The 288,358-nt window shown below is 37.2% G+C and overlaps 2 pseudogenes; both read left to right on the top strand.

Moving 5' to 3' along the window:
* Positions 1 to 9,258: 9,258 nt before the first annotated feature.
* On the top strand, positions 9,259 to 9,376 carry LOC145110577 (5S ribosomal RNA; annotated as a pseudogene).
* A 31,048-nt stretch (positions 9,377 to 40,424) lies between these two features.
* LOC145105673 (DNA polymerase delta catalytic subunit-like) lies at positions 40,425 to 48,606 on the top strand (annotated as a pseudogene).
* Positions 48,607 to 288,358: the final 239,752 nt, after the last annotated feature.

Here is a 288,358-nt window from a genome sequence, read left to right as displayed (position 1 = left end):
TTTGTGCTTTTGATTTTGAAATTCCTTCATCACCTACCAATTTTTCTACTCTTTCTTTGAAAGTTTGTGTTTTCACCTTTTGATGTTTTGAATCAATAGGTGAAGAATCAGCACATTTTTCTTTATTTTTATTATTAGCAACATATTTTTTTGTTTTCACAGCCCAAACATGCTTTGGTTTATTTTGTTGTTGAAAATTTTTGAGATTTTGTTCAAACCAGTTTCGACTGTGTTTTGATTTGAATAAAATCCTTCTTTCGTCACATCCTCATTGTGTTCTTATACCAACATTTTCAATTTAGGTTTTACTTTATCAACATTTCCTTGGGTAACAAAGACTTGATTTGGAAACACAACATTATATGTATCCTTGAGCCTAGGATAAATCACTGTATTTCATTCAAGATAATGTTTTCCTTTGTCTTTCAATACTTTCGTGTACTCCTTTGATTCTTCGAAGACTTGTTCTACCATAACTCTTGGAATTGGTTTCTCATTATCATCATCATCACTCACATAGTCCTCAACCACCGTATCATAAGAATAACAGATTTTGGAAGTCAAAGATTGATCATTGTTTACTTTTGACACTGAATCATTACATTCTTTGCCTTTAGCCATAGAATTGACATTAATGACAGAAAATCGTGAGCAACTGTAACTTCCCATTTTTCATAACCAAAATTTTTCATTTTTATTAAGGCGAAAGTTCCCAATTTATAAATCCATTATTAAGAAAAACCGTTTATTCCAAATTACATTTATTAAAATCAGAGTATCATAGAAAACGCGAAAATCCTCAATGTTGTTGATGAGTGTATACAGTCCCGCCTTCGCCTTCCCATAGCCACCGATGATACTTGAGACAATAAACAACTGGATAAGCATAAAACTTAGTCAGTTTCCCCCAAAATACCCCATATGACCATCATACAAGCATACATAACGGCCCACAGCCTCCCGGTTGGAATGCCCAGGCCCAATCAATCCTCGGACTGGAATGCCAACATCCAACGGGTCCAATCAACCATCAGGCTGGAATACCTAGGGTTTGTTGGCCTATTGCCTTAACCCAACTACTCTTCCCGAGCCTCCGTGCCTTCGGCTAACAGTCGGCCCGCACCGGGTATCTTGGCCTACAACACAAGACATGACCGCCTCAACCCAAACCAAACACAACATGTCAACATGTAAACAATCAGGATCAAGTAGGCACATAATACAAGCAAAAAACAATCATACAACTCACTACCTCCTACTAGTCCTCTCACAACATATAATCTCGCTACCAGCTAACCTCCACAGAATACGTAACCATAAGTAACCAGAGGTGAGATAGCCACCCGAACAGATGATCCTACTCTAGAGCCACAACCAAACAAGGAACAGGCAAGAAAGCCTAGATCAAGAGTTCTCAGGCTATCCTACATGACCACAGACAGTACCTAAGGGCACTCCATAGATGATAACTAGCAAGAATAGATAACATATAGTTCTACAGATTATTACAGCAAAGCAACATACTCGATACCAGAATACAAATCTAACAGATCACTACAGCATAGCAAGATACCCGATACCAGAATACAAATCTATCAAATCACTACAGATCACTACAACATAACAGCATACTCGATACCAGAACACAGATCTAACATATAACTACAGTATAGCAGCATACCCGATACCAGAATACAGATCTATCAGATCACTACATATCACTATAGCATAACATCATACTCGATACCAACACACAGATCTAACAGATCACTACAACATAGCAGCATACTAAATATCAACAATCCAACCATGACCGTATATAGTCAGATGTGAGATAGACACCCGGACAGGTGATCCAACACTAAAACCACAACCAAACAAGGAACATGTGAAAGGGCCTAGATCAAGAGTCCTCAGTCCCTAATGCATATCTCTACTAACAGATAATCAAAACTAGTGGGCCGACATTGGTTCCTTCGACCCATGGTACAATCAGGTGAAACTCACCTCGATATGCGCGTAGGTAACCACCGTAGTAATGAAGAACTCTACCGGCTTCAACTCACTTCCAATCACCTACAGGAAGATACTTGAGTCAATACCCGATCACAGGCTATAGTCACTTGCAACAGTGACTACCTCACATGAAATGACGATTAGGGTTCCACATAAAGGGTTAAGTAAGGACACTTAACCCATTAAGGACTTAATCACCTAAGGGCAGGACTGATTAAGGTTTGACTTAGACATTCTCGGGTATAATAATGATCCAAGCAATAGCCCAATACCTGCCCCGATCATTGTCCAAAGTAGGGCTTCCCGATCCTAGGTTTCCACATAAAATGATAACTAGGGTTAGTGTTCCACATTAAACCGCTTAAGGACTTAATTCATTAAGTCTAATATTGCATTAAGTTAATCGTAGGGTACTATTTAGTATAATTTAAAGTTTAATTAATAGTTCAACCCGGGCCCGACAAAACTCCAAAACTAGGGTTTTCTTGACATTAGGGTTTTCTAAACCCTAATTAGGGTTTCCAACCCAACATGTGCCACTCTCTCTAAGGTTAGATGCTTAGGAAATTTAATGTTTAATAAGTTGGGCACCACCCACTACCACCTCGGGCAGTGGTGGTCGGCGACGGTCCATGGCGGCGAGAGGCGGCATCCACCACTTTTAATGGCGGGAGTTATAAATTTTTTAAGCCAAAATACTATCCAAAGCATTCCGGTTCACACGAAAACATCGATCCAACAAACACATATGGACATAGCCACCCAAGGTGGTGGCTAGTGGCGTCAAAACGGTGGCAGCCACCATGGTCGACTATCATGGTGGGTTTCTCTTTGGTGCATCCGGCCAAACAACCTCCACACCATGATATACATTGAAACATGCACACACACATGCAAAATAGCCACCCTCGTGGTGGCAGGAGGTGGTCGGAGAGCGAAAGCAAAACGGGACAGCCGCATGGAGCGGTGGCGGTAGCAGCGTAGCAACATAAAAGAAACGGATAAGGGAAAGGATTACACGGCCCCTAACCGAGAACAACAGAAACGACAGCCACGAGCTTCATTCTTCCGGCCTCCCCAATACAACAGCGTCAGCTCGCGGATCTCGTCTTCGTCGGCAGCATGAGCAGCGACGGTGGTGCTCGGTGGTGCAAGGCAGCGACAAGGAGGTGGCGGCGGCTGGAGGTTGGAGGGATAAGAGTGGCGGCTGGAGAAGAGATTTAGAGGTAGGGTTTGGGTTTGAATGAGAGGAAAGGAGGGCGTGATGGGTTTTAGCTCGCCTCCAACTCTTCAACATAATTCCTATTTTTAGACTTTCAGTCCCTCCCTCTCAATTCTTTTTCAAATTAAATCCATAATTTACTCAATAGCCCACTGCTTCTAAAAATTCTTACAATTTAAGTCCAAAAGTTACCAAACACCCTCCATCTTCCACAAATCTATTCATAACTACTCCAGAAGTTACACTTTAACCCTCGATCCTAGAGTTTATAACATTTATAACGATTAGGGTTCCACATAAAATGACGATTAGGGTTAAGTAAGGACACTTAACCCATTAAGGACTTAATCACCTAAGGGTAGGACTGATTAAGGTTTGACTTAGTCATTTTTGGGTATAATAATGATCCAAGCAATAGCCCAATACGCGCCCCGATCATTGTCCAAAGTTGGGCTTCCCCATTCTAGGGTTTCCACATAAAATGATAACTAGGGTTAGTGATCCACACTAAACCCCTTAAGGACTTAATTCATTAAGTCCAATATTGCATTAACTTAATCGTAGGGCATTATTGAGTATAATTTAAAGTTTGATTAACAATTCAATACGGGTCCCAATAAAACTCCAAAACTAGATTTTTCTTGACATTAGGGTTTTCTAAACCCTAATTAGGGTTTCCAACCCAACACGTGCCATTCTGTCTAAGGTTAGATGCTTAGGACATTTAATGTTTAATAAGTTGGGCACCACCTACTGCCACCTCGGGCAGTGGTGGACGGCGGCGGTCCGTGGCGGCGAGAGGCGGAATCCACCACTTTTAATGGCGGGAGTTATAAAATTTTTAAGACAAAATACTATCCAAAGCATTCCGGTTCACACAAAAACATCAATCCAACAAACACATATGCACACAACCACCCAAGGTGGTGGCTAGTGGCGGCAGAACGGTGGCAGCCACCATGGTCGGCTGCCATGGTGGGTTTCTCTTTGGTACATACGGCCAAACAACCTCCACACCACGACATACACTGAAACACGCACACACACACATGCAAAATAGCCACCCTCATGGTGGCAGACGGTGTTCGGAGAGCGAAAGCAAAACAGGACAGCCGCATGGAGCGGTGGCGGTGTAGCAATAGAAAAGAAACGGATAAGGGAAAAGATTACGCGATCCCTAACCAAGAATAGCAGAAACGACAGCCACGAGCTTCATTCTTCCGGCATCCATAATGCAATGGCGTCAGCTCGTGGTTCTCATCTTCACCGACAGCGGGAGCAGCGGCGGTGGTGCTCGGCGGTGTAAGGCAGCGGGAAGGAGGTGGCGGCGGCTGGAGGTTGGATGGATAAGAGTGGTGGCTGGACAAGAAATTTAGGGTTAGGGTTTGGGTTTGAATAAGTGGCAATAAGGACGTGACGAGTTTTAGCCCGCCTCCAACTCTTCAACTTAATTCCGATTTTTAGACTTTCAGTCCTTCCCTCTCAATTCTTTTTCAAATTAAATCCATAATTTACTCTATAATCCCCTGCTTCCAAAAATCCTTTCAAGTTAAGTCCAAAAGTTACCAAACAGCCCCCCATCTTCCACAAATATATTCGTAAGTAGTCCGGAAGTTACACTTTAACCCCCGATTTCCAGAGTTTATAACATTTAACTCATTGCGCTAATACTGTAATAAATTATTACGGATTTAGGGTTAACATAAACATATAAAAATATATCTTGAGCTTTTAGGGTTTATTATTTATTTATTTATTTACTTATTATTATTATATTTTTTTAAACGAGATGTTACAACAATCAACACATTCCTCGGCCTCAATTTCATTGATATTGTCAGAATTATCTTCGATATTAGCAAAATTTATTGAGAACCAAGTTTCGACTTCTCATTCATGTTTAAAATCTTGACTTGTTCATTTTTGGTTAAGGTTTAATTCACAATTCTCACAAGATCATCATCATTCAAATGTTCATTAATATTTACAATATCATAGGCATATGAATCATTTGGAATTTTATCATATTCTGTTATCTCGCTTTCACAGTCATATATGGTTTATTCTATTTGTTCTCTTTTAAAAGCAAGAAAAGGAAGTAGCTTTCAATGCTGTTCACTACAACTCTTAGCAGAATGATGAAGTTTAGTTATTTTCGCATACAACCTTCTAACAGAATTACAATAGATGTTGTGTTGTTTTACAAGCATAATGTTGTCCATACGAATAGTATCTCTATCAATCAACAGATTAGTGATCCTTAAGTCTAGAGATTCTATTACACCCTTCTTTTCTTGTAATTTATTTTTAGCTTCATAGTAAAGGGACTTGGACTTTTCTGCTTCACTTCTAATGGAGATTAACATGTCATTAAGATAAGCACACGTATTATCAAACTCAGACAAAACATCATTATAAGAAGATGAAGGAATTTTAAATGAGTTAAGAAGATCACGTACCTTAAAAGTCATCAGTGATTTAGTCGAGTCAGTGGACATAAAACACCAGCTAGTAATCTCATCTTCATTACCTGAAACTTCTTTCTCTTCTTCGTCCTCTTCTAATTTCACATACATGGCCCCATGAGTCAGATGGCGCATCTCATCATCATCCGAACCAGAAGACCATATTTGATACGCGCCCTCTTCTTCATCATCTTGTAACATCCTGTTTTCAGATTGGATAGATTTAGGGCTCCAATGAGTCAAAGGAATGGTTTCTGGGTAAAAACAAGGCTCACGACGTGAACCATAGAAAGGTCACGATGTGAGGAGTAATTAAATGAAGATGTAGAATCATGTTGAGCACACGACGTGACAAATTAGTGCTCATGACGTGAGATTTGTTGTAGCCCAAGCCCACGATATTTTAGGGGTTCCTTCGTATTTATACCCCCATAAACTTCATTCTAGGGTTCCAAAATAGTCTCCTTTGTCCCTAAACTCAGTAAATCCCTAACCCTAGCCTCTTAATGCGATTCTTGAACTTTTGGTAGAGTTTTGGTGGCTTTAAGAGGAAGAGATCATCATGGAAGCATAGTTTCAGCTTGGAAGTTTCATTTACAACCTCTAGCTACACTTCTGGACCAATACGAGTAATCAAGATCCAAGCTTTATTTTTCTTTGTTACTAGATCTAAGGTTTTATGCATGTGTAGACATGGTTTAAGAGTTAGATTGTTGGGACTCCATAAGGTTGGAAACTTTATGGGTCCTTAGGGTCCCTTGGTGCTTATATGTTATGGATCTAAGTTTCGGAGGATGTTTGAATTCATATTTGAGAAACTACCTCATTTATCTTCATGAATGATCTAGTTTGAGATCAAGTCTTGTATTGGACATACAAGGCCTTAAAGCATCGATTTTTATGATCCTAGGAGTGTTAGGAAGCTACTGGAAAAGATGGACTGATGGCTTAACGTATTAAGAGGGTTTTGGATCAAAATGGCGTACAGATGTCACGTCGTGAGGATTGTAAGGCCCGACTATTTTGTCCTGTAGTGGCTCATGACGTGAGCCATAGATGTCACGTCGTGAGGGCATGTCTGTTGAATTTCGTTAACCGTTAACTTTTGACCAAGTTTGACTCTGAGTCAAACTTGAGAATTTTGGGCCATTGATTGAGATTCTATCTGGTTTCGGTGTGAGTGGATTCATAGGAACAAGTAGTACTGGAAAAGGTATTGTATCGTAGTGTTCAAAGTTCTTCGATTCACGTGAGTTTCGCCTCATTGTACTGTGGGTCGAAGGCACCAATGTCGGCCTACTAGTTTTGGGTATCTGTTAGTAGAGGGATGTCTTATGGACTGTATATAGTTACGTAGGATAGACTGAGGACACTTGATCTAGGCTCTTTTACATGTTCCTTGTTTGGCTGTGGTTTTAGAGTAGGATCACCTTTCCGGGTGTCTATTTCACCTCTGGGTATATACGGTTATGCATTCCTTGGATTGTTGGTATGTAGTATGTTTCCATGCTATAGTGAACAGTTTAGATTTGTATCCTGGTATATAGGATTTTGCTGTGCAGTAGTGATCTATAGATCTGCCTGTTTACCTGCTGACTGGTTATATGATTATTTGTTGTTGGTTATATGTTCTTTGTTACGTATATGTCGACATGCTATGGTGGGTAGATATTGTCCTACTTTGTGATGTCAGTCAACAGAACGGGGCATTCTAACCGAAAGGTTGCGGGCCAGGGCATTCCAACCGAAAGGTTGTGGGCCAGGGGTAATCCAACCAGGAGGTTGTGGACTAGTTATGTATTGGGCAAGCGAAACGAAAGGTTGTGGGCCAGGGGTAATCTAACTGGGAGGTTGTGGACCCGAGGGTATTCCAGCCCGATGGTTGATTGGACCCGTTGCATATTCACATTCCTGTCCGCGGACTGATTGGGCCTGGGCATTCCAATCCGATGATTGTGGGCCATATGCATGCTTATATGATTTATTGTATGGGGTATTTTAGGGGAAACTCACTAAACTTTGTGCTTACCCAGTTGTTTATTGTTTCAGGTATCATCGGTCATCATGGGAAGGTGAATGCGTGATTATACACATCCATCAACAACAATGAAGATTCCGCCCATATGTGTTGATCGGGTTAAAATACACCCCAAGGTGAGGCCCTAGGTCTAGGCCCATATATGTATATTGGGTTGGATTATACCCTAGGGTTAAGCCTAGTTGTATGATTGGTATGTGGTACATTGGGGAACTCACTAAGCTTGTGCTTACAGTTTATGTTTATGATTTCAGGTACTTCCGATTCGAAAGGGAAGGGCCCGGCGTGATGGCACAACATCCTCCCCTCATGATTTTCGCATTTTAAATAATTGTACTCTAATATTTTGGATATTATATTTGGTGATGGTTTTTGAAACAATTAATAAATAAAATTGATAGTCTTTCAATGAAGAATTTTATCACTGTTTATGGGCTGTTACAATATAAATCATATGTGGTGATGTTTGGTGGTGGTAGGTGGTAGCTGGTGGTGGCGGTAGGGGTGACATGTGGGTTGGTAGGTAGTGGTCGTGGCGAGTGGTGGTACCAAGTTGTGGTGATGGGTGGTGTAGACGGGTGGGTGGGTGAGTGGTGGTGGTGGTTGGTGGTGGGGTGGAGGTGACAGGTGGTGGGGGTGTATGGTGGTTTTTACGGGTGATGGGTGGGGTGGTGGTGACGGGTGGTAGTGATGGGTGGTGGAGGTGGGTGGTGGTGACGGGTGGGTGGGTGATGGTGGTGTGTAACAACCCCATATTGCACGTATCACAATATTGTCCACTTTGGGCCACTCGGCACAAGGACTTTCCTGGGGGTCACCCATCCCGGTACTACTCTCGCCCGAGCACGCTTAACTGCACAGTTCTTATGAGATCTGCTACCCTCACGGCTTTAAAACGCGTTGTGACAAGGAAGGTATCTACACCCCGTATAAGGAGATGTTTCGTTCTCCTTCCAAGCTGATGTGGGATCAGGTGTAACCCACCTTTTGTAACAACCCCATCTGGCACGTATCACAATATTGTCCGCTTTGGGCCACTCGACACGAGGACTTCCCAGGAGGTCACCCATCCCAGTACTACTCTCGCCCGAGCACGCTTAAGCGCAGAGTTCTTATGGGATCTGCTGCCCTTCCAACTTTAAAATGCGTTGTGACAAGGAAGGTATCCGCACCCCTTATAAGGAGATGTTTCGTTCTCCTTCCAAGCCAATGTGGGATCAGGTGCAACCCACCTTCACCCCCCCAATATAGGGTTCGACATCCCCGTCGAACACATTGACCCGTGCCCTTGCTTTGATACCATTTGTAACAACCTCCTCTGGCACATATCACAATATTGTGATACATGCCAGAGGGGGATGTTACTAATGGTACCGGATCTGGGGCACGGGTCGATGTGTTCGACAGGGAAGTCGAACCCTATAATGGGGGGTGAAGGTGGGGTACACCTGATCCTACATCGGTTGGGAAGGAGAACGAAACATTCCTCATAAGGGGTGTGGATACCTTCCCTAACACAACGCGTTTTAAAGCCGTGAGGGCAGCAGATCCCATAAGAACTCTGCAGTTAAGCGTGCTCGGGCGAGAGTAGTACCGGGATGGGTGACCCCCTGGGAAGTCCTCGTGTCGAGTGGCCCAAAGCGGACAATATTGTGATACATGTCAAATAGAACGAAATTAATTCATAGAACAATAGAACCACTTTCTAGACCATTTGATCAGTTTAATACCAAAAGGGTATGATGGTAAAATAATAAGTTTATTTATAAAAAAAAGAAATTATAGTTTATTAATGATGTCTTAAATTGTAGAATTTATTTGAATTAAATCCCAACAAAATAGGAATAAACAATTCAAGCATCAATCATTAAAAAAAATTTAATTGCATGAATCAACCAAAAATAAAAAACCAAACATCAAAAATTTCCAATTACAATTAATGTTTATAGGTGAACAATGAAAATTAATGTTCATAGATGAACATTAAGAAATATATGAATATTCAAATAATTTTATAAACTGAACATGCATATGTTCATAACTGAACATGCATATGTTCATAACTGAATATGTATGAATCTAGATAGGTGAATAGTAATAATTAATTTTCGTAACTACTCATAAATGAACAAGTATGCATACGTTGGGGATAATGACTTAAAAGGGTAATATATTTTTCGATTTGTATATATTTGGTCGCTGAGTTTTTTTTCGTCCACATTTACCCCTTCAACTTGTTAAACTGTACTCATTCAGTCCTTATGACCGGCTATTCCAGGTTAACCGGTAAAAATGACTTAATAGGGTAATATATTTCTCACTTTTTACACATTTAGTCCTTAATACTTTTGTACACATTTAGTCTTTAATATTTTTTTGTTGCAAAATAAGTCATTTTTGTTTTTGTACTCATTCAGTACTTATGAATGATTTTTTTTAGGTTTTTCTCACAACATCTTACGTGAGACAATCATTAATAAGGTGTTTGGAACTTTTGATGTTTATGTCCATCGCGATCTAGACTACTTGGTTGCTTAGGTCATGTGTTTTGAACTTCATAACTTCTTCATACGATCTCGAATTTTAGCGATCTTTATATCCATGCGTTCGTATTTTAGTCTATTACAATTTTCGTTTAGATTACTCTCGTTAAAAAGTAATATATTTTTACTTACGATCTTTATATCCATACGTTTTTTTATGAATGTATGTATGATTTTTTTTTTATAAAATTGTAAATAAAATATATTACATTTTAACGGGAGTAATCTTAATGAACGTTGTACTATACTCAAAAAACGAACATGTGGATATAAAGATCGTTAAAATCAGATATCATATGAAGAAGTTACGACGTTCAGAACACAATATCTAAGCCAAACCACAAAACCTACGCAACCAAATAGTCGCGATCGCGATGGCCATAAGCATCAACAGCCCCAAACACCTTGTCAATGATTGTCCTATGTAAGATGTCGTGAGAAAAACCTAAAGAAATCATTCATATGTACTGAATGGGTACAAAAACAAAAATGACTTATTTTGAAACAAAAAATATTAAGGACTAAATGTGTACAAAAATATTAAGGACTAAATGTGTACAAAATTAGAAATATATTACCCTATTAACTTATTTTTTTCGGCTAACTTGGAGTAACCGGTCATAATGACTGAATGTGTACAGTTTAACAAGTTGAAGGGTAAATGTGCACGGAAAAAAAACTCAGTGACCAAATGTGTACAAATCGAAAAATATATTACCCTTTTAAGTCATTATCCTACATATGTTGATAACTGAACATGCATATATTCATAACTGAACATGCATATGTTCATAACTGATTATATATGAATTTAGATAGATGAATAGTAATAATTAATATTCATAAATACTCAGAATTGAACAAGTATAAAAGTTAAGAACCAAAGGGCTTCTAGCTCAGCGATATCCGGTGTTGCCCTCCCTCCTTGAGGTTGAGGGTTCAAGTCCCGTCGTGGACATAAGTGGATTTAAGGTGTAGTTTAGGAGTAGGTTAGATTTGTTGTTCAAAAAAATAAAAGTTAAGACTTGTGAACCTATGCTCAGAGATGAATATGTGTTCATAGATGAACATTGTCTTCAAAAATCCAAGAATTGGCCAAATTCATATATATTCATAACTAAACATTTATAGAAAACCCAGTCATAAATAAACATTTATACAAAAACCATTAAAAAAAATATACAAATTTCAATTACAATCGGAGATCTAGTAAAAAAAATCCAAAAGAAAAGATACTTTAAAGTTAGAGACATAAAAAAATTAGAGATGTATCCATTCGAAACCCACTATGTTCGAAATAAACAGAAACTCAACGTTAGATAATAATTTTAAACCTTTTTCCCAATCAAATCCAACCCACAATAGATTAAACAATCACAAATTCATACTAGTCTCAAATCCAACACACACCCAACAACATAAAATTTTACAACATACCACGGCTAGTTCTTGAAAAAATAAAATTAAATCAACAACATAGAAAAGATGAAAATGGCGTAGATAACACAGAAGTAAACCCTTTTCCATTCTTATAAAATCTTGAACCAATATTTAAAGTCATTCATTTTTGGAATAATGCATTGGTAGTTGCAGAATGATTTCCACAACCTTCAACTATCAAAATTTGTTCTTCAGCCCATGTTCTTTAAATTAAGAGATAGCAACCTAAAAATAGAGTAGAATGAAAGGGAATATGCAATGCATCACAAACCTAGGGTAAAGGGGATAGGATGGTGACTACAGAGAGGAAAAAAATGAGGGGATTAAAAATAGTCTTATGCATTTGATTGATGCATTGTTTTTTTTTTCTTATTTCTTTCACAAAATCATAATTGAACATTTCAAATTCTATTTTTAATGAAGATCAATAGAAATGCTTCAGATTACTCGCAAATAAAGAAAAAACTAAAAAACAAATTACTAAATCATTGTTCGATTACATAATTGAACTGAATGTACTCATATTACAAAGATTAAAAATAATCTTATGCATATAATTGATAAATTGCTTTTTTTTCTTATTTCTTTCAGAGAAGCATGAATGGGATTTTCAAGCTCTATTTTTTCATGAAGATCGATAGAAACTGCTTTGTTTTAAATTATAAGTGTCATGATCCTTGACTTTAATTTTTTTTTGTTTAAATTATACCATTTAAAAGAAGCTAAACCCATCCCAGGGTGAGACAACTCCATCCGCAACTCAAGGAGTTTTATTGCAGTTCATCAACGAGATCCTTTAGGATTTATGAAATATGAAGGTGACATTGTTCCTACAATACATAAATTGTCAACAATAACCCCTCTCGATTTGAAGCCACACTATTATTTTTCCTTTTTACACACCTTTGGTTGAATTACCCAGGTTCGAATTGATAAAGAACATGATTGTTATTAATTGCTCAATAAGATGATAAATGTCAAATTTCAGCCACGGTTTAGATGAGCCAACAAAAGAAAGAGATAAACACGTTAAAAAAGAAACAAGTGCTAAATTTATATGATTATATGCAATAATCATATCATATCATATCTATGTATAAGCATCAACACCCAACGAAGAAACCTAAACCTAAACCTGGAATAACAGAAAGGGTATACATTTAACTCAGTTTTTGGCCCTGGTGGAGTTGTTTTCTTTGATTATTGATCTGTTATGAAGCTTCACAAACCTTTTGAGGTCTTTATATGGAAGAATTTCAATATTCTTCCTTTTAAGCTCACTCAGTGCAAGTTTTTTTGTCCAGGAGGTGCCACAACCACTTTGGATATTCAGAGTCTACAACTATTTTTGGGTCAATCCCCTCCTTGAGGATATTTGCCCCTACAATTGTTGTAGATTTCCCTTCTTTGCTTAAAGTCGACTGCTTTGGAGCATCAGCAACCCCTTCACCTTTACCTTTTTTGCTTTATGTGACAACCCGAAATTTTTTATCATGGAAAGTCCAGCCAATCAACCGAAAGTCAGACTTAATTCCATTGCCTTCTAGCCTTGTTAAGGACATTCTAATGGGTTCTAAGCCTAGTGCACATAAGGATTGAGTGTCATGAAGTGTTAGCTTAGTATTGGAGGAATGAAAACGAGCCAGAAAACCCAACACATGGGGTTTACGGCCGTAAACTCTATGTACGACCGTAAACACCCTCTAGCCGTGAACTACCCCAATATATGATAGTTTGCTTCATTTTTCTTCATTTCTCCAAGTCTTGGCCGCAAACTACCATTCTCTCTCAAGTATCATACATTCAAGAACACCATTTCCACTCTTTTCACCCTCTTTCCGTTGTATCTCCTTAGAATACAACTTAGGATCTTCAAACACTAGCCCAAAACACAAAGATCTTCAAGTGTTCTTCAAGGGGTCCGTGAACCACTCATACATTTGGGTCGTAAAATCCTCAAAGACCTTCAAAGTGTGAGTACCTCTTCTATCATTCTGTTAAGCATGTGTAACACTTGATTTCCTATCCTTTAAACAACATCTAACTACATAAACTCCATGAGTTTATGGCCGTAAACTCTTTGTTATGGCCATAAACCCTTGTTTTGGACATATCTTGAGCCTCAAACACTTATAGATGCTTGTTATCCATTAGAACTCTTGAACCCCTGAATCCCTAAGAAAAAAAAAACCAAAGATGCATCCATTTTGGAGAGTTTATGGCCGTACACACTTGGTGTGGCCGTAAACTCAAGTGTGGTCGTGAACACACTTCCCTTGGTCGTACACTCCCCTTTGATCAATCACATGTGATTTCAACACTTCATTTCATGTGTTTCCTAGTCCCAAAGGGTGTTTCCTTGCATGTTAGTTGCTTTAAACACTAAATTCATGCCAATATATGTCGTTATGTGTCATTAGGACTCGTTTGTGTTTCGAGACTTCATTCGTGGAACTTCTCATCCTTACGCGCATATTCGATTGAATCACCCACATAAGATGAGTTCATAACCCTACAATCAATCTTTTAACTATTTTAAATGCTTTTAAGGGGGGAATACAAGTTGAACACAATGATAATTGTGTAAACTATAAACATCTTTTCAATAGATTGCTTATTTATTTATAAGTGATCAAAACATTTCAAAAACTCTTTTAAAGTTATGTTACATTATAGTTTATAAAACTCCGTTTTTAAAGTACAATCATAACTTAGTAGATAAATGAGCCTTTTCTTCAAGTCTGTATCAGTTCAAGTAAACATACTAGTAAACTATAATAGGTATAGTTTAGGGGTTCAGTTCATACTAGAACATACTATAAAGAGAAACAGGGAGGTCGATACAATACACGATAACATAGAGAGCATACTATAAAGAGAAACAAGGAGGAAGATACAATACAGCAAAGTGACATACTATACACTATAACAGAAGAACAAATCATGATTAACAGTATTATACCAATGATCACTAACTCATTGTTCTAAACAAAAGGTGATAATAAATGTGGTATACAAGATAACTTTAATGTGTGACTACTTCACGGCTTAGCAATATGTTTGCTGAAGTCGCGTTTGGTAACCAGAATCTCTTGCAGGGAGAGCGTATAGTATGGGTACTACTCATCACATTATGACCTTAATAAAACAAACATGTTTTAAGGTAGTCAGTACTTCAGTTTGTCAATTTATAAGACAACTGTGTACTTACATTTTTCCCATTACTTTCATATTGTGACAGTTCCACTTGAAAGTTAATGCAAACTATTTTCGAGTTAAGATAGTTATAAACTAGGGAAAACTTACATCATTACAAGCGACAAACAGAACAGTCGAGTCTAGTACATTCAGTAGGAAGGGGGCCTATAATGCTAACTTTATGATTCCTTAGTTTATACATCAGGGATTTATGTTAATCGGATCCGACATGTAGTAGGATGTGTGCTTTCCGCTTTATTTCCTGTTCCTTTTTTGCTTGCGGGCTTAGAGCAGATTCACCCAGCCTACTATCTACCCGATCTTAGCTATATATATATTCCGTATACACCAAGTAATCATAAGGAGTACCAGGTATGGGCCAGGTCATAGTATACAAATTCAATACACCGTTTTCTAGTACAAAACATACTTTTCAAATAGAACATTTGGTAGACAAAACTAGAAACTTACCAGTAAAGGGTTTAATCCATATTATTAAACCAGTATAACTTAAAGGACCTTAGGTGGTTAATTCTATAATACCTTAGTTTATACATCAGGGTTATATATAATTGATACCCGATAGGTAGTTGGATGTGTGCTTTCCGCCTTACTTCCTGTTCCTTGTTTGGTTGTGGGATTAGGGCAGATTCACACAACTAACTATCTATTCGATATTAGATTATATATAGCTAGTATAAACTAAGTGATTATAGAAGGAACCATTGTAGTTACCATTTTTACTAAAAGAAATAAGGGTTTTCTTAAATAATGTTTTCATCAAATATAAAGGAACTATTACAGTTAACTCCGTGAGTACCAAGTGAATACGCCAGGGTTATATACAACGATGATCTAACAAACAATGGGATGTGTGCCTTCCGCCTCATTTCTTGTTCCTTGTTTGTGTTGGATTAGGTGTCTAAGCCCATAACTATAATTGGTATGTACTTGAATTGATAGCAGCACAGTCCTTTTGGGTTGCCCTCAACCTAGCAACTGGACAAGGAAATTATGAAAGGAGAGATATTAATTTATAAGATTAATAAATTAATATATATATATATATATATAAATGATTTATTAATATGTTAATGGATTAATATATTAATTAGAAATCATTATGTTTAATTAATTGTTAGCCAGAAATTAATCAGAATTGATTTTGGGGTTAAAAGAATTAATTATAAGGTGCAGGGACTAGTTTGCAATTATCTAATAGTTGAGTGGAAGGCTCTAGAAACCCCTTGGAAGAGGGTGGACGAAATCTTTAGGGGAAACCCTAATAATTTCGTCCATAGGGGCTTGGATAAGGCCCTTGGGTTTGCTTAGGCCCTAAGCAAAGGATAACTAGGGTTTCCCTTAAACCCTAAATCTCTCAGCTATATAAGGAGCCTCCTGGTTCATGTTTTTGGTCACTCTTTCTTTTGAAGAAACCCTAAGGCCGAGATTTTGCATACTCCCTCTCCCCTCTCTCTTCTTCTACTTTCCTTCTTGCTAGTTTGGGTGTGATTCCATTAGAGGCATTACACTTGTGGTGCTAAAGCTTCCAAGAAGATCAAGATCAAGATCAAGGGAATATCAATTGTTTGCTATAACAATTGAAAGGTATGTAAACCCTAAACCCTAGTTTGTTAATTTCGAAATTAGCCTCTCTCCTCTAGGGTTCTTGTTTTGCAATTCAAAGTTGTATGTTCAATAGTTAAAACATAGATCCAAAGTAGGTTGCATGTGAACTTAGGAATTGTTTTCTAGTTTATTTGTTGTACCTAAAACCCAACAGTGGTATCAGAGCCATTGTTGTTTTAAATTGAATTGCTACAATTGTTGAATTGCAAATTAGGGTTTATAGCTATTAAACCCTAAAGGCCAAATTTTCGATTTCTAGGGTTTTGGATCAAAGGGTTTTTTCGAAAACCCTAGCCTCCAAAGAACCCTAATCGAAATTAGGGTTAGGGTTTTGAAAACCCTAGCCTCCTCCCTTGTAAATTTCGAAATTTGCTTAGAAGTTTTAGGGTTTCTTGTTTTGGATAATTGTTACTTAATTAGATTAATTGGATAATTATCCTTACCCTATTTTTCGAAATTTAGAGGGATAAGGATTAGGATTAAATTAATGGATTAATTTAATTAGATAATCCTTACAAGATTTAATAATTTGATTAATAGTTAATTAAAAGATAAATATTAAATCTAGTTAATTGCTTTATTTAAATTTAAATTTAATAGCTTAAATTTCGAAATTTATAAACCCTTGAAGTTTTAAAATGTTTTAAAACACACCTTATATATATATATTATAATTAAAAGTTTAATATTATATATGTATAAGAATATGGTCAGTCAAATCGCTAGTATGCCTCATTCACGAAGCTAATCTATAAGGGGGTATAAGGAAACTGCCTATAAAATGGTAGTTGAATGGGTGTCCACTCTCACCCACCGCTTCCTTGATTAGTGGAGGGTCGTTAGCAGAACAGATTTGATAGGACAACTACTTCTCATTAAAAGTATAATGATATTAAAGAAAGTACTAGAACATTATTTTCAAAATCCCAACTCTAGTTACTTTAGGAAAAATGTGAAAAGTATGCTAATCCATGAAATTGCACATTATGCTTTATTGGTCGTTAGTGGAGCGTGTGTGGTTAACCAGCACACTAAAAGGCACTAATAAAGAGTAGTAATGGGTATCTCATAATTGTCATTTTGATGGAGCGTGTGTGGTTTACCAGCACATCAATAGTTAATGATAAAGACAATGAGGTTACCAAGCACATTTGCATGGTTATTCACATCTTGTTTGTGATCCTCGGCATCCCAGTCACAAATAGAAGAGCATAATCTGAGATTAAAACATGCCATTGAATAGTTTCAATGTATCTCAAAAGAATTAGGAATTTCACTTCGTTTGTTTCGTCTAATGGTGGAATTGGTGAATCGTCATTCACCTACCTTTATGAAATTTGCACTTGGATCTCGGCATCCCATTTCTAAGTTGTGAATCTTCATAGTTGGATCCTAACCTTGATATTATATCTTTGGGTTATTCTATTAAGGTATCTTGAAATCTAACTAAAACTTTCTTTCTTTCCAGATGTCTACTCCTGGAAACACTTCTGCTTCATACTCCTCCAACCAGAACTTCTCTTTGCTGAATATCTGCTCCAAAGTCGTTATGGATGGCTCAAACTATAACGATTGGATGCGCAACATCAAGATGGCTCTTCGTTTCGAGAACAAAGAATATGTTCTTGAAAAGGAGCTCAAAGAGCTTGATGAGAATGAAGCTACTCCTGAAGATCTTGCTGCCTACAAGAAACATTACGATGATGCTACCAAAGTGGCATGCATCATGGTGGCAACTATGTCCCCAGAACTGCAGAGGTACTATGAGGACTACTGGCCTTTCGAGATGAACAAGGACCTTATGGAAAAGTACCATAAGCGAGCTCGTCAAGAAAAGTTCGAAGTAGTCAAGTCACTCATGGCTTGCAAGATGAAAGATGGGGAGTCAGTAGTGTCACATGTGCAAAGAATGCAACGCTACATAGAGCGTTTGGTCAAGCTCAATATTCACTTTGATGAGGAATTGGCCATTGACATGGTCTTGAACTCACTTCCTGAATGTTATGGTCAGTTTATTCTAACTTACCATTTCAACAATACTGAGCAGACCTTGGCCCAATTGCACAACTTGTTGCAGACAGCTAAGGCAGGGATGAAGGGTAAAAGTATACCCTCCACACCTACGAGTGCCCCTGTTTTGGCTATTGGACAGGGAAAGGGGAAAAAGAGGAAAGGTCCTCCCAAGCAAAACTGGAAGAGCAAGGCTCAAGCTGGGTCATCTAGTAATGGCCCAAAGGCTAAGCCCAATGGTTCCACTCCCCATGTTTCTGATCCAAAAGAGGCAGTTTGCTTTTACTGCAACCAAAAGGGGCATTGGAAGAGATCTTGCCCACATCTGCAAGATATCAAGGATGGCAAAGTGAAGCCATCTTCGGCAGGTATTTACACTATTTCTGCTAATAACTCATTATCTTCTCGTTCATGGGTCCTTGATACAGGATGTGGTTTTCATATCTGTTCTGATTTGCAGGGTCTAAAGGAAAGTGAGGAGATAGAGCGAGGAAGGATAAACCTGATCATGGGAAACAGAAAGTCTTCACCAGTAACCAAGATCGGAGTTTATCAGCTTCTGCTTAGTAATGATGTTAGATTAGATTTAATAAATTGTTGCTATTCGTCTGAGATGACGAGAAACATTATTTCATTTCATGCATTGTTCAGACAAGGTTTTACATATTCTTTTAATGATTTGAATGGTTCAATTTCTGTTTATAAGAATGGTGTTTTTATGTTTGAAGCTTTGCCTTGTAATGGTGTGTATGAAACAGTGACTTGTGTTGATAGCCTAGGAAATAGTGTACTTAATATTGACTTGTCTAATAGTGTAGACAAGGCATGCTTGTGGCATTGTCGTCTTGGACACATTAACAAGAAACGCATAGCCCAACTCCAAAAGGATGGAGTGTTGGAATCATTTGACCTAAAGTCAGATGATATGTGTGAATCTTGTCTTTTGGGAAAGATGACAAAATCACCATTCACAGGGTCTTGTGAAAGAGGTGAAGGTCTGTTGGATCTCATACACACGGATGTGTGTGGGCCCTTCAGATCAACTACAAGAGATGCTAATCGATTCTATGTGACTTTCACTGACGATTACAGCAGATATGGATATATCTACTTGATCAAGCATAAGTCAGAAACTTTTGAAAAGTTCAAAGAGTTTAAGCATGAAGTCGAAAATCAATTGGGCAGAAAGATAAAGATACTTAGATCCGATAGAGGCGGGGAGTATCTTAGTATCGAGTTTAACGACTATCTGAAAGAATGTGGGATAGTCTTACAATTGACTCCTCCTAGGACACCACAGTTAAATGGTGTAGCTGAGAGGCGCAATCGAACCTTGTTAGACATGGTTCGTTCTATGATGAGTCGGGCTTCGCTTCCTATTCACTTCTGGGGGTATGCCTTAGAGACAGCCACCCACATCCTCAATCTTATCCCTACAAAGAAGGTTGCCAAAACACCTCATGAAATGTGGACAGGGAAAGTTCCCTCGTTAGCACATATTAAAGTCTGGGGTTGTGAAGCTTTCGTAAGACGAGAGACTCACGACAAGCTAGCAGCTAGAAGTGAGAAATGTGTTTTCATTGGTTACCCAAAGCAGTCTTTTGGATATTTGTTCTACAGGCCTAGTGAGAACGTGGTCTTTGTAGCACGAAGAGGAGTCTTTCTTGAAAGAGAGCTCATATTCAAAGAGGACAGTGGGAGCACTATTGACCTTGAAGAAATTCAAGAGTCAGCCAATGAAGGAACCTTAGATGACACTAGCACTCAACCAAAGGAAACAGTTCCTGTTGAACCAATCGATAACTCATTACCTCTTAGAAGATCCACTAGGGTGAGTGTGCCACCTGAGTTGTATGGTTTTCATATTACTTCAGATGGTGACACATTCATAAGTGACAGAACACTGGTAAACTTAGATGAACCAGTCACTTATAAGGAAGCAATGGCAGGCCCAGAGGCTTCCAAGTGGAAAGAGGCAATGGACAGCGAGATTAAGTCCATGTATGACAATCAAGTTTGGAATTTGGTTGATAGTGCACCAGGTCGCAAGACAGTTGGCTGCAAATGGATCTTCAAGAAGAAGACAGACATGGATGGGAATGTGCACACATTCAAAGCTCGACTGGTTGCAAAAGGTTTCACTCAAACCCTAGGGGTTGACTATGATGAGACCTTCTCACCAGTAGCTAAGATTAAATCTATTAGGATATTGCTCGCCATAGCTGCCTTCCATGATTATGAAATCTGGCAGATGGATGTCAAAACTGCTTTCCTTAATGGGAAGTTGGCTGAAGATGTTTACATGGGTCAGCCAGAGGGTTTTGTTGATGCAAAGTTCCCCAATAGAGTGTGCAAGCTTGAGAAATCCATTTATGGATTGAAACAAGCATCTCGCAGTTGGAATCTTTGCTTCCATGAGAAAGTCAAAGAGTTTGGTTTCTCTAGAAGTGAAGATGAGTTTTGTGTGTATATCAAGGCTAGTGGGAGTATAGTAACTTTTATGGTGTTATATGTCGATGACATATTACTCATTGGTAACGACGTTCCAACCTTGAAAGAAGTTAAGTCTTGGCTTGGAAAGTGTTTTGCCATGAAAGACCTTGGAGAAGCTGCCTATATTCTTGGGATTAGAATATTGAGAGATAGAAAGAAGAGACTAATTGGACTTAGTCAGAGCACATACTTGGATAAGGTACTAAAGAGGTTTAGTATGGAAAATTCCAAGAAGGGAGAGCTACCTATCCAGAGCAATACCAAATTGAGTAAGACTCAATGCCCGAGTACAGATGTTGAAATCGATGACATGAGTCGTGTACCTTATGCTTCCGCTGTCGGATCGATCATGTACGCTATGACATGTACTCGCCCTGATGTGGCATTTGCTTTGAGCATGGTGAGTCGCTATCAGGGAAACTCAGGTAGAGCTCATTGGATAGCAGTTAAGAATATACTCAAGTATTTGCGAAGGACAAAGGACTGGGTCCTTGTGCTTGGTGGCAGTGATACTTTGAGAGTAGATGGTTACAGTGATGCCAGCTTTCAGACGGATAGAGATAACTTCCATTCTCAGTCAGGCTGGGTGTTTTTACTGAATGGAGGAGCAGTTACTTGGAAGAGTTCCAAGCAAAATACGGTGGCTGATTCTACTTGTGAATCAGAGTACATAGCAGCAAGTGAAGCGTCGAAAGAAGCAGCTTGGTTGAGGAACTTCATCGGGGATCTCGGAGTTGTTCCAACCATCCAGGAGCCTATGGAACTGTTCTGCGATAATGAAGGGGCGGTTGCCTTGACAAAGGAACCGAGAGATCATGGTAAGACCAGACATATCGACAGAAAGTACCATTTCATCAGACATAGAGTTGAAGAAGGCCATCTTATAGTAAAGAGGGTGTCATCTGAAGATAACCCAGCAGATCCCCTCACAAAGGGTCTGAGTAGGGCTAAGCATATTCAGCATGCTCGGAGCATAGGACTGAAAGATGATATTAGTTTTAGTAGTTAGATTAGTTTTTGAAACTTGTAACAAAGTAAATGTAATTGACCTTTGGTGATTAAATAATAAAGTATTATTTATAAGTTTGGCTACTACCTTTTGTCGATTGTTTATTATTGTGTTTCATTTTTGCATGTTTTACTTCCTGAATAATGAGATTATTCAAACTCCACAGTCGCTCGTACTCTTGGAAGTAAGTAGTGAATTAAGACTGTCATGAATTGGATTGCAGATTGTCTAAGGATAGACATGGCAATAGAATTGCTGCAACGTTCATGAGTACTCAGAAATTGAGATTTGAGTATTGGATAAACCCTCGCTCAGAGTATTACTTCATGGAATTCATCACGAGTAATACTGAGACGATAATATCTTATAATCTTGAAACGAAGATATATGAGTTGCAATTTACAAGTCGGTTGTGCATTGGTGATACGAAAACGCATCAGTAACTTGGTGTTATAAAACGTATTGTCATGCATAATTTGATGAGTAAAAGATACAAGCATATGAGTCAACGTTTATTCGTTCCTTTTGCCCTAACAGGAAAAGCGATATATGTGGGCCCCTCGATGATTTGGTGTTGACTTATGTGTTGGGCCCAGCCAGGACTAAATTGATGTGTTCGATTAGAAGTCCTACATCATCACAAATCAGGAATCGGGAAACATAGATTCTGGACAAACAGATTGATTACATTCCATGTCTTTTGTCTGGGGATATCAAGCAGAACGAAGGGTTATATGATCACTTATCTTAGGACACATAACTGACTGGGTCAGAGTTCGGCAGCAGCTTTTTGGAATTTACAATTTGCTGGTCAAATTTAGAAGGCATACTAGCAATTATAGTTACAGACTTATCCAAGTGGGAGACTGTTGGATTAGGTGTCTAAGCCCATAACTATAATTGGTATGTACTTGAATTGATAGCAGCACAGTCCTTTTGGGTTGCCCTCAACCTAGCAACTGGACAAGGAAATTATGAAAGGAGAGATATTAATTTATAAGATTAATAAATTAATATATATATAAATGATTTATTAATATGTTAATGGATTAATATATTAATTAGAAATCATTATGTTTAATTAATTGTTAGCCAGAAATTAATCAGAATTGATTTTGGGGTTAAAAGAATTAATTATAAGGTGCAGGGACTAGTTTGCAATTATCTAATAGTTGAGTGGAAGGCTCTAGAAACCCCTTGGAAGAGGGTGGACGAAATCTTTAGGGGAAACCCTAATAATTTCGTCCATAGGGGCTTGGATAAGACCCTTGGGTTTGCTTAGGCCCTAAGCAAAGGATAACTAGGGTTTCCCTTAAACCCTAAATCCCTCAGCTATATAAGGAGCCTCCTGGTTCATGTTTTTGGTCACTCTTTCTTTTGAAGAAACCCTAAGGCCGAGATTTTGCATACTCCCTCTCCCCTCTCTCTTCTTCTACTTTCCTTCTTGCTAGTTTGGGTGTGATTCCATTAGAGGCATTACACTTGTGGTGCTAAAGCTTCCAAGAAGATCAAGATCAAGATCAAGGGAATATCAATTGTTTGCTATAACAATTGAAATGTATGTAAACCCTAAACCCTAGTTTGTTAATTTCGAAATTAGCCTCTCTCCTCTAGGGTTCTTGTTTTGCAATTCAAAGTTGTATGTTCAATAGTTAAAACATAGATCCAAAGTAGGTTGCATGTGAACTTAGGAATTGTTTTCTAGTTTATTTGTTGTACCTAAAACCAACAGTTTGGTTGTGGGCTTAGGGCAGATACACACATCCGATTGTTTGTTTAATCTGGGTTTTATATAACTTGTATCCATTTAGTACTCTTAGAAAGGATTGTAGAGTCATTTTTACTTATCTTTCATCAAAGCAGGAAATATAGGATTTTCTGGAGGAACATGCGAACTTTTCTAAAAAGAACTTACAACTTACTTACATCACTAAAATCTTATGGACTCACCAGCTTAAATGCTGATCTACTCTTTCAAAATAACTTGTATTCTCAGGAGACCAGTAAACAGGTACGCGCTCTGGGATTCAGAAGATGGAGCATAAAAGCTTCATGTCTTGTTTTGTTATTTACATATGTATATGCGAACCACATACTTTGTAAACACTTTCTTTCTAATGAAATGGTTGTTTATTACTTTGATTACTATGATGCATGTCTTGTGATACTAAACATGACGTCCTCCGCCCCCGAAGGTTTCCGCAGTTCCGGTTTGGGGGTGTGACACTTTACCTCCAACATCAAATGTTCTATAACTTCCTAATATATTATTGCGGTTGCTAACACCAAGATTTCTCAAATACTTGATGCAGTTCATTGCCATATCAGTTTCTTGAAACATAACCAACCAATACTTAATACTTATTATATCAAAATCATATATATCATCAGTTGTAATTTGGTTACTTGTAGGAAATTCAACATAGTGTTCAATAACCTCTCGAACCTCGATCTATGACACAGACAGAAGAATGAGAGCACCAAAACAAAGTGACTGACTGTTGTTAAGAAATGTTATGAAGAACCAACTTGATGTATTTACAAAACAAGTATTAAGATAAAATTCAAATCATGTTAAGTTCATTTATCATCACTTCTAGTCAGAAGGGTAGAATAGTCATTCACTCGTTCTTTCAGTCTAAAAAATAATCAATACTTACAAAAGGGTAAACGGTCTTTATATATTTGTGTAGGTTTGACTATTTGACAACGTATATGGACATGTATATGTTCAAGTATATGCATATAGATATATGCACATATGCATATGCATATGGATATATGCATATATATATATATATATATATATATATATATATATATATATATATATATATATATATATATATATATATATATATATATATATCTGTGTGTGTGTGTGGATATATCCGTATGTGTATGGATATATGCATATGCATATGGATACATGGATATGCATATAAAATGTATATATGTATGTATATGGATATATACATATACATATGGATATATATATATATATATATATATATATATATATATGTATGTATATATATATGTATATATGCATTTGCATATGCATATACATATGCATATATATGTATATGCATATACATATGTATAATATGACATATGCATCATAAGTATATGCATATGCATATGCATAATAATAAGTATATGCACATGCATATGAATAAGTATTCTCATATGCATATGCATAAGAATAAGTATATGCATATGAATATCTATAATAATAAGTATATTCATAAGACAATTAAATTCAGTTGATTGTTCTTATGTATATTCATAAGCATATGCATGACATATGCATATCAGTAAGCATACGTATATGTATAAGAATAGGTATATGCAAAAGGCAAGTAAATACATATGATTATGAATAAGTATATACATATTCATAATAATAAATATATGATATATCTCTTATTGATGTGCATATAAATAAGCGTATGCTTATGCATATGCATATGTATAAAAATATGTATATGCATAAGGGAAATAAATATATATGAATAAGTATATGTATAAGAATAAGTATATGCATAAGACAATTAAATAATGTTATTGAAGTGTACCATATATTTAAGCATAAAAAACTGATAAGCATACTAAATGTCGTTCATGTTGTAGGTTTTTTCACACAATAAACAAACTTAAATTGTGGAAAACTAATTTTAATATTTTTAATTACTACAGTTCTAGAAGTAGTTTGACGATGTAATGGCTTATGGTTTGAAAGAACCTAATGCAATGGAATTGTGCACTACTAGCAATGATGGCAACGTATAAGTATCTACTTCTAAATATCTAATGAAATTGAGATGGTTCAATTTGGACATAGTCTGAGTAAAGTGTTTGGACTATTCAAAAGATAACTATATAGTACCACAATTATGTAAAGAACATGTTATATGCTTATTTGGTCACACTTCAAAAGATAACTATATAGTAACGAATTTAAGGCCTGTTTCTTTTGCATTTTTTATTTTGTGGATGAATGATGATTAAAAAACATTTAGAAAAACTGACAACATTCTTTGTTTTGAAGGTGCGAATAGAAGGTTCTGCAGATGGTTTCTAAAGAAGAATCTGAACATTACTTTCATAGTCACCCTAGAAGAAGTCAGATTGGAGCAATATCTATTAAACATGTTTTGTATCGTCTTATTTTGTTATTTTCTTTTTTAATTTTTACTTGTTACACTCAGTTACAGTTTGTTTGTTTTATTTTCTCACAACATTGTAATTCCAAGACACGATTTTCTCCATCAAGAGTACAAAGATTTGGAAGCAAAGTTCTTTGATGGTTTAATGATTTATATATCTGAATTTCAAGTGTTGTAGGACTCATTTTATGATTTATTAGTGAAAATTTTGTTCTTTTTTTTACTCATATCAGTTTCCTAAAACATAACCAACCAATACTTAATCCTTATTATATCAAAATCATATATCATATGTTGTAATTTGGTTACTTGTAGGAAATTCCACACATTGTTCAGTAACCTCTCGAACCTCGATCTATAACACAGACAGAAGAATGAAAACACCAAACCAAAGTGACTAACTCTTGTTAAGAAATGTTGTGAAGAATCAACTTGATGTATTTACAAAACAAGTATTAAGATAAAATTCAAATCATGTTAAGTTCATTTAGCATAACTTCTATTCAGAAGGGTAAAATAGTCATTCACTCATTTTTTCAGTCTAAAAAATAATCAATACTTACAAAAGGGTAAAATGGTCTTTATATATTTGTATAGGTGTGACTATTTGACAGTGCATATAGACATGTATATGTTCATGAATATGCATATAGATATATTGACATATGCATATGTATATGGATATATGCATATGCACATGGATATATACATATATGTATGGATATATGCATATGCACATGGATATATACATATATGTATGTATATATCCATATGTGTATGGATATATGCATATGCATATGGACATACATATGTTCATGCATATGCATATGGATACATGCATATGCATACAAAATGTAGATAAGTATGTATATGGATATATACATAGACATATGGATATATGCATATGCATATACATATACATATACATATGCATATGCATCTGTATATACACATACATATATATAATATGACATGCATCGTAATAAGCATATGCATATGCAAATGCATATGCATAATAATAAGTATATGCACATGTATATGAATAAGTATATTCATATGCATATGCATAAGAATAAGTATATGCATATGCACATGTACAAGAATAAGTATATTCATAATGAAATTAAATGCATTGGATTATTCTTTTGTATATTTATATGCATATGCGTATTCGCATGCATATCAATAAGCATATGTATATGCATAAGAATAGGTATATGCAAAGGCAAGTAAATACATATGATTATGAATAAGTATATACATATGGATAATAATTAATATATGACATATGGTTATTGATGTGCATATGAATAAGCATATGCTTATGCGTATGCATATGTATAAGAATATGTATAAGCATAAGGGAAGTAAATACATATGAATAAGTATATGTATAAGAATAAGTATATGTATAAGGGAATTAAGTAATGTTATTGAAGTGTACCATGGATTTAAGCATAAAAAAACTGATAAGCACAAAAAATGTCGTTCATGTTGTAGCTTTTTTAAAACAATAAACAGACTTAAATAGTAGAAAACTAATTTTAATATTTTTAGTTACTACAGTTCTAGAAGTGGTTTGACGATGTAATGGCTTCTGGTTTAAAAGAACCTAATGCAATAAAATTTTGCACTACTGGCAAAGATGGCAACCTGTAAGAATATACTTCTTATTTTGTTATTTTCTTTTTTAACTTTTACTTATTACACTCACTTACAGTTTGTTTGTTTTTTTTTCTCAGAGTACTGTAATTCCAAGACACGATTTTCTCCATCAAGAGTATAAAGATTTGGAAGCAAAGTTCTCCGATGTGTTAATGATTTATATATATCTGAATTTCAAGTGTTGTAAGACTCATTTTTTATGCTTTATTGGTGAAAATTTTGTTTTTTTTTCTCATAGCTTTGATCCCAAAACCAAATATTGGGGTGGATACTAGAGAAAATCGTAATGGGTGAATAAGTTTAAAACATTGGTCAGGTCAATAGTGTGATTCATGCATTAGATCACTATCTCACACATGTGATGAAGATGACATTACTTAATACATATAAATCAAAAGGCATACCTCATTCGTATAATGTCATGTTTTTTACTGTGCGTTTGATTTTAAAAAACCATGTGAAAAAACATATGCATCAATCCAATGCATATGTAGAATGAAGCAATGACATCGGCAATAAGCATAGCGATAAGTTTAGTGTTCCAATTGAACCATGACGCTTTATTAATCCCATGGTATAACTAAAATTACATACACCAAACTTTTTTCAAGTAAACTTTAAAAAAAATTATGCATTTGATTGATACATTACTTTTTTTTCTATTTGTTTCACGGAAACATGATTGAACTTTTCAAGCTCTATTTTTTCATTAATTGACATTGACTAAATAGATTATCTATCAATTGATTGACAAATGTGACTTACAAAGAAATTGATAGGATTCGGAACGAGAGAATGAGGTTTAATCGGAGCAACGAGGTGAGAGATTGCATCGACATCTACTGATTTAGAGGATAACGCTACAAACTTCTGAATCAGTCTATTGATAGTTGTCGGATCGTTGATTGTTGCATCAATTTAATCGGAAAATAAATTGAATTTGAGGGTTGTTATTGAGTTCGTTGGTTCGTTCTCATAATTATTATGAGTGTTCGCTGTTGAACTTGACTCTATATATATATATATATATATATATATATATATATATATATATATATATATATATATATATATATATATATATATATATATATATATATATATAGTCTACATTTAAGAAAAACAACGATAAATTGTAGGAAGTAGAAAGGAGCCAAATTCAAAGGCCCAATTTGAATACATTACTTAAAGTGGGAGGAAGCAAAATGAGCTTATGATTATCGTTGTTTGTCAGAACATAGGAGTAAGCAAAACGTGCTTATGATTATCGTTGTTCTAGAAGAAGTATTTTTCTTCAAATTAATGGTTTTTTTATAAATTGTGTGACTATATTTGTGTATTATATACTTTTGTTAACGAGTTTGTAACTAAAAATGCTAGAATGATTTTTCTTTAAATTAGTATATTTTTTTAAATTGTTTTGCTATACTTATATCTTTGAGGTGCCTTTTTATTTCTCTCACCATGTGCCCGAAATATGTTTAGACCGGTCCTGTCTTTTTCGACATGTTATCTCGAAAATATTAAGTTTGACAATCGAAAATCAAGATGTAGCCCCTATACCAAAGACAATGTTGTAACGACCCAAAAATACAGATAAAATTTTGTTTTTAAACTCATTCAAATCATACAATACTAATATCAAAAGAGTCAAAAATGTATCATAGCAACATGCTATCAGAGTATAAATTCCCAAAATCTCAAAATACGGAAACCATAGGGTGATGCATTGCGATCAGGTCGGGCCCTTCCCCTTCGAACTGGAAGTATCTGAAACATAAACTGAAAATTGTAAGTGCAAATCTTAGTGAGTTCCCCAAACTACCTCATACTATACAAACATACAACCAAGCATATATGGGTGCTTGCACTCCCCTTCAGTCTATTTCAACCGGATACTATCAAGCATATATGGGTGCTTGCAATCCCCTTCCTTCTATTTCAACCGAATATTGTCAAGCATATTTGGGTGCTTGAAATCCCCTTTAGTCTATTTCAATCGGATATTGTGTGACAACCCAAACCTTTTTCCATTTCCGTTATCCAAATTTCGTTAATAAAAATTTGGATTTTTATTGAGTCCTGTCGAATTCCTTTGGCTTGGAAAAATCATTTTGTTATAAAATTTAGCTTCAAATATTGAGTCGGAACCAAAACTATGCGAAATTTCGAGTTTTCCTTCGATCAAAACAACATTCACGGCCAGACTTGGGTTCACGGCCGTACACCCGTGTACGGCCGTACACTCGTTTACGGCCCACGTCGGGTGGACCCCACCACCGACCACAAAAACCCCTACAAATACGAGACCCTACCCCTCATTTACACTTTTCTGGCCGAACACCCTCTACTTCTCTCTCTAGACTCTCGACCCTACACTCTTAAATCACCTTTATTCTTCCGTAAAACATCAAAAAACACCATTGGGGTTTCATTTCGGAGCATCTAGACCACGTTTTTCAACGATTCCAGCACTCGTGTTCTTGAGTGTACGGCCGTACACCTTCAAGATCGTTGACCGCAAACTCATCCACGGTCGCACACCTTCAAAGGCCATACACCCCTTCAAGGCAGTCTACGGCCGTACACGGTTCACAGCCGTACACTCCCTTTCACGGCCGAACACACTCCTTAAGTGGTACATTAGACTGAAAACCCGCTTTCCTCTATTCAATCAAGTCCCGATAACACTCCTTAACCGAAAGCAAGTGCTTTTCCAACACTTTATCTAACGAAATCGCTAATTTAGATACATATATGTATTTAATTGTTATTAGGATTCCATTAAGTGCCACGTACAACAACTCGAGGGTCTTCGTTTCCAGTTCATTGATTCGACGCTTGCACACAATTAACGGTGAGTTCATACCCCTATATTTTTCCAAGTTTTCAATGTTTTCAGGGGGAGGATAAAAGTAAAAGCACAAGTAACCTTATGTTTAAAAATATAATTTGATTTATTATATTTTCCTATCACTAGTATACATCGAACATAGAACTTGCATACATGGTAAACATCGTCACTACTAGACTTGAAATCAGTTTTACAAAACATGTTAATATACAAACATTACAAACACAGTTCAGAACAGAGGAAACAAACTTATGAATTATGAATTAAAAGATATTATTTTATAAGGATTCATAACAAAAAGGGTTTTCATAGTATTATTCGTGAATTCGTTGAGAGAGCCAACAGTGTGAGACGCCTTGTAACCAGAGTCTCCTGAGAGGGAGAGCATGAGTTTGTGTATAGATCTATACGGGAGTGACAATCCCACACTCTTACTATTAGCTACAGTCAACCTAGGGTGACAAACGTCATTTTTATCGACGTACGTCCGAGTACGTCGTATTGTTGATCGTCCATAGTATGGTTATAAGAATCCACAAGTGAAACAACGACTCGTTCACGTAATAGTATGGTTAGTAACTATGTGATTACTTAGTATATACACTAGGGTAATATGAAATTAACATCCAACTTGCAGTGGGATGTGTGATCTCTGCCTCATTTCCTGTTCCTTGTTTGGTTGTGGATTTAGGGCGGAATCACCCAATCGACTGTCTGTTCGATCCAGATTTCTATAACTCGTATGTACTAAGTGATCGTAGGAGGGTATTCACACTACGGTATTCACACTACGGTATTCACACTACAGTATTCACACTACGGTATTCATACAAAGGTTTTCATACAAGGGTATTCACACTACGATATTAATACAAAGGTTTTCATACAAAGGTTTTCATACAAGGGTTTTCATACAAAGGTATTCATATTGGTTTTCAGACAGAACAATGCTTAACAACATAAGTATGGTAGATGCTTATACTATTTGGTTTGGAACAGATAATTCTATAACTTACATTTCGGGAAAATATAGGATTTTCCAGGGTAAACATTAGTACTCTACAAACAATCGGTTATTCATTTCACTAATGAACATTCATTAATAATTCTATAATTCCTTAGTTTATGCATCTAGGCTATGTGTGAAGAATATCCGACAAACCATGGAATGTGTGGTTGCCGCCTCATTTTCTGTTCCTTGTTTGGTTGTGGACTTAGGGCAGATCCACACAATCAATCGTCTGTTCGATATTGGTTTATACATAGATAGTATGAGCTAAGTAGTTATAAAAAGAATTGGTTAATCATGCATTCAATAAGAAAATAATGGATTTTCTTGAGGAACACTTTCAACAGATATCAAAGGACCAATACAATTAACTTTGTAAGTAACTAGTGAATACTTCAGGATTATGTACATGAGGATCCGACAACCAGTGGAATGTGTGGCCTCCGCCTCATTTCCAGTTCCTTGTTTGGTTGTGGGCTTGAGGCAGAACCACACAATCGACTGTTGGTTCGATCTGGATTGTATATGATTTGTATACACTAACTACTCGCAGGAGGAACTGGTAAGAATCATTTTTATTTAAGGTTTATACATTCATTACATTAGAAAATATAAGGTTTTCTGGAGAAAGATAACGTACTTTTCAAAGGAACAAAGAACAGCTTTTCCAAAACAAAATGCTTATGAATTCACCAGCTTTATGCTGATACTCTTTCAAAACCTACTTGTATCCTCAGGACATTAGTAGACAGGTACATGCACCGGGTTCAAGGAGATGGAGCATAGTAGTTCGAGTCTTTGCTTGTTATTTACTTTTGGAGTCAATCGCGTATGATTCAAATGTAATGTAAAAACTATACTATTAATGCAATGGTTGTTGTTGCTTTGATTACAATTATTCAATTGTTGTGATACTATACATGACGTCCTCGCCCCCGAACGTTTCCGCCGTTTCGGTTTGGGGGTGTGACAGATTGGTATCAGAGCATTGTTTATAGTGAACTTAGTATATCAACCAGTAAAAGATATACAACAAAAAATACAATGGGACCGGAGTGCTCTGTCTAAAAGTATACTTTTAAAATATAAGTATTTTACGATAAGTATACTAATAAGCATACATACTAAGAACAGGTATCACAATAAGAACAAGTAAGAACAAAACAAACAAAAGTATTCAGATGTTGGACACTACAGTCAAACCTAAGCAGTTATGTAATCATATCTGGAATAAATATAACTGATCAACTATATTTATTTGAGATATGACCACCATGTGTTTGGGAGTGATAGTGGTGTTGCAACGAGTCTAAAACTTACCTAACTCCATATACAAAAGTATCCTTAGAACAAAACATAAAGATAAAATACTATAGGAGTATTTTAGGCACTATAACAAACTTGAATGAGAACTAAAAGACCTTACTGGCAGGTCTATAGTTGCGAAGTGCATGCTTCCAGGGTTATATATAATTGGGATCTTATAGACTTAGAATTGGTGATCTTCGCTCTACTACCTGTTCCTTGTTTGGTTGTGGTTTTGGAGTAGGATCACCTATTCGAAGGTCTATTTGATCTTGGTTATATACAGCTTGCATGCACTGCGTAACTATAGGAGGACCCAGTTTGGATCATCAATAACTATAAGAAGAAATGTTTACTTAATTTCATAAGATTCTTTAGACATCCCCATTCTCGCACGAACAACCTAGATAGAGATAGCCACTCCACTACAATCACCAACAGAGAAGTCAATGAGGAATAAGAGAGGGTTCATAAAGTGGGTTCCGAGAAGGAATCATACGAGGAGGCAAATCTCCCATCAGGAGGTGATGGATATATGTGGTAGAACCCGAAGCATGATCTACAGTGAATAGGAGAACCATAAGAAAGCCCAGAAACAACAAACCCTCACAGCTGAATTCAAGACCATCATAACTAGAACAGAAACTCCTCCCGAGGCGCGCAAGGTGGTAGAGCACCATATACGTCATACTAATAATTAACTAACTAATATGATCTAGTGAGTTAGTGATTACACTGCTCACACTATGTGTCAGGCTTATTTCCTTTATCATATCAGCTAAGTAACAGTAAACCAGATCCCATAACTTCACTAAGAGGGTAGTCACTATCAAATTCATAAGTCTATGTTGCGTAGACCTCTGTTATGAATTGCTTCAAACGTCATAACATGAAACACTCAGAACTAAGATAACTTCGATTCAGAATACACTCGATTCGTAACATCTAAGGACTTACCCTCGTTTTGCCTTTTAAACCTTTTGGAAGCAATATGTCACCGAGGAAGTCGAACAAAAACAAAAACAACGCACCACCGCCACCACCTCCTCAGTATGACTCGGTTGTCTTTCAGGCGGCAGTAACAGCCGCAGTGACAGCTGTCATGACTCAAATCAATGCAAGTGGTACCGGCGGATCGGGTAGTGGTACCAACAACTTTAACCACGGACACACAAGGGAGTGCTCATACAAGGACTTCATGATTTGTGGACCCAAATCTTTCGATGGAAATGGGGGAGTCATCGCCCTAATGCGATGGTTCGATAAGACAGAATCGATTTTTGAGTTATGCGCATGCCCAGAAGGGAGCAAAGTGAAGTTTGTTGCCTGCACCTTCTCTGACAGAGCCCTTACATGGTGGAACAGCCATGTCAAGTCATTAACTCTTCCAATAACGAACGTAATGGGCTGGGAAAATCTAAAGGAAATGATGCTTGAAGAATATTGCCCGAGGGGCGAAGTACAGAAACTAGAGCATGAGCTGTGGAATCTTACCATGGTAGGCTCAGACATTGTAGCATACACCCATAGGTTCAGCAACTTAGCTGCACTATGCCCGGGGATGTTTACCCCAGAGAGCAAGAAGGTAGAGAGATACATTTGGGGACTACCTTCTCCAATCCAAGGAAACGTATTAGCAGCGAAACCTCTTACGTTTGACAGTGCCAAACGTGTGGCTCGAACTTTGGTGGACTATGGGATCCGCGAAGGCATAATGGACCCCGTTCATGGGTCAACCAAAGGAGGTGAGGATAATCAAAGGCCCGAGAGCAGAAAGAGGAGACAATCAACACAAGAACCCTCCGAGGAACAATAGACGGGTGCAGCATATGCTGCTACGACACCAACCACATCAACACCAGGTAGTCGTTATGCTGGAACCCTCCCTAAATGTAATAAGTGCAACTTCCATCATATCGGAAGGTGTCGGAAGTTGTATTGCAAGAACTGCCTCAGAAGGGGACACACCATCCGCTTCTGTAGGGCACTGGCATGACCAATCTCTCAGGTCCCATTTGAGGAAGTGAGTCAGACCTGCCACGAATGTGGTAAAACGGGACACTTCAGGAGAGATTGTCCATTGGACAGGAACCCTGGTGAGAGGGAGGAATGCTAATGATCACTGCATGAGAGTCTACCCTGGAAACCCCCGAGAACAGCGGTACGTCTTTCAACTCGAATCTTTTCCCAAACCTACATTTTCAAGGAAACCGTCTCACAACTAAATTCTAACTATAATATTTTCTTCCTCGTTTAAACAAAGCACATAGTTTATGTAGAAACTAAATACTCTTTTCCGGTAGGCTATAATGACTTGGTGGGGCCATATATAATTAAGGACCAATAGACTTAGAGTGCGTGATTCCGCCTTATTTCCTGTTCCTTGTCTGGTTGTGGATTTAGGGCAGAGTCACTCAGTCAACCGTCTTAATCATTTTAATTATATATGACTTGTAGACACCAAGAGATTTTAGAAGGACCGGATAGGAATCATAATATCAGGTATCATTCACTAGAAAAATTTCTCAATTAGTACACTTAATACAGTACAAAACATTCGCAGAAGTAATAACAAGGTCAATACATAAAGCACTAGAAATGTATACACACAGATACAATGACGCCATAACGAAACACTCCTTCCAAACTAACTTAACACGCAATCCTACGATGTCATCCCGCTTAGGCTGACTGAGTCTGCGTTATACCAAACCCTCGTGTCACCGCGGAGACCCTTTGCCTGAAACCGACCGAATAACAAAACTCTCGTCACTCATAACGACAAACTAGATGCGAACTTCGAAATTTCATCTCTCTTCAAACCTCCAAAATACTCATGCAATGAGTATGGTATCCACCCGTAACCTTCCTTAAGCACCCTCAGCAGATCATTTTGAAAACACCACTCGCGCAGCAAGTCAAGTTCAAGCACAGAGGCTAGGGACAGATACGGTTAGCCTATCGATGTTAAATGTATACGCGAGGGTAGTATATAAGTAAGATTCTACGGACTTAGGATGTGTGTTTCCGCCCTATATCATGTTCCTTGTCTGGTTGTGGACCTGGGGCAGAGTCACCCATCTGACCGTCTTATCAATCTTAATTATATACGACTTGTGTACATGAGACAATGGTATATGGACCAGGTATAAGTCCTACCATGAACTTCAGGACAAAAGCTACTTGGATCTACGAATGGGCATCCTACCAGTTGGATGAACATAGTTGAGCAAGCTAAACCTACACAGATCAGAACAACAGATACAACGGTGATGATCCGCCGAAATACCAGCGAGGATCCGAATTCATTAAAAGAACGCAAGGATTGAATGAAACCAAAGTAACCGTCTCCTTTCCTTATCCTTAACCATCCACTCGGAATCCGAATTCTGGGACGAAATTCCCTCTAACGGGGGGATGATGTGACAACCCGAACCTTTTTCCATTTCCGTTATCCAAATTCCGTTAATAAAAATTTGGATTTTTATTCAGTCCCGTCGAATTCCTTTGGCTTGGAAAAATCATTTTGTTATAAAATTTAGCTTCATATATGAGTCGGGACCAAAACTACGCTAAATTTCGAGTTTTCCTTCTATCAAAACAACATTCACGGCCGGACTTGGGTTCACGGCCGTACACCCGTGTACGGCCGTACACTCGTTTACGGCCCACGTCGGGTGGACCCCACCACCGACCACAAAAACCCCTATAAATACGAGACCATACCCCTCATTTACACTTTTCTGGCCGAACACCCTCTACTTCTCTCTCTAGACTCTCGACCGTACACACTTAAAGCACCTTTATTCTTCCGTAAAACATCGAAAAACACCAGTGGGGGTTCATTTCGGAGCATCTAGAACACGTTTTTCATCGATTCCAGCACTCTTGTTCTTGAGTTTACGGCCGTACACCTTCAATATTGTTGACCGCACACTCATCCACGGCCGTACATCTTCAAAGGCCGTACACCCCTTCAAGGCAGTCTACGGCCGTACACTCCCTTTCACGGCCGAACACGCTCCTTAAGTGGTACATTAGACTGAAAACCCGCTTTCCTCGATTCAATCAAGTCCCGGTAACACTCCTTAACCGAAAGCAAGTACTTTTCCAACACTTTATCTAACGAAATCGCTAATTTAGATACATATATGTATTTAATTGTTATTAGGATTCCATTAAGTTCCACGTACAACAACTCGAGGGTCTTCGTTTCAAGTTCATTGATTCGACGCTTGCACACAGCTAACGGTGAGTTTATACCCCTATATTTTTCCAAGTTTTCAATGTTTTCAGGGGGAGGATACAAGTAAAAGCAAAAGTAACCTTGTGTTTAAAAATATAATTTGATTTATTATATTTTCCTATCACTAGTATACATTGAACATAGAACTTGCATACATGGTAAACATCGTCACTATTAGACTTGAAATCAGTTTTACAAAACATGTTAATATACAAACATTACAAACAAAGTTCAGAACAGAGGAAACAAACTTATGAATTATGAATTAAAAGGTATTATTTTATAAGGATTCATAACAAAAAGGGTTTTCATAGTATTATTCGTGAATTCGTTGAGAGAGCCAACAGTGTGAGACGCCTTGTAACCAGAGTCTCCTGAGAGGGAGAGCGTGAGTTTGTGTATAGATCTATACGGGAGTGACAATCCTGCACCCTGACTATTAGCTACAGTCAACCTAGGGTGACAAACGTCATTTTTATTGACGTACGTCCGAGTACGTCGTAATGTTGATCGTCCATAGTATGGTTATAAGAATATACCTAATGAACAAACACTAGGGTTAGTAACTATGTGATTACTTAGTATATACACTAGGGTAATATGAAATTAACATCCAACTTGCAGTGGGATGTGTGATCTCCGCCTCATTTCCTGTTCCTTGTTTGGTTGTGAATTTAGGGCGGAATCACCCAATCGATTGTCTGTTCGATCCAGATTTCTATAACTCGTATGTACTAAGTGATCGAAGGAGGGTATTCACACTACGGTATTCACACTACGGTATTCATACAAAGGTTTTCATACAAGGGTATTCACACTACGATATTCATACAAAGGTGTTCATACAAAGATTTTCATACAAGGGTTTTCATACAAAGGTATTCATATTGGTTTTCAAACAGAACAATGCTTAACAACATAAGTATGGTAGATGCTTAGACTATTTGGTTTGGAACAGATAATTTAAATAACTTACATTTAGGGAAAATATAGGATTTTCCAGGGTAAACATTAGTACTCTACAAACAACCGGTTATTCATTTCACTAATGAACATTCATTAATAATTCTGTAATTCCTTAGTTTATGCATCTAGGCTATGTGTGAAGAATATCCGACAAACCATGGAATGTGTGGTTTCCGTCTCATTTCCTGTTCCTTGTTTGGTTGTGGACTTAGGGCAGATCCACACAATCAATCGCCTGTTCGATATTGGTTTATACATAGATAGTATGAGCTAAGTAGTTATAAAAAGAATTGGTTAATCATGCATTCAATAAGAAAATAATGGATTTTCTTGAGGAACACTTTCAACAGATATCAAAGGACCAATACAGTTAACTTTGTAAGTAACTAGTGAATAGTTCAGGATTATGTACATGAGGATCCGACAACCAGTGGAATGTGTGGCCTCCGCCTCATTTCCTGTTCCTTGTTTGATTGTGGGCTTGGGGCAGAACCACACAATCGATTGTTTGTTCGATCTGGATTGTATATGATTTGTATACACTAACTACTCGCAGGAGGAACTGGTAAGAATCATTTTTATTTAAGGTTTATACATTCATTACATTAGAAAATATAAGGTTTTCTCGAGAAAGATAACGTACTTTTCAAAGGAACAAAGAACAGCTTTTCCAAAACAAAATGCTTATGAACTCACCAGCTTTATGCTAATACTGTTTCAAAACCTACTTGTATCCTCACGACATTAGTAGACAGGTACACGCATCGGGTTCAAGAAGATGGAGCATAGTAGTTCGAGTCTTTGCTTGTTATTTACTTTTGGAGTCAATCGTGTATGATTCAAATGTAATGTAAACACTATATTATTAATGCAATGGTTTTTGTTTCTTTGATTACTATTATTCAATTGTTGTAATACTATACATGACGTCGTCCGCCCCCGAACGTTTTCGTCGTTTCGGTTTGGGGGTGTGACATACTGGGTCTATTTCACCCCTACCACTACCATATAATATCATAACCAATAATCACAGAGTCATCAAGCAAACACAGGCATGACTGACAGTTGTCACGAACTCAACCATCATACTACAACATAAACTAGTGAGTTGGCATTGGTGCCTTTGACCCACAGATACAGTGAAGGAAACTTACCTCAGACTGAAGGTATTAAATTGCACTCAGTAGATGACTCGCGAAATCCTCTCCCTAGGGCACAAGTATAAAACCCTAATTAGAAATTAGGCCAATATTCTAACCCGCAAGTCCAAACCCTAATTCTTGACTTAAGGCAAAAAGGGTTTCTTCACCCTTGTCTCATTGGGCCTCCTTCCCACCAAGGCCCAAATCCATGCAAGCCCAAAAAGGCATTCCAAGCCCAGCTACAAAACCCATAAGGCCCAAGAGCACGCAACATGGCCTAAAGCCCAAAAATGTCTTGTTACAACAGGTGGGCCTGAGGCCCAAACCTAACCAAGTCAAAAGCCCAACAATACTCGAGCCAAAAAGTAATCTAAGTCCACAGACTGCGTACATGCGGCGTACATGGCTCGTACGCCCAGTGTATGCTGATGACGATCAGGAATCGGGGTAGTGGCCCAGTACGCACAACATAATCTAGAGTATGCCCGGTGTACTGGCCAGTTACCCAAACTTGCATCCATGACTTAATCCATTAAGCCCTAACGTCTAAAACTTAGATCCAACCTCATAATAGTGTCTTAAGCCATAAAATTTCAAAGTTTATGCACTTGTATGCCTTAATGGGACTCAAACCATGAATTAAGCCCTCTAACTCTCTTAGGTGGTCACTAATACATGCATGATTGAGTTTTAACCTCCAAAATACGATTTTTATGAATCTATGCACTCCCAAGAGTCCAAAAGGACAACTCAAATGGTCTGGAGTAGCCCACACTCCAAAAGACCAAGTTATGGGATCAAAAGATGCTAAAATTTTCCCTAAGTCTAGATCTAAGCTTAGAATGAACAAGTTTCAGACTTTATACCTTCAATAGGCTTGAAATGATGCACAAACTTTGGATCTACAAGCTCCTTCTTCTCCTTTGCTTCTTCTCAAACTTCCTTCTTCTTCAAAACCACCAAAAACACCCAAACACTCAATGTAAGCTCAAAAATGCACTCAAGATGGCTAGGGTTTCGAGATTGGCACAAAAAGGCAATGGAGGCTGAGAGGGTGATGGACTTGAGGGACTTAAGGACTTTAAATAGGGTGTATACCCTAAAAATTAGGGTTTTCCCTGGCTTGAGTACGCCCAACATACGCATAGGTACACTCAACATACGTCGGGATCACCCCGATGGAACACATGCAAGGAGTACGCCGTGTGTACCTAATGTACGCCCAACATACTCACGAACCCTTTACCACCTTTTAATTGAAGTGAATAGAATGATAGATTAAGTTCATACCTGACGACTCGGGTGCTACAAATGCTCCAAAAGTAAAATCTTGCTTTCTTGACGTTGATCACATCCATGATTGTTTTGTAGTTTTTCAACAATTAGAGATTGATTATGTGATTGGAGAGAACCACAAAGGTTTGATACCTAATTCATCTGGTCCTACTGCTATTATCAGAATATTTAGTGTAACCAAGGAAGGTAATTCCTCTTCCCTTTTACTTTTCTCTTCTTTGTATTAATAAAAATCACTACTATAACATCAACTGCTTCAACAATATCATTATAACTTATTTATATAATTAGGGAGTAGTGCATGCTGCAATGCTCATGGATTTAAACCATACTTTTATATTAGTTGTCCTTCTGGAATGGGCCCCGATGACATATCCCGTTTTCATCAGGTTCTTGAGGTATCATACATGTACCGATTAAGTTTTTTTCATTATAAAAAATTGTACAATACAAATAAATGTTTTCAACTTTGTGCATGGGAGAATTTGAGAAGTTAACAGGAACAACAATGTTCCTAAATTTATCCATCGTATAGAACGAGTTCAAAAAAGAGCATTATGTACTATCAACAACATAGTTCTCAAACTTTCCTTAAAATTATTGTTGCATTACCTACAATAGTTTCTAGTTGCCGAGGTTAGGTGGAAAGCCTCTACGTCAAAAACCAAAATTGCATTTATTTGATCATTTTTATTGCTTGCTAACGCTTCATGTGATCGTGGCAGAAATTCTTGATAAAGGGATACAAATAGATGGCATTGGTATGAAAAGCTTCATGACATATGAAAGTAATGTTCATTTTGTTCTTCGGTTCATGATTGATTGCAAAATCGTTGGTGGGAATTGGATTGAAATTTCGGCTCACAAATACAAGAGAACAACAAAGATCCTTTCATCCTCTCAGTTATAGTTTGATTGTCTGTATCCTTAATCTTCTTTACATGTGTCACCAAGACATACATTTTCAATCACACCCAATTAGATTATAAATTTTCTTGACAAAAATTATGGTTATTCAGAACTCATTAGCCATGTTCCAGAAGGGGAATATTCAAAAATGGCTCCATTTCGCATATTGAGTTTTGACATTGAGTGTGCTGGTTGTAACGGTCGTTTCCCTGAACCTACACATGATCCTGTTGTTCAGGTTGAATTTGTAATTTAAGATATATTTTTCGGTAAGTAAATTGTTATGTTTCAATTCTTGATTACATTCTTGTTACATGTTCTGTAGATTGCAAATCTTGTCACGCTTCCAGGAGAAGAACAGCCATTTGTGAGAAATGTTATGACTTTAAAGTCATGTTCACCAATAGTTGGTGTTGATGTCATGTCGTTCGACACAGAGAGAGAAGTTTTATTGGCTTGGAGGGTAATATTCTTAATTTTTATAGTTTTATATAGGCTTATATATATTATATTTATAGTTTATGTTCAAGTGAGCTGAAAAACTTTGCTTTCTCTTTTAGGATTTTGTTCGGGAAGTTGATCCAGTTATTATAATTGGTTATAACAATTGCAAATTCGACTTGCCATATCTGATTCAGGTAGTCGTGCTTCTTATTTGGAGTACACACTTTATGGTGCATTTAGTTATGAAAAAATCGGTTGTTTTCCAGAAAAAAATTTCCAAGAAAAAGGAGAATGTTGAAAATGCATTTAGTTCAACAATTTTTCTAATTTTTTTACGGAAAATGAAAATTTTTCGTTTTCCAAAATTACAAAGAATTATAAAATTTTAGAAAATTGATAATTATTGATTTACATATTTTTCTAATTCCAATTTGTTTCTAAAATATAAACACACCCACCTTCACGCCACGCCACCCCTACCCCCACCCACCCACCCACTACCAAGCCCTGAAGCCCCAACACCCCCACCACTAGAAAAACACACACACATAGATACACACACAAACACCAACCCACCACCACTACTATAATCACCGACCCATCACTAATACCACCACCGCCACCACCACCCCACCGCCACTGCCACCACCACCTCCCCACCCCAACCGCCACCACCACAGTCCCACCGCCACCACCACCGTTTCCATCATCGCTGTCACTACTTCCACCACCCCCACCATTGTCACCACCACATCCACCACCACTACACCCCACCCACACCCTACCACCACCACCGTTTTCTAAAAGCGAAAACTGATATATAAAAATACACATCTAAACATATTTTCTAACTTTCTAAAAAATCAAAAAATGAATAAGTTTTAATTAAACGCGTTTTCTTAATTTTCTAATGAAAAATTATTTCATTTTTCTGAAAACTGAAAACGGAAATCGAAAACTATTTTTCTGTAACTAAACGTAACCTTAAATTCTTTGCATATCAGTTTATGCATACATATACCATTGGTTGAAATATCAACATATTAGGCTAGCTGTTTATAGACCTTGTTACTAAGTGACTAAAAATGTAATTTTGCTCATAGAGGGCGGAGACATTGGGGATAACTAAGTTTCCATTATTGGGGCATATCGAAATAGTAGGGTTCCTGTGAAGGATACAACTTTTTCTTCAAGGTCATTGCTGATTATATACTTTATTAGTTGCACTTTAGTCATGTCGATATTAATTACCCCTTCTGGACAAACTGCAATCGTGTATGTTGCATGTGGAACAATAACATTTAGCTTATTGTCTCACCTAAAAATGTTGAACAAGGTGGGACAGGTCACAAGACTCGCTCTTGATCTCTTGTCTGCGTAAAAGACGCAAATGCCCTTGAAAAATGTCTAGGGCATGCACTTTTTATATGGTACTCTGAAAGTTATAATTTTTATGTAATTGGATATATGGATGTTTACTATGACTTTATAAAACACAAAATTTTTGTTATAAAGCTTTAGCACGAATTTTTCCAATATTGATTTTGCATTGCAGACAATATGGTACAAGGGAAAGTAAAGAAGTTACTTTGGAAGGGAGAGTTCAGTTTGATTTTGATACTGCCATATTTATACACATATTTAGGCAATATTGAATACAATTGTATACATATCTTGGTTATTTGCAAAGATAAATGGTACTTAGAAGATTAAATTGTATTTTGCATCCAAAAGAAGTCATCTTGAAGAACAAGGACCAAAAGCGACAAGTAATAGAACTTTGAAAGCTTGGAGAATTAAAGAAAAGAAAATCCCACAGAAAAACTATATACACGTTGTGGTCTAAAGTTACACGATGTGGCATGGGCGATTCTAGAAGATGAGTACACGGAAAGTCGAAGTCCTTGCCCGATAAGGATTCATCCAAATTCACAACGTGGAGTCCTAGTCCACGACGTGGAGTTCAAAATCATGAAAAGTATATATATCCTTGGTGTTTACGACTTGAGGAGGTTAGCAAGAGAGAATAGAGAGTCCAAAAGTCTATTTTCATAGGAAAAGAAGGCAGAAACTTAGTAATAACATCCAAGGAATGAGGAGAAGTTAAAGATCATAACTTTGTTCTTAATTTGGTATAATTACTATGTTCTTGTTAATGAAGATTGTGTTTTTTATTGTTGCTATGAGTAGCTAAACTTAGTATTGTTGCTATAATTACTGTGTTTTTATTGTGTTTTTTATTGTTGTTATGTTCTTGTTATGGATTTTCTAGTTGGTATTAAGCTTGTGTTTTATTATTTATACCTAGCATGCTAAATTTGATACTTATATTGCTTTAATTCATATTATGTCTAATTTAGTGAACATTAACCTGCATGAATTTGAACACCTAGTAATTTAGTGACCATTAAATTATTAGAGTTAAGATCGAACCAATCTTAGTTAAGGAATTAAAGTATTAAAATTTAGTTGTGTTAGAGAACATATTTTTTGACTACAATTGTGTTTGCTAAATTAATCGTACATAGCTCCGTTCATAAGTAATAATTGATTTTGTGTTAAATTATGTGTGATCATACATAGTTCTACATGAATTAATTAAGCATTAGTATATTTGGAATTAAATTGCTAATAATATATTAATTGGTAACCAACTTAAATTATCCATAATTAATAGCTAGCCATTGAGGAAAAGTGGATTCGAACTAAACAAAAATGTTTATAGTTGATTGAATAGTTGTTAAGAATTTAAGTTGTCTAAACTTGCAAAATTAGATAAAAACCAATATACTTTTGCATAGAATTTTAGGTTGATTTAATAGTAAGTTGATTAATTAATTAATTATGTTCCCTGAGATCGATACCCGACTGTTTGTGTTATATTATTTGCAAAAAGGTACACTGTCTTAGTCGAATAGCTAGTTAGATAGTAGGTAAATTAGGTGTAGTAATAATTCGACATCAGATTTACTGATTTCCTTATAAAAATTATATTGAGCATATGAACATATAAGTTGATATATATTATATAGGGTAACTATAAGTTTTGATTCCTTGTCTTATTTTCTACAGGCTATGCAAAGAGATTATAAACTAAGCTCATATTCACTGAATTCTGTTTCAGCACACTTTCTTAATTAGCAGGTATTCTTTCTATGTTATGATTCGTTAAATATTGGGTTAAATGCAAGAAATAATAATGCACTTCAGTTCGTTTGTTTATCATAGCATTCTACTTTCATTTCTTATTATTACAACTAGGGGTGTAAGTGAGCCGAGCTACTCGTGAGCTACTCGGGACCGACTCGTTAAAAGCTCGACTCGAGATCGAATTAAATGAGCCCGATCCGAGCTCGAGCCTAAATATGAGGCTCGTTTATTAAACGAGCTCGAGCCGAGCTATAATTAATGGGCTCGCGAGCCTAAACGAGCTTATATATATATACATGTGTGTGTATGTGTATGTGTGTGTCTCTCTCTCTCTCTCTCTCTCTCTCTATATATATATATATATATATATATATATATATATATATATATATAGAACAGTTCAATAGAGAACCATAATTATTGGTTCTCCAAGGAACCAATTTTTTTTTTCAAGTTCTAGAGCTTATTCTTTATCGAAAAAAAAAACTAAAAATTTCTAAATTCATAACTTAACATTGTGAATGTTAAATATATATTTCGGATTTACCGTGTGAATTTAGATTCACATTGTGAATATTCAAATATTCACATTGTGAATTTGACGGAAAATTTTTTTTTATCGAATTTGATATCATTGGAAAAATGATAAAAAGTTATGAATTTCTGTTTTTTTAGTTTTTTTTGATAAAAAAAATAAGTTCTAAAAGTTGAAAAAAAGATTGGGTCCTTGATTCCTTGGTTAATTACGGTTCTCTATTAAACCTCACCATATATATATATATATATATATATATATATATATATATATATATATATATATATATATATATATATATATATATATATAGGCTCGCGAGCTCACTAAATTGTTCACGAGTCGAGCTCGAGCTTTTTTAAGGCTCGAATCGTGCTTGAGCTCGAGCTCGAGATTCTTCAAATTAAACGAGCCGAGCTCGAGCTTGGTCAGGCTCGGGCTCGGCTCGGCTCGTTTACACTCCTAATTACAACATTGTATTTTGAAAAATCTACCTTGTTATAGTTATAAGAATATGATTAAAATACAAAATGTTATTGCTATAGTAGGATAAAGTTTTAAAGGTATTATGTCCTAATAAGATAAAAACTGAACGTGTAAAATGTTGTAATTGGGTATCTTTTTTTTTTCAAAGTACAACACCTTAATAGGGGAAAAAAGCTGAAAGTACAATGCTGTAATAGAAAGAAATGAAAGTAGAATTTTATAACACAAATAAATGAAATTACATTCCAATTTCTTGCATTTAAGATGTTATTATAATCTATAACAACAGATCAACAAAATAAAGACAACAAAAGAGAAAAAGGAAACATGAATATCAATCTGCATTGTCTTGGCTCTTGAAAACGAATAATTTTCATGTATCTTTTTTTTATCATGCTTTTGTCTTGATGTGGATTGAACTACCTGTGTTATATTTCTTTCCTTATATATTATACAACTATTTTAATGTTTTGACAATATGGTGTTTGATTTGCAGAAAGAGAATGTTCATCATTCAATTATATCTGACCTTCAAAATGGTAACCCAGAGACAGGACGTAGGCTGACTCTATACTGTCTTAAGTTATAACTCTATCACTTTATCATTAATTTACATTTGTAGTGATCAACATACAATCATTGATTTGTTTATTATAGTTTACTTTCATTTCTTCTTATTGTAATATTGTACTTCGAAAAATCTACCTAATTGCATGAATGTTATCCAAATAAAAAACAATTCTCATCGCAATAATTGTGTAGATTTCAAAGTAGAATGTCCTTACAAGAAAAAAAATTAAAACTACAATGCTATAAATGGATCCTTTTTAAGAGTACAATACTTTAATAAAAAAGAAATTGTAAGTACACTAAAATGATAGGAAAAAATGAAAGTATGTTGCTATATCTTTCTATAATACAAGTTGAAGAAAGTGGAATATTTATACATGATGTTTATCTCCCTCAACGGTTGTTGGACAAGTTGATGTACATATACAACTATGTGGAGATGGCTTGAGTCACTAGCGTTCCCCTATCATTTCTTCTATCTAGAGGACAGAGTATTAAAGGTCATCTTTTATAAAAAAAAATGGAATTTGTATTTATTTTTATATGGAAGCAATAGTTTTTGAAATTTAAGTGAATCTTTGTAGGTACTTTCTCAACTTTTAAGGAAAGAAAAACAGAAGAATCTAGTGCTTCCTAATGTGAGTCGATCAGGATATGAACAAGGAACATACGAAAGTGCAACTGTAAGTATATTCTTTTTCACGATATTCACATTCTATATTTAAATATTTGTTATAAATGTTTTACATAGAAGTTATGTTTTCTGTATAGATTTTGGAAGCCAGGGCAGGATTCTATGAGAAGCCAAATGCAACATTAGATTTTGCATCCTTATATCCATCAATCATGATGTCATATAACTTATGCTACTGCACTTTAGTAATACATTCTTACATTTTTATTAAATACGTAATGTTCAAGTTATGTTTCTTTTTTTACTTAATCGGTTAAGTAAAAAAACTTAACTTAATGTATTATGACATTAACCCTTTACCTATTTTTCCTTTTTTCCTCCTCCTAACCCTTCTAGTATTGATGTATATTGTTGAAATTTGTTTTTCGGAATGTAAGGGTATAATGGTCATATAGTCTCATTAAGATGGTTTAATGTTGTTAATTCTGATTTGTTGTTTTTTTTTGTTAAGGTAACTTCTGAAGATGCAAAGAAGCTCAACCTTCCACCAGAATGTGTCAATAAAACTCCATCTGGTGAAACGTTTGTGAAGTCAGATTTACAGAAGGTTGTCACTGACTTGATGACATGTTATATTTTACACTGTAAAAAATATTTTTGACAAGTGATTATAATTTATAAATATTTTCAGGTCATACTTCCGGAGATTCTTAAAGAACTGTTGGGTGCTCGTAGAAGAGCTAAAGCCAATTTAAAAGTATGTCATTTCTTAACGAGATAACTGCAAAAAATAGCGACATGACTAAAGCCATATTCTACCAAGTAAGAAAGCGCAAAGAGACATGGCTGAAGCCAAAGTCCAACTTGAAGGATGGAACTTCTAATATTCTTCTCATGTTGCCTAAAATTACCATTATGCCTGCCCCTTGGAATTCATTCCATATCTTGCGTATCAATCTAACATATAGATTTAGTCTATGTACATGCATTTTGTTTGGGTACAAGGATCTTTGTTTTAAAATGTAAAAAAATAACTTTTGTTGTATTGAATTAGTATTTGCTACTTTTTCATTTTTTACATACAGTTATACAAATATTTGGATGTAGTGACGAATCTGCACTGCTTTCAGTCAATTTTCGCTCATAGTGTATCTTTTACATAACCTAATATGTATGTCACATGTTATATTAGGTGGTACGTATTTTTATACTAATAAATAGCGATACAAAAGTGGTAAACTAATTAAATACAAAAGTGGATAGGGTTTAAGAAAAAATATAATTATAAAAAAAGGTAAATAAGACTATAAAAAGGAAAGTTATATATGGTTAACCTAGCTAAAGGGCTAAACATAAAGGTCTAATATAAGATAACTCAAAATATTTTACTATGCTAACATCCATTCAAACTCGTAATGCTACAACAATGAACATTGAGATAGACAAGAAGCGAAAACGAGACGTCGATTAAGCCTTCATGAAAATATCAACAATCTGGTTGACGGTACATATGGTACCAAGATGGTTTTGAGTTAGAAATCATTGCGAGTGAAATGTCAATTAATCTTAATATGTTTTGTCCACTGATGGAAAACGAAATTTCGTTGCAATTTGTATTCTATTGTTGTCACAATGCAAGTGGATAGACTGAGAAATAACAACATCCATATCTACAAAAAGCCAACATAACCAAATAATCTCATGAGTAGCCACAACCATAGCACGATGCTCAACCTCTATATAAGAACGAAAGACCGCATCTTGTTTCTTACTTTTTCATAAGATTAATGAATCACCAAGAAAAATACCGAAAACCTATAGTTGACTTGTGACTATTAAGTTTGTTATCCTAATCAACATCAATGTACGGTTCTAGGCACACAACTCTAAAGAAGATGTGGAAGAGAACAAGAGACTTTGAAACTAAGTTCTACAAAGATATCTCAAGATACGAAAACAACCCCCCAATGAACAGTAGTTGTCACACCCCGAAACCGATGGCGGAAACGTTCCGGGGCGGAGGACGTCATGTGTAGTATCACAACAGTTGTATCATAGTAAGCGAAGTAAACACAAACATTACATTATAATATGAGTATTTACATTGTTCAAAAACATGGTTTATACATATCAGTAAATATAGCAAAAGTAAAAGACATGACTTCAGAATGTTCCGTCTTCTCCAAAAGTCGGCAGGAGTACCTGTCTATTGATGCCCTGAGAATACAAGCAGTTTTAAAATATCAGCATAAAGCTGGTGAGTTCATAAGCGTTTAGTTCTGGTAAAGAAATGTTTCTTTGATCCTTTGAAAAGTGTATCCCAAGAAAATCCTATATTCTCTTATGAAAGAGGTTTGATTATCCATTAGTTATATGTTAAACAGCCTGATTATGTAAGGTTAAGTTATCCCAGGAAAATCCTATATTTTCCTTAAAAGTTGATAGTTGGTTATCGATTCTGAAATGAGGTGTACAAGTATCTACCATACTTGTATCGTTAGATATAGTTTCCTTGAAAAACCCTGTTTACTCTCTGTGAGATGTACTAGCCTTATTACATAAATAAAACTAGTAAAGAAGTAGGTAGTGAACTAGATCCTAAGGGTATTATCCATACCCTCTAGTAATCAAATCGGTTATTACTTTGAGGTTAGTTCACTTGATTCATTATTACCAAAGTAAATCTCTGTTATCTAGGTTGCGTGTTTTATAACCATACATTAAACTGGATATGGCACGTAATGGGGCCAGTATCTTTTATGACTTTGTCACCCCAGGCATGGCTGCCTAACTGTAGCTAGCAGTTTAGGTGCGGGATAGTCAGTCCCGTATAGATCTATACACAATAGTCACGCTCTCCCTACAAGAGATTCTGGTTATAAGAGTTAGTCCTACACTCACGAAATCCGGTGGAGTGTTACCAAGGACGTGTCTCCAATCCTAAAATAACAAACTTACAAGTAATAGTATCGAAAATCTTGTTTATGGTTTGTATAAATCCTTTATAAAATATCACATTTTATGATAAGATTTACAAGTTCCTTGCTGTAGTTTTGAAAACTGTTTCTACGAGTTGATTTCTTAATCGATTGGTAAAACGGTTTTCTGAGTTAAAAGCATACTGAACATATAATTATTTAAACAAAATAATATACTTGAGCCCAAGTTTCCTTGTACTTTTGCTTGTATTCCCCCCCTGAAAACATGAAAAACTCGGAAAAAGCGTAGGGGTATGAACTCACTGTTTTGACGTGGGATTTGAGTGTAAGTTCCTAGGAATTGCTGAGTGTCAAATAAAGCCTCGGACACAAATGGATCCTATTTAGCATGTAAAAGTACATATATATATTAGGTGAGGGCATAACACTATTTGTTATGGAAGGAAACCACCTTAGGGACTAGGAAACACTTAAAACTAAGTGTTAGAATCACATTTGTTTTAAGAGTGGAGTTTGAGGCCGTAATCAGGAGTTTACGGTCCATGGGTTTACGGTCTAGGTGTTTACGGTCCCTGGGTTTACGGTCCAGGTGTTTACGGTCCCTGGGTTTATGGTCCAGGTGTTTATGGCCGTAAACACTTGGCGAAAAAGTGCGATTTTCGATGTTTCAAGGTCCTTTCTAGCCTTCTGGAAGTGTTCTAAGCCTCGTTTCTAAGCTTAGGAGGGTGTTGTGGCAACTTTGCACCCTATAAATAGAGTTTACGGTCAAGGGAGATTGCCTTTGACCGTAAACACTCTTTTGGTCACGATTTCTAGATGTTCAGCAAGAGATTCTTGTATCCAACAAGCTAAGGGTAGAGTACTTACGTAACGGAAGCTTGAAAGGGTGGTTAGAGTCCAAAAACACTAGTGTGTGTTCTTGGTGTTCTTGGTGAGAGAGAAAATCTAGAAAAAGATGAGATTTATGAGCTAGGAACATGGATTTACCACTAGAAATGGATTTGAAATAACATTTAAGGTGGAAAAACACTTACTTCTTGAAGATTTAGAGCAATTTCGAAGTTTGTAGAGAGGAAAAAAGAGAGAGTAGAGAGAGAAAGCTTCTGGAGTGTGAAAAGTGAGAACTGAAGGCCACTCATCCCTTATATAGGGGTGAATTTACGGCCAAGGGGTAGGGTGGAGGGTTTACGGTTATAAACAGAGTTTACGGCCGTAAGCTATGTTTGCGGCCGTGAACCCCTCTCGAAGGGTCGTTTGGCCCGGATGCTATGCGTTGACTTGGAAAAACACATTTTTGGACCCAAACTTGGATTGTACTAAGCTTAGAATATTCCGTTAGACCAAAATAGTGTTAACATGAACGGAAATAAATAAAAACTCAAATTTTATAAACGGAAAGTAGGTAAGGAATAACGGAAAAAGTTTCGGGTTGTTACAGTAGTGGGAGCAATAACAAACTAACTAACCACATGAACTGCATGAGTTATGTCAGGGCGAGTGGCATTAAGGTAAATCAGACTACCCACAATAGTTTGGTACAAGCTCAAGATTTGATAAAAGAACACCAACAATCATAGAATACTGAACATTGGTTTCAAGGGGTTGTGTCAAAATTCTTGTTGTCAGTGAGTCAAGCACGTTCAAATAGATCAGATATGTATTTCAACTTGGACAGAAGACAACATTTGGAGATTGAGCAACCTCAATTCCCAAAACATAACACAACAATCATAAGTCTTTCATAACATACCACTGAGCCTAATCACGCTTTAAGGACTCAATATCATTATAGTTATCACCGGTAATAATCATATCATTTATATATAAGGATAAAAGAATTTGACTTGTAGTCAAGCATCTTACAAAAAATTCAAAATAACACATATATAAGATGTTATAAAACATTACCACCACATAATATTTTATTGTTTTTTATTTTTATAACTATATATATATATATATATATATATATATATATATATATATATATATATATATATATATATATATATATAGAAGTAAGTTCAAATACAAACAATGATTATTGTGAGAACGCTTGTGAGCCAATCATTTATAAGGGCATTATTGGGCATATAACAGATGAATTAGGGGTATTTTAGGGTCTTTGCTTCAACAATTAATAACTACCTAAATTATATTCCCCACTTTTTAGGAAAATCCCGTATATTAATTTGTTACCCGATTTCCCTCTTTCTTAATTTCCGTCGGCTAGGGTTCTAGGAGGAGCAAGAAAGATTGTCGCCTGATTCTTCTTCCTCAAAAAACGACGATCTCTTCTTCGATTATGCGCTCTCATCTTTGACGAACTGTCTACTTGATGCCCATTCCAAAAAAATTCTCCATTTAAATATACACCTCGATTCTTCAGGTTTGTGATTCAATCCTTATTTTTGCATTTCTACTGCCCTATAATTTATTATTTCATTTGTATGATCCTATTTTTGGTTTTTGTTCATATCATCGTCGTTGTATATTAATCCATGTTACTTATTTGAAAGAAAATTCTCACCAGAGACTAGAAACCATGAGAGATCTTTTCTCAAACCACACATCATTATCATCATCATCATCAAAAACATGAGAGAGAGAGATTCTTCATTCTTGATTCTTGATTCTCGTTATGATTCTTTGGTTTGGTTTGGATTTGTCCAACCAATTTTCACATTGTTATAAAGCTTATTATCTACACAAAGATTCGTAAGGAGCCAACAAATGAGAATATTCACTCTAAATTTGGATTATTTCTGGGTTGAAGGGAGGGTATATTTGGGAAACATTTGAGATTTTTGAGTTAATAGTCAACCAACAGTTATGGAACACATTTCAGTAAATTGTGAAGAAGAAAGGTATGGGAGAACAGATGTTTCATATTATTAATCCTTTTCCTTTGGTAAATTTTAGTTTTTTACCCTTCATTTTGGGTGATATTTGTATCATTTTGCGATTTCAGTGATAGTTTTTGAATTTAGAGCAATATTATTGTACTGATTTTTGGATTGTTTGGCTTTCCTCCTTTACATGATAGAATACAGATGACATGGATGATTACAAAACATATATTAAAAATAATAATGTTTTCAATAAAATTGATTTCTGTCTATTTGTTCACAGTCACATCACCGGTGCTTTCACAACTAAATATTATAAATGAAAATAGATATTGATTTAAATGTTAAAAAATTCCAAGCCTGTGATATTGATTTATAGTTTTTTGACTTATCAACTTGTGAAATTTATTCTGTAATGAATTTGTGACATTCTATGGAGAATCTTTGAATAACACTTGATTATCTTTTATTTACTTTATTGCTTATGTTGATATTCTAACATGAACACCAATTTATTCTATTATGAATCTACATACATCTTATTGGTTATGTTGTTATTCTATTATGAATTTCTACATACATGTCTATGTATATATATATTATGTTATGAATTTGTACATACAACTTACTCTTCATGTTTTTTTTGTATACTTACAGCTTAAAAGAACTCAAAGAAACAAAAGTAGTCAAGACCAAAAAGTGAAGAACAAAAGAAATTTAGTTGAATACATAGAACTTGTGTAATTTTTTGTCTTGAAGTTATATGTATACTTTCTTTATACATTAATCTTTTTATGTAATTATTTTGTTATCATCTTTATATATAAAAATTTCTTTTTATATCATTATTCTTTAAAGAATCTTTTATGTTATTAATTCGTATCAATTTTTATATCGGTAGATATTTTGTTATGAATCTCATTTGTTAATTAGATTTAGTTAGGCTATAACTCGAAATATAAAAGTTCTATATTTTTTCAATTTCGAAAATTTTAATTTATGTATTTTAAAATTTTGAAATTTAAAAATCCCTACATTTTCTCTTATTTCCAGGATTATCAAATATTTAAATTACCATTTTACCCTTTTATTTTATTCATCTAATTTTTAATAATATTAATTTACTGAGTTACCAAAAATATGTTACTTACCTTAGTTATCTAAAATGATTGGCTGATAATCGTTCTCACGTTCTCACTTTATTTAGTGTTCTCATTTGAACCATCCCCTATATATATATATATATATATATATATATATATATATATATATATATATATATATATATATATATATATATATATATATATATAAATGATTTTTTATCATCTTTTATGTTTTCCCAAAAGAAAACTGACAAATTTATTTGAAAAAGAAGATATGATATATTTATTATATGAGGGGGTTTTCCAAAATACTTACGATAGATAAATGATAAATTAGTTAATTTTGAAAAAAAAAACTTTAGAAAAGGTTATTGAAGAAGTGTTGACAAAAAAAATTAAATAAATATTATTAGAAAGCTGATGTGACAAAATTAATATCTTGTAAGGGTAAGGGTATAAGTATATATCTTGTAAGGGTATAAGTATATAACATCATGAACGAGTGGAATGAGATCTCGTTTAGGGGTAAATGAGATAGATTACCAAAAAAAACTATTGTTCCATCTAGTTCCTATCATATTCAAGAAAAAAAACCTTCGATCAAGTTCAATCGATCAAATCAGTGTATTTGTCTCTTATCGTTCAATCGACAAAGAAAAAATCTACTCAACCAAGGTTTCTTCAAGTTTGATCAAGTTTTTGGTTCCATCGACTCCCCTTATTTCTAACCAGTTTGATCGTTTTTTATTCTTCCATTCAACCAAGGCCGCTTCAAGTTCAATCAAGGTTGCTTAAATGGAAAGCAATGAAAGCAAGAATTAGGTCAACTCCCCCATTGAAGAAACACAAATAATCTTTCTATTCTAACTCTTGTATTCTTATAAGTAATTGGTTGTTATTAGTTGTTAGTTGTTACTTGCTTTTTAGATGATACATTTAATTGTTAAAGCTGATTATCTGAATGCCAAAGTAGATTATACAACTTTTATTTGGTTGGTAAAGTACATTGTGTTGGAAATAAGGTCTAAGGTCATTAACTATTGTTAGTATTTTTAATAATAGCAGGGTCCTTTTGGTTGCCCTCAAGACCCATTTTAGCAATTAAAAGACAAAAAATTTGTCATGTTTTGGTAATTAATTGATAGCTAATTTTTAATTAATTAAAAGTTATTTATTTAAAGGGACTAAATGTTAATTAATTAAAAGGTGTAATTAACTGGAACATTTAAAAAAAGATAGGGATAGGGAGACCATATCAGGGTTTTGGAGTTGCTTTAAGACTAAGCAACTCTAAGCCTTAAAATAAGGAGCTAGGGATCAAACCTTAGATGCTCCTAACCTTTAAAAAAATTCAACCCTCCTTAGCCCTTTCTCTCATATTCGAAAATCCTAACCCTTATAGGGTTTGTGGGGTTTTTCTATTTTTGTCTCCTATCTCCTAGTTCTTTTCTTTTTTTTTTTTTTTTTTTTTTTTTTTTTTTTTTTTTTGCTCTTTGGGTGTTTTGGGCGTGATACCATTAGAGGAATTATAGATGGCAAGAACTCGATCTCAAGAAAGGAGATCTCTACCTTCTAAAGAGGTATGCAATTTCTTTTTACTTTTAGTAGTTGCAATAATAGGATGAATAGATTTTCTAATACGTGCCCCAAGGGCACATATAAAAAATATTAATTATAGGAAATATTATTATAATTAAATGTGAAATGTATTAGTTACATGGAATATATTCTATATAATGAATGCATTTTACATTGCTCAAATAAGAAACATTCCATATAATTATTTCATTTCACATTTAATTATGATAATATTTTCTATAATTAATGCTTCTTATATGTGCCCTCACATGTTAGAAATTCCCTACAATGAAACTCAGATCTATATAGGTTGCATGAACACATAGGATTTCTGTTTTAGTATTTTGTGGCTATGATCATGTGTTAGAATGCCCCAAAACCTTACAATAGTGGTATTAGTGCTTTAGTTCATGATTATTTGGATTGCTTGATCCAAATTTATTAGAGTTAAATCTTGTTTGCTATTAGTTTTTTTTTTTCTTTCAATTTTGGTTTAAAAATGTGCGAATTTTAATTTTTATTTTTCGATGGTTATTTTAATTACTTGTATCCTAAGTTAGGGTTAAATTGCTATGACCTTTAAACCTAAAATCGATCAACAAAATTCGGAACATCGCAGGGCGTGACACGCCTCTTTCCCAGCATGGTGCGTTCTGTCAGATTTGGTTTCTTTATGTAACTCTAACTTGGTTGTCAAGTTTCCTAACTTTTTCAACAAGAAACACAAATATGATGATTTTGTTGGGGGGAAGTTGGGTGAATGCGGTAAAGATGGTGAGTATTGGATTAGTTTGAACGATCGTTTGATCACTTTCTTTGCTAAGTAGTTTTCCCCCCGAATAACACAAATTCTCAACAAGGATAATTTGTCCGAGGCAACATAATATTGAGGCACCAAAATTGTGTTACCAATTTCTAGGTATTTTTTATGTTTAAATGAAAGTGTCAATCAAACAAGTTTTTCCTCTTGTTGCAAATGAACACTTCTTCTCCTTTTAAATTAAGTAAAAGATGTAACTTACAAGGTGCAATTATGGAGCTCATTAACACCAAAATTGTAACCTACACCATGAAGGAGCTCATTAATACCAAAGGCGTAACATACACCATTAAGGAGCTCGTTACTACCAATGGTTTAACCTATACATCCGGGCAATTGAATTTCAATCAGTCTCAAGTATCATTGACTTTGCATCTAAATGGGGGAACTGCCCCAAAAGGAGAAAAACTTTCACGACGATTTTGTTTGGAACCCTATGGTGCTTATGGAAAGCCAGGAATGAAAGAATTTTTAAAAAACATAACTATGAATCGGCGAAAATTATCTCTCATGTAAAGGCTCATACCTATGTATGGGTAAAACATAGAGGAGGATATGACAAATTAGATTGGAATCAATGGATCAATTCACCCTTTCTTTGTAACTGAAACAATGTAAAATCACATATACTAGCTTCTTGCTTGTTAGGTGAATATGTTATGAAATAAAATATATCTTTTGCTGGTTAAAAAAAAATTTAAGGAGCTCATTAACACCAAAGGTTTAACCCCAAGGTGTTAATTACATTCTATTAATAAGTGTAACACCCAATGTATTAATTAAAGTCGAGTTCATTAACTCACAATGGCCAAGAGATTTAAGGATGCATTGATAACTTAATTTTATACATGATTTCATCAATTTCAAGTATATACCAAGGATTTCAATTTGGAACCATTTTAACTTAATTGATATCATGTTTTCCAAGTTTATTCTAAGAGTCTAAACATGCTTCGTGAAGAAAAGTGTCAAGAAGAAAAGCCAATTTCCCATGGGTATATAATTTAAGTACTCAAATTATATAAATATAGTATTTCATAGCGAGTAAAGTTCCACCAGGATTTAGAAAACTCGACAGTATGCTAAGTGATGTCATGCATATAACAATGAATTCCAAATTTCGGTATACTCTTATTATAATTTATGATGGGAGTTAACAAAATTCAAGACTAATAGAAGGTATTTTGGGCAAAAATTTCGGTTCATGACATATATGAGCATTGCGTGAGTTATCTTTTTGTCTATATTCCCTCAAGAACATCCCTAATGCTAAACAAAGCACCACATGGCTTTAATAAGACGGTACGATTTCATATAATGTGACCCTAACACATAAAAACACCATATGATTTTGGGGTAGCATAGTCGCGGAACATCAAAAGAAATCGTCCATGAGGTCGATATAGCCTCATGCTCACGTGAATTCAGAATAGACAAACGATGGAAGTAGGTAGAATTTTTACTAGACATACGCCGGAAAAATAAAAAGATTTCTTGTTAATGCCTCTCTCTCTCTCTCTCTCTCTCTCTCTCTCTCTCTCTCTCTCTCCCTCTCCCTCTCCCTCTCCCTCTCCCTCTCCCTCTCTCTCTCTCTCTCTCTCTCTCTCTCTCTCTCTCTCTCTCTCTCTCTCTCTCTCTCTCTCTCTCTCTCTCTCTCTCTCTCTCTCCCACCCGTTTCTTCTCGTCCGCAGGTAGCAGCCCAAAAAAGATGGGGTGTGATCGGTTTTTAGAGTTAGGTGCAGCATGTGAGCCATCAGAAGTAATGAACGAAGAACAAAAAGCATGCCTACGTTCAATCTACATTAAATGGGTTACTAATACGAATTTACAACATTGGTCCCTAGAGTTTAGCCATAAAGACACTTTAAACCCCAAACCTAAAAGAACTACATTCTAAAACTTTCAAGAATGTCATTTTAACCCCTAGACTTTATTTCTCTTACATTTGTTAAATTAAATTAAATTAATTTCCCTTTCATTTTGATCGACAATTTATTTAATCTATATTTATTTAATTCTAGATAACATAAGACTAACTTCACTATTAGAAAGTATTTGGGTCGTTACAAAATGGGAGTCATCTTTATGGGTGTACTAGCAGTGGCGGAGCTAGATGGGGCGTTGGGGTACTACAGTACCCCCAAAGAATTGTTTTATATATATATAAAATATTATTTGTAAACATGTTTCATGTTATTGTACCCCTAACTAAAGAGATTATAACATGTTTTTTAATGCCTGATATTGGATAACTACATATAATATATTGACAATGTTTGTACCCCCATATTAAAATTCATAGTTCCGCCACTGCAAACTAGCATTAGTATAACCCTTTACACTAATCTCTTACATTCCTCCATAAACCAAGAATACGTCTTTCATCGTCTTAAGATACTTAAGAATATACTTGACTGCAATCCAATGATTTTCACCAGGGTTGGCGTAATAATGTCTTGTCATGCTCTAAGCACACGATGTCAGGTGTAGTACACATCATGGGGTACATGATCGATCCTATAGCAGAAGCATATGAAATTCAACTCATTTTCTTTAGCTCTTTAGAAGAACTAGGACATTCCGTAATGTTCAATGTAAAAGCATGTTGCATAGGCATGCCCTTTCTTAAAGTCATTCATGTTGAATTTCTTCAAGACTTTATCTATTTATGTAATCTGGCTCAATCCAATGAGTCACTTAGTTCTTCATCTTAAACTTCTTCAATACTTTATCTTTGTATGTACTTTGGCTCAATCTAATGATTCGTTTAGATCGATCGCTGTATATCTTTATACCTAGTATGTAAGTTATTTCTCCTAAGTATTTCATAGAGAAATAATTCCCAAGCTAAATTTTTACACTTCGTAAGGTTAGGACATCCAAGTAGTATGTCATCTACATACAACACAAGGAAAAAGAACAGTACTCCCACTAGCTTTGACATATACACACGGCTCATATTCGCTTCTCGAAAAGCTAATCTCTTTTACTTTCTCATTGAAGTAAATATTTCAACTGTGATGTAATGCCGGATTCGTGGTAGGTAATTGTATATTAGTAATTCTTATTTATTTAATTCCATTATATTTTTGTTTTGAAGAGCAAGGAATTATTTTGGGTTAGACAAGTTCGATGGTATATTGCGTACAAAAAAAGGAAAATGGTCAAATATGAACAAAATCAACAGTTGGTTACCCTCCTGAATTATTTTCCCTTTTATTACAAAATGAGATGAAAAATATGAATTAGAAATCAATGAGATAGTATATATTAAGGCCAATTACATGCTTGGGGGAGAATAAAGGGGTTCTTCAATTATTATTGGCAAAATCATTCAACAAGTGTAAATCGAAGTACCAACAACTATAATAAAAACATTAAGTTTTGATGGTTAGTTCTTCTCGTATGGATGTGATGTCGACTGTAACATCCATAAAAATCATGCCAAATTTAAACTTTTTAAAACATTTCAAAACCAATAATTATTACAAAACTTGTTTTCAAAATGGTTTAGTGTCAGAGTATCCCATAATCAAATCATAAAAATATAAGGAGGTGCACGATCATGCATTCGTCTTCCCGCGATCATCAGAATTACCTGAAACAATAATCGATAAATGTAAGCTCGAAGGCTTAGTGAGTTACCCCCAAAATACCAACGCCATACACATATAACCATATCATATAAGCAAATATAGCATGCATAATGAGCCATCAGTCTGACTGGACCACCTCACTGACCATCAGTCTATCTGGACCGCTCTCCGAGCCTTCGGCACGTACGGACCGCCTCTCAGAGCCTTCAGCCTATCAGGACCGCTCGTCGGGCCTTTGGCCTGACTATATGCCCTCCCGGGTCTGCAGTCTATCCGGTCCGCCCTGGGTATCTTGGCCTACAGCACAAAGCAGGACCTGCCTCAACCCAATCCCCCAAACTAACTAACATGTGCACATAAATATCATACGCTAACTAGCATGTACAGATAATCATACGGATCTAACAGATCACTAACATGGCAACCATCCTATAACCAGGATACAGATCTAACCGATCATTAACATAGCAACCATCCTATAACCAGGATACCGATCTAACAGATCACTAACATAGCATATCACCATCCTAACTACCAGGATGTAAATCAATAAGCATATCATGCAATAAACCCGGATACAAATCTGATAAGGGCCGACATTGGTGCCTTAGACCCTATTGATATAGTGAGGAGAACTCGCCTCACAAGTAGCTCGAAGTGATAAAGTCAAACTCCACCAAATGCAGCTCCAAGACTAACACCTACATCCACCGCTGATCCTTTTCCATAAATTCCCAATTTACTAAAATACCCCCAGAAGTCAAACTGGTCAACCCTTGGTCAAAGTCAAAGTCAACGGTCAAAGTCAACAGTCCATGTTGACCCAACTCGTCGAGTGCAGCTAGCAACTCGTCGAGTTCCTTAAGAACCCAGAAAGTCATAAAACCCTAACTGATTCGCCGAGTTTCCAACCAACTCATCGAGTCCATACGTGTCCAGATGTAGGGGAAAACCCTAACTGACTCGTCGAGTCCTCTTACTGACTCGCCGAGTTCATGCAGAATTAAATACGGACAACCTTCATCCGACTCGCTGAGTCGGCTAAGCGACTCGTTGAGTTTGTAACATCCCAATTTTCAAAACCAAAAATTTCATTTTTATATAATAGAAAAACACTTAACAACTTTGTTCCGAACATTGAAAACGTTTCATTTAAAATAAATATCAGAGTCTAATCCCAGAGATCACATAATGTGGAATAATATGGGTGAATGCGATGCGATCGTCCCGAGCTCCTTTTCTGAAAACTGGAGGTACCTGAAACCAAAACTGGAAACCGTAAGCACGAAGCTTGGTGAGTTCCCCAATTACCACATACCATACATATCAACTAGGCCATACATGCCATAAATACTGTGAGCCATACATATCAATCATATATCAAATAAGGTGCTATGTGCCACACATAGTCTTGCTGTTATGCCACGGGCCGCCATTTAGTCTTTCTTGCCAAGTCGGGGGCCACCCCCTAAATCTTACAAACAAGTGCCAAGAGCCGCCTCTTGGTCTTCCATCCAAGTATCACAAAGACAACTAGCATACATACTACTCTACTTGGCTAATCAGCGTACAGTGTGCCAGGAGCCACCTCCTGGTCTTTCATACATAATGCCTAGGGCTAACGTCCGGGTCTTCCTAACATACATAATAGCATACAGTGTGCCAGGAGCCTCCTCCTGGTCTTTCATGCATAATGCTTAGGGCTAACCCCCGGGTCTTCCTATCATACATAAACTAAATGGGCCGGCATTGTGGCCGTAGACCCATACAAACAGTGAGGAGACTCACCTCACAAGCTGACTGCTGAATTCCTCGAATAAACCCGTTGCTGCTAGCTGGAAGATTCCTGAACTGCTGATCTCTCGACTCCCCGAGCTACCGATCATCATACAATTCAGATAAATTCGTGATTCTTATATCTTAACCAGAAGTCCTCACTGGGGTAGAAGACCATTCCACCCCTCACATACTCTTGTCCAAAAGTCTTCAAAAGTCAAACTTGGTCAACCTTGGTCAAGGTCAAAGTCAACGCTCCGAGTTGACTCAACTCGTCGAGTCACCCCCTGACTCGCTGAGTTACCATGCTACTCATAGTTGCGAAACCACGAACCAACTCGTCGAGTCCCTTCACATACTCGTCGAGTTTCTTCTGTACATAATCGGGACAACTCACTTCGACTCGTCGAGTCCCTCCCTAGACTCGCCGAGTCCCTCAGTCTGTTTGGGCCATCTTAACAGATTAAGCCCCTACACTTCAGATCTGAACCCCAAACTTTGTCTATATGCAGGAAATGACCTCTTAAGGGTAAAGTTTCCAACTTTACCCACTCCTAATCCTTCTTAATGGGTTTAGCTCAAAACCCTAGCTCCTTAAGACCTAACTCTTTGTCAAAAATCCTTATTACTCCATTCTAAGGCAGGAGAACCAATATGTAGGCCCTAGACACCCAATAAACATGTAAATCCTCAAACTTTACTTCCATGCATGCCCCTTCGGGGCAAAAAAGGCCATAACATCATCCTTAGGGTTTGCATGGGACTCCAATGGCATAAAGTTTGCACCTTTATGCCTTTCCAACTCTTAGTGACTCCAGATCTGGAAGTATAATCAACTTAGGACATCCATGACTCATAAATCATACTTCTTGGACAAAAAACCCCATAAAAGTGACCATAATGAGATCAAAGAAACTACAAGTCAAGTTAGGAGCTTGATTACCAGAAAGTAATGAGAATGGGACGAGATTCCTGGATCTACAACTTCTCCTTGAACCATCAAACTTCTTCTTCTTCTTCTAGGCTTCAAGGACACTCCAAATCACTCAAAAATGACTCACACACTCATTAAAGACTCTAGGGTTTCGTGGATTAGGTTATGGACAATGGGGGCTGATAATGAGGCCAATGGAGGGAGAATAGGATGCTTAATAGGGTACCAAGTCCCGGATTTAGGGTTTCCCAAACCCATACCAACTCGTCGAGTTGGTCCCCCAACTCGTCGACTAGGTCACTTATCCTGCGACTTCAAAATCCGCTCCTACTCATCGAGTTCCTCCCGTGACTCGACAAGTAGCCTTCTAGATTTAGGGTTTTCTTTCCTTCATTGATCTTCTAGATTCCGAGTGTTACAAATCTCCCCCACTTAAACTAGACTTCGTCCTCGAAGTCCGCTACGGTTACCTATCTCGGATACTTCTCACGCGTCACGCCCTTGGCTTCCGCTATCTGTCCCGGACTAACTGATGCTTCTCATGGGACACTGTAGTCACTCCGAACTAACCTGAATGTCCGCAACAATTCTTATACAACACATAACCTTGTCTGCTCGGTCCGATCCCCGAAAGGACCGCTACACTTGACATCCTGAGGGTCCAACCATTACCCTGCGCAGTCGATGGCCTTCCCAAGGCAACTGTATAATAGCGACAATACCCTCTTCTTTTCCTATGAAGGATAAATCCTCCGTTGCAACTGAATCCCAGCCACTCCCAGTGCTGGTCATTTCTTCGTTACGCACTGAATGCTTCCACTTACTATGTCTAGATGATGAACGCTCAACTCAACATGTAACCAAATAATCCTTCGAGTAAAAGATTCGTCCCTGCAACGGTTAAACTCAGACACGAGATGCGCAACAGAATCAAACCCCTTACTCTGAGATTATTTAATCCTGTTGTGAACGACTTAGCATCTCCCAATCAACTAGCTGCCCCACACCAGAATTCTCTTATCACTATCTGTCCGAAGATCATGATGTCTCTTATCCGCTTTCCGGATGAACCGAGACCACCCTGGTCCCCACTGATCTATTATTATCTGGAATACCGGACTCTCACCGGTTACTGAACTAAATAACACCTCTCAGTCGCTCCCAGCGACTTCCGAAGAAACTTCGGCTATCAAAAACTACTCCATCCACATTGCCACTCATAGCTCCATTACTCATGCTGATCCTCCCAATCACACCGTCCGACTACCCGTTGCCATCGAATCTACTACAAGGGGTGAATGCTACCAGAACCGATGTAGTCTTACATCACTCCTGGTCTCCAACGACCTACCGCTTTCCGAATCCAATCATAATGTGGCCTACTCACATCCATACGGGCTGTCCTGACCTGGTCTAACCCATCTGAAGAACCCCACATGTGAATCACGTATCCAATACATTCTTACGCTCCCATACTAACTGACCACTAATGAATGTTATGGGCCACCCCGAAGCTTGCTATACAATTATACTAACGGCTAACTAACAAGTGCTTGGGGCCACCCCACAGTCTTACTATACCAATATACTAATAGCTAACTAACGAATGCTACGGGCCACCCTTCAGTCTTACAACGTTTCTACTCTATCTGCCAACTAGTGAATGCTACGGGTCACCCCATAGTCTTACAACACTTCTACACTATCTGATAACTAATGCTACGGGCCATCCCGTAGTCTTGCCACATTTCTCATGCTATCTAGCCACTGGTGAATGCTACGGCTATCTCGCAGTCTTACAACACTTCCCATGCTGTCTGGCTACTAGTGAACGCTACAGCTATCTCGCAGTCTTACAACACTTCCCATGCTAACTGGCTACTAGTGAACATTACGGCTATCCCGCATGCTTACAACACTTTCCACACTGACTGGCTACTAGAGAATGCTACGACTATCTCGCAGGCCTACAACACTTTCCACGCTGACTGGCTACTAGTGAATGTTACGGCTATCCCGCAGGCTTACAACACTCTCCACGCTGACTGGCTACTAGTGAATGCTACGGCTATCCCACAGGCTTACAACACTTTCCACGCTGACTGGCTACTAGTGAATGCTACGGCTATCCTGCAGGCTTACAACACTTTCCACGCTGATTGGCTACTAGTCCGAACACACCCAAAGTCGAGCATACATACACTGTCTAATATCCTAAGTTGAACTCATGTCCTAACTGAATTCCCCAACCTAATTTCTTAAGGCATGTTATCCCCCCCCCCCTCACGTAAATGTGATATCGATGTTGGCAAGTTTCCCGAACTTCTAACTTACACTACCCTCAATCCATACAGCTGTTTGGGTCGCCTTTCTTCCTGGAAAGGAGGTGATACCCATCCTAGTTTCAAAACCGCTCCTGCTTTTGTATACATGACTGTTTCTCCCCCACTTAGATTCGACTAAGTCTTCACGGCGCGCGAGCGTTAGAGGATTCCCATTCCTTCCTTCCTTACACGATAGACACGCTGACTACCAACGCTTAGCCTGGCTAGTGATCCATTACTAGCCCACTCCAAAGATTGCACAATTACTGAAGACTAGATGAACGCTTTCTGAAATCCCATTACTAATGACCCCAAAAGCTTAACCTGATGTCTCACTCAACTTTAAAATCTAATTAGCCGATGCTCAGAGCAACTTCTTCAACGATAGACTGCTTTTCTTGATGCTTCTAAAAGCTAACCCTAGCACAAAGGCTGAACTTCACCGAATCCTAACGATGGTGGATAACCACCCTGCTAAACTCTGACCACATACCGTCACGTAATGCTCTGGAACCGACCTCGACTGTCACCAAAATAATACTAAACACCTCCGAACCAGCAAAAGGAAGAACCGCCTTACTCTAACTACTAATAATTCCCGGTATGCAATTGGCATATGACATTTCTTGAAAATATAATCCAAATACAAGAAGAGGGATAACCCATAACTACATTACTCTCCACCAATGCGGAAAAAAAATCTCTAAGTACAAATAGAACCGAACTGAGTAAAAGATACATACCTGCCACATGGCCTGCTAGACTCCTGATCTCCCTTGTCTGTCACTGCAAGGCCCTACCCTCTCGTCCATTAGTAATCCTCAAAGTAGCTGGGACAGACGCGCTCCCTATTCCTCCCCTCATTGTTGGGCAGTCGGCCTTTTTGTGGCCCACCTGATCACAGTGAAAACACAATGGGTTCGCCCCCTGAGGGCAATCCCTGCTGACGTGACCAACATTGCCACACTTGTAGCAGCCTACACCCCTGGAATGACAAACTCCCTTGTGCAGTTTACCGCATGTGTTGCACTGACTCTGGTCTCGCTGGCCTGTCACATGCTGGTCAGAAGTATTGGGTCTCTTCCCTGGACCCTCCAAAATGTGCACCTGATCTGACTTCCTCTTCTCAATGTGCTCTAAATCAATCTCTCGTTCTCGGGCTCTAGAGATCATATCATTCAGAGTCTCGCACCTTGAAATACTCACAAACTTCCTGATGTCATCCCGCAGCATGTCATGATACCTCACTTTCTTCATCTCCTCATCTGCTACATACTGCGGTACCAATAGCGCCCTCTCCCAAAACTTGGCAGTGATCTATGCCATAGTCTCTATAGTTTGGCGGAGATCCAGAAACTCTCGCGCCAACTGCTGCACCTCAATTTCCGGTGAAAACTCAGCTCGAAACCTGGTCGAGAAGTCGTCCCATGACATAGCATCGACCGCATCATCGCCCAACTCGCTACCGACCTCTTCCCACCAATCCCGTGCCCAATCTTTCAACAGGCAGGAAGCATATCTGACCATCGCCTCCTCGGGGCAGAAACTCGTCCTGAATGCACTAGTCATATCCGCTAACCATCTCCTACTGACAATGGGATCCCTTTCCCCATGAAATGCAGGAGATCCACAAGCACGAAACTCCCGGAAAGTCAGTGTGCGAGCTCCAGTGATAGCCATAACCTCCGTACGAAATGCGCCCAAGCGCTCATCCACTATCTCTGAAACACAGCGAGAAATCTCTGATGAAATGAACTCTCGCAACTGCTCGCTAATTGGCTCACCGTCTACACCTGAGCCAAAACCCGAACCTGGACCATCTCCCTGAGAGCTCATCTCCAACTGAAATATGACATTCCAAAAGTTAAAACATAACCAAGGGTCCTTTCCCCCATAAGCTTCTTAGATTCTCCAAGATTCTCACTGATTCGAGTATGGATCATGTGCTTTCAGTAGTACGGGCCCAATACTACCTTCCACACCTATCCATACTTCCGTCAGCAATCATCCCGAATCCTCTAAGTCACTTTCTCAATAAAAACACCAAAGCTCTCTACACCGCACCTCTAGGCTCACTGAAACATGTCCTAGGCTTTCCTAGGTTCCCGAATCCACCTAGTCCTCAGCTGCTGAAAGACTCTTCATAATTCCAATTAACCAATACATGAATACCATCACATGTGACGAGGCTCGGATAATCCTTCGACTAAAGGACTCGTACCTACAACGGTTAGACTCAAATAAGAGTTGTGCAATAGGGTCAATTCCAACACTCTGAGATTATTCAACCCTGGTCACATGTGACTTAACGTATTCATTTAGTAGCTAGCTCCCATCACTCGAAGTCCCACAAAGCACAAAGCAAGCAACATTCAGACAAACGAAAATCTAACCAAACAAACCATTCTATCCTCTTATCAGGAATCTATACTAGCATATAATTCAAAGGCGCATACAATCAGGCATAACCTAAACAGGCTATCCTACCACTGGTTGATCAGTTCTAGCATGCAATTCTACAAACTCATATATAAACATGAAAAGGCATCTTTCCTAGATCCTCAGCTCTAATCTAGCATGTGAATCACATAATCATATCATATCACATAACAAACATGTATTGGTATTTTGGGAACTACTTACTTAAGCTCAGTTGATTGCACGCATCACCCCTTTTACTCCTTTTAAAACCTTTTTTATAAAAATATGATTCTCTTATGAAAACTTTCATACCAAGTCCTCAGTTTGAGTTCAGACACACCCGAAAGTATGTCCGAATCCTTCAAACCAAGGCTCTGATACCAACTTGCAACATCCCAATTTTCAAAACCAAAAATTTCATTTTTATATAATAGAAAAGAAAAACTTTGTTCCGAACATTGAAAACGTTTCATTTTAAATAATTATCAGAGTCTAATCCCAAAGATCGCATAATGCGGAATAATATGGGTGAATGTGATGCCATCGTCCCGAGTTCCTTTTCTGAAAACTGGAGGTACCTGAAACCAAAACTGTAAACTGTAAGCACGAAGCTTAGTGAGTTCCCCAATTACCACATACCATACATATCAACTGGGCCATACATGCCATATATATCGTGAGCCATACATATCAATCATATATCAAATAAGGTGCTATGTGCCGTACATAGTCTTGCTGTTATGCCACGGGCCGCCACGTTGTCTTTCTTGCCAAGTTGGGGGCCACCCCCTGGGTCTTACAGACAAGTGGCAAGAGTCGCCTCCTAGTCTTCCATGCAAGTATCACAAAGACAACTAGCATACATACTACTCTACTTGGCTAATCAGCATACAGTGTGCCACGAGCCACCTCCTAGTCTTTCATACATAATGCCTAGGGCTAACCCCTGGGTCTTCCTACCATATATAATGGCATAGAGTGTGCCAGGAGCCTCCTCCTGGTCTTTCATGCATAATGCCTAGGGCTAACGCCCAGGTCTTCCTATCATACATAAACTAAATGGGTCGGCATTATGGTCGTAGACCCATACAAACAGTGAGGGGACTCACCTCACAAGCTGATTGTTGAATCCCTTGAATAAACCCCTTGCTGCTAGCTAGAAGATTCCTGAGCTGCTGATCTCTCGACTCCCCGAGCTACCGATCATCATACAACTTAGATAAATTCGGGATTCTTATATCTTAACCATAAGTCCTTACTAGGGTAGAAGACCATTCCACCCCTTACATACTCTTATCCAAAAGTCTTCAAAAGTCAAACTAGGTCAACCTTGGTCAAGATCAAAGTCAAAGGTCAAAGTCAACGCTCCGAGTTGACTCAACTCGTCGGGTCATCCCCCCTGACTCGTCGAGTTCCCATGCTACTCATAGTCACGAAACCACGAACCAACTCATCGAGTCCCTTCACAGACTCGTCGAGTTTCTTCTGTAGATAATCGGGACAACTCACTTCGACTCGTCGAGTCCCTCCCTGGACTCGCCGAATCCCTCATTCTGTTTGGGTCATCTTAACATATTAAGCCCCTACACTTCAGATTTGAACCCCAAACTTCGTCTATATGATGGAAATGACCTCTTAAGGGTAAAGTTTCCAACTTTACCCACTCCTAATCCTTCTTAATGGGTTTAGCTCAAAACCCTAGCTCCTTAAGACCTAAATCTTTGTCAAAAATCCTTATTACTCCAATCCAAAGCAGGAGAACCAATATCTAGGCCCTAGACACCCAATAAACATGTAAATCCTCAAACTTTACTTCCATGCATGCCCCTTCGGGGCAAAAAAGGCCATAACATCATCCTTAGGGTTTGCATGGGACTCCAATGGCATAAAGTTTGCACCTTTATGCCTTTCCAACTCTTAGTGACTCCAGATCTGGAAGTATAATCAACTTAGGACATCCATGACTCATAAATCATACTTCTTGGACAAAAAAACCCCATAAAAGTGACCATAATGAGATCTAAGAAACTACAAGTCAAGTTAGGAGCTTGATTACCAGAAAGTGATGAGAATGGGACGAGATTCCTGGATCTATAACTTCTCGTTGAACCTTCAAACTTCTTCTTCTTCTTCTAGGCTTCAAGGACACTCCAAATCACTCAAAAATGACTCACACACTCATTAAAGACTCTAGGGTTTCATGGATTAGGTTCTGGACAATGGGGGATGATAATGAGGCCAAGGGAAGGAGAATAGGATACTTAAATAGGGTACCAAGTCCTAGATTTAGGGTTTCCTAAACCCAAACCAACTCGTCTAGATGGTCCCCCAACTCGTCGAGTAGGTCACTTATCCCGCGACTTCAAAATTCTCTCCTACTCGTCGAGTTCCTCCCGTGACTCGACGAGTAGCCTTCTTGATTTAGGGTTTTCTTTCCTTCATTGATCTTCTAGATTCTGGGTGTTACAGAGTTCATGTAGTCCATTACTTATACAGGAGTTTTTAAGCCACCCCAAAGCTCCATATTGTAGATCCAATCTCCTAGGACATGGTTTCCACGTAAAGTTGCAAACATTACGTACATGCATGGTCCCAAATGCTAAAACTAGACTAAGGGAAAGGTTAAATCAAATGGAAAGGCCCAAGGTTTCCAAATCTCAGAACTTTATAGCTATAAGGACCAAGCCGAGTCCAGATCTGAAGTTACAACTTCAGATCTTGTCCCAATACTTGAAATGACTCCCAAATGTGCTAAAGATGGCCCTAAACCCAAACATGAAGAGATCTAGCTAAAGATAAGCCAAGGTAACGACTTTTTACCTTCAAAATGATGCCAATGTGAAGTAGAGTCAGATCCACAAGCTCCTCTTTGCTCCAAGCTTCTTATACATCACACCTTCTTCACAAAATGCACCAAAATCACTCTTTAAGCCTCACAATCACTCAAGAACAAGCTTAATAGAAATTAGGGTTTCTCTTAGCCGTCAAGGGGGTGGTAAAGGATTGGAGGAAGGGACTTAAGGTCCTTTAAATAGGGTGCAAACCCTAAAATTTAGGGTTTCATCTCCCAGCTCCTACTCATCGAGTCCGGGTCCTCCGACTCGTCGAGTAGATCCAATAATCCACGCGGACAAACTCATTCCTACTCGACGAGTCAGGGCATCCAACTCGTCGAGTAGACCTTCCAAAATGAAAATAAAACTGTAAAGTTTATACCTGGGAGTCGGGGTGTTACATCGACGAACATGTATAACATCAATATCAAATGCTAAAGTTGATATTGATCATCTTAATATGACAACTCTTGTCATATTTTTTTCTAATGATTCCGGGGAGGACATTTATATGGATTCTATAGAATCACGAGGTTGGTGAACACAAACCTTTATCAATGAACGAAACTATATTTTATCTTTTTTGAATATCCTAGTAGGTCTAGAGATGTACTTGAGATATCTAAGGAGTATTAATGGACCCTTTATAATGATAATGTTGATAGAGGGAAAGATGACAATGAGTAAAATGTACAAACTGAGGTCGGATTCACTATACAAAAATATTTTCTTTAGTAAAATAAAATGAAACCTTACTTTTGGGAAAATAGTGAAAATGACTCAGGATGGTAACCAACTGTTTTATTCACATTTGGTCATTTTCCTTTTTTTGTACGCAATATATTATCGAACTCGTTGTTTGCGTTCACCGCAACCATTTTAACCGGCTATCAAATGTTTATGGTATCTCATACATTCACAATATTATGCAACATATACCTATAAAGGAAGATGAATCGTCATCGGTTCCCGGTGGACAAAGATGGATGGCAAAAAGTTTATCATCGACGTAATCGATCGGCGGGCACATCGGCTCAAACTGAAACCACATTTTTCATCAATAATCTCCCCGACGGTTGCACTAGTAATATCCTCTGGAAGATCTTCAAATCCTTTGGCCACATGACTGATGCGTATATTCCTAAACAGAAGGACAGGGCTGGAAAAAATTCCGCATTCATCATATTTTTAAAAGTGAAAGACATCAATTTGTTGGCTGAAAACCTCAACTCAATGAAGATTGATGGTGTAAAAATTGTTGCAAATGTTGCAAAGTATGACAAAAACAGGAATCGAATTTGGAGCTCAAGTGAATGGAATAGGGCTACTTTTGTCCGTCTGACTGAAAATATAAACAATGATCAGGTACGCAATCCCCCACCCAATCTCAACTCTAACAGAGACTGTAGTAGAAGTTATAAAGATACTTTGAATGGATATAAAACCAATCCTCAACAATCCACAAATGGTCAAAGAGCTGTGAAATCGGTTTCAGTTCCTCCTGAATTTGGTGCACAATATGGGTTGTGGAAAGACTATTTGCTAATTGGTGAGGTATGCAACATGTCGAAAATGGACAACCTGCTGGTGGGTTTAAAGGCTGAAGGTATTACTGACATCAATATTAAATACTTGGGTGGACTTTTGGTTATGATAATATTCAAAAACGAATCTGATGCAAACAATTTCTTGGTAAATGGTAAATCTACATGGTCTAGCTGGTTCTCCTCACTTGAAATTTGGAATGGGAAAGATATAGAATATCAACGTATGGCATGGATAAAAATTGAGGGACTGCCTATTTCTGCTTGGGATTGTCAAGCCTTTGAATCGATTGGTGGTCTCTTTGGTAAAGTTGTATCTCCTTCATCATCTCCTCTCAAATCCATGGATCTTTCTGTGGGGTGTATGGGTGTCCTGGTCAAGTCGATTGAAAGGATTGAAGAAATGGTGGAGGTTATTTGCCGTGAAAAGCGTTACAAGATATTTGTTTGTGAAGACATGTGGCCAAGAATACCAGCTTTTGTTGATGCGGTTCCTGAATTGTCTCATGAGGATGAGGAGGAAAAATATTTCGACAATGATGCAGGAAATCTTGCGGAACATATTGATGAAGGAATTCTAGAAGATGGGGAATTTCAACCTGGAAACGACATTCTAAAGGATGTGGATGAGGATGATGATGCGGTGGTTTACAGGGAAGATACACCAATCAAACAGTACACAAGGGATAATTTTCTTGACTCTCCTTCACCACCGTCGATGAGGAGCATTCCATGTAACGATAGGGAAGATGAATTGTCTGTAGTCATGGAATCACGTCTTGATGTCGATGAGAATAATAATGACAATATACATGAGTCAGAGCTTCCCATGCCATCTCCCCATTGGGCCCATTTGCATACTCAATGTAATCACTCAGATGTGGTGAGAAAGGAAAATGTTGTCTTAGCTGATCCTCACATGCCGGCCCAAGATAGAAATAAATTGGTGGATAGTAATATTGGACCTCAAGTATCATGCCAAATCGGTATTCTGGGGGAGAATCCAAATGCTCAGGGAAGGGGCAAATAGGTCATTAATTCGAATATACATGCAATACCTGACCTAAACAGATCAGTCTCAGTATCGGATTCAATAATTAGTCATAACGCTCATAATAAACAAAGGCATCGGAAAAAACCTTCACCAAAAACTCCTCTTAAGCGCCCTCAACACTCACTGAAGCTAAAGGAGTCCCTCTGGTTGCCAAGGGCATCACAATCATCTTCTTCCATATCATTTCATTCGCCTTACAATTACCAAGTTAACTGCCCCCCTACATCAAGCAAGCGGAGATTGAAGTTAATGATACGTTGGTCATAGGGTATTGTCTGGGATTCAACCTTGCAGGTTTTGAAGATCATGTGAGATTGTTAGTTATGGAGCATGCAGTGAACATGGTTACCCAATGAATTTTTTATCCCTAAAAATTCATGGAACTGGAGGTACCTCCAAGATGGAATGGGTACAAAGGTTAAAAAGAACTCATAAGCTCCAATTTCTGGCTTTCCAAGAATCTCAATTCACTGATTCCTCTCTCATACAATTCCATCATTTTTGGGACAACTGTACATTTGATTTTGCTGCATTAGATGCATCAGGTAGATCCGGTGGTATTTTCTGCATATGGAATCCGACTCTATTTCGACAGAAATCAATAATACATAAGCAACACTTCATGGTTATTATAGGATCCCTTCAAGGTTTAAATGAAGATACAATTGTCGCTAATGTATATGCTCCGCAAGGACAATCTGAAAAAAAACTCGTTATGGGATGAACTTACTTCATTAGTCAACAGTGTGAATGGTTTGTGGATTTTATTGGGTGATTTCAATGAGGTAAGAACTCCAGAGGAAAGATTCAATTCAGCATTCTGTAGACTTGGGGCTAGGGAGTTCAACAAATTCATAGCAAATTCAAATCTGTCGGAATATGCTATGGGGGGCGGAAATATACCTATATGACAGATGGTGGGGAAAAGTTGAGTAAAATCGATCGTATCCTTGTAAACGCTCGCTTTATGCAAAAATGGCCAAATGCATCCCTAACTGCATTACCTCGCGAATTTTCAGACCACAACCCTTTAGTTCTCCTCACATCTTCTATTGACTTTGGACCCGTTCCTTTTAGATTTTTTAACAGTTGGTTAACATATCCAGGTTTCACTGAGATTATATTGAATGTTGTATCATCGTTTCATTTTAGTGGGCCTCCAGATAAAGCTTTGGCGACTAAATTGAGAAAATTAAAAGATACCATCAAAACATGGAGGATGCAGAACATGGAAAAGAAGTTGGTGAAGTCCGAAAACTCAAACAATGGGTTTGTGATTTAGATTTAATTGCTGAATCGAGACCCCTATCCAGTGTCGAAATCGAGAATAGGATTGAGTGGAAAAAGAAAATTCTCGAACTAGAACATCGTAGAAATATGGACCTCAGACAAAAGGCTAGGATCCGGTGGGCAATCGATGGTGATGAAAACTCACGATTTTTTCATGGTATCATAAACAGTAACCTCTCAAAAAACAGAATCAACGGACTTTTGATCGGTGGAAATTGGTCAACTAACCCGATGGCAATCAAGAACGAGATATTCTCTTTCTTTAAAGAGAAATTCGCTGAAAAAATGAGATCTAGACCTTCACTATCCTGCAACTTTAATAAAACCTTATCTGAAAGCGAGGCAACATTCTTGATTGAACCTTTTTGCCCTGAAGAAATCAAAGCAGCAGTATGGGAATGTAGTAATGAGCGTGCCCCTGGACCGGATGGATTTTCATTTAAATTTATCAAAAAAAATTGGGCTTCATTTGAACCAAATTTCCATGATATACTTCTTCACTTTCATGCATCTGGTAACATTAACCCGAGCTGCAACTCCTCATTTATCACCCTAGTCCCTAAAACCACAGACCCCTTGTGCTTTTCAGATTACCGTCCTATCAATCTAATTGGCTGTATTTATAAAGTGATATCAAAAGTTCTGGCAAATTGATTAAAATCTGTCATTGAGTCTGTGATTGAGGAGACCCAATCTGCATTCATTGCTGGAATAAATATTCTTGATGGTCCCCTCATGATCAATGAGTTGTTATCATCGTTAAAAAGGTCAAACAAGAATGCATTACTATTCAAAGTTGACTTCAATAAGGCTTTTGACTCGCTGAACTGGAACTTTCTTGTCTCCATTATGGAGCAACTAGGCTTTCCTACTCGCTGGAATCAATGGATCATAAGTTGTCTGCAATCTACTCGGACTTCTGTTTTAGTGAATGGTTCACCCACGAAGGAATTATCGATGGAGAAAGGTGTCAGACAAGGTGATCCATTATCACCCTTTCTCTTTGTATTAGCTATGGAAGCCCTCAATGTTGTCATGTCTAAAGCCTGCAATATGGGAATTTTTAGGGGTATACATACTCCAAATATGGGTCCGATTTTATCCCACTTGTTCTATGCAGATGATGTGTTGTTTGTTCGTGAATGGTCCCATATTAACCTTCTAAGCCTTGCAAGAATTCTCCGATGTTTTAACTTAGCTTCGGGACTTAGAGTGAACTTCACCAAAAGTAAGGTCTTTGGGATTGGTGTAGCTGATCATGATGTAGAGTATTTCTCTCAAATCTTAAATTACCAGTCTGCCACCCTTCCCTTCACATACCCCGGGTTACCGGTTGGAGCAAACATGTCCCTTACCAAGCACTGGAAGCCGATAACTGATAGGATTAAAGCTCGTATTTCATCATGGAAAGCCAAGTCTCTATCCTTTGGTGTTCGTATCACCCTAATAAACTCGGTTTTGGGGAGTTTACCAACCTTTTTTTTCCCTCTTTAAAGCCCCTCTCAAGACCATTGAAGAGTTGGAGAGAATTAGAAGAAGGTTCTTATGGGGTGATGGATCCCAAAATTCAAAAATATGTTGGATTAGTTGGGACAAAGTCCTCACGCCCAAATCCATGGGTGGTCTTGGTGTTATCAGCTTTAGAGCTACTAACATCTCCCTACTTGGAAAATGTCTTTGGAGATTAAAAGAAGATCCCTCTGCACTTTGGGTTAAGTTAATTCTAGCCCTGCATAAGTCGGAGCGTGTATGGAAATTTTTCCCTGTCAGGCTAGAAATCAGTGGTGTCTGGAAAAACATTGTAAGCGTTACCAAAGACTTTGCGATGTACAACATTCAATTTGCTGAGTTACTCCAAAAGGATTTGGGTAAGGGTAATCTAACTTCATTTTGGTTTTAAAATTGGTCTGGGAATGGTCCTCTAAAAGACTCCTTCTCTGAACTGTTCAAATTGGAATCAAAGAAGCAATGATTACTCTCTGATAGATATGAAAAAATTGGTGATACTTTTGAATGGAAGTGGAGCTGGAAACGTTCACCATCTTCAGATATGGAGAAAATTGAATTATCTTGCTGTGATTTAATCTTGCAGGATATAAACCTCACCTTCTCTGAAGATAGTTGGAAATGGTTGCCAGATACATCGGGCAATTTCTCAGTTAGTTCCTTACGTCGCCTATGGGAATCGTACTCATGTAGTGATCTACCATACAAACACTTTTGGAACAACTTTGTACCCATAAAAACTAATTTTTGGGATGGCGTGCGGTACTTAATCGACTACCTTCCATGGTAGAAATCTCAAAACGTGGGATCACTTTACCATCTACTCTTTGTGCTTTTTGTGGTGTTGAGGAAGAGACTACAATCCATATATTTCTGCTTTGTCGATGGGTAAAAGAAGTTTGGGCGTTATTGGAATGTTGGTGTGAAATTAAGACTTCTGAGATTGTTTCGATGGAACAACTCCTATCCACTTCACACAGTTTCCTACAAACTCCATTACAAAAGAAAATCATGCACGCTGTCATTCTGACCACTATTTGGTTCATATGGAAGGCAAGGAATGATCTTGTTTTTAATTTGACTGTAACATCACCAGGTAAGGCTGTTGTTGAAATAAAAGCAACTTCTTTCCCTTGGCTAAAAAACAGAGGAAGAGGATTCTCTTTGGTTTGGGAAAAATGGTGTTTATTCCCTTTCTTGGTTCAATAAGTGAATGGGTGGGTTGGGGGGGGGGGGTTGGGTAATCTTGGTGTTCTTTGGCGATATGTTTACTGCAACTGGTGTGGGTTTGGTTTGTGTTTCAATTCTTGGGGTAGATCTATTTATTGGATTGAGCTGCAGGTAAACATTTTTTTTCTGGATGTGTTCTTTCGTGTACATTGGGGTAAGGGAGGGGATGTATACTTGGTCTCGGTGTGAGTTCTCCTTTGTTATCATGCTTGATTATGTTGGTGTATTCCTGTTTTAATTCCCTGCAGATATTGATATATGGTCTATTGGTACTATTTCGTGCAAACTTGGTCACAATGGTGCCTTGAATCTTATGTCAGGCGTAATATGACATATACATTTACATGTACCCATTGCTGCATGATTGGAGGATACTGCTATATCCAAAATTTCAAGGAATGGACAAATTTAACCCCTTGCTGGAAAACTTATCGGGTTGTATCTTGAATGGGACAAACTTGTTGGAGGCTCTTGGATGATTCTCTCCCCCTAAATATCTTATATGTTTGATGATCCTCAAGTACTTATCATGGATGTTGTGTTGGAGATCACAAAGCATCCTTTGGTTGTATCTGTATCTCCATGGTGTTGTGATTTTGGGCTGCATCTCTCAAGCTATGTTTGTATTTCAAACTTAGTTTTTTTTACTTTCTTTTTTGTTTTGTGTGTAATCTTTTGCATTCCAGCTTCCCGCTGGTTGCTTTTTAATTTAATTTCGTTGTTCAAAAAAAACTTAATATTAAACCAATGTTTACATAAAGCATCCGGAATTTGACAATAGGAGCTTTAAACAAATCCACCGACTTCACAAATTAGCCATGTATCGAAACTCTTCCTCGCCGTAAAACATCTTTTTTTACCAACAACTAAATGACAATCGGAAATAATTCATGGAGCTTTTTCCAATATCTCAATTAAGGGAACACCATATTTGACCCCATATTGAGGATTTTGATTTAATTCTTGGACTAGGAACTTTGACCTACATCTTTAAAGGAACTAAACCAACAAACTCAATAGAAAGGCATTAATCGGAAGCCAAACCCATCAAGCTTGACTATCTATCCTTTTCATTTGACGCCGTTAAAAAAAAAAAAATCCTTTTCATTTGACCAGTAACAATTCTTTGACTTTGAATCAATTTTGACCACCACTAAATTATTATCACCAAAGAGGAGACTTTGAATACTGAATTATTTCTTGAGTCAACCGATAAACACCAAAATTCATAAAATACGAATGTAAATTTTGAACCAATTTTAATATCCACAAAATTCATAAAATACGAATGGACCACAAGAACGAACATATCATGTTGTTTGATTAATTTTCTTTTCACAATCAACAAAACATGATCTCCAAATTGATATTTCAAAATAAATAACTCAATCAATAAACTAAATCATCCAGATCCGATCATCGATTTTGATTGATTGAAAGCATGTGAACAGAAAGATCGATCAGGAGACTAAAGCAATTTGCAGATGATATGAATGAATCGCTGAATTAGTACCGATGATGCAAAGATCGAGCAGTTAGATATCACTAACAAGAAACCGATTGAAATATTTCTGAATTTTAAGATGCGACTTGCGAGATCCAGAACATACAATTTAAGAGCAAGATATCATGTAAAATTGAATAAATGAACAAGAAGATAACGTGATCTTGAAAGGAATTAGGGCTTTGTGATGAACAGTAATCAATTAGGTCCAGTAGAATAAGTTTTGGGCTTTCAACAATTACAATTAGATCAAATCAGCACACTGTTGAATAACAGAAAAACAAGATCTATTTCAGCATATCTGATAAGATTATTTAGATCAGAACAAGAAAAAATATGAATAATAAAATAAGAACATGATTCCATGAACATGCGAAACTAGCTAAAAATCCGAACCCTTGATCGAAATGTGTAAAACATCATCAAATTGAGACCTTTCTTTTAAATAATCATTTAAATCTTCATGTTTCGGGTGTGATTGATTTGTAAGCCAAGAAAAAAGTATATTTTTCCTATCATACTCATTTTAAACTTGCTTTTGATTAAATTTTCAAATTTTTGTGTAAGAACTAAAAATGTTGTCATCTACCTAGATTTGCACCAACCAGAGATGTCTCCAACCTTTTTACGGAAAAATATTGGATGTATGGAACCTTGTTTAAACAATAAAATTTTCAAAAACTTTGTAGGAATCGCATACCATCTCCATATTTTAGCCAAGAAGAACTTGGTTAATGATACTATCAGTGTTCTAAAAGCGCACTCATGGCATGAGACGGGACTTCACCGTTACAAAAAGCCTCGTAACATTGCTGTTAGGCATGACGTGTGGCAATGTTTTTTCGTTTGGGACATGTTTTTTTTCCTTTTTTTATGCATATTCTAATCGGACATACAAGTATTGTGTTTTTTGTTAATTTTTTTGTTATTAGTTGTTGATATAACACTTCTAAAAACTAGTTATATTTGATATAAATCTATATTTATGTGGTAATATAATTATAAATTAATACAAAATTGACGTCTTACATCATGCCTTGAAAAACATTACAACTCGTTAAGCTTGAAGTTTGGCTGTGCTGTCACGCCATGCCTTACGCCTTTTAGAACTTTGGATACTATATGCTAAGTTTCAATAATTATATATTGAACTAGAATATGTTTATAAAAAAGGACATCATTTGAATATATTTTATTACAATAAATACATATATAGCCCTATGTTATAGTTTGATATAGGAATAATGATTTAAAATGATAATATACTTTTTGATTTGTACGGTGACTGTATTTTTTTTTTCGTCCATAATTTCCCTTTCAACTTGTTTAACTTTATACATTCAGTTCCTATAACCGGTTACTCCAGGTAAGCCGAAAAAAATGACTTAATAGGATAATATATTTCTCACTCTGTACATATTTAGTCATTAATATATATTTTTTCAGATTTAGTCCTTAATACATTTTTTTTTGCATTTACTCCTTAATATTTTTTTTGTTGCAAAATAAGTCGTTGTTTTTGTACACATTTAGTACTTATGAACGGTTTCGTTAGGTTATTCTCACGGCATCCTGCATAGGACAATCAACAATGAGGTGTTCAATGTTGTTCATGCTTATGGCCACTATAACCTCGATTGTTTGGTGCTTAGTTCTTGTATTCTGAACGTCATAACTTCTTCATAAGATCTCAGATTTTAACGATATTTATATCCACACGATCGTACTTGAGTCTACTATAATTTTCGTTTATATTACCCCCGTTAAAAATTAATATATTTTTACTTACAGTTTTATTAAAAAAAACGTTCATAAATACATTCATAAAGAACGGATATATATATATATATATATATATATATATATATATATATATATATATATATATATAGATCGAAAATAAAAATACATTACTTTTTAACGAGAGTAATCTAAACGAAAGTTATAGTAGACTTAAATACGAACATGTAGAAATAAAGACCGTTAAAATTTGAGATTGTATGAAGAAGTTACGATGTTCATAACATAAGACCTAAGCAACCGAACAACTTAGATTACTCCCTCAAAAGGTAATATATTTTTACTTAAGATTTTATATAAAAAAACGTTCATACATATATTCATAAAGAATGCATATATATATATAACGATCGTAAGTACAAATATATTACTTTTTACGGGAGTAATCTAAACGAAAGTTGTACTAGACTCGAATACGAACGCATGGATATAAAGATCGTTAAAATCTGAGATCGTATGAAGAAGTTATGATGTTCAAAATACAACAAATACGAATGCATGGATATAAAGATCGTTAAAATCTGAGATCATATGAAGAAGTTACGACGTCCAGAACACAAGACCTTAGGGAAACACAAGACCTAAGCAACCAAGTAACTAAGATCGTGGTGACCATAACCATCAACAACCCTGATTACCTCATATTCGATTGTCCCACATACGATGTCGTGAGAAAAACTTAATGCAACCAGTCATAAGTACTAAATATGTAAAAAAACAACAAGGACTTATTTTGCAACAAAAAAATTTTAAGGATTGAATGTGCAAAAAATATTAAGGATTAATGTGTACAAAGTGAGAAATATATTACCATATTAAGTCATAAAGACTGAATGTCTACAGTTAAACAAGTTGAAGGGGCAAATGAGGATAAAAAAAACCATTGACCAAATGTGTACAAATCGAAAAGTATATTATGTTGGATCCATATGCCCAAGAATCATTTTTGAGTGATATTGCTAATGACATATGATCGTATAGGGTTACACCCTAATGAAGTTGGTACTTATTAAATATTTATTAAGTAATTTGTTATTGATAAATAAAGTCAACTCTTATATTTATTCAGAAAATAATTACTATTTTATGAAAATAATAACAAATGAAACATCAAACTAGTCATTATATCATATGGTATGATATAATAAGTCATGTACAAAGTTTTGGACACTCTGGTTAACCATGGTTAGTTAGTTAATTGATCTTTGGTTAAAATAACTAGTCATGTAATTTTGTCTTTTACCATTTGACCTATACGGCCGAAAATTAAAAGGCTATGGAGGTTACTTGCCAACTTCCATGTCTTACACCCATGCCTTTTCTCCCACACCTTTATGCTTTATAATACTTTAGAGTATTATAATCAAAATGCCTTACTTTGTACGAGACTATAAAAGTGACACTTATGCATGAGAAATGAGCTAGTTTTCTTAACACATTTTTCTCTCTAATACACCATAAAGTCGTAGCTTTTTCTCGGCTTCTTCTTCTCTTCATTTGAAGTTTGTCTTGTAAAGATTTTGTGTTTACTTTGTGTCTTCATTTAGTGCTTAATTGATTAAGAACATAAGGCTTAAAGAACAAAGTTGTGCAAGAAGAAAACTAGCATTTTGGGTACCGTATCTTCTTGGTCGATTACTTGTAGAGAAGATCAAGCTTCTTGTTCTTGCCATCTACTTCAACACCCCAAATCCAAGACCAATAGGGTCCAAAGGCTTCAAAGGTTGTCTTTCTAAAACACCCTATGATTGTTTTATATCATAATAACATATTTAAAAGGATCCTTGATGGTTTTAGTTTTGTTATATACTTGAAATTTACTAGAAATTTTTAAAGCTTCCGTTGCCAATTTTTATGAAAAACTCTCTATTTTATGTATCAAAACCCATCATAATACTCTTTTAAATCATTATCCATTTGATATACTTTACAACCAACAATCTATACAATACTTCTAGAAATGGCTAATAATGCTAATGATGTTGTATGTTATTATGATATTGAAATTGTTAGACATGTATAATTTGTGTTATGGTGTAGTGAATCCGATTGTTTATTTATAATACACTAGCAGACCCATTTAAAATTAGAATTTTTTGTACAATATTTTTAAAAAAGAAAACACATTATTCCACTCATCTCCTAGCGAATAAGTGATTCGTTGAAAAAACTTTGAAAAAAAAAATCTTATTTTAAATAAATCTCTTAGATGCAGCTTATATAAAACAGTTTTTTATTACAAAAAAGTCCTAAAAATCTGTAAAAATTTGCATTTTGATCATTTTTGACCGGTTGGAACCGATAACAAATTAATTTGGGACTATTTCGTAAACTGAACCAAAATATTGAGACTTTTCTGCAATAAAAATATTAAGACTTTTCTACAAACAAAAACCTTATTGTTGTTGTTGTTGTTGTTGTTGTTGTTGTTGTTGTTGTTATTATTATTATTATTATTATTATTGTTATTATTATTATTATTATTATTATCGTCGTCGTCGTCGTCGTCGTCGTCATTATTATTATTATTATTATTATTATTAAAATATAAATAACTATATACTATTTTTTAAATTAGTTATTATTAATATTGTTAATAATACATATAAATACGTTTAAATGAAAAAAGAATATTAAAGACATTTTTTAAGGGTGGATGTGTAGGGATGGTGATGCTTTAAGCATTGAAATCATGAATGTCTGATTGTATATTCTCACTTGGTATATGGTAATTTACCATTTTGTTATTATTGTTTTCAATTCAGAATATTAACACTTAACAGTTTAAAAGAAGTTGCATATTTTTAAAATTATTTATAAATAATGATTTTGCGTCATGGACTATCATCAATATTATCATTAAATTCTCAGTTTTTTGTTTATCATTATCAACTTGTAGGCATACATTTCTTATATATATTTTCTTGAATCGAGTTTGGGTCCGCAACTGGGATTTGATCAAGATTATGATTGGTATGCTACCACATGTATTAGTGTGCGAGTGTGTGCTATGTGTGTATGTCTTCTGTGTAAGTCATTGAATTACCAACATATGTGTTGCCCTTTTTCATTACTTTATTCCCGTGTTTTTTTTGGAAACATAGAAGATGTAATATGATAAGGCAAAACATATCATATTACTTTTTATTAAACAAGATATTGCACTTAATACTTTTAAATTTTGATATGGGCTACTTATGTAGATGTTTGTAGTGGATATGTTGGATTCGATAAGAAATCCTTCTACTTTAAACAATTTTACATACGAAGTGCAAAAATCTTTCTACCTTAAACTATTTATAAAGAATTTTACAAATAGGGAATTTCTTTTAAATTGTTAAGTGTTATTAATCTGAATTGAAATCAATAACGACAAATGTGAAATGATCATATAGAAAGTAAAAATATACAAAAATACATTCATGATTTCAATGTTAAAAGCATCGCCATCCTCTCCACCTTCACCCTTAAAAAATACCTTTAATATTCTTTTTTCATTTAAATGTATTTATATATATTATTAACAATATTAGTAATAACAAATTTTAAAAACAATATACTTCAACATATTTTTGATAATAATAATAATAATAATAATAATAATAATAATAATAATAATAACAACAACAACGTATTTGTTTGCAGAAAAGTCTTTATAATTTTGTTTGCAGAAAAATCACAATATTTTGAGTCAGTTTACGAAATAGTCCTAAATTAATTTTTTATCGATTCCAACCGGTCAAAAAGGGTCAAAATGCAAACTTTTGCTGGTTTTTAGGATTTTTTCGTAAAAAAAGTATTTTAGGACTAAAACGTAAAATGAGCCAAAATATTGAGACTTTATTGACGATTTCCCTTTCGATAAAAAATAAACCTGAATATTATAAAATATAAAACAGAAGTGGGGTTTTTTTCCGAAAAAAAGTATGTTTTTTATATCTCAATATGGATGTTCATGGAAACAAGATAAATATTTGGATTTTAATATATTAGATTTTTTTTCGATAATAAATATCTTAAATATTATTAAAAACACAAAACAAATGTATGTTTTTTTACTAAGATCAGGTGCATGCATATCTAATCTCTAAATGTACAACCATTTTTTTTGGGGTTTTTTTTTATCATTTTGTCTCTAACGACCACGATTGGTTTATTGGTCAGGTATAAAATGGTTACTCACTTAACTCAACCATATATATATATATATATATATATATATATATATATATGTGTGTGTGTGTGTGTGTGTGGGGAGAGAGAGAGAGTTGAGCTATAGTGGGAACCAAAAAAAAACCCTAAGAACTTAAGGACTTTTCCTACAAACATTTAAAAAAAACACATCATTCTACTGCTCTCCTCATGATTAAAAGATTCGCATAAGAAAATTTGACAAAGAAAAGTTTTTTTATTATACGCATAAAATAGGTGGATATGTGTATTCATACTCACATATGCACACATATAAATTATATGCACAAAAACACCAAATATACATATAAGTTACGTATAACAGATAAATTTTAAAAAATCAATTTTTTTAAAAAAATATGCTTATGCACATACGTTATTTATATTGGAAGTATGTCCACAATCACAATAGTTTTGTAGTATTACTATTTGTCACACCCCGAAACCGAAGGCGGAAATGTTCCGGGGCGAAGGACATCATGCGTAGTATCACAACAATCGTATCATAGCAATCAAAGTAAACACAACCATTACATTGCAATATGAATATTTACATTTGTTTGAAAACATAGCTTGTACATATCTTTATATTCAAAAGTAACAAAAGATAAAGACTCGACTTCAAGATGCTCTGTCTTCTCCAAAAGTGAGCGAAGGTACCTGTCTATCGTTGCCCTGAGAATACAAGCGGTTTTTGAAAACATATCAGCATAAAGCTGGTGAGTTCATAAGCATGTTTTTGTATTGGAAACTAGTCACTGAATTTGTAAAATTGATTACTTTTCATTATAAGTAAATATCGTTTGTATCGAAAACCTTTGTTATTGAGTTCTGAACTATGTATGCATGCTTCCCAAGAAAATCCAATATTTTCTAACATGATCGCTAGAATACCCTCCAGTAAGTAGATAAGTAGTCTTATTAATAAGAATAAAACTATTGAAGAATAAAATCCCGGAAACAAAGGTTAGTTCATACTTATTGTGAGTCGGATAACCATGCTAATATGACACGTGACCTCCTTGACGCTTCTTCAGACGTCGTACGATTACAAAATTTGTCACCCCAGGCGTGCCCGCCTAACTATAGCTAGCAGTTCAGGTGTTGGATTGTCAGTCCCGAATAGATCTATTCACAAATTTCACGCTCTCCCTCCAGGAGACTCTGGTTATACTTCCGGAGAGGATTTATTGGTACCCAGAAGGGCATAACGAAGATAAGTCTCACAATCCTGTATTAAATAGTTTACGTGTAGTTCAGTTGTTTCTCGAGTTCGAAATCGATGGTAAACAATGTAGAGTATAATAATTATACAAAATAATTATTTAGTAAGATACTCTCATTATTCGTATGGATAAACTAAATCTGTCATAGTTTACATGTTTGACTTTGCATGGAGTTTGATTCTGTAAAACCGATAATGAAATCCCCAAACTATACCTATTATAGTTTGATTGATAAGTTATGTTCATGTGCTATTCGGAAAAACTATGCAATTATGTTCAGAAAATGTCCCTTATGCTCCGCGTATTACAAAAGGGATAAAGTATCTAAATGTTTAACGTAAAACCATTGTAATTGCATCAGTTTTTTTAAGTTTTGAAAACCTTATGTTTGGCTTGTATTCCCCCTGAAAACGATATAAAACTTATAAAAGCGTAGGGGTATGAACTTACAGTTTATCGTAGGATCCGAAAGCACAATTGGTTACGAGTGTTGAGTGTCAACCGATCTTTCGTACGTAAGTGGATCCTATTAACATTTGATAACGCATATGTGTGTTAGAATTAGGGTGTTTCATGATTAAACATGACGAAAAACCACCCTAGGGACTTGGAAATGCTTGTCGGGACCCTATATGACCAACCAAGGGAGGTGTACGGCCAAAATAGTGTGTATGCGGCCAGGGTGTGTGTGCGGTCGTACATGGGAGTGTGCGGCCGTACAGAGGGGTGTGCGGCCGTACACAGGGGTGTGCGACCGTACACTACTCATTTGTGCCCGAAATGTCGATTTTGAGGTGTTCTAGTGTCAATACCAAGTCCAACTAGTAAATGGAGGCCAAACTCTTCACTTTGGAGAGTCTTTAAGGTGTGTGCGGCCACCTTATGAAGGTGTGCGGCCGTACACCTTCAAAGGATGAAGAACACGAAGAACACTATGAGTTTTAGGCTTAGATTCAAGTGTTTTACCAATATAACAAGCTGAATGATGAAGTAGTTCACGTTTTTGAGGCCTTTAGAGTGTTCTTGGATGAAGTTTTTAGAGAGAGAAAGTAGTGAGAGAAAGCCAAAGGAAAGGAATGAGTGAAGGGGTCACTCTATATATATAGGGACGAGTGTGCGGCTGGAGGATGGGTGTGCGGCCGCACACTCATATGTACAGCCGTACACTCCTCCTGAGAGAGTGTATGGCCCGAATGTTATACTACGACTTGGTATTACCCGAACTAGAACTCAACCTTTGATTGTACGAGGCTTAGAAAGTACCATTACACCCTTAAACGGTGTTAAATGATGATAAAATGGAGTTTAATATTGATAACATTAACTGATCTTACAAGTTAGAAGTTTCGGGTTGTCACATCATCCCCCCGTTAGAGGGAATTTCGTCCCGAAATTCGAATATAGAATACAAATCATGAATTAGGGAAAAAGATGCGAATACTTCTGTTTCATATGATCTTCGCGCTCCCAAGTGAATTCAGGTCCCCGCTTGGCATTCCAGCGAACCTTCACTATTGGGATGCGACTTTGTTTTGTTCGTTTGATTTCCCTATCCATGGCTTCGATTGGTTCTTCCACAAAGTTTAGATTCTCGTTGATTTCGATCTCATCGAGAGGAATAGCAAGAGTCTCGTCAGATAAGCACTTTTTAAGATTCGAGACGTGGAAGATGGGATGAATGTTAATAAGCTCTTGAGGTAAACGGAGTTTGTATGCCACAGGATCGATCCTAGCAAGGATCTCGAATGGTCCTATGTATCTTGGATTTAGCTTTCCATGTTTTCCAAAGCGTATCATGCCTTTCCAGGGCGAGACCTTCAACAGAACACGGTCTCCAACCTGGAACTCCAAGGGTTTTCGTCGTATATCGGCGTAGCTCTTTTGTCTATCTCGTGAGGCCTTCATTCGTTCTTGGATTTGGACGATCTTTTCTGTGGTTTCGCAAATGATTTCTGGACCAGTGAGAGTGCTGTCAGGGACTTGTCCCTTAGCTAGATGCGTGTCGCCCACCTCAGCCCAGCACAGAGGGGATCTGCACTTGCGGCTATAGAGGGCTTCGAAGGGCGCAGCTTTAATACTGGTGTGGTAGCTGTTGTTGTAGGAGCACTCGACCAAGGGTAAATGGGTGTCCCACGACTTCCCGAAATCGATAACACATGCTCTCAACATGTCTTCCAGGGTCTGGATGGTTCTCTCACTCTGCCCGTCTGTCTGAGGATGGTAAGCTATACTCATGTCCAGCTTAGTTCCAAGAGCCTTCTGCAGGGACTGCCAAAATCTCGAGGTGAACCTGCTATCTCGATCAGAGATAATGGACACAGGTACACCGTGCAGTCGGACTATCTCTTGGATGTAGATTCGTGTGAGTCTCTCCATTTTGAAGTTTTCCTTGATCGGCAGGAAGTGAGCGAATTTAGTTAGTCGATCGACTATCACCCAGATGGCGTCGTACCCACTCGGAGATTTGGGTAATTTGGTGATGAAATCCATAGTAATCCTCTCCCACTTCCATTCAGGTATTTCCGGTTGTTGGAGCAGACCTGAGGGCTTCTGATATTCGATTTTTACCTTGGCGCAAGTCAGACACTTGCCCACAAATGTAGCGATCTCTGCTTTCATGTTTGGCCACCAATATAGTTTCTTGAGATCGAGGTACATCTTATCAGAGCCTGGATGAACGGAGTATCTGGTCCTGTGGGCTTCGTTCATGACAACTTCTCTGTAACCACCGAACCTTGGGGTCCAGATCTGGTCCATGAAATAATAGACTCCATCTCCCTTGATCTCTAGGTTTTTATTCATTCCCCTCAAGGCCTCAACCGTGACGTTCTCTGGGTTTTGGGCTTCCAGCTGAGCCTCTTTGATTTGCGCGGATAAGTGGGAATGGATAGTCATAGTTAGTGCTTTCGCACTGCGACTTGTATACTCTTTGCGACTAAGAGCATCCGCCACCACATTGGCCTTGCCGGGATGGTAGCGTATTTCGCACTCGTAATCGCTGAGTAGCTCAACCCAACGCCGTTGTCGCATGTTCAACTCCTTCTGATCGAAGATGTGCTGCAGGCTCTTATGTTCGGTGAAGATGGTACACTTGGTTCCGTAGAGATAATGTCTCCATATCTTCAATGCGAAGACTACCGCTCTCAACTCTAGGTCGTGCGTTGTGTAGTTGGCTTCGTGTGCTTTCAGCTGTCTCGAGGCATAAGCAATAACTTTTCCCCGCTGCATGAGCACACAGCCCAAGCCCTGATTGGACGCATCGCAGTAGACAACGAAATCCTCTGTCCCTTCGGGCAGAGACAGGATAGGTGCGCTGCATAGGGCCTGTTTCAATGTTTGGAACGCAGTGTCTTGCTTTTCACTCCAACAGAAAGGTACACCTTTCTGAGTCAGAGTGGTTAGGGGTTTGGCAATTCTGGAGAAATTTTGAATAAATCTGCGATAACAGCCAGCGAGACCCAAGAATTGACGAATTTCTGTGGGTGTCTTTTGTGCTGACCAGTTCTCTATCGCTTTGATTTTGGAAGGGTCCACGTGAATGCCTTCCTCGCTTACCACGTGACCTAGGAAGGTTACTTTTCGAATCCAGAATTCGCATTTGGAGAACTTCGCGTAAAGCTTCTCCGCCCTTAGAGTTTCCAGCACCAATCTCAAGTGCTGTTTGTGATCTTCCTCGCTTCTGGAATAGACAAGTATATCGTCGATGAACATGATGACGAACTTGTCCAGGAAAGGACGACACACCCAGTTCATAAGGTCCATGAACACTGTCGGTGCGTTGGTTAGACCGAAGGGCATAACTACAAACTCGTAGTGACCATATCGAGTCCGAAATGCTGTTTTAGGAACATCACCCTCATGGACTCGTAGCTGATGGTACCCTGATCTTAAATCTATTTTCGAGAAGTAGCTGGCTCCCTGAAGTTGGTCGAAGAGATCATCGATTCGAGGAAGAGGGTAACGGTTTTTGACAGTGAGCTTGTTCAGCTCTCGATAGTCGATACACATCCAAAAGGATCCATCCTTCTTTTTCACGAACAAGATCGGGGCTCCCCAGAGTGAGGAACTCGGTCTGATGAATCCTTTGCTGAGCAGCTCATTGAGCTGACTAGATAGCTCCTGCATTTCTGCTGGTGCTAGGCTATATGGAGCTTTAGCTACGGCGGTAGCTCCGGGGACTAAATCGATACGAAACTCGACTTGGCGTTCAGGAGGGATTCCTGGAAGCTCCTCGGGAAAGACATCAGGAAAATTGCAGACTTCAGGAATGCTCTCAAGGTCTTTAACTTCCTGTTTCTCGTTAACAACATGGGTTAAGAACGCATGACATTCCTTTCGCATAAGTTTTTGAGCTTTGATGCACGAGATGATACGTAGGTTTGAACTGAGTTTATCGCCGTAGATTATTAGAGCTTGACCAGAAGGAAGGTTGAGACGGATGGCTATTTCGAAACAAAGAATATCAGCATGATTGGGGCTCAACCAATCCATGCCGATGATGACATCAAAGCTTTTTATGGAGACTGGCATAAGATTGATGGGAAATGAATGATCGTTCAGGGTAAGAGTACAACCGCGGATTATATCATTAGCGCTCTCCTCTCACCGTTAGCCATCTCGACGGTAAATGTTTCGGTTAAGGGTTGAGGTTTATGTTTAAGAAAATGCTTGAATACATGACTAACAAAACTTCTTTCAGCACCAGAATCGAAAAGAATGCATGCATAAGAGTTATCGAGGAGGAACGTACCCGTTACAACGGTAGGATCAGCCACGGCCTCCTCTTGTCCCATAGATAGTACTCTCCCGGTGTTGCCAGTTGTTGCTACCTTAGGGCAGTTTCTCTTGAAATGCCCAACTTCCCCACAGCCGTAACAGGCTTGACCAACACCTGCTCCAGAGGCCTGATCGGTTGGTGGGACTGGTGTTCTGTAGCCTCGAGCCAGGTGGCCCTTCTTACCACAGTTGTTGCAGAGCATCTCACGACATGGACCAGGAATGCGGTGATGATAACTGCACTTATTGCACCAAGGGAGGGTACCAGTATACCTACTGGTAGCTGCTTGAGTTGCAGGAGCAGCGACAGGGGTAGTAGCAGCGTGAACTGCTACCGTATGTTGCTTCTTTGAGGGATCATGCGAAGACTGACCCTTTCTCTGCTTCCAGAATTTTCTCTTCTCACCATCCCCTTTAGCCGGTTCAGGAGTGGCTGTCACTTCATCGAGATCGACTCCATGATCAATCAGAGTCTGCGCCAGGCGCTTGGCGCTATCAAATGTAGCTGGCCGAGCAGCCAAGACATTTCCTTTGGTCTGCTAGGTCAGTCCCCAAATGTTTCTTTCAACCTTTTTTCTTTTTCCGGGGTGACCATCCCCGGGCAGAGAAGTGCTAGGTCTTTAAACCTATATGTGTAGGCGGCAATGTCGGAACCCTTCATCTTTAGGTTCCAGAGTTCGTGCTCCAGTTTCTGCATTTCGCCCCGAGGGCAGTACTCAGCAAGCATGAGCTCTTTCAAGCTCTCCCAACCCATAGCATTTGCTATTGGCAGGGTTAGGAACTTGACTCGGCCATTCCACCAGGTCAATGCTTTGTTGGTGAAAGTGCAAGCGGCGAATTTCACTTTGTTAGCTTCAGAACAAGAGCAGATTTCGAAGATGGACTCGATCTTTTCGAACCATCGAGTCAGGGTAATAACAACTCTAGTGCCGTCGAAGGATGTGGGTTTTGCGTTCATGAAGTATTTATAGGAGCACTCCTTCTGGTTCTCTTGACTCCTTTCAGGATGAGTACCACCTCCCGGCCCTCCAGATCCACTAGGATTTATCTGTGACATTGCATCAGCCACATCAGCAGTAATAGCCGCCTGAAACATAATGGGATTGAACTGAGGAGGTGGAGGAGCTGGATCCATTGGAGGATCGTTGTTCTTTCTATTGGGTCTTTTCTTTGGAGGCATCTTGTTCTAAAATGATAAGGAAGAAGAGGGTGGTAAGTCCTCTGAATCGTATCAAGAGATATCAAGCAAGAATATATATCTCAATATGATAGCTAGAGTGTTCTACTAAGCGATAAGCAAGGAAGGACTACCAATGCAATTAAGTTATCGTTAAAAGGAATGAGTAGCAACACTTGGAAGTGAATTTCTGCAATGAACTTGGCTCTAGTAAAATACTCCTATAGTATTTTAAGTTTGACAGTTTTGTTCTTTCGATGACTTGTTGTATGGATACTTGGTAAGTTTTAGGCCTGTTGCAACACCACAATCACCCCAAACACATGTTGGTCATGTCTCGAATAAATATAGTTGATCAGGCTATATTGACCCTAGACATGATTACATAACTGCCCAGGTTTAACCGCAGTGTTCAACATCCAATTACTTTTGTTTTGTTCTACTCATGAGACTGTTTCTGGTACGTAGGTATACTTGTATACTTTTGTAAAAATATTTATACTTTGGAAGTATACTTTTAGTTCAGAGCACTTTAGCCCCTTTAGTGTTTATAGTTGTATACCATGTAAGGTTCGGTATACTTAGTTCACTATAAACAATAGCTCTGATACCAATCTGTCACACCCCTAAACCGAAGGCGGAAATGTTCCGGGGCGGAGGACATCATGCGCAGTATCACAACAATCGTGTCATAGCAATCAAAGTAAACATAACCATTACATTGCAATATGAATATTTACATTTGTTTGAAAACATAGCTTGTACATATCTTTATATTCAAAAGTAACAAAAGATAAAGACTGGACTTCAAGATGCTCCGTCTTCTCTAAAAGTGAGCGAAGGTACCTGTCTATCGTTGCCCTGAGAATACAAGCGGTTTTTGAAAACGTATCAGCATAAAGCTGGTGAGTTCATAAGCATGTTTTTGTATTGGAAACTAGTCACTGAATTTGTAAAATTGATTACTTTTCATTATAAGTAAATATCGTTTGTATCGAAAACCTTTGTTATTTAGTTCTGAACTATGTATGCATGCTTCCCAAGAAAATCCAATATTTTCTAACATGATCGTTGAGTACTGAATGAAAAGTATATTTCGTTTGAAAACCCTGGTTACCACCAGTAAGTAGTTTTATTAATCAAATAAAACCATGAATTAGATCGCTGGAATACCCTCGAGTAAGTAGATAAGTAGTCTTATTAATAAGAATAAAACTATTGAAGAATAAAATCCCAGAAACAAAGGTTAGTTTATACTTATTGTGAGTCGGATAACCATGCTAATATGACACGTGACCTCCTTGACGCTTATTCAGACGTCGTACGATTACAAAATTTGTCACCCCAGGCGTGCCCGCCTAACTATAGCTAGCAGTTCAGGTGTGAGATTGTCAGTCCCGAATAGATCTATTCACAAATTTCACGCTCTCCCTCCAGGAGACTCTGGTTATACTTCCGGAGAGGATTTATTGGTACCCAGAAGGGCATAACGAAGATAAGTCTCACAATCATGTATTAAATAGTTTACGTGTAGTTCAGTTGTTTCTCGAGTTCGAAATCGATGGTAAACAATGTAGAGTATAATAATTATACAAAATAATTATTTAGTAAGATACTCTCATTATTCGTATGGATAAACTAAATCTGCCATAGTTTACATGTTTGACTTTGCATAGAGTTTGATTCTGTAAAACCGATAATGAAATCCCCAAACTATACCTATTATAGTTTGATTGATAAGTTATGTTCATGTGCTATTCGGAAAAACTATGCAATTATGTTTAGAAAACGTCCCTTATGCTCCGCGTATTACAAAAGGGATAAAGTATCTAAATGTTTAACGTAAAACCATTGTAATTGCATCAGTTTTTTTAAGTTTTGAAAACCTTATGTTTGGCTTGTATTCCCCCCTGAAAACGATATAAAACTTATAAAAGCGTAGGGGTATGAACTCACAGTTTATCGTAGGATCCAAAAGCACAATTGGTTACGAGTGTTGAGTGTCAACCGATATTTCGTACGTAAGTGGAACCTATTAACATTTGATAACACATATGTGTGTTAGAATTAGGGTGTTTCATGACTAAACATGACGGAAAACCACCCTAGGGACTTGGAAATGCTTGTCGGGACCCTATATGACCAACTAAGGGAGGTGTACGGCCAAAATAGTGTGTGTGGTGCCAGGGTGTGCGACCAGGCTGTGTGTGCGGTCGTACATGGGAGTGTGCGGCCGTATAGAGGGGTGTGCGGCCGTACAGAGGGGTGTGCGACCGTACACTCCTCATTTGTGCCCGAAATGTCGATTTTGAGGTGTTCTAGTGTCAATACCAAGTCCAACTAGTAAATGGAGGCCAAACTCTTCACTTTGGAGAGTCTTTAAGGTGTGTGCGGCCACCTTATGAAGGTATGCGGCGGTACACCTTCAAAGGATGAAGAACACGAAGAACACTATGAGTTTTAGGCTTAGATTCAAGTGTTTTACCAATATAACAAGTTGAATGATGAAGTAGTTCATGTTTTTGAGGCCTTTAGAGTGTTCTTGGATGAAGTTTTTAGAGAGAGAAAGTAGTGAGAGAAAGCCAAAGGAAAGGAATGAGTGAAGGGGTCACTTTATATATATAGGGTCGAGTGTGCGGCTGGAGGTTGGGTGTGCGGCCGCACACTCATGTGTACGGCCGTACACTCCTCCTGAGAGAGTGTATGGCCCGAATGTTGTACTACGACTTGGTATTACCCGACCTAGAACTCAACCTTTGATTGTACGAGGCTTAGAAAGTACCATTACACCCTTAAACGGTGTTAAATGATGATAAAATCGAGTTTAATATTGATAACATTAACTGATCTTACAAGTTAGAAGTTTCGGGTTGTCACACTATTTATAGTTGTCTTTTTGGGTTATGCATAAGAAAAGTTTTAAGCAATAATTGATAAGAGAGAAATTATAAAGATCTAGTTTGTTAATTTATTAGCAATTAATAAGTTAAAACTTGTTTAAAGTGTAAGATTTTAAATTTAAATCTTAGGGATAATTACTTAGTGACCAAGTAATTATCCAAACAGGAAATGTATCCATTCCTTATAAAGAAACGTGTCTAGAACCGGCTATAAGGTTACACATGTCATCCATTCGGTTTTAGCCTCTTACTTTCTCTCTATTCCCGATATGCTTCGAGTACGCTACATGTCCCCTTTGGCTACACGACATGTTCATCGACTAAAAACCCTAATTGTAATGCATGCGTTTCTCGCTCGACATAATTACAAAGTTTGTATTTACGTCAGCCGACGATTGTAATCTTTTATGAATATATGAAAGTGAGTTATTCGAATATGTGTGATTTATATTACGTGCATAGTAATTGTACCATTAATATGTGTATATAAGATTTGTATAAAAAACTTATTTTAAAATTTAATAAATAGGGCTAAAATAAGCGTAAAAATAAAAGACTATCTAGGATGAATAATGTAAACGAAAGTTGTAGAGCTCGCGATTACGAACTTGTGCATATAAAACACGCCTAAATCTGACTTCGTATGAGAAAGTTATGATTTTTCAAAGTTTCGATGTGATATTGTACAGAAGTACGCGACACATAAATCAAAATAAAAATCGATTGGCTGTTAGCCAAATCAATCTAAACGAGAAATGAAATACTCGTAAATACCAATCTGTCGATATAAAGACAGTTTAGAACAAAGTTCGTATGAAGAAGTTATGAATTTTACACGGTGTTTTGCAGTGTAATCTTCATAGACTGTTTAATTTAAATTAGGATGAGAATTAGCCAATAGAGTCTAAATGAAATTTGTAGTACTCATCTATACCTACCCGTGGATATAAAGAAAGTTGAAAAATGGAGATCTTATGTGAAAGTTATGGTTTTTAGAAGATTGGAAATTTACCTACGAAAGCCAATGACGTGGCACCACTCGGAGGGCGCCATATGGCGAGGCTGAAGGTCATTCCCCAGAGACGATGTGTAAAAACGATTGTTTGAAATGTGTCATTATTAAACCCAATCCTCCCGTGATGATGCGGCTCCATCCAACGACGGATACATAGGGAGCGGTGCGCCTATGGAGGCCGCGATGCATCTCCCTGGGTTCTATAGATAGTAACCGATTTTGTCTCATTTCACTTTAAATTAATATCCCTTTCTCTGAAAAATTTCTCCTCCTTCTTAAATCCGATCTCCTTTGTGTTTTGGAGTGTTTTAGCGGAGCTCTGAGTCATCGGAGAGTCCAATAAATAAAATATTTTAGGTCGGAGTTCTGCCTGCAAATTTTCCATACTTTTCTCATAAAACTATGTAAGTTAAGATGAACATATTATGTTTTAAGTGTAAGTTATATTTATATTCATAGGAGTTATTATGAACCTATAAATAAGATTTATCAGTGGTTCCAGACATAATAATGATTGATTTACTTATGGGGGTGATTTCTAGGCTGGATTTAGTGAGGTGCTTGAAGTGAATTTTCCAAACAGTATACCTTGTATACCAACCGGATCATACCTCTGATATGATCTTACCTTGTTATTCCTTATCAGCTAGATCTTACAGTATTCATTGGGATTGTTGAAGAATCCAAACTATTGTTATTATAATTTCGAGAAATATAAAACATAGAATAAGACTTAGTGATATTTATATCTAGTCTTTTGGAAGGAAAAGCTAAGGTGTTAGGCGAAGCGCTGACCTAATCACAAGTCATCCATTTTTAATAAGTAAGCGCATAGTTACTTTCATCTTACACATAGATATAAAGTATTTAAATGCTTAAATGTTATATGTGCTCGTTATTTGATATATGTGTTTGATAAAGTAACATGATATGATTTTACTTGATTAAATTGTATATTTATTTTATCGTATTTAATTTCTATTACGTAGTGAAGGGTTATAGATAAGAAAATAATGGAGAAAGGTCATGACAAATGTTGTACTATTATACTACTAAGACTAGTCATCTAGAAAAGTATAGATGACGACCACCGACTATTCTAGACAATCTTGTGCATCACTGGCAGACTCATAATCTGTAGGTGTTAATGAATCATACTATCCGGAAGTATGGATTGTATGTTCATTCCAGTACTGTATCCCCCTCATGGTTGCCTTATTGACATATATTGCTAAGGAATTCCAGAAGCGGTATTGTCTACTCGTTGCTTATAGTGATCCTTTAGGATAGGTCCCTTGAAACCATCAGTTTAGGATCAGAGGGTGTGAATAACGGGAATGGGTAACCGGGTTAATTGTTTGTTGTGAAATCTATTTAAAACATTTTAATTATATTATTATCGGTTGAAAACCCTATGTACCCACCAAGCTTCCCAGTCTGACATAATCACTTTCTTTATATCACAAGTCGCGGTATTATAACATCTTGTTTCGAGAAGTTTCTTATTTTAGAATTGTAAACAAGAAATGGATTAAAGACCTTGGGCTTCAATGGAATGGGGTTTAGACTTTATTGAATGATGACAATGATGGATAAGTGGTTAGAGTCTTCGTTTTGTGCTTGGAAGAAAAAGGGTAAATTGGGAAAAGTAATATTTCGGGCTTCTTGCATGGATTATGGTTTTCAGATTAATAGGTAAGAAAAAATTAACTAGATAGAAGTGTGGGGATTGTCAATACATTCTCGTGGATATAAAGATTACCGAAATGGAGTTGAAATGAAGAAGTTATGGATGTTTGAAGTTGAGGTGGGTTTGTGTGAAAGTCGTGGCCACGACATGGGCATCAGAGCCCACGGTGTGGGGATCAGTCAGCCCCAAACCCATGATTTTTAGGGTTTTCAACATATTTAAGCTCAATGTTCCGTATTTTTGGGCATTTTATTAGCCTCCATCATCTCTAGAACCTCTTGGGAGAAACCCTAGCCTCCACCTTCAAGATTTGAGCTTCTCCTCTCTCATCTCTCCTCTTTTAGATGCTTTTTATGTTATTTTGATGAAATAAAAAAAATCAAGAAGGTTATTTTAGTTGAAAGGAATGATGCTTCAAGTTTGGGTCCATCAAAGGCGCTACATTTTTGGACCATTGTGAGTATATAGTTCCAATCTTGCTATTTAGTTCTTTAGATCTTATCATTTGGGTTTTGTGGCACTTTTGGTCCAATTTATGGGTGATCTTGGAGTTAGGTGGACTTCAACATCTTTTGATCAGTTTAGAATGCTTCATGGACCTCATGGACTAGGAAAATTATGATCTTTTGCCTTTCCTTTTAGTCATGCAATTTATCTTGGTCCTTTAGGTCATTTTGGTGTATTAAAGTTTAGATGTTGAAGGCTTGAGACATTACTATGGATACAGTTGGAGACTTTATCCATCCAAACATTTTGTTGATCCATATATGAAGGTTGGAGACTTGGACTTAATGGATTAAGTTAAGAAATATGCATTTTTGGTCCTTTTTGAGACTTAAGGACTAGATCTTGTTTGTTTGGACTATCCAAATGGATAAAGTTGGAAACTTTATCTATTATGAAGCTATTAGGAACCATATATGATGTTATGGGTTTCGGTCTTTATGGTTTAAGCTCTTATTGAAGAAAACCTTTTCAGATTGAGGCTACCACATGGCCTTAGGTTGCCACGGCGCGGCGATTGAGGATTTATCATATGTTTTTTCATTTGTGGGGCACGAAGTGGTCGTGGATGGCTACAATGTGACATTTAACGTTTGGCCGTTAACTTTTTGACCAGTTTGAATTTTGGTCAAACTTGCGTAGAATTAAATATTTTGCTAAGGTTTGGTCTTGGCTTGGTTTTAGGAAGCTTGGGTTGGCTGTGTTGTTGCTGAGGAACCTGTTGAGCTTCTGTTAAGTTGTCTAGGTGAGTTTTTCCTTACTGTACTCATGGGTTGAAGGCACCAATGTTGGCCCACTAGGTTATGTATCCTGGTATATAGGATGATGCTATGCTGATTATATGTTAGATTGGTAGATCTGTATGATTACATGTACTAGCTAATTATATGTTTATCTATTACATATGTCGACATAGTGTTGTTGGGTTGAGGCTGTACTACTATGTGCTATAAGCCAACAAACCCGGGGAAATCCATTCGGGAGATTGTGGGCCATAGTGGCAATCCAACCTGGTGGTTATGGGCCAGGGTAATCCAACTGGGAGGTTATGGATTCAACATGCAATATGTATGACAATCCAATCGGGTGGTTGTGGGCCATGGTAATCCAACCGGGAGGTTATGGACCCAACATGCAATATATATGGCAATCCAACCGGGAGGTTGTGGGTCAAGTTAATTCAACAAGGAGGTTGTGGACCCAACATGCAATATGTATATTGTTTAGTTGTGTGTGGTACTTTGGGGTAACTCACTAAGCTTTGGCTTACAATTTGATTTTATGGTTTCAGGTATATTGGATGATCGAGGCTAGGCAAAGGCGTGATTGTGCATATCATCCTTGGATATTTTGTTGATTGATGATTTTGGGATACTCTGATTTGACTATGTTCTTGAAAAACAATGTTTTTTTTACGGTTTATGGATTATCAAAGGGTTGTAAAAATAAAATTTTTTACTATGGTTTTTGGGATGTTATAAGTTGGTATCAGAACCCTGGTTTGAGACAATTGGATGAACATTCATGTAAATCCAGACTCAAACTAAGGATGTGCAATAGTCTTTAATTTATTTTCAAAAGTAAGCAAGGAAGGACGAGATGTGTACGATGAGCCGGAGGAAGAAAGTTTACCCTAAGATACCCACATTGTTATTTGTTTATGATGATTATGATAGAACTTCATGCAAGTTATAGGCTAGGGATCTTCAGAAATTGCATGATAGAAATGTCTAATGTATGATGCCTGATAGCCTAGGATAATTTCTTATATGCTAGATGGAATTGACATCATTACTGTAGTTGTTTAGTGTGTGCATCATAATTATACATAACTAAGATTTAATAGCCTGAGAATGTTTGATTTAGCCTTATTTCCAGTTCCTCGTGTGGTTGTGGGCTTAGGGTAGAATCAAGTATTCGACTGTCTATGGAATCCAATGTTATCTATGATTAACATGTACGAATGGCTACATGGTTGGTGGAAGTTCCATGGGTGGGTGTGGTGGTAGTAGGCCAGCTTGAAGGAATTGTTAGTTACTATCGAGAGAGTGGATATAGGGCGTATGTGTATCATGGATGTTTGGGACTATTGGTTAGGAATTGTGTGTAAGGATCTGCCTGATTTTTATGGTGTCTCAGTGCTAGTCAGTTTCACTGCTCGAATGCTGCTTGCTTTGTGCTTTGTAGGACCCATATTGATGTGAGTTAACTATTAAATGAATATGTTATGTTACATGCTACAAAGGTTAAATAATTTTAGAATTATTGATTCGTCCCTATTGTGTAACTCTCGTCTGAGTCTAACCGTTGTAGGGTTAGGTCTTTTAGTTGAAAGATTATTTAAGTTTTGTTGCATGTAATTGTATTCATGAAGTAGTTAGCTGAAATTAATAGGGGTCTTTCAACAGATGATGGCAGGGTGAGGTGGGGATCCTAGGAGAGCCTAGGAAGTGCTTTAGTGCGGTAGCTACGTTGTTTAGTGGGAATTGGGAGTATTATTATGTGTAGGTGACTTAGAGGACTCGGTATGAATCTTGAGGAAAGTATAGATAGGTGTGGAAGGTAGTATTACGCCCGTAGTACTGGAAGAACAAGATTCATACTCGAATCGAGGGAGGTCACGAGGAATCTAAGGAGCTGATTAAGGGTAGATGGAATGGTTTGATACCATGATTTGTGACAGTGATTCCGTATCAATAGATCTTTTAGTTATGTTTGTTCAAACTGAGGATGGGTCTGGTGATTGTTTGGGCCTTAGTGGCTATGTCAGTTTGGGTTTGAATGGTGCAAACCTAGGCGAGTAAGTTGATTTTGAGGTCTCGAGGGCCTTACTCGATGTAATGCCAGTTAAGTTGCGGGACTCAAGAAGAAAGTGGTTGTCGTGATCGGCTCGAGGAGTGTAGTTGGAGGCTAAGTAATTGGCAGATAGATTGGAATGTCACTATCTATGGCGGGGGTTATGTCCTCCTTGTTTTTCGTGTTTGGAGGAAAGAGTGAGCAGGCAAATGATTTTCAGAGTTGGGATGTAAACCCAACATGGGGCTAGATGGTTGCGGTTTTTGGCGGAAGTATGATAATATGGGAATGCATAGGAGGATTCTTGTAGTATGGTTGCCCTGATATAAGATCAAGGGTCTGTTTTTTTAGATATAGGTAGGTTAGGTGCTAGTTGATGGTTAGGGACTTATGGACGGCGTAAGTGGCAATCCATTCGTTTCTTGATGGAGAATCGGTGTTGTGAATGGACTGTCAGAATTATTCGTTGTGCATCTTCATGGGATTCTTGTGGTTAGAGGTGCTTATGATTGGAAGATTCCGAGGTCTCCATCTGAGATTCGAAATCTATTTGAGTCTTCTTGGTCTTTATCTGGAAGATCATCTTCCGTTGTGTTATACATTCCAAGAGTTAGAGATGTTATGTACATGGTTGACCTGCTTTGAGATATGGTTTGTTTGCAACGCCAACTGGTGGTAGTTCGAGCCCGAAGTGGGGGTGAACTAGGTATTATTCTTGGAGGAATATCGATCTGTTTGAGTTTATGGTATCAAAGAATGGTTCATAGGGATCTATGGTTCGGGTACACAAGACTTTGGTTCAAGATTTGGTCAATTCGGGGGAGTAGAGCAAGTTGCTATCAGATGGTATGTGCTCAGGAAATGCATGAGTTGTTTCGCAGTAGGAAGTTGTTGGTCAAGGTGCTCATTGTCCAATTGTTCCTTCGAGATGTCGATGAATAGATCAAGAGGTATTTGCGTCGCCCAAGTTGAGTATCGGTTGTGGAGGGATTCATCAGCTCATTGTATATATTCCTATCAATAATCTAGGCTAGGCAGTTATTGATCGGAAAATCAGCTTCAAAGTTTTGGTATGTTTAGCTCCACATGGGCTTTGTTCAGTAGTGTTATGGGTCATGAGATTAGTTTTCAAATCATTCTCGATCATTGGTCTTTTTTTCATTGTCGATAGTTGAGGTTCTTCGAAAGTTTCGAATTGAATCAGTGTAGTGCAACAGATTCGTTAGCCTATCATCAAAGTCTGTACATGGTACATTTTGGTTCCTGGGTATGGGTATCCTCAATCATTGGTTGTGGAATATTTGTTCATAACAGGCTCGAGTTTGGAAAATGTCCTTGGTTATTGGAAGTTCGGATGTTGGGGCAACATTGTTTAGTTTTTCAGATGTGGATTTGGATTTGCATAGAATCAAATTTTGACATGTCGCATCGGCAGGGTTGGTATATTGATTGACCCGACCAGTGTTTTGACAACATTTCTGAATAATTTTAGAAGTTTTATCGAGCCGAGTTACGCGTTATCAGGATCTGTCTAGTTTCATTCAAGGTGTGGGATTCTTGTTTCGGCCATTCATGAGGATGTTTATGTTAGCAGTTGAAGTTCTTCATTTCGGTTAAATCTACACGTACCACACCCTCTATGTAAGGTTTTGGGGAATAAGGAATGCATTGAATCTAGGGTTGGTTATGTGCTTCCTTTGGGGATGTATGTAGGCTGAGTATGATAGCATGAGAGCACTTGGCTTGGGTTATTGGCATGGTTCTTATTTGTTCTCGTCTGGTTTTATGTTGATAGCAACATGTCACACCCCCGGACCAGACGGCGGAAACGTCCAGAGGCGGGTGACTTCATTGTGCAGTATCATAACAATTGAATATAAATGAAACAGAGCAATCCAAACATCATACATTGAGATAACAAACTTACATTGTTTACATATTGTATTTGTTCTTCGAGTTACACAAAAGAGACATAAGTAGAAAATTCCAAGCTACAACTAAATAGTCCTGCATCCGCGTCCCTTTTACCTGCTTACTAGATCCCTGAGAATACAAGTCGTTTTGAAAAGCGTCAACTAAAAAGTTGGTGAGTTCATAAGCATTTTTGTATAAAATCTTTTACACTTGTTTAGAATCGTTCTTATTGTACTATCAGAAAATCCGGTATTTTCTATGAAATCGTTTGAAGTCTTGCCTTGAAAATCATGGATATGTGTGTGTGCATGTCATTACTTTTGTTCATCCTTATAAGGAGTGATTTTGAAAAGTAGTGTAATTTGTAAAATGAGCTGTGTACGAGAATAGTTCCTTTGAATAGTAATAGTCAACCGTTTCTAGAAAAATCCCTTATTTTCAAAAAGAGAATATGGTTGAAAGTCTTGTTCCTCTTATCGAGTAAAATTGAGTGTGCGTTTTAGTTTATTGTTATCGAAATCGTAGAAAATCTTTTTCTCCACAAAATCCTATATTTTCTGCTATAAAATATTCGTAAGTTCTAGTTCCAACTATGTATATGTGTGGGTTGGATTATCCTTTTCAAAATCGTTTACAAACGCTTTCCATAGAGTTCTACGCTTTTTAATTTGTAAAATAGCAGTATTCTGACTCTATACTTATTAGGAGAAAGAATTAACATGGCAATTGTGGACATTTTACGCGATGAAAAAGGACAGTCAACGCAACAAATGCGGACCATCACTTATCATGCATATGACGGTCAACACAACGTGCCAAAATTTATTTATGAGGTTTTTCCTTACATAAATTTCTAGATGACATAACATATTCTAGTGAGCCGTTATAACCATACTAATCTGACGGAGTGCCTGTTTTGGCGTTTCTCAGGCGCCCTTGGTTTGGAAAAGACATTTGTCACCCTAGACTGGCCTGTCTAGCTGTAGCGAACAGCGAAGGTGCGGGGTGTCAACCCCGTATAGATCTATACACAAATTCCCGCTCTCCCTCCAGGAGACTCTGGCTATAACTCCTTACAGGACTTAGACGTACACTAATATTTTTATATTTAGGTACTTTTGAGATTTGTCTGACTACAATATTAACAACCTTTTGAGCAATCGTTAGAGATCCATTATTTGTTAAATAAATAATGAAATTCTTACTTATTGAATAGAAATATCGTTCTCGTTCCATATCGTTGATTGTGCTCGTTAACTAGGTGCTCGTGTTCGTTCATTTTCGTTTATTGAAAAATAAGTCATTTTAGTCAAGAGAAAAAGTGTCAAGTTATAATTTGTATAAATTTATAACTGCCGGTTATGACACACATTTTCTGTTTTATGACATATAGAACATTACTTATGTTGTTGAAGGTTTTACGACAACAGTTTATGACATGCAAATATTTCTGTCATAAAGGCTCTATTTGTGTATTTTTTTGACGTAAACTTTTATATTGGATATTTATAAAATACTCCCTGATGGTTTGCAAAATAGTCACAAAGTTCCCATTTTCGAAAATCACTAGAAATAATGTCAACTTATCAAGGTCCTTTTTTATAAGTTTTATCTCTAGACATGAAAGCATAGATAAAGGGGTTAAGTTGGACACATCCAATAGTTTGGAGACCCTTTTTTTTGTATACAAAGTATCATTTGTTCCTTATGAAGTTGTGAAATCTTATGTTCATGAGGATATTACTAAAATAATAATTTAATAATATTCCACACACACATACAAACATACGTATACATGCAATTATTCAAGTATTTAGGCAAGATTTGACTTGTACTCCCCCCCAAAAAAATTAAAATATTAAAAAAGGTGGGGTATGAAGCTCACCATGAGTTGGCTGAGGAGTTGTTTGGAGTTATCGAGTGAAGATCTCAAGCTTAAACTCTTGGCTGAGATGAGGAACTCCTCTGGGAAGAATGTTATCTTTAGAAAACTCCAGGGAAGATTTGAGAATTTTGCTTCCAACAAGATCCCTAACTTTGCTCTTGGGAGAAGTATTTGAGAGAAAATGAGAGGAGTGAGAGGAAATGGATAGCCCCAAATTTCCTTCTACTGTCGTGCTTAAGAGTAAGAAAAAGGGAGGGAATCTTTGGTGCATGGGGATCTAATGGTCCAAGCTTTGTTATTTGGTGGGTAAGGCATGTGATACTGTGATTTGCATGGGAAATGAGAATTTCATTAAATCACAAAGTCAACCTCTTTATCGTTATCTTGATTTAGGATAAGATCTTCCTAAATCGTAAACTTTTATTTTATGAAAATATGATTTAAATAATTAAATTTGGCATAAAATAGAGGTTTAAGGGGTTTAGGATAGGAAAAATACGAGTTTGGTGTGATTCCCGGCGTCAAAATGCCTTAAAATGGTGAAAAAGTCTGAAATAGTCCAAAATCCGGGACTAAAAGGTGAATTTCGGAGCCATTATGCGAATTCCGAAGCTGTAGTTGAATTTCCGGAGTGGAGCTTCCTACTTGCGAGGGTCCGAAGTGGGTAGGCAAGGAGTTCCGGAGCAAACAGTACTTTCCGGAGTGCATTCTCAGATTCCGAAGGCAGGAGGCGGAGTCAGTAGTCCGGACCGGAGGCGCGAAGCCGGGTGGAGAATCCGAAGCTGCCTCAAGCGAGATCTTCCGGAGCGAAGTTCCGAAGCAAGAAGGAGGGTTCCGAAATGAATGGTTCGGATGAGAGGCTTTCGAGGTGCGATTCCTCTTGGTTTCCTTAGAAGACATTCCGGACTAAGAGGTTCCGGACGAAGAGGTTTCTGGCCAAGAGGGTTCTGGACCAAGAGGGTTCCGACCAAGAGGGTTCCGGACCAAGAGGGTCCTTTTGGGTTTCCTCTTCCGGTTTTGAGCTGTTTTCGACTAAGGAAGGTGCTTAGAGGGATTTGAGAGATATTTGAGATATGTGGAGAGATTTGGGAGAGATTTCACATTTTTGGAGAGATTTGGGAGAGATTTCACATACTTGGAGAGATTTCGCATATAGGAGAGATTTGGGAGAGATTCCACATACTTGGAGAGATTTGGGAGAGATTTCACATACTTGGAGAGAATTGGGAGAGATTTCAGATACTTGGAGAGATTTCGCATATGGGAGAGATTTGGGAGAGATTCCACATACTTGGAGAGATTTGGGAGATATTTCACATACTTGGAGAGAATTGGTAGAGATTTCACATACTTGGAGAGAATTGAGAGAGATTTTACATACTTGGAGAGAATTAGGAGATATTTCACATACTTGGAGAGAATTGGGAGAGGTTTCACATACTTGGAGAGAATTGGGAGAGATTTCACATACTTGGTGAGAATTGTAATCTATCTTTCCATGGTCCATTAGGAACCATAAGTACACTTTTAATGTGTTAGCATAAGTCTCACAATAGTTATTGCTTACAAGAGGACGTAATTTCCTAGCCAAAATGCTAGTTGTGACATCATCCCCCCGTTAGAGGGAATTTCGTCCCGAAATTCTTCCGATGGATAGGGTCATGAATAGGGGAATATGTGAAGGTACTTTCGATTTATATAGCCTTTGCGTTCCCAAGTGAATTCCGGCTTACGTCTAGCGTTCTCTCGAACCTTCACAATCGGGATGCGACTTTGTTTTGTGTACTTAACTTTTCCGTTCATTGTCTTGATAGGTTGATCAATGATTAGGAGGTTCTAGCTTACTTTCATCTTGTTTAGTGGGACTGGGAGGGTTGTCCGATATACACTTTCTAGGTTGGATACATGGAATACAGGGTGTGCGTTACTAAACTCGGAGGGTAGTTGGAGTTTGTAGGCTACCGGACCGATCCGTGCGAGGATCTCGAAGGGTCTGGTGCCTCGAGAATTTAGTTTACTTTTCCTTTCGACTCGGGTCACTCTTCCCCAAGAGAAGTTCTTAAATTAATACCCCGATTCCTTACTTGGGACTTCAAGGTTTTAAGATGTTATCAGCATAGCTCTTTCGTCGGCGTTACTATAGTTGGGGTCGTGTTCGGGTTTGGACTATCATTTCCGTGGTTTATCGAATAATCTCGGGTCTAATGGGTGTGCTATTGGATGTTTGTCAGCTTGCCGACTGGGTATCTCCCATCTCAGCCTATTAGAGGATGATTTGCACCTCTGGCCACACAGGGCCATCGAGGGGTGCAACTTCTATGCTCGAGTGGTAGTTGTTGCTATATGAATACTCGATTAGAAGCAAGTGGGTATCCCAAACTTTGTCAATGCCCATTACACATGCTTATCTTCGGGATGTGGGTTCTTGTTTACCCTGACAGGTGGGATTTCTAGAGTTTCGGTGGTCTGACACTTGTGAGTGCTGAACACATTGAAATGTCCGAAACTGGGTCCTTTGGTTTATCGGTGGCTATGAGTTATCGGGCCTATCTTGGCGAGGACTTTTGGGTGGTTTCTTAGAGATCGGGATCCTGGTGTCCTAGAAGTAGAGTTTTCTGGGCCTTAAGAGTCGGTACTATGGTGACTAAGATTTAGTTTGCGTGATGTAGTTGACCTTATTAGTCTTAGATTATCTTGGGAGTTTTGTCCCTAGGGTTTTTCCAACCTAATGGTAGGTCGGTCTCTGCCAGTTCTTTGCTGGTGGTTAAGCGAACCTCTGATTCGGGGTAGGGAGTATCGATCATTGAGGATGGGTTTGTTTGGCTTACTCGTAGTCAGTGGGGCTTATGGTAATTACGTCTTTCTCCCTTATGAGTTAGACAGGTGCTTCCTGTGGTTAGGGACTGGGTCTGATGTTTCCCTTATATATTATTTTGATCTTGCGATCAGACACCATCTGTTCTTGTGACTGTGCTAAGTGGTATCGAGTGTTTGGTTATTGGGGTGGCTCCAGGAGTCGGGGTGATTCTATTTTCGCTTAGCACTTGGTTGATGCTTCCAAGAGGTTTTGGGAACCTTTGGAGGAAGTTTGGAAGCCTTTCGGATTCCCTTGATGCCCTTTGCTTCTTGGTTTTTAATCTTTATTGGGGCTAGGGAAAGTGTGTGGCATTTCTTACACCAGGACTTAGGAGTCTGGTTGCTAGGGATTTTTCGTTACCGGCTGAAGGAGTTTCTTCACCCGATGGAGTAGGACGAAAGTCTATTTTTTTTAGTGCTCGGGGTTTGTAAGTTGAGGATTAAGCATGTCCGTGCCGATTGATGGCAACGGGCTTCTTGTTGTTATGTCGATTTGAGGAGTATTGGTTTCTAGTAATGACAAGGTGTTCTATGTTCATGTTCTTATCGTTGCTAGTTTTGTTTTCGTTGTTACCATTCGGTCTATCTTGTTTCTGATTGTTAGGTGTTCTTATGTTCGTGTTCTTATCGTTGCTAGTTTCGTTTTCGTTGCTACCATTGGGTCTATCTCGTTTCTGTTTGTTAGGTGTTCTAGTGTTCGTGTTCTCATCGTTGCTAGTTTCGTTTTCGTTGCTACCATTGGGTCTATCTCGTTTCTGTTTGTTAGGTGTTCTAGTGTTCGTGTTCTCATCGTTGCTAGTTTCGTTTTCGTTGTTACCATTGGGACTATCTTGTTTCTGCTTGTTAGGTGTTCTGGTGACACGAAGGTGCTATTATAAGGCAAAGGAATTCGTAATCCGAATTCTGCCAGGTCCTTCCACTATAGATGGAGGTGACCTAACCGTACATACTTAGGATCTTTAGAGATGGTTGAATGGGGTTCTGTCCTAATCGCTATTCAGCCCAGGGGCAGAAAGTAAGGCGGAATCGCACGTTCTTAGTTTGCGGAATCCTAACCATAGGTGATACTAACGTTCATATGGGACCATCATGGTCCATTCGTAAGGATCCCTAGCTTCCCTTAATTTACAAGATTTGCTCTAACGAGACAATAGTTTTTGGATTATGATTTTAATTGACAAAAACTTTTGTGATAGATCGATGTTTAAGTTTATCGTGGAACGTACCAAAAGCTGTGGTAGGGTTCCTTGTCGTCAACTCCTGTCTAGTCGTCGACTCCTTCGTTAGTCATCTCTGTTGGACAATCTCTCTTGAAATGTCCTGCTGCACCGTACTTGTGACAAAATGGACTTACTTCTAGGTTGAGGGGTGGAGTGACGCATGGGGCCGAGGCCCTACAGTAGCTGGATGTGCGCCCCATCTTGTTGCACCTTTTGCAACAAAATGTCTGGCAGGCTCCCCAATGATGGTATTTGCACTTGCTGCAGGGTGGATTGTTCCCAAGGTATGATTGTCTCAATGTGGGAGGAGTAGGGTTAGTAGGGGTAGGGACTGATCCCACTTGTTGTTTTTTAGTACGCCTCTGAGTCGAACTGCCTACTTTCTCGTTCCCGAATTTTCGTTTCTTGAGCTTAGGTTTAGGTTTTAGGGTGTATTGGCGAGTTGTTTTTCGTTGGTTTCTCTGGTTGTTGTTACGATTGAATTTATTGAAACTGCTTCCGTTTTTGCTCGTGCTGTTGGCATTGAAGTATGCCATGACAGTTGCTACGGTAGCTGTTACAGTGGCTTGGAATGTGGTGGAGTTTATTTGTAGGACCGGTGCATCGTCAGGGTACTGGTTATCTCCATGGTAAGACATGACCCTGTTGCACATGAAAAGTGAGCTCGTAAGTACTTGTAGCTAGTTTCAAGTGGGTTTACTCTTATAATCTTAACGTACTGGTGCTAATTGTGTCAACCTACATCCCCATGATGCAGTTATGGTATTGAGTGGGAACATATATTGTCTGACGTAAAGTCCGTCAAAATAGCACATAGCTAGCACTATAGTTAATGGATTCGGTTGTATGGATTCTTGGAGGATGTACTCCTCTTGGTTTACTACTACTGGTTGCGATTAATGGCATTATGAACCTAAGGCGAGTAGTGTGGTGATCCTCTTTTGGCGCACAAAGTGCTTGGCCATTTTACTTATACTATCAGTGCCCTTTTTGTGTTCCTTACGCTGTTAAGGCTGTCCTAGCCTTTATTGCTATGAGTTGTGGTCTCCAAATGACCACTTTCTTCTTTCAAAGAGTGTAGATGGTCTGTGTAGTTTTCTGGTCCTACTTGTGGGTTTCGTAAGGCATTTGGAATGGCGTTCTTGTTACTCGTGGGGGATCGGATTTACATTCCCATATATCGGGATTTGTTTATGGTATCTATTACTCCATGACAGAGGGTTGGAAACCGGGAGTCACTTTGGGTTACTTGGTCTAGACAGAGGTGATGCTTGATTCGTGAGGGCGTTGGCTATCGGAGTTCGGTGCATGTCAATTGTGGATCGGGTTGTCTTTTGTGGAAATACACCCTAAATTGGATATGAGCCAATTTCTTAACTTGTTTTTGCGTGGGTATCGTTTTGTTTCTAGGTATGTCTATTCCAGGAGTACCTATATGGGGTGTTTATGTATCTGGGAAGAGAAAGGTGAAAGGGTCTTTGATCTACTATCAATTGGGTAGAGCTTCGCCAAGGGTTTCTTCGGCGCTTTTATCCTTGATGGGTTCTTAGTCGGAATCCTCCCTTTCACGATTCATCTCTTGGTATTCCTTAGGATCCACTTCTGGGTTTTCCTCTTGGACTTCTTTCGGTCTCACTTTGCCCCATCCACAGTTCACCATGATAGGGTAGTAGAAGTCTTGGCGAGGAATTTCAACTACTTGCTTGTGCGAGAATTGAGGTACGAGATATACGGGAAAAGTTTAGGTGTGGGAGGGGTTTATAGTATCCTAAAATACTCCTATAGTATTTTAAACTTGATGTTCGATTCTAGTATTCTCTTGTACTCATAGTTGGTAGGTTTTAGGTTTGTTGCAACACCACCATCACTCCCAAGCACATGTTGGTCATATCTCAAATATATATAGTTGATCAGGCTATATTTATCCCATATGTGATTACATACTGCCTAGGTTTGACCGTAGCGTTCAACCTTTAGTTACTTTTTGTTTTCTTCTCGTTATGATACTGTGTTAATAGATATGTATACTTTTATAAAATACTTGTCTTTTTAAATTATACTTTTAAGCAGAGTGTGTTTTAGTCCCATTGTATTTATAGTAGAATATCTTGTATGGATAGATATATCAGTTCACTATAAACAATGCTCTGATACCAATCTGTCACACCCCCGGACCAGACGACGGAAACGTCCAGAGGCGGGTGACTTCATTGTGCAGTATCATAACAATTGAATATAATTTGTATAAATTTATAACTGCCGGTTATGACACACATTTTCTGTTTTATGACATATAGAACATTACTTATGTTGTTGAAGGTTTTACGACAACAGTTTATGACATGCAAATATTTCTGTCATAAAGGCTCTATTTGTGTATTTTTTTGACGCAAACTTTTATATTGGATATTTATAAAATACTCCCTGATGGTTTGCAAAATAGTCACAAAGTTCCCATTTCGAAAATCACTAGAAATAGTGTCAACTTATCAAGGTCCCTTTTTATAAGTTTTATCTCTAGACATGAAAGCATAGATAAAGGGGTTAAGTTGGACACATCCAATAGTTGGGAGGCCGTTTTTTTTGTACACAAAGTATCCTTTGTTCCTTATGAAGTTGTGAAATCTTACGTTCATGAGGATATTACTAAAATAATAATTTAATAATATTCCACACACACATACAAACATACGTATACATGCAATTATTCAAGTATTTAGGCAAGATTTGACTTGTACTCTCCCCCAAAACATTAAAATATTGAAAAAGGTGGGGTATGAAGCTCACCTTGAGTTGGCTGAGGAGTTGTTTGGAGTTATGGAGTGAAGATCTCAAGCTTAAACTCTTGGCTGAGATGAGGAACTCCTCTGGGAAGAATGTTATCTTTAGAAAACTCCAGGGAAGATTTGAGAATTTTGCTTCCAGCAAGATCCCTAACTTTGCTCTTGGGAGGAGTATTTGAGAGAAAATGAGAGGAGTGAGAGGAAATGGATAGCCCCAAATTTCCTTCTACTGTCGTGCTTAAGAGTAAGAAAAAGGGAGGGAATCTTTGGTGCATGGGGATATGATGGTCCAAACTTTGTTATTTGGTGGGTAAGGCATGGGATACTGTGATTTGCATGGGAAATGAGAATTTCATCAAATCACAAAGTCAACCTCTTTGTCCTTATCTTGATTTAGGATAAGATCTTCCTAAATCCTAAACTTTTATTTTATGAAAATATGATTTAAATAATTAAATTTGGCATAAAATAGAGGTTTAAGGGGTTTAGGATAGGAAAAATACGAGTTTGGTGTGATTCCCGGCGTCAAAATGCCTTAAAATGGTGAAAAGGTCCGAAATAGTCCAAAATCCGGGACTAAAAGGTGAATTTCGGAGCCATTATGTGAATTCCGAAGCTGTAGTTCAATTTCCGGAGTGGAGCTTCCTACTTGCGAGGGTCCGAAGTGGGTAGGCAAGGAGTTCTGGAGCAAACAGTACGTTCCGGAGTGCATTCTCGGATTCCGAAGGCAGGAGGCGGAGTTAGTGGTCTGGACCGGAGGCGTGAAGCCGACTGGAGAATCCGAAGCTGCCTCAAGCGAGATCTTCCTGAGCGAAGTTGCGAAGCAAGAAGGAGGGTTCCGAAATGAGTGATCCGGATGAGAGGCTTCCGAGGTGCGATTCCTCTTGGTTTCCTTATAAGACATTCCGGACTAAGAGGTTCCGGACCAAGAGGGTTCCGGCCAAGAGGTTCCGGACCAAGAGGGTTCCGGCCAAGAGGGTTCCGGACCAAGAGGGTCCTTTTGGGTTTCCTCTTTCGGTTTTGAGCTGTTTTCGACTAAGGAAGGTGCTTTGAGGGATTTGAGAGAGATTTAAGATACGTGGAGAGATTTGGGAGAGATTTCACATTCTTGGAGAGATTTAGGAGAGATTTCACATACTTAGAGAGATTTCGCATACGGGAGAGATTTGGGAGAGATTCCACATACTTGGAGAGATTTGGGAGAGATTTCACATACTTGGAGAGAATTGGGAGAGATTTCACATACTTGGAGAGATTTCGCATATGGGAGAGATTTGGGAGAGATTCAACATACTTGGAGATATTTGGGAGAGATTTCACATACTTGGAGAGAATTAGGAGAGATTTCACATACTTGGTGAGAATTGCACTCTATCTTTCCATGGTCCATTAGGAACCATAAAGTACACTTTTAATGTGTTAGCATAAGTCTCACAATAGTTATTGCTTACATGAGGACGAAATTTCCTAGCCAAAACGCTAGTTGTGACACAACATGTGTTGTGAAAGGAATTATGCGTTATAGAAAGGTAAGACTCGGGTTGTGTCGCGAAGGATGTTGATTGGGCTCATGCGAGTCGGTTGGGTTGATGGTTGAGTACCTTTAGGCCCCTGTGGTGCTGGTCATGTGTCTTCAGGACAGTGATGGAATAGCGGCAAGATCGGTGTGATACTATGAGCTTATCGTTTTAGTGGTTTGAAGGTTTCATGATGTATCGTGAACAAGTAGCTCTATGGTTCATATGGACGGGACCCGATAGTCATTTTATGGAGTCTCTTAGGTCTCAGATCGTTAGTCTTATTGTCATGTTTGGGTATTTGTACATTGTTGGGAGTCGGGAGACTCAGTGGCCAATTGGTTTAGATCATGTGGTCAGTAAAAGTTTGTTTTGGTTGATGTATTAGTTATGCATCGGGAGTCGCTTGATGAATGTTTGCAATGGTGGACCCTGTTTTCTTGTGCGTTGTTTATTAAGAGTTTGGTTACAAGTGTTAGGTATTGGTTATGAAATCTTGAGTAACGAAGTTCGTTGTAGATATTTTAAGTGATTTGTCAAGTGGATGTACACTTGAGCTGATGAGGGATTTGGATGTAAAGCGAGATTCTTGGTTTGACCCTCATTATGCTTGTGGGAACAGCGGGTTGGTGATAACTTGTCAGCGAGTCAAGTGTGTATTTAATGTTTTCAGCCACAACTTCTGGATGTAGGATTAGTTGAAATTTGCGAACGGTAGGTTTTGAGTATTCCTTCTTCATGATTGGCGGTGTTCCTTATTGGGGACTAGGGGTAGGTACGATGATGGATGATCATTAGTCCTAGGGTATGGTTTCTGAAGTTTAGGCTGATGGGTCCTGGTTTTGGGAGTTTGTTGATGAAGTTAGTGGCAGTTTCAGTTTTAATAATTCTTGGTTTTAGTAGTTCTCACTGGAAGTTTGGTCTTTCGGTAGGAAGAGAAAGATAGTGGTTGTGGTTGAGTATTTTCAAGAATATTGAGTTGATTGTTGGCAACTGCGGGTTTCCGAGTGGTCTCTTGAGTTTTCTTTATAAGATGCCTTGATTTTGAAGTGGTTGGAGGAAACTTATGGAATATGTTGGCGTTGTTTTCAGAGACCCTAACCACGACAGATTTCGAGGATGAAATCCAGTTTAAGTGGGGGAGAGTTGTAACATCCTTTTTCGATAAGTTTCTTATTTTGAGATTGTAAACAAGAAATGGATCAAGTAAAGGCCTTGAGCTTCAATGGAATGGGGTTTAGATCTTATTGGATGATGATAATGTTGGATAAGTGGTTAGAGTCTTCGTTTTGTGCTAGGAAGAAAAAGGGTAAAATGGGAAAGGAATATTCTGAGCTTCTTTCATGGATTGTGGTTTTTATATCGTTAGGTACTAAGCCAAAAGTAACTAGATAGATGTTTGGGGCTCGTCAATTCCTTTTCGTGGATATAAATATCGACGAAGAAGTTATGGTTGTTTGAAGTTGAGGTGGGCTTAGGTGAAAGTCATGGCCACGATGTGGGGATCAGTCAGGCCTAAGCCCATAATTTTTAGAGTTTTCAACGTATTTAAGCTTAATGTTCCGCATTTTTGGGCATTTTATCAACCTCCATCATCTTTAGAACCTCTTGGGAGAAACCCTAGATTCCACCTTCAAGCTCTGAGCTTCTCCACTCTCCTATTTTGGATGTTTTTTATGTTATTTTGATGAAATAAGAAGATCAATAAGGTGATTTTAATGGAAAGGAATGATGCTTCAAGTTTGAATCCATCAAAGGCATTATATTTTTGGACCATTGTGAGTAAAAAGTTCCAATCTTTCTATCTAGTTCTTTAGATCTTATCATTTGGGGTTTTTGGCACTTCTGGTCCATTTTATGGGTAATCTTGGAGTTAGGTGGACTCCAACATCTTTTGATCAGTTTAAAATGATTCATAGACCTCGTGGACTACGAAAGTTATAATCTTTTTCCTTCCTTTTTAGTCATGCAAGTTATCTTGGTCCTTTAGGTCATTTTGGTGTATTAAAGTTTAGATCTTGAAACCTTGAGACATTATTATGGATAAAGTTGTAAACTTTATCCATCCAAACATTATGTTGATCCATATCTGAAGGTTAGATGTAATGCCCGTAGATTTGGGCAAGTCAATTTAGAGACAATAAGCGTCAACAATTACTTTTTGATAGAAGATTATTTAGAAAAAATAATCTTAACCAAGTGATAGTATATGTCACAAGGTTTACGTACATATAAAGAACGCTGAAATCGCAGTTATAACGAAGAAGTTATGACCTGTCGAGGTTTCACGAAAAAATCGACATGACGCTGTGTGACATAAAAAGTGAGTTTACGATAAAGTACTTTTTAGCCTTAGCAATCTAAAAGAAAGTTGTAGTATACGCTAAATCGAGAGCGTGCGTAAAAGGAACACCCAAATCTGACTTCGTATGAGGAAGTTATGATTTTTCTAACATTTAGCATAGCAGTGCAAAACCTGGAAATCGAATTTTAGATCGATAGATTTTTATCCAACACAACCTAAATAAGAATTGAATATCTCATCAATAGGAGTTCAACGATAAAAAGACAGTTGAAAAAGGAGTCCGTATGTAGAAGTTATGAATTGTACACGATCGTTAAATAGTATAATGTTCTCATACTGTTAAATTTAAAGTCGGTTGAGAATTAGCCAATGGAGTGAAAAGGAGAGTTGTAGATCTTGTTAATACCTACGCGTGGATATAAAGAACGTTGAAAACGGAGCTCGTATGCAAAAGTTACAGAATTTAGAAGTCGGAAGGGTGGTGTTGTGAAGGGGTGACGTGGCACGATATGAGCCCTTGCTTCCTCCCCACGCCTTGCCACCAGATGGTGACACCTGGCACCTAACTCGACAAGTTGGAGGCTCAACTCGCCAAGTTGAGCCTTATTTTAGCATATAAATATCATGCGAAGCTCACCCTTTTTCCTCACACCATAACCCTTCTCTCTCTCTCTCTAACTTCTCTCTAAACCTCTCCCAACCTCTAGTACTTCCCAAGTGCTAAGAGGCGAGTCCCAGAGTGCCATAAGGCTCTGAGAAGAAGATCTTTTGGCTCGTAATTTCTGCGCCCGCAGAGCCCGGTTCCTAGCCAAACCTCCCGGTAAGTGAGTTATGCTTACCCTACTTTAAGTATAGCTTATGTTTAAGTTCAATATACAAAGTATTATTATAATATCTTTTAACTATTCGCAGTATGGGGAATCTGGTTTGAAGTGCCGCATAGGGTTGTTGGATCTCAGAAGTGGTATAATGCCAAAATGGTCATGCCCTTCGTTGTTTCATGTCTGGCCCCTATATGTACATAGTGGTTGAAAAGTATTGTTTAACACTTATAAAACAATATCACTCATAAATGGTCGCAATAAATATTAGACTAAAATCTAGTGGTAATGATACTAGGTTTCGCCGAAGAAAAATAGAATTGTTAGAAGCGAAGCGCTGCCCGAGTTTGGAATCATCACTTTAACAAGTGAGTGCATAGTTACTTTCATCTTACACATATATATGAAGTATTTAATATAAATTACGTGCTATGTGTTCATATTATATGTGTTCTTGATATCTATGCTGGATGAACAAAAATATACATGTTTTATTCGATTTAAACTATATACGTATTTTATACCTATAATTATGATGGTTAAAGATGGGTAGATTAAAGATAGGATGAGATGAGAGATGAAAGGTGAGATGAATGATGAGAGATGAAAGATGATATAGATGATGAGAGGTGAAAGATGATGAGAAGCCTTGACCCAAGCGATGGCCCAGTCATATAGTAGAGCATAGATGACAACCACAGACTATTCTAGACAGTCCAATGGAACACTAGTAGACTCGCAACCTGTAGGTGTTGTGAATGATGTGTTCACCAGATGTACTCTAAAAACCCTGACAGCTATGGATTTAGTGCCTCATAAACGAACATTGGCAGCTATGGACTTAGTGCCTAACAAATAACATCGGCAACTATGGACTTAGTGCCTGTTAGGTGAACCCTGGCAACGATGGACTTCATGCCTATTCCTTAGGACAATTCTTAGGAATGAATGAATGAAAGAATAGTTGATTCTTAGGATAGATCCTTAAGAATAAAGAATATAATGGGGATTGGTAATTGGGTTAATTGTTTGATAAAAGATAATAACTTTATTATTGTGGGTTGAAAACCCTATGTACTTACCAGGTTTCCCAACCTAACCCACTCAGTTTACTTGTATCACAGGTATCGATATGAAGCTACATTACACTGAGAGATTAAAGGAGATGTAAATCACTAGTGTAAATGAATGTAAGGTATGTTTATGCTTATGTTTATGTATTGACGATGACATCCCAAAGTTTTAATATAAACAAAATACATTTCTTCGGAAATGTTTTGATAATATATTTATCATGTTTTCTGGGAACAAATTCCGCAATATTATTCTTTAAAATAAATACTCTTATTTTCCAATAAGCATAAAAATAAAATTTTAAAAATGATCGTGAATTTGGGGATGTCACAGTTGGTATCAGAGCATTAGTTTAAGCGAAGTAGGAATAAGGATTTATTTCTAGACTTCAACTTAGAATGCTAAGTGATGATCGTGAGGAGTGTGTCTAATATAGTTAGGTAGTATACCTGAATTTACACAAGCACTAGCTTACTTTAGGATTAGATGCCTAACCTGATTTTATGTGCTAAATGACTTATGTTATTGCCTTATATGCTTTATGATGCCATTATTTGATCGGATCCATGGTCTGTTGCTGACCGGATCTGAAAATTTTATGTGCTCGGGTTTCTATACATTTAATTACGATATTAGAACTCGCATATAACGTTTCGGAGTAATAAGGAGGAATACGCATCTAAACCTTCCTCTATCTATATTCTCGTCCTGATACACTGAACGCCTGTTTTCGTGAATATAACGTCATGGTGAAGACTCGTAGCAGACAGAGCAAATAGAGGAAATAAGAAAGCCGATGATAGTGAATGATACCTATCGGAAGATACCGTAAGAGAGGTATCTTGCTTTAGAATGCGTCTAATAAATAGTACGTATAGTATGGGAGAAGTACACTTTCGATTTGCGGAAAGAAATATTTTTGGTATAATCCATGAAGTTATCCCATCGTCTGACGTTTCCATCACCAACTGAGTTGAAGCATAATTGTTGTTGAATATATGCATGGAAGAAGTCCTAGTAGAGTCTAGGGAAATTTTTATGATTGTTTGGACACATTTGTATGTGTTAATTTTTTTTTTGTGATAATGACTTCGTGAACTGCAAGACAATACTTGGGACAAGTATGAGTAGGTGTGAAAGGTAGTAGAGGCCTATATTACTGGAAGCACATGAATAGCACTTGGATCACGGAAAATCACAAGGTTACCAAGGCACTAGTAATTGATCCCGTTTTGTTCATGTCTGTCGTTACCATTGTTTCGATAATGACTAAGAAGATGGTTGTTATTTCGACCCTAGTGGTCATGTCAAATTGAGTCCGACTAAGACGAGTATGTTATATGGTTTAGAGAACCAAGATCGTTGTAACATTTAACTTAAGCCAGAAGATCAAAATGAAAGATAATCGAAGCGATCTGTAGAAGTATCGCGATCGTTGTTAAAGTAAGAACTTGTAGCAAGAAGTGCTACATGCTATAATGTGATTATATCACATTAGAACATGAATGAAGGTATATTCCATTCTGGAAAAAGACCTGAGTCTAAGCGTTGCATCATACGATGAGAGGTCATTAGAACATGACCCATCGGTCAGTTACGATAATCGAAGTAAAGGAGTTATCTTAAGTTAAGTATGTTTAAGTAGGAGCAGGAGTCTCTAATAAGGATCGATTTAGTAACTCGAAGGCTACGATTGAAGTTCCAACATAGTACGAAGAGCAGATGTAAGAATTGAGCACCGCCAACAGTCAAGTCCAAGAGTTAGATACTCATTCGAAGGAACATAAGAGTTACGGTTATTACCTAGGATGAAAAGCTAACGTATGGAGTCATTATACAAGCCCTGTTTTGTTGATGATTCCGGGACGTAATCATCCTAAGGGGGAAATAATTGTAACAACCGCAGATTCGGGCTAGTAAATTTGGAGACAATAAGCATCAAAAATGACTTTTTGATAGAAGATTATTTAAAATAAATAATCTTAACCATGTTATAGTATATGTCAGAAGATTTTCGTACATATAAGGAACGCCAAAATTCGAGTTATAACGAAGAAGTTATGACCTGTCGATGTTTCACGACAAAAACGGCACGACGCTGTGTGACGTAAAAAGTGAGTTTATGATAAAGTACTTTTTAGCCTTAGCGATCTAAAGGAAAGTCTTAGTATACATTAAACCGGGAGCTTGCATAAAAAGAACGCCCAAATCTGACTTCTTATGAGGAAGTTATGATTTTTCTAAGATTTAGCATAGCAGTGCACAGCCCGAAATTCGAATTTTAGATCGATCGATTTTTAGCCAACACAACCTAAATGAGAATTGAGGATCTCATTAATAGGAGTTCAACGATAAAAAGATAGTCGAAAATAGAGTCCGTATGTAGAAGTTATGAATTTTACACGGTCGTTAAACAATATAATCTTCTCATACTGTTAAATTTAAAATCGGTTGAGAATTAGTCGATGGAGTCAAAAGGAGAGTTGTAGATCTTCTCAATACCTACGTGTGGATAAATAAAATGTTGAAAACAGAGCTCGTATGCGAAAGTTATGGAATTTAGAAGTTGGAAGGGTGCTGCTGCGAAGGGGGTGACTTGGGACGATCTGAGCCCTTGCTTCCTCCGCACGCCTTGCCACCAGATGGTGACACCTGGCACCCAACTCGATGAGTTGGAGGCTCAAACTCACCCTTTTTCCTCACACCATAACCCTTCTCTCTCTCTCTAACTTCTCTCTAAACCTCTCCCGACCTCTACTACTTCCCAAGTGCTAAGAGGCGAGTCCCAGAGCGCCATAAGGCTCCAAGAAGAAGAGCTTTTGGCTCGGAAGTTCTGCCCCCACAGATCCCGGTTCCTAGCCAAACCTCACGGTAAGTGAGTTATGCTTACCCTACTTTAAGTATAACTTATGTTTAAGTTCAATATCGTTATTATGAACTTATAAACAATATATATATATATATATATATATATATATATATATATATATATATATACATATATATATATATATATTATATAATATAATATACGTAGTGTTATTATAATATCTTTTAACTACTCGCGGTATGGGGAATCTAGTTTGAAGGGCCGCATTGGGTTGTTGGATTTTAGAAGTGCTATAATGCCCAAATGGTCCTACCCTCCGGTGTTTCATGTCTGGCCCCTGTCTGGATATAGTGGTTGAAAAGTATTTTTTAACACTTATAAAACAATATCGCTCGTAAATAGTCACAATAAATATTAGACTAAAATCTAGCGGTAATGACACTAGGTTTCACCGAAGGAAAATAGAATTGTTAGAAGCGCAGCGCTGCCCGAGTTTGGAATCATCACTTTAACAAGTGAGTGCATAGTTACTTTCATTTTACACATAGATATTAAGTATTTAATATAAATTACGTGCTATGTGTGCATATTATATGTGTTCTTGATATCTATGTTGGATGAACAAAAATATACATGTTTTATTCGATTTAAGTTGTAGACGTATTTTATACCTATAATTATGATGGTTAAAGATGGATAGATTAAAGATAAGATGAGATGAGAGATGAAAGGTAAGATGAATGATGAGAGATGAAAGATGAAAGATGATATATATGATGAGAAGTGAAAGATGATGAGAAGCCTTGACCCAAACGATGGCCCAGTCATCTAGAAGAGTATAGATGACAACCATGAACTATTCTAGACAGTCCAGTAGAACACTAGCAGACTCGCAACCTGTAGTTGTTGTGAACGATGTGTTCACCAGATGTACTCTAAAAACCCTGGCAGCTATGGACTTAGTGCCTCATAAACGAACATTGGCAGCTATGAACTTAGTGCCTAACAGATAACATCGGCAACTATGGACTTAGTGCCTGTTAGATGAACCCTGTCAGCGATGGACTTCGTGCCTATTCCTTAGGACAATCCTTAGGAATGAATGAATGAAAGAATAGATGATTCTTAGGGTAGATCCTTAAGAATAAAGAAGATGATGGGGATGGGTAATTAGGTTAATTGTTTGATAAAACATAATAACTTTATTATTGTGGGTTGAAAACCCTATGTACTCACCAGGTTTCCCAACCTGACCCACTCAGTTTACTTTCACAGGTATCGATACGAAGCTACATTACACTGAGATATTAATGGAGATGTAAATCACTAATGTAAGTTAATGTAAGGTCTTTTTATTCTTATGTTTCTGTATTGACGATGACATCCCAAAGTTTTAATATAAACAAAATACATTTCTGCGAAAATGCTTTGACAATATATTTATCATGTTTTCTAGGAACAAATTCCACAATATTATTCTTTAAAATGAATACTCTGATTTTCAAATAAGCATAAATAAAATTTTTAAAATGACCGTGAATTTGGGGATGTCACATTAGAGACTTGGAGTTAATGGATTAAGTTAAGAAAGATGCATTTTTGGTCCCTTTTGAGACTTAAAGACTAGATCTAATTTGTTTGGACCATCCAAATGGATAAAGTTGTATAATTTATCCATTATGAATCTATTAGGAACTAGATAGGATGTTATAAGTGTTGGTCTTTATGGTTTAAGCTCTTATTGAAGAAAAGATTTTAATATTGATGGCCACGACGTGGCCTTAGGTTGCCACGACGTGGCGATTGAGAATTTATCGTCTGTTTTGTTGTTTGTGGGCCACTACATGGTCATGGATGGCCAGGATGTGGCGGTTGACTTTTGACTGTTGACCTTTTCACTAGTTTGACTTTTGGTCAAAATTGGGTAGAATTGAATATTTTCTTACGGTTTGGTCTCAGCTTGGTTTTAGGAAGCTTGTATTGGCTGTGTTGTTGCTGAGATAGTTGTTGAGCTTATGTTGAGTTCTCTAGGTGAGTTTCTCCTCATTGTACTCATGGGTCCAAGGTACCAATGTCGACCCACTAGGTTATGTATCCTGGTATATAGGATGATGCTAAGCTGGTTATATGTTAGATTGGTAGACCTGTATGATTAATGATTACTTATACTTGCTAGGTATATGTTTATGTGTTACATATGTTAACATAGTGTGGATGGTTTGAGGTTGTAATTCTTTGTGTTGTAAGCCAAAAAAACCCGGGGCAAACCAATCGGGAGATTGTGGGCTAGAGTGGCAATCCAACCGGGAGGTTGTGGGCCCGGGTAATCCAACCGGGAGGTTATGGACCCAACATGAAATATGTATGGCAATCCAACCGAGAGGTTTTAGGCCAGGGTCATCAAACAGGGAGGTTATAGCCCTAACATGCAATATGTATGGCAATCTAACAGGGAGGTTGTGGGCCAGGGTAATCCAATCGGGAGGTTGTGGAGCCAACATGCAATATGTATATTGTTTGGTTGCATGTGGTACTTTGGGGGAACTCACTAGGCTTTGGCTTACCATTTGATTTTATGGTTTCAGGTACATTAGATGATCGGGGCAAGGCAAAGACATGATTTTGCACATCATCATTGGATATTTTATTGATTGATGATTTTGGGATACTCTGAGTTGACTATGATCTTGAAAAACAATGTTTTTGTATGGTTTATGGATTATTAAAGGGTTTCGAAAATGAACATTTTTATTATGGATAATGATTTTTAAATCTGCTGAGAGATTTGAGGAGTTTTATTCCATTAGTAAAATAAATTATTGTAAGCCCTTTAATGACTTGTTAATGATTATGCTTTTGTATCATTTATAAAATCCCAAGTTTTTAATTATTAATGAAAAACATTTCTTCGAAAATGCTTTGATATTAATATTATATCACATTATAAATGTTATGGGACAAATTCCGTACTAATAAAAGAATACTTTGTTTTAAATAAGCATAAAGAAAAGTTCTTTTTGGTCCGTAAAATTGGAGATGTCACACTAATTGATTAGGGTTTTGTGTTGAAGGTGTTCACAAGATCAAGGAGGTGTCAAGTGGTTGTTGGATCTACTTCTTGGGTGCGACTATGAGAAAGGAATCCTATTTTGGGTTATTTATATTCAATTAAAACTCTCAAGAAATAAATCAAAGGTTGCAGATTTTCTGTTACTTCCTTGTATGTATGTTTAGTTGCAATTGATTGGTTAAAATGTGATCCACTTGGTGGAATATGATTTTTGTGTATGTTTTGGTTCCTTTGTGGCTCTTGCTTATGTGCTTAAATGCCATTAGTGGTATCAGATCTACTGGTTCATATCGTTTGCACTATGATAACTATCTGATTCATGTTGAACAATTTGCATGATTATGGATTAATTAGATCGAGCCACTTTTTTTTAACTCTTTAAATTTTTATCTTTCCATGGAAAATCGAATGATGTTTTAAAAGCTGAAATCAGTTTTGCTTCAAGTACGTGACATATCGATTTTTGAAAACTTGTAAGCCTAATCGCAGAACGCGAATTGTTACATTCTGGTATGCAACACATTTTTTTGTTTACATAATCATTTTTTTTTCTAAATAAAGTGTGCAGTGGTAACTGTTATGCATAGAACTAAGATAATGTGATTTAATAGTTAAATCACAAATTAATAAAGGGTTTTTCATGCAAATCAGAGGTTTCACGAATACTAGTTTTTTATTTATTAAATAGTTTAATTCCATTAATAAATTGGTGTATAACATAGTTGTTTCGATAACCTCTTGCATGTGAGATCCTAGAAACAATTGTATGTTAGCTTGCTTTCAATTTTTTGATTATTTACTTGTCTTGATAATCAAAATGTTGTGAACCAAGTTCAAAGTAATGGTTGTTTTGAATTATATAGATCTGATACATTGTGCCTCGACTTGACCTGTGAGTTGTTTATATGGTTTTGGATTGTTTATTTGACCTACGTGTCTTGTGATTTCTGTTATGTCATATGTAATTTTTCTTTTCTAAATTTAATGTAATAGTTTAGTTAGGAAAATTTCTATTAGAATAGAAATTGTAATAGCAATGAAGACCGAAGACACAAGCTAAAGATCTAGGAGTTTTAGAGTCTCATGGAGTTTGAGTGGGCATCAAGGGTTGGTAGTTGAATGAATGAGGTATTTGAAGTGTCCTTTTAGGTCTTAGTTTGACCAAGTTTTCCTTGTGATGGATCATGGGGAAAACACATAGGATCGAGGCTGGTGTTATCGTTACTTGTCTTTGTGTATGTTTTTGATATTGTTAAAAGTTAACAAAGAAAAATAAGCTTTTATAAATGTTATAAGATTGGCTTAAAATTTAATGGTCTTCAAAAGAAAAGTTAAAGTGTTTTAAGTGAATAAGAAAAAACAAAAACCCATTCTTATATAAAATGTAAATCTCTTGAAAAACACACACCTCTTTATAATTTGTTGGCCAGGGCAAGTGCATGTAGCCAACACATCAATTGGAATATTGTTTAGGTGATGTGATACTCATGATAACTCAAGCATAACTTCGGCTGAGAATCATGTGGTTTTTGCATGATTGATTTACTATCTAAGTTCATTATCCACAACATCCATGCCATGAACGAGGATGAGCATGGAAGAGATTGAACATGTCAATGACTTAATTCAATGAATCTCCACAGATCTATGAGTTTCATAGAGACTGAAAGTGGAAAAAAAATTCGCTTACCTAAATGGATCCTTGGTGTGATAATGGCAACCCTCTTCACATCATGGAGGGAAATATGGATCCTTGCCTTATTTAAATAATTATGATTTGGTTAATTATTTTTGTAGGAATTAATCAAACTAACTAAAACTCTATTTGTTTAGATAGATCTAAGAATGAGTATACCTATACGCGAACATGTTTACACGTCAACAAACTTCTCTACTCCAAATATTCTCGAGGGACAAACTAACATGACCTTACTACCTTGATTGGATCTATGCATTGAGAATATCTCTCAAGTACAAGAAAAAGTAATATATCATGGACGAGGATGTCCCTAAGGTTCCTTAAGATGATTCTACTATGGAAAAAATAAACGATTATGAAAAGTGTCTCGTCCATTCGAGTGAGGTTTTCCGCCTTATGTTATCGAAAGTGATTCTAGGAGTCCAAAATAAATTTGAGAATCTTAGGGAGTTTGACATGGAGACTCAGATCAAGGAAATGTTTCAAGAACAATCTAGGCAGGAATAATTTCACATCATCAAATCCCTTCTAGGGTGTAAGCTTAAGGAGGGAACTTATGTCAGTGCACACGTTCTAAAAATGATGTTGTAAATTGATATATTAGAGTGTATTAGTGTTCCATTTCCTCAAGAGTTCGATACCAATATAGTCATTAACTAGATGACTAGTTTGTATCATCAATTCATTATTTACTATAATATGAAAAATCTGGAAACGACCTTGATAAGCTACATGATATATTGAAAACTATCGAGGCTAGCATGGTTAAGCCTATCTTTATAGATCCAACTGTAACTTAAAAAGGAAGGTCAATTCTAATATAGCTATCCAAATTACCTAGACAAACTTAAGAAGAACAAGGCCAAAGAGTCTGGCACCTCAGGTATTTTTATGATTGAACTTCATAATACTTCAACTTCAAATTCTTTGATCCTTGACGCATGATGTGGTACTCACATATACATTAATGTGTAAGGACCAAAGGGAAGTTGAAAGCTAAGATATGAGGAGCTTGACTTGATCATGGGAAACAAGAACAACGTTGTCTTCACAAGGATTAGGAAATATAAGATAGTGCTTTCTAGTGGTATTTCAATTACCTTATTATACTATTGCTATTCGTATGATATGACAAGAATCATTATTTCTTTTCAAGCATTTCATCAGGATGGTTTTCATTTCGGATTTGATAATGGAAGTATTTTAGTGGTTAATGTTAAGTCTAATTTATGTGTTGTGTCAAATGTTTAGTTTCAGATCTATTGTTTAATTCCAATTCCGAAATGGGGATGTCCATGTTCGTAATTGATGTATTATTAGTCTATAAATAGCATGCATGTAACATCTAGGGTTACAACTTTTGAAGCAATTACAAAATAGTTTCGCCTCTGTGAACTGTTCTATTGCTGTGATTAATAAATTCAGCACCTTTTCAATCATTTTCGTTCCTTGTCATTAATTCATATCATTTCTATCTATCGATGGTATCAGAGCAGGAGATAATGTAATCAATTCGTTATTCTTTTGTCGAGTAATGGGTTTTTCATTAGGGTTTTACAATTTTCTCAGATCTGTTCTTGTTATCTCAATCATTTCAATAGATTGTAGATCTCATATCTAGATATATCGTTTTCCCATGAACTCGATTCAAGTTTACACATCTGATTCTATATTTTGTTTCATTGAATTCTCGTTAATATGCCTAACGACGATCCTCACTCTCTCTCATTCAATCTCCGAAGCAGCATTGGATCAACAACAAGGATTCCTATCCTTTTATCCAGAAGATTATGAGGTCTGGGCTCTTCACTTTGAAGATTACGTGCTTGGAATCGAAAAACATGGATCTAGCATTTGGCATGCAATGACGATTGAAACATACACGCACTCGGGTACCATAAAAGAAATTATAACTCAGGCTGACTATAATGCACTCATTAATGAACACACTAATGTTCCAGAGGATGAGAAAGATAAGCTGATGTGTAATTAAAGGCAATGAGAATCATTCGATATTCTCTTCATCCTGACACATTCCGTCTTGTCAGTTCATGTGACACTGCTAAAGGAATCTGGGACAGAATTAAGGAATTATTTCAGGTGATACCGACTCGGAACATTCTTTGCTGATGACACTTTTGTCAGAATTTGGATCTTTTGTGCAGAAAGCAGATGAGAATTTAGAAAAGACAGTCAATCACTTTAATCACTTGTTAAGCAGAATGCTTAAATACAATCTTAAGCGGCTAGTCATTGAAGAAAAGGTAACGTTCATGAATGGTCTCAGATCCGAATGGAAGTCTATAGTTTCTACTGTTAAAGCACATGAGTGATTCAAAAATTATTCGCTGGAAAAACTCGTGGGTATCTTGAAATCTCATGAAGATGAAGTTACTAAAGAAGCGAAGCTTGTCTCTAGTGTTGGATCTTTGGCGTTGGTTGCTAAAGGTAAGAAGTCAGTTGTTGAAGATTCCGAATCTTATGTTTCGGATAATTAACTCTCAAAGGAAGATAAAGCACTGATGGTATCTAACCCAAAAAATTCTTTACGAAGAATTTTTCTAGATTTCGAATAAGTACAAGCAGGGCAATTCTAGTTACGAAAAGCCAGAAGAGGATAGTTACAAGAATTCTCAACATGACGAAGAGACGAAAGAGAAGAAGTTTCTAGGTGATTCTGGATATGACTGCAACTATTGTCATGGCAAGAATCATTTTGTGAAAGAATGCATGCTACCTAAACGGAATGAGAAGAAGGAGAATATTAAAGACGAAGCTTAATACATTCAGAAGATAGAAGAACTCTAAAAGAAGAATGTATCAACCGCAAAACATATCCTAATGATACAAGAAGACAGTGATGATGGACAAGTTGAAGTTTGTCCACTGACTCGAAATATGAAGAAGTAAGGAAACCGACTCATGGCGGATTTTTCATGGTAAATTCCGAGAAGCAAGGTTATGCAGGAAGGTGTTTGATGATTTAGAGTGGTAGTTCAGAAAAGAAAGGCTATGCAACTGATGATGGAAAAGCTTCAGATAACTGCTTTGCCACGAAGTCAATCAAGGAGCAAGTGAGCGAATGCGAGAAGGTTGTCGACAAGGTACACTCTATTCTTAAGTCTCTTAATATCCCTACATCTCGTTATGATTATGAATTGAATGATTTACATTATACGATTTCTGATTTTAGCGTTAGCTTAAAAAGGACTCGTATCAGTAATTCTAATTTGAATGATAAACTTAACATGGTAACATTTAAGAATGAGGAGAGACGAATAAGAATAGAAGCCTTGGAGATTAAGCTTAATAGATCAAGAGATGATATTATTTTCCTTAAAAGATATAGTAGAGCACTTTTGAAGTAGTGAAATATTTTTGTTTGATTGCTAAACGTCTGTATTTTGATATTATTCAGCTTCATTTGGATTGCGAAATAGGTAAAGGTTTGCATAAAATGATTTTGCCTTTTGTTGAATTAAAAGAAGATGAAAGTGATGCAGAATGTTATAAATGTGAATCAATTGTTTCTTCAGATGATGTTTCAGATTCTTACAAGGTTGGACTTGAGAAAATAGAAGAACATATTAAGTCCAAAGAACATAAAAACATGTTGAAAGATATTTTAACTAAAAAATATAAACAAGAAATCAAATTGAGTGCTATGCAGAAATATGACTTATTATGCAAGAAATTGAATTTAGATAATACTCTTGATTCTAAAAATATTTCCAAATTTGATGAAAGCGAAATGAGTGAAATATCTGTAGAGGATGAAATTGATTATTCTGCTTTTGTGAAAAATCTTGATGAACCAAAGAAAAATTTAATTTTTGAAAACTATATCGAATTTGTTCAAATTGTTGAAAACAAAGGTTCAAATGTTTTGAAAGAAGAAGCAACAGTTTATCCACAAGTTCAAACAACTCAAAATCAAGTTTTTGTAAAGAAATGACTGAACAAAAATGACACTTCTGAATTAGCGTCCATAGTTGCTATGATAATGCAAAAAGGTGTGATACAATTTTCTGGTCAAAGCCAATAAACAATTCTGATGAAAAAAATGTCTCTCAGAAATGAACTCCTGGAAATCAAAAGGAAAATACATCTCCGAACCATTGAATCGTGTGAACGTTTGTTTCGATAAGGCCAGACCAAGTGATATAAAAGATGTTTCAAGTGAAACTTCATCTGAAAAGAATGATACACCGATTAGAAAGGAAAAAACCGAAAGCTAACACTCGGAAATCTGTTGAGGAATTAATTGCTAAGAAAAGACAAATGAATGCAAGATACAAAAAGAATTTGATTGAAAGGAAACAATTTTGGAAGAAAGTTGGAATGAATTCAAATCAAAGTTCTGTCAACACATCAAGTTCTTCAAATCAACATAGCGATTCATCTCAAGTTCCGAAAAAGAAATCAAGTCGTTCATCAAAATCACAGTTTTCAAAACCAATTGCTAAAACGAAAAATATTAATGTTAAAAACAAGGTTGTTTCAGCTCCGGAGATTACTCTCAAAGAATATGAAGCAAAGTTGAAAAAGGAAGAAAAAGAGTTTTCGAAAAAGATGGCTCCAAAATTCAAAGAATATATTCTCTGAAAATCTAATTTTGTTGAAATCAATCTTTGTGATAACAAAATTGAAGTTATTAAAATAGAAAAAGGGATGAACCATACTTTGAAAAGAAAATCCTTTTGGGTTGACAAAACAAAGATTTTTCCTATTCAAAAGAAATTCTCACTAGGACCCAAGTTGGTTTGGGTTCCTAAACCTTTTTAAATATTGCAGGTTATGCGTGACGAGCAGTATGATTCAGAATGGTATATTGATAGCGGCTGTTCTCGTCACATGACAGGAAGGAAAGAGGAATTAAGAGAGTTTCAAACCTTAAAAGATGGCGGAAAAGTTACGTATGGAAACAATGCCACTGGAGAAATAAAGGGATATGGAATGATAACAAATGGAGAATTCAAGATTTGGAAGTAGCTCATGTTGAAGGCTTGCAACACAATTTTATTAGTGTTTCTCAAATGGTTGTAGGTACAGGTCGCAAAGTGTCTTTTGATGAAGAAGGTTCAGAAATCATAGAAAAGAAATCTAAAGCTGTTCTTTTGAAGTCAAAGAGTAAAAGAGAAATGTATCCTCTAAATCTAAATTTGATCCAAGGGAAACCATCTATCCGCTTGCTTACAAAAACTTCTTCGGATGACAGTTGGTTATGTCATGGAAGGCTTTCCCACCTGAACTTCAAGGATATCAACAAGCTCGTAATTGGTGATCTTGTTCGTGGACTTCCTCTTATGAAATTTGAAAGGGAACACTTATGTGCTGCTTGTGAGCTCGGAAAATAAAGTCGAAAGACTCATTATTCTATAATAAATACCAAAATCATTGAACCACTTGAATTGATGCATATTGATCTCTGTGGTCCATCTGCTATTGAAAGCATTGGTGGTAACAAATACATTTTGGTTATTGTTGATGATTTTCACGATTTACTTGGGTATTTTTTTCTTAGACAGAAATCTGATGCCACTCAAAAGCTCATTGATTTCATTAAACATTTTGAGCTACAATTGCGAAAGCCAGTTCGGAAAATTCATAGTGATAACAGTTCAAAATTCAAGAATCATGCATTTGAAGAATTCTTGACAAACAAAGGAATTTCTCACAATTTCTCTTCGCCTTACACCCCACAACAGAATAGTGTAGTTGATAGACGAAATCGCTCTCTGTGTGAATCTGCAAGGACAATGTCGTTATTTGCGAATCTTCCTTTATATTTCTAGGCAGATGCTATTGTCACTGCTTGTTTCACTCAGAACCAATCTTACATTAATAAACGATTTTAGATTAGTCCTTATGATATTTTGAACAATCAAAAGCCTAACGTTAAGTTCTGTCATGTGTTTGGATCAAGATGCTTTTTGTTCAATTCAAAAGAACATAGGAACAAATTTGATGAAAAAGCCGATGAACGAATCTTTTTGGGATATTCATTGACATCCAAGGCATATCGTGTTCCGAACAAGAAATCAAAGAAGATTGAAGAAACCTATTATGTTACGTTTGATGACAATTACATGAAGAAATATCAAAAGGGTGATTGTCAAACTGAAGAAATCTTCCCATCAACAAATTCTAAGACTATTCCTCTTATGAATCTATATGAGGATTTTCTAAATTTGTTTGATGAACCTAAAAGGGAAATATCCTTAGAATCAAAAGCAAAGGACAATCAAGAGGATGAACTAATCAAGATTGTCGATAAAGTTGTTGAAGAAATTGAGACTCCTCTCGAACAACATATTCCAAATGATGTTGAAATCCCAACTCACTCAGAACCTCATGATGTTCAGACCCATGGGAGAGTTCCACTCCAAAGTTCAATACAGGTGCTCCACTCTAGGGGGAGAACTCAAATCCGAATGATGAGTCACATGGAAACTTCTAGGGGAGAATAATGAAAATAATGACTCAGATGTACAATCGGATTTTGAAGAAATCTTTGCTGAAATTGATCCAGTCTATGATCAGAACTATCCTCCAATGACAAAATGGACCAAAGATCATCCTCTTTCTCAAGTGATCGGAGATTCTTCTTCAGGAGTTCTCACTCGTGCTCAACAAAAAGCGAAGCAAACTGTATTATTTTCAAAATTGAAATTTTGCTTGTTTAATTCTTTTATTTCTGAAACTGAACCTAAAACTATTAAAATTGCTCTTGATCATCCAGATTGGGTTCAACCAAAGCAGGAAGACACTGTGACATCCCCATTTTCATGGCCAGAGAAGACCGATTTTGTTTATGCTTTATAAAAATCAGAGTACCTCTTTTAATAAAAATGTTGCGGAATTTGTTCCTAGTAAAACATGATAAATACGTTATCAAAACATTTCCGAAGAAAAGTATTTTTATTCATTTTAAAACATTTAGGATGTCATCGTCAATATAAAAACATAAGCATAAACAGAACTTACATTCATTTACACTAGTGATCTACACCTCTTTAATCTCTCAGTGTAACGTAACTTCGTATCGGCACCTGTGATACAAATAAACTGAGTGGGTCAGGTTGGGAAACCTGGTGAGTACATAGGGTTTTCAACCCACAATAATATAATTATTATGTTTAATCATCAAACAGTTAACCCAATTACCCATCCCCATTATCTTCTTTATTCTTAAGGATCTACCCTAAGAATCAGCTATTTCTTGTTCATTCATTCCTAAGGATTATCCTAAGGAATAGGTACGAATTTCATCATTGTCAATGACACATCTGTCAAACACAGCTACTAGTTCTGTCACTTAGGTACAACTGCCAAAATTGTGACATTCTCTACGAGGCGTATATGCCGGTATTGTCCTTTAGGCGCAGCTGCCAGGGTTATCTCGTTTATCGATAATATCGTTTCCGAGAATCCACTCGCAATACATGTCAATGGGTTTTTAGAGTACACCGGTGAACACATCGTTCACAACACCTACAGGTTGCGAGCCTGCTAGTGTTCCACTGGACTGTCTAGAATAGTCTGTGGTTATCATCCATACTCTGCTGAGTGACGGGGCCATCATTTGGGAAAGGCTTCTCACATCGTCCACCTCTCACCCTCACCTCCTGGTCTATTTCACCTCTCACCTCATCATCCAACTCATATTTCATCTATCACATCTACCCATGTTTTACCCCAACATTTTCGTAGATATAAAATACATATACAGTTTAAATCATTTAAAACGTGTATAAAATCTTTCATCTAGCATAGACAGCAAGTACTCAGATAATATGTACACATAGCACGTAATTTATATAAAATACTTCATATCTATGTGTAAGATGAAAGTAACTATGCACTCACCTGGAAGATGGTGTCTCTGCACTCGAACAGCGCTTCGTTACTTCTTAAAACAATTTCCCTCGACAAAACCTAGTATAAATACCACTAGGGTTTAGTTTTAACATTAACCGCGACTAATTAATAGTCTAGATATTATTATTTGTTGGGATTAAAACCTTAATTGAGATTTGATGAACAAGATGCGGAAAATAAGAACAAACACAAATATGAAGATTATGTCGAATGATCACTCGATTTATTCAAATATGAGGAATAAATTACACTTTCAGCATAGACTAAAGAATCTAACACTACATAAGAAACCTCACAACGTGGCGGCTACATTTTGCCTCACTCTTAACCCTAATTATGAATAATACATGACTATTTATAGGGAAAAGACAAGTCTTGGGCTTTTAACCTACACTTCATCAAAGGGGCCCATTGCCATCATCCATGGAGTGCTTTGAAACCCTACAATCTCCCCCTCAAAGTATGGAATGTATGACAATGCTTTAACTTCCAAAACAAGCATCTAGCAAATAAAAAGATCTGCAACGAGGAATATATGAAGCAATCCACGTATCTTAATTCTTCAATATTCTTCAAACACGGGCTCTAGGATATATAAATCAAGCACTGAAGTAATGTCTTTAAGCTTCATTTTCGAATGTAATCCCAAAAAAATCTTCATGAAAATCAAACCCGCCATAAAAACCCACTTCAGAACAAAGAAACCGAATCACTTCTTGTCTTTGAAGAGCTCCCCCTCCAAGTCACAATGATCTTCAAATAAGCTAATGATATAAGCCATCAAAAAATATCATGTAACAACCCAAACTTTAAGATTCGTAATGCCACTTGATCGAGAAAATACTAGAAGTCGGAGATATAACAAGTCCTTAGCAGAGCTCGATAAAGAACTTCCGCTGTAAAGGATACTTCTCTGTAAAAGCTTTAGCAGAGCTCGATGAAGAACTTCCACTGTAAAAGCTACCTTCATAATTCTACCACAAGCTTTATAAAAAATCTTCAACTTTGAAAAGTCACAAATCCAATTTCGAATGACCATACCAAATTCTCCCCCGATTTATAATAAAAAACATGATTATAAAGCCTTCAAACAGTCATGAGAATGATCTTGAATGGATAAAAATTCACTAAGCTCCCCCGCGACAAAATGATATACACAATGAAGTATAAAACCCGAAAAAGTCGTGAAAAATTTGATGTTATCAGCAAAAACGACTTTCCGAACCGCCAAGACTTGATGGAATCCATAATTTTCTGTTCACGAAAAAATGTATGCATTAAAGAATTCAAAACTGTTCACCGGCCCCCAAAGATGTAAACTTTTCTGAGTAATGGGCCGAAACTGTCACTTGCAGAAAGACAGGGGCTGGAATGATAATTCAACATCAATATACTCCTTTATTTGCACCAAAATTTGGAATTGGTCCAAAACTGCCAAGGCATGAAACGCATAGGGACCAAAGGAGTCAAATCACCGAAGTTTCAGGGACCATAAGTGTAATATGTTTATCTTCTTCCCCAAATTATCTGTGATTAAAAGAACAACTAGATCATACTCCAGTTGATCTTTCAACGATGACTCAAACTAGACGCGAAACCTTGAAATTGGCACATATAAACATCGACTGCAATAGGTTCGCTCCGAGTACAAGCAACCGAAACCAAGTTCGGTCCAGGTTCATTGAACCGAAACCATGTTCGGTCCGAGCACAGGTTCTATTTCGGTTCATCCTCCTTTCGCTCCAACCATTAACAAGCGAACCCAAGTTCGTTGTTCCAGGTTCGGTCCAAGATCATCAGCATTTACCCCAAGGCGAATCCACTCATAGGTTCGCTTATTGTTCTCACTCTGCATTCGCTCCTAATCAATTGATAACAAACCCGATGCGAATCCATGACAACGAACGTTCGTGAAAAAGGAGTGTGAGCCCAGACTGACGAGCTCCGATTGTTCGTAGTTAATCCATTTGTAATTTTGACTATTCGCATTGACCACCAAGAACATCTGCTCAAATTGTTCCGATTGAGTTCCAAATCCGATTTCAATTTCGAATACTGAAAGTTCCGAGTGACAAGCGCTTCCGATTAACCCCAATATTCTGAGCACAGAAACGTTTCCGATTGCAGAAGAATGTTAAGATTCCCAGCAGAAGGTAATTCGAAAGCGAGACAGATTCAACTTGCAAAAGGCGTCAAGATTCGCTTTTTTTCATTGTTCTGATCGTATTAGCGGCACCAATTTAATTTCATCATTGATTTTGACTTTTCCGGTTTGACTATACATAACAGTCTCAATTGATTAAAGATTGCGAGTTAATCACACAACCATTACGACTGAGATCTAACCTCGATAGCGAAACCCTTCAAATTGTTTCCAGATCAACAATCTATTTTCAATCAAATCCATCACCATGTCCATCTGTTCTTCACCAGTTCTCAAAACAAAACAATCAATTATAAATAACAATCCCTAAGTAACATCGATTGGCAAATCTAAACCCAGTCTCACGATCGATCATACAGATACCAAGAGATGATTCCAAGAACATTTTAATCTAATTTTTGGTTCAAACAAAAACTCGAGAACAAAGTCGATTAGGTCATACAAAATCGCTTTGAAGACCAAAACTCAAGAGCAAGACCAAAATCGAATAGAAAACGAGAATCGTAAGATACAGCAAAACAAAAGAGTATTCAATTGCCATGAAGTAATCCAAAAAAAAAACTTTTGATTTGCGAGATTTTGTGATTTCAATCAGCAATAAAGGAACAATGAACAGTGCACGAAATATGTGGGCAATTTGAGTGAAACAAATGAATAGTAAACAGCGATGATGGGCTCCATCGGATGAATGAATATAGATTAAAAACAGTTGGGCTAAATCAATGGAATAGATCTGTCAATGTAATATGTTGATTACGAATTGAACTCACTGATCAGATCCAATCAAAAAATACAAAGAGAATATGAATCGGAATAAATTACCCAGATGAACAGTAGAAGAAAATTATAGATCTTCATGAACAGTAGAACGAACAAGAACCTTGATTCCAAACCGCCAAAACACCAAAAATCTTCAATAACTTGTGCAGAAAATCATCAAATCAAGAACCAATACTTCAAAAATCAATAGATCTTCAAAGACCCGCTCTGATACCACTTGTTGGGATTAAAACCCTAATTGAGATTTGATGAACAAGATGCGGAAAATAAGAACAAACACAAATATGAAGATTATGTCGAATGATCACTCGATTTATTCAAATATGAGGAATAAACTACACTTTCAGCATAGACTAAAGAATCTAACACTACATAAGAAACCTCACAACGTGGCGGCTACATTTGGCATCACTCTTAACCCTAATTATGAATAATACATGACTATTTATAGGGAAAAGACAAGTCTTGGGCTTTTAACCTACACTTCATCAAAGGGGCCCATTGCCATCATCCATGGAGTGCTTTGAAACCCTACATTATTATTATATAAGCGTTAAATAACACTCAATATAACTCATAATAATAGCCCAAATAATTATTTTAAGGACCTAATAACATTACTATAATTATTTAAAAGTTATATTAAAAATTGCGTAGGCGTAGCTCACTTACAGCGAATTTTAAAGAAAACCGGGCTTTGCTCAGAGCAGCGTTTCCGAACCGAAAGACCCTTTTTCTCGGGACTCCGGGAGTCGCGGGGCTTCCTTCGGGTGCTAGGGGTTCACCTAGGCTTAGGGGAGGGTTAGAAACCCTAGAGAGAGAAAGATTTTAGAGAGAGAGTGAAGAAAGGTGAGAAAAACTTGGAACCCTTCGCATCTATTTATAGGGGCCAGCAGCCTCGGTTACGTTGGGCGTCCAGCAGTCTACGCGGGGCGTAGGCTTCGGATAAGGTGCCACCTCGGATCCAGCTGTCTCGCACTCGTCGGAAGGATAAGTCCGAAGTTACGCGGGGTGTACCGGATCTCGTACGCGAGGCTACGTGGCGTGATCCGAAGCGAAGCCTTGGTCAGCAAGCAACGGCTCAGATGCGGCCACGTCATCAACTTCTCGCAGATTTCACAATTTTACACTCCGACTTCTAAAAATCATATATTTCGCATACGAGCTCCGTTTTCGACGTACTTTATATCCGCGCGTAGGCGGGAACGTACTCTACAACTTTCGTTTAGACACCGTCGGCTAATTTTGACTCGATTTTAAATGTTATATTTTTAACCGGCCGGGACAGGATTGGTCCGTTAAAAATTCATAACTTCTTCATCCGACGTCCGTTTTCGTCTGTCTTTTTATCGTTACGCTACAAATAACGAGATTTTCGATTCTCGTTTAGGTTGTGTCGGCTAAAAACCGCTTGTTCTAATATTCGAATTTCGGGCTGTACACCGCTAAGCCGAAACTTTGAAAAATCATAACTTCCTCATACATAGTCAGATTTGGGCGTACTTTTTTTGTATGTTCTCGGTTTAACGTTTTCTACGACTTTCGTTTAGATCGCTAAGGCTAAAAGTCGCTATATCGTAAATTCACTATTTACGTCTCCCGGTGCCGTGCCGGTTCTGCCGTAAAACTTCGACGGGTCATAACTTCTTCGTTATAACTCGGATTTCGGCGTTCTTTATATGTACGAAAACCTTGAGTCGTATTCTACAACTTGGTTAAGATTATTTATTCTAAATAATCTTTTGTCGAAAAGTCGTTTTCGACCCCTATTATCTCTAAATTGACTAGCCCGGATCTACAGGCGTTACAATTATCTCCCCCTTAGGATGATTACGTCCCGGAATCATCAACGAAACAAGGCTCACATGATGAATACATACGTTATCTCTTCATCCTAAGTCATAACTTTGATGTTTCTTCGAACGAGTATCTAACTCTTAGACTCCTTGACTACAGGCGATGCTCAATCTTGCATCCGCTCTCTATCTTATGTTAGACTTCCAATCATGATCTTCATGTCACGATCTCGATCTTTATTGGAGACTCCTTATTTAACAAACTTGAGATAAGTTTCTTCCTTCGATTATCATAATAGATCGATGGGTCATGTTCTAATGACCTCTCATCGTATGATGCGTTGCTTGGACTCAGGTCTTTTAGAGTCAAATTCCAGAATAGACTATACCTTCCTTCATGTTCTAATCACATCATAAAAGGTAGTGTTTCTAGCTACAAGCAACTATCGCGATACCTCTACCGATCGCTTTGATTATCTTTTATTTCAATCTTCCGACTTAAGTCAGATGCTACATCAAACTTGCACGTAACATACTCATCGTAGTCGGACTCAATTAGATATGATACTAGGGTTGGAATAACAATCATCTTCTTAGTCATTACCGAAACGACGGTAACGACATACTTGAATAAAACGAAATCAATTACTAGCTTCTTGGTAACCTTGTGACTTTCCCTGATCCAAGCGTGAGTCCTGTGCTTCCAGTAGTATATGCATCTACTACCTTTCACACCTACTCATACTTGTCCCAAGTATTGTCTCGCAGTCCCCAAGTCACCATACAAGAAAATCACATAACAGTTTAACACACCAGATAACAAAACGAAGGCTTTATATTTTTTTTGAAACGATTACATGGGTGTTCAAGTTCACCCTATACTATGCTTCTAATAGGCTACACCACATAGTACTATGACTACTTCGTGACTTGCTCCTCGGATATCTGTCCTCACTCTTGATTCCTTGTATTGTTAGATGCTTCGTTAAGCATGCTTCTTGGCCTCGGAGGTGCATCCGCTCTTGCTGCTTCATTTTTCTTCGGTCAGTCCCTAGATAAATGCCCTTCTTTTTTACATCCGTAGCACACCCTCTTTTTGGATGTGCACTTGCTGGCGTAATGCCCTTTCTTTCCCCATTTGTAGCAAGTTACTTCCTCGTCGTATCTCTCATAGTGCTTCAGCGGTACATTTGGCATTGTAGCCCTTATCAGACATTCGTGCTTGAAGTGTCCCTTTCCGCTACACTTAAGGCAAACTTCCTCCTTGGTTGAGCACTTGGGGGCATAGTGACCAGTATTCCCGCATTTGAAGCAGGTCACTTCCTTATGGCATCCCCCGTTGTGTTTCCTTCCATACTTGTTACACCATTTTGCTTTACCTCTTCCTCCTCTAGACTGTGAGAACATGTTGTTCCTGTTGGACCTTGCAGTTCCCTCAAATTTCCTCTTTTTGCCAACCTCTACCCAGATGGCTGCCTCAAGAGTAGGTGTCTGGCGTACTGGCACAGTAAGTTCGTCCTTACTTTGTTGAAGTAATCGTCTTGTCTCTTCCATCTGACGATCCAACATCATCTGCACCATTGCTTGTACCCCTGCCATCGTGATCGTCTTGGGTGCAGCTACTACATCTGGCGCACGCTCAATCACTTCTTGTTCGGTCTGCGGGTTACTGCTTCCAAATCCGCATCGAGTGCTCATCATGTCAATCTATACACCAAGTCAGATGTTTGGCGTGCAGTGACGAGAATTAAGATAGAGAAGATTTTATTTACGATCGACGTGTAAATCTCCTTATTACTCCGAAAAGTTACATGCCAGTTCTAATACCGTAATTAAACGTTTAGAAGTCTGAACACGTAAAGTTTCCAGACCCGCTCGGCAATAGACCATAGATCCGATCATACATTTAGCATCATAAAGCATCATAAATCATTTAGCACATAAAAGCATGTTAGGAATTTTCCCTAAATAAGCTAGTGCTTGTGTCTATTCAGGTGTATTACCTAAGACACACTCCTCACAATCATTGCTTAGCATTCTAAGTTTAAGTCTAGAAATAAATCCATATTCCTAGTTCGCTTAAACTAATGCTCTGATACCAACTGTGACATCCCTATTTTCATGGCCAGAAAAGACCGATTTTGTTTATGCTTTATAAAAATCAGAGTACCTCTTTTAATAAAAATGTTGCGGAATTTGTTCCTAGTAAAACATGATAAATACGTTATCAAAACTTTTCCGAAGTAAAGTATTTTTATTCATTTTAAAACATTTGGGATGTCATTGTCAATATAGAAACATAAGCATAAACAGAACTTACATTCATTTACACAAGTGATCTACACCTCTTTAATCTCTCAGTGTAACGTAACTTCGTATCGGCACCTGTGATACAAATAAACTGAGTGGGTCAGGTTGGGAAACCTGGTGAGTACATAGGGTTTTTAACCCACAATAATATAATTATTATGTTTAATCATCAAACAGTTAACCCAATTACCCATCCCCATTATCTTCTTTATTTCTTGTTCATTCATTCCTAAGGATTATCCTAAGGAATAGGTACGAATTTCATCGTTGTCAATGACACATCTGTCAAACACAGCTGCTAGTTCTGTTAATTAGGCACAGCTGCCAAAATTGTGACATTCTCTACGAGGCGCATCTGCCGATACTGTCCTTTAGGCGCAGTGCCAGGGTTATCTCGTTTATCGACAGTATCGTTTCCGAGAATCCACTCGCAATACATGTCAATGGGTTTTTAGAGTACACTGGTGAACACATCGTTCACAACACCTACAGGTTGCGAGCCTGCTAGTGTTCCACTGGACTGTCTAGAATAGTCCGTGGTTGTCATCCATACTCTGCTGAATGACGGGGCCATCATTTGGGAAAGGCTTCTCACATCGTCCACCTCTCACCCTCACCTCCTGCTCTATTTCACCTCTCACCTCATCATCCAACTCATATTTCATCTATCATATCTACCCATGTTTTACCCCAACATTTTCGTAGATATAAAATACATATACAGTTTAAATCATTTAAAACGTGTATAAAATCGTTCATCTAGCATAGACAGCAAGTACTCAGATAATATGCACACATAGCACGTAATTTATATAAAATACTTCATATCTATGTGTAAGATGAAAGTAACTATGCACTCACCTGGAAGGTGGTGTCTCTGCACTCGAACAACGCTTCGTTACTTCTTAAAACAATTTCCCTCGACAAAACCTAGTACAAATACCACTAGGGTTTAGTTTTAACGTTAACCGCGACTAATTAATAGTCTAGATATTATTATTATTATATAAGCGTTAAATAACACTCAATATAACTCATAATAATAGCCCAAATAATTATTTTAAGGACCTAATAACATTACTATAATTATTTAAAAGTTATATTAAAAATTGCGTAGGCGTAGCTCACTTACAGCGAATTTTAAAGAAAACCGGGCTTTGCTCGGAGCAGCGTTTCCGAACCGAAAGACCCTTTTTCTCGGGACTCCGGGAGCCTCGGGGCTTCCTTCGGGTGCTAGGGGTTCACCCGAAAGATTTTAGAGAGAGAGTGAAGAAAGGTGTGAAAAACTCGGAACCCTTCGCATCTATTTATAGGGGCCAGCAGCTTCGGTTACGCTGGGTGTCCAGCAGTCTACACGGGGCGTAGGGTTCGGATAAGGTGCCACCTCGGATCCAGCTGTCTCGCACTCGTCGGAAGGATAAGGCCGAAGGTACGCAGGGCTTACCGGATCTCGTACGCGGGGCGTAATGCGAGGCTACGTGGCGTTATCCGAAGCGAAGCCTTGGTCAGCAAGCAACGGCTCAGATGCGGCCACGCCATCAACTTCTCGCAGATTTCACAATTTTACACTCCGACTTCTAAAAATCATATATTTCGCATACGAGCTCCATTTTTGACGTTCTTTATATCCACGCGTAGGCGGGAACGTACTCTACAACGTTCGTTTGGACTCCGTCGGCTAATTTTGACTCGATTTTAAATGTTATATTTTTAACAGGCCGGGACAGGATTGGTCCGTTAAAAATTCATAACTTCTTCATCCGACGTCCGTTTTCGTCTGTCTTTTTATCGTTACGCTACAAATAACGAGATCTTCGATTCTTGTTTAGGTTGTGTTGGCTAAAAACCGTTTGTTCTAATATTCGAATTTCGGGCTGTACACCGCTAAGCCGAAACTTTGAAAAATCATAACTTCCTCATACGGAGTCAGATTTGGGCGTACTTTTTTTGTATGTTCTCGGTTTAACGTTTTCTATGACTTTCGTTTAGATCGCTAAGGCTAAAAGTCGCTATATCGTAAATTCACTATTTACGTCTCCCGGTGCCGTGCCGGTTCTGCCGTAAAACTTCGACGGGTCATAACTTCTTCGTTATAACTCGGATTTCGGCGTTCCTTATATGTACGGAAACCTTGAGACGTATTCTACAACTTGGTTAAGATTATTTATTCTAAATAATATTTTGTCGAAAAGTCGTTTTCGACCTCTATTATCTCTAAATTGACTAGCCCGGATCTACGGGCGTTACAACCTGGATGAGTTTGATCGTAACAAAGTGTGGAGATTGATTCGTACTCTGCAAGATGCATCGGTAGTTGGCATGAAATGGGTGTTCAGGAATAATATGGACAAAGAAGGAAATGTCATTCGTAATAAGGCACGTTTGGTCGTTAAAGGTTATTGTCAAAAAGAAGGCATTGACTACGAAGAGACATTCGTACATGTGGAAAGACTTGAATCAGTTCGTATATTTCTCGCCTATGCTGCTCACAAAAACTTTGAAGTGTATCAAATTGATGTGAAGTGTGCATTTGTGAATGGAGAGCTTGAAGTAACAATATACGTTTAACAGCCTCCGGGTTTTGTGAATGAAAAATATTTGAATTATTGTTATAGTTTGGATAAAGTAGTATACGGTCTCAAACAAACTCCGAGGACATGGTATGAAACTCTTACTCGTTTTCTTAAACAATCCAAATTCAAACAAGGTTCTGTTGATCCTAACTTCTTTCGGAAGAAGGAGGGTAACCATTTAATGATAGTTTAGATTTATGTTAATGACATTATTTTCGGATCAACTAATCCCAGCTTGACTGCTGAATTCCGAAAATTAATGGAAACTAAATTTGAAATGAGTTCTATGGGTAAAATTAATTTTTCCTTGGCTTAAATATAAGACAGAGTTCAGAAGGAATATTTATCAATCAAGAAGCCTTCACGAAGACGCTATTGACAAAATCCAGAATGGTGGATGATTCAAAACTCTAAGTACCTATGGCGTTTGGAACCACACTCACTCCTTCTCTTGATAAACCAGCATCAGATATCACCTTGTTTCATCAAATGATCGGATCTTTATTGTATCTAACATCCAGTCGTCCTGATATAATGTTTGCTGTTTGTTACTGTGCCAGGTTTCAAACGAATCCTTAAGAACCTCACATGTTGGCCGTTAAGAACATATTCTGGTATCTGAAACACTCTACTTCTCTTGGTTTATGGTATCCATCCAATTCGGGATTCTTTATGCAAGCGTACTCCGATGCTGACTTAGGATGCTGTGGACTTGATCAGAAAAGCACATCAGGTGGATGTCAGTTTTTAGATGGCATGCTTGTTAGTTGGAAATCTAAGAAGCAAACTTGTGTGTCCTTATCTACAGCTGAAGCAGAATACATTGTAGCATCATCATGTACATCCCAAGCGGCGTGGATTCAGAACCAGCTAAGAGACTATGGAATCAATATGAAGTGAATTCCTTTGTATTGTGATTCCGAAAGTGGTATAAGAATCCTCCATAATCCAGTGCAACATTCCAAGACAAAGCATATATGTAACAACCCAAAAACCAGATAAATTTTTTCTTTTTTTTAAATGGGAATTTCATTCATAATTTTTTTTTAAAAATCCATTACATTGTCATCACAAAAGATCAGAGTATCCATATCAATAAATGCCGAAAATGCTGGAGAGTGAATGTTGCGCCATCAAGCCGAGCCCTTCCCCTTAGTACCGGAAGTACCTGAAAACACCCAAATAAACTGTAAGAAAACGCTTAGTGAGTTTCCCAAAATATCATGCAACAGACAACCACATAATATCATGTAACACACGCATAGTTGCCATGGGCTACCCCATGGTCTTAACCAAGAATGCCATGGGCTACCCCCATGGTCTAATATCCAGTTGCCATGGGATACCCCCATGGTCTTTACCTGGAATGCCACGAGCTACTCTCATGGTCTGATATCCAAGTGCCACGGGCTACCCCCATGGTCTTTACCTGGAATGCCATGGGCGAGCCCATGGTTTGATATCCAAGTGCCACGGGTTACGTACATGGTCTTCACACAAACAAACACATAATAACTGTCAATCCACTTGTCAAATGATGGGCCGACATTGGTGCCTTCGACCCATTGATATAGTAAGAAAACTCACCTTAGACTGCTGATAAAAATACTACGCGCTTACCGGTCCGAAAATTTCACGCTGAATATACACAAGTTAACCTAATTACAATTAAGTCATAACTCAAGACCTACACCTAAAAGCCTAAATCCAAACTCCTCCAATGAGGCCCAAAAGTCTTTTATTCCTTAATGGGCCTAACATCCAAGGTCCAAAACAATAATAGGCCACAAGTCCCAACCATGCTACCTATGGTCCAATAAAAAATTTCAAGTCCCAATTATTCTAATAGGTCCAGGCCCAAGGTTTATTATGTCCCAAATGGCTCAAAAGCCGAACGGAAGCCCAAAGCCCACTGGAAGCGTATGCCCATCGTACATCATCAGTACACTTAGCATACTAAGCTCTTGGGCAGTACGCGCATCGTACAGGCTAGTATGCCCAACACAAGCTGATTTTGAACAAAAGCCATTAAGTGCTTAATCCGTGAAGACACTTTGTGTAAATCCAGATCTTGGTCATTTGTAAGGTACTAGGGCATAAAGTTGGCAACTTAATGCCTTTGCATGCCATATGGGAACCCAACACCACATTTTAGCCATTAAGACTTCCTTTAAGATCTTAAACTCTTGCATGGTGCCATAACAACCATCAAGTTAGCATTTTTATGCTTTTAACATGGAAAAGGAACTCATATGTAACCTTTCTAACCTCTAGAGTTGCTCAAACTCACATGAGAGGACCAAAAATGGACTTATTACTAAACCCTAACTTAAACTAGCAAAAGAATGAGCAAGGTATAAGCTTTTTACCTCCAAAAGCTCTTCTATATGATCTAGATGCATGATCCCAAAGCTTTCCCACGTTCAAGGCTTGATCACCACTTCCTTCTTGTTGCTAAGAAACCAAAAAGGGTTACTCTTGGCATCTCAAGCTCAAAAATCACTCTCAAGGATATCTAGAGTTTTAGGGACATTTGAGGGTAATGGAGGCTGGTAAGGAAGAGGATCCAAGGTCATCAATGAGGTTAAATAAGGCTCAAACCCGATAATTAGGGTTTTAGTCTTCGGCCTCATACGCCCCGTGTACATGCTTATACGCCCCTCGTACAAGCCTCAACCACCCGATGCATGCGCTTGTGTATGCTACACGTACATACATGTATGAACAGCGTACGGAGGGTCCTCAATTGCCAAAATTAAATACTTCAAGGGCTTAAATGAAATACCTGGATTTTTGGATGTTACAATATAGCACTGAGATACCATTTTATTAAGGATGACGTTGAAGATGGGAATGTAGAAGTTCACTTTGTTCGTTCTTTAGATCAGTTGGCTGATATATTCACGAAAGCATTACCAGAGGTGTCATTTAATCAAATTCTACAAGGTTTGGTAATGATTGAAGCGGACTCAGTTCCAAAATCCACTTCGTAATCGCCAGAGTTACTGTTCACATTCCAAATGGTTCTGAGCTTCGGAATGGTTCAGAATTCACTGTTCACTTCCGACTTGTTCCAATCTTCGGAATGGTTCTGAAGTTACTGTTCATTAGCATTCGAGAACCTTTTCTCTGTGTAAGTCTTTTGTTCTTTTCTTTACTTTTGTCTATTTCTTTATTTTCGTTTTGAAGTTACTGTTTATTTTCGTTCTTTTTAGAAAATCAAAATTCCAAAAATATTTTATTTGTTTCTGTTTTTTCTTTTCAAAAACTCAAAAATATCAAAAATATTTTCTTCTTTTTAGTGTTCTGAATAATCAAAAACATCAAAAATATTTTGTTTTTTAAGAATCAGAATTCATTTATGAATTTGAGTCGGCAACAAGGAATTGACAGTTAAAATTCTTTCTACCATATCTTATCTCAACTTCCACATACTCCCTTGATTATTGGAACAAAACCAGTTTCGGTATAGGGCTACAATAACTCTAGTTAATGATCGCAAAATCATTGTGTAACATGATTTTCGTGAAACTCCTAACCATTCAATTCCTAATCTATTATTTTGCATCGTAACCCTTAAGACTCTCAGGTATTACCACTGAGGTTTAGGTTACAAAACATCTGTGTTTATGATCTTGAAATTGTTTTCACCATGAATTGATGGTGAACAAATATTTTTTTCTAGTTATTTTACCAACTGAATTAACGAATAAAACCATTTGGTTATTACCATTGCATGTTCAAAATCTCATTTTTTTATTGTGTGATCTTAACGAAATGTTCTCGACCCAAGTCATTTCTTCCCAAAAGATCCAGATTTTTTTTGAGGTTTCCATTATATCTAGTTAGTTTAAAAGAATATACAAAACTTACTTGTTTTTATGGCTACACCAGTCAAACAAGTACTTCTTTCAGATCTTCGGACTTATATTAAGTTTCAGAATTTGTTAGAAGGTGAACCTATCCTTTAAGCCTTAATAAAAGAAGCCTTTCACAGTTTCTCAACAAACTGATGATTGTAATTCAACAGGAAACCACACAAGTACTTCAAAGTCTCTCTTGACTCAAAAAGGAAGAGATCGTTGCCCGAGATCCACCAGTTTTTCATATCAAAATTGTTTGATATCTGTAATGCCCGCATATTCGGCCTAGTTAATTTAAAGACAATAAGTGAGCTACGCTTATCCTATCTTTAGTATAACTTATGTTTAAGTTCATTATCGTTATTATGAACCTATAAACATGATTTATCAGTGATTCCAAGTCGTTATACTGATTGATCTACTTACGGGGATGATGTCTAGGCTGTGATTTAGTGAGGTGTTTAAAGTGAGATTTCCAAACAGTATACTTCATATACCAAACCGACCCTACCTCTGATATGATCCTACCTGGTTGTTCCTTACTTGATAGATCATGATATATACTTTGAGTTAATGATGAATCTAGACTAATAATTAGTCGCAATAAAGATTAGACTAAAACTTAGCGTAGTAATGCTAGGTTTCGTCGAAGGAAAATAGAATCGTTAGAAGCGAAACGCTGCCCGAGTTTGGAATCATCACTTTAACAAGTGAGTGCATAGTTACTTTCATCTTACACATAGATATGAAGTATTTTATATAAATTACGTGCTATGTGTGCATATTATATGTATACTTGTTATCTATAATGGATGAACGATTTTATACATGTTTTAAATGATTTAAACAGTTTATGTATTTTATATCTACGAATATGTTGGGCAAAACATGGGTAGATGAACGAGGAGGGATGAAAGAGGATATAAGTAAACATTGGCGACTATGAGACTTAGTGCCTAGACCCTGGCAACTATGAAACTTAGTGCCTAAACCCTGGCGACTATGCGACGTAGTGCCTATTGTATAGACCCTGGCGACTATGAGACTTAGTGCCTAAACCCTGGCGACTATGCGACGTAGTGCCTATTGTATAAACCCTGGCGACTATGTGACGTAGCACCTGTTGTATAAACCCTGGCAACTATGAGACTTAGTGCCTAAATCCTGGCGACTATGCGACTTAGTTCCTATTGAGTAAACACTGGCAACGATGGATTTCGTGCCGATTCCTTAGGATGATCCTTAGGAATGAATGAACGAGGAATAGCTAATTCTTAGGGTAGATCCGTAAGAGTAAAGAAGATAATGGGGATGGGTAATTGGGTTGATTGCTTGATGTTTAAACATAATAATTATATTATTGTGGGTTGAAAACCCTATGTACTCACCAGATTTCCCAACCTAACCCACTCAAGCTTATTTGAATCACAGGTGCCGATACGAAGTTACATTACACTGAGAGATTAAAGAGGTGTAGATCACTAGTGTAAATGAATGTAAGTTTTGTTTATGCTTATGTTTCTGTATTGACAATGACATCCCAAATGTTTTAAAAATGAATAAAAATACATTTCTTCGGAAATGCTTTGATAATGTATTTATCATGTTTTTCTAGGAACAAATTCTGCAACATTTTTATTAAAAGAGATACTCTGTTTTTTATAAAGCATAAACAAAATCGGTCTTTTTCTGGCCGTGAAAATGGGGATGTCACAGTTGGTATCAGAGCATTAGTTTAAGCGAACTAGGAATAAGGATTTATTTCTAGACTTAAACTTAGAATGCTAAGTGATGATCGTGAGGAGTGTGTCTAATAAAATTTAGGTAATACACCTAAATAGACACAAACACTAGCTAATTTAGGGAAAATGCCTAACATGCGTTTATGTGCTAAATGATTTATGATGCTTTATGATGCTAAATGTATGATCGGATCTATGGTCTGTTGCCGACCGGATATGGAAACTTTATGTGTTCATATTTCTAAATGTTTAAATACGGTATTAGAACTAGCATGTAACTTTTCGGAGTGATAGGGAGAATTACACGTCGAATCTTTCCTATCTTATTTCTCGTCATTACACACCGAACGTCTGATTTGGTGTATAGATCGAAATGGCAAGAACCCGAAGCGGATTCGGGAATGCGAACGGAAACAGGAATCAACCCCTAGTGATTGAGCAAATACCTCTTGTGGTAGTCGCTCCTGAGCCAATCACTATGGCCGGAGTACAAGCGATGATCCAAATAATGTTGGATCGTCAAATGGAGGAGACCAAACTCTTACTTCAACAGAATCAAGAGGAAGCTAAAATACCGATCGTACAACCTGAACTGGTCCCCGAGAAATCGAAGGAAGGAAACTACACCCGCCCTGTGAGTCAAGTTGGGACTCAAGGAGAACGAAGAAATGGCCCGAAGAGGGGAAACGACAAGGATGGACGGGCGTATAAGAACTTCTTGAGTGCAAAACCACCGAGTCTCTCAGGAAGCCCGAAGCCTGTTGAGATTATGGACTGGATCTCTGAAATGGAGATGGTGTTTGAAAGTTGCGACTGTAGCAACAAGCAGAAAACGGTCTTGGCGGTCAGACAACTGAAGACCAGAGTCTTGAGCTGGTGGAAGTTATTGGCAAATACGATACCCAAAGGAGAAGCAAGCAAGATGTCTTGGGAAGATTTCCTGGTGCTACTAAAAATGCAATACTACTCTGAGCAGGATCTACTAGAGATCAACAATGAGTTGCAGAACCTAAAGAAAGGAAGAATGAGCGTTACCGAGTACGCTGCAAGTTTTACGGAGAAAATGAAGCTTGTTCCTTACTTAGTTCCAACTGAACTCTGCAAGGTCAACAAGTTTGCCCATGGATTACTAGCGGACTTTGGTCCAATGGTCAAGCAAGCAACCACTTTGAAAGTCGTCATCTGGGCAGCCAAGAATGTTGAGACCCAAATAAGGGAAAAAGGTCTGGAAAAAGCTGAAGTTGACGAGAAAAGGAAGCTTGAAGAATCCTAAAAACCTGATAAGAAAGGAAATTTCCCGAAGTCTAACCCGGATAACCAAAGTTATGGAGCCAAGTGGTGTGAAAAGTGTAAGAAGAAGCACTTCGGAAGATGCGATGGAGAAGTAACCTGTTTCAAGTGTGGGAGGATCGGTCACTATTCCAAGGATTGTACACAAAATGATAAGGTATGCTATGAATGCGGAAGCAAGGGGCACATGTCTAGAGACTGCCCAAAGAAAAATGAAGCAGCAAGGCCAAAGGCACCGCCAAAGCCAAGGGCATTCCACATGATCCTCGACGAAGCAAATAACAACGCGAGGAATCAATGATGAGGACTTCGTATCCGAAGATCGAGTTATACAGTAGCCATAGTATCGTATGGTGTAGCCTATTAGAGGCATAGTCTAGGGTGAACTTGAACACCTATGTAATCGTTTCAAGGAATAATATAAATCCTTCGTTTTGATATCTGATGTGTTAAGCTGTTATGTGATTTTCTTGTATGGTGACTTGGAAAACTGCGAGACAATACTTGGGACGAGTATGAGTAGGAGTGAATGGTAGTAGAGGCCTATACTACCGGAAGCACAGGACTCACACTTGGATCAGGGAAAGTCACAAGGTTACCAAGAAGCTAGTAATTGATACCATTTTATTCAAGTATGTCGTTACCGTTGTTTCGGTAATGACTAAGAAGATTGTTGTTATTCCGACCCTAGTGGTCATATAAAATTGAGTCCGACTAAGACGAGTATGTTACAAAATCGGTATTTTTCTGGCCGTGAAAATGGGGATGTCACAATATCACAGAATCCTACATATTAAATTTGCTTTATTTCTTTTTCTTTGGCACACTCTTGCACCAAAATCCTCGTGATTTTACAAAGTCTGGTGATTGTTTCGATTAATCACTTTAATTTAGAAGATTGGATCTTTGTTGTAATTCTGATGGATATTGTTCTCGCTTCTGCAAGCTGGAGGGTAAATCAAATATTCCGAAAGTGGAGATTCCAAAACGCCCTTGTCCCCATAAATGCAAATTCAAATCATGGTGTGACTTTTGGTTTTCCCTGACATCGGTATGTCTGTTACAACGGCCCTGACACATGATGGATGAGCTGGCACATAACTATTGGCTAATTTTTCGGCACTACAAGAACGTGAAATGGTGGTTTCTCTCTCCACTCATCATATTTCATATAAAAGGTTTTCATACAGTTCATTTTCCTTCACCACAAACACAACTCTCAGATTTTCAAAGCAAAAAATGTCTCGATCTCTACTGTTTATCATCTCTCTCACAAAATCAATGGCTGCTTCATCATAACAAGTTTCATTCACTGATCAATCTGCATCCATGATCATGTTGGCTATTAAACCAAACCAAAATATGATAATCGATCTTGATGCTTCATGTTACAATGCCTCAATTAGACCCATGATTGAATGTCTCAAGTTCTCGCCACTGGTGAAGGCATTAACAATGGTTGAAGAAGTGCCACTAGTTCATCTCTCTAAGTCCTTCTCCACTTCCATTTACACCAAAACTGGAAAAATTGTCAATTTTGAGGTTGCAAATAACAAGACCTCCATCAAAAAAGCTAATTTCTGCAAGTTGCTAGGGATTGCATCTTCATCTGTGGGTATTGACCTGGAATCAATCCCAACGACATGCCTGATCGAGATGTTCTACCTGATGGGGTGCACCAGGTACATTTATTTATTGTCCAAGTTCATGAAATCCTTTTTGCCCCCAATGTGGAATGAGTTATTTACCCTATTGTTCAAAAGCGTATCATAGAGGGATTCTCGTTCTGACAGTGCAATCAAGTTGTTCTACACTATGATCTATGGGTTATACCATGATATCAACCTTGACTATGGGTCTGTTCTATGGGAGGAATTCGTTCAGAGTACCAATTCTTCCAGACGACACACGGAAATTTCATGTGCTCGCTTCTGGTCAATTGTTGTGAACCGATCCCTAAATCACTTCAAAGTTCCATTGATGCAAGACTCACTAATGGGTGAAATTCCGACACTCCAAACGACTACATTCGTCATGTCGTATCCCCAAAACGTTGTGAAGGGTCTAGTTAATGGTTTGGTCTAGGCTTTCATTGTAATAGTTCATTATCAGTCTTTAGTGTGTTTTGGGAGTTGTTTAGCTGTTTACGGCCCAAGAGTAATTTTACGGCCGTAAACCTGTTTACGGCCGTAAACCCAGTTTGCGGCCTAAGTCAAGTATATATAGAGGATTTGTAGGTCTTTGTCCAGTTGTTGATGCCAGAGAGTTTACGGTTTACTGTCGAGTTGTACCAGACGTTTTATCCAATAAACGTGTGCAAGCTTGATTTCTTTTCTTCTTCTACTTCTATTGTGATTACAATTGATTGTCTGGTACTTGATCATTGGTAAAGATCCGTTTCAGGACCTTACAATTGGTATCAGACCTTACGCCACCAGGGGCAGGAAGAAACAACTTCACAGTGAAGAAAAAGACATGTTTTCACTATGGAACACCTGGACACATTGCCAGAAATTGTCCTAATCGCGCATACGTTCCCTATTATGCACAAGGCTGGAAGAACGCGCCAAGAGGGAGATACTCCAAAAGAAACCCCTCAAAGTCACGTTCAGACCATGGTGACTGGAACGCGCAGAAGGCCAAGAATCAAACCCACAAGGCCAAGAATCCGAATCCCAAGGGCAAGAAGGGAATGTCGGCCAAGAAGCCCAATCCAAGAAATGCTCCAGTGAAACAAAGACCGATTAGGTCAAAGTCATCTCAACGGCCGACATCAAGATCAAAAGCAAGTACTGAGCCACCCATCAGATCGAAAAAGAAATGGGTTAAACCCAACTACAAATGGGTTCCAACGGCTCACTCACCCAAATCCTCTAACGATTCTAATATTTCTTCATCTTCTGTTTGTGATAAACAGGATATGTCATGGGAGAGAGTACCCTGCAATGATGACAAAGGTCGACCCAGTTTCAAAATGGACTGGGTTCCAAAGACCAACTGATCCCACTCTGTGTTGGAGCAGCTATGGAGGCATATCATCAGACTTCGGTTTGTTGGTAGTGGCTGTTCCAGGCACATGATAGGAGGCATCTCTCAACTGTACATCACTCGGAATTTTGTTTGAGAGTACGTGTCCTTTGTGGGAAGGGAAGAAAGGAAGGGATCACTCATGGGGTTAGTGCTTAACGATGTGAAGAATTTTTGGATCTGTTCTGAGATTACGCGTGCTGTTCTCAGACCTTCTGGATGCAAATTCAATCGGTGACTTACGGTTTGAGTTTTCTTCTTTATACTCTTGAGTTTTTCTTATGCTGATTCACTTCAAAGACAAATTTTTGTTTTAGGATACTTTAAATTTGCGCATTTACTTTCGTTTCTCTCCTATGCACAAATTTAGGGGGAGAAACAAAAACAAAACAAAAATTAGAAAAGTTTAAAATATCCAAAAACATTAGAAAATCAAAAAATCCAAAAATATGGTGTTAATGAAATGTGCTTGAGGGAGATGTTTTGGGAAGTGATATCAAAAAAGTGATAACGGGCAGTCTAAAACCAGTGTAAGGGACTGAATCTGAATTATCTAGACTCTGTGTTCGATGCGCTGGTAGGCACGAAAGATTTAAAATGGACTTGACTAGGCATAGATGAACTTGAAAAATCTTGACCTAGATAGATCCATTTAGCCTAACAATACGACGCTCAGATAGGTTGAGCAGGGAGATATACATGATAATCCACCGGTCACATTAAATTTATTCGTATCTAGAACTGTGGTTTAACTCTTCCTCGATGTACGGACTTTGTCCTTAATTCCGGTATTGATGGGGCGACTGGGAATTCCGATAAATTAGGTCTGTAGAAAATTGTTTTCTCTCTATCTGTCTGTTAGTCATATGTTGCTTCCTTTGCGTGATCGAGAGATCCGACCTGGACAGTAACATATGCAACTCTATTTCTCTACATTCTCTATCTATGCAATTCTTTCTATCTGTTAGCCATATATTGTCTCCTTTGCGTGACTCACAATCCGAGCTGGTACACAATATATGCATCATTCTTTTTCTCAATCCCTCTAAAACTTCAGTTAGTCGTATGTTTCACCCTCTGCGTGATTGGAAGAGATCCGGCCTAGGTGTATAGCATATGCATTCTAAATTTATCTTCTTTCTTAATAATTGTCTGCTCACCCGATGTAAGGAGTATTCTGGAAGTCCTTGATTACTGGAGCATATTAGGAAGCGGGAAACATGTTCTAGTACAATTAAAATTGAACACTTACAGATTGTCTATAGATCTCGCTGCTCAATTTAGGTGGACAACAATATCCCTGGTCGTCGTCAGCTGAATGGTCCTTAAGAAATATTATCTAGGAACTTAGGATCACTTTGTCTTGTAACTAATGGTATGTCCTAATTCTGTCACAATTTTTCGTGTTTAAGTGGACCACAATACCGACGATCGACCAGACAAAGACGTGAAGATAAAGGTACCGACAAGTGGATTAAGGCTGTCTAACAACTTTGATCCCAGTATCACAAAATTATTTTTAGTGACTTTTGAGATAAATTTTTGTCTGTATTTATTTTATCTCATTTTTATTTTTATTTTTATTTTTATTTTAATTTTATTTTATTTTTATAATTGTCAAAATTTAATTTTTTAATTCTTAAATTTTAAAAATTATTTTATTTTATTTTTAGTTTAATGTTAATTTTACTTTAATTTTAAAATCCTCAAAAGGCTTTATTTTTGAAAAATTAATTGGGATTTGGACTGTGCCTTATACTGTGTGGGAGACAGGTAAAATTCAAAGGAGGTATAAAAGGTGGAGTTTACTGTTGGAAACCCTTTCCACCCTACTATTCATCCTTCCGGCCGCAAACCCTCTCCACTCTCTCTCATATCGAAATTTTTTTGTGTGTTTTTGCAAAATCGTTTAGTCCACATCAAAGGTATGCTAAAACCGACTGAGGAAATGGTGTTTGTTCATCGATTCGACTGATACTGAGGGTTTAATCGAGGTTTTTCAGTTCGTCGGCGTTTACGGTTTAGGGAGGGCTTACGACCGTAAACGGTCTGAGCTTACGGCCTAGAAGCTTACGACCGTAAACTCCGTTTACGGTTAGGAGATTACTGCAATTGGTTTACGGCCGTAAACATAATCTGGACCGTAAACCCTATTTTGACCATTTTTTACCGTAAACCCAATTTTGACCATGTTTGACCGTAAACTCAAAATTTTGATCAAAATATTTCTTTTTAAGGCCAAAATGAGATTGATTAATTAAGAAAACTTAAAGCTTTAACTGCTCAAATCCTTTGTTTTCTTACTTGGCCTGGTTTAGTGCAGATTAATGGCAAGTTTGAAGTTTGCTGATATGCATAACTTGGCTATTGTACTGGATGATCCTCCTGCTGCTCATGGAGATTTCAGGTCGATGATCTACAGGCTGAGAGAATGCTGCCTAGCCTTTGCCATTACTATGAACCCAGTTATTTATCAGAAGATTGCCAGGGAGTTCTGGCAGACAGCTAAGATGACAAGAGACAAATGAGCAGTTACCGTTGAAGCTGTTGTGAAAGGATGCAAGATTATGATCACTGAGCAGTACATCAGAGAAACATTGCTGATTAATGATCAGCCTGATTTTCCTACTGAAATCGGGATTGAAGATGTGCAAAAGATTCTAAAGAAGATGGGGTATGAAGGCATCTATCCTCCCACTGTGAAAAAGCTTCTGCCACCCTATTGGAGATTCTTGGCTCATGTATTTGTGAGCTGTATCTCGGGCAGAAGATCAGGTGCTGATGAAATCTCGCTAAGGAACACAGGGGAAATTGTTTCACTGGCTGCAGGAATCAACTTCAAATTCTCAAAGTTCATATTGGACGAGTTCATAGTAAACATCAATGCTATAAACCGGGAGACCAGAGATTCTTTCTTGCTGTATCCTAGGTTTATTCAGCTGTTCATTGACACCTAATTTCCGGAGATGGTCAAAGAGGGAGACACACTAGATATGAAGTCGTTAGGCCCCCACACTGTTGGTCTTATTAAGCAGAATCGCAAGGGCAAGGTCGTCTTCCAAGGATTACATCCTCTTGTGAAATTCGGAAAATTTGCTGAGATAAATGAATCCTCCGAATCTCATGGAACGTCAGACAAAATGTCATCTGAGCCTACTTCTTCTGAGAAAGTCATTTCGGAAGATGATGTTATTACAGTGTCGGATCGTGCTGAAGAAGAAGAAACTCCAACTCCTAATGCACAAGTAGCTGAGGAACATGAACTGACATCTGTTCAGGTCCAAAGTGATTATAATGAGGGGTCTTCAAAAAGCGGAACGGAGACTGATTTGTATGAAGACCTCGATCTCACTGGGTTCGATAATGATGAAATTCCTTTAAATTTTGGTAGTAATGAAGACTTCATGACCGGTGAAAACCTTAACACGCTACTTGACAATATCGATGAAGTTGCTCATCCAGCAACAAAGATAAGGGAAAATGAAGACGTTCTCGAAGCCACACCTCCTCTTACCAATCCAGTGGCAGAAATAGTAGTTCCTATGGTGATAGTGTCAGGGATTCCTCCCCTTGATGTTGTTTCACCTACATCTGAGCCATTGGAAAGCGATCGCACAACTACGCAGGCCTCTCAACCTCCGATAAAGAGACGAAGACTTGACCCTAGACAGGGAATTCCTGATTCGGGTGTATTTCAAAGCTTTACAACTCCACCAACAACTACTCCCGTCATTGTTTCATCTCAACCCGTCAGTGAAGGTCCTAGCACCTTCTATGAAGCTGGTGGCTCTTCCTTTCCCACAGGTTTCTCTCCTCCCAGGCTAGACCATGATGCTGCTTCTGTGAGGCTAGCCAGGTTTTTGGCCGAAGAACAATTCACAACGCCTCCCTCACGTGGCAAAGGAATTTCTATTGGGGATGGCAGCTCAGGAGAAGAGAATCCTTCAATACTTGAACTTCAGAAGGAGATCGATGCACTGAATCAGAAAAATATTGATTTAGATCAGAAAAATATTGAGCTGGATAGCAAGGTTGCAGACCTTCAGACTGAAAATGCAAAGCTCAATATTCAAGTTGCCGAACTTATTGAAGATAAAGCTCTGAAGACGAAGCAGAATACTGATCTTCAGACGCATTTTGGCTTATTGACCGCTAGCTACTACGATCTAAAGAAGAAGCTGGAAGAATATTTTGGCGACAAATTCAAGTCATCTGTCGATGAGCCAAAGATCTATCTTCCTAATCAAGATGCTCCCATAGTTCCACAACCTACAAGAACAACCACCATCGTTGATCGTTTTGACAAGGAACCGGCACAGGCTCCGAATGTAGTGGCATTGAAACGTGCTAAATTGGCCAAGTCAGCTGAAAAGAGTCAATTTTTATTCAAAATGAGCTCAGATCAAAATGCTCCGTGGGATCAATCAAAGATCACCTTTACGGATCTAGGAGAAAATCGTTTCAGAGACGTTTATTGTGATAGGTCAGGGATCATTTCGTGGGGATTCCATGACACTATGAACATGTGAATCGTGAGAAGAAAGAGTGGCAATACTGAAATGTACAAAGATGCTCATGATTTTCACTCTTTGACTAGGATTGATCTTACGGAGTTGTCTAATGCTCCTTTCTCAAATCCATCAAATAATCCCAAGGCGACTCAGTTCAAGACATTTTTGGAAGATCAAGTGCCTAAGGGCTTTCCCTTAATGAAGACTGCAGAGTCTATCATCAAGATTTACCTGAGTGTCATTGATCCCAAAACAAATCAGCCATTTCGGTCAGTGATGTGGCCCGCTACTGCTCAAGTAAAGCAGATTCCCGTCCTTCAAAATCATCCAGATGGATCTCTCAAATCCATGCAATACTGGATGTTTGATGAAACTACAGCTTCTGCTGTCATCAAGCTTAAAGAGGATTGTATCCGCTTGTATGACAAGAGGGATCTGCTTCAGTTTGGTAGGTGGGATATACATCGGCTCTCTATTCATCAGATCAAGGTGGCTGAAGATCTTTTTGAGTCCGCTGCTAAGGAGTACACTTCGATGGTTACTGAGATTATTGAGAAGGAGATGTGGAATGGTGCTATGGGAAAATCTGATGTGCTGGTGATTGACGAAGACTGAGTCCAAGCTAGCACCAAACCAAGGGGGAGATTGAAGGGTCCAGTTAATGGTTTCGTCTACGCTTTCATTGTAATAGTTCATTATGAGTCTTTAGTGTGTTTTGGGAGTTGTTTAGCTGTTTACGGCCCAAGAGTGAGTTTACGGCCGTAAACCTGTTTACGGTCGTAAACCCAGTTTGCGGCCTAAGGCAAGTATATATAGAGGAGTTGAAGGTCTTTGTCCAGTTGTTGATGCCAGAGAGTTTACGGTTTACTGTCGAGTTGTACCAGACGTTTTATGCAATAAACGTGTGCAAGCTTGATTTCTTTTCTTCTTTTACTTCTATTGTGATTACAATTGATTGTCTGTTGCTTGATCATTGGTAAAGATCCGTTTCAGGACCTTACACGTTGACTTTGTTGGCTCAATCTTGGACACACTGTTGGAAAGAGTTCCACTGGACAAGGCCATTATTCGGGCTTATCGGAAAATGGCCTCTTCTGGTGTTCGTCCCATTCCAGCGGAATTACAAAAGATCATCGATGAAGGTGATAAACCAAAGAGGGGAGGAAAAAGGAAAGCAAAGGCTGCTACTTCAGAAAGCGTCAAAGTTCCTAAGAGGGCAAAGAAACCAATTCAAAAACCAAGATCTCCTTCTCCGATAATTCAAGAAGAATCCAAAGAGAGAACGGTAACTGAAGTTCAGGAGGACAACGCTCTCATAAATGAGGAGGAAGATACAACTGCAACTTCTGAACCCGCCCCTACTGAAAATATTCCGAAGGTATCTTCTACTCCAACCTCTTCCATCCCGGAACAAGAGATTTTTTATAATATTATGCATAATCCATTTCTAAGTCTCACCACATCTCCAGCTTCACATCCACTCACTCCACCAACATCACAAATAACAACCTCACCAATCACCTCCACATTTCCGATAACATCCATCCCTCCTCTACCACCAACGAGTTCTTTTGGAATACCACTTCCTTAGATCTCAATCCCTCTATCCTCACCTATCTTCATAGATTCAACCCCTCCCACAACATCAACGATTTCTAATCCACCATAAGTTCCGATAATCAAATCCGTTTCGTAGGAGATACAAACTTCAGGCATCCCTGGAATGCATCTGATGTGGGGCCAAATGTGAACATTAGTGTGACTTCCGAACAACCTTCCTCTTCTGTTCCTCCAGTTGATGATGATAATGAGATATTATTTGGAGATGATCAAAAACTGATTGTAGAGTTTGTATTTCATCCATTCTTTGTAACTCTTTCTAGTGATCATGATGAAGTGCCTATGATGAAATGCTAATTCAAGCAGTTAAATGAGAAGATTGATTTAGTCTTGGAGTATTCCCATGCATTCTCTTCTACAAAATGGGAAAATCTTCTCACAACCCATCAAGTAACTGTAGAAATGCTCACATCTTTAAATGTCAAGGTCATTGAAGAATCATCAAAAGCTACTCAAGCTTCCGAAAAGAGGATCACAGAAGCTTCTGAAAAGGTCCAACAGTTACAAAAGGAAGTCAAGGAATTTATGGTTGACTTCAGGACCTCTTCTGATAAAAATACAGCTTACATGAACAAAATCATCGAAGGCTTCCGGTCTTCCTTTAATGCTAAAAAACAAGCTCTCTCAACTCTTCATGCAAACATTAAGCTTGACAATGTTGAGCTTAATTTATCAATTCTGAAAAGCTATCCAAGTTACAAAATGACTTGGCTGCTGAAAACAAGATTATGGATGCACTGGATGAACAGACGCAGAAAACGAAGGTTCTTAGTGAAAAGCTGAAGAATGCTTCAACCACTATTGCCAAACTTGAAGAAGAGAGATCTTTGGTTAAAGGGTGTACTTCCAAAATCAATCACTACTTGTTGCGAATAGTTGAAACTCACGACTCGTGATTTACTGTCTCAGTCCGACAAAATCTCTCCAACAAACTCGGACATGTTTTTGCAATGCTGAATCAACTGCAGGGTGCTTCGGGAAGCGGGGCTTCTGCGAAACAATGGGGAGACGAGGAAGAAAAGTTAAAGAATGAGACTGAGCGGAAGGATAATGAAGCTTTTGGATCAGGAAAAGATAAAGGTAAAGGTGTTTCTGAAGAAGAGGATATAGATGAAGATGCGAACATGGCTGAGTCGAAAAGAGCGGAAAGAGAGAAAAGAGACAAAGAGCTTGACGATCTCAATGATCTTCAGAAGAAACTTGGGGCAGAAGTGTAACATCCCAAAATTCAAGACCAAAAATTTCATTTTTTAATTAAGTTATTATAAAACCAATAGTATAAGAAACATCCATAATAACATCCCGTGTCAAAACCAAAGTGTCAATAATCAAAACATGTTATCATAAAATAATATCAGAGTGTAATCCCAAAGATCTTATGTGCAGAAAACGTAGTGTGATGCACTGCGATCGATCCGACTCCTTTCCTTTGAAAACGAAGTACCTGAAACCAAAACTGTAAACCGTAACCACGAAGCTTAGTGAGTTCCCCCATCATACCACATACCATATAAACACATAATGCCTATCCTTCGGTATATTTCAACCAGTATCTGTCTGGTATAACTGGGAGTTGGACTCCCCTTCGATATCTTTCAACCGGTAACTGCCTAGCATGGTCAGGAGCTGGACCACCCTTTGGTATCTTTCAACCGGTAACTGCCTAGCATGGTCGGGAGATGGACTCCCTTTCGGTATCTTTCAACCGGAAACTGCCTAGCATAACTGGGTGCTGGCCTCCCCTTCGGTATCTTTCAACCAGTAACCGGGGACTATTTCACCCCTACCACTACCACATAGTACATACTAACACATATAGAATAACAGATAGTGGCATACCAGCCAATTATCACAAAGACAGTCATCTAACTAACAAATCCTACTAATGGGACGGAATTATGGCCTTAGACCCACTTCTACTGGAAGGTAACTCACCTCACACTGCTGAAGCTCGCTGCCCGAACTCGCTAGCTGCTATCCTAATGGCTTCCCAAGCTAAACATTTCCAACACAAAATCCAATTAGCAACTAAGTTCTAAACCATGAACCATAATCCAAATCTTGGGGTAAAATGACCATTTTACCCCTGGCCCAACAACACTCATAACTAAGGCCCAAGTCCAAAGCCAATAAGGTCCAAAACCATAATGTCCATAAAAGCCCTATATATGGCCAAATCTCCAAGTCGGCCTAGACCTTAACCTGAAACTACCCATAGAACCCATTCTCTACTTCATAACCCTACAGGGGTCAACTTTGGTCAAAGTCCAAGTCAAAGTCAACATTCTGGTCAAAGTCAACATTCGGGTTGACTCAACTCGTTGAGTCCTATGATCCATAACTCTTGACATAGCGATCCAACTCGTTGAGTCCTTCCTCAGACTCGTCCATTTCTTCCCTATAGGAGAATCGGGACAAAACCAGAACAACTCGTCGAGTTCTTCCTTGCACTCTACGAGTTCCTCAGTCTTCAAAACTCAGAGAACCTTATCCACTCACTGAGTCATCTCCTAGACTCACTAAGTTTGCTCTGGAGTCAGAAAAGTAGGGAATCACGATCCAACTCGCCTAGTTGCATGAGCAACTCGTCGAGTTTCTCATGGTCCTCATGCATTCAGTCGATTCCCATCGAGTTCAATGCTTCTAAATCATAGATCTGGTTCCCTAGGGCTAGCATGACATAAAACGTTGCTAACTTTATGTCCATACATGGTGTTATGAGCTAGAAACACCAAGACGAAGCTATAAAGGAGATCTAGGGCATGGAGAAAGGCCATGGATTAATAAAGCTGGCAACTTTGAGCTTCATGAGCTCATATGTGCCTAGGTCTGAAGTTACAACTCCATAATACACTCAAATCCCGACAATGACTTCAAAATGGCCCAAAAGTGACAACATGCTATCCTAAATGAGGTCTAAGTGAAAGAAAGCCAAGGTATAAGCTTTATACCTCAAATGAGTGCGAAATGTAGCTTGAACTCTGGATCTGCTGACTTCCTCTTGAATCTCCAAGCTTTTCCTTCCTTCCCAAGCTTCAAAATCACAAAGAATAGATCAAAATGCTTCAAAAATGGATTAGGGTTTCTTAGGTAGGGTTTATGACGATGGAGACAACAAATGAGGCTAACAAGTGGAGAATAGGATGCTTAAATAGGGTGCAAAACCCCGAAATTAGGGTTTCATTTACCAGCTCCAACTCGTCGAGTTGGTCCTCCCCAACTCGTCGAGTAGGTTTCTTAACCCGCGTCCAAACTTATTCCCATTTCTACTCGACGAGTTTGGGGCCTCCAACTCATCGAGTCCCTTTGCAAAAATGAGAATTATTATTTAAAATACCTACCAGGAACCGGGTGTTACAACTCTCCCCCAGTTATCTTGGACTTCGTCCTCGAAGTCTACCGCAATCACCTATCCCCAAAAATGACTCACGCTATAAGCCCGCGACTCCCTAGATTTATCATGAACCAACTGACGTTTCTTACGTGCACTGACACTTGCCATCCTGAGGGTACACCCATCACCTCGCGCGATCAATGGCCTTCCCAAGGCCACCAAAACTTTTATCCAGAATATACCACCTGAACCTTCAACACTTGAAGGCTACTTCTACCTTCTGAGACCAGAAATTTATTGTAACGTGGCTTCCGACGGCTCGCCTGTGCTGAAACTACTTGAAACAACTCTCCGTCAATTCCCCAAACTGCTAGCGAAACAATCACGACCCTTCCAACTCTGTTCATATATATAAGCCTATTCTGAATTACTAAAATCATTCTTAGAGTAATTCTTCCAACTCAATGAAGAATGACTCCTCGATCTCTCAACTAAAACCAATCGTACTTTTCCTGGAGTCCAAACCCTAAGGTCTCAGTGGTCCAGCTCCCTGTCAGATCTCTCAGACCAAACTGTTACACCTCATGCTGCTGCTGAAAAGGGAACAAGTCACTATCCATAAACGGCTACAGAACACTTAAACCTGATAGGAGGATCAGATAATCCTTCGAGTAGAAGAGTCATCCATGCAATGGTTAGACTCATACGAGAGCTGCTCAACAGAGTCAAATCAACTACTCTGAGATTATTTAATCCCATTGCGAGTGACTTATCACTTACCAATCATTCAGTGACTTATCGCTTCCAAACGTCGAATCCTGACGTCACCAAATCCAAGATAAGAGTGATGCTACATGACCAAAGATAGCCTTATATCACAAATGACCTTATACGGTCCATCTCCTCCTTGCTCCTATGACTGTAATGGTGTTCCCACGGTCTTATCACTGGCTTAACCAGATCTAACCCATCTTGGTAATTCCGTAACCCTATCTGTGGATTTCCCACATCCTCACTGCTGCAACAGAACTGGTGGGTGCTACGGTTTATCCCATGACCTAACATCACTCCCATACTATCTACTAACCTAATGAAAGCTACGACTACCCCGCATGCTTACAACACTCTAATTCTATCTGACAACTTTGTGAATTCTACGGATACACCTGCAGTCTTACAACACTTCTAACACTATCTGAAAACCTTGTGAATGCTACGGCTACACCCGCAGACTCACAACACTTCTATCACTACCTGACAACCTTGTGAATGCTACGGCTAGACCCGCAGACTTACATCACTTATATCACTAACTGACAACCTTGTGAATGCTACGACTACACCCACAGACTTACAACACTTTCCATGCTGAATGACTGCTAGTGAATGCTATGGCTATCCCTCAGTCTTATAACACTTTTCATGCTAACTCAACCGCTGACCATGTTCCTTTTGCTGATTACTAGTCCGAACACACCCAAAGTCGAGCACCTATACACGATTTAATATCCCAAGCTTAACTCATGTCCTGACTGAAATCCCTGACCTGTTTTTCAAGGCCTGCTATCCGATGCCAATGAAAAAGCATGTACCAAATGTTGGAACTTGTTCCGAACTCCCAAATCACAATCCTCAATCTAGACGGCCCCTCGACCACCTTTCTCCCTATCGTGGATACAAAACTCATCCTAGTTTCACACCTATTTCTACTCATGGATACCTGATCGATTCTCCCCCACTTAGATTCTACTAAGTCTTCACGGCATGTGAGAATAGAAGGATTCCCAAGTCGTTATTGCTTTCTAATAATCCAATGATGACACCCTGTGTTTACCAATGCTAGTGATCAATTACCGGTCGACCCTAAGATCACTCATCCTCTGAAATATTGAAGAGTACTCTTGAAATTGGATCCAGTTCGATACTTCAATCCACCTTCCATGAGATTATACCAACTCCTAGGGTTTCTATGCTGGCGACTAGAATGCTTAACTTTTACTTTGGCTGACGAATCCTCGCAGAACCACTGAACTCTAATCAAACACGACCTATGCAAAGAATATAATTTCCTTGGAACATCCAATGGTCAAACAACCCATGCGACTACACCCGCATCCTTCTGCTACCACTCCTCTCCTAGCGTCGGTAGTGCTAGAACCCATAAGTTCTCTCATAGGCTACCACCGATCATACCGGAATAGATGATGAAGACACTATATCCCATCGATACGGTGGACTAGCTTGATGAAACTAACCTCAGGCCTTCCACACAGTACCCCTGACCGATCTCCACTATGAACCGAGAGAACACCAAACACCCCGATCCAGCAAAAGGGGAACGCCCTTTTACTAACTACTCAGTAATATACGGTATGCAAATGGCATATAACAATTTTTGAAGATATAGCCCAACAGGGGCAAAGAAATAAATCATGAATACACTTACCTAACCTGCTACAATATTCCAAACCAAACAAAATTCCAAACAATGTACAAATAAAACTGTAGGAAGGCAAGGATACATACCCGCAACATCGCTTGCTAGAGTCTTGACTTCTCCTTTCTGACATTGTGGGGCCTGACTCCTATCTACTGGGGCTCCTACCCCACCCTCTCGACCATCAGAGATTTGCAAAATAGCCAGAGCAGGCGCCTTCGCTGCTCCTCCCCTCCTCCTCGGACAGTCGGCCTTCTTGTGGCCCACCTGATCACAGTGAAAACATAATGAGCTTGCCCCCTGAGAACAATCTCTGCTGACATGACAAACTCCGCCACACTTGTAGCAGCCTAAACCCCTGGAATGACAAACTCCCTTGTTCACTTTCCCGCACATGCTGCACTGACTCCGACCCTGTTGGCCCTTCGCCCGATGATCAGAAGTCTCGGGTCACTTTCCGGAAACCTCTATTATACGCACTTGGCACTACCCTCTCTTCCCAAGGTGCTCCAAATCGATCTCGCATCCTCGGACTCTGGAAGTCATATCCTTCAGGGTCTCACACCCTGTCACGCTCACTAGCTCACTTGCCAACGGCTAAACTACAATAGTTGGAACATCCTCTGCCCCAAATCGGGTCACAAACTCCTCCCAAGACATAGTCTCCATCTCAGAAAGCGCAATAGATCATGCAAACAATTCCCAACAGCTACTTGCCGCCTGATACAGGAGATCCAAAGCGAACCGAACCTTGGCTCCTATGGGGTAGGGACTAGTGCGAAAAACACCTTCCATCTTCTCAATCCCATGCGAACTCAAAATCTTGGCAGTCCTTCCCCCGAACGGCTCAGCACCTGAACCGAGACCGAATCATGAACCAGAACCATCTCCCTGAGTGCTCATCTCCAAACTAAAAACCACAAAACCACTAACCAAGACATTCTCAAGGATTCTCCTCCCCGAAGCTTCTCAGATTCTCCAAGACTCTCACCGATTTGAGTATGGATCCTGTGCTTTCAGTAGTACGGGCCCAATACTACCTTCCACACCTATCCATACTTTCCTCAGCAATCCTCCCGAATCCTCCAAGTCACTTCCTCAAACTGATGCACCCAAGTCTCACAAAACCTCACTACTAACCCAATGATACATATCCTAGGCTTTCCTAGGTTCCCGAACCCACCTAGTCCTCACCTGCTAAAAGATTCCTAGTAATGTCAACTAGCTACCTTATTAATATAGCCACATGTAGCAGAGATTAGATAATCCTTGAAGTAAAAGACTCATCCCTAGAACGGTTGGACTCATACAAGAGCTGCGCAATAGGGTCAAGTTTATCACTCAGAGATTATCCAGCATGTGCTACATGTTACTTAGCATATTCACTTAGTAGCTAACTCACATTACTAAGAGCCCCACAAAGCACAACGCAAGCAACATTTGGACAATGGAAAAATCTAACCAACATACTACAATCAAACCATTCTATCCTCTTATCAGGAATCTATACTGGCATGAGATTCTATGACTCATGCAATCAGACATAACCTAAACAAGCCATCCTATCACTGACTGATCAGTACTAGCATACAGGTCTAAAAGCACATATAATAAGTATATAAGGCATCCTTCCTAGATCCTTAGCCCTAATCTAGCATGCAGTTCACATATTCTCAATTCATATAATAACATAACATATCATAACATGAATGGGTATCTTGGGGAAAACTTACTTGAGCTCGGCCGATTGCATGCATCACACACCTTGTTCTTTTCAAAGTTCTTTTTCTCTTTTCAAATTCTTTTCAAATTCTTATTGTAAAATGATTGCTCTTTGAAAATTTTCATACCAAGTCCTTAGTTTGATTCCAGACACACTCGAGAGTGTGTCCGAATCCCTCAAACCAAGGCTCTGATACCAACTTGTAACATCCCAAAATTCAAGACCAAAAATTTCATTTTTTAATTAGGTTATTATAAAACCAACAGTATAAGAAACATCCATAATAACATCTCGTGTCAAAACCAAAGTGTCAATAATCAAAACATGTTATCATAAAATAATATCAGAGTGTAATCCCAAAGATCTCATGTGCGGAAAACATAGTGTGATGCACAACGATCGATCCGGCTCCTTTCCTTTAAAAACGAAGTACCTGAAACCAAAACTGTAAACTGTAAGCACGAAGCATAGTGAGTTCCCCCATCATACCACATACCATATAAACACATAATGCCTATCCTTCGGTATCTTTCAACCCGTGTCTTTCTGGCATAAATGGGAGCTGGACTCCCCTTCGGTATCTTTCAACCGGTAACTGCCTAGCATGGTTGGGAGTTGGACTCCCCTTCGGTATCTTTCAACCGGTAACTACCTAGCATAGCTGAGGGCTGGACTCCCCTTCCGTATCTTTCAACCAGTAACTGCCTAGCATAACTGGGTGCTGGCCTCCCCTTCGGTATCTTTTAACCGGTAATCGGGGACTATTTCACCCCTACCACTACCACATAGTACATACTAACACAAATAGAATAACAGATAGTGGCATACCAAACAATTATCATAAAGACAATCATCTAACTAACAACTCCTACTAGTGGGCCGACATTGTGGCCTTAAACCCACTTCTACTGGAAGGTAACTCACCTCACACTGCTGAAGCTCGCTATCCGAACTCCCTAGCTGCTGCCCTCACGGCTTCCCAAGCTAACAATTTCCAACACAAATCCAATTAGCAAGTAAATTATAAACCATGAACCATAATCCAAATCTTGGGGTAAAATGACCATTTTACCCCTGGCCCAACAAGACTCATAACTAAGGCCCACGCCCAAAGCCAATAAGGTCTAAAACCATAAAGTCCATAAAAGCCCTATATATGGTCCAATTTCCAATTGGGCCTAGACCCTTACTTGAAAGTACACTTTTAGAACCTATTATGTACTTCATAACCCTGCAGGGGTCAACTTTGGTCAAAGTCCAAGTCAAAGTCAACATTCAGGTTGACTCAACTCGCCGAGTTGGTCCATCAAATCGTCAAGTCCTATGATCCATAAATCTTGAAATCACGATCCAACTAGTCGAGTCCTTCCTTAGACTCGTCGAGTTCTACCCTGTAGGAGAATCGGGACAAACTGGAACAACTTGTCGAGTTCTTCCTTGCACTCGATGAGTTCCTCAGTCTTTAAAACTCGGAGAACCTTATCCACTCACGGAGTCATCTCCTAGACTCACTGGTTTGCTCCGGAGTCAGAAAAGTAGGGAAGCACGATCCAACTCGCCAAGTTGCATGAACAACTCGTCGAGTCTCTCTTAGTCCTCACTCATTCAGTCAATTCCCATCTAGTCCAATGCTTCTAAATCATAGATCGGGTTCCCTTGGGCTAGCATAACACATAAAGTTGTTAACTTTACGTCCATACATGGTGTTATGAGCTAAAACATGAAAAACAAGCTATAAAGGAGATCTACGGCATGGAGAAAGGCCATGGATTAATAAAGCTGGCAACTTTGAGATTCATGAGCTCATATATGCCTAGATCTGAAGTCCCAACTCCATAATACACTCAAATCCCGACAATGACTTCAAAATGGCCCAAAAGTGACAACATACTATCCTAAATGAGGATCAAAGTGAATGAAAGCCAAGTATAAGCTTTATACCTCAAATGAGTCTGAAATGTAGCTTGAACTCTGGATCTACTGACTTCCTCTTGAACCTCCATGATTTTCCTTCCTTCCCAAGCTTCAAAATCACAAAGAATAGTTCAAAACTATTCAAAAATGGTTTAGGTTTTCTTAGCTAGGGTTTATGACGATGGAGTCAGAAAATGAGGCCAACAAGTGGAGAATAGGATGCTTAAATAGGGTGCAAAACCCCGAAATTAGGGTTTCATTTACCAGCTCCAACTCGTCGGCTGGTCCTCCCCAAGTCGTCGAGTAGGTTTCTCAACCAGCGTCCAAACTTATTCCCATTTCTACTCGACGAGTTTGGGACCTCGAACTCGTCGAGTCGCTTTGCAAAAATGAGAATTATTATTTAAAATACCCACTAGGAACCGAGCGTTACAAGAAGAAGCTGAATCCAAGAATGCAAAACTAATTCTTGAAACACATAAATCGTTGTTTCCTGCCTGGTCTCTTGAGTGTATATGCAAAGAAGCTATTGATGATCCGAATATCTACTGGCTGGATCCAACAATGTCTTTCGACTTAGATAATAATGTGTAGTGTCAGTTTAATTTTCCTATCACTCCAAGGGTATTTCTCTTTAGGTGCTTTGAAAAGATCGAGAAATCTATGATCTCTGATAATGCAGTAAACCGAAAGCTCTTTTTGTTTTACTTGAAATATGCGAAACCGCAATATGAGACATGAAGCTTGAATGAATTATGGAACTGAAGGTTGGATTGCCAGTTCAGATTGAAGAATTCTTGAATATTCAGTTCAAAGGTTTTCGAGGTGCCAATCACATTCTTCACGAGTTCTCTTTGGTCGACCTGCCATTCACGAACCCCTATGATTAGTTATCTCTGTTTTACATCATGGCAAAAGATGTCAATAAATATGAGCCAATTTATGAACACTTGAAGCGAATGATCAAGTGTTAAATCCTTGAAATTGCGAAAATGGATGTTCAGATCGCTTCTATTATGAAGAAGAGGCTAATTCTGAAGCCAGAAGAACAACTGGAAGACATCCAACATTTGAAGGTAGGGATCATTCGGAAGAAGCATTGGAGCATTTTTTACAAAATGAAGGAAGGTGAAGTGATCCAGAACTACATGTTCTTATTAAGGGATAAACACGTGTATTCAACGAATGCTCTAAAAACAATCCTATCTTCGGCCAAAACCAACAAAGCGAACTCTGCTGCCGACATCAAATGCATTTCCCATATGATTCGCTGGTATTTGTCTGTCTGAGGTTCATTTTTGAAGATTATGCCAAATATTTTTGACGTGCAAAGACAATGATGAAGACATCCTTCCGATCTGACACAAATGGGGAGATTGTTAACTCTAATTTAAGTGTTGTGTCAAATGTTTAGTTTTAGATATATTGTTTAATTCCAATTCTGAAATGGGCCTGTCCATGTTCGTAATTGATGTATTATTTAGTCTATAAATAGCGTGCGTGTAAAATCTTGGTTTACAACTTTTGAAGCAATTACAGAATAGTTCCGCCTCTGTGAACTGTTCTATTGTTGTGATTAATACATTCAACACCTTTTCAATCATTTTTGTTCCTTGTCATTAATTCATATCATAATATAGAATCTATCAATCATTTATTGTTTCTCATAGTTAAAAATAATGATTTCTACATTAAAGGAAATTCATGCAATGGCATATGTGAGACCATCATAGGTATAAGAAAGAGTGATAGCTAAATATTTAATGTTGATTAAGAATATTCGTAGATATGTTGGATAAATCATGTTTGTGACATTGTCGCCTTGGCCAAATAAACAAGAAGTGCATCGCCAAGATCCAACAAGATGAGATCTTGGAATAATTTAACTTTAAAGTCTAATGATGTTCGCAAGTATTTCTTACTTGGAAATATTAAAAAGGCGCCATTCATAGAAAATTATGAAAGAGGAAAGGATTTATTGGACCACATACACACTGATGAGTGTGGACTGTTCAAACCGATCATGGGAAATGGAGAAAGATACTTCGTTACAATTACTGATGATTTAAGTAGATATGGTTATGTTTATTTGATTAAACATAAGTTTAGAACCTTTTAGGTGTTCAAGACCTTCCAAAATGAAGTAGAGAATTAACTAGGAATGAAGATTAACATGATCCGATTTGATATGGGTAGAGAGTATCTTAGTCATTATTTTTTACAATCATCTAAGAAACTGTGGAATAGTTTCACACATGAGTCCTCTTGGAACACCTCAACATAATGGTGTGGTTGAAAGTAAATTTTGAACATTACTTGATATGGTTTGATCCATGATGAGTCGTCCTATGCTTCCGATCAATTTTTGGGGGTCATGCCGTACAAATTGTTTCTCATGTCCTAAACCTTGTACCAACTAAGAAGGTTTCAAATACACCCTCTGAGATGTGTATGAGGTTCGTCCCTCACTAGCACATGAGAAATTTTGGGGTTTAAAAGACACCCTCTTAGTTGCTTGATATAATTCGATCCATGATGAGTCGTGTTATGCTTCCGATCAATTTCTGGGAGTCATGACTTAGAAACTCTTGCTCATGTCCTAAACCTTGTAGCAACTAAGAAGGATTCAAATTCATCTTATGAGATGTGAGTGGGGTTCGTCCCTCACTATCACATGAGAAAGTATGGGGTTGTGAGGCTTTTGGTTGTCACGAAACACTCGACAAACTAGAACCCATATCAGAGAAGTGTTATTTTGTTAGATATCTGTAGCGTCCCAAAAATTAAGACCAAAAGTTTTCGTTTTTTCAATTAATAAAACCATTATCCAAAATATCATCATAAAACAATGGAGGAATAAAGTGTATCAACTACATCATAAAACAACAGAGTAATCATAAAATGCAGAATGAGGTGGTGTGTGCACTGCAATTATCCCGGGCTCTTCCCCTTTGAACCAGAAGTACCTGAAAACATAAACTGAAAACCATAAGCACAAAGCTTAGTGAGTTCCCTAAAATACCATGTACCATATATAATAAACACATAATGGGCCTGCCCGTCATCGGGCCCTGCCGGACATCGAGCCCTGCTTGGTATACAGATCTGTCAGTCATCGGCCCCCGCCCGACATACATATAATCATATGACAGATAAACACATAACACATGCAATAATCACAAACATAAATAGCATATAGAATGGTCATCGGGCCCCACCCGACAAACATACAAGCACATAACACATGCATGAGTCACGCAGACATCTAACATCCTAGCATAAAAAACCATGGGCCAACATTGGTGTCTTTGACCCGCTAAACACAGTGAGGAAACTCACCTCTAGCTGCTGAATCACTCAAATGAATCTCTGCCTGTTGGTCCGAAAAATCCTCATGTTATCATCATCAAAATAATATCCAATTATTAATTGGATTTCGACCCGTAACAAAGAATCTAATCTACTTAGCCCATAACCAGGGTAAAAGACCATTTTACCCTTTATCTAACTTGGCCTAAAGCCAAGGGGCAACTGAACTACTCAAAAGGCCCAAATCCTAAATGGCAATCCAAAGCCCAATTTATGGCCCAATTTTCCAAATTGGGCCCAAAACCCATCATGGGCCTAAATCCAAGGAAGCCCAACATAGTAGTACCAAGTCCAAAACATAATTCTAATGGCCCAACAAGGCCCAAACTTACAAACCCAAACTATGGCCCAATACGCGGTAGTGGACGAAGCGGAAGCAAGAATGTCGACTTGAGTAACGCAAACATTGGTGCGAATCCAATGCCCCGAAAACCTAAGGGTTCCTCCACAAGGTTCGTCCACGGAGGGTGAGTCAGGGCATAAGATCAGGCCGGAAGGCGTAGTCGATGGACAACATGTGAATATTCCTGTACTACCCCTTGTTGGTCCCGAGGCACGGAGGAGAGGATTGCTAAGCCCAAAAGCCCACCTATTGAGTACACGGGGAGTACTCAGCTCGTACGCTCAATGTACGCCCCTGACCAGTAGTCCTCCTTATTAAGCACTTAAACAGTTAAGACCGTTTGCCAAACTCTTACATGTGGTTCCTAAGGGCGTCTTATCACGTAAAGTTGGGAACTTTATACTCATGCATGGCTTAATGGGACTCAAAGCTCAAAAAAGGCTTAATAAAGATATTAATACATGCATGGACAAAAATCCTCCATGAAGTTTGCATTTTTATGAACATAGGGCCTAAATGGAGCTAAGATCTAGCATCCATTGCTTCCGGAGTAGATCAAAAGATCATCTTTAACCTAGAAGACTTAAAAATTCACAAATAACACCATAGAGTAGATCTAACACAAATGATCATCAAGGTGAGAGTTTTTTACCTCAAAAGGCTTGAAAATGTGAAGGAAATCCTAGATCTACAAGCTCAAGCTATCCCTTTAATCAACCACCAACAGTTCTTCTTTTTTCACCAAAATGACACTTACAAGCTCAAAACTCACAAGAGGCACTTAGGGTTTCGTTTTCAGTATAAAGGAAGGGGGAGGCTGATCAAAAGTGTCCAAGAGGTGTTATAATGAGGTTTAAATATGGTGAAAACCCTAAAAATTAGGGTTTGCCCATGCACTACGTACGCCATGCCTACTCCACGTACGCACTGTATACGTGGGTGAAACCCGCGATTATCATATGGGCTAGTACGCTAACTGTACTCATAGAGTACGCCACACGTATTATTCAGGGACCAAAATGTTAACAAATTTAAATTAAGGGCTAAAAGAGAAACTTACCAAAACTTGAATGTTACAATATCCCAACAAGTCCTTGAGGTATTTGTTTTACAAACCTTCTATTAACAAAGGTTTCATTGCTCGAAGGGAAATCTTCTGAGAGAGGAATTGAAATCGAAAGAGACTAGTGGGATCCATATTGATCTTGATGACATTCAAGACTCAACCAACAAAGAACCTGAAAGTTGGTACTAGAATTCAGCCAGACGTTGAAAGCATGTTGAGGAATCTGACATACCTGCACCTCCTCCTCGTATATCTGATAAAGACCGTCGTGCTCCTAAGTTCTATGGTTTCCATATTACTTAGCACGTTGACACATTGATTAACGAAGATAATCCAACTAGTTATTAGGAAGCGTTGAGATCTTTGAATAATTTGACTTTAAAGTCTGATGACGTTTGCAAGTCTTGCTTACTTGTAAATATTAAAAAGGCGTCATTCACAGAAAACTATGAAAGAGGAAAGGATTTGTTAGATCCCACACACACTGATGTGTGTGGACCTTTCATACCGATCACAGGAAATCGAGAAAGCTACTTTGTTACAGTTACTGATGATTTTAGTCGACATGGTTAAGTTTATTTGATTAAACATAAGTTTAGAACCTTTTAGGTGATCAATACCTTCCAAAATGAAGTTGAGAATTAACTAGGAATGAATCCTAACATCCTACGATCTGATACAGGTAGAGAGTATCTTAGTCATTAATTTTACAATCATTGAAGAAATTGGGGAGTAGTTTCATAATTGAGTCCTCTTGGAACACCTCAACATAATGGTGTGGCTGAGAGGAAAATTTAAACATTGCTTGATACGCTTCGATCCATGATGAGTCGTGCTATGCTTCCGACCAATTTTTAGGGGTCATGCTTTAGAAACTGTTGCTCATGTCCTAAACATTGTACCAACAAAGAAGGTTTCAAAGACACCCTATGAGATATGAGTGGGATTCGTCCCTCACTAGCACATTAGAATGTCTTGGGTTGTGAGTCCTTTGTTTGTCACGAAGCACTCGAAAAACTAGAACCCATATCACAGAAGTGTTACTTTGTTAGAGATCCCGACAAGTCCTTGGGGTATTTGTTTTACAAACCTTCTAGGAACAAAGGTTTCATTGCTCAAAGGGCAGTCTCCCAAGAGAGGGAATAGATAAGTTAGTTGTTTAACTATATTAGAGAACAATATTTGACCATAATATTTGTTGGATTACTTGACTTAACCATAGAATAGTAGTTCATATATTTAATCTTTGAGAGTCCAAATTATCTTTAAAATTATTTTAGTGTCCTTAACTTGCATTACCATTAGGGTTAAAGTTCATGAATTGACTTATGCTAGTTAGTGTGACCATGATGACTAGTAACTTTATATTTGGTAACTAACTAAATTAATCCATTATCTTGGAATCAACCATACGAAAAAGGAGGTATTCGAAGCTAAATAGAAGTATTTTCTAGTCTTGGTTAAAAATTGTTTTCTAGTTGTTTAGTTTTTTTAGTAATTAATTAAGTATTTTAATTTAAGTTTTTCTGAACTTGATAAATCAAATAAAAACCCCTTTAAAGTTTGTTTCTTTAGGTTAATTATAGTATTATTTTCTTAATTAGAATTTTGTTCCCTGTGTTTGAATCTTACTTACTTAACTTTACTACTACACAACTAGTTACATTGCCTATTGTGTTTTAGCTGAATTAAATAATTATGATATAAATTTAAAGCTTTTTAAGTGGATATATAAAACACGATCTATAATAGTACAGACCTTATAGTATTAATGTCACAACATACATAAATGACCTTGACATCACCACTTAAATACTTTGATCCAGTGGTGTAGATTGTCCATTACTCAATTTAAAGGACCTCAATAGAGCATTCTACAAGTTCATCTAACTTATCTAGAGCTTCACATCTAGCACTGAAATTCTTTCTATCACATGTTGCACAAGATTCTATCTAACTTAAGGCAGAGCAATCCTATGACTCATTCACATTTTTCCATAACCAAAGTCCTAGTCTAAGAGTGGAATGATAAATCCTAATTCACATAAGCTATAGCTCTGATACTAAATTGTAACACCCCAAAGTGGGACAATGCCAACACATACTTACCTCAATCACATGAAGGTTAGCTAGTCCTCTTCTAGTTCCTTTCTGTAAAGCAACACTCTTCAAAAACTGCATATACAATATATGGACATAAGTCATTAAAATGACTAAAATACCCCTCATAGGTTCCATTACTAAATTTTATTGCTTCAAACTATTCTTCATGTAAAAATATGAATACAAGCAACAACTGTGCGTAAATCTGAATATTTATTCAAAAGTTACGAGGAAAACAACATTTCCCACACAGTAGGTTTGACACGGGGCGTATGGAATTCACACAGGGTCGTGTGGAATGGTGTGTATGCCCAAAAAGTGCAATTCTTCTCATATTAACACTCTACTTTTCATATTTTTAAATTTTTTTTTTCCAATTCACTTTGTACCACTTATATAGTTTATCACACATGATTAATAGGTGTTATATCATCCAAAACACTCCACTTAATCCATTAAGTGCTTATTGAAACCATTGAGAACATAATGATCTTCTAGTTGTAAAACAAAGACTAAGTAGTCAAATTTCCAATTATACATTCTAAAATTCATATAGTTTGTTCCTAGCTCATTGAATAGCCAGATGAAAGTTGTTAGGAACATAAAACCACTATCAATCTCTGCAAGTACTAAATCCAACTATGGAATTCTAAATTCCATTACATATTCCCAAAAATCCCTTACGGCCAATTATCCATAAATTCAACTATAGATCATTCAAGCCTTCATGTTTTTGCATTCAAATTATTCCGAGAGTATCCATTCCTAATTATGAACTTTATTTACTAATCAATTGTTCAAATACAAAGGGTTCCATTGTTCTCATCATATTTTTGCCAAATCCATTTCAAGCCAAGCTTACACATGATTCTACCATCATGGACGATTTTGAGCATTCCCATTGGGTATATGGTTGACAAACATCATCTAGTTCATTGAATTCAATCCCATTTCATCATCGGTTGTAATCTACCCAAATAATATTTATATGATTTATGAGGGTTTTTACCCAATCCCCAAACTAATCAATGTGATGGTTGGATTGAGATTAGAATCATCAAAACAACTCAAGGGAGGTTAGAAAATACAACCCTAATAATTTAATCTCATCAATTTCGATATTAGGGTTTTACCCACTTTACTGAATCGATTTCTTGGATAAAATGAATAGAAATTATTCGTTATTATCCGTTGTTCTTCCCTTTCTTTTCTTGGTTGCTCAAATCACCTTTTGAATTAAACCTTAGAGAATAATGAGGATGAAATCTCCATTGGAGGGTTTACTTTTTCTTGCTTTCCTTCTGATTGATCGATACTCGTAAAAAGAATGAACTCAAAGCGTTACCAGGTATGAAACCTATGTATATCCCGATTGAATATGATTATTTTGAAAAATTGACGAAATTATCCTTACTTCTTTGACTTAGAATAATTTCCCAACAAAAATTTGTGATTTTTCTCTATCTTTCTAGCCTTGTAACTCGACCATATAAACTCTGATCTAGGCAAACTTTATATATTTGGTAAGCCATTTAGGAGTACTACAAGTTCCATGTTATGTGTTTTATCTGAATATGTCCAGAATGGGAGTTATTCAGCTGTGAACATGGCAAGTCGAAATATTACAACATTTCAACTGTTTGAACAACCAACTTCAAGTGACCATATCTCATTCATTACATACCCGTTCTGTTTGATTCTTTTTCCTATATATTCTTTGTTTTATGGAATACAACGTTCCATAATAATGTTCTTTCTATAATCTTTATATATCGACTTATTAAGCTCCAAAGTTGGCATATTGCAGTTGTCAAATTTCGAAATCAGCTTTTCATTAACTTTCTGTCCAACTTTGCAACCCTGTAGATTCTTCGTATGAACTCCTTTGAAGTTGATTTCTTTTTCTATTGCTTCATTTTCAAGTCCACTACAAGTTACCTTTCATCTAAGTTTAGCTTGTATGGTCTCAAAGTTGGCATTTTATCACTTTTACATGGAATTACAAATTTAAAATTCTTTTCCACTTTTTCCCTTGAACTTAATCCATTACACCATAAGCACATAAAACATATATAACTCATAAAATGGTGACATATTTACTATTATATCCCTTTGTTGGTTATGTAAAATAACTAGTTTACCCACTTTGACCATTTTGCCCCTTTATTACCATTTGTCAATTTCCAACTTATTTCCATCTCTTTCTCGCTTTCTAAACATTCAGATTTCGGGTACTAGAATCATATTAGGACCAGGGAGTGAGAGTAACAGGAATGACTATACAGATTAATTATTTGGTGAGAAATACATATTTAAAAGATTTTAATTATATTATTGTGTGTTGAAAACCTTATGTGGTCACCAGGCTCCCAAACTTCACCCACTTAGTTTATTTTTATCACAGGTAGCGATACGAAGATACATGGGTAGTGATATTTGCTGAGAGATTAAATCAGTTTAAGGCCATTAGTATAATAAACAATTGTAAGGCGTGTAATAACTAGATTATGCTTAAGTTTCTTTATCAGTGTTGACATCTGGGATTTTTAATATTAAAATGTTTCTTATATATGTTTCGACTCTGATTTATATTTAAAGTAAATGTTTTGGGACAAATTCCTCATTATTATATTTATAAAAAGGATACTCTATTTTATATAAGCATATAGACAAAAAAAATATTTGGCCGTGAAAATTGGGGATGTCATAGTTGGTATTAGAGCATTAGATGAACAATTTAAGCAAATTAGGAATTATGGAAAATTCTAGACTTAAACTTAGAATGCTAAGTGATGATTGTGAGGTGTGTGTCTAAAATATTTTAGTTTGTATACCTTAATTGACACTAGCACTAGAATACCTTATGGTATACACCTTAAATGCTATTATAGGCTAAATGATTGATATTATAGCATGCTTTAGGTTGCCTACCTAGATTGCTATTGCTTGAATTGATTTAAGGTCTATTGCCAAACTTGATTTGGAAAAGTTATGTGTTCAGGATTGTAAACATATAAATTAATGTATTAGAACTAATATACAACTTTTTAGAGTGATAAGAAGGATTATGCATGTAAACATAACTAAAACACTCCGTATCATAATATACTCGCGATTTCGGTACATTGAACAATTGTTTGGTGTACAAGATATCATGGTGAAGACGCGTAGTGGAGTGGGAAATGATAATGGATACCAACAGCCTAAACATGAGCCTCAGCTTCAACTTCTGCACGTGAATGGACCAACATTAGAAGTCGTACCGGCAGCCGACCCAATCACGATGGTAGTAGTTCAAGCTAGGATTCGGGAAATGTTATCAGAACAAATGGAGAAGGTCAGACAACTATTCCAAGGTAATATGAGAGAACGCACTGCACCGATTATCAAATCAATGATAAATAAAGGATAATTCGAAGAAGGAAGCTAAGTAAGACTGTAAATGAAGCTTAACCACGAAGGGTTAGGAGGAACAACACTGAAAAATAGATTGACATAAATTGATGCAAGTATGAATACTTCATGGCGTGCAGACCACCAAGTCTTTTTAGATAACCGTCCTTGACAACACCACTTGAATACTTTAATCCAATGGTGTAGACTATCCATTACTCACTTTAAGGGAAGTCAATAGAGCATTTTACAAGTTCATCGAACTTATCTAAAGCTTCACATCTAGCACGAAAAATTTCTTTCAATCACAAGTTGTACAAGAATCTATCTAACTTAAGGCATAGCAATCCTCTGACTCATTCACATTTTTCCATAACCAAAGTCTAAGCCTAGGAGTGGAATGATCGAATCCTAATTCGCTTAAACTATAGCTCTGATACCAAGCTGTAACACCCCAAAGTGGGAAAATGCCAACACATACTCACCTCAATCCCACGAAGCTTAGCTAGTCCTCTTGTAGTTCCTTTCCTTAAAGCAACACTCTTCAAACACTTCATATACAATATATTGACATAAGTCATTAAAATGACTAAATTACCCCTCATAGGTTCCATTATTAAATTTTATTGCATTAAACTATTCCTTTTGTAAGAATATGAACACAAGCAAAAATTGAGCGTAAATATGAGTATGTATGCAAACGTTATGAGGAAAACAACATTTCCCAAACAGGAGGTTTGACACATTGTGTATGGAATTCAGACAGGGTCGTGTGGAATGGTCTGTATGCACAAAAAGTGCAATTTTTCTCATATTAACACTCTACTTTTCATAGTTCTTGAAACGCCTTTTTCCAATTCACTTTGTACCACTTATATAGGTTATCACACATGATTAATAAGCGTTTTATTATCCAAAACACTCCACTGAATCCATTAAGTGCTCATTGAAACCCTTAAGAAAATAATGATCTTCAAGTTGTAAAATAAAAACTAACTAGTCAAATTTCCAATTGTACATTCTAAAATTCATATAGTTTGTTCCTAGCTCAATGAATACCCATATGAAAGTTAGGAACATAAAACCACTATCAGTCTCATTGCAAGAACTAAATCCAACTATGGAATCTTTAATTCCATTCCATATTCCCAAAATGCCGTTATGGACAATTATTCCATAAATTCAACTATAGATCATTCAAGACTTCATGTTTTTGCATTCAAAACATTCCAAGAGTATCCATTCCTAATTATGAACTTCCTTTACTAATAAATTGTTAAAATATAAAGGGTTTCATTATTCTCATCATATTTTACCCAAATCCATTTCAAGCCAAGCTTATATATGATTCTACCATCATAGACGAGTTTGATCATTCTCATTGGGTATATGGTTGACAAACATCATCTAGGTCATCGAATACAATCCTATTTCATCTTCAATTGTAATATACCCAAATATGATTTGTAGGGTTTATGAGGGTTTACACCCAAATCCCCAAATTCATCAATGTGATGGTTAGATTGACATTAGAATCATCAAAACAACTCAAGGGAGGTTAGAAAACACAACCCTAATAATTTAATCTCATCAATTTTGACAATAGGGTTTTACCCACTTCACTAAATAAATTTATAGGAAAAAATGAAGAGAAATTATACCTTATTTTCTGTGTTCTTCCCTTTCTTTTCTTGGTTGCTCAAATCACATTTTGAATTAAACCCTAGAGAACTATGAGGATGAAATCGCCAATGGAGGGTTTACTTTTTCTTGCTTTCCTTCTGATTGATCGATAGTTGCAAAAGGAATAGCGTTACCAGGTATGAAACCTACAATATATGGAGATTAGTCATTAAAATGAATAAAATACCCCTCATAGGTTTCATTAATAAATTTTATTGCTTCAAACTATTCCTCAGGTAAAAATACGAATACAAGGAAAAACTGTGCGTAAATCTGAATCTGTATGAAAAAATTATGAGGAAAACAACATTTCCCAAATAGGAGGTTTGACACGAAGCATGTGGAATTCACACAGGGTCGTGTGGAATGGTCTGTATGCCCAAAAAGTGCAATTTTCTCATATTAACACTCTACTTTTCATAGTTCTTGAAAAGACTTTTCCAATTTACTTTGTACCACTTATATATGTTATCATACATAATTAATAGGTGTTTTATTATCCAAAACATTCCACTGAATCCATTAAGTGCTCATTGAAACCCTTAAGACCATAATGATCTTCAACTTGCAAAATAAAGACTAACTAGTCAAATTTCCAATTGTACATTCTAAAATGCATATAGTTTGTTCCTAGCTCATTGAATACCCATATGCAAGTTGTTAGGAACATAAAACCACTATCAATCTCATTGCAAGTACTAAATCCCACTATGGAATCCTCAATTCCATTCCATATTCCCAAAATGCCCTTATGGCCAATTATTCCATTAATTCAACTATAGATCATTACAGCCTTCAATTTTTTGCATTCAAATCATTCCAAGGGTAAACATTCCTAATTATGAACTTCCTTTACTCATAAATTGTTTAAATACAAATGGTTCCATTGTTCTCATCATATTTTGCCCAAATCCATTTCAAGCCAAGCTTATACATGATTCTACTATCATGTACGAGTTTGAATATTCCCATTGGGTAGATGGTTAACAAACATCATCTACGTCATTGAATTCAATGCCATTTCATCTTCAATTGTAATATACCCAAATAAGATTTCTAGGGTTTATGAGGGTTTTCACCCGAATCCGCAAATTCATCAATGCGATGGTTGGATTGAGATTAGAATCATGAAAACAACACAAGAAAGGTTAGAAAACACAACCCAAATCATTTAATCTCATCAATTTTGAGATTAGGGTTTTACCCACTTCACTAAATCAAATTCTAGGATAAAATGAAGAGAAATTATACCTTATTATCCGTTGTTCTTTTCTTTCTTTCCTTGGTTGCATAAATCATCTTTTGAATTAAACCCTAGAGAATAATGAGGGTCAATCGAGACTCGCAATAAGAGTGAACTCAAAGAGTTACCATGTATGAAACCTACATATATATCGATTGAATATGATCATTTTGCAAAAATAACCAAATTACCCTTACTTCCTTGACTTAGAATATTTTCCCAGCAAAAGTTTGTGATTTTTCTCTATCTTTCCAGCCTTGTAACTCGACCATATAAACTCTGATCTGGGAAAACTTTATATATTTCGAAATCATGTTAGGAGTACTACAAGTTCCAAGTTATGTGTTTTATCTGAATATGTCTAGAATGGGATTTATTCAGCTGTAAACATGGCAGGTCGGAATATTGCAACATTTCAAGTGTTTGAACAACCAACTTCAAGCGACCATATCTCATTCATTACATACCCATTTTGTTTGATTCTTTTTCCTATGTGTTCTTTGTTTTATGGAATACAACTTTCCAGAATAATTTTCTTTCTATTAGTTGTAGATATCGACTTATTAAGCTCCAAAGTTGGCACCTTGCAGCTATCAAATTTCCGAATCAGCTTTACATTAACTTTCTCTCCAAATTTGCAACCCTAAAGATTCTTCATATGAATTCCTTTTAAGCTGATTGTTTTTGCTATTGCTTCATTTTCAAGTCCACTAAAAGCTACCTTTGTACCCTCTCTCCTTGTCTTTCCTCTAAGTTTAGATTTTATGGTCTCAAAGTTGGCATTTTATCACTTTTATATGGAATTACAAATTTCATATTCTTTTCCACTTTTGCCATTAAACTTAATCCAATTCACCATAAGCACATAGAACGCATATAAATCATAAAATAGTGACATAGTTAATATTATATCCCTTTGTTGGTTATGTAAAATAAGCAGTTTACCCTCTTTGACCATTTTCCTCTTTATTACCATTTGTCAATTTCCAACTTATTTCCATATCTTTCTCACTTTCTAAACATACAAATTTTGGTATGTTATAGTCATTATAGGATTAGGGAGTGAGAATAACGGGAATAAGTAATCGAATTAATTATTTGGTGTGATATATATATATATATATATATATATATATATATATATATATATATATATATATATATATGTAAAAGATTTTAATTATATTATTGTTGGTTGAAAACCTTATGTGCTCACCAGGCTCCCAAGCATGACCCACTAAGTTTATTTGTATCACAGGTAGCAATATGAAGATACATGGATAATGATATTTGTTGAGAGATTAAATAAGTTTAAGGCCATTCGTATAATAAAAAGTTGTAATTTGTGTGATAACTAGATTATGCTTATGTTTCTTTATCAGTGTTCACATATGAGGTTTTTAATATTAAAATGTATCTTAAAAATGTTTCGACTCTGATTTATATTTAAAGTAAATGTTTTGTGACAAATTTTGCATTATTAGATCATACAAAAGGATACTCTGTTTTAAATAAGCATACAGAAAAAAAGTTTTATTTGGTCGTGAAAATTGGGGATGTCACAGTTTGTATTAGAACATTTGTTGAATAGTTTAAGCGGACTAGAAATTAAGGAAAAATTCTAGACTTAAACTTAGAATGCTAAGTGATGATCATGAACTGTGTCTATAATATTTTAATTTGTATACCTGAATCGACACTAGCACTAGAATACCTTATGGTATATTCCTTAAATGTTATTATGTGCTAAATGATTTATATTATAGCATGATTTAGGTTGCCTACCTAGATTGCTATTGCTTGAATAGATTTAAGGTATGTTGACAAACTTGATTTGGAAAACTTATGTGTTCAGGATTCTAAATGTATAAATTAATGTATTAGAACTGACATATAACTTTTCAGAGTGATAAGGAGGATTATGCATCTAAACATAACTAAAACCATCCCTATCATAATATACTCGCGATTTTGGTACACTGAACAATTGTTTAGTGTACTGAACATCATGGTGAAAATGCATAGTCAACTAGGAAATTATAATGGAGACCGACAGCCCAAGCCTCAGTCTCAGCATGTGAACGGACCATCACTAGAAGTCGTACCAACAACTTAACTGATCACGATGGTAGGAGTTCAAGATATGATTTCGGAAATTTTATCCGAACAAATGGAGGAGGTCAAACAACTATTCCAAGGGAATATGAGAGAACTCACTGCTCCGGTTGTTGAATCAGTGATAACTACAGGACAATCTAAAGAAGGAAGCTAAGTAAGATTGTAAATCAAGTTGAACCACAAAGGGTTACGAGGAACAAAAACGAAAAAGAGATTGCCAGAAATTGATGCAAGTTTGAAGACTTCATGGTGTCTAAACCACCAAGTCTTTATGGAGAACCAAACACCAGTGACAGTTATAGATTGGATCTATCAAATAGAGATGGCTTTTGAGAGTTGCGACTGCAGCGGCAGACTGAAGACAATTTGAACAGCCATGCAACTACATACTAGAGTGTTAAGCTGGTGGAAACGATTGGATGACATTATGCTAAAGGGAGAAGCAAAGAAGATTTCATGGGAGGACTTCCTTGTACAGTTAAAAAGGGAATACGACTCAGAAATAGACTTTCTGGAAATAAGTAATGAATTCAATAATCTGAAGAAAGTAAAGATGAGCGTTAGCGAGTATGTTACAACCGTTACTGAGAAAATGAAGTTAGTTCCTTACCTGGTTCCTACTAAACTCTCCAAGATAAAGTAATTTGCTAATGGACTACCAACATATTTCAGTCCAATGGTGAAGCTGTCAAATACTATGGAAGCAACCATCTGGGTTGCCACATCTGGAAGCAAGGGCACCATAAGACTTTGACACGTGCCACCATCTAGTGGTGCCACTTTTCGGATCCCGGTTAGCTGGATTTTAATATTTTTCTAAAATTTATAACTTTCGCATAAGCACTCCATTTTCAATTGGTTTTTTTATCAACATGTAGCTATCGAGAAGTAGTACAACTTTCATTTTGACTGTCGGCAAAATTTTCATTTATTTTCTTCCAGATTCTATGAAAAAAATGTCATAGTAGGCCAAAATTAGTTAACACCATATTCACAAGTCTATCGTCGATCCAATAGTCCTCTCTCGAATTTCCTTTTGATATGGATTAAATAAAACGTACCATTTGGTATTGTGGTGGTGAGAAAGCCCTGGGGTCTGACAACTTCACTTTTAAGCTACTAAAATCTCAATGGGATATTTTTTGGGTTTTCTATGCATCTTTACATTAGTTATAGCGACGGGAAAATTCAATAGTAAACCTTAAGTGAACATGCACACAAGGATTCTTAGTTTTACTATTATAGCAACATACTTTTAAATCTAGCAAATCAACTTATTAGAGAGGGACTGAAATACATACCTTAGACAAAATCGATTTGTCTTTCTTGATTCTTGATTCGTTGATCTCTTGTTGCTTTTTGGAATACTAGTACTCATTCATATTTTTCTATAACCAAAGTTTAAGCCTAGGACTGGAATGATCAAATCCTAATTCGCTTAAACTATAGCTCTGATATCAAGCTGTAACACACCAAAGTGGGAAAATGCCAAACATACTCACCTCAATCACACGAAGGTTAGCTAGTCCTCTTCTAGTTCCTTTCCTTAAAGCAACACTCTTCAAACACTTCATATACAATATATAGACATAAGTCATTAAAATGACTAAATTACCCCTCATAGGTTCCGTTACTAAATTTTATTGCTTTAAACTATTTCTCATGTAAGAAGATGAATACATGCAAAACCGTGCGTAATTCTGAGTCTGTATGCAAAAGTAATGTGGAAAACAACACTTCCCAAACAGGAGGTTTGACACAGGCCGTATGGAATTCACACAGGGTCGTGTGGAATGGTTTGTATTCCTAAAAAGTGCAATATTTCTCATATTAACAGTCTACTTCTCATAGTTCTTGAAACGCCTTTTCTAATTCACTTTGTACCACTTATATAGGTTATCACACATGATTAATAGGTGTTTTATTATCCAAAACACTCCACTAAATCCATTAACTGCTCATTGAAACTGTCACACCCCCAAACCAAGGATGGCGGAAACGTCCGGGGGTGGAGGACTTCATGTAAAGTATCACAACAACGAGTATAATAGTGCTCAAAGTAAATACAACCATCATAAATATAATTGAAAAGGTTACCCCATAGTATATGTTTACATGTTTCAAAATCAATTACATTATGATGACAAAATAAACTGTTTGACGATTTAACGTCCCATCCTCAAAGTGCTGATGTTTTCCTGTTTCATTGATTTCCTGAGAATTCAAGTAGTTTTGAAAAAGTGTCAACAATTAAGTTGGTGAGTTCATAAGAGTTTTGTTTGAGGAAGAAACCGTTTTCCTTATAAAAGCGATAGAGTATGATTTCCAGAAAATCCAATATTTTCTTAGTTAAGTGTGAAATGAATGCTCCTATGTTATACGATAATGAACCCTAGAAAGAACCATAGATTCCTTCTATAATCACTCGGCGTATATAAGTTATATAAAATTTAAGTTAAATAAACCGCTGAATATAATGGGTCTGCCCTAGGTCCACAACCAAACAAGGAACAGGAGATAAGGCGGGCCCACCAATTCTAAGTCGATTTTGACTAGATTCTTATATAACTCTAGCATATACACTTAGCAATTCTAGTTGAAGTCTAACAATTCTAGATGAAATGTAGTTTTAATAGAAAAGTGTTTCCAAAGAAAATCCAATATTTTCCTTATAAAAGTTATGTAGTCCTAAATCCCAGGACCGAGAATGTGTGTGCCTTTGTACTTATAACGTATTCGTAGTTTTAAATAGATAAAACCCCTTTTCAAAGTATAATTTTCCTTGTAAAGTTGAAAGATTGTTAACTACCTATGTGAGTCGCTATAACCATACTATGACGAGAAATAACCTGCACAACGTTTTTCAGACGTTAAGATACTATGACTCTTGTCACCCGCAGACCTGCCGGTCCGGCTGTAGCTAGTAGCGAGGTGTGGGGTGTTAATCCCAATATAGATCTATACACAATTATCACGCTCTCCCTACAAGATACTCTGGTTATAACTTACAGGAATTGGGATCCCGTACTCGAACGTACGGGGAGAGAATTGCCTCACAACCTAAGTTAACTAGTTTACACATAGTTTGATATTAAACCTCTTCCGTGAAGGAAGTAAAATCACCTTTTATGAATAAATTAATGATATGAAATCTTTAAACTATTACTATTATAGTTTATCATGTAGTATATGAAAAACCCATTTGTTTTGAGAGTAAAACCTTTTTCATGTAGTAAAAATCCATAAATTATGCTTATTGTAGTTTATTATATGTGTTCGAAATGAATGAAGAAACCTTATCATGAATGACTAAATTTCAGTTTATGATGATAAACTAACAAGAAAATACATTCAATATTTATAACTTATGGTTATACACTTTGCTCAACATATTACAAAGTGTTATGAAAGTTGTAAGCTGTTAACTAGTTTTTAACCTTTCTACACTGTTTTAGAAAAATTATAGAAAAATTATACGAAGTCGAAAACTGAATCCGTAAATTCTAAGAGTTCACCAAAATGTGTCTAGTTTATTCATAATTTTTATTATGATTTTTAGAAGTCTTTAACTTGTGTTAAAATGTTCATATTCACAGACTGGTCCGAATTCGTTTCTGAAATGATAGGCAGTTTTGTAAAAATCACCATAAATCGTAGAAAAATCGTATGGAGATGTGCAAGTAGTCATTTTAAAGGTATGAAGCTGAACTATTTGCATATTAAACAGTTTTGAAAGAAATTAAGCTTAAGATAGTCAAAACAGTCCGTGAATAAGAGTCAACGTTTCTGATAAAAGCTGTTGTTTGAGTTTAGTTAAGTTTTTGGTGTTTTAACTTGTATTCCCCCCCCCCCCCTAAAACTTGAAGAAAAACATGAAAATGTAGGGGTATGAACTCACCTTGAGCGATTTCAGAAGATGGATGATGAAGAAGAGAAGTGTTCCACTCAAGAACACTTAGAAGATGTTTGATGATTCGAAGATCTAACAACAAATATGACGATATTTGTGTAACGAACTCATGATTTGAGTAGAAAGGAGTGAACTAATCATATGGAGGATGATAATACTTACCAAAAGTAAAAGAATAGCTTGGAGAATAGCCTTGAATCTCGAAATTTAGAGAGAGAAAGTGAGAGAGAATGAAGTTTGTTCTTTGGTGGAAAATGAGAGAAATGTGAGGAGAGAGGGGAGTTTCTAGCCTTTGACCAAGAGTGTGGCTGGAAAAATGGTAGGAAAGGACAATGAAATGACCAGGTATGGTGGAAGGACAAGGGCTGGTCATTGAGTGGGTATGGGGTGGTTGCTTGTGTCATACACTAAGGCAAAGTCAACACTCCAACAATAATATCCCACCCACTCTTCTTGGATAAGGATTATACCCTAAAAACGTGATTAATTATGATGTATGGGGTTCTATATGTTAAAATATGATTTTGGGTGAAAATCCTGCGTTATAATCATGAAAAATGGGCTTAAAACGCTAAAAATATTGAAAACCGGGTAGAAATTGCTGAAATCCGAAATTCAGGTCGAAGGTGCGAAGGTTCGGCTCCTTAGGAGCATAGAACCGAAGGTAGGATTTGGTTGTGTGCTGGAACCGAGAGTAGAGGGAACCGAAAGTGGAGTAGGAGCCGAAAGTAGCAATCTCGGACCGAAGGTCAAGTTCTCGGACCGAAGGTGGCCTCTCGGTCCCTTAGCATGTTCGGTTCTCAGGAGGTGGTTTCGGTTCCTAAGAGGTTTCGGCTCCTTAAGAGAGTTCAGCTCCTTAAGACTGTTTTTCGCGTAGACTTCCGTTTTCGAGCGGTTTTCGACTAAATTAAGGGTCGGGATGCCCCGGGTGATTATAAAAAGTTGAGAGAGATTTTGAGAGAGATTTGGGAGAGATTTGACATATAGAGAGAGATTTGGGAGAGATTTCACAACTTGGAGAGATTTCTCATACAGAGAGAGATTTGGGAGAGATTTGACATGCTTGGAGAGATTTGACATACAGAGAGAGATTTGGGAGAGATTTCACATACTTGGAGAGATTTCTCATACAGAGAGAGATTTGGGAGAGATTTCACACACTTGGAGAGATTTCTCATACAGAGAGAGATTTGGGAGAGATTTCACACACTTGGAGATATTTCTCATACACGGAGAGATTTGGGAGAGATTTCACACACTTGGAGAGATTTCTCATACAGAGAGAGATTTGGGAGAGATTTCACACACTTGGAGAGATTTCTCATACAGAGAGAGATTTGGGAGAGATTTCACACACTTGGAGAGATTTCTCATACAAAGAGAGATTTGGGAGAGATTTCACATACTTGGAGAGATTTGGGAGATATTTGAGGTAGAGAGAGATAGAGTGAAAGAGATTGGGAGAGACTTCTTTTGTGACCTTTTTGAGTGTTTGGCTTTGTAACGCAAGGTTTGTAAACCTCGTTAAGTCTCGTTATGATTGTTATATGCTCCCGAGGGTTAAGGAATAATGTTTTATCGAATAGTTTTCATCACTTGCCCTAATTAGGGTTTAGAATTTCCGAACACGTGAAAACTCCAAGTGATACTTTGTATTAGGATTGCGAGTTGTTCAATAAGAAACGTAATGGAAACCCTAATATACAAGGGTTAGATGAGTTGACCGGTTTAACTTGTTGCATTTAGTTGACTTTGACTTGGCCAAAAATTGACGGTTGTCACATCATCCCCCCGTTAGAAAGAATTTCGTCCCGAAATTAGTGTTTCGACTGGGACTTCAAGAATTTGGAGGAAGGATGGGGGAACTTTTCGTAGTACAAGAAATTGATTATGGTGGGGACCAATCCGCCTGGTGTTAAATGACGAACTTGGAATTTCTTATTGTAACTTGAGCTAAGTCGATTTAAAAGGAGTTATTGTTTTGGAATGATAGTGTATTCTACGTGTGCCTTTATGCTCTCCGCTTTATTCTTGATATTACTACTCCGAATATTTTATAATGTAGGTAGCGAGTACTAGTATTATGAATGCTTCAACAATTTGTGATGAAATGTGCAATATAAGTCCTACCAGATCTTTTATAATCGCTTTGGTGTAAACTAATCGTATATCATTAAGATTGCAAGGGCATTCGGATGAGTGACCCCGCCTTAAGCCCACAACCAAACAAGGAACAGGAAATGAGGCGGAATCACACATTCTAAGTCCATAGAATCTTAATGATATATGACCATAATGTTTACACTAGCCATCATAGATTCACTAGTAAAAACCCTGCGTTTTTATATCGATGATAAGACTTATTCGGGTTTTGCCGTGTTCTCGAGATGCTTTCAGCCTTTCTCGATTTTTTTTACTAAGTCATTAGTGATAGCTTCTCCTCGGAGCGCTTCATAGGGCCTGCTTTAGTGTTTCTCGTTTGATTAGATTGGTAGGGAACATATGAGTTTGGTTTACACGACTAGACTTATTCGGATGATAGGACGTTCACTCGCCCTCCTGGGTAGCCTTGTCCCGAAGTTCGTGGTAGGACTCGTACCTGGTCCATCTATCATTAACTTGCGCATATAGGTCGTATGTACTTAAGGTTGGCAAGACAGTTGGATGGGTGACTCTGCCCCAAGTCCACAACCAGACAAGGAACAGGAAGTAGGGCGGAAACACACATCCAATGTCCGTAGAATCTAAATTATACATTATCTTCACGTATACACGTAGTAGTGGTAGACTAACCGTATTCATCCCAAGCTTCTGTGCTTGAACCTTATCTGCTGCATGCGTGACATTCCCGAAGGGCTTTTGGAAATACATGTGGTAAGGTTTCGGAAGGTATAATACTCCTCTGGTGAGTGTTTTGGGGTTTCGCAGCGAGAGATGGCCCGGAGGTCCGTGCCGGATTTGTGTTTATGGGAGAAGAAGGTTTCGATATTCAGTGGGTTAGATGAAAGGTCCTTTCGTAGCTGTTTAATCGGGGAGGTGAGGACTATACCAATCGAAATTGAACGATGACAACAGTATCTATTTAGGTGAAACATATGTTAAGCTGTATTCGCAAGAGATGTTCGTTAGAGTGGTAGATTATCTTGTGTTTCTTTTCAGAATGTTCCGTTTTGTTCGATGTTATTATTACCGCAGATGATTCATTCCACAGCAGCTAGCACTGGTAGTGAGTGTGTTCTGATAGCTAGTAATGATACTTTATATCATGATCCCCGACAGGTCAATCTATGATCGAGCGGTATATGCAAGTCGCATGTAATTTGATATTGGTGAAATCATCGAGTGAGTGGCTCCATCCTAACCCCACTACTAGACATGGAACAAGAGTCAAGACGGACTTATTCACTAGGTGGACTTATTCACTTTAAGTCTTTAGTACTTGATTATAATTAACCCTGATGTATACACAAAGTCGTCACAGCTCACCGGTAATGATCCTAAGGTCATATATGAGTGTCCTTGATTTGATTTGAACGAGAGAGTATTTTAACTACTTTTTAAAAGACGGTAATTTTAGCAAGCATACCAAATTCATTACAAACATATGGTACTTAAACGTTTTTGTCATTGGAAACATTACAAAAGTCCTAATAAGGTTTCCTTGTTGCTCCTGCTGATTTGTTCATCACACTCCTCCTGCTCCCCCGTAATTCTTCTCAGTTGGACATTCTCTCTTGAAGTGTCCCGTTTCACCGCATAGGTAGCATCCTGGGCCTACCCTGGTGTTGGTGGTTGAAGCGAGGTGCTGGGTCTGGTTTCTGTAGAAGCGGGCAGTATGTCCGTTCTCGTTGCAGTTTTTACAGTGCATTACCTAGAAAACCCCATTGTGATGGAAGTTACACTTGTTACACTTTGGGAGTGTTCCCATATATTGCCTGACCGGTGTTGGGGTGACAGACCTTGTGGCTAGTGTGGAGGCATGTGTCGTGACTGATGTTGTAATGGCAGTGGCAGCCACAGATTGCTATCTTCTGGCAAATTTTTGAGGTAGGTTACACTTCTTTTCGTTCCAAAACTCTCGTTTCTTGTTCTTAGGTTTGTGGCCTGAGGCGCCTTTGTTGGTAGACACCCGCCGGTGTTCCTGATTGTTACAGCGATTTGTATCGTCGGTACCGCTTCCATCTCTGCTGGCATTGTTAGCATTGAGTTGTGCCATGACGGCTGTCACGGCTGCCGTGACTGCAGCTTGAAAGGTAGCAGGGTCTATCTGTAGGATTGCGGCCTTGCTTGCTGGCTGGTTACCTTCTTGTGAAGACATAACCCTGTTGCATGGGGAGAAACGATGTCGTGAGTAGGGATAATTATCTTTGGTTATATCCTTACCATTTATATACACATATATAAATTTCTCACTTTACTGAACTATTCTCGGTGTTTCTGCTAACGTCCCTGAGACGGAGTTATGGTAGTGGGTAGAAGTAGGTTTTGTACGGGCGTTAAGATTTACTCATCATGTTGCTCGTGCGAGAATAGGGGTAGAAGAGATAATTAATAGACGCCTAATCCTATAATTACTTATAGGGGGTGATCCTTATTAGTCACGTCTATAATCACGTAGTGCATACCGGTTATACATAATCTGAGATAGAATAGACCTTCGAATAAATGACTCTACTCTAAGTCCACAACCAAACAAGGAACAGGAAGTAGAGCAATAGTCATAGATTCTGAGTCTATAATATCTTTAATTATGTATAACCCTGGCGTATGCACTCAGTCATTATAGACCTACTAATAGGGGTCTTTAGTTTTCACATAAGTTGGTTATAGTATCACCAAATACTCCTATAGTATTTTAATGTTTGATTGATGTTTTTCAATGTTTGTTTGTAGATAGAGTTGGTAAGTTTTTAGACTTGTTGCAACAACACAACAATTCCCAGGCATATGCTAATCACTTCTGGGATAGACATAGTTGATCAGGCTATGTCATTCCTAGACCTGACCATACATCCCCAAGCCTACTTGTGCCATTCAACAATCACAACTTTTGTTTTGTTCTAGAATGATGCTGACCTTAGTATGTATGCATGCATGTATACTTTTAACAAGAAACTATTTATTTCTAAAAGTACAGTTATTTGAAAATGTTAAATCAGAGACCTTAGTCCCAATGCATTTATAGTTTGTATATCTTATGTGGTTCGATATTTAGTTCACTATAAACAATGCTCTGATACCAATCTGCTACACCCCCAAACCAAGGATGTCAGAAACGTCCGGGGGTGGCGGACCTCATGTAAAGTATCACAACAACGAGTATAATAGTGCTCAAAGTAAATACAACCATCATAAATATAATTGAAAAGGTTACACCATAGTATATGTTTACATGTTTCAAAATCAATTACATTATGATGACAAAATAAACTGTTTGACGATTTAACGTCCCATCCTCAAAGTGCTGATGTTTTCCTGTTTCGCTGATTTTCTGAGAATACAAGTAGTTTTGAAAAAGTGTCAACAATTAAGTTGGTGAGTTCATAAGAGTTTTGTTTGAGGAAGAAACTGTTTTCCTTATAAAAGCGATAGAGTATGATTTCCAGAAAATCCAATATTTTCTTAGTTAAGTGTGAAATGAATGCTCCTATGTTATGCGATAATGAACCCTAGAAAGAACCATAGATTCCTTCTATAATCACTCATCGTATATAAGTTATATAAAATTTAAGTTAAATAAACCGTTGAATATAATGGGTCTGCCCTAGGTCCACAACCAAACAAGGAACAGGAGATAAGGCGGGCCTACCAATTCTAAGTCGATTTTGACTAGATTCTTATATAACTCTAGCATATACACTTAGCAATTATAGCTGAAGTCTAACAATTCTAGATGAAATGTAGTTTTAATAGAAAAGTGTTTCCAAAGAAAATCCAATATTTTCCTTATAAAAGTTATGTAGTCCTAAATCCCAGGACCGAGAATGTGTGTGCGTTTGTACTTATAACGTATTCGTAGTTTTAAATAGATAAAACCCCTTTTCAAAGTATAATTTTCCTTGTAAACTTGAAAGATTGTTAACTACCTATGTGAGTCGCTATAACCATACTATGACGAGAAATAACATGCATAACGTTTTTCAGACGTTAAGATACTATGACTCTTGTCACTCGCAGACCTGCCGGTCCGACTGTAGCTAGCAGCGAGGTGTGGGGTGTTAATCCCAATATAGATCTACACACAATTATCACGCTCTCCCTACAAGATACTCTGGTTATAACTTACAGGAATTGGGATCTCGTACTCGAACGTACGGGGAGAGAATTGCCTCACAACCTAAGTTAACTAGTTTACACATAGTTTAATATTAAACCTCTTCCGTGGAGGAAGTAAAATCACCTTTTATGAATAAATTAATGATATGAAATCTTTAAACTATTACTATTATAGTTTATCATGTAGTATATGAAAAACCCATTTGTTTTCAGAGTAAAACCTTTTTCATGTAGTAAAAATCCATAAACTATGTTTATTGTAGTTTATTATATGTGTTCGAAATGAATGAAGAAACCTTATCATGAATGACTAAATTTCAGTTTATGATGATAAACTAACAATAAAATACATTCAATATTTAGAACTTATGGTTATACACTTTGCTCAACATATTACAAAGTTTTATGAAAGTTGTAAGTTGTTATCTAGTTTTTAACCTTTCTACACTGTTTTAGAAAAATTATACGAAGTCGAAAACTGAATTCGTAAATTCTGAGAGTTCACAAAATGTGTCTAGTTTATTCATAATTTTTATTATGATTTTTAGAAGTCTTTAACTTGTGTTAAAATGTTCATATTCACAGACTGGTCCGAATTCGTTTATGAAATGATAGGCAGTTTTGTAAAAATCACCATAAATCGTAGAAAAATCATATGGAGATGTGCAAGTGGTCATTTTAAAGGTATGAAGCTGAACTATTTGCATATTAAACAGTTTTGAAAGATATTAAGTTTAAGATAGTCAAAACAGTCCGTGAAAAAGACTCAACTTTTCTGATGAAAGTTGTTGTTTGAGTTTAGTTAAGTTTTTGGTGTTTTAACTTGTATTCCCCCCCTAAAACTTGAAGAAAAACATGAAAATGTAGGGGTATGAACTCACCTTGAGCGATTTCAGAAGATGGATGATGAAGAAGAGAAGTGTTCCACTCAAGAACACTTAGAAGATGCTTGATGATTCGAAGATCTAACAACAAATATGACGATATTTGTGTAAGGAACTCATGATTTGAGTAGAAAGGAGTGAAATAATTATATGGAGGATGATAATACTTACCAAAAGTAGAAGAAAAGCTTGGAGAATAGCCTTGCATCTCGAAATTTAGAGAGAGAAGGTGAGAGAGAATGAAGTTTGTTCTTTGGTGGAAAATGAGAGAAATGTGAGGAGAGAGGGGGGTTTCTAGCCTTTGACCAAGAGTGTGGCTGGAAAAATGGTGGGAAAGGACAATGAAATGACCAGGTATGGTGGAAGGACAAGGGCTGGTCATTGAGTGGGTATGGGGTGGTTGCTTGTGTCTAGGGGTGTAAGTGAGCCGAGCTACTCGTGAGCTACCCCCAAACCAGAACGGCGGAAACGTTCGGGGGCGGAGGACGTCATGTACAGTATCATAACAATTGAATAGTAAAGAAAGTACACACCACCATAATATAAATATATTTGAAAAGTTTACATGATTGTATGTGTTACATGTTTAAATATCAAATACAATATGGTGATCCAAAATATGTTACTAACGCCAGCGCGTTAGTCTTCAAAAAGTAGTTGCTACCTGACTTAGCGTTTTCGTGAGAAGACAAGTTATTTCAAAGAAAAAGTCTCAACAACAAAGTTGGTGAGTTCATAAGTAGTGTTTTGATAAAATGTATGCCATTCGAAAGTTCGTGTATGTTTTCCAGAAAATCCGATATTTTCTAACAAATGTATGTAATGAGTATGAAAGATCGTTGTATAAACTATATGTATTTGAACCAGGAAAATCCTATATTTTCCTAAATGAGATGCAGTCTTAAATGTCCAAGACCGTAACCTGTAAGCAAATATGACATGCTCAAAAGATGATGTATAGTCTCATTATAAAACAAAACTACAAGAAGATTTGTATTTGAATGTGAAAAGAACTGTATTTGTTACTTTTCCCCATTAAAACGTAATACCATAATAATTGTCTATCCAGTGAGTTTTTATAACCGTACCATCATAGTTTGCCTGTAGCGACGTTCTTCAGGCGTCGAAATGAGATGACACTTGTCACCCCGGGGACTGTAGCTAGCAGTCAGGGCGCGGGATCATTAGTCCCGTATAGATCTATACACACTTGTCACGTTCTCCGGACAGGAGATTCTGGTTATAAACAGGACTTCTAGTGGTACCTTTAAAAGGTATATTGAAGATGAATGCCTCACGAATTCTCAATCAAGTCACGTATTAAAATGTATATGTTCGTTTCTGTAACGATTATCCTTTTTCATAATGATAATAAAGGCATAAAATGATTTGTATGTTCTTGTATGTATAAAGATGTCATAACGAAAGTGGTTACCCTAAATATGATGTAAACGTATAAATAGAGCTTATGATATTTATACTCATATTCCATTCCGTGAGGGTAAAGTAAAGTAAGATGTTTTGTATGTTAGACATGATCCATATGATAGTTATTAAAAACAATCTAAAATGTATAACGAAAGATAGATGTTTTCACACAAGATTAACCGTGTGTTTACCTGTATTCTCCCCCGTAAAGTGTTCAAAAGCATTTAAAATCAGTTTAAAGCATAGAAATGGGGGTATGAACTCACTTGATTGAAGTGGTTGTTTTGAAGTAGTCGAGAGAAGAATCGAGCAGAACTTCGACTAGAGAGAGTTGAAATCTCGGGATTCTCGGGGATCTCGGGAGTGTAGAACTTCCTTCGGGACTCGAGTATGAAAAGTCGGGGCTTCGGGAAGGCTTCTCGAGGTAATCACATAAAGTAACGACACTTAGATGGAAAGAGATGAGCACCAAACCCGGCACCCTTAAGCTTCTATTTATAGGGGCTGATTTGGGGTCTCACGTCGTGAGTTTTGGATTGCTCACGTCGTGAGGCTTAGTCAGCATGATCATCTTTGATGAGTTGACGTGGCTGACACTCTGGAACCCATCAGTCACGAGCTCACGTCGTGAGCATGGTTCCCTCACGTCGTGAGGCTGAGTCAGCCTCGGGTTTTGTGTCCCGAACTTGTAAAATCCGTAACTTTCGCGTACGAGCTCCGATTTCAACGTTCTTTATATGCACGCGTAGGTGTGAAAAGGCTCTACAACTCTCGTTTAGACTCCGTCAGCTAACTTTGAATTTATTTTTGTTATATTATTTTTAACAGGCCGGTCCTGGAAAAGTCCGTTTAAATTCCATAACTCCTTCATCTGATGTCCATTTTCGTCAAACTTTTTACTATTGTATTCCTATTGTCGGGGTCTTCAACTTTCATTTAGGTTGTGTCGGCTAACGACCGCTCGATCTCTATTTTGAGTTTTTAGCTGTCTACTGCTAGGTCAGAAACTTCGAAAAATTATAACTTCCTCATACGAAGTCAGATTTGGGCGTTCTTTTGATGTATGTTTACGGTTTAATGATATCTATGACTTTCATTTAGATACTTAAGGCTAAAAAGTGTTTTATTGGAATTTCGTATTTTACGCTTAATAGTGTTTTGTCGGTTTTGTTGCGGATCTTCGATTGGTCATAACTCCTTCGTTATAACTCGGATTTTAATGTTCTTTATGTTTTTGGAAACCTTGTTACGATATCTACCACTTAGTACACTCAAAGTGACACTTTCGAACATTTCATTTTTTGATGTTATTTCAATTAATTCAAAAAGGGATTACCACATTTGACTTTTAGTCAATACATTGTCTTGAAATATCGGGTTGTTACATCATCCCCCCGTTAGAGGGAATTTCGTCCCGAAATTGATTACAAAGCAAAAGTTTATGAACTAGGGAAAAGATGCGGGTACTTTTGTTGCATCTGATCTTCTTGCTCCCAAGTGAATTTGGGTCCCCGCTTAGCATTCCAGCGAACCTTCACTATTGGTATGCGACTCTGCTTAGTTCGTTTGATTTCCCTATCCATGATTTCGATGGGTTCTTCCACAAAGTTAAGATTTTCATTCAGCTCGATTTCCTCGAGTGGAATTACAAGGGTTTCGTCGGATAGACAGCTCTTCAAGTTAGACACGTGAAACACCGGATGTACTTTGTTAAGTTCGATTGGAAGTTGGAGTCTATAAGCTACTGGACCAATCCTTGTAGTAATTTCGAAGGGTCCAATGTACCTTGGGTTTAGCTTTCCACGTTTTCCGAAGCGTATCATGCCCTTCCAGGGTGAGACCTTCAGTAGAACGCGGTCACCAACCTGAAATTCCAAGGGTGTTTGCCTTTTGTCGGCATAGCTCTTTTGTCTATCTCGTGAGGCTTTCAGTCGCTCTCGAATTTGAACGATCTTTTCAGTCGTTTCCCTTATGATTTCCGGACCAGTGAGAGTACTATCAGGGAGTAGACCTTTCGCCAACTGCGTGTCGCCCACCTCCGCCCAGCACAGAGGTGATCTGCACTTGCGGCCATAAAGGGCTTTGAATGGCGCAGTCTTGATGCTAGTGTGATAACTGTTGTTATAAGAGAACTCCACCAATGACAAGTGGACATCCCATGCTTTACCGAAATCGATTACACATGCTCGCAACATGTCTTCTAGGATTTGGATCGTTCTCTCACTCTGCCCGTCAGTTTGTGGGTGATAGGCTGTACTCATGTCAAGCCTAGTTCCCAAAGCTTTCTGCAGCGTCTGCCAGAACCTTGAAGTGAATCTATTGTCTCGGTCCAAGATGATAGACATTGGTACTCCATGAAGTCGCACAATCTCTCGGATGTAGGTTCTTGTTAGTTTCTCCATCTTATCGGTCTCCTTGATAGGCAAGAAGTGGGCAGATTTGGTTAACCTGTCGACGATCACCCAAATGGTATCGTGACCACCCTGCCTCTTGGGTAGTTTGGTTATGAAGTCCATTGAAATCTGCTCCCACTTCCACTTAGGTATTTCAGGCTGATGGAGTAGACCTGAGGGCTTCTGATGTTCTACTTTGATCTTGGCGCAAGTCAAGCACTTTCCCACATAGGTAGCAATTTCTACTTTCATGTTTGGCCACCAGTAGAGCTGCTTGAGATCCAGGTACATCTTATCTGAACCTGGGTGCACGGAGTATGGGGTCTTGTGTGCTTCGTCCATAAACATTTCTCTGAACCCACCGAACTTCGGTGTCCAGATTCGGTTCATGAGGTAACGAACTCCATCACCTTTGATCTTAAAATTCTTGTCCATCCCTCTAAGTGCTTCACCTGTCATGATTTCGGGTTTCAAGGCTTCCAATTGAGCTTCCTTGATTTGTGTTGACAGGTGTGAATGGATCGTCATAGTCAATGACTTCACTCTTCGGCCAGAGTACTCCTTACGACTAAGGGCATCTGCCACCACATTGGCTTTTCCTCGATGATAACGAATTTCGCATTCGTAGTCATTAAGTAGCTCAATCCAACGTCTTTGCCTCATGTTAAGTTCCTTCTGATCGAATATGTGTTGAAGGCTTTTGTGGTCTGTGAAGATGGTGCACTTCGTACCGTATAGGTAGTGCCTCCAAATCTTCAGAGCGAACACCACTGCTCCAAGTTCTAAGTCGTGAGCGGTGTAGTTAACCTCATGTGTTTTCAGTTGCCCTGAGGCGTACGCAATAACCTTTCCTCGATGCATTAGCACACAACCCAGCCCTTGATTGGAAGCATCGCAATATACTACGAAGTCTTCTGTCCCCTCTGGAAGGAACAAGATGGGTGCACTACACAGGTCTTGCTTCAAGGTTTAGAATGCAGTATCTTGCTTTTCCCCCCAGTTGTAGGTTACACCCTTCTGAGTCAGGGAGGTAAGAGGTTTTGCAATGCTGGAGAAGTTCTGTATGAACCTGCGATAATAGCCAGCAAGGCCTAGAAATTGGCGAATTTTGGTTGGCGTTGTTGGCGCAGACCAATTCTGGATAGCCTTGATCTTGGAAGGGTCCACGTGGATTCCCTCTTTGCTGAGCACGTGACCTAGGAAGTCCACCTTCCTAATCCAAATTCGCATTTTGAGAATTTTGCGTAAAGCTTCTTAGTTCTCAGCGTCTCTAAGACTTGTCTCAGGTGCTGACCATGTTCCTCTTTACTTTTTGAATAAATGAGTATGTCATCTATGAATACTATCAAAAATTTGTCCAGGAACGAACAGCATACTCGATTCATTAAGTCCATGAACACGGCGGGTGCATTGGTTAGTCCGAACGGCATCACTACTAATTCGTAGTGACCGTATCTGGTTCGGAAGGCCGTTTTAGGAACATCACTCTCTAGGACTCTCAGCTGGTGATATCCCGATCTCAGATCGATCTTGTAAAAGTAGTTTGCTCCTTGGAGCTGATCGAACAAATCGTCTATTCGTGGTAGGGGGTACCGGTTATTAATGGTAAGTTTGTTGAGTTCCAGATAGTCGATGCACATTTTGAATGATCCGTCTTTCTTTTTCACGAAAAGCACTGGTGCTCCCCAAGGTGAGAAGCTTGGTCGGATGAATCCTTTGCTGAGTAATTCATTCAGTTTACTGGATAGTTCTTGCATCTCTGTTGGGGCTAAGCGATAGGGCGCTTTGGCCATATGGGTGGCTCCAGGAATTAAGTCGATTCCGAATTCGACTTGTCTCGCAGGCGGTACTCCTGGAAGATCCTCAGGAAAGACATCAGGAAAGTCACAGACGTCAGGTACGCCCTTGAAGTCTTCTATTCCTCGATTCACATCCACAACATGTGCTAAGAACGCGTGGCACTCTTTGTGTAGATATTTTTGAGCCTTGATGCAAGAGATGATACGAAGAGGGGTGCTAGGTTTGTCTCCATAAACAACGAGGGCTTCGCCATTTGGCAGATTAAGGTGAACGGCCTTATCGTAACATAAAATGTCCGCACGATGAGAACTTAGCCAATCCATGCCTATGATGACGTCGAAACTTTTTATTGAGACTGGCATGAGGTTGATTGGAAAGGAATTATTGTTTAATGAGAGGGTACAGTTTAAGTATATTTCCTTAGCGCTTTCTGTTTTCCCGTTAGCCATTTCTACTATAAAAGTTTCACTTAATGATTGAGGGATTTGTTTGAGTAGGTTTTTAAAACTATGACTCACAAAACTCCTCTCCGCTCCACTATCAAATAACATACAGGCATATGAGTTATTGAGGAGAAACGTACCCGTAACAACAGTGGGGTCCGCAACGGCTTCCTCCTGGCCCATTGCGAATACTTGGCCACTTCCACCCGTATTCCCATTGTTTGCTTTCGGGCAGTCCCTTCGATAGTGCCCCGTTGCTCCACACTCGTAACAAGCACGACCTATTCCCACATTTGCGGCTGGAGCGGTTGGTTGGGTTGGTTCCTTGCAGAAGCGGACAGTGTGTCCCTTCCGGTTGCACTTGGTGCAATGCATCTCACGGCAGGGTCTGTGGTGATGAAAGTTGCACCTATTTCACTTCGGCAGATTGCCGATGTACAGCTTTGTTGGTGCGGGGGTGGTAGGGACAGTAACAGCGTGAGCTGTCACTAACTGTTGCCTCTTGGGGTTCTCTTGCGGGGCTTGCCCCTTTCTCTTGTTCCAGGGTTTCCTTCGGTCCTCTACCTCCTTCGGGGGGTCAGCAGTAACTGTGATAGTGCCCTGTTTAACCCCGTGATCGATTAGTCGTTGAGCCAGGCGCTTTGCGCTGTTGAATGTGACTGGTTTGGAAGCCAAAACATGCCCTTGAACCTGGGGTGACAACCCCCAGATGTATCTTTCCACTTTCTTTTGCTCCGGGTTGACCATTCCCGGGCATAGGGCTGACAAATCACTGAACCTGGCCGTATAGGTGGCTAGGTCAGAACCAACCATTTTCAATTTCCATAATTCCTGTTCCAGTTTTTGAATTTTGCCCCTCGGGCAGTATTCTTCTAACAGTAGGACCTTCAAGTCCTCCCAGCTCATGGCGTTGGCGACTGGAAGAGATACGGATTTCACATGGCCCTTCCACCATGTGAGGGCTCGGTCCGTGAAGGTATAACTGCGAAGCATAATCCACCGGTAAATCATAGTATAGCCCTGCAACCATGGCATATACCTCCATTCTTCCTTTGTCTAACCCCAATATTCTACCAGTTAAGCAACGTAAAAAGATTCCAAAAAGAAAATTCCAAATCTTAGGAAGACCTGACTTCTTGAAATCACTGATTTTGGATAGTGGTGGTTGATGTCCCATCTCGTTGAACATGTGGACAATTTGAGGATATGTAAAATCCTCATATGGTGGAGAATTTGGAATATCAAGAATCTGACAGAAGAGTTTCTTTGTAAGTCTAACCTTCTTGTCATTGATTAGGTTAAACGTGACTGCATCAAAGGCTTTAGCGATTGAAGCTGTTGATCCCGCCTGAGATAACCACGAAATCGGTACAGAGAAAGAATTGAACATTGCCTTGGATAAAACAGAATTCTTCAAGGCAATCACGAGCATCTTCAATTCTTCAGGGTACTTAGATACATCAGCTTCAACTTGATAGTTGGTACCCTGGATCTTCATAATAGGCATGGAAGTAATATCTTCTGGAGTTTGAGAAGGTTCAGCATTGACATTAATAGTATTCGCCATTGTTAGGGTTTTGAAAGATTGAAAATTCAGAGAGAATTAGGAATTATCTTTAAATGCATAAAGTGACAAAAGACCCTTGAATCCCCTTTTATATGTAACACTCCTATTTGAATTAAAAGCGGGATGTGCATTTAATGACTACCGACGTGGCACCTTGAAAACCGGACCACTACTCCATAGAAATAGCCATGCGTCAAAAAGTAACTGTCCCATCGCCATAAAACCCGGACACGATATCATACGTCATTGAAATACAACCTGTTTTGTTTGCCCCAAGAGAATTGTAATCGTCGTACCCCTTCGGATGGAAGTTAGGCTCTTGCACTTTTGGGATGAAAAGCGAAGTCATATGCCAGTTGTTTGAAATCATCAGCCTGAGTTGGTGTTACTCAGAACCTCAAGGATTTCGTGAGTGCAGTGTTCCAAAGAAAGTTAGACAAGAAACAATGAAATAAAAAATTTTGGGATTTTGTGATGTCAAAAATTTAATTTAACACGAATGCAGTTAAACCCCGGGCAAAGGTTGCTTCGTTAATCATCAAGAGAGATGATCAACAGCTTGTGTATGTTCACGTGAATTACAATCGAAAACTTGTAGAGAAGTTTCGAAGGGCATCTTTTGTAAGGCTACATAGGTGGCTTAATAAATTTCGTTACATATCAGCCTTAACATAAGGTGAGTAATTGTAACAGAAATTACTTGTTTGACCAGTGTAGTCAGTGACAAGTGTGTTTTGAAAAATGTTTAAAGTAACTTTGGGATTCGAAGTAAACTCACACGGAAATCATATTCATGAAAAAAATTTGTGCTGGATCTTGTTGGGTAACAAACATCGTGGGTTTCGAATGTTTGATCAAGATCACTCATATGAAATGAATATGATTTGGAGTTTTGAAAATAGGTACTGAAACAAATGTTTCGTAAAATCTGGAACATAGTTCCTCGTCAATTCCTTAATTTGCAAGAAATTTGGGTTTCACTTTCATCACGGTCTCATGATGTAAGATCATTAACACAGATTGTTGATGTGTCTAAGTCTCGATTGGTTTGATCAGAGACCTCTCGGACATATGTCTTTGTGTGTGATTGTGAAAGAAATTTTAGATGAAAAAGATTGGTGAAGACACGAAGTGTACCTCTGTTATATTTGGACAAAACAGTAAACTCTTTACTCATATGAGAAGAGTCAGGTAGCTCAGGAGACTAATGTGAATACAAGCCTGATTGGGAAGAAATCTTCGTATGAAAAGTTCATTAAGGCTTTTGTACACACACATTAAGTCATTGGAGGCTTCGGACAACATGCAGCAGCATGCTTCTATGGACATCTTAACTAGTTCATAATAAGTAAAATATAAAGAATTGTAAGATTCATTTACCTGACCTTAGATCTGCAAGCATGTGCCTCTTCGTATGTTCAGAAAGATCTGCAACAAAGTTCTTAAAGGAAAAAAATATAAAATCTTTTTGTTGTTTTGAATTTTCAAAAATAAAGAACAAAATAAAGTGAAAATATTTTTGATGTTTTTGATTTTTCAAAAACTAAGAACAAAAGAAAATGAAAATATTTTTGATGTTTTTGATTTTTCGAAAACAAAATTACTCAAATAAACGAAAGTACTTGTTGCAAACATACTACATTTTACCAATTCACTGAAAAGTGACAATCATACGAATTCGAAGCGTTCGAAGAGTTAAATATGAACAGTAACCTCTGAACACAAAACGATGACACGTGATCACTGATTCAGAGCCTCTGAACCATTCTCGATCAGTCACTCTTCTCCTTTTTCGCATGGAACAGAATTTCCATCGATCATTCCAAGTCCTTCTATAATTCTTACAAGGGATTTTTCATCTAACGTTTTCGTGAAAATATCAGCTAACTGATCAGTTGTTTTCACGAAATGTACTTCAATATTTCCATCCTCCACGTGATCCTTGATGAAGTGGTAACGAAGAGCTATATGTTTAGTCTTCAAATGCTACACAGGATTATGACAAATTCGTATTGCACTTTGAGAATCACAATATAATGGAATATTTTTCATATTAATTGCATAATCACATAATTGACTTTGAATCCATATTATTTGTGAAGTGCAAGAAGCAGCAGCCACATATTCTGCTTCAGCTCTTGAGATTGGCACACATGTTTGCTTTTTCGATTCCCAGCTCTCTAATTTGCCATCAAGAAATTGAAATCCACCACTTGTGCTTTTTCGATCAAGATTACAACCACCCAAGTCTTCATCCGAATATGCTTGTACAAAGAACCCAGTTTTCGAAGGATACCACAAACCTAACGAAATTGTTCCTTTAAGATAACGAAAGATATTCTTCACAGCAGTGAGATGTGGTTCTCGTGGATTAGACTGATACCTAGCACAATTACACACAGAAAACATGATATCAGGTCTACTTGCTGTGAGATAAAGTAATGAACCAATCATGCTTCGATAAAGAGTTCTATCAACGGCAGATTTATATAACGATGGTGTCAACTTTATTCTTGTTGCCATTGGAACACGTAACTTCGTGTTATTCGTCAATCCAAACTTTTGGAGCAGATTCTTCGTATATTTTTCTTGATTGATGAAGATCCCTTCTCTGTTTTGACGAATATTCAATCCAAGAAAATTATTGATTTTGCCCATCATGCTCATTTCGAACTTACTTCTCATCAAATCTTCGAATTCTTTAGACAAAGCAGGGTCAGTTGAGCCAAAAATAATATCATCAACATAAATTTGAACAAGCATTAGATGATTCCCAACTTTCTTTCGAAATAATGTGGGGTCAACAGATCCTTGTTTAAATTTAGATTGTTTCAAAAACGAAGTAAGAGTGGCATACCATGCTCTTGGTGCTTGTTTTAAACCATAAACTGCCTTATCTAAAATATAAACATGATTTGGATATTCTTCGTTAATAAAACCTGGGGGTTGTTCCACATAAACAGTCTCTTCAAGTTCTCCATTTAAGAATGCACACTTCACATCCATTTGATAAACATCAAAATCTTTATGAGCTGCATAAGCCAGAAATATTCGAACAGCCTCGAGTCTTGCGACAGGGGCAAAAGTTTCTTCATAGTCGATTCCTTCTTGTTGTGAATATCCTTTAACAACAAGTCTGGCTTTGTTTCGAACAATGTTTCCATCTTTGTCAGTTTTATTTTTGAAAATCCATTTTAACCCGACAATCGAAACATTTTCAGGTTTAGGAATTAATCTCCAAACCTTGTTTCGTTCGAATTCAGACAATTCAGATTGCATTGCAACAACCCAATCTGAGTGTTCCATTGCAACCTTAATTGTTTTTTGTTCAATTTTAGATATGAAAACATTGAACATGCAAAATTCTTGATGAGTATTCAATACCTCATTCTTTGCATGAATTTGAGCTCTTGTTAAAACTCCCTCTTGTGGATTCCCAATTACTTGATCCTTCAGATGATCTTTTGTCCATTTTTCCATTGGTGGATATGCTGGATAAAATTCCAAAGGAGCATCTTCGTATATATCATCATTCTCAGAACCTGCAATCGAACAGGCATCATCTAAATCAATATTATTTTCAATAATTTCTAAATGCTCCCCCTCAACATCATCATTTAATGTTTCTTTCTCCCCCTCGAAAGAATGCTCGCCATTATCTAATCTATTCGAATCCAAGTGCTCCCCCTCCACTGAATTGTTTTGTATTCTTTCGTTTATTTCTTGAGGAATTGATGTTGATTCATCAGTAAACTTCGCAAATTCTGGTATGTGATTATCAGGAGCATGAATTTCAGCATTGACTGCATGATCTGAAATTCCAAAAATCAAATCATAATCAATATCATTCATTTGTAAAGATTCAGTTTCAACTTATGTGTCTTGTAAAATTGGATGATTTGTAAAGATTCAGTTTCAACATAGTAATCATCGAATGTGAGATTGAAAGTTTCTTCCACTTTTCGTGTTCGCTTATTTAACACACGATATGCGACAGAATTGTGCGAATATCCAAGAAAAATCCCTTCATCAGCTTTTGCTTGAAATTTCGAAAGATGATCCTTGAGATTCATAATAAAGCACCTACATCCGAAAACATGAAAGAATTTCACATTAGGTTTACGATTATTCAAAATTTCGTATGGTGTAATATTAAAACGCCTGTGTATGAAAGATATGTTCTAAGTAAAACATGCAGTGGATATTACCTCAGCCCAAAGATATTGAGGTAAATTCGCATATGCCAACATGGTTCTTGCTGCTTCGCACAGTGAGCGATTCCTTCGTTCTACAACACCATTTTGTTGTGGTGTGTAAGGAGATGAAAAATTATGCGAAATCCCTTTGTCCACCAAAAATGAATCAAGAACATTGTTCTTAAATTCAGTTCCATGATCACTCTTGATTTTTCGAACAATTTTCTTTAATGTTGTTTCCATCTTTTTGATAAAATCAATCATGATTTGTGCAACTTCAGATTTAAGCCTGAGAAAATAAACCCACGTAAATCTGGAAAAATCATCAACAATAACTAAAATGTACCGTTTCTTGTTGAGAGTTGAAACCACACAAATCAATATGTAAAAGCTCCAGAGGTGCAACAATTTTCAAATCTATCGTAATTGGATGACCTTGTTTATGTTGCTTGCCAACTTCACAAGCTGCACATAAAGAATCATTATCAAATTTAAGTACAGGTAAACCTCTTACCAGATCTTGTACCACCAGTTTATTGATGCTTCGAAAGTTGAGATGTGAAAGTCTTCGATGCCATAGCCAACTTAGTTTGTGTTGTGTTGACATTCGAAATAATACTTCCTTCTTCGTTAAATAGAACTTGATTGCCAGTGCCCACAACAAGTTGAGAAACACTTATCAAGTTATGTTAGAGACCTTCAACATATGCAACACGATTCACTGTGAATTGTCCATATGTGATCTTCCCATATCCTTTAACTTGACATTTTTTATTGTTCCCAAATTTTACTACTCCAGCATTTTTGAGACTTCGAAAATCTCGTAAATTTTCCTTCTTCCCAGTCATGTGATGTGAGCAACCACTATCAATGTACCACTTGTTATCATATTGCTCGTCACATAGTACCTACAATCAGTGAAAAAATTTAGGTACCCAAGACTTTTTGGGTCCTTGGAAATTAGATTTCAACATGAAATTAAATGAAGAATTTTTGACCCAGTCACAAACTCTGGTTTTGAGACTATCAATAATGTCCACATCATCATTTGTAGGGACCGAAACATAAGATTTTGTTGGTTTCAGATGTACACTGACTTTACCCTTCACATTTTGAGTTTGTGACTGAACTGTCTTCGCTTTTGTGACTGGTCTCCAAGCTTTGATGGAGATGTTCGAATCTTTTGAGGATGAACTTCCATTCGAAGAAGTATTGACATACTTTTCATAAGCTTCGTTGATTTGTTTTTCTGAGTATTTGTTGGATTGATAAACTTTTCCTCGTCCTTCGAGCCAGTGATCTATATTTTTCCTTGAAGTTATGCCTTTTTCATGCGAAGCCTTTAGTGTTTGTTTCTTCGTATGATAAGGAAAATTTGGCTTTTGAGGAACAAAATTAAATTTGGGATTTGTTAGAGAAGAATGAGCATATGATGTATCAACAGTTGATTTAAAATGTTGATTTTGAAAGACTTGTTGACTTGAATTAAATTTATTTGAAAATGCTCTTGATTTGTTAGTGTCAGAAACTTTCGAAAACTTTGGTTGCTTATTCACTTCAGACCTTGTATGAGTTGATTGAGATGAATGTTGGGTTTTTTATGAAAAAGAGGAATTTTTAGCTTCGAAAACATTTTTGGTTGATTGTGATTCAGACATCTTTTGAGACTCAACATTTTGCCAAAATATTTTCTTTCTTGCTTGTCGTTTTGAAATGTTGTTTTACTTTGAAAATTTGTCAATTTGATCTTTAAATTCCTTAGAGTTTAGTTTGACAACTTTTTCATTTTCCTTTTCAACATGTTTTGTATTCTTTTTTTCAATTTTTGATTTTTCAACCCATTGGCTTTGTGGTTTTTGTCGTTGAAACACATACGAATTCTTTGTTAAGTTGTTTTCAACTGTGTTTTGATTTGCGAAAAAGCCTTCATCAGTTGTTTTTGAATTGTCCTCCTCAACTAACTTCTTTAATTCGGGTTTGATATTTTCAACATTTCCAGTAGTTACGAAGACTTGTTTTGGAAAAACAACATCATCAGTACACTTGAAGATCGGGTAAACCACCGTATTCACTTCTAGGTAATGATCACCTTGTTCAGTCATCACTTTTTCGAACTTTTGTGTATCTCCATACACTTGGTCAACAACTATACGAGGAATTTCTTTTTCCTTTGTAACTTCCTTTTTCTTCGTTTGTTTCTCTTCTTTCTCATCATCACTATCATCTGTTTGGCTGTCTCTGACTTCCACAAAGTCCACATTACAAACTTTCGAAGTTGAGGGTTGATCAGTGTCAATCTCAATCAACAAATCCTTACCTTTTTCTTTTCCTTTAAATGATGATGCAACATTTATAATAGACAACTGAGAACAATCAACATCCTCAATATCACTGATTTCACTAATATTGTCAGAATTATCCTCAATATCAGCAAAATTAGATTGAGAATCAGATGTTGAATTCTCAGTCTTTTTCAAGATGTGAATTTGTTCAGACTTAGTCAAAGTGTCATTTACAATTTTAACCAATTCAGTTGAATCAAGACATTCATCTACTTTGACTATTCCATATCTATACTTATCATTCGGAACTTTGTTAAAATCAGCTATTTCTTTTTCACAGTCATACGAAATGTTATCTACCATAGCTCTTTCATAAGCTAAAAATGGCAGCAATTTTCTATGTTTTTCTTTACTGATTTCGCACGAATGATGTAGTTCAGTTAATTTCCCATACAATCTTTTAGCCGAATTACAGTAAATGTTCCTCTGAGCTAACAACAGTTTAGATTCACTAGACAAGTTATCCCTATCAACCATGATATTAGTTATTTGAAGTTCTAAACAATCTATCTTAGTAATTTTCGAATCTAGTTTCTTCTGTGTCTCTAGCAATTGCATGGACAGCTTCTTAGCCTCATTGCTAGCAGATACCACAATTGAATCAAAATAAGTAACAGTTTCATCGAAAGATACTAATTCAGAATTATAAGCATGTACTGGAATATTGAAACATTCAAGAATATTACGTACCTTCGTGGTCATCGGAGATTTGTCAGCGGCTTTTGATACGAAGCATCTCCCATGAACTTCGTATGCCTCCTCATCTGATTCTTCTTCAATCTTTGCAAACATTGCTCCATGGGTTGGATTTCGCATCTCCTCATCATCTGATCCAGATGACCAAATTTGATAAGTTCCATCTTCTTCTTGTTCACCACGAGCAACTAATGAAAGATTCTTTGCCTTCGCACGCACCTCCTCTAACTTTTCCACATAGTACGCTTCATCCTTCGTCTTATTCTTTTTCTCATCTTTCTTCCTCAGCATGCAATCATTAGCTAAATGATTAGCCCCATTGCAATAATGACAATCAATCCCAGCATCTCCCTTTAACTTCTTCTCTGTTTTTCCCTCAACAAACTTCGTATCTTTCTTCTCTTCCTTCTTCTTCTCATCCGCAACACTTTTATTCATAAAATTCCCTTTTGTCTCAGATGACTTTGCCTTCGGATTGAATGGCTTTTTGAAGAACTTTTTCACACGATTGTTTGAATAGAAAGCAATCGCCTCATCATCTGAATTCATGATGAACCCTTCGTCTTCATCTAAAACATCTTTCTCAGCTTCCCTTTCAGAAATCTTCAAAACCAAAGCTAGTGGACCTCCCAAACTTGCCTTCGATTCTTCAACAATTTCATTCACTTCACTTTCATGAGACTTCAGCTGATTGTACAAGTCATTCAAAGTTGACGTATCAAAGCTCTGTTGATTCTTAACCATCATGCTCACACTACGCCACTCCTTACGAAGACCCATAACAAAAATTAAATTGAACTCCATTGCTGATCTGGTGATACCATATCGATTGCATCAATAGATTAATTCATTAAGACGATCATAGTAAACTTCAATCGTTTCACCATCTTTCTGTCTGAAGTCCTTCAGTTCCACTAAGCATTGATTCACAGAGTTAACTTTTTTCTTCTCACTCCCCTGAAATTTCTCCTTGAGAATGTTCCAGATCTCCTTTGCAGTTGTACAACTCCTCACATAGTTGTAAACAACTGGAGGCAAAGCACCTCTTAGCTCTCTCACACATCTCTTCTCTAGCTTTTTCAGACGATCAGACTGATTCTCAACTTCGGAACTTCCAGAAGATGATCCAATTGGTTGAACATTCGTTGGTGGATTGAGATTGTCAGAAATGCAATTCCACAGTTCTTCATCCAATCCGTTTAGATAATCCTGCATACGATCAACCCATTGATCGTAATACTCAGGGATTAGCATATGAATTTTGGTGGATGATCCTAGAAGATGAGAAAATGAAGTCATGGAATTAAGATTGAAGGACGCCACTGATGTACGGAATAAATCCTTGAGAATTTTTTTAAGAAACTTTGAGAATTTGACAACAAAACTATATGATTCAAATCAGAATCACTAGCAGAACACTCGGATCAATGATTCAAGTGCAGAATCGAATCACAGACTTAGATCCAATGAATTTTTCACTTTCAAAAAGTGCGGGATTTCTTAAACCAAAAAGTTGATTTAAAAACTTTTGAAAAGATGAAAATCAGATCAGAGATATGATTCCTGCTCTGATACCAATTGATGAAACAATGAATCGAGTATGAAATTAATCAGAGTTTAATGATCAAAGTAGGATTGTGAGATTTGAACACAGATGTAAATATGATGTTGTTTCAGCTCTATTACGCTCTCCAGTTTTACAGAGTACAAATGACAATCCTGTAAAGACTCGTATCCATGACTCTAGTAAACACTCCTATTTATAGGAGAGGAAAGCGTACAAAAAATATACTAAGGACTATGCGTTAAGCTTTGAATACAATGCCCTAGTAAAATAGATTACATAAGATATGGAGACTCAGTACATTTGAAGACATGAAACCCTTCGACTAATTACAACTCTATTTACCCGTACAATATATATTTAAAAGATTTTAATTATATTATTGTGGGTTGAAAACCTTATGTGCTCACCAGGATCCGAAGCATGACGCACTAAGTTTATTTGTATCACAGGTAGCAAAACGAAGATACATGGATAATGATATTTGTTGAGAGATTAAATGAGTTTATGGACATTCGTATAATAAACAACTGTAATTTGTGTGATAACTAGATTATGCTTATGTTTCTTTATCAGTTTTGACATCTGAGGTTTTTAATATTAAAATGTATCTTAAAAATGTTTCGACTCTGATTTATATTTAAAGTAAATGTTTTGGGACAAATTCTGCATTATTATTTTATACAAAAGGATACTCAATTTTAAATAAGCATACAGAAAAAAGTTTTATTTGGTCGTGAAAATTGGGGATGTCACAGTTTTTATTAGATCATTAGTTGAATAGTTTAGGCGGACTAGAAATTATGGAAAAATTCTAGACTTAAACTTAGAATGCTAAGTGATGATCATGAGGTGTGTGTCTATAATATTTTAGTTTGTATATCTGAATCGACACTAGCACTAGAATACCTTATGGTATATTCCTTAAATGTTATTTTGTGCTAAATGATTTATATTATAGCATGATTTAGGTTGCCTACGTAGATTGCTATTGCTTGAATAGATTTAAGGTCTATTGACAAACTTGATTTGGAAAAATTATGTGTTCAGGATTCTAAATGTATAAATTAATGTATTAGAACTGACATATAACTTTTCAGAGTGATAAGGAGGATTATGCATCTAAAAATAACTAAAACCATCCCTATCATAATATACTCGTGATTTTGGTACACTAAACAATTGTTTAGTGTACATAACATCATGGTGAAAATGCATAGTCGACTAGGAAATGATAATGGAGACCGACAGACCAAGCCTGAGCCTCAGCATGTGAACGGACCATCACTAGAAGTCGTACCAGCAACTGAACCGATCATGATGGTAGGAGTTCAAGATATGATTTCGGAAATTTTATCCGAACAAATGGAGGATGTCAAACAACAATTCCAAGGGAATATGAGAGAACTCACTGCTCCGGTTGTTGAACCAGTGATAACTATAGGACAGTATAAAGAAGGAAGTTAAGTAAGACTGTAAATCAAGTTGAACCACAAAGGGTTACGAGGAACAAACACAAAAAAGAGATTGCCATAAATTGAAACAAGTTTGAAGACTGCATGGCGTCTAGACCACCAAGTCTTTCTGGAGAACCAACACCAATGACAGTTATGGATTGGATCTATGAAATAGAGATGGCTTTTGAGAGTTGTGACTGCAGCGGAAGACTAAAGACAATTTTCACATCCTTGCAACTACAGACTAGAGTGTTAAGCTGGTGGAAACGATTGGATGACATTATGACAAAGGGAGAAGCAAAGAAGATTTCATGGAAGGACTTCCTTGTACAGTTAAAAAGGGAATACGACTCAGAAAGAGACCTTCTGGAAAGAAGTAATGAATTCCAAAATCTGAAGAAAGTAAAGATGAGCGTTAGCGAGTATGCTACAACCTTTACTGAGAAAATGAAGTTAGTTCGTTACCTGGTTCCTACTGAACTCTCCAAGATAAAGTAATTTGCTAATGGACTACCAACAGATTTCAGTCCAATGGTGAAGCTGTCAAATACTCTGGAAGCAACCATCTCGGTTGCCACATCTGGAAGTGAGGACACCATAAGACGTTGACACGTGCCACCCTCTGGTGGTGCCACTTGTCGGTTCCTGGTTAGCTGGATTTTAATATTTTTCTAAAATTCATAACTTTCGCATAAGCGCTCCATTTTCAATGGGTTTTATATCTACGTGTAGCTATCGAGAAGTACTACAACTTTCATTTAGACTTTGATTGAAAATTTTCATTTATTTTCTTCCAGATTCTATGAAAAAAATGTCATAGTAGGCCAAAATTAGTTAACCACTTATTTACGAGTTTATCGTTGATCCAATAGTCCTCTCTCGAATTTCCTTTTGATATGGATTAAATAAAACGTACCATTTGGTATTGTGGTGGTGAGAAAGCCCTGGGGTCTGACAACTTCACTTTGAAGCTACTAAAATCTCAATGGGATATTTGTTGGGTTTTCTATGCATCTTTACATTAGTTATAGCGACGTGAAAATTCAATAGTAAACCTTAAGTGAACATGCACACAAGGATTCTAAGTTTTACTATTATAGAAAAATACTTTTAAATCTAGCAAATCAACCTGTAAGAGTGGGATTCAAATACTTACCTTAGACAAAACCGATTTTGTCTTTCTTGATTCTTGATTCGTTGATCTCTTGTTGTTTCTTGGAATAATAGTAGTCATTCACATTTTTCCATTATCAAAGTATAAACCTAGGAGTGGAATGATCAAATCCTAATTCGCCTTTTATGTGGGATAAAAAATCGAAAAAGCTTTGTCACAATATCCTTAAAGGCCCCCTTACAATTAACGAGCATTGAGTCTGGGCTAAAAAATAAAAAAAAAGGTTGTTGTTTAAAGTAGACTTCGAAAAGGCTATCGACTCCATTAATTAGGGATTCCTTGATTCCATAATGGCTTAAATGGGTTTTGGGGACAACTAGCATTGTTGGATTAGGGATGTCTTGCTTTTTCTCGTTCATTAGTGCTCACCAATGGGTCCCCTACTGTTGAATTCCATATTACTGTAGGGGTTCCACATGGTGACCCTCCATCACATTTCCTCTTTATTATTGCAATGGAGGGTCTCAAATGTCGCTATGAAAAGTGTTTGCAACAAACCTCTATTTTTGAGGCATTAAAATCTCTAATAAAGGACCTAGCATTTCCTACCTATTTTACATGGATGATGCAATCTTTATGGGTGAATGGTGTTGTTACTCCTCCGGTCTCCAAGTCAACTTTGATAAGTCAAAAGTTTTTGGCACCGAAACTTCTTCTTCATAATCAAAAAATTAGGCTCATATTCTTGGTTGTATTATCTATAACACTCGCTTTCGAATTGCTTCATTATTCGGGGTTGTGGCCCGATCATCAATTATCATAAGGCTTAGGGCCTTGGGGAAGAAAGATTTGTCCCTTTTTGGATGTGGGAGTTATAGTTTAAGTGATCCGAGTGTCTGATGGCGATTCAGAGCCCAATGGTATACTTATAATTTGTTAGTTCGAGCCTTTATGAATTTTGGGTTTTTGTTCGGGAAGTTTTAAGGCAATGGTGAGTTGTTAGAAACGTAGGGCTTCTCGTCACCTTTCCGTGTATATAAAGTTCGTTGGAAACAAACTTGAGACGAAGGAGTTAGATTTGAATGAAGTTTTGGATTTTGGGGGGCCAAAGAGTATGTGGGGCATACTAGATGTGTACGCGGGGCCTACCGTGTTAATTGGTCATGAGTGATCTTTGAGTATGCCAAGCATAATAAGAGGTACGCAGGGCGTACTCCCTTCAGCCATGAAACCCTAATTTTGGTCCTTAATCCTATTTAAACCTCATTTCCTTCATGATCCTCGTCTTTAATCAACCTCTAAGCCTCTTATGCCCTAAAAGTCAACCCTTAGCATTTATCTTGAAATTTAAGCCATTGTGAAGGATCTTGGAGTACTTTTCTGCACTTTGAAGAGCTTGGAGCTTGTTGAAGAATCACCACCTAGAAGGGAGCTTGTAGATCCAGAAGTTTTCCATCTTTTGCAATCTATTGAAGGTAAAAAAAAAAGCTTTGCTCTTGTCATCTCTTTGGTTAGATCTTCTTTTGGGTTTAATTGTGGTCATTTTAGCATCTTTTGGTTGGTCCTTGTGAGCTAAGGTTGTTTCAGAGGCTTAATATTGTAGATCTAAACGTTTTAGGTGTCCCAAAGGCGTAAAAATGTGAACTTTATGCTTTATTTGGACTCATGCATGTGTTAAGATCCTTCATTAAGCTCTTTTGAGCTCTAGAGCCCCATTCAGCCATGCATGCAAGTAAAGTTGCCAACTTTACGTGATCAGTCATCCATAGGAATCAGATCGAAGGATTTGAAGAAAGGACTTAATTTATTAAGTGCTTAATGGAGAAGATTGAGGTTCAGGGGAGTACGTTGGGCGTACCCATCTGGTACGCTGCGCGTATTGGCCCCAAAGAGTGTATGCTGGGCGTACCAGCTAAGTACGTAGGGTGTACTCGGCCTGTTGGGCTTTTCTTGTTTTGTTGACTTGTTGACCATGGTTCGTTGACCAGAAATTTGCCCAAGGTTGACCAACGGTTATTTTGAGACTTTTTTTTGGATATTAGGCCTTCTTGGGTTAGGCCTATGATGGGTTTGGGCCGAATTTGGATATTTGGTCCCTATTGGGCCTTGTGGTGTCATTTCGGGTTTGGGCTATTTTTGGGCTGTGTTGCTTGCGCCATTGTTGAACCATCTAAAAACAAGTGTTTTGGATTAAAGATAAGTTAATGGGCTTGAGGGTAAGGCGTATATAAGGGGTTGGCCGTAATTTTGAAAATTGAGCCATAAGTGGGCTTTGGATGATTATTCGGTTTGTGGGCCTTTTGAATGTGAGTTTGGGCCTTAGTCTTGGACCAAACTAGGTGAGGGGTAAAATGGTCTTTTTATCCCATATATGGATTGTTGGTTTTGGGTTTGGAACCCAAATGTTTTGAATGCTTTCATGTTTGTTAGCGCGGGGATTCTAGCGGATATGCAGTCAGAGATATATTTGTGGGTTCAGTTATCGTGGTGAGTCTCATCACTGTACTATGGGTCGAAGGCGCCAATGCCGTCCCATTTGGTTTATATATTATAGGAAGACCAAGAGGTGTCCCTTGGCATTTTGTATGAAAGACCAAGAAGCGGCTCCTGGCAATCTGTATGCAAGACCAGAGTCTGAACTCTGGCAGTTAATTAGTTAAGTAATTGTGGATTGTATGCTAGTTGTCTTTGTGATGCTTGCATGGAAGACCAGGAGGCAGTTGATGGCACTTGTCTGTAAGACCCAAGGTTTTGGCCCCTGACCTGGAAAGGAAAGACCATGATACGACTCGTGACATAATGGCAAGACTATGGTCGACACATAACACCTCCTCCTATTGTATGCTTGATATGTATGGATTGTATGTTATGTATGGTATGTGGTATTTGGGGAACTCACTAAGCTTTGTGCTTATAGTTTGTGGTTTATGGTTTCAGGTACTTCCAGTTCGAAATGGAAGGGTCCGGCTTGATCGCAGCGCATACACCCATGTTTTCCGCAACTCTTGATTTTGGGAATGAACTCTAATAATTTTTTGTATTTTGAAATGCTTCAAAATGTTTGAATAAAGGATAAATCAGTGTTTTTATTAGATTAAAAATAAAATTTTTACCCTAGTTTTTGGGATGTTACATTATCGGTTCCCTTCCCTTCAACTACTTGGGGGTTCCGGTTGGTGCAAACATGTCTCTTAAAAAGCATTGGAAACTTGTTGTGGATCGCTTTCAATCGAAACTCTCGAGATGGAAGGCTAAAACGCTATATTTTTGTGGTAGACTCACCCTAATTAAATCAATGCTTAATAGTCTCTTAACTTACTACTTCTCCTTGTTTAAAGCCCCGAGTTTCATTATTGATCTCCTTGAAAAAATTAGAAGAATATTCTTCTAGGGGATTCCGATAATATTAAAAAAAACAATTAGGTATTATGTTCCAAAATGCTTGGTCCAAAAAATGAAGGTGGCTTAGGAGTTGGGTCACTAAAAGCCAAAAATTTCACTCTTCTCTTGAAATAGTGGTGGAAACCTAAAAAAGGAGGGAAATGTTTATGGAAAGAGGTGGTTAGTGCGATTCATAACATTGAAAACAAACTTGTTGATGTTTTGTGAAAAAAAAAACTATGAAAGAAGTGTGGTGTAATATTGAAAAAGTTTTTATGGATCTCGCCTCCATTTAAGTTAATTTTTTGAATGTTTTTCTCTTGTTTTAGGTTCTGCTAACAACATTATGTTTTCGAAAGACAACTAGATTGGTAACCATAAGCTAGAGAATCAATTCCCTCATATGTCTTCCTTGGAAACTCGAAAACTTTGCAAGGTCTTGGATCGTATTTCCGCTACTAGTTTCTCATGGAATTGGAAACATGTTGCCCTTGACTCTAAGGTTGTTGTTGATTTGATCTGTATCTACTCCATTATTATCTCGGTTCACATACTTCTTGTGTCTGATATATTTTCTTTAAGCTTATCACCTGATAGTGTGTTCACTTTTGATGTTATGAGAAAGTTTCTCCACTCCTAGCTAACTACCTTTGGAAGCAACAATATGGTATGGTGTAAAACGGTTCCTTGAAAAGTCTCATTTTTGTATGGAGGGCAGGTTTGGGTTGACTTCCAGTGGATTGTACTCATAGGGATAAAGGTGTTAACATTCAATCCACTATCTGCATTGTCTGTGGGTTGTTTATTGAATCGTTGGATCACATTTTGGTGAGTTGTACCCATGAAGTTGAAGCTAGGAAGTGGATCTTTAATTGGTGTGGCATTCCTCATACTCACTTCCTTTTCGTGATTGATTTTCTCAAATGTGTTGCTTCATGGGGTAATTGTCCAAGAAAACGAAGCATCTTTATTACAATCATGTATTGCTTATTATGGAATATTTTGAAGGCTCGAAACGAGAAGGTATTTAGAAGGTTATCACATTCCTTACAAAGATTGTGGACGAAGTTAATTCTATTTCTTTTGTTTGGTTTAGGCATAAGGGTGGATTGGAGTTGTTGTACTTTTTCCATTTATTAAGCTATTGTTTCCTTTTTCCCTCTTTGCTTAGGCTAAAGGAAGTGATGTCACACTCACCACACTAAAATTGATGTGACGTAGGCGTCACCTCATTTTTGTCACACCTCTCAACATATTGCCATTTAGATGGGGTGGGTTGCCATACTTTTTATCAATTTAAATTTAATATTTTTTAAAATATTTTTTAATTGCAACAAATTAAAATAATAATAATAATAATAATAATAATAATAATAATAATAATAAAAATAATAAAAGAACTTAAAGTCTTACAACCTTACACACTTCAAAACGAAAACAAATGTACAAATATAACTACTTAAACATTTAAAAAAAAAAACTTAAACCGCTATAGCAACTAAAAACTAAAGGACATCTTCATCAAAAAATTGGCCTTTTAAATCATCGACCGGTTCCACATTAATATCGATGTGGTCAATGGTCTAAATATGTTTCGTCAAGTCTCAACGAAAATCATGTTTGGATCTCAATATCGTGAATTATTCCTCTTATTGCCAAGTAGTCTTCGCTTCCAACCTCAAATAATAGTGTCGGTGGAACAATCTTGTTTTTTATATACTCACATATTGTATTACCTTCTGTGCAAGAATCATATTATGCAACATGATACAAGTATACATCACCTCACTCATTTTCTTATCTTCAACAAATATTTTTGGGTATTTTAGTATATGCCAACATTTTTTAAGTGCTCCAAACGCTCGTTAAATATTTTCCTTGCCTTCTCTTGAACTCTCTTAAACTTCAACTTCTTTAGATCATTAGCATAAGACAATGACTTCACAAAACATGAATGCTATTGATAGATCCCCTCCACAAGATAATACACATACTTGTAAGGCGTTTCATACATAACAAACGAAGAATCTGGTGCAATTCTATTATACATGTCGTCGAATATCGGAGACATGTAAAGGACATTTATGTCATTCATGGAACCATCAGAACCAAAGAATTCATGACGTATCCACAAATCATGTGAGGCAACCGCTTCAAGTATGATAATTGGATAACCATGATCACCTCGGGTGTATTGGTCTTGATATGAATTCGGGGAATTGCCCCATTCCTAGTGGAGGCAATCTAGGCTTCCTAACATTCCAGGAAAGCCATGCACGTTTGAATGATGAGCGTATAATTGTTGGATGTCACTACAAGTAGGTTTATGAAAATATCATGGACCATACAATCTCAAGAAATACTTACAAAATTTGTAAAGGCTTTGTCATGCAATACGTCCATACATCCTAAGATTCTCATCTAGTGCATCGAGGGAAGTGGCATATAAGTGTGGTTGTGTAATTTTGTAAGGGAGTAAAACTTATTGTACCTCTAGCACCTACACGTTGTTGCAAATATGAACATGCTTCCATAACGTCGTTGATTATACGCTGAAACAAATATTTGTGCATACAAAACTTCCGACGAAAATAATAGCCTTGAAATGTCTTGCGTTCATCAAAATAACCTTGCATGAGGCGTTGGTGAGCAACTTCACAATTTCTTTGTATGTATCTTCTTTTTCTTTGCCTTTCATTTTTGACATTTTGTTAAAGTAGTTCTTCTATCTTCTGTTCAACAGATTGAATGACCTCTATAACTAATTCTAACATCGCATAAAAAAAACCTGACGATGAAGATGAAGATGAAGATGATATTTTTAGAGAAAATGGAGAAGTGGGTTTTGATGTGCAGGTATGTAATGATATGTAGGGTTGTATTTATAGGTACAATATATATATATATATATATATATATATATATATATATATATATATATATATATATATATATATAAGAGTCGTTAGCTCATTGGTTGAAGTGGAACATTTAAACTCGGTAAGCATCTGCCGAGTTCTAATGCCGAGCAATAAAAACCGAGGTGTCGGCACGGTGGTTGCCGAGCACACCTCGGATTCACCGAGTGGTACCGAGTTCAACTCCCGGTAGCCTTAGTTACGTGTTAAGCTTGAGTATTTTAAGGCATTTGTTGTTAAAAAAAAGTATTTGTGGCTAAACCTATCTTGCAAACAACACTTTTATGGAACGCTAGCTAAGCAAGAAACAAATAGTCTTATTGTTCTCCTCATTTGAATCAAAATTGAATCTCTTTCTTTCTTTCTCTAACTGCGTTATAGAAAACCCAAATTTTTGAAAGAGACAATAAAATTTGTTCTTTAACTTCATTTAAAGGAAAACAAATTTTTTTTTTGAAAGAAAGTGGATTTGTTTAAAAACCTATCTCTAGAAAAATGAGATGTTAGGAATGAAGTTAAAGGAAACGAATCCCTTAGTTTTAAACTCTTGCCACGGTAGCCACCGTCACCTTGAATCGTCGTCATTACCCTGAATGTCACCATAAACATCGCAACTCAATGATCGTTTCTTTATCTCTCCTTCATTGTACCTTAAGCTTTGGTTCGGAAACCCTACAAGGCATATTTTGTAGCAAACGACATGCTTATCCGTCCTTCATTTTTCGGATCCACAAACTCTCACCTCTTCACCACCGCTAACATGATCATTTTCGAAGATGAAGACGAACCCGTACAAATTTTCCAATCATTTTTGTTGTTGTTGATTTCCGATCGTTTTTTGTATCAACCTTCCCAAATTCAATTTTTGTGTTTTGATTTCCAAGGTTACGTAAGCAAAGGGAATTCCTTCAAATTTTAGCATAATCAATGTTGAACAAATAAGCACATATCTTTTCATGGTTTGACTTTTTCGTCTTTTCATTTCCCAAGTTTGGTTTTATTATTATTGTTTTTTTCCCTTTTGATGCATATGTTTATTGTTGTATAATAGATTTTAGACGGCCTAGGAAGAACGGATCGTGTTATCATTTTATACATTTGGGTACATTAGAAGAAAAAATATATATATTTCCCTCATTTTATACATTATAAGAACGTTTTAAGAAAATATTTTGACAAAACTTTAAAATTGGTCCCGGTGGTATTCAAAAAACTTTGGATAGGGTCCAAAAAGTTTTCAGCTTGCATGGAAGGTCCAAAATCAACAATTTATTGTGGTTTTAGTGTTCGGTGACAACAAAACAAGTTAAGCACTTCAGACAAATATCAAAACACAAACTTCGGTAAACACACAAAACTTCGGAAAAATGTAAATCAAAAGAACACGATATTTAACGTGGTTCGGTCAAGGTGACCTACGTCCACGGGCGAACGAGAGAGAGAGAGAGAGAGAGAGAGAGAGAGAGAGAGAGAATTTTATTAACATTCTGGAACAATTACAAGCACTCAAAGTTGTATCTCACTTTGAGCTCTTACAGAAATCTAGCACTTTACAATGATGGGGGTGTAAGCCTATTTATACTTGAGGGATCAAATCATATTCCCATGAATGGTGACAACCAATCACAATCCGACATGCTGCATCTTCTGGAACATTCTTGAGCGTCATCATCTTCTAGGCATCCTTAGATCAACATGGAACAACAAAGGAATCAATATGGCGCATCATGGACCAAGATGGTCCATGATGGCACAAAAGCTTTATCATCGCGCAAAAGAAACCCTAGATGGCGCAACAGGGATATAAATGACGCAAGAGCATCAAGTATGGCACACAAACATCAATCTTGGAGCAACAGCACCACCATGGAGCAACATGCACATGCATGGCACAACAATGATCAAGATGGTGCAAGTGGAGTGCAAGCTGGCGCAAGAGGGAGTGCCATGGCGCAAGAGCATCCCTCTTGGCCCATCCCTTTATCAAATGGCGCAACAAGGACCCCTTGTTGCTCCATATCCCTCTTCGGCACTTGATCTGTTCCATTGTTTGATGATCCATTCCTTTCTTAGAAGATTCGTTCCTTTGTCACATGCTCCATGAACCTCAAGTTCTCCATTGAGTTCTAAGTGCTCATGAACATGATTCAAATGCTCTATGTTGGACAAGACTTTATACCCCAACAATATCCCACTTGAAGGCTTGAACAACTTCATTTGCCATTAAAATTTAACCATTCCTTAAAGTACTCCGTCTCTCTCTCTCTCTCTCTCTCTCTCTCTCTCTCTCTCTCTCTCTCCCTGAAACGCCAGTTGAAGTCATGCAAAGCTTCAACTTCTCAGTGGTAACCACCTTGGTGAACATATCATCCGGATTCTTCGTTCCAAGAATTTTCTTCAAGTTTAGAGTTCCTTCATTGCTTAACTCTAGAATGAAATGATACCTCACCTGAATGTGTTTCGTTCTGCTATGAAACACTAGATTCTTTGCTAAGTGAACTGCACTTTGATTGCCACAATACGGTACACAATCTTCCTGCTGCATTCCAAGTTCTGACAAGAAACTCTTCAACCATATGAGATCTTTGGCAGCTTCTGCAAGTGCCATGTATTCTGCTTTTGTGGTTGAAATAGCAACATTCTTTTGTAACCTTGACATCCAGCTGATTGTTGTACCTCCAATTATGAACACATAACCCGTTGTGCTCTTTCCTGAATCTACACATCCACTTAAGTCAACATCACCGAACCCTTCTAAAACTACTCCTTTTCTTCTTAAACACAAGGAACACTCAGTTGTTCCTTTTAAGTAGCATAGCATCCATTTCACTCCTTCCTAATGTTGTCTTCCTGGATTTGACATGAATTTACTCACAACTCCCACTACATGAGCAGTGTCTGGTCTAGTGCAAACCATTGCATACATTAAAGTACCAACTGCAGATGCATAGGGAACTTTAGCCATGTATTATCTATCTTCTTCCATCTTTGGAGATTGCTTCTTGGTAAGTCTCAGTTGACTCCCAAATGGTGTACTTCTGGATTTCGCATCTGTCATGTTGAACTTTTCTAAAACTTTTTTGATGTACTTGGCTTGTAAAAGTTTTAGTGTACCGATAACTCTGTCCCTGGCTATGCTCATGCCTAATATTTGTTTAGCAACCCCTAAGTCCTTCATCTCGAACTCACTGGCCAGCTGCTTTTTTAGCTTATTGATCTCCTGCATGTCAGATCCAGCAATCAACATGTCATCAACATATAACAATAAGATGATATAAGAGGACTTGAAGTCTGCTTCATGAAGCTGTCAAACTTCAAGTACCACTGCCTTGGAGTCTGCTTCAAACAATACAGACTTTTTTTTAGTTTGCACACCAGATTTTCCTTGCTAACTGTGGGAAAACCTTTTGGTTGTTCCATGTAGATGTCTTCTTCAAGGTCGCCATGTAGAAAACCTGTTTTCACATCTAGTTGCTCTAGATGGAGATCTTCAGAGGCCACAATTTCCAAAACCATTCTGATTGTAGTCATCTTCACAACTGCAGAAAAGATCTCATTATAATCAATCCCCCTTATTATGTTGGAAACCCTTGACCACCAATCTTGCCTTGTATCTCTTGGTGTCATCAATCTCATCCTTAACCCGAAACACCTACTTGTTTTGTAGTGCTTTCTTCCCTGCTGGGAGCTTGACTAAGGACCAAGTGTGATTCTTTTCAAGTGAGCTCAATTCTTCTTCCATAGCCTTATTCCATTGTATGGATTCTTTCATCCTCAAAGCTTTTGGATAAGACTTAGGTTCACCATTCTCTGTCAGCAACAAAAAGTTTGTTGAAGGAAAATACCTGACAAGAGGCCTTTGTACTCTAGTGGATTTATGGACAGTAGGAGTTTCAGTTTCTACACCTTCATTCTCTGAACTACAATCATCTATTCTCCCATTATCTCTAGTTTTATTAGAGCTCCCACTGCTTCCTGAACTTTCACCTATCTCTGGAGTACTGACATGTTTTATAATGTTGTCTTCTGAAATTTCTTCTAACTCAACTTGTTCTTCCTTTTCTGTTTTTTTGTTACTGCTTGAGCCCTTAGCAATTTCATCCTTGTATAGCGCATTCTCATTGAACACCACATCCTGACTTCTGATAACGTTTTTGTGCTCGTTATCCCAGAAGCGGTAACCCATGTCGTCCAACCCATAGCCTGTAAATGTGCATTTCCTTGACTTTTCCTCTAGTGTGTCTCTCTCATAGTCTTTGACTTTTACATACGAGACACAACCGAAGACCTTCATGTTTTTGAATGAAACCTCATGACCTCTCCATTATTCTTCTGGAATCTTGAACCCTATGGGAACTGACGGTCCTCTATTGATTAGGTATGCAGCTGTGTTGACCGCATCTACCCAAAAACATCTTGGGAAAACCTGCATGTAGTCTCATGCTCTTCTCCTTTTCATTCAATGTTTCGTTCATCCTCTCAGCTACACCATTCTACTAAGGTTCCATGTTCTTCTGCATCTTGATTCCACCATTCTACAAAGGTCTCATGCTCTTCTGCATCTTGATTCCATGTTCAGCATAGAAATCAACGAATTCTTTGCTACTGTATTCACCCCATTATCGGATTTGAAACACTTAATTTTCAAGTTAGTTTCATTTTCAACCATCTCTTTCCATTTCTTGAAAGCACTGAAACTTCAGACGTCTGCTTCAATAAATAGACCCAAACTTTCCTAGTACAGTCATCGATGAAAGTAACATAATAATGGGATCCTCCCACTGAAGCAACTGAAGTGGGACCATATATATCTGAATAAACAAGCTCCAACTTACATGTCTTGGGTGGATGTCCTATCTTTGCGAAAGTAACTTTATTCGGTTTGCTAAGAACACATGGCTCACAGAAATCTACTATCACATTCTTCAGATCTGGAATTTTTCCTTTGGAGGCAAGCATCTTCATTCGTTTTTCACTCATATGTCCAAGTCTTTGGTGCCATAGAGTGGATGCCCCAACTTCTTCAACAACATGTGCCTCATCATAGAGGATTCTCCATCACTTCGTCTGCACACATCCACACCAATGATTAAATTGCATATGCCGAATGTCAGCTTCACACCTCGAGCTGAGCTGTTGAATGTTGTCACAGTTCCTGACCAACTTTCAGGTAATGATGATAATAGTATTAGTGCTTGGACTTCATCTTCAAATTTAATATTAACTTATGTCAAAATTGACAAGATTGAACTAAAATCACTGACATGATCATTGACAATGTTGTAAGCAACGTTCTTTGCCAATGATAAACGCAACACACGAAGTGCTTGCCGGTCTAACAACTCTGAATCATCCTGCTTCATAAGGAACGGCTTATCTTCTGACAACGGTTCATCTAAATTATTTTGGTAGAGGTAGTCTTCTATTTGCATCTTCCAGACACCGAAATTTTTTCCATTGAACTTGTCGATCTTAACTCTCTCGTCTTCACCCATAGCTCTGATACCAGATTGTTGGGTGACAATAAAACAAGTTCAGCACTTCAGACAAATATCAAAACACAAAATTTGGTAAACACACAAAACTTGTGAAAAACGTAAATCAAAAGAACATGATATTTAATGTGGTTCAGTCAAGGTGACCTACGTCCACGTGCGAACGAGAGAGAGAGAGAGAGAGAGAGAGAGAGAGAGAGAGAGAGAGAAAGAGATAGAGAGAGAGGATTTTATTAACTTTCTGGAAAAATTACAAGCACTCAAAGTTGTATCTCACTTTGAGCTATCACAAAAATTTAGCAATTTACAATGATGGGGGTGTGAGCCTAATTATACTTGAGGGATCAAACCTAAAACCCTAATGGGCCAAGCCCATTGGCCCACAGTCCCATGAATGGTGACAACCAATCACAATCTGCCATGCAACATCTTCTGGAAAATTCTTGAGCATCATCATCTTCTGGGCATACTTGAATCAACATGGCACAACAAAGGAATCAATATGGCGCATCATGGACCAAGATGGTCCATGATGGCGCAACAACTTCATCATGGCGCAACAGCAACCCTGGATGGCGCAATAGGTATATAAATGGTGCAAGAGCATCAAGTATGGCGCACAAGCATCAATCTTGGAGCAACAACATTACAATGGAGCAACAGGTACTTGCATGGCGCAACAAGGCCATATATGGCACAACAGTGAGCAAGATGGCGCAAGAGGAGTGCAAGATGGTGCAAGAGGGAGTGTCATGGTGCAAGAGCATCCCTCTTGGCCCATCCCTTTATCAAATGGCGTAATAATGACCCCTTGTTTCTCCATATCCCTTCCAAGTGCTCCAAACCTCTTCCAACTGCTCCAAACCTCTTGTACATGATCCATTCCTTTGGCACTTGATCTGTTCCTTTGTCTGATGATCCATTCCTTTCTCAGAAGATCCGTTCATTTGTCACATGCTCCATGAACCTCAAATGCTCCATTGAGTTCTAAGTGCTCATGAACATGATCCAAATGCTCCATGTTGGACAAGACTTCATACCCTAACATTTAGTCCAGAAAATGTTGAAAGGACTATTTTGCCCTTCTCATTTCTTTTTTGTATTTTTATATTTTTTTTAATACCATATTAATTAAAAAAACAAACAAAAGAAAAATAAAAAAAATATGTCTGTTTCTCTCTCTCTCTCTCTCTCTCTCTCTCTCTCTCTCGTACGTGTTTCTCCCTAGCCCTAGATCAGTTTTCCATCTTCCCTGTTATTGAAATTGCTTAATATTTATAGCAGCAACCGGAGATTTTTGGGAGAAAAAATAGTGGTAGCGCTGAAGGTTTTCAACAAGGGATCGGTGGTGGAAACAAGCAAATTGCAGCATCAATTCAGGGAGAATGACAATGCACTATAGAAAAAGAAATCAGAAACAAATAATAAGAAGAGTCGGAAGCATGTGTGTGTGAAACCCATGAAATCATCACCAGATGAACTTTCGATATTGTTACTGATGAGTTTTAAGCATTCTAACACTCCTAATGTGTACATGCAACCCTAGAAACCTTGGATCTATGTTTGTCTAAAATACATGCAAAATTTGATTTCCAAGGTTCTTAATCCTATCTAGCATACATGGGGAACTTATAAACATAAAAGATAGCTAGAATTGCATACCTTGTAGTTGATTTGATTCCTTGAAAACCTTGAGAGCCTAGCACCCCAAGTTTGATGCCTCAAATGTCTCACACAACACCAAATGCACTTGGAATAAACTTGAGAGAAATGTCACACTACTTGAAATCGGCTAGCCCTCTTCTTTCTTGCTTAAGTCCCAATTTTGGTGAACATAAGGATCCTTATATAATGTGTTACAATTAGGGTTACACCATGTAAACCCTAATTGTCATGACCTTTCATTTCCATGACCCATGGGTTCTATAACCACCATGGAGCATCCTATGGGTTTTAGCCCAACTTGATAATCCATGGAGCATTAGCCCACTATACAAGTATGAGTAATTTACACAATCAACCCATATATTTGATTAGTATTCTTTTGATCACTTAATTAATTCCAAATTCATTCTTGATCAATACTAATTAAATAATATTATTAATATATTAGAACTTATAATATATTAATAACCCATAAGTGTTATTTCTCTCATTTTAGTCTATCCAAATGCATGATGCCATGCAACCCAAATGGACCTTGCCAAACCGGGTCAAGTACATACCAGAATTAGTTATGGACTTAGACACCTTATCCAACATTCTCCCACTTGAATAAGTCTAATAACTATAGCTGCAAGTATGACTTCAGGAACCGATCAGCAATCATAGCACTTTCAAGGTCTCTCGGAACTGAGATGATGATGATACGCCATTTAAGATAAGTGATCATATAATCCTCTGTTCTAGATATCAGCCGGATAAATACATGGAACAACGTCTTACTTATTGTCCAGCAGTTTGTTTCTCGATTTCCGATTTGTTTGACATAGAACTTAATTGAACACATCAACTTAGTTCTGACCGGGCCCGGTACGTAGGTCAAAACAAAATCATCGAGGGGCCTAGATATCGCTTCTAATCCAAGAAGGAACAGATAAACTTTGACTCATATGCTTGTTCTACTACTTGTTGAATCATACACAAAGGCACGTTTTATAACATCGAGTTACCAATGCGGTTTCGTACGATCAATGCATAACCAACTCATAGTCAACAACTCATATCTCTAGGTTTGAAGACTTATATGATATTACTGTCTCACGATCACTCGAGATAAATTGCATGAAGTGATGCAAGTGAGCGTGGGTTGAGTCCAATACTCAGAACTTATGACTACTCATGAAGTGTTGTAGCACCACTTTGTTATGTCCAACAACTTAGAAATCTACAAGCCAACCTCATGACAGTCTTGATTCATATCTACTTCCAACATATGACCGACTGTGGAGAATTTGAATAATATGATATACCTAACATAAATATTCTGGAAGTCAAAACATGCAAAAGAAATAATAGTAAACGATTGACAAAAGATAGCAACACTTTACTCATAAATAAACACAATTTTTATTCATCATCAAATGTCAATTACACTTTACAAATTTCAGAGCTATCTAACTACTAAATCTAATATCATCCTTCAGCCCTATGCCCCTCGCATGCTGGAGATGCTTAACCCTACCCAATCCCTTCGTGAGGGTATCTGCTGGGTTGTCATCCAATGATACCCTCTTTGCCACGAGGAGTCATTCTTCTATTCGATGTCTGATGAAATGGTATTTCCTGTCAATGTGTCTGGATCTCCCATGATCCTTTGGTTCCTTGGCTAAGGCAACTGCACTTTCACTATCACAGAAAATTTCCATAGGCTCCTTTATAGCTGGTACTACTCCAAGGTCACCAATAAAGTTCTTCAGCCATATGGCCTCCTTTGCTGCCTCGCTTGCTGCCTCGCTTGCTGCTATATACTCTGATTCGCAAGTTGAATCAGCTACTGTCTCCTGCTTGGAACTTTTCCAAGTAATTGCTCCTCCGTTGAAGGTAAAGACCCAGCCCGACTGAGAGCGAAAATTATCCCTATCACTCTGGAAGCCAGCATCACTATACCCTATAACTCTCAAGTCATCACTCCCACTGAGGGTAAGGACCCAGTCCTTAGTCCTCCGCAGGTACTTGAGAATGTTCTTTACTGCAGTCTAGTGAGCCTTGCTAGGGTTCCCCTGATATCTGATGACCATGCTCAAGGCAAAGGCGACATCAGGACGAGTACAAGTCATAGCATACATGATCGAGCCTACAGCAGACACATAAGGTACTCGACTCATCTCAGCTATCTCAGCCTCTGTACTCGGGCTCTGAGTTTTACTAAATCTGGTGTTACACTGGATAGGTATCTCTACCTTTTTGGAATCCTACATGCTGAACCTCTTCAGCACCTTATCCAAGTAGGTATTTTGACTAAGTCCAATTAGTCTTTTACTCCGGTCTCTCAGAATCCTTATGCCTATAATGTAGACAGCTTCTCCAAGGTCCTTCATAGCGAAACACTTCCCAAGCCAGGACTTAACTTCCTGCAGAGTTGGGATGTCATTTCCTATGAGTAGTATGTCATCTACATACAGTACCAAAAAGCTAACTATACTCCCACTAGCCTTGACATATACACAAGATTCATCTTCACCCCTCGAAAAGCCAAACTCTTTGACTTTCTCATCGAAACAAAGATTCCATCTGTGAGGTGCTTGTTTCAATCCATAGATGGATTTCTCAAGCTTACACACTCTATTAGGGTACTTTGCACTGACAAAACCCTCTGGCTGACTCATGTAAACATCCTCAGCGAACTTTCCATTAAGGAAAGCGGTTTTGACATCCATTTGCCATATTTCATAGTCATGAAATGCACCAATGGCTAGCATAACCCTAATGGACTTAATCTTTGCTACTGGTGAAAAGGTCTCATCATAATCAACTCCCGGAGTTTGAGAAAAGCCCTTTACAACCACTCGCGCCTTATAAGTGTGTACATTACCATCCATGTCGGTCTTCTTCTTGAAGATCCATTTCCACCCAACTGTCTTGCGACCTGGAACATAGTCAACCAAGTTCCAAACTTGATTATCATACATGGATTGTATCTCGCTGTCCATAGCCTCTTTCCATTTAGTAGCCTTAGGGCTTGCCATGGCTTCCGTGTAGCTGTTAGGTTCGTCCATACTCACCAGTGTGCTATCACTGATAAGTGTTTCACCTTCCGCATTAATATGGAATCCATAGTAATGCTCAGGTGCATTCCTAACTCTCGTGGAACGCCTCAGAGGTACAAACTCTTCTGTCGGATCAACAGGAGTTTCCTCCTCAGGTTGATTGCTAGGGTTTGAGGTTCCTTCACCACTTGACTCTTGAATTTCTTCAAGGTCAATTTGCCTCCCACTGTTTCCTTGGCTTATGAACTCTCTCTCTCGAAAGACACCCTCCTTGCTACAAAGACCACATTCTCACTAGGTCTGTAGAAGAGGTAGCCAACCGATTTATGTGGGCATCCGATGAAAATACACCTCTCACTTCGAGGTTCAAGCTTATCGTGAGTCTCGCGTCTCACGAAAGCTTCGTAAACCCAAATCTTGATGTGGGCAAGATTAGGAACTTTTCCAGTCCATATCTCGTGAGGTGTTTTGGCAACCTTCTTTGTAGGGACCAGATTAAGGATATAGGCGGCAGTCTCTAAGGCATACCCCCAGAAGGAGGTTGGTAGCGAAGCTCGACTCATCATGGAACGAATCATATCCAACAAGGTTCGATTACGCCTCTCAGCCACACCATTCAACTGTGGTGTCCTGTGAGGTGTCAATTGTGAGACAACCCCACATTCCTTAAGATAGTCGAGGAACTCTGTACTAAGTTACTCACCACTACGATCGGATCGAAGCATCTTAATGTTCCTGCCCAATTGATTCTCGACTTCCTGTTTAAACTCTTTAAACCTTTCGAAAGTCTCTGACTTATGCTTGATTAAGTAGACATATCCATATATACTATAATCATCTGTAAAAGTCACATAATAACGATTAGCATCCCTTTTGGCAGTTTTGAAGGGTCCACACACATCTGTGTGTACTAGATCCAACAAACCTTCACCCTAGCACAAGAACCTGTGAAGGGTGACTTTGTCATTTTTCCAAGTAAGCATGATTCACAACTATCATTTGACTTTAGGTCAAATGACTCCAAGACTCCATCCTTTTGGAGATGGCCTATGCGTTTCTTGCTTACATGTCCAAGACAACAATGCCATAATGATGCTTTATCCAAGTTATTATCATTAGTAAAATCAATACACAACACATTATTTCGTAAGTTATCTACAACAGACACAACTTCATACACACCATCACAAGGTAATGCTTTAAAATAAAACACATTATTAAAGAAAGCATTTATTCCACCAACTTCATTATCAAAAGAAAAGGTAAACCCTTGTTTGTACAAATCATGAATGGAAATAATATTTCTTGTCATTTCAGGCAAGTAACAACATTAATTCAAATCTAAAGTAAACTCACTACTTAGAAATAAAGAGTAAACTCCAATCTTGGTGACAGGTGAAGCTTTTCTATTCCCCATGATCAAGTTTATCTTTCCATGCTCCACATTCTCACTTCTTCTTAGTCCATGCAAATCAGAACAAATATGAATACCACAACCGGTATCAAGGACCCAAGAGTTAGAATAGGGTGAGTTATGAGATAATATAGTGTAAATACCTGCATGGTTGGGTTTTACTTTCCCATCCTTCAGATCTTGCTGGTACTATAATGCCGCAGATCCGGGCTAGTCAATTTAGAGACGATGAGCATCAAAAATGAGTTTTTTATGGAAGATTATTTAGAAGGATTAATCTTAACCAAGTTTTAGTACATGTTACAAGGGTTCCGTACATATAAAGAACGCCAAAATCCGAGTTATAACGAAGAAGTTATGGCCCGTCGAAGTTTTACGGTAAAACCGGCACGTCACCGGGAGACGTAAATAGTGAATTTATGGTAGAAGAGTTTTTATCCTTAGTGATCTAAACAAAATTTGTAGTATACGTTAAACCGAGAACATACAAAAAAAGAACGCCCAAATCAGACTTCGTATGAGAGAGTTATGAATTTTCTAAGATTTGGCATAGCAGTGCACGACCCGAAACTCGAATTATAGTTCGAGCGGTTTTTGGCCTACGCGACCTAAATGAGAGTTGAAGTTCTCATTAATAGGAACTCAATGGTAAAAAGACAGACGAAAACGGAGTCCGTATGTAGAAGTTATGAATTTTACGCGGACATTTAACAGTATAATCTCCTCCTACTGTTAAATTTAAGATCGGTCGAGAATTAGTCGAAGGAGTCTAAATGAAAGTTTTAGATCTTGTTTTTACCTACGCGTGGATATAAATAATATCAACAGTAGAGATCGTATGTTAAAGATATGGAGGAAACTTTGTCCCTACTCTTCGAGCGCGATAAATTCGATATAGTTTTGTAAATCTGAGATAGAATGAGAATTAGTTTACGGCGCCTAAATGAAATTTGTAGTACTCGTAAATACCAACGCGTGGATATAAAGAACGTCAAAAATGGAGTTCGTATGAACGAGTTACAAATTATAATAGCATATTTACGTATTAAAATAAAGTATAAATCATATATACGTACACATATATATACAAATGTATATATCATTAGAAAGGTATCGACGATGCGGTTATTATAAGACTAGTGTTGAGTACTTTCGACATTAGTTTAGTACAAATATCGTTAAATTTATTTAAAATAGTATTATGAAGGGGTGTTTAGTCGTTTATATAACTATAAGGTCATTAAGTAATTATCGAGGGTAGTTTTTGTAAATTCAATTACTATAAATATGAGGCTTGGGCTCTCATATTTCTTGCACCATTCTCTTGATTCAAGAGTCTATCTCTTCTTATCCCCCGAGCATTTCGGTCCCTCGTGATTCGAATTCTCTTTCTGTACTTTTAGTATAGTAAGGTGAGCGCTGAAGCGTTGCACAAATCTTTCTTAGAAAGATTCAGCGACGAAGTTCTGCCCCTGCAGAGCCCGACTCCTAGCTAAAACCCCATTGTAAGTAAGTTATGCTTACCCTATTTTAATATAGCTTATATTTAAAATTAGTATTGTTATTATGAACTTATAATAAATATTTGAGCTATTATTATGACTTATATAAGTGTCGTTATAATATCTTTTTAACTACTCGCGGTACGGGGAATCTGGTTTAAAGGGCCGCATAGGGTTGTTGGATTTCAGAAGTGCTATATGCCAAAATGGTCCAGCCCTCCGGTGTTTTATGTCTGGCCCCTGTCTGTACATAGTGGTTGGAAAGTATTGTTTAAATGCTTATATAATAATAATAATACGACTAATAATTAGTCACGGTAAATATTAGACTAAAATCTAGTGGTAATAATACTAGGTTTCGCCAAAGAAAATTATTTTAAAGTAAACGAAGTGTTGTCCGAGTACCAAGTCACCACCTTATCAAGTGAGTGCATAGTTACTTTCATCTGACACATAGATATGAAGTATTTAATATAAATTACATGCTATGTATGCATAATGTCTATATACTTTCCGTCTATGTTGCGTGAAAGATTTTTATACATGTTTTAAATGATTTAAACTGTATATGTACTTTATATCTACAAAATGTGTTGGGTAAAACATGGGTAGATAAAATAGTTGTTGTGTGACAAAAACAAAATGAGGAGAGGTGATATAGACCATGAGATAAGGGTGAGAGGTGAACCATGAGAGAAGCCTTTACCTAAGTGTTGGCGCCGTCATCTAGCAGAGTATGGATGACAACCACAGACTATTCTAGACAGTCCAGTGGAACACTAGCAGTCTCGCAACCTGTAGGTGTTATTTGAATTGTGTATTCACCAACTGTACTCTAAAAACACATTGACATGTATTGCGAGTGGATTGTCGGATATGATATTGTCGATAAACGAGATAAAAACCCATTGACATGTATTGCGAGTGGATTCTCGGAATAGATACTGTTAGAAAACAAGATAACCCTGGCAGATGCGCCTAAAGGACTCTACCGGCAGAAGCGCCTAATAGAGAACCTCATAACCCCGGCAGATGCGCCTAAGGCACAATATCGGCAGATGCGCCTCATAAGGAATGTCACAAATCTGACAGCTGCGCCGAAGTGATAATATTAGTAGTTATGCTTGACAGATGTGTCATTAGCAACGATGCATTTCGTGCCTATTCCTTAGGATAATCCTTAGGAATGAATGAACAAGAAATAGTTGATTCTTAGGGTAGATCCTTAATAGTAAATAAGATAATGGGGATGGGTAATTGGGTTAATTGATTGTTTGATGATTAAACATAATAATTATATTATTGTGGGTTGAAAACCCTATGTACTCACCAGGTTTCCCAACCTGACCCACGCAGTTTATTTATATCACAGGTGTTGATATGAAGTCACATTACACTGAGAGATTAAGTAGATATAAATCACTAGTGATAATGAATGTAAGCTCTGTTTATGTTTATGTTTCTATATTGACAATGACATCCCAAATGTTTTAAAAGGAATAAAAATATTTTTCTTCGGAAATGCCTTGATAACGTATTTATCATGTTTTACTGGGAACAAATTCCGCAACATTTTTATTAAAAGAGGTACTTTGATTTTTATAAAGCATAAACAAAATCAGTCTTTTCTGGCCGTGAAAATGGGGATGTCACAGTTGGTATCAGAGCATTAGTTTAAGCGAACTAGGAATAAGGATTTATTTCTAGACTTAAACTTAGAGTGCTAAGCGATGATCGTCAGGAGTGTGTCTAATATATTTTAGGAAGTACGCCTGAATAGACAGAAGCACTAGCTTAATTAGGGAAGATGCCTAAGATGCTTTTATGTGCTTAATAATTTGTGATGCTTTATACTATCGTTTGATCGGATCCATGGTCTGTTGCCGACCAGATCTGGAATTTTTTGTGTTCAGATTTCTAAACGTTTAATTATGATATTAGAACTGACATATAATTTTTCAAGGTAATAAGGATGAATACGCGTCTAAACCTTCATCTATCTTTATTCTCGTCTCAATACACCAAACGATTGCTTTGGTGTACAGAACATCATGGTGAAGACTTGTAGTGAATTGAGTAAATGGAAGAAATGAGAAGGCTTACGATACTGAATGGTACTTATCGGAAGATATCATAAGAGTGATATCTTGCATTTAGAATGCATCTAATAAATAATACGTCTAGTACGGGAGAAGTAAAGTTTCTATTTGCAGAAAGAAAGATTTTTGGTATCATCCATGAAGTTATCCCATCGTCTGACATTTCCATCACCAACCGAGTTGAAGTAGAATTGATGATTGAAGATACGCATGGAAGAATTCCTAATAGAGTCTAGGGAAAACTTTATGATTGATTGGACACATTTTTATGTGTTAAAATTGTTTTTGTGATAGTAACTTGGAAAGCTGCGAGACAATACTTGGGATGAGTATGAGTAGGTGTGAATGGTAGTAGAGGCCTATACTACCGGAAGCACATGACTCACGCTTGGATCAGGGAAAGTCACAAGGTTACCAAGGAGCTAGTAATTGATTTCGTTTTATTCAAGTATGTTGTTACCATCATTTCGGTAATGACTAAGAAGATGATTATTATTCCGACCCTAGTGGTCATACCAAATTGAGTTCGACTACGCTGAATATGTTATGTGGTTCAGAGAATCAATTTCGATGTAGCGTCTGACTTAAGACGGAATATTGAAATAAAAAGCGATCAGTAGAGGTATCGCGAAAAGTTGCTTGTAGCTAGAAATGCTACCTTTTAAGATGAGATTAGAACATGAACGAAAGTATAGTCTGTTCTGGAAGACTCTAAGAGACCTGAGTCTAAGTGTTGCAACATACGATGATAGGTCATTAGAATATGACACAGCGTTCCATTGTAATAATAAAAAAAAACTTATCTTAAGTTCGTATCCAGTGAGGATCGAGATTGTGACTTGAAGGTCATAATTTGGAGTCTAACGTGAGATAGGGAGCAAGTGCAAGATCGAGCACCGCCTGCAGTCGAGAAGTCCAATAATTAGATACTCATTCGAAGGAACATAGAAGTTACGATTATTACCTAGGATAAAGAGATAACGTACGGAGTCATTATACAGCCCTGTTTCATTGATGATTTCAGGACGTAATCATCCTAAGGGGGAGATAATTGCAACGCCCGCAGATCCGGGCTAGTCAATTTAGAGACGATGAGCATCAAAAATGAGTTTTTGATGGAAGATTATTTTGACGGATTAATCTTAACCAAGTTGTAGTATATGTTACAAGGGTTCCGTACATATAAAGAACGCCGAAGTCCGAGTTATAACGAAGAAGTTATGGCTCGTTGAAGTTTTACGGTAAAATCGGCACGGCATCGGGAAACGTAAATAGTCAATTTATGGTAGAAGAGTTTTTAGCCTTAGTGATCTAAACAAAATTTGTAGTATACGTTAAACCGAGAACATACAAAAAAAAGAACGCCCAAATCTGACTTCGTATGAGAGAGTTATGAATTTTCTAAGATTTGGCATAGCAGTGCACGGCCCGAAACTCGAATTTTAGTTCGAGCGGTTTTTGGCCTACGCGACCCAAATGAGAGTTGAAGATCTCATTAATAGGAACTCAATGGTAAAAAGACAGACGGAAACGGAGTTCGTATGTAGAAGTTATGAATTTTACGCGGACATTTAACAGTATAATCTCCTCCTACTGTTAAATTTAAGATCGGTCGAGAATTAGTCGAAGGAGTCTAAATGAAAGTTTTAGATCTTGTTTTTACCTACACGTGGATATAAATAATGTCGAGAGTAGAGATTGTATGTTAAAGATATGGACGAAACTTGGTCCCTACTCTTCGAGCGCGATAAATTCGATACAGTTTTGTAAATCTGAGATAGAATGAGAATTAGCTGACGGCGTCTAAATGAAAGTTGTAGTACTCGTAAATACCAACGCGTGGATATAAAGAACATCAAAAATGGAGTTCGTATGAACGAGTTACAAATTATAATAGCATATTTACGTATTAAAATAAAGTATAAATCATATATACGTACACATATATATACAAATGTATATATCATTAGAAAGGTATCGACGATGCGGTTATTATAAGACTAGTGTTGAGTACTTTCGACATTAGTTTAGTACAAATATCGTTAAATCTATTTAAAATAGTATTATGAAGGGGTGTTTTGTCGTTTATATAACTATAAGGTTATTAAGTAATTATGGAGGGTAGTTTTTGTAAATTCAATTACTATAAATAAGAGGCTTGGCATCTCACATCTCTTGAACCATTCTCTTGATTCAAGAGTCTATCTCTTCTTATCCCCCGAGCATTTCGGTCGCTCGTGATTCTAATTCTCTTTCTGTAGCTTTAGTATAGTAAGGTGAGCGTTGAAGCGCTGCACGAATCTTTCTTAGAAAGATTCAGTGACGAAGTTCTGCCCCAGCAGAGCCCGACTCCTAGCCAAAACCCCCTTGTAAGTAAGTTATGCTTACCCTATTTTAATATAACTTATATTTAAAATTAGTACTGTTATTATGAACTTATAATAAATGTTTGAGCTATTATTATGACTTATATAAGTGTCGTTATAATATCTTTTTAACTACTCGCGATACGGGAAATATGGTTTAAAGGGCCGCATAGGGTTGTTGGATTTCAGAAGTGCTATATGCCAAAATGGTCCAGCCCTCCGGTGTTTTATGTCTGGCCCCTGTTTGTACATAGTGGTTGGAAAGTATTGTTTAAACGCTTATATAATAATAATAATAAGACTAATAATTAGTCACGGTAAATACTAGACTAAAATCTAGTGGTAATAATACTAGGTTTCGTCGAAGGAAATTATTTTAAAGTACACGAAGCGTTGTCCGAGTACCGAGTCACCACCTTATCAAGTGAGTGCGTAGTTACTTTCATCTGACACATAGATATGAAGTATTTAATATAAATTACATGCTATGTGTGCATATTGCCTGTATACTTGCCGTCTATGCTGGGTGAAATATTTTTATACATGTTTTAAATGATTTAAACTGTATATGTGTTTTATATCTACAAAATGTGTTGGGTAAAACATGGGTAGATAAAATAGTTGTGTGACAAAAACAAAATGAGGGGAGGTGATATAGACCATGAGATAAGGGTGAGAGGTGAACCATGAGAGAAGCCTTTACCTAAGTGTTGGCGCCGTCATCTAGCAGAGTATGGATGACAACCACAGACTATTCTAGACAGTCCAGTGGAACACTAGCAGTCTCGCAACCTGTAGGTGTTATTTGAACTGTGTATTCACCATCTGTACTCTAAAAACCCATTGACATGTATTGCGAGTGGATTCTCGGAAACGATATTGTCGATAAACGAGATAAAAACCAATTGACATGTATTGCGAGTGGATTCTCGGAAAAGATACTGTTAAAAAACAAGATAACCCTGGCAGATGCGCCTAAAGGACTCTACCGGCAGAAGCGCCTAATAGAGAACCTCATAACCCCGACAGATGCGCCTAAGGGACAATACCGGCAGATGCGCCTCATAATGAATGTCACAAATCTGACAGCTGTGCCTAAGTGATAATATTAGTAATTGTGCTTGACAGATATGTCATTAGCAACGATGCATTTCGTTCCTATTCCTTAGGATAATCCTTAGGAATGAATGAACGAGAAATAACGGATTCTTAGGGTAGATCCTTAATAGTAAATAAGATAATGTGGATGGGTAATTGGGTTGATTGATTGTTGCCGACCTGTCACACCCCAAAACCAATAACGGCGGAAACGTTCAGGGGTGGAAGACGTCATGTAAAGTATCATAACAGTGCAAAGTAGTAAACAAGCAACAACATCATCCATTGCATTAAAAGTAAAGTTTTAATACATGAGTGTTCTTTCATAGTAATAAGACACTAAAATATGTAATCAAAATAAAAGACGAGTCTTGTTTGTGCTCCGTCTTCTCAAAACCTGGTCATCGTACTTGTCTACTGGTGACCTGAGAATACAAGTTATTTTGAAAGTGTAGATCAGCATAAAGCTGGTGAATTTATAAGTATTATGGTGTCATTGATTTGAAACGCTGTTATGAAAGACTTGTAAATATTTGATGAAACATTTAGTATAAGTGTGAAAACCCTAGAAAATCCCCTATTTCCTACTAGTATAAAAAGTAGTCTTCTACCAAGACCCGAATGCTTTGAAGGTTTGTATTTCTATATCAATGAAGATTTTTCCCTGTACAACTATTATTATAAAAATATATAGTCTACCTCATCGTTTATGTGAATGTGTCACAAAATAAAAGTAATAGGGAAAATTATATAATCATTGAAATCGTATCCTTTTGCCTTAGGATAAACACAGCGTGGAAACTCGCCGAACAATACAACCGAGATCATCCGTCGATGAACAGGTCCCGCTGTAGCTAGCAGCCAGGTGTAGGATGGTCAGTCCCGTATAGTATATATATAGTATTTCTCTCTGTATAGATATAGTATTTCTCTATGGATAACATGTAATAGTATCTCTTCATATAGTAGTATAGACTCATGAATGAACTGACTCTTGTGTAATTCCTTGTAATAGGAATAGTAATTTGTATCCCCTAAACTATACCTATAATAGTTTACTGGAATGTAAATTGAATATCCAAGTAGGTTTATACACCCTTGCTACTCAAGAGTGTTGGAACTGAAGAAAGAATGAAAGCTCTCATATCAATACATATATACATGAAACATAAGTGTATAGATATGGTTTTTAACAGTAAATTAAAAGAGGTTTTGTAAAACATTTAAGAGTTTTGAACAATAAGTAATAATGACTTGATGTCAGTTTATAAAATAATTCAAAAGAAAATTGTTGATAACAAAGTAAAAATAACTGAAAAGCATTGTATTTATCACATTTTGAAGCATGTGAAATCAGTTGTTTGAAAACACAGTTATAAATCACATGTGATTGATTCTATAACTTCCTGTTTTCTACTTGTATCCCCCCCCATGAAAGCATTTAAAATCATTTAAAACATTGATTAAGGGGGTATGAACTCACCTGTAGTGAGTGGTTTGGATGAACGGATGATGTAGGATGCTAAGTGTCAAGTGAAGACTTGAACACACACAAGGATCCTAGTGAACATATAATCACACATATATGTATCCAATTAGTCATTAAACAACTAATTAACCAAGTTAAGACATCCTAAGACATGTAAACACTTGATTTAAGTGCTTATAAGTGCTAAGGATTGCATCTAAGGGTTGTAGGACATTGCAATTGAGTTTAGGGTTCAAGGGTAAACTCCCTTGGAGTTTACGGTTTTGTGACCATAACTCATTGAGTTTACGGTCGTAAACCCATGAGTTTACGGCCGTAAACTCATGTCACTTGACCATTTTGTGTTTTGAAGCCATAAAGATCATAAGAAGCATTCCTACTTCATGTTTAAGCCTTAGGAAGAGATTAGGGCACCATTTCACTCCTTTAGGGAGTTTATGTTGGATTAATGTCTAAGTCCATAACTATATTTGGTATGTACTTGACCCGACCCGGCATGGTCCATTTGGGTTGCACTTCACCGGCACAATTTATATGGATAGTCTTTTGAGAATAGTATATTTATGATTTATATTAATATATTATAAGTTCTAATATATTAATATGGAATCATATTATTTAATTAGTATTGATCAAGAATTAATTTAGAATTAATTAAGTGATCAAAAATAACTAATTAAATATGGACTCTTATATATATGGAATGGGCCAAGTTCATTTAGGTTGGGCTAAGCTTTCATGGATGGTCCATGGAGCTTTTAACCCATGGATCCTATGTAAATGAAAGGTCATGGGTATTAGGGTTTACATGGATGTAACCCTAATCCTCCATAATATATAAACGGGTCCTTGGGTCACAAAATTGGCACAAGTGTGTGAAAATAAGAGTGGGCCGATTTTAGTGTGCATACATATTCTCTCAAGTTCTTCCAAGGTGTTTTGGTGATTTGTGATTCCATTTGAGGCTTCCACACTATTGGGGCTAAGCTCTTAAAGTTTGAAGACATCAAGCTACATCAAAAGGTATGTCATCTAACTAGAACTTTGTAGTATAGGTGCTTCATAATATGATAGTTAGGATGAAACCTTGGAATAGTTAATATTTGCATGTATAATAGAGAAAACATAGATCCAAGGTTTATAGGGTTGCATGTACACCATAGGAGTGTTAGAATGCTCAGAACCCAACAGTTTACGGTCCTTGGACCACTTCTCCTTGGGTTTACGGCCGTAAAACCAAATGGTTTATGGTCTTTTGATGTTTTCAAGTACTAAGCACATCAAGAAAGGGGTCTAGGCTAGTTTCCAAGGCTTGGTAATGGACTAGGGCCACTTTGGCCCCTTTGTTAGGGTTTACGGTCCAAGGTGTTCTTGGACCGTAAACACCTTTGATCTTGTGTTTCTTAGGTGTTTTCTTGATGACTAGAAGTGTAACAACTCTTATAATACACTAGGGTAAGAGTAATTACTAGGTAGAAGCTTGAAAAGGTGCTAAAAGTCCAAGAACACTAGTGTGTGTTCTTGGTGAAACTTGAAGATCTACACTTTTGGAATGATTTCACGGATGGAATCATGTAAGATCACTAGATTAAGTTAGATATCAACTTTTTAGGGCTAGAAACACTTACAAAGTTGAAGATCTTGAAGAAAAGTCGGATGATACTTGAGAGAGAAATGGGTTTTGGATCTTGAAAATGTGAAAAGTGGTAAATAATGACTAAGTGTCATATTTATACCCCCTTTTAGAGTTTACGGCAGTAAACACCTTTGTTTAGGCCGTAAACTCCAAACTCTTAGAGTTTTGGGACATTATTGTTGCACAATAAACCCTAGGGCATCCTCTCTCCTGTTATCTCCTAAAGTACTAATCTTAAAACACTCAAACTTATTCCAAAAAGCTTGAAAGTTAGCAGAAACTGTTCTGACTTCTATTGAAGTGAATGGTTGTACAGAATAGAAATTTCGGGTTGTCACACGACCGGATCTGGAAATTTTTTGTGTTCAGATTTCTAAACGTTTAATTATGATATTAGAACTGACATATAATTTTTCAAGGTAATAAGGATGAATACGCGTCTAAACCTTCATCTATCTTTATTCTCGTCTCAATACACCAAACGATTGCTTTGGTGTACAGAACATCATGGTGAACACTTGTAGTGAATTGAGTAACTGGAGGAAATGAGAAGGCTTACGACACTGAATGGTACTTATCGGAATATATCATAAGAGTGATATCTTGCATTTAGAATGCATCTAATAAATAATACGTCTAGTACGGGAGAAGTAAACTTTCGATTTGCAGAAAGAAAGATTTTTGGTATAATCCATGAAGTTATCCCATCGTCTGACATTTCCATCACCAATCGAGTTGAAGTAGAATTGATGATTGAAGTTACGCATGGAAGAAGTCCTAATAGAGTCTAGGGAAAATTTTATGATTGATTGGACACATTTTTATGTGTTAAAATTGTTTTTGTGATAGTAACTTGGAAAGCTGCGAGACAATACTTGGGACGAGTATGAGTAGGTGTGAATGGTAGTAGAGGCCTATACTACCGGAAGCACAGGACTCACGCTTGGATCAGGGAAAGTCACAAGGTTACCAAGGAGCTAGTAATTGATTTCGTTTTATTCAAGTATGTCGTTACCATCGTTTCAGTAATGACTAAGAAGATGATTATTATTCCGACTCTAGTGGTCATATCAAATGGAGTTCGACTACGCTGAGTATGTTATGTGGTTCAAAGAATCAATTTTGATGTAGCTAGAAATGCTACCTTCTAAGATGAGATTAGAACATGAACGAAAGTATAGTCTGTTCTGGAAGACTATAAGAGACCTGAGTCTAAGTGTTGCAACATACGATGATAGGTCATTAGAATATGACACATTGTTCCATCGTAGTAATAAAAAAAAACTTATCTTAAGTTCGTATCCAGTAAGGATCGAGATTGTGACTTGAAAGTCATAATTTGAAGTCTAACGTGAGATAGGGAGCAAGTGCAAGATCGAGCACCGCCTGTAGTCGAGAAGTCGAAGAAAAATTGATTCAAAGTTTATTAGTTTTAAAAGTTTATTAATTTTGAAAGTTTGAAAGTCATAAAATGATATGATTATTTTATTAGTTTTAAAAGTTTGATCTAAAGAGTTTTTTGAAACCTCCATAAGTTATGGATATGAAAAGGTTTTAAAAAAAAATTGTTTAAAAGTTTTTTATGGAGTTACAAAACTTAGTCTTAATGTTTTAAAGAATTCCATAACTTGTTCTTAAGTTATGGAACATGAAAAGTTTCATCATAAAACAAGTATTTAACTCCATAAGTTATGGAATCCAAAAGTTTTCAAGAGTTACAAAACTTGCCCTCAAGTTTTGGAATTTGGAAAAAGTTTTTTTATGATAAAAAAAAATTGAATTCTAAAACAATTAATTAAATGGTTTTAATTTTGAATTTAATAATTGGAATTATGATGTTTTTATTGAATAATTCAATTAACTCTTATGGACTTTATTAATAGATAATTAAAGTGTTTAATTAAAAGAGAATTAATAATTCCATAATGACATGGTTTAAATTTAATTAAATTAAGAGTATAGTTCAATTAATAGATTAAACCACCAAGTATTTTAAATGTCTAAAATACACCCTTATACTATTATAATATTAAAAGTTTAATATATTATATGTATAAGAGCAAGTCGTCTTACCATTAGTAGGCCTCATTCACGAAGCCGATCTATAAGGGGGGGTATAAGGTTACTGCCTATAAAATGGCAGTTTAATGGGTGTCCACTCTCACCCACCGCTTCCTTGACTGGTGGTGGGTCGTTAGCCGAACAGGTAGGACAAGGACTATAATTCTCCCTTCATTAAAAGTATTAATGATAAATACTAAGTAACTAAACCTTTTATAAATTCCCAATCTTAGTTACTTAGGAAAATGTGAATAAGGTGCTAATCCATGAAATTACACTTTGCACTTTGTTTAAGCTGTTAGTGGAGCGTGTGTGGTTAACCGACACACTAACCTGGACTTAACAAGGTAGGCAAAGGGTAACTTAATGTTTATCATAGTATCGTTGGAGCGTGTGTGGTTAACCGGCACATCGATTGAGGGGTAAATATTAAGGGTACCAAGTATATTTGCATGGTTACTTCACACCTTGTTTTGTGATCCTCGGCATCCCAGTCACAAAACCTGAAGGGCACACTCGAGATTGAAACATGCCATTGAAAAGTTCAATGAATCTCAAAAGAATCTAGGAGTTTCAAAACCAATTAAAACCTAATAATACATTTCGTTTATCTTGGTGGAAATTGGTGAATCGTCATTCACCTACCTTCAAATATTTTATAGCTTGGATTACGGCATCCCTCTTCCAAGTTATAAAATAGTTTGTTGGGTCCTAGCCTTAATATATCATATTGGGTGTTATATTAAGGACTTAAATCAACTTTACGTGAATTTCTCCCATTGTTGATGTCTGGTTTAGACAACAATGATCTTCCCAAACCAAGCTTTCCTAATGAATATGACTTCCCGAGTTTGGCTCATGGAAGTCATACTTCTCTTCCTCCACCTCCTCCAATTATTCTCCCTAACCCACAAGTTCAAGGTCACTCAAGCCCTAATGGTAAGCAAGGTCTATGTGTGATCACATCTTAGAGATGAAGTCACATATTGACAAGCCGGGAGAGTTGTGTTTCAAAGTCTTGAGAAAGTTGGATGTTCAATCACTTTCTAAGTCACATAGTGAGTTCCTTTGGGACTACTATGATACAGACTATGACATGAACCTTAATGATCATATCTATTTGCTTGGTGCTATTGAATCAGCAATGATTTGGAACGATAGTGAAGCAAGTTTGATTAGAAGATCAACTTCCCAAAACTTTATGGACAATGACAATGGTGACACTGGAAATCCAGAAAAAACATTCTCTTCCCAATGGAAAGGGATTGGCCATAGTCAACCCGGTTGACCAAATGGTAAAGAGAAAGGCTAAGTCTGAGATAGTCCCATTACCAAAGGGTCCATATGTTTATTTTGCCAAAGGAAGGGGCGTTGATTGCAAAGCTGCCAAATTTACCTAAGGATGTTAAAGTCAATAAGTTTGACTCTACATCAGGTAGAGCCCATTATCTAACTCTGTTAAGTTCTATTCTGAGATCCTCATTACATGATGTGACTGGGTCACATGTTGATGTTTTAAGAATCAAAGAATAGAGAGAAATCTTAAAGGAAGTATATGCTGATTCTGATCGCGAAGGTGGATTTCGATCGCATTAGAATTTTGAGCAGTAGCTTAAGAAGTTATGATATATTGCTAAGGAATAGATAATAACAATTTTCCATGTGGATTGTAAGGATAAGTTTTTCCGCAAAGTTTTAAAATAAAAGAAAATTGTTTAATTTTGTTTATTTGAAGTATCCTTACGATGGCATTTGTGGAAAATTGTTGCTTATATGATTCCACTGACAGCAATATTGGAAAATGGATTTGATTCTTTCATTTGTGGTAGTGTCTAAATTTACCAAATCAGGAAAGTTCCTCATCACCCAAGTTTCAATTGGACCGAAACTTGGAATCATGCAAGTTGAATAGTATGATGAATGAGAACTTTCAAGCATTGGAAAATCAAGACTAATTACTTGTTCACATGGATGTGTGAGTCAAGTGACGGACTAAAGGGATCGAGTACACATTCTTGTGCACTGGTCATGTCCACCACAAAGCTCGTTAAGACTATTTGATTTACTAAAGTTTAGTAAATATGGTTATACTTACAAGTTTAAGAATAATTCTGAAACATTGGAAAAGTCTCAATGTATGGCAGAATGAATGGGAAGAATCAAATTAGGCAGAAAGATAAAACTTTCTCAAATCTGAAAAGATGGGAGAGTACTTTAGTATCATGTTTGTGATCATCTTAATGATTTAGAAATCATATCACAATTAGTCCTCTAAAGGTCATCTTAGTGCATTATTATGACTAAGAAGAGGAGTCATGAATTGTTGAAATGGTTAGATCAGGAAGATGAGTCATACTTCGTTCCAAAACAATTCTTAGAGTCATACTCCAAGATTGTAACTTGAGTGACATATCTTAAAGAAAGGTTTAAAAAACTTCTTAAATGTAAGAGTAAAAGTGTCCTACTCTTGTACATTTGAAATTGGTAAGTTGTGATGTTTTGGATAAAACAAAGACCAACTAAGGCCAATTGTGTGAAGTGTTTGTCTTGATAAAGAATCTGCACTATCTCTTGAATATTTGGCAAGACAGTCTTATATGTCAAGAGGATAGTGGGAGTCTTAAAGATCCTAAAAAGAATTTCAGGAACTAATCAAGAATAAAACCTGAGGTTCTTCACTAGCACACGACTTGAGGTTTATAACCTATCGTGTTGACATATTCTGTGCCCATTCCAGTTAAAGTTGGCTTTGCATAGGAGTTCAGAAAGTTCTCAATTGGTTGCATAACAACTTGGAAGCAATGGCAGGCCCTGTACTGCCAGGTGGCAAGAAGTTAAGATTGTATAAGTTCAGTCCATATGAGTTTGGATTTGTCATTATCCTTGTCTTGTGACTATGGTTTTGACGATTCACATGGATAAGAGCACATACACCATAAAATCTAAGGGTCAAAAGGTTTCTCTCCAATTCATGAAAATGATGGTGAGGAAACGCTTCCACCAAGTAGATTTGAAGCAGATGGCAAAAGGTCTAAACAATTGAGACTATGATTACGACATCCCTTTTCATAGTTCTGAAATTGTTAAGACACACATGCATGCTATCTAAGGAAAGGTGTATGATTTTGATAAAGTTTTATCAAAGCATCTCGTATCAGAAATCTGAACTTTGGTAAGAAAGTCAATAAAGTATTGATTTCTAGAAGTCCAGCTGATTTCTGAGTACATGTCAAAGCTAGTGGGAGCATAAGTGTTATGCTAATAATCATCATGTTAGTGGAAGCATGATAATTATTGTTAGTGTTGCAAGTTAGCAATGTTAATTATAGAAAACAAAAGTTTCAATTCGTGAGGCTGCAGGGATTGATAAAGTTGTTTTGCTATAATTAAGGGAGAGGATATACTTCATTTCAGTTCTAAAGGCTTAGATTGAGACCTTAATCATCCTTAGTCAAGAATATATATATGAATTTCATGTTGGATTGGTTCAACTTAAGGAAATTCTATATATTGCGTTCTCAAAATTCGATTATGATTACGACATCCCTCTTCATAGTCAAATTTTGAAAACATGGCAAATAAAAATATTGTAGCAAAAGACTGGTCTAGAATCATGTCTTTATGTGAGACATCATGAATCGTGTACCACTTGCTTTGGGTACAGGATCGATTGCATGTGCTATAATATTTGTCATTTCTAAATTTTTCCAAATGCCCAGAGGCATTAAGAAGGGAAAAGGTCTAGAATTGGATATTACTAAAATGATTAAGCAATTGTCGAGGACAATCTGAGGTTTACTAAAGATTGGTTGCTCAGGGACAGTTGGAAGTATAGTGCTAATTTTGGAAGGACCATATTGACATATTCTGAAAAGAGGCATCTCTTATTCAGAAGTGATAGTCAAAATGAGAATATGGAGTTGTCTCCATAGGTGGAAGTTATCTGTCTAAGATTAGAAAACTTAATGCAAGAAGCATGTCCAAAGCAATGTACTTTGAATATGAGACTTAGTTTCCATGGAGTTGATCTCCATTGGAATACCTTATAATGACTATTGACAAGTCTTTGTGACTTTGTACATATTCATTACAGGAGGGTCAGTGCATATAAGTTTAAAATCTAAACAGATTTCGATAAATGATAGGAATTTGAAATTGTCACATTTTTCGATAAGGATTTGGGAGTGTGAAATTAGAATCATTGAAATTATGTTCAATTGGTTTATTTCACAAAGTAAGGATCATAGACAAACATAGAGTGCATACTTGGTGTATGGCAAAGCTATTGTTTAAGAAAAACATAGTGTACATGCTTGGAGCATGGGACAACTAGTGTTTTTAATTCAAGTATAAAGTTGATAAAACCGAAACAATGAATAATGAGTAATCAGTATGGTGATAAATAAAAGTGTTTATTTATATTCATAGGGTTTGATACCATATTTGATTCATTTATTCTTGTGTTTCACTTTGCATGTTTTGACTTCTAGAATAACTAAGTCGCTCTTCCTGAATGATTAAGTTATTCAAACCATCCACAGTCGGTCATATGTTGGAAGTAGATATGAATCAAGACTGTCATGGGTTGGTTTGTAGAGGTCCAAGTTGGTGGACAAAGTGGTGCTACAACACTCATGAGTGCTCATAAGTTCTGAGTATTGGATTCAACCCGCGCTCATTTGAATCACTTCATGGATTTTATCACGAGTGATCATGAGACGATAATATCTTATATTCTTCAAACCTAGAGATATGAGTTGTTACTATGAGTTGGTTGTACATTGATTGCACGAAAACGCATTCGGTAACTCGATGTTATAAAACGTGCCTTTGTGTATGATTCAACAAGTAGTACAACAAGCCATATGAGTCGAAGTTTATCCATTCCTTTTACCTTCGGGATAAAAGCGATATCTGTGGGCCCCTCGATGATTTAAAGATGATACATGTGAGTGCTTGGCCAAGCCAGGACTGATTTGATTTGTTCATTCAGTCAGTCATCATGAATCGGAAATCGAGAAACAACAAATGGACAGAGAACTAATTAAATATGGACTCTTATATATATGGAATGGGCCAAGTTCATTTAGGTTCGGCTAAGCTTTCATGGATGGTCCATGGAGCTTTTAACCCATGGATCCTATGTAAATGAAAGGTCATGGGTATTAGGGTTTACATGGATGTAACCCTAATCCTCCATAATATATAAAGGGGTCCTTGGCTCACAAAATTGGCACAAGTGTGTGAAAATAAGAGTGGGCCGATTTTAGTGTGCATACATATTCTCTCAAGTTCTTCCAAGGTGTTTTGGTGATTTGTGATTCCATTTGAGGCTTCCACACTATTGGGGCTAAGCTCTTAAAGCTTGAAGACATCAAGCTACATCAAAAGGTATGTCATCTAACTAGAACTTTGTAGTATAGGTGCTTCATAATATGCTAGTTAGGATGAAACCTTGGAATAGTTAATATTTGCATGTATAATAGAGAAAACATAGATCCAAGGTTTATAGGGTTGCATGTACACCATAGGAGTGTTAGAATGCTCAAAACCCAACAATGGTATCAGAGCCATGGGTTGTTTTCTGTTATATTGATGCAAATGTTTTATTTTCAAAGTTGGAAAAAAAAAGAAAAAAAAACATGACGTTTGTCAAATTTTAAGATAATTACTTGTGTTTGTGAAAAACTAATTATTTGTAAAATTTGAATCATTTGCTATATGAGTTGAATTAGGTCAAATTTAGTAAAAGATAAAATGATATGATTATTTTATTAGTTTTAAAAGTTTGATCTAAAGAGTTTTTTGAAACCTCCATAAGTTATGGATATGAAAAGGTTTTAAAAAAAAATTGATTCAAAGTTTTTTATGGAGTTACAAAACTTAATCTTAATGTTTTAAAGAATTCCATAACTTGTTCTTAAGTTATGGAACATGAAAAGTTTCATCATAAAACAAGTATTAACTCCATAAGTTATGGAATCCAAAAGTTTTCAAGAGTTACAAGTGAAGTCTTGAACACACACAAGGATCCTAGTTAACATATAATCACACATATATGTATCCAATTAGTCATTAAACAACTAATTAACCAAGTGAAGACATCCTAAGTGTAAAACACTTGATTTAAGTGCTTATAAGTGCTAAGGATTGCATCTAAGGGTTGTAGGACATTGCAATTGAGTTTAGGGTTCAAGGGTAAACTCCCTTGGAGTTTACGGTTTTGTGACCATAACTCATTGAGTTTACGGTCGTAAACCCATGAGTTTACTGCCGTAAACTCATGGCACTTGACCATTTTGTGTTTTGAAGCCATAAAGATCATAAGAAGCATTCCTACTTCATGTTTAAGCCTTAGGAAGAGATTAGGGCACCATTTCACTCCTTTAGGGAGTTTATGTTGGATTAATGTCTAAGTCCATAACTATATTTGGTATGTACTTGACCAGACCCGGCATGGTCCATTTGGGTTGCACTTCACCGACACAATTTATATGGATAGTCTTTTGAGAATAGTATATTTATGATTTATATTAATATATTATAAGTTCTAATATATTAATATGGAATCATATTATTTAATTAGTATTGATCAAGAATTAATTAAGTGATCAAAAAGAACTAATTAAATGTGGACTCTTATATATATGGAATGGGCCAAGTTCATTTAGGTTGGGCTAAGCTTTCATGGATGGTCCATGGAGCTTTTAACCCATGGATCCTATGTAAATGAAAGGTCATGGGTATTAGGGTTTACATGGATGTAACCCTAATCCTCCATAATATATAAAGGGGTCCTTGGCTCACAAAATTGGCACAAGTGTGTGAAAATAAGAGTGGGCCGATTTTAGTGTGCATACATATTCTCTCAAGTTCTTCCAAGGTGTTTTGGTGATTTGTGATTCCATTTGAGGCTTCCACACTATTGGGGCTAAGCTCTTAAAGCTTGAAGACATCAAGCTACATCAAAAGGTATGTCATCTAACTAGAACTTTGTAGTATAGGTGCTTCATAATATGCTAGTTAGGATGAAACCTTGGAATAGTTAATATTTGCATGTATAATAGAGAAAACATAGATCCAAGGTTTATAGGGTTGCATGTACACCATAGGAGTGTTAGAATGCTCAAAACCCAACAGTTTACGGTCCTTGGACCACTTCTCCTTGGGTTTACGGCCGTAAACCCAAATGGTTTATGGTCTTTTGATGTTTTCAAGTACTAAGCACATCAAGGAAGGGGTCTAGGCTAGTTTCCAAGGCTTGGTAAGGGACTAGGGCCACTTTGGCCCCTTTGTTAGGGTTTACGGTCCAAGGTGTTCTTGGACCGTAAACACCTTTGATCTTGTGTTTCTTGGGTGTTTTCTTGATTACTAGAAGTGTAACAAGTCTTATAATACACTAGGGTAAGAGTACTTACTAGGTAGAAGCTTGAAAAGGTGCTAAAAGTCCAAGAACACTAGTGTGTGTTCTTGGTGAAAGTTGAAGATCTACACTTTTGGAATGATTTCACGGATGGAATCATGTAAGATCACTAGATTAAGTAAGATATCAACTTTTTAGGGCTAGAAACACTTACAAAGTTGAATATCTTGAAGAAAAGTCGGATGATACTTGAGAGAGAAATGGGTTTTGGATCTTGAAAATGTGAAAAGTGGTAAATAATGACTAAGTGTCATATTTATACCCCCTTTTAGGGTTTACGGCCGTAAACACCTTTGTTTAGGCCGTAAACTCCAAACTCTTAGAGTTTTGGGACATTATTGTTGCACAATAAACCCTAGGGCATCCTCTTTCCTATTATCTACTGAAGTACTAATCTTAAAACACTCAAACTTATTCCAAAAAGCTTGAAAGTTAGCAGAAACTGTTGTGACTTCTATTGAAGTGAATGGTTGTACAGAATAGAAATTTCGGGTTGTCACACGACCGGATCTGGAAATTTTTTGTGTTCAGATTTCTAAACGTTTAATTATGATATTAGAACTGACATATAATTTTTCAAGGTAGTAAGGATGAATACGCGTCTAAACCTTTATCTATCTTTATTCTCGTCTCAATACACCAAACGATTGCTTTGGGGTACAGAACATCATGGTGAACACTTGTAGTGAATTGAGTAAATGGAGGAAATGAGAAGGCTTACGATACTGAATGGTACTTATCGGAATATATCATAAGAGTGATATCTTGCATTTAGAATGCATCTAATAAATAATACGTCTAGTACGGGAGAAGTAAACTTTCTATTTGCAGAAAGAAAGATTTTTGGTATAATCCATGAAGTTATCCCATCGTCTGACATTTCCATCACCAACCGAGTTGAAGTAGAATTGATGATTGAAGATACGCATGGAAGAAGTCCTAATAGAGTCTAGGGAAAATTTTATGATTGATTGGACACATTTTTATGTGTTAAAATTGTTTTTGTGATAGTAACTTGGAAAGCTGCAAGACAATACTTGGGACGAGTATGAGTAGGTGTGAATGGTAGTAGAGGCCTATACTACCGGAAGCACAGGACTCACGCTTGGATCAGGGAAAGTCACAAGGTTACCAAGGAGCTAGTAATTGATTTCGTTTTATTCAAGTATGTCGTTACCATCGTTTCGGTAATGACTAAGAAGATGATTATTATTCCGACCCTAGTGGTCATATCAAATGGAGTTCGACTACGCTGAGTATGTTATGTGGTTCAGAGAATCAATTTCGATGTAGCGTTTGACTTAAGACGGAAGATCGAAATAAAAAGCGATAAGTAGAGGTATCGCGAAAAGTTGCTTGTAGCTAGAAATGCTACCTTCTAAGATGAGATTAGAACATGAATGAAAGTATAGTCTGTTCTGGAAGACTATAAGAGACCTGAGTCTAAGTGTTGCAACATACGATGATAGGTCATTAGAATATGACACATTGTTCCATCGTAGTAATAAAAAAAAAACTTATCTTAAGTTCGTATCCAGTGAGGATCGAGATTGTGACTTGAAAGTCATAATTTGAAGTCTAACGTGAGATAGGGAGCAAGTGCAAGATCGAGCACCGCCTGCAGTCGAGAAGTCGAAGAATTAGATACTCATTCAAAGGAACATAGAAGTTACGATTATTACCTAGGATAAAGAGATAACGTACAGAGTCATTATACACCCATGTTTCGTTGATGATTCTGGGACGTAATCATCCTAAGGGGGAGATCATTGTAACTCCCGCAGATCCGGGCTAGTCAATTTAGAGACGATGAGCATCAAAAATGAGTTTTTGATGGAAGATTATTTAGAAGGATTAATCTTAACCAAGTTGTAGTATATGTTACAAGGGTTCCATACATATAAAGAACGCCGAAATCCGAGTTATAACGAAGAAGTTATGGCCCGTCGAAGTTTTACGGTAAAACCGGCACGGCACCAGGAGACGTAAATAGTGAATTTATGGTAGAAGATTTTTTAGCCTTAGTGATCCAAACAAAATTTGTAGTATACGTTAAACCGAGAACATACAAAAAAAGAACGCCCAAATCTGACTTTGTATGAGAGAGTTATGAATTTTCTAAGATTTGGCATAGCAGTGCACGGCCCGAAACTCGAATTTTAGTTCGAGCGGTTTTTGGCCTACGCGACCTAAATGAGAGTTGAAGATCTCATTAATAGGAACTCAACGGTAAAAAGACAGACGAAAACGGAGTCCGTATGTAGAAGTTATGAATTTTACGCGGACATTTAACAATATAATCTCCTCCTACTGTTAAATTTAAGATCGGTCGACAATTAGCCGACAGAGTCTAAATGAAAGTTTTAGATCTTGATTTTACCTACGCCTGGATATAAAGGATGTCGAGAGTAGAGCTCATATGTTAAAGATATGGACGAAACTTGGTCCCTACTCTTCGAGCGCGATAAATTCGATACAGTTTTGTAAATCTGAGATAGAATGAGAATTAGCTGACGGCGTCTAAATGAAAGTTCTAGTACTCGTAAATACCAATGCGTGGATATAAAGAACGTCAAAAATGGAGTTCGTATGAATGAGTTACAAATTATAATAGCGTATTTACGTATTAAAATAAAGTATAAATCATATATACGTACACATATATATACAAATGTATATACCATTAGAAAGGTATCGACGATGCGGTTATTATAAGACTAGTGTTGAGTACTTTCGACATTATTTTAGTACAAATATCGTTAAATCTATTTAAAATAGTATTATGAAGGGGTGTTTAGTCATTTATATAACTATAAGGTCATTAAGTAATTATGGAGGGTAGTTTTTGTAAATTCAATTACTATAAATAAGAGACTTGTGCTCTCATATTTCTTGCACCATTCTCTTGATTCAAGAGTTTTTCTCTTCTTATCCCCCGAGCATTTCGGTCCCTCATGATTCGACTTCTCTTTCTGTAGTTTTAGTATAGTAAGGTGAGCGTTGAAGCGCTGCACGAATCTTTCTTAGAAAGATTCAGCGACGAAGTTCTGCCCCCGCAGAGCCCGACTCCTAGCTAAAACCCCCTTGTAAGTAAGTTATGCTTACCTATTTTAATATGGCTTATATTTAAAATTAGTACTGTTATTATGAACTTATAATAAATATTTGAGTTATTATTATGACTTATATAAGTGTCGTTATAATATCTTTTTAACTACTCGCGGTATGGGGAATCTGGTTTAAAGGGTCGCATAGGGTTGTTGGATTTGAGAAGTGCTATATGCCAAAATGGTCCTGCCCTCCGGTGTTTTATGTCTGGCCCCTGTCTGTACATAGTGGTTGGAAAGTATTGTTTAAACGCTTATATAATAATAATAATAAGACTAATAATTAGTCACGGTAATATTAGACTAAAATCTAGTGGTAATAATACTAGGTTTTGTCAAAGGAAATTATTTTAAAGTAAACGAAGCGTTGTCCGAGTACCGAGTCACCACCTTATCAAGCGAGTGCATAATTACTTTCATCTGAGACATAGATATGAAGTATTTAATATAGATTACATGCTATGTGTGCATATTGTGTGTATACTTGTCGTCTATGCTGGGTGAAAGATTTTTATACATGTTTTAAATGATTTAAACTGTATATGTATTTTATATCTACAAAATGTGTTGGGTAAAACATGGGTAGATGAAATAGTTGTTGTGTGAGAAAAAAAAATGAGGAGAGGTGACATAGACCATGAGATAAGGGTGAGAGGTGAACCATGAGAGAAGCCTTTTACCCAAGTGTTGGCCCCATCATCTAGCAGAGTATGGATGACAACCACAGACTATTCTAGACAGTCCAGTGGAACACCAGCAGGCTCGCAACCTGTAGGTGTTATTTGAATTGTATATTCACCAGCTGTACTCTAAAAACCCATTGACATGTATTGCGAGTGCATTCTCGGAAACGATACTGTCAAAAAACAAGATAACCCTGGAAGATGCGCCTAAAGGACTCTACCGGCAGAAGCGCCTAATAGAGAACCTCATAACCCCGGCAGATGCGCCTAAGGGACAATACCGGCAGATGTGCCTCATAAGGAATGTCACAAATCTGACAATTGCGCCTAAGTGATAATATTAGTAGTTGTGCTTGACAGATGTGTCATTAGCAACGATGCATTTCGTGCCTATTCCTTAGGATAATCCTTAGGAATGAATGAATGAGAAATAACTGATTCTTAGGGTAGATCCTTAATAGTAAATAAGATAATGTGGATGGGTAATTGGGTTGATTGATTGTTTGATGATTAAACATAATAATTATATTATTATGGGTTGAAAACCCTATGTACTCACCAGGTTTCCCAACCTGACCCACTCAGTTTATTTATATCACAGGTGTTGATATGAAGTCACATTACACTGAGAGATTAAGGATATATAAATCACTAGTGATAATGAATGTAAGTTCTGTTTATGCTTATGTTTCTGAATTGACAATGACATCCCAAATGTTTTAAAAGGAATAAAAATATTTTTCTTCGGAAATTCCTTGATAACGTATTTATTATGTTTTACTGGGAACAAATTCCACAACATTTTTATTAAAAGAGGTACTTTCATTTTTATAAAGCATAAACAAAATCGGTCTTTTCTGGCCGTGAAAATGGGGATGTCATAGGTACTTTGGGCAGTTCCGCTTCCAGTGCGCCTTTTCATGGCAATAGAAGCATTCAACCTCTTTTGGATCAGAAGGAGTGACAAAACCTTTCTTGGTTCCACTTGTAGAGGAGCCATCAAGGGTCTTACCCTTGGTACCCTTCGAAGGGTTCTTCCTCTTCTTTCCTCTACTTTTCCCGATTGCCAAGACAGGGGCGGAGTTTTGAGTAGGAGTGGTAACAACCGACTTTCCTTTAAGACCACTTTCAGCAGTCTTTAGGAGTCCTTGAAGTTTGCTAAGTGTAACTTCCTCCTTATTCATGTGGTATGTCATGCGGAATTGATCATAACACGAAGGTAAGGAGTGCAAAATGATATCTATTGCCAACTCCTCGGGAAAGTTCACATTCAGCTTCATCAAACGGTCCACATACCTTTGCATTTTATGCATGTGGCCCGTGATGGGTTCACCATCCTTCATCCGAGTTGTTATCATGGAGGAGATGATTTCATATCGCTCTTGACAAGCACACTGATGGTAGCGGTCCATCAAATCCTGGTGCATCTCAAAAGGATAGTAGTCCTCATAGGACTTTTGGAGCTCGGCTGTCATAATGGCCATCATGATACATGACACATTGTTAGCATCTCTTTCATGTGCCACATATTCAGCGATCTCCTCAGGAGTAGCAGATGGCTCGGATACCTTAAGCTCCTTGTCGAGAACATATTCTTTGTTCTCATACCGAGTGACCATCCTGATGTTCCTGGTCCAATCTGTAAAGTTGGATCCATCAAAGATGACTCTCCCACAAAGGTTGATGAGAGAGAAGGAGCCGGTAGGGTTTGAGCCAGAAGCAGCATTGTTGGAAGACATCTAAAAAAGAAGAAAAGATAAGCTTAGTTTAGATATAAATATAGTCCTTACTAAAAACACCCAAATATAATATTAAGGCTAGGACCCAATCACAATATATTATAACTTAGAAGAGGGATGTCGTAATCTAGGCTATAACATATTTGAAAGGTAGGTGAATGACGATTCACCAATTTCCACCATGGAAAAACGAAATATTAAATTATTAGGTTTTAATTGGTCTTAGAAACTCCTAGATTCTTTTGAGATTCGTTGAACTTTTCAATGGCATGTTTCAATCTCGAGTGTGCCCTTCAGTTTTTGTGACTGGGATGCCGAGGATCACAAAACAAGGTTTGAAGTAACCATGCAAATTACTTGGTACCCTTAATGTTTTTCACTTAATCGATGTGTCGGTTAACCACACGCGCTCAACCGACCTATGAAAAAACTTAAGTCACCTTTTACCTACCTTGTTAAGTCCAAGTTAGTGTGTCGGTTAACCACACACGCTCCACTAACGACTTAATCAAAGTGCAAAATGTAATTTCATGGGTTAGCACCTTTTTCACATTTTCCTAAAGTAACTAAGATTGGGAATTTACAAAAACATTTAGTTACTTTATAATAATCATTATACTTTTAATGAGAATTGTTAAGTCATTGTCCTACCCGTTCGGCTAATGACCCTCCACCGATCAAGGAAGCGGTGGGTGAGAATGGACACCCATTAAGCTGCCATTTTATAGGCAACAACCTTATACCCCCCTTATAGACCGACTTCGTGAATGAGGCCTACTAACGGTAAAACGACCTGATCTTTTATATATATATATATATATATATATATATATATATATATATATATATATTATTATTATTATTAACTTATAATATTATAATGTATAAGGGGGTTGAATTTTAACTTTTAAAATTCTAGAGATTGGAACTAAAGTTTTTAAAGTGACTTTACATATTCCAAAACTTGAGGACAAGTTTTGTAACTTTCAAAACTTTTCATCTTTCATAACTTATGAGTTAATGATGTAATAAAATGAGTGACTTTTCATTTTATGTAACATATGTGTTTAATAATGGACTTTAAAATAATGACTTTTAGTAATCCGTAACTTGAGGACAAATTATGGATTCCATTAAAACACATAAAGATCATGAATTAAACATTAAACAAGTAATTCCTATGATCTATCAAGAACTCATAAGAACATAAATATTCCTATCAAAATTTCAAGAACATATATAAACATGAAATTTTCATAATAGCCATTGTAAATGGATTAGAACAACCATTACACCATCTAAAACAAGTTTTATAACACCAAAACGGTTTAGGGTAATGTTTCTAGTCCATTTCCAGCAGCAAAACTCGAAATTCTGCATTCAGGGGCTCCTACTCGTCAAGTGCAGGAGCCTACTCGTCGAGTAGGATGAATTTGGTCATGGACTCGTCGAGTCCCCCCATGGACTTTGCGAGTTCATGCTGCAGAGTGCAGAAAAACAGAGTTTTTTTCAAAATTTTGCATCAAGTATTAAACAAACAAGCCTAGGCTCTGATACCACTGATGGGTTTTGAGCATTCTAACACTCCTAAGGTGTACATGCAACCCTAGAAACCTTGGATCTATGTTTGTCTAAAATACATGCAAAATTTGATTTCCAAGGTTCTTAATCCTATCTAGCATACATGGGGAACTTATAAACATAAAAGATAGCTAGAATTACATACCTTGTAGTTGATTTGATTCCTTGAAAACCTTGAGAGCCTAGCACCCCAAGTGTGATGCCTCAAATGTCTCACACAACACCAAATGCACTTGGAATAAACTTGAGAGAAATGTCACACTAGTTGAAATCAGCTAGCCCTTTTCTTTCTTGCTTAAGTCCCAATTTAGGTGAACATAAGGATCCTTATATAGTGTGTTACAATTAGGGTTACACCATGTAAACCCTAATTGTCATGACCTTTCATTTCCATGACCCATGGGTTCTATAACCACCATGGAGCATCCTATGGGTTTTAGCCCAACTTGACAATCCATGGAGCATTAGCCCACTATACAAGTATGAGTGATTTACACAATCAACCCATATATTTAATTAGTCTTCTTTTGATCACTTAATTAATTCCAAATTAATTCTTGATCAATACTAATTAAATAATATTATTAATATATTAGAACTTATAATATATTAATAAACCATAAGTGTTATTTCTCTCATTTTAGTCTATCCAAATGCATGATGCCATGCAACCCAAATGGACCTCGCCAAACCGGGTCAAGTACATACCAGAAATAGTTATGGACTTAGACACCTTATCCAACAGTTACTTCCGTCGAACCTGGTTTCAGATCCATCTTCTCCAACCCTTCCTTGATTTTGTTCAATGTTTTCACTATCAAAATGATTTCTCAAAGCCATTCCATCTTCGGCTTTTTTATGTTCATCATCTGGGTGAAACCCATGAAATTGAACCTTAAAACCCATGAAATCAGACATTGAAATCCCTCCTGATTTCAATCGAAACTAGATCAATCGGAACACATATATAAACGCATATCATAAACACGTCTGTTCTTTCTGAAGGGTTTTGAGCACTATAACAATCCTATGGTGCAGATACAAACCTAGATGCTTTGGATATAAGTTTTCACAAATTATACATGCAATATCATTTTATCCAAAGCATACACCCTAGCTAGCATGCAATTTGAGATATACAACATAAAAACTAGTTAAATGAATACCTATTGCTGTAGCTTGTAGAACCTTGCCTTTCAAGAGCTTAGCACATCAAATGTGATGCCTCAAATGTGTCACAAACACGAAATGAAAAAGGATGCTTATGAGAGAGGTTAGGAACCACCAAAAATCGGCTACGGTTTTCTTCTAGGAAGAGTTGGCCGATTTTTGGGTGCTTAGTGGTTACTTTTATAGTGTGGAATTCCTAGGGTTTCATACATGTAAACCCTAATTCACCATGACCCTTCATATTTGATGGCCCTTTGGACTAAACCCTAATGCACTCTCATATAGGTTTAGTCCATGCCTAATCAACATGGATCATTAGCCCAAACTATAAGTATCAATGGTTTACCAAATCAGTCCCTGTAAATTTAATCAGTCTCTTTTGATCACTAATTTAATTCCAAATTAATTCTTGATCAATACCAATTAAATAATATGTTTTCTCAATTAATATATTATTCATATAATATATTAATAAATCACAAATAACCTCTTTCTCAAATACCCATCCTATCAAATTGCTCCGGTAAAGGCAACCCAAAAGAACCATGCTACTATCTGGTCAAGTACATACCAATTATAGTTATGGGCTTAGACACCAAATCCAACAGTCTCCCGCTTGGATAAGTCTAATAACTATAACTGCCAATGCAACTTCAAAATCCGATTAGCAATCGTAGCTCTAAAAATCGCTTTCCAACTCTGATCAAATCATGACTCCTCCTTTAGATAAGGGATCATATAATCCTCTGTTCTTCAAGATATCATGTGGACAAGGACATGGAATAAAGTCATACTCATTGTCCATCAGTTTGTTTCCCGATTTCTGATTTGTTTGACATAGAACTTAATTGAACACATCAATTGAGTCCTGACCGGGCCTGTCACATAAGTCAAAAAAAAATCATCGAGGGTCCCAAGATATCGCTTTTAATCCTCTTAGGATAAAAGTAATAGATAAACTTCAACTTATATGCTTCTACCAATTAGTTGTTCAATTATACACAACAATACGTTTTATAACATCAAGTTACTGATGCGTTTTCGTACTACCAATGCATAACCAACTTGTAATCAACAACACATATATCTTGGTTTGAAGACTATACGATATTATCCTCTCACAATCACTCGTGATAAATTCCATGAAGTGATTCATGTGAGCGTGGGCTTAATCCAATACTCAAATCTTATTTTAGGAGCACTCATGAACGTTGTAGCAAAGTTTTGCTATGTCTAAACACTTTAGACAATCTACAAGCCAATTCATGACAATCTAACCTCATAACCTACTTCCAAAGTATGATAGATTGTGGATAGTTCGAATAATCATATTATTCTGGAAGTCAAAACATGCAAAAAGTGAAACATAAAATATTCAATTGATAGAAGACAGTAAACTTTACTCATAAATAAAACCCTTATTATTTAATCATCAAATGTGAATTACATTTATTTATTACAAGTTTCTAACTGCCTATCTAATCACTAAAACTAATATCGTCCCTTAGGCCAATGCTCTTAGCATGCTGCGAATTCTTAACCCTACTCATGAACGTTGTAGAAAATTTTTGCTATGTCTAAACACTTTAGACAATCTACAAGCCAATTCATGTCAGTCTAACCTCATAACCTACTTCCAAAGTATGATTGACTGTGAATAGTTCAAATAATCATATTATTCTGGAAGTCAAAACATGCAAAAAGTGAAACATAAAATAAACAATTGACAGAAGACAATAAACTTTACTTATAAATAAAACCCTTATTATTTAATCACCAAATGTCAATTACATTTATTTATTACAAGTTTCTAACTGCCTATCTAATCACTAAAACTAATATCGTTCCTTAGGCCAATGCTCTTAGCATGCTGCAAATTCTTAACCCTACTCATGAACGTTGTAGAAAACTTTTGCTATGTCTAAACACTTTAGACAATCTACAAGCCAATTCATGACAGTCTAACCTCATAACCTACTTCCAAAGTATGATTGATTGTGGATAGTTCGAATAATCATATTATTTTGGAAGTCAAAACATGCAAAAAGTGAAACATAAAATAAACAATTGACAGAAGACAGTAAACTTTACTTATAAATAAAACCCTTATTAGTTAATCATCAAATGTCAATTACATTTATTTATTACAAGTTTCTAACTGCCTATCTAATCACTAAAACTAATATCGTCCCTTAGGCCAATGCTCTTAGCATGCTGCAAATTCATAACCCTACTCAGTCCCTTCGTAAGGGGATCTGTTGGGTTATCCTCTGAGGATACCCTCTTCACTACGAGGAGTCCCTCTTCTACTCGATGTCTTATGAAGTGATATTTTCTATCGATGTGCCTGGATCTACCATGATCCCTTGGTTCCTTGGTTAAGGAGACCGCACCCTCGTTGTCACAAAAAATTTCCATAGGCTCCTTTACAGCTGGTATAACTCCAAGGTCTCCGATGAAGTTCTTTATACATATTGCCTTCTTCGACGCTTCACTTGCTGCTATGTACTCTGATCCGCACGTTGAATCAGCTACAGTCTCCTGTTTGGAACTTTTCCATGTTACTGCTCCTCCATTAACGGTAAATACCCAGCCTGACCGATAGCGGAAATTATCTTTGTCGGTCTGAAAGCTGGTGTCACTATACCCTGTCACTCTCAAGTCATCACTCCCACCGAGGGTAAGGACCCAGTCCTTAGTCATCCGCAGGTACTTAAGAATGTTCTTTACTGCTATCCAGTGAGTTCTACCATGATTCCCTTGATATCTACTAACCATGCTCAAAGAAAAAGCCACATCAGGGCGAGTACATGACATAACATACATGATCGAGCCAACTGCGGACGCATATGGTACTCGACTCATTTCTGCTATTTCGGCATTGGTACTCGTACTTTGAGTCTTACTCAGTTTGGTATTGCTCTGGATAGACAATTCTCCCTTCTTGGAATTCTCCATGTTGAAACGTTTCAACACCTTGTCCAAGTAGGTACTTTGACTAAGTCCTATTAGTCTTTTACTCCTATTTCTCAATATCCTTATCCCTAGAATGTAAGTAGCTTCCCCGAGGTCCTTCATAGCAAAACACTTCCCAAGCCAGGACTTAACTTCCTGCAAGGTCGGAACATCGTTTCCTATGAGTAGTATGTCATCCACATACAATACCAGAAAGCTAACTATACTCCCACTAGCCTTGACATATACGCAGGACTCATCCTCACTTCTCGAAAATCCGAACTCTTTGAGTTTCTCATCGAAACAAAGATTCCATCTGCGAGATGCTTGCTTTAATCCATAAATGGATTTCTCAAGCTTACACACTCTATTAGGGTACTTCGCATCCACAAAACCCTCTGGCTGACTCATGTAAAAATCTTCAGCAAACTTCCCATTAAGGAAAGCGGTTTTGACATCCATCTGCCATATTTCATAATCATGAAACACAACCATGGCTAGCATAACCCTTATAGATTTGATCTTCGCTACTGGTGAGAAGGTCCCTTCATAGTCAACTCCAGGAGTTTGAGTAAAGCCCTTCGCAACCAATCGTGCCTTATATGTGTGTACTTTCCCATCCATGTCGGTCTTCTTCTTGAAGATCCATTTTCCCCCGACCGTCTTACGACCTGGTACATTGTCAACCAAGTTCCAAACTTGATTGTCATACATACACTGAATCTCGCTGACCATTGCCTCTTTCCACTTCGCAGACTCTTGACCCGCCATGGTTTCCTTGTAGTTGTTAGGTTCATCCAAATTTATCAGTGTGCTATCACTGATAAACATATCACCTTCACTTGTTATATAAAAACCATATAACACAGGTGGAACACTAACTCTACTGGAACGTCTCGGAGGTAAGGGCTGGTCAACTGGTTCAACAGGAGTCTCATCCTCAGGTTGAGTGCTAGTGTTAGAAGTTCCTTCATCGCTTAACTCTTGAAGCTCTTCAACGTCAATTTGCCTCCCACTATCCTCTTGGCATATGAGTTCACTTTCACGAAAGACACCCCTTCGTGCTACGAAGACCACGTTCTCACTAGATCTATAGAAAAAATATCCAAAGGATTTATGTGGGTAGCCGATGAAAATACACCGGTCACTACGAGGTTCAATCTTGTCGTGAGTCTCTCGTCTTATGAAAACCTCGCAACCCCAAACCTTGATGTGTGCTAACGAGGGAACCTTCCATGTCCACATCTCGTGAGGTGTTTTGGCAACCCTCTTTGTTGGGACTAGATTAAGGATATGGGTGGAAGTTTCTAAGGGATACCCCTAGAATGAGATAGGTAACGAAGCTCGAATCATCATGGACCGAACCATATCCAACAAGGTTCGATTGCGCCTCTCAGCCACACCATTGAATTGCGGTGTCCTAGGCAGCGTCAATTGTGAAACAATTCCACATTCCTTAAGATAGTCGTGGAACTCAATACTAAGATACTCACCACCTCGATCGGGCCGGGGCATCTTTATTTTCCTGCCTAGTTGATTTTCCACTTCTTGCTTAAATTCTTTGAACTTTTCAAATGTTTCCGACTTGTTCTTGATCAAGTACATATATCCATATCTGCTATAATCGTCGATAAAAGTTACGCAGAAGCGGTTAGCATCCCTTATGGTAGATCTGAAGGGTCCACACACATCTGTGTCTATGAGATCCAACAAACCTTCACCTCTTTCACAAGTACCAGTGAAGGGTGACTTGGTCATCTTTCCAAGCAAACAAGATTCGCACGTGTCATCCGACTTTAAGTCAAATGACTCCAACACTCCATCCTTTTGGAGTTGGGCTATGCGCTTCTTGTTGACATGTCCAAGACGACAATGCCAAAAGCATGCTTTGTCCAAACCATGGGACGAATAAATATGCAATAAACTATTTCCTAAGTTGTCTACAACCATCACAGTTTCATATACACCATTACAAGGCAACGCGTCAAAATAAAATTTATCATAATAAAAAGCATTAATAGAACCAATTTCATTGTTAAATGAAAATCTAAAACCTTCTTTATACAAACCATGAAAAGAAATAATGTTTCTCGCCATATCAGACGAATAGCAACAATTATTCAAATCTAGCCCTAACTCATTACTAAGCAATAAAGAATGAACTCTAATCTTGGTGAAAGGCGACGCTTTCCTATTCCCCATGATCAAGTTCATCTTCCTGTGCTCCACATCCCTACTTCTTTTTAGACCCTGCAAATCAGAACAAATGTGAAAACCACATCTTGTATCAAGGACCCAAGAATTAGCATGTTATGAGTTGTTAGATTGAATAGTGTAAATACCTGCAAAGGTGGGCTTTATCTTCCCATCCTTAATGTCTCGCAAGTATTTCGGGCAGCTTCGTTTCCAATGCCCTTTTTCATGACAATGGAAGCACTCTGCTTCCTTTGGATTGGATGAGGGAGTAGCAGAACCACCTTTGGATCCACTAGAAGAGGATCCTTCACGAGACTTTCCCTTGTGATTCTTTGTAGGAGCTTTCATTTTCTTCCCTTTACCATGTCCAATTTCCAGGACTGGGGAGCAGTAGTAGGAGTGGCTCAGGAGTAGGTCCTTGTAATTCTTTGTAGGAGCTTTCATTTTCTTCCCTTTGTAGGTGTCGTGCATCATTTTAGCCACTATGAATTCTGAGCTGTAGAAGTCCTACGAGGACTTCTGGCCTTTGGAGATGCACCAAGATTTGATGGAAAGGTACCATCACTGTGATCGACAAGAAAGGTATGAAATCATTTCCTCCATGATAACAACAAATATGAAGGATGGAGAGTCCATCACGGCCCACTTGCAAAAGATGCAAAGTTATGTGGACCGCTTGCTTAAGTTGAATGTCAATTTCGACGAAGAGTTGGCTATTGACATTATCCTACACTCTTTACCTTCTTTTTCTGATCAGTTCTGAATGACTTATCATATGAACAAAGAGGAAGTCACTCTATGCAAGCTTCAAGGCCTCCTGAGAAGGACACGAAAAAACGTTTGTTGTACCCACTCCTACAACAAACTTTCCTTTCAAACTACTTTCAGTAGTTCTCAGGAGGCCTTGAAGCTTGCATAGAGTGACTTCCTCTTTGTTCATATGATAAGTCATTCGGAAATGATCATAAAAAGAAGGTAAAGAGTGTAGGATAATGTCAATAGCCAACTCTTCGTCGAAATTGACATTCAACTTAAGCAAGCGGTCCACATATCTTTGCATCTTTTGCAAGTGGGCCGTGATGGACTCTCCATCCTTCATATTTGTTGTTATCATGGAGGCAATGCTTTCATACCTTTCTTGTCGATCACTTTGATGGTACATTTCCATCAAATCTTGGTGCATCTCCAAAGGCCAGAAGTCCTCGTAGGACTTCTACAGCTCAGAATTCATAGTGGCTAAAATGATGCACGACACCTACAAAGGGAAGAAAATGAAAGCTCCTACAAATAATCACAAGGACCCACTCCTGAGCCACTCCTACTACTGCTCCCCAGTCCTGGAAATTGGACATGGTAAAGGGAAGAAAATGAAAGCTCCTACAAAGAATCATAGTGGCTAAAATGATTCGTAACATTTGTCGCGTCCTTCTCATGAGCCCTATACTCAGCCAGTTGCTCAGGAGTAGCAGTATGTTCATCAATCTCCTTTAGCTCTTTATCGAGGACATATTCCTTTTCCTCGTATCGAATGCCCATACAAATGTTACGAATCCAATCGTTAAAGTTCGAGCCATCGAAGATTACCCTCCCACATAAGTTCATGAGGAAAAAAGAGCCAGAAGAGTTGGAGCCAGAAGCGTTGTTTGAAGTAGACATCTGAAAAAAGAAGAATAAGTTTTATTAGATAGAAATTCCTTAATATAACACCCAAATGAAATATTAAGGCTAGGACCCAAACACAATAGTTCAGAACTTAGAAAAGGGATGGCGTAATCTAATTGTAAGTTATTTGAAGGGAGGTAAATGACGATATACCAATTTTCACCACCCAAAACCAAAATTTAAAAGAATTAAGTTTTATGAAAATCCTAGATCTTTGAGATTCATTGAACCTTTTCAATGACATGTTTAATCTCGATTATGCCCTTCAAGTTTGTGACTGGGATACCGAGGATCACAAAGAAGGTGTGAATAACCATGCAAATGTGTTTGGTACACTTGATGTCATTTATCACCTAATCAGTGTGTCGGTTAACCACACACGCTCCATTGATCTATGACAAACATCGAGCTACCCTTTGCCACCCTTGTTAGTCCAAGTTAGTGTGCCGGTAAACCACACATGCTCCACTAACGACTTGGCAAGGTGCAAATTGCAGTTTCATGGAATAGCACCATTTTCACATTTTTCCTAAAGTAACTAAGATTAGGAATTTGGAAAAGTGTTTAGTTACTTCTTATAATTATCATTATACTTTTAAACAATAATTAATGCCCTATCCTACCCATTCGGCTAACGACCCTCCACTAGTCAAGGAAGCGGTGTGTGAGAGTGGACACCCATTCAATCGCCATTTTATAGGCAATTTCCTTATACCCCCCTGATAGACTAGCTTCGTGAATGATGTCTACTAACGGTAAGACTGACTGTCTTATACATATATATAAGTATTAAGCTTTTAATATTATAATAGTATAAGGGTTGAATTTTACACTTTTAAAACTCTAGGGTTTAGAATTTAAACATTTCAAAATTAATACTTTTTAATCAACCTTTTTAAATTCCAAAACTTGAGGGCAAGTTTTGAAACTTTTCAAAACTCTTGGATCAATTTGATAATAATTAAATTCATCATACAATTAACTATATCACAAAATTGACCTAATCTAATTTCACATAGCAAGATGATTCAAATCAAATTCTACAAATAATTAACATTTCACAAAATCTATCTTAACATTTGACAATCATCATTCAATTTGATGAGGATAATCATTACCTTATCAGAAAAATCAAATTTTATCATTCAAAACAGTTTGTGGTAATGATCCTAATCAAAAACTGGCCAAAAACTCGAAAATCTGCAAACAGGGGATCCTACTCGTCCAGTTCATAGCATGGACTCGACGAGTTCATAACATATGATCCAACACATCGAGTTCCCTTATGGGACTCGACGAGTCCAGCAGTCAGTGGCCAAAAATGACATTTTTCTAGCTTTGAAAATCAAACAATTACATCAATATAACAGAAAGCACCCTAGGCTCTGATACCACTGAAGGATTTGAGCACTATAAGAAACATATGGTGCACATACAACCCTAGATGCTTTAGATCTAAGTTTTCTCAAACTATATATGCAATATCATTTCATCCAAAGCATACACCCTAGCTAGCATGCAATTTGAGATATACAACATAAGAAATAGTTAGATGAATACCTCTTGTTGTAGCTTGTAGAACCTTGCCTTTCAAGAGCTTAGCACCTCAAATGTGATGCCTCAAATGTGTCACATACACCAAATGCAAAAGGAGGCTTATGAGAGAGGTTAGGAACCACCAAAAATTGGCTACGGTTTGCTTCTAGGAAGAGTTGGCCGATTTTAGGCTGCTTAGGGTTACTTTTATAGTGTGGAATTCCTAGGGTTTCATACATGTAAACCCTAATTCACCATGACCCTTCATATTTGATGGCCCTTTGGACTAAACCCTAATGGACTCTTATATAGATTTAGTCCATGCCTAATCAACATGGATCATTAGCCCAAACTATAAGTATCAATGATTTACCAAATCAGTCCCTATAAATTTAATCAGTCTCTTTTGATCACTAAATTAATTCCAAATTAATTCTTGATCAATACCAATTAAATAATATGATTTCTCAATTAATATATTATTCATATAATAAATTAATAATTCACAAATAACCTCTTTCTCAAATATCCATCCTATCAAATTGCTCCAGTGAAGGCAACCCAAAAGGACCATGCTACTATCGGGACAATTACATACCAATTATAGTTATGGGCTTAGACGTCTAATCCAAAACTTTCTTACCAGCGCCACCATTGATTCCAAGTTGAAATAGATGCTCCTAGTTTTCGATCTTGATATCATCATCATCCTTCTTTTATGAACGCCCATTTCCATGTTCATGTGACATCCCCAAATTCACGGTCATTTTAAAAATTTTATTTATGCTTATTTTAAAATCAGAGTATCTTTTTTAAAGAACAATGTTGTGGAATTTTGTTCCCAGAAAACATGATAAAGGTTTTATCAAAGCATTTCCAAATAAATGTATTTGTTTATATTAAAACATTGGGATGTCATCGTCAATACAGAAACATAAGCATAAATAAACCTTACATTCTTTTACACTAGTCATTTACATCTCCTTTAATCTCTCAGTGTAATGTAGCTTTGTATCGACACATGTGATACAAATAAACTGAGTGGGTCAGGTTGGGAAACCTGGTGAGTACATAGGGTTTTCAACCCACAATAATAAAGTTATTATGTTTAATCATCAAACAATAAACCAAATTACCCATCCCAATTATCTTCTTTATTCTTAAGTATCTTCCCTAAGAATCATCTATTCCTCATTATTTATTCCTAAGGATTGTCCTAAGGAATAAGCATGAATTCCATCGTTGTCAGGGTTTATATAACAGACACTAAGTCCATAGTTTTCAGGGTTCATCTAACAAGCGCTAAGTCCATAGCTGCCAGGGTTTATCTCATTTATTGCTAGTATTATTTTAGGGATTCCACCCTCAATACATGTCAATGAGTTTTTAGAGTACACTAGGTGAATACATCGTTCACCAAACCTACAGGTTACGAGCCTACTAGTGTTCCACTGGACTGTCTAGAATAGTCCATGGTTGTCATCTATACTCTGCTAGATGAAGGGGTCATCGCTTGGGACATTGCTTCTCACTATCTTTTACCACTCATATATCATCGCTCATCATTCATCTCATTTTTCATCGCTCTTCATTCGTATCATCTTTAATCAACCCATCTTTTACCCATCATAATTATAGGTATAAAATACATATATAGTTTAAAACAATTAAAACATGTATATTTTTGTTCATTGAGCATAAATATTAAGTACACAGATAATATGCACACATAGCACGTAATTTATATTAAATACTTCATATCTATGTGTAAGATGAAAGTAACTATGCACTCACTTGTTAAAGTGATGACTCCAAACTTCGACAGTGCTCCGCTTATTAACAATATAATTTCCTTCGAAGAAACTTACAACGGAGTTTTAGCTAGCAGTCGGGCTATGCAGAGTAGAACTTCGTCGCTGAATCTTTCTAAGAAAGATTCTTGCAGCGCTTCAGCGCTCACCTTACTATACTAAAACTACAGAAAGAGCAGTCGAATCACGAGGGACCGAAATGCTCGAAGGATAAGAAGAGAAACACTCTTGAATCAAGAGAACGCTGCAAGAAATATGAGAGCCTAGAGGCTCTTATTTATAGTAATTGAATTATCAAAAACTACCCTCTATAGTTACTTAATGACCTTATAGTTATATAAATGACTAAACACTCTTTTATAATACTATTTTAAATAGATTTAACGATATTTGTACTAAACTAATGTCGAAAGTACTCAACACTAGTCTTATAACGACCGCATCGTCGATACCTTTCTAATGATATATATACATATGTGTGTGTATATATATATATATATATATATATATATATATATATATACACACACATATACATGATTTATACTTTATTTTAATACGTAAATATGCTATTATAATGTATAACGCATTCATACGAACTCCGTTTTTGACGTTCTTTCTAGTCACGTGTAGCTATCGACGAGATCTACAACTTTCGTTTAGACTCCGTCAGCTAATTTTGAATTTATTTTTGTCCATATTTTTATAAAATTAAATGATTTTGATAAAATTATAACTCTCTCATACGGACTCCGTTTTTGGCATTAATTTTTCAAAATTCCTATTTTAAGGAGTACTACGATTTTTGTTTTGGTGGTATTAGCTAAAAGTCAATCATTCTCTTCGTAGCTTTTTACGTCACACATTCCTTGTGCGCGGCTGACTTTTATATCTTCTAAAAAATCATATCTAATTCATACGGATTCGGACTTCGACGAAATTTATATTTTTGAGATCGGGAAGACATGTACTTTATAAATATTATATATATATATATATATATATATATATATATATATATATATATATATATATATATATATATATATATATATATATATATGTATTGGAGACGATTTACGGACGAGTCGATTGATTTTTCCTATTTTATTATATTATAATAATTATGAAACATATAGTATTTATATAATTCTTCTTTATTACATCAAATAGGATACAATTGTTGACCCTAACTATTACTTTGGTTAAGATTATTTATCCTAGAGAATCTTTGATAAAAAAAATCATTTTTAATGCTTATTATATCTTAGTTGACTAGTCTGAATCTGCGGGTGTTACAATTATCTACCCTTAGGATGATTATGTCCCAGAATCATCAACAAAACATGGCTTGTATAATGACTCCATATGTTTCCTTTTCATCCTAGGTGGTAATCATAACTCTTATGTCCTTTCAAATCAGTATCTAACTCTAGGACTCCTTCACTACTCGCGGTGCACAATCTTGCACCCATTATTTATCCTATGTTGGACTTTTAATCGTAGCCTTCGAGTTACAAACTCAATCCTTATTGGAGACTCATGTTCCTTCTTAAACTGACTTAAATTAAGATAAGTTCTTTACTTCGATTACCGTAACAGACCGATGGGACATGTTCTAATGACATCTCGTCGTATGATGCAACGCTTAGACTCAGGTCTTTTAGAGTCAAATTTCATAACAGAATATACCTTCCTTCATGTTCTAATGTGATATAATCACATTCTAGCATGTAGCACTTCTAGCTACAAGCTTTTTACCTTAACAATGGTTGCGATACTTCTATTGATCACTTAGATTATCTTTCACTTCAATCTTCTGGCTTAAGTCAGATGCTACATCAATCTTGGTTCTTTGAACCACCCAACATACTCATATTAGTCGGACTCGATTTGATATGACCACTAGGGTCATATTAACAATCATCTTCTTAGTCATTACCGAAATGATGGTAACGACAGACATGAACAAAACAGAATCAAATACTAGTGCCTTGGTAACCTTGTGACTTTCCCTGATATAAGTGTGAGTCCCGTACTTACGGTAGTATAGGCCTCTACTACCATTCACACCTTCTCATACTCGTCCCAAGTATTGTCTCTCAGTTTTCCAATTCACCATACAAAAAAATCACATAGCAACTTAACACACCGGTAACAAAACCACTGTTTATATTACTTCTTGAAACGAATACACAGATGTTCAAGTTTAACCTATACTATGCCTCTAATAGGCTACACCACCGGATACTATCTGCATGGCTACTTCATATCTTGATCTTGGGATATAAAGTCCTCACTTCTGATTCCTTGTGTTTTTATCTACATCGTCAAGGATCATGTGGAATGCCCTTGGCTTTGGCGGCGCATTTGGCCTTGCTGCTTCATTTTTATTTGGGAAATCTCTAGAAATATGCCCTTCTTTGTTACATCTGAAACATACCTTCTTGTTGAATGTGCACTCATTGGCGTAATGCCCAGACTTTCCACACTTGAAACATGTCACCTCTTCACCACATTTTCCCAAGTGTTTCTTCTTGCACTTATCGCACGATCTTGCTTCACCTCCTCCTCCTCCTCCTCCAGACTTTGAGAATTTGCTCTCCATGTTGGAATTTGAAGATCCTGTTGGGTTTTAGTTCAAAAATAGTTTCATAAACTTGAAAAATATGGCAACGGAAGACTTTAATTTTTTAAAATAACATAAACATTTTATACCCATCAAGGATCTTCTTGCAAGCTATAGAAATATTAAAACACCAACCAAAGAAGAGGTGAAGAAATAACAACCTTTGTAGTTCTTTGGGTCCTCTCGGGAGGCTTGGAAGTTGATGAAGAATGTGGAACCTTTGAGACACCAACAATGACTCAACTTGATGTAGATGCTAGTCCAAAACTCTTAAACCCTTAAGATTTAAGTTCATAACCAATATGAACTTAAAGAGGGCTTGAAGATGCAAGTGCTCTTCAAGTTTTCTAACCAAAACTAGAGAGAAAGGGAGAGGGAATAGAGGATTTGGATTTTGCATCAAGGAATGAATGAGCAAATAATCCAAGTGCAAGCTATCTTATTTATATGCATAAAATGAAGTTATTAACCATTAGTCCTTAGCAATTTAAGCAAACTTGTCCCCATTGTCATAAGCATGTCTCCCATGCCTTTAAAGCATGATTATACAAGTCATACACTTCTTCTTTTTATGCATATCTCGAAAATTGCACAAAGAAGAAGAAAAAAAGTCAAACTTTTATAAACTCTTTTATAAAATATAAACCTTGTCTTTTAGGAAAAAGACAAAAGGATTCAACTAGTCCAAAAGTTTGTACATGACTTATAAATCATACCATATGATATATATTAAGTTACTTGCTAATGGAATTTATTATTTCCATGAAATAAATAATTTTCAATTTAATTATAAAAGTTTTATTGAATATTTATTAAAATCAATTTCTAATAAATAATCAATTGTATCAAGTTGTTGTTAGTGTGATCCATTAGTATCATATGTTATTTAGTAATATCACTTTAATATGACTCTTGAGCATACTAGGCCTTTCAATCTCCCACTTGTGCAAGACTCATATTAGACTAATATAGACAGTGGTGAACGTCTAGCAACATTTCACTGTCCCTAAGACCATATGACTGTTTGTGCCATTCTATCAACTCCTAATTCCCAAAAAGCACAAAGCTACAATTGGTGTATATGGTAAGTTTATCAGTTATGCCTTTGCTACAGACATCATGTTGAACATGAGATTCAGATCGCAATCAATTTCATTAGTTGTTCAACTTTTTGGTAAGGTGTCTTAGATGTCTAACTCTCAACAGATAAGAGGAACAAATCCTATCTTGACTACATAAGCTTCTTGCATAGTTCACACCATACCTGAAAATGGCTTTTATAACTGCCCGGTTAAGGAACATCATTTGACCATTACAAAGCATAGTACTCCCTACACTTAAGTCCCACTATGTATCTCAGGTTTTAAGGATACAAAGATAGTACCTTTTAATTAAGTATCATTCACGATTGTGATCCATGAGATGATCTTGATGCAGGTCAATTCAATACTAGTTCTCTGACAAGTACCTATGAAACTTGGTTACAACCACTTGCCTACTTTCATATAGTGAGAGTCAACCAACCCAATCCATATTAGTCTTACTTCATAATTGCTCCCACAATTATAACCAACTACGAACTTTTAGAATAATAACATTATTCATGGATTAAACATGTTAATATATAACACAAGTATTAATGTGATGACTATATCCCAATATATAATAACATTATCTAATAGTTGTTATAATGTTCCAATATCCAAATACTAAATCCAAATCAAAAATCTATTTGTAGAATAATAAAATCAATAAAATCTTATAGCTGAAGTGTGACATTCATACTTGGCTCAAAAGAATGACTTTATTAATGGATCTTTCAAAATTTAATTTATTTGAATTCTGTGAATACTATCATCTTCGTTCTTTTGTGACATAGAGTCTCTTAGCTTGATTAAGTATACTCTCGAAGTCACAAAGATTTCTATGTGATACTCGAATGGCATAAATCAACATAGTTTTTCAATGATCTCATTCATCCAATCATATTTGAATTCAACTTCTAAAGTAGTGTATTCTTATTTTGTAGTAGATTGTGTCATTATCTTTTGCTTGGACCTTATTCCAACAAGACTTACCCTTCACTCCATAATGAAGTCAAAATCCAATTATAATTCATAATTATTTGTATCTGTTTAGAAATTAACATCTTGTGTAGCTCTTTCCATAAATATCCTTTCTAAACTGATGACACACCCCCAAACCAGAACAGCAGAAACGTTCGGGGGCGGAGAACGTCATGTACAGTATCACAACAATGCATAATAGTAAACAAGTAACAACATCATCCATTGTATTAATAGTATAATTTTAATACAAGTGTGTTCTATAGTTTATAAGACACCAAAAATGAATAATCAAAATAAAGACGAGTCTTGAAAGCTCCGTCTGCTCAAAATCTGGTCATTGGTACCTGTCTACTGGCGACCTGAGAATACAAGTTATTTTGAAAGCATAGATCAACGTTAAAGCTGGTGAGTTCATAAGTATTTTAGAGTCATTGTTTGTATAAGTTTGAAGAATGTGCTTGTAAATGTTTGATGTAAAAGTTTGTAAGTATTTGATGTAAATGTTTGTAAACTTCCTAGAAAATCCTATATTTTCTACTAAAGCAGTCTTCTACCAAGACCCAACTGTTCTTTATGTTTGTTCGTTTGTAAAAGTGAGTATTTTCCCAAAGTATGACTATCATTACCAAAATATAGTTTTCATTACCGTTTATGTGAGAATGTCACAATGTGAATGAGATGGGAAAAATAAAGATGTGCTGTAGTTTTATCTAAGTAACTACCAATGTACTAACTACCTTAAAGTTGTTAGTTTAATTAAGGTAAAATGTGATATGATTGTAACCATACTTGATTGATTAGTATAACACGACGTTCGAGACGTAGAAATGATATGACATTCGTCACCCGTAGACCTGCAGGTCCCACTATAGCTAGCAGCAAGGTGTAGGAGGGTCAGTCCCGTATAGATCTATACACAAATTCACGCTCTCCATCCAGGAGACTCTGGGTACAAAATGTGACGCGGCAGTATATTGTCGAGCCAGGAAGTAGTATCTCACATTAATGTTATAGTATTATTGTATTTGTATAGTATGTTCTAGTGTAGTGTATGTTCTCTCTGTCTAGTGTGTAGTATGTTCTATCTGTTTCTCTTTATAGCGAGTATTGTTTCTCGTTATAGTATGTTCTCTAGTGTATAGTGTATAGTATGTGTTATTTCTCGTTATAGTATGTTTCAACTGACTCATGTATGAACTGACTCTTGTGTTGTTTCATTGTTCTAGAAATAGTATTAGTGACTTCCTAAACTATACCTATAATAGTTTACTAGAAATGTTGTTTGTATGAATGAACATGTTTGTATACCCTTGCTACACAAAGGTATTTGAACTGAAGGAAGGATTTTTATATCTATACACATACACATGATATATAACTAAGATTCAAACGACCTTCGGGCAAACAACTGATACCTTAAGTCCACAACCAAAGAAGGAACAGGAAATGAGGCGAGTCATCAGTCCTAAGTCCTTTCAATTCTACGTATATAACTATATCTATATAGACATGTTTTGACAAAATATAAGTCTAAAAGAGTTTAATAGAAAGAATTTAACATTTAAAAGAGTTTATAAAACGATTTGAAGCAGTTTGTTTGATAATACAGTTTGAAATGTAAGAAAATCCACTGGTTTGATAGTTATTGATAACATGTGATTGATATAATAACTATAATAGTTCTACTTGTATTCCCCCACCCCCCCCCCCATAAAAGCAGTTAAGATCAATTAAAAGATAAGTTAAGGGGTATGAACTCACCTGCAGTGAGTGATACGAATGAAAGATCAATTTGTAGGATGCTAAGTGCCAAGTGAAGCCTTGAGCACAACGGATCCTAATAAGCATATAATGTCACATATATGTATACAATTAGTGTATATAACAAGTAATCATGTTAGGGAACCACCTTAGGAACTAGGAAACACTTGAATGGAAGTGTTACAATCACATATGATTGCATAATAGGGGTGTATGGCCACACAATGGTGTTTACGGCCAAGGTGTTCATGGCCCTATGTGTTTACGGCCATAGGGTTTACGGCCCTATGTGTTTACGGCCATAGGGTTTACGGCCCTATGTGTTTACGGTCGTAAACTCATGAAGTCTTGTGCCAAAGAGTGTTTTTAAGGTCCTATCAAGCATCAAGGAAGTGTTCTAGACCCAGCCTTAAGAAGAGTTTATGGCCAAACTAAGCCTTAACAAGGGTTTACGGCCAAGGGAGATGCTCCTGGCCGTAAACTCTCATTGATCTTGGGAAATGGTCGATTTCAAGGATGTAAATCAGGAGCTTCTAATAGATAACAAGTATAGGGAAACGATACTTACGATATGGAAGCAAAAAGGGTTGATTTTGGCCCAAAGAACTAGTATGTGTTCTTGGTGTTCTTGAAGATCTAACCAAAATGAAGGATTTTATGGATGAAATCAAAGGGTGATACTACTTAAGGAAATGTATCTGTTGGGTTTTAGTATACAACAACATCCTATGGTGCACATACAACCCTAAATACCTTGGATCTATGTTTTCTCTATTATAAATGCAAATATGAAGTTTCCAAGATATTACCCTATACTAGCATACAAATATCATATACTTGGGTAATAAAATAGATAGAATACATACCTTTTTTTTATGTAACTTGTCTTCATGAAGCTTGAGTGCCTAGTGCCCCAAGTGTGACAACTCAAATAGTTCACACAACACCATGAACACTTGGAATAACCTTGAGAATAAGGATACTTTGGTTCTCTCTAGTGAAATCGGTCTTGCCCTTTTGTGTACACACACTAGTGCCCATTTCACCAACCAAGGACATCTTTATATAGTGTGGAGATTAGGGTTAAACCCTAATACCCATGACCTTTCATTTCATATGATCCATGGGTTAAACACTCCATGGACTATCCATGAAAGCTTAGCCCAACCTAAATGAACTTGGCCCATCACACACATATATCTTAGAGTCCATATTTAATTAGTTCCTTTTGATCACTTAATTAATTATAAATTAATTCTTGATCAATACTAGTTAAATAATAAGATTATATATTAATATATTAGAACTTATAATATATTAATATAAATCACTAGTATCCTTTTCCCTCATCTTGTCTATCCAATTGTCCCGATGCCATGCAACCCAAATGGACCATGCCGGGTCGGGTCAAGTCTTACCAATTATAGTTATGGACTTAGACATTAATACAACAGTCTCCCACTTGGATAAAACTATTATTGAGTATGACTTCAAACCCCGACTAGCAATCGTAGCTCTCAAAAGCTTCTGTCGAACTCTGACCTTGCCGATGAACTCTGACCTTTTTCAATGACTTGTCCATTAGATAAGGGATCATATATTCCTCCATTCTAGATATCATATGGACTAAGACATGGATTATCAATCATTCTCTCTGTCCATTTGTTGTTTCCCGACTTCCGATTTATGATGACTGACTGATTAAACAAATCAAATCATTCCTGGCTTGCCCAAGCACTCACATGTGTCATCGCTAAATCATCGAGGGGCCCACAGATATCGCTTTTATCTCGAAGGTAAAAGGAATGGATAAACTTCGAATCATATGGCTTGTTCTACTACTTGTTGAATCATACACAAAGGCACGTTTTATAACATCGAGTTACCAATGCGTTTTCGTGCAATCAATGTATAACCAACTCATAGTAACAACTCATATCTCTAGGTTTTAAGAATATAAGATATTATCGTCTCATGATCACTCGTGATAAAATCCATGAAGTGATTCAAATGAGCGTGGGTTGAATCCAATACTCAGAACTTATGAGCACTCATGAGTGTTGTAGCACCGCTTTGACCAACATCTTAGACCTCTACAAGCAACCCATGACAGTCTTGATTCATATCTACTTCCAACATATGACCGACTGTGGACGGTTTGAATAACTTAGTCATTCAGGAAGAATGACCTAGTTTATTCTGGAAGTCAAAACATGCAAAATGAAACATAAGAATAAATGAATCAAATATGGTATCAAATCCTATGAATATAAATAGACCACTTTTATTTATCACCATACTGATTACTCATTATTTCATTGTTTCGGTTTTATCAACTTTATACTTGAATTAAAACACTAGTTGTCCCATGCTCCAAGCATGTACACTATGTTTTTCTAAACAATAGCTTTGCCATACACCAAGTATGCACTCTATGTTTGTCTATGATCCTTACTTTGTGAAATAAACCAATTGAACATAATTTCAATGATTCTAATTTCACACTCCCAAATCCTTATCGAAAAATATGAGAATTTCAAATTCCTATCATTTATCGAAATCTGTTTAGATTTTAAACTTATATGCACTGACCATCCTGTAATGAATATGTACAAAGTCACAAAGACTTGTCAACAGTCATTATACGGTATTCCAATGGAGATCAATTCCATGGAAACTAAGTCTCATATTCAAAGTACATTGCTGTGGACATGCTTCTTGCATTAAGTTTTCTAATCTTACACAAATAACTTCCACCTATGGAGACAACTCCATATTCTCATTTTGAATATCACTTCTGAACAAGAGATGCCTCTTTTCAAAATATGTCAATATGGCCCTTCCAAAATTAGCACTATACTTCCAACTGTCCCTGAGCAACCAATCTTTGGTAAACCTCAGATTGTCCTCGACAATTGCTTAATCATTTTAGTCATATCCAATTCTAGACCTTTTCCCTTCTTAATGCCTCTGGGCATTTGGAAAAATTTAGAAAGGACAAATATTATAGCACATGCAATCGATCCTGTACCCAAAGCAAATGGGACACGATTCACGATGTCTCACATAAAGACATGATTCTAGACCAGTCTTTTGCTACAATATTTTTATTTGCCATGTTTTCAAAATTTGACTATAAAGAGGGATGCCGTAATCATCATCGAATTTTAAGAACGCAATATATAGAATTTCCTTAAGTTGAACCAATCCAACATGAAATTCATATATATATTCTTGACTAAAGATGATTAAGGTCTCAATCTAAGCCTTTAGAACTGAAATGAAGTATATCCTCTCCCTTAATTATAGCAAAACAACTCTTTCAACCCCTGCAGCCTCACGAATTGAAACTTTTGTTTTCTATAATTAACATTGCTAACTTGCAACACTAACAATACTTATCATGCTCCCACTAACATGATGATTATTAGCATAACACTTATGCTCCCACTAGCTTTGACACGTAGTCAGAAATCAGCTGGACTTCTAGAAGTCAATACTTTATAGACTTTCTTACCAAAGTTCAGATTTATGAGACGAGATTGCCTTGATAAGACTTTATCAAAATCATACACCTTTCCTTAGATAGCATGCATGTGTGTCTAAACAATTTCAGAACTATGAAAAGGGATGTCGTAATCATAGTCTCAATTGTTTAGACCTTTTGCCATCTGCTTCAAATCTACTTGGTGAAAGTGTTTCCTCACCATCATTTTCATGAATCGGAGAGAAAACTTATGACCCTTAGATTTTATGGTGTATGTGTTCTTATCCATGTGAATCTGTCAAAACCATAATCACAAGACAAGGTTAGTGACAAATCAAAACTCATATGGACTGAACTAAATCTTAATTTCTTGCCACCTGGCAGCACAAGGGCCTGCCATTGCTTCCAAGTTGTTATGCAACCAATTAAGAACTTTCAGAACTCCTATGCAAAGCCAACTTTAACTGGAATGGGCACAGAATATGTCAACACGATAGGTTATAAACCTCAAGTCGTGTGCTAGTGAAGAACCTCAGGTTTTATTCTTGATTAGTTCTTGAAATTATTTTTAGGATCTTTAAGACTCCCACTGTCCTCTTGACATATAAGACTATCTTGCCAAATATTCAAGAGATAGTGCGGATTCTTTATCAAGACAAACACTTCACACAATTGGCCTTAGTTGGTCTTTGTTTTATCCAAAGCATCACAACTTTCCAATTTCAAATGTACAAGAGTAGGACACTTTTACTCTTACATTTGACAAGTGTTTTAAACCTTTCTTTAAGATATGTCACTCAAGTTACAATCTTGGAGTATGACTCTAAGAATTGTTTTGGAACGAAGTATGACTCATCTTCCTGATCTAACCATTTCAACAATTCACGACTCCTCTTCTTAGTCATAAGAATGCACTAAGATGACCTTTAGAGGACTAATTGTGATATGATTTCTAAATCATTAAGATGATCACAAACATGATACTAAAGTACTCTCCCATCTTTTCATATTTGAGAAACATTTATCTTTCTGCCTAATTTGATTCTTCCCATTCGTTCTGCCATACATTGAGACTTTTCCAATGTTTCAGAATTATACTTAAACTTGTAAGTATAACAATATTTACTAAACTTTAGTAAATCAAATAGTCTTAACGAGCTTTGTGGTGGACATGACTAGTGCACAAGAATGTGTACTCGATCCCTTTAGTCCTTCACTTGACTCACACATCCATGTGAACAAGTAATTAGTCTTGATTTTCCAATGCTTGAAAGTTCTCATTCATCATACTATTCAACTTGCATGATTCCAAGTTTTGATCCAATTGAAACTTGGGCGATGAGGAACTTTCCTAATTTGGTAAATTTAGACACTACCATAAATGAAAGAATCAAATCCATTTTCCAATATTGTTGTCAGTGGAATCATATAAGCAACAATTTTCCACAAATGCCAATTGTTTTTATCTATTCCTTAGCAATATATCATAACTTCTTAAGCAACTGCTCAAAATTCTGATGCGATCAAAATCCACCTTCGCGATCAGAATTAGCATATACTTCCTTTAAGATTTCTCTCTATTCTTTGATTCTTAAAACATCAACATGTGACCCAGTCACATCATGTAATGAGGATCTCAGAATAGAACTTAACAGAGTTAGATAATGGGCTCTACCTGATGTAGAGTCAAACTTATTGACTTTAACATCCTTAGGTAAATTTGGCAGCTTTGCAATCAACGCCCCTTCCTTTGGCAAAATAAACATATGGACCCTTTGGTAATGGGACTATCTCATACTTAGCCTTTCTCTTTACCATTTGGTCAACCGGGTTGACTATGGCCAATCCCTTTCCATTGGGAAGAGAATGCTTTTTCTGGATTTCCAGTGTCACCATTGTCACTGTCCATAAAGTTTGGGAAGTTGATCTTCTAATCAAATTTGCTTTACTAGTCCTCCAAATCATTGCTGATTCAGTAGCACCAAGCAAATAGATATGATCATTAAGGTTCATGTCATAGTCTGTTTCATAGTAGTCCCAAAGGAACTCACTATGTGACTTAGAAAGTGATTGAACATCCAACTTTCTCAAGACTTTGACACCCAACTCTCCCGGCTTGTTAATATATGACTTCATCTCTAAGATGTGATCACACATAGACCTTGCTTTCCATTAGGGCTTGAGTGACCTTGAACTTGTGCGTTAGGGAGAATAATTGGAGGAGGTGGAGGAAGTAAAGTTCCAAGAGATTTGGGAAGATCATAGATGTCTGAGCTAGACAAATTTTAGGAGATATTCAAGATAGTTGATTTAAAGTCCTTAATATAACACCCAATATGAAATATTAAGGCTAGGACCCAACAACCTATTTATAACTGGAAGAGGGGTGTCGTAATCCGAGTTATAAAATAGTTGAAGGTAGGTAAATGACGATTTACCAATTTCCACCATGAAAAACGAAATGTAATTAAGTTTTAATTGGATTTGAAACTCCTAGATTCTTTTGAGATTCATTGAACTTTTCAAAGGCATGTTTCAATCTCGAGTGTGCCCTTCAGGTTTTGTGACTGGGATGTCGAGGATCACAAAACAAGGTGTGAATAACCATGCAAATATACTTGGCACCCTTAATATTTACCCCTCAATCGATGTGCCGGTTAACCACACGAGCTCCACCGATACTATGATAAATATTAAGTTACCCTTTGCCTACCTTGTTAAATCCAGGTTAGTGTGCCGGTTAACCACACACGCTCCACTAACGGTTTAAACAAAGTGCAAAGTGTAATTTCATGGATTAGCACCTTATTCACATTTTCCTAAGTAACTAAGATTGGGAAATAATAAAAGGTTTAGTTAGTTAGTATTTATCATTAGTACTTTTAATGAAGGGAGAATTATAGTCCTTGTCCTACCTGTTCGGCTAACGACCCTCCACCAGTCAAGGAAGCTGTCACACCACGGCCGTCGGCGGAAACACCGGGCGGTGTGACGTCATTTCTCGTATCATAGTTATCAACTTCCTGAAAACACATGCAATTTAAAATACGTCAACATAAAGTTGGTGAGTCCATAGGTTTTGACTCCATATAAAAATAATACATTTTCCAAGCTCAAAAGTACAGTTTTGAAAGTATCATTTTGACTCTCCAACGTTTAGTATATATATCCTAGGTATAAAAGTTTACTTACCAAATAAGTTGTTTACCTATAAGTCTCATATACTATGAATATAAGTGTTTGTAATTCCATACAAATGAAAGTTGCTACGTATAAATCTTATTTCAATTCTATATGAGTAAAACCGCTACGTATAAATCTATTTCAATTCTATACGAGTAAAACCGCTACATATAAATCTATTTCAATTCTATACGAGTATGTGTGTTAGGTATAATTATCTACTTAATATACAAGTAGTATACCTACAAGTTTCTTGTACCTAGAGTATAAGTGTTTGGGAAACTTATACTTAACATTAATACTTGTATAACGACAAAGTATAATGCTTCTACAATTTGCTACCATGAGTCCGTAACCGCGGCTATATGACTAGTTTCAAACCTCTGCTTGATGCTACAAGTTTTGCATCTTGAGATAAGTTCCACACGCTTCATCAGCGTCGGAACAATAAACAAACAAAAGGACAGTTCGTCACTCGCATACTGGTGTGTTGTAGCTAGCAACCACGAGTGGGGTTGTCAACCCGTATCTTATTCATACACGACTTCCTCGCTCACACGGGATTAACGGTTACAGGTCAGAGGATTTTCCCTAAGATTTCCAATCTTAGTTGATGAATACAATAGCTCATGTAGACTTGTCGAGTTCCGTTAGTTCTAGTAGTAAAATCATATTCGTGTCTAAAACCCTAAGTTATTAGACTATGCTTTTAACATTACTCCTAATATTTATAATACTTAGGCAGTACAACAGCTATAATTAGAATTAAAACCAGGTTTTATCTTGACATAAAACCAATAACAACAACATATAACATACCTGGTTTTATCTTGACATAAAACCAACAATAACAACATATTTATCAATTAACATATAGAACTTCCGAGTATAACTCTGGAACTATATCGCACACATAATATATATAGAATCCTAAGTATAACTCAAGATCTACATTAGTATACTACTATAACAATAACATGCTAACAACTTTACGATAGTTGTATAATTTCGTATACGAAATAACTATATCCTGGTTATTATAACTATCTACGTTGATACTAATATACTATCATATAGACATAATAATAACGTATATATAATATTTAGCATGTGTTTTCCCCCGAAAACATTAAAAGTGGGGCCGTGAAACTCACCCTAGTAGCGTGATCTATAGAATCTAAGCGGACAGAAGCTCATCGTAGTCAGGCTCGGGAAGGAAAACGGCCTTCGGAAACGAGAGAGAAAGAAGAGATTTGGTGTAAGGAATGAAATGGTTGATAGCTATTTATAGGCTCTTCTGGGCCATTTCACGTCGTGGCATACCCAGGGTCACGTCGTGGACATCCATGAGTTATCCGGTAGCTTTAACACGTGTTTTCTAGCCCCGATTAGTGTCCCAGACACGTTTCACGTCGTGGCCTTAATTGCCACGTCGTGGCTTAAGGCGGCTAGGGTTTTTGTCATGTGTCATGCCCTTAGACAGCTGCATCTTCGGAAGGCCATAACGTTTGCATACGAACTCCGTTTTTGACGTTCTTTATATCCACGCGTAGGTAATTGCGAGTACTACAACTATCTAATAGATTCCAATAGCTAATACTAAGCCTATTTTAAATTCCCCTAGTTATAGAGATTTTATAGTGTTCGGTTTATCATAACTTCTTCACACGAAGTCAGATTTAGACGTTCTCTATATTTTTGGAATCGTATGGACGTATACTTTGAGTTATATGATAAATTATGTATGAATGTTCATACTTTTACATGAATTACATAGTAAGCATATCACATTACTAGTTTAACAAAATCACATTACGTGATTGGCATAATCACATGTGATTTGTTATTGACCTAATTTTGACGGGTGTTACAGAAGCGGTGGGTGAGAGTGGACACCCATTAAGCTGCCATTTTATAGGCAACAACCTTATACCCCCCTTATAGACCGGCTTCGTGAATGAGGCCTACTAATGGTAAGACTGACTTGCTCTTATATATATATATATATATATATATATATATATATATATATATATATATATATATATATATATATATATATATATATATATATATATATATATATATAATTAACTTATAATATTATAAAGTATAAGGGTTGAATTTTAACTTTTAAAATTCTAAGGGCTTAACTTGGAATTAAAGTATTCACTAGAGAAAACTTTTCAAATTCCAAAACTTGAGGGCAAGTTTTGAAACTATTCAAAACACTTGGATTTTCATAACTTATGAGTTTTAAGTAAAGCTTTAAAACTTTTAATGAAGAGACTCTTGGACATCCATAACTTGAGGACAAGTTATGGAGCCATAAAAACTATTTATAAGAAAAGACTCTTCATTTTTTTTGCAACCTAAGGCATATTTATGAGTTTTTTAAGATTCATAAATGTGACTTTTTATATAAATTGAGGACAAGTTACAAAAAAAACACATTTTATGAACAACTTTTAGATTAATTAGGATTGAAAACAACTAGAACACAAATTTTTTTCGATTAATCTAAACTAACTCATAAATCAAGGAAACATAGAACTTTTGGTAATCCATAACTTATGAAGTTAAATGCTTGTTTTATGATGAAACTTTTCATGTTCCATAACTTAAGAATAAGTTATGGAATTCTTTAAAACATTAACACCAAATTTTGTAACTCCATAAAAACAAATTTTTTTTTAAAACCTTTTCATATCCATAACTTATGGAGGTTTCAAAACATTTAAGATCACAACTTTAAAAAAAAACTTCTTGAGCTCCAAAATTTTATGACAAAATTTGTAACTCCTTAAAACATTTAGATCAAACTTTTAAAACTAATAAAATAATCATATCATTTTGTCTTTTACTAAATTTGACCTAATTCAACTCATATAGCAAATGATTCAAATTTTACAAATAATTAGTTTTTCACAAAACAAGTTATTATCTTAAAATTTGACAAACTTCATGTTTTTTTTTCCTTTTTTTCAACTTTGAAAATCAAACATTTGCATGAATATAACAGAGAACAACCCATGACTCTGATACCACTGTTGGGTTTTAGTATACAACAACATCCTATGGTGCACATACAACCCTAAATACCTTGGATCTATGTTTTCTCTATTATAAATGCAAATATGAAGTTTCCAAGATATTACCCTATACTAGCATACAAATATCATATACTTGGGTAATAAAATAGATAGAATACATACCTTTTTTTGATGTAACTTGTCTTCATGAAGCTTGAGTGCCTAGTGCCCCAAGTGTGACACCTCAAATAGTTCACACAACACCATGAACACTTGGAATAACCTTGAGAATAAGGATACTTTGGTTCTCTCTAGTGAAATCGGCCTTGCCCTTTCGTGTACACACACTAGTGCCCATTTCACCAACCAAGGACATCTTTATATAGTTTGGAGATTAGGGTTAAACCCTAATACCCATGACCTTTCATTTCATATGATCCATGGTTTAAACACTCCATGGACTATCCATGAAAGCTTAGCCCAACCTAAATGAACTTCGCCCATCACACACATATATCTTAGAGTCCATATTTAATTAGTTCCTTTTGATCACTTAATTAATTATAAATTAATTCTTGATCAATACTAATTAAATAATATGATTATATATTAATATATTAGAACTTATAATATATTAATATAAATCACTAGTATCCTTTTTCCTCATCTTGTCTATCCAATTGTCCCGAAGCCATGCAACCCAAATGGACCATGCCGGGTCGGGTCAAGTCTTACCAATTATAGTTATGGACTTAGACAATAATCCAACAGTATCAACAAATCAAAGGATGAAACACTTACATTTTTGAAGATCAAAATGAAGATCCTTATGATACTTGAGAGAGAATTCGGGTTTCTTGAGGTGGAAGTGTAAGAAATGACTAGAAATGAGGATAAAACTCATATATGGACATGAGTTTACGGCCAAGGAGGTGTTTACGGCCGTAAACTCTAGTTTACGACCGTAAACTCCTTATGAATGGAGTTTTCGGTTTGCAAGCTACACACTGCACTCAAGAATACACTTCCTAACATTCCTTCTTGAAGGTGCTAGGATTACAACACTCAAACAGACCCTAAACAATGCTAAAAGATAGCAGAAACAAGTCTGAATTTGATTGAGTTGAAATGTTGTACAAGATAGAAATTTCGGGTTGTCACATCATCCCCCCGTTAGAGAGAATTTCGTCCCAAAATTAGAGTTTAACAAATAAGCTATTACAAATAACTAAAAGAAAAGATGAGGATATTTCAGTTTCATTTGATCATCGCGCTCCCAAGTGAATTCAGGTCCTCGCTTGGCATTCCAGCGAACCTTCACTATCGGGATACGGCTTTGCTTTGTTTTCTTGACTTCTCGGTCCATGATCTCTACAGGTTCTTCCACGAAGTTGAGGATCTCGTTGATCTCGATCTCGTTGAGTGGGATTACAAGAGTCTCGTCCGACAAACACTTTTTCAAGTTCGAGACATGGAAAGTAGAATGTACGTTACTGAGTTCGTGAGGTAGTTTGAGTTTGTAAGCTACAGGGCCGATTCTAGCGATAATCTCGAAAGGCCCTACGTATCTTGGATTTAGCTTTCCACGCTTTATGAAGCGTATCAAACCCTTCCAAGGTGAGACCTTCAATAGAACACGGTCACCAACCTGGAATTCCAAAGGTTTCCTTCTCTTGTCTGCGTAGCTTTTTTGTCGGTCTCCAGAGGCTTTCAATCGTTCACGAATCTGAACGATCTTCTCTGTCATTTCCAGACTTGTGAGAGTGCTGTCATGAATTCGTCCTTTAGCAAACTGCATGTCACCCACCTCAGCCCATGTCACAACTAGGAATTCTGATGCTTTGTAAACAATTAACAAGGATAACATTGTAACTAAAACTTGAAAGCATGTATGATGCTTATTCAATGACAACAAAATTCCATCAAACACTCAATACAAACACTCAAATAGTCAACAAAAGGTTGGAAACCCTAGAAATTCCGGTTTAAGTCCAATATGGACTAGGATTTGTTTATTGGGCCTAATGGGCCAATAAACTTCCAACTTGACTATTTTGGGCTTAGAACTCTTAAATGGGCTCTCATTGGACCCACTCTCATGAGACTTAACCTTTTTGGGCCTTATAAGCCTAAAATGGACTAGTTTATCTTTAATGGGCCTTATTGGGCCATAACAAATCCAATGAGCCTAATGGGCCATAAATCAATTTTTTTTATACAAAAATTGGGCCGTGAGCTACCCTAAGGGCCCAATAGGCCGTAAGTTTTCCTTATGGGCCTCATGAACTCGAGCCAAGTCAAGAATGGACCAAAGTGATTCCTTTCTCCTTCCTTAGCCCATTTCGCCCCAAGCATAAAACAAAAACAAAAACAATAAAAGAATAGATTAAGGGGAGAGTTGACTTGGAGTGCCACCTCCACATTATCCCCCATGTAACCATGCAAATATCACATACATCCATGCACCTATCACCTCACACTCTCTCTTCTCCCTCCTCTCTTCTTGTTTCGGCCGAAGACACACCACACACATACAATACACAAACAAATTCTCTCCATTTCTCTCTAAGGCCATCTCCTTCCTTCCTTCAAGGAATTCTCGAAAATTTGGCTTGGATTCAAGAGTCTTCATCAAGTGTTGTCAAACTTTGAAATCTTCTTGAGTTCGAGATCTACTCAAGGAAGTTGCTAGCGCCAAAAATCACTTCATCTTTCCATCTCTCTCTTCAAAATCGAACCCACAAACCCAAGGTGAGTTCATACCCCTTTATTTTCGGTTTTCATATGATTTATGGGGGAGAATACAAGTAAAATGTGAAGATCTATGTGTATTTGTATGTTATGTGTGATTTCTTGTGTTTATGTGGTAAATATGTGCTAAAAATGAAAGATATTTCGAGATCTATAGTTCAAGAAGGAAAAATATGTGATCTAGGATATATTTCACTTAACATGTCAAGATAAACTACCATACAAAGTTTATAATAAACATACTACAACATAAAATTTGTTATTG

Source organism: Lactuca virosa, chromosome 4 (genome assembly GCF_052849685.1).
Source record: "Lactuca virosa cultivar CGN04683 chromosome 4, Lactuca_virosa_CGN04683_v6, whole genome shotgun sequence".
NCBI lineage: Eukaryota > Viridiplantae > Streptophyta > Magnoliopsida > Asterales > Asteraceae > Lactuca > Lactuca virosa.
Note: the sequence above shows the minus strand (reverse complement) of the source record. Positions and strands in the feature narration are given on the sequence as shown.